This window comes from Scophthalmus maximus, chromosome 8 (genome assembly GCF_022379125.1).
Source record: "Scophthalmus maximus strain ysfricsl-2021 chromosome 8, ASM2237912v1, whole genome shotgun sequence".
Taxonomy (NCBI): Eukaryota; Metazoa; Chordata; class Actinopteri; order Pleuronectiformes; family Scophthalmidae; genus Scophthalmus; species Scophthalmus maximus.
Window position 1 is genome coordinate 12,096,827 of NC_061522.1, and position 265,674 is coordinate 12,362,500.

At 42.7% G+C, this 265,674-nt stretch overlaps 10 protein-coding genes across 28 annotated transcripts; 3 read left to right on the plus strand and 7 right to left on the minus strand.

Moving 5' to 3' along the window:
- Nucleotides 1-18,126: 18,126 nt before the first annotated feature.
- stim2a (tromal interaction molecule 2a) lies at nucleotides 18,127-31,961 on the minus strand. Its single transcript, XM_035636976.2, has 12 exons — nucleotides 31,107-31,961; nucleotides 28,334-28,464; nucleotides 27,133-27,244; nucleotides 26,867-26,978; nucleotides 26,267-26,382; nucleotides 25,745-25,919; nucleotides 25,485-25,662; nucleotides 25,173-25,334; nucleotides 24,900-25,000; nucleotides 24,562-24,815; nucleotides 23,126-23,318; nucleotides 18,127-23,014 (listed from the first exon to the last, which is right to left on the minus strand). The coding sequence occupies exons 1-12, from the start codon at nucleotides 31,228-31,230 to the stop codon at nucleotides 21,541-21,543; spliced, it is 3,132 nt and encodes a 1,043-aa protein (XP_035492869.2). The 5' UTR covers nucleotides 31,231-31,961; the 3' UTR covers nucleotides 18,127-21,540.
- A 1,623-nt stretch (nucleotides 31,962-33,584) lies between these two features.
- On the minus strand, nucleotides 33,585-39,993 carry rbpja (recombination signal binding protein for immunoglobulin kappa J region a). The gene is made up of 11 exons (XM_035636979.2): nucleotides 39,878-39,993; nucleotides 39,142-39,180; nucleotides 38,934-39,029; nucleotides 38,679-38,844; nucleotides 38,225-38,399; nucleotides 37,876-38,013; nucleotides 37,608-37,720; nucleotides 36,836-36,976; nucleotides 35,894-36,049; nucleotides 35,640-35,743; nucleotides 33,585-35,556 (listed from the first exon to the last, which is right to left on the minus strand). The coding sequence occupies exons 1-11, from the start codon at nucleotides 39,895-39,897 to the stop codon at nucleotides 35,214-35,216; spliced, it is 1,491 nt and encodes a 496-aa protein (XP_035492872.1). The 5' UTR covers nucleotides 39,898-39,993; the 3' UTR covers nucleotides 33,585-35,213.
- A 628-nt stretch (nucleotides 39,994-40,621) lies between these two features.
- On the minus strand, nucleotides 40,622-49,905 carry hgsnat (heparan-alpha-glucosaminide N-acetyltransferase). Of its 2 annotated transcripts, none has more exons than XM_035636862.2 (18): nucleotides 49,319-49,905; nucleotides 48,364-48,479; nucleotides 48,087-48,223; nucleotides 47,163-47,281; nucleotides 46,941-47,010; nucleotides 46,525-46,594; nucleotides 46,049-46,152; nucleotides 45,756-45,832; nucleotides 45,576-45,606; nucleotides 44,975-45,135; nucleotides 44,687-44,802; nucleotides 44,376-44,497; nucleotides 43,732-43,858; nucleotides 43,442-43,528; nucleotides 43,260-43,337; nucleotides 42,996-43,066; nucleotides 42,518-42,630; nucleotides 40,622-42,261 (listed from the first exon to the last, which is right to left on the minus strand). In XM_035636862.2, exons 1-18 carry the CDS (start codon nucleotides 49,524-49,526, stop codon nucleotides 42,080-42,082), a joined length of 1,989 nt encoding a protein of 662 aa, XP_035492755.2. In that variant the 5' UTR covers nucleotides 49,527-49,905; the 3' UTR covers nucleotides 40,622-42,079. The 2 variants fall into 2 exon arrangements, with proteins under 2 accessions (XP_035492755.2, XP_047189793.1); XM_047333837.1 differs by lacking the exon at nucleotides 49,319-49,905 and adding an exon at nucleotides 48,817-49,291.
- A 54-nt stretch (nucleotides 49,906-49,959) lies between these two features.
- Nucleotides 49,960-52,372, plus strand: LOC118312344 (dynactin subunit 6). Its single transcript, XM_035636865.2, has 7 exons — nucleotides 49,960-50,055; nucleotides 50,236-50,300; nucleotides 50,397-50,502; nucleotides 50,610-50,695; nucleotides 50,812-50,859; nucleotides 50,980-51,122; nucleotides 52,034-52,372. The coding sequence occupies exons 1-7, from the start codon at nucleotides 50,027-50,029 to the stop codon at nucleotides 52,124-52,126; spliced, it is 570 nt and encodes a 189-aa protein (XP_035492758.1). The 5' UTR covers nucleotides 49,960-50,026; the 3' UTR covers nucleotides 52,127-52,372.
- Nucleotides 52,373-52,543: 171 nt separating this feature from the next.
- gtf2e2 (general transcription factor IIE, polypeptide 2, beta) lies at nucleotides 52,544-63,159 on the minus strand. 2 transcript variants are annotated; one of them, XM_035636864.2, is made up of 8 exons: nucleotides 62,907-63,159; nucleotides 61,880-62,034; nucleotides 56,903-56,985; nucleotides 56,204-56,311; nucleotides 55,620-55,802; nucleotides 55,339-55,432; nucleotides 53,507-53,622; nucleotides 52,544-53,329 (listed from the first exon to the last, which is right to left on the minus strand). In XM_035636864.2, the coding sequence occupies exons 2-8, from the start codon at nucleotides 62,031-62,033 to the stop codon at nucleotides 53,213-53,215; spliced, it is 855 nt and encodes a 284-aa protein (XP_035492757.1). In that variant the 5' UTR covers nucleotide 62,034; nucleotides 62,907-63,159; the 3' UTR covers nucleotides 52,544-53,212. The 2 variants fall into 2 exon arrangements, with proteins under 2 accessions (XP_035492757.1, XP_035492756.1); XM_035636863.2 differs by having other exon boundaries at nucleotides 61,880-62,038; nucleotides 62,907-63,158.
- On the plus strand, nucleotides 57,835-61,232 carry smim18 (small integral membrane protein 18). The gene is made up of 2 exons (XM_035636867.2): nucleotides 57,835-58,112; nucleotides 60,027-61,232. Exon 2 carries the CDS (start codon nucleotides 60,035-60,037, stop codon nucleotides 60,356-60,358), a length of 324 nt encoding a protein of 107 aa, XP_035492760.1. The 5' UTR covers nucleotides 57,835-58,112; nucleotides 60,027-60,034; the 3' UTR covers nucleotides 60,359-61,232.
- Nucleotides 63,160-98,181: 35,022 nt separating the features above from the next.
- adgrl3.1 (adhesion G protein-coupled receptor L3.1) lies at nucleotides 98,182-212,633 on the minus strand. 14 transcript variants are annotated; one of them, XM_047333919.1, is made up of 26 exons: nucleotides 212,328-212,633; nucleotides 193,776-193,856; nucleotides 178,888-179,053; nucleotides 172,558-172,771; nucleotides 158,017-158,126; nucleotides 149,570-149,584; nucleotides 147,595-148,383; nucleotides 135,711-136,154; nucleotides 134,191-134,294; nucleotides 133,292-133,477; nucleotides 131,794-131,832; nucleotides 126,360-126,543; nucleotides 121,986-122,108; nucleotides 121,607-121,812; nucleotides 120,338-120,514; nucleotides 119,254-119,463; nucleotides 115,373-115,593; nucleotides 112,623-112,689; nucleotides 111,543-111,634; nucleotides 108,386-108,554; nucleotides 106,843-107,022; nucleotides 106,239-106,332; nucleotides 103,823-103,951; nucleotides 103,079-103,096; nucleotides 102,194-102,496; nucleotides 98,182-100,944 (listed from the first exon to the last, which is right to left on the minus strand). In XM_047333919.1, the coding sequence occupies exons 3-26, from the start codon at nucleotides 179,045-179,047 to the stop codon at nucleotides 100,301-100,303; spliced, it is 4,878 nt and encodes a 1,625-aa protein (XP_047189875.1). In that variant the 5' UTR covers nucleotides 179,048-179,053; nucleotides 193,776-193,856; nucleotides 212,328-212,633; the 3' UTR covers nucleotides 98,182-100,300. The 14 variants fall into 14 exon arrangements, with proteins under 14 accessions (XP_047189875.1, XP_047189876.1, XP_047189874.1 ...); XM_047333920.1 differs by lacking the exon at nucleotides 212,328-212,633 and adding an exon at nucleotides 204,799-204,851; XM_047333918.1 differs by lacking the exon at nucleotides 212,328-212,633 and adding an exon at nucleotides 204,156-204,773.
- On the plus strand, nucleotides 205,684-243,029 carry si:dkey-92j12.5 (multiple PDZ domain protein). Of its 3 annotated transcripts, XM_035637337.2 has the most exons (44): nucleotides 205,684-205,991; nucleotides 206,797-206,893; nucleotides 207,827-207,993; nucleotides 209,340-209,561; nucleotides 209,771-209,839; nucleotides 210,035-210,157; nucleotides 210,930-211,013; nucleotides 213,426-213,533; nucleotides 213,667-213,769; nucleotides 214,016-214,107; nucleotides 214,545-214,758; nucleotides 215,031-215,105; nucleotides 215,666-215,745; nucleotides 216,030-216,176; nucleotides 217,097-217,288; nucleotides 217,483-217,644; nucleotides 217,886-218,095; nucleotides 219,040-219,210; nucleotides 221,060-221,183; nucleotides 223,304-223,502; nucleotides 226,719-227,015; nucleotides 228,625-228,825; nucleotides 229,376-229,553; nucleotides 230,066-230,176; nucleotides 230,652-230,717; nucleotides 231,130-231,201; nucleotides 231,679-231,778; nucleotides 232,588-232,796; nucleotides 233,108-233,199; nucleotides 233,318-233,447; nucleotides 233,698-233,790; nucleotides 234,411-234,485; nucleotides 234,614-234,958; nucleotides 235,237-235,320; nucleotides 235,962-236,155; nucleotides 237,942-238,089; nucleotides 238,186-238,257; nucleotides 238,500-238,599; nucleotides 238,753-238,796; nucleotides 239,093-239,215; nucleotides 240,021-240,125; nucleotides 240,434-240,537; nucleotides 241,141-241,264; nucleotides 241,784-243,029. In XM_035637337.2, exons 2-44 carry the CDS (start codon nucleotides 206,881-206,883, stop codon nucleotides 241,928-241,930), a joined length of 5,769 nt encoding a protein of 1,922 aa, XP_035493230.2. In that variant the 5' UTR covers nucleotides 205,684-205,991; nucleotides 206,797-206,880; the 3' UTR covers nucleotides 241,931-243,029. The 3 variants fall into 3 exon arrangements, with proteins under 3 accessions (XP_035493230.2, XP_047189870.1, XP_047189869.1); XM_047333914.1 differs by lacking the exon at nucleotides 231,130-231,201; XM_047333913.1 differs by lacking the exon at nucleotides 209,771-209,839.
- Nucleotides 243,030-246,947: 3,918 nt separating this feature from the next.
- On the minus strand, nucleotides 246,948-252,533 carry tyrp1b (tyrosinase-related protein 1b). Its single transcript, XM_035638489.2, has 9 exons — nucleotides 252,394-252,533; nucleotides 251,324-251,682; nucleotides 250,965-251,073; nucleotides 250,035-250,248; nucleotides 249,479-249,683; nucleotides 248,030-248,197; nucleotides 247,577-247,756; nucleotides 247,346-247,492; nucleotides 246,948-247,269 (listed from the first exon to the last, which is right to left on the minus strand). The coding sequence occupies exons 1-9, from the start codon at nucleotides 252,405-252,407 to the stop codon at nucleotides 247,064-247,066; spliced, it is 1,602 nt and encodes a 533-aa protein (XP_035494382.1). The 5' UTR covers nucleotides 252,408-252,533; the 3' UTR covers nucleotides 246,948-247,063.
- Nucleotides 252,534-253,185: 652 nt separating this feature from the next.
- si:dkeyp-118a3.2 (A-kinase anchor protein 12) lies at nucleotides 253,186-260,540 on the minus strand. Of its 2 annotated transcripts, none has more exons than XM_035637343.2 (6): nucleotides 260,306-260,540; nucleotides 258,588-259,841; nucleotides 257,498-257,791; nucleotides 257,012-257,129; nucleotides 256,170-256,280; nucleotides 253,186-253,750 (listed from the first exon to the last, which is right to left on the minus strand). In XM_035637343.2, exons 1-6 carry the CDS (start codon nucleotides 260,367-260,369, stop codon nucleotides 253,576-253,578), a joined length of 2,016 nt encoding a protein of 671 aa, XP_035493236.2. In that variant the 5' UTR covers nucleotides 260,370-260,540; the 3' UTR covers nucleotides 253,186-253,575. The 2 variants fall into 2 exon arrangements, with proteins under 2 accessions (XP_035493236.2, XP_035493235.2); XM_035637342.2 differs by having other exon boundaries at nucleotides 257,498-257,815; nucleotides 260,306-260,539.
- Between the last annotated feature and the right edge of the window lie 5,134 nt (nucleotides 260,541-265,674).

Genomic DNA, 265,674 nt, shown 5'->3' on the forward strand with positions numbered 1-265,674 from the left:
ATTAAATTCAGAGCCAGGGCTAACACCCAGATTTATTAATTTTTTTGACAAGGCAACAAACATCTCTATGCTGATGATGCAGTTATTTGTTTTCGTGCAGATCCTCTGGGGAGAATAAAGAGAAAACTTTTTCTACAAGTTTTGTTTGTCTATGACTTCAGGACTTCCTTATATTCACCATGCAACTAATGTAATTTTAATCATTTTTGGAGACAGGCGTGATTGCTTTTCTTATTCTATTACTTTGCATCCACACCAAACTGGCTTTTCAAAAACATGTTATTGATTTGTTTTCATTTTGAATCGCAAGCTTAGCCCTACATATGACTTGCGTTGATTAAAAAAGTAAATTAGATGATAGTGGAAGATCGTTATTTAATTGGTAATTAAAAAGTAGAAGTAAAAAATGCCATATGGTTGATTCTGATTATCATCAAGTCTTACTGTAAAGTTGGGGCCAAAGGTTGAGTTTATTTCAAGGATCTGTATTTGTTGGAAGACGACCGGGCGCAGTGATTATACTGTTTGGTTCTTTTGGGTTTGCATATTTGTTCAGTGTCTCTGCATATTAGATACTATTTATCATAGTGCTCTGAGATTTGTTAGGAACTGCAAAAAAAAGGAAAAGTAACAAACCCCAAAACTGAACACTCATTTTTTTTTCTTCCTTTCACTGCAGTATCTTATATTTATTCATGAATCCATTCTTTCTGTACTCTCCTTATTTATGTATTTAAATTACAGAAAACTGTAGAAGCGGCTATGGCGCGAGTTCCCAGGGTTCCCTTCTGCTGACTGTCCCAAAAGCCTTGTCAACAAATATGGTCTAGAAATCCATCTCCATGCCTGCCTTCACTGTGAGGAACAGCCTGCAGGAAGATTTCAGATTTAAAGAACGAGCTCTTCTCGCGGTTCAAAGCAGTTGGTGCAACTATGAAAGATGATTCTGTTGGGAGATGTTAGGGCTTTGAATTAGTTTCTGTCTCTATGGCCTTTAGATTGTAGTTCCCCCCCCCGATCTCCCTCTTGCTGTCTCTCACGCTGTCTTTTCACACGCTTGCTCTTCCGCACTTTCATTTTTTCTGTTTTCTTTCCAGACGCATTGTTTGCCTTGACATGGTCTGTATGTGCCGCTCTGTTTTCAGCTTTGCTTTCGTCCTGTCTCAGTGGGAATACCCTGCTAACATAAAGGCTACAGGCTTATCTCTGTGCGTGCCTGACCTTGTAAAGAGCACCATATGTGATCAGTGCCCGTGTTAAAGGTTCCTGTTGAACTTGTGAACTGTGTGCGCACGTGTGCGTGTGCGTGTGTGTGTGCGCGTGTGTGTGTGTGTGTGTGTGCGCGTGTGTGCGTGTGTGTGTGTGTGCGCACGTGTGCATGTGTGTGTTTGTGTGCGTATGTGTGTGTTTGTGTGTGTGTGTGTGTGCGCACGTGTGCATGTGTGTGTTTGTGTGCGTGTGTGTGTTTGTGTGCGTGTGTGTGTGTGTGTGTGTGCGCCACGGCTTCAGTTATGCTCAAAGGCAAAGTGCCCTGTGGGGGGTCACAGTGAAACCACTCAGAGGAGGGATAAATAACCTCCATCTTCGGTCATTACCCCTTTGTTGTCTTCCTCAACCTCAATCTCTCTATGATTCCGGAAAGGAAGGCTTTCCATTCATCTATTTTTCATGTCTCTTGTGTAGTTTTCATCTGTAAAAAGGAGCCCAAGCTCTCCGCTTCCCCTGTCCCCCTAAAAATAAGGCACCCTTAATATCATCCACTACCTGCAACCTTCCATTAACTCATCTCCTCTCTCTCTCTCTGCCTCGGGAGGGTGTATGCAAGTGTGTAAGAGTGTGTGTGAGACCTGGTGGTCTATGCATCTTTGCGCGTGTGTGTCTATGTTGGAAAAAACAACTCATCTCCTTAGTCATCTCCTCCTGGAAACAAATGCTTCCTGAGTGAATTTTGCTTTCAGAGGCGCAATCTCCCCTCCAACAATAGTGCTCCCTTTTAAAAGTACCAAGAGCAACACACACACACACACACACACACACACGAAATCCTTAGTATGGACACATCCTCACAGGCCTTCTGCTTGCCCTAGTTCTAAGGACATGATGTTCACTGCTCCTCAACATATATGAAGAGGATAAAACATTGGTGTCATGTCAAGAATGACATTAGCAGAGCAGTGGAGTAGAAGGAGGGCAAGAAACGCCAGGGATCATGTGCGTGTGTGTGTGTGTGTGTGTGTGTGTGTGTGTGTGTGTGTGTGTGTGTGTGTGTGTGTGTGTGTGGTGGTAGTGGGGGGTTGTTATGGATTACAGGGTTCTCTGTGTTTCTTTCATTGAAGCTGACCACATGCGATCTGATTGTGTGAGTGCTTGAGTTTATTGTGTTTAAAATTGCTGACTTGGTTATTTGACTGTCTTAATATAACCAAGTGAAAATGATAAATTAAGTTTCCTCAGAATGAATATGTTAATGGTGTCATGGGCAACCTGTGGGCCTAGTGATTAAGATGCATACCACAGGATCACCTCCAGCTCAGGACCTTGGTTGCACATCGTCCCTGTTTCTCTCCCAGCATTTCTTTGTTTTCTTTTTTTCTCTTCTATCTGCACCAACCGAGGCAAAAAAGTGCCCAAGGAATCATCTTAAATGTATAATGCAGCAGGGACTCCATTTGAAATATGGAAAAATGGCTCTGCGCTATGTTTCTGTTTATGTTGTTTGGTCTGTCCTTTATCTCCGATGCATTTTTATGTCCACGCTGCATCACTTTGGCTTGTTGTTGGAGGGAGCTACAAATAAAAACTTGCTTTGCCTCATAAACACGGGTGTCAAATTAAGGTAAGACTCTTCAGGCAAAAACATTGTTTTTCGTGCACTGGTCATTTTGGGGGATTTGGGGCTATTTTGCTTCCATAACATTTCTTCCAGACTAGTGGAAAGAAAATGTCCAAAATACACATTTTGGGATTTAATTTATTACATCTGGCTTAGTGTCTGTGGATTCCAGCACAATGAACGTGTTTGATGGCCATTTTCTTAAAATGATTATCTTTTCTCTCATACACATATACTTACTTTTCTCTTACATACTTTGCAATGGCTGGTGACAGTATTTTCTGATTTACCGAGTGTTATAAAGAGATTTCGACTGCTACGTCTGTAAAACCTTCGGCTCTAATTTTTTTAACAAAACTGAACATATTGACCTTGACTTTATATTCAATGTTCTGATATTTTTTTTTTGCAGTTATGCTAATTTGTGCATATTCAATCATAAAAAAACACAGCCTTTGCATATTTTAAACAAAAAAAATTCAGAAAACTTGATAAACTGGGGAAGTTTCATGATGTTATCTACAAGTTTTTAATTTTTTTTCCATATTCACCTGTAGTGGCTTGCTTCAAATTAAAGGAAAATGAAATATGTTAAGATGTTTGGCCTCCAAAACAACTTCAGTTTTTGGTATAATCTGTGGAGCATTCTTCTTTTGCCATTTCAATTGTGCTGTCTTAACATGTTGGTCTGAAACCGTTGTGCCATGGATGGAAGCATCTCCATTTGTTTCTCCACTCATTTAATCCACGGTTCTCCTCCTTTGGGGCCTTTCAGTTTGTAGCTAGAGATACAGGCATTTGGATGCAATGTCCACTGTAAATGCTGCATGCATGCAAACTGCTTTCTTCTATCACACCCAGATATTTTCCACATATAATGTGCTCCATGTGTTTGAGCGCATGCATCCATGGTTAAGTAGATCTCCGTAGCCCTTCTGCTGACTCTGGTCTGGTCACATTGCCATTGAGTCGACTACGTCGCCCCACAGGTCGTGCCTTGTCTCTTCTCGTCAGCACACGCAGGTAACATGGTGTAATGTATCCTTCCTCTCACTATAACCCTGTGGCCTGGGGATTTGGCACAAGTTCTGACCGGCCTGTGCGGCAGTGCACCTCCCTCCTAATTGAATTATTGTAGTGAAAAAAACAGGCATCAGACGGGATTCATGTCAGACTTGCCCCTGAGCATCCAGCCAGTGAGGCAGGCATTCTCTGGTTATTCAGAGAAAGACAAGCGCAGTGTGTGGATGCATGTGAGTCCGTGTGCTCAATGTGTGTCTGCATGTGTGTGTGCCGTGGGGCTCCAATGAGAGCACTCTAATTTCCGTCTCAGAGGAAAGTCTGATTGAACACAAACCCTTTCGCCAGCGGGTTGAAAACAGTCACATGCTGCAACAACACAAGAGGAGTCTAAAAAAAAGGAGAAGTCTTATTTTGTCCTTTATTTTGCCTTTACTCTGTCTTTATACAGCCCTCGCTCTGTTTTTTCTTCTCTTTCATCTTCCATCTTCCCTCTCGTGATTGAACATCTTTAGCCTTTGCTAATATATTCTTTAATTTCTAATTCCACCAATTTACTGTTGATGCAAATGTAAAATTGCGCATTGATGGGTTTAGCAATTATATGGTATTTCAGATCGCTTTCCTGTCAGAATTTCAGCTTCTTGGCATGTTGTACGTATATGTGTGTGTGTGTGTGTGTGTGTGTCTGTGTGTGTGTGTGTGTGTGTGTGTGTGTTGTGGACCATCTGGCCATGGCCAGACCTGACTATGGATACAATCACAACAGATTAGAAGATGTGGAGGGGAAATTTTCTCTTCTCTCCTTCATTTAACTCGCCCCCCCTTGTCTCCATCGCTTCATTGAATCTGCTGCACTTTTGTGTGTGTGTGTGTGTGTGTGTGTGTGTGTGTGTGTGTGTGTGTGTGTGTTTGCGCATGCAAACATCCGATCCCCGGTGTGTGAGCTCCACGCAGAGCTACGTTCCTGAAGTGTCACCAAGTGTGATTATCTCGTATTGATCACTGAATGAGAGCGAGTCACCTGTTGGCTGCTAATGGGACGCGGTTGGCTTCTGAGACTGCGGTTAACATTGTGACTAACCTGCTGAATGTTAATCCCCATCGGGTCGGCATGCGGCTAACCCTGATGCTAACGAGTTTGAGCACTTGGCTGACTAAAACAGATTAATAAGGCTAATGAGTTGAAGACAGCGTCGGCTTAGGCTGAAGCACTGAGACAAACAGACACGAGGGGAATCGGGGGCACACACAAAGGGGAGCACTGATGGAGAGAGAGAGAGAAAGAGAGACAGAGCTCCCCTCATCTCTTCATCTGCTCAAGTCTGTTTGGCACTCATTCACCACAAGTGGCTGTGACCCCGGTTTTGGCACGCCGCAAGAGTAAACTGTATGAGTGAGTGTTTGTATGCATTTTTGCGTGTTTGTGTGGGTGGATGCCTGCGTGTATTATAATGAAATGAGTCTGTGACTCTTTGTGTGTGTGTGTGTGTGTTCAAAATTGGCTCTGTTCTGTGTGAAAGGAGTTAAGTGGGAGTCACCCAGAGAATGATTTTGGGCGATTTGTCTTGAGGCTCTGCAGCTCCACGGTGACGTAGCGGCTGCAGAGCGGGCGGGCCACGAGGACTGAATGTGTCTCGCTGATAGACCGATTCCCCCGTTGTTCAAATGTGTATTCGCGAGATGAGGCGTGCAGTACACTTGAGGCAAGAGAAGCGCCACAAATTGACCTTGATTGGATGTGTTGTTGGGGAGGAGCGGCTTTAAGCCATTTTCTTTATCTGTTCCTCTGGAGTAGTGCTTGGTGCCGCTATGAAACTTAATTCTTGAAGGTGTATTTATTTATGTCATGTATTTATTGTAATTATGTTTGTTTCACTGGGCAGTGCAGGTGAGCAGTGTAGTTGAGATGTCTATTGAGATTGCATGGATCGTCCAAGGACAAAGAATAATTCTCTGAAGCACAGATAGTCAGATTTTTGTGGTGTATTTAGAACTGGGTGACAAAAATGCAGTTGTAAAAGAAATAAAAGGAGCAGTTCAGGCAGAAAGACATCCTGAAGACAAACACAAAGAGAACAGTTTGTGACTGGTGTTGTCCAGTTGTCCCGTTTGTTTTATAAGAATATTCCAGTATGCAGTGGGAAAAATAGAATGGGTTTGCAGGTCACACTATCAGAAGAGTGTAACTGCACCACAAACCAGAGATGTTTCCATTCAAAACTATCAAAAAATTAAAAATGTGGAAAATGTGTTAAGCAAGTTATTCACGTGAGTAGATTACAGATGTGTGTGTGCGTGTATGTTCAGAAGATGTTTGTCGGAACATTCGCGGGTTGTGTTTATTCCTGCGCGGGACGTTCACGCTCGGTGTGAACACAGCATTACAATTATTGAAAATTTAACTTTTCCCTCATGAAGGTCACAGCAAAAATATTCTGGTGACGTCTATATGCCCTTGTGTCTGACAAACAGCTGTTATCAGTTGTGTTAGATTTCAGGGACTGACACAATAAGTGGATTCATCAAATCGTGACAGTTGTGTTTTATTGTTCCTCTCGTCACTTCATCATAGTTATAATGGATACGATGGTGGATAACATTTGACAGTTGTCTTTTCCCACAGTGCTGCTGAGTCACAGGCTCATAAAATATAGCTGTGAGCATTAAGATTAGATCTAAGCAGACGTTTACTGTAAAAGTAACTCAGAAGTCACTCATCACTTTTTTATTCAGTGATTTATCAACTAACTCATTTACTCTTGAAAGACTGTAATTCAATCCTGGTTTTCAGTAACTTGCCCAACATTGCTCCCAACATAACTATCACTACATGCAAGAAAACATCCATATACATCCATAACTGTCTGAATTGTATGCATAATGACACATTGGACAAGACAAAGGAAAGGTTGTGCCGACGCCCTTGGAGAGATCATTCGACACTCCTTTGCAGTTGTGCAGCCCAGTTGAAGTTTTCCTGTTGTACAAAACTAATTTTCACCACTAAAATAAAATGAATACACACCAATGATCTGCGGAGCTGCAAGTAACGCGGCGCTAAATGGAGATGAGTTCGGTGACTCAGTGTGATGGATGCACTAAACAGGCAGTGGGTCTCCAGCGGCCTCTATAAACAGCCACATCTCCATCTAGTGACACTGACGGGGACTACAGGCCTGAGCGCTGGCAGTTGGAGTTTCGTGAGCAGCTGCTTCAGTGCAGAACAGTGCTGACCTTGTGTCTGTCATCGGGGATATAAACATCCATTGAGGTATCCTACACACAGACAAGGTGTACGAGCAGACGCACACGTTCACAGATTCCTCGTGTCCACACAAAAGACAGGTCGGCGCACAAAGAGAGGGAACGCAAGCTCCTCTCTCTGAAATCAAGAAAGATTTCCAGAGAAAGACTCAGAAGGAATCTGCCGAGTCCTGCGGCCTGTTGACTAATGCTCTGCGAATAAAGACAGTTATATAAAAACGTACAGTTGAAGGCACAATGTGTTGGATTTAGTGGCATCTAGCAACCGAATACCATTCCCCTCACCCTCCCCTTCCAAGAGGAATCTACGGTGATCTTCGTAAAAAAAAAAGAAAAGAAAACACAAGAAGCTCCTCTCTGAAGCCCTTGTTTGACACAACAGGACCCACTTCAGCTGTTGGTATAAAGGTCTCGTTCTAAGGTGACAAATACACGACGATTCTTAGTTCCATACACAAATGAACACAGGACGTTAAAAGAAACTATTCTGTCTTAGAACAACAACTGCAACATCCTTCTGATGGCACACCACACGGACAGTAGTCTGCGAGAGACTGACAGGCAGCGACTTAAACTATCAGAATCAGGCTGAGCAAGTGCAAGAGTGACACCTCACTGCAGATCAGATGAAAAGACTTGATTCATTTCCAATATTCAGCAACAGAAACTTTGAAAATATCGAGTATTCTGAAATAAAGAGTTAGAGTGACAGCACTCGCGGTTCCGGAAGCCAGGGAACATGAGGAACAAACATTGTTAAGCCATGTCTCAGTTCAGTGAGTAGGAGTTTCCTGAAAAACAGCTTAGCCACTGGGTCTCAGAGCGCAGCAGAATTCCTTAGCGCTTGTGTCTGCAGAGGCCACTGTTGCTTAGCAAAAGATGAAAGTGTTGCTTTAAAAAAAAAGAAAGGATTTTTGTTTCACATATCTCTCCCAATCTAACGCCGCATGTGCTGGTAAACTTGAATGCTTTCAAATATAACCTCATGCACTTTTTCTAATGACTTTGATGATCAAATTTTTTGTTTTATCTGCAATATTTTAATAAATATTCTAATAAGGTCAGGGTGTGGTTCTAATGATTATTTTTTTACACCGTGTCTATTTGTATAATACAATGGTTCATAACAAAATTGCGCTGCCGTTTGGTCCAAGATTCTCTCCAAAAAAAAAGAAACTTTAGTCACGAGAGACCGACCTGGTTGAATAAGGTCAAATGGAATAAATGAATAAATAAATAAATGAAGTGCACAATAATAATGCCAGCGTCATTACACTGACAAGACAGTCATTCTGTCAGAAATGATTTGCGCGTCTAAATGTTCACACTGCCCTGGAGGCCTGGGTAACAAATGGAAGACACACACACGCACACGCACACACACACACACACACACACACACACACACACACACACACACAGAGTAGTATATGGACATACTAACACAGGGTTACAGTGGTTGACCAAGCAGTTGACGTTTGAAACAGATGTGGTTTCTGCAGGCACCGGCCCCTCCCTTGATGCTGCAGAGCGGCTCGAGCTCCGAATTACATCTGCACCGACACACACACACCGACACACTGACACACACACAGCAACAGTATTGAGAAAAGAAAACACACAAATATAAGCTGACTTGGATTCTAGTTAGTTAATTTTTATCAGCATCGTCTAATATGTCTCCAGGCGCCGCTCTGTAATAAACACTCTTTATGTTTGTGGATATATAGTCTGCATGATCTTGCTTTAAATCTTAATGTTAGCGAAGGAACACTGACAATTCCATCCATTGTTTATATTATTGTATCTTTAAGTAATGCTTAAGCATGATGCCAACAGTGTTTTCTCTTTGGGAATTTTTCCCCGTCTTAGATTGTAGCTTCTGGAACTGAACAGCTCCAGCTGCCTCGAGAATGTCCACTTCTATTTAAAGGATGCACAAAACAAGACGGAGAGTTTGCTTCCAGATTCCCTGTAGGCAGTGTGAGCAACTACGGTGAGGTGTGCTCTTTATTTCACCATCCTTTATTGCAGGCAGACCAGGTGTAAGCAAAAGTCAGCGGTCAGATCAATAAATAAGTCGCCATGGTCCAAAGCAGTTGACTTTGGTTTTCAGGTTCAAAAAACAATTTCTGAATCCTTTTGGTATGTTTTCATGTCTAAAAGAGACTTTTGTGAATTTTTAGTATTTGGGAATAGATGGCAAAGATGCGAAATATTTGCATATATATATTTGACTTGCAGGCAATCACAACATTGGACAACTGAACATGTCAAAGCTTCCCAGGTGTAATTATGACTTAGATATTGCGTGATCGCTATTTACAATTTAGAATCTGGTCATTATGGCAAATTCAAATATGGCCAAGACCATGATCTTTCCCTATCCCTTAATCAATGATTCCCTGTCCCTGACTCATTTGCTGAGACGTATCCATCAACACATTAACTATGTTTTTCCGTTGCAGTGAGTGAATATTGTATGGAAAACACGGTTTTGCAAATATATCCAGTATAAACTTCTGTGACTTGAAGATATGTTAACTAAAATGCATTCATTATGTTGATGGAAAACATATTCTGGGCAGCAAAACCCCTACATGAGTCGTCTGTGTGGTAAAAATCATAGTTGTTTTGTTTTTATTTGAAAACATTTTTTGCAGTATGACTGGTTGACATTTGAATGCATCTGTGCCGGTGACACACGCGGCTGGAGGCGTTATGTTTTCAGCTTGTTCGTCAGACACACCCACTCTCGTGAACACAATATCTCAGGAAACGCCATGAGAGAGTTTCTTCAAATTTTGGCACGCACGTTCACTTGCACTCAAGGATGAACCCATTTAATTTTGGTGGTCAAAGGTCAAAGGTGAAAGTCACTGTGACCTCACGTCCCATCTCATTGCGATATATCAGGAACGCCCTGCAGTGATTTTCATTACATCTGGCACAAGTAGTAGTGTGGACACAAGGATGGACTGATGAGATGTTCACGGTTACTGTAACCTCACAAAACACTTTTTTTTGCCTTCACTCAAGAATTAATTAGCTAATTATGACGAAATTTCATTGTGTGTCTAAAAGGATAGGATTATGAAGTCTTAACATTGTAAAGTATATCCAAATATAAAATATCAACTTCACTTTGACACCATAGTGTCCTGCAAAAAAACCATTTCTGGCCATTTTTCAACACTATAACAGAGTGTCTCCCCTTCAGAGTAACAGAAGGGGAGATGGATATTTGGGTAACATTTCACATTTGGTCAGATCCTCTGTGCTGCCGGGTTAAAGAGGAATGTGAAAAATAGTCTCGAGGTAAAGACGGCGTGTTTCATCTGGGAAATATTCTCTTGAATCATTAATGTCAATGCTTATCATATTTTGTTTTTGCAAAAAGGAAGTTATCACTATGATAACTTCCTTTTTGCAAAAACAAAATATGATAAGCAACATGGCTGCTTGGCTGAGGAATACCACATATACAGTAGTCCATACTACTTAAGTTTGTCTGGTCAAAAATGTTTTGCAACAATTAATTTCAGAAGTGGAGCTAAAGTCAATAATTAATTAGTTCAGATGAGTTTAATATACTTGCTTAGCTAAAAAAAAAAAAGAAAAGGGAAAAAACTATATTGGCCCATCTGGTTTCGCCCGTTCATCAAACTGTGGCAGCAGACTGGCGTGAAAAGGCAAAGAGTGTGTGTGTGTGTGTGTGTGTGTGTGTGTATATATATATATATATATATATATATATCACATCATATATATAAAGGACCTCATTTTGTCCTGTAGCTAGCGAAGATGAGCCTCCTGCTGCCGCTGCTCCTCTGGACAGCCAGGATGCTGCGCAGAGGGAGACTGACAATGTTCAGAAAGGCCTTGACCTCAGTCCGTGTGCACCCTCTCCACCCTCCCCCCCCCAGAGTGTCCAAACCATGATTACCCAGCATGGCCTGTCCAGCCACTTTGTGTCCTCGTCTCTCAAGCTGCCTGTTGCAGCATAAAAGAAGACACTCGCAACCACCCACTGAACGTGTGCCGCATTTCACGGCACGCACCTAAGGACCTGCGCCTGCGGAGGAGAAAAGAGCTGGTTCTGTTCCCCCACAGCGACAGTCAGCATCGCAGTCTGAGGACGAGTCCAGCTTGTTATCCGGGTGCGCACCTAAATATTTGTCGGTCTGCACCACTTCACCCTCCACCCGTTGGATGTTGACCGGCTGAAGGGCGTCTCTCTGGTCTTGGAGGTGTTCAGTAGGAGGCAGTTGGTATTGCTCCAGTCACTGAAGGCCGTCATTAGGTCCCTTTAGTCACCCTCGTGTCCAAACCCCCTGATACACGCCACGGTCGCTGTGTCGTCGGAACATTTCCGGATGGGGCGTGACTCAGAGCCGTGCGTTCAGTGCGGCGCATGCATCTCAACGAAGACTCTCATATATCACAGATTTATCCTCTTCCTGTTGTTGTATTGCTGTGAAATGTTTTTTTCCTTCTTCTGTCAAATGAAATCTCTCCTGATGGAAAACACCGCAGACGCATCTTCTGTCATCAAGGACAGCTTTTGTTCTCATTCAGTCACACCGAACAGCATATGTGTGTTGAGTGTTGCCCCTTTCAAAGATGAACATCAGTTGTATAGACAGTATCACACCACAAAACAAATTGCCATCCACTTGTATCCGTGCTGTTGTACTACTGTATTTCTCTGGCCCATTGAAAGGACAAGTTTGACTTTGACAGTACATGCGTTGTTTCTATCACCTCAGCTCACCAGGCAGATTCCTTTTTGGCTGATATGTTCGGTCAGAGACGGCAGACAAACACTTCATATTGTCGCGGTCGTACAGAACATTGAATATCCACACGACCAACATTTGTCAGAGTCTTTCGGAAAGTGGTTGGAGTTGAAGTTCTCTGTACTCGTCGCATATGTTCATCAGAATCTCCGTGTCTGGAATAAGATAAGGACAATATATATTGCTCCGTAACAATAGACAACAACCACAGAAGAGAATTGTCCACTTGACTGGCCAATCACATACTTCTGTCATCATCACACATGGACAGGCATGTTGCTAGCCATTCTCTTCCGTAATTATTTTGATAAGCAAGAGAAAGATATGGTTAAATTACTGTTGTTAGGTTCCATTTGAAGAGTTATTTATTCATTGCCATCGCTGTGTTTCTTTAATGAGAAATCCTGAAACACTGTGCTCATCACCCGTGTTTGTTTTTTCCAAATGCTTGTTGATCAGTCTGTACTGTGACTGCAGCTTATCACCTACAGCTTTCATATTTGTTCTTGAAACAACACCTAATTCACAGGAAATGTTTTTTCCGGATCCTATGACCTGCTGATCATGAACATCGCTGATTGTGATCAGGAACTCAACAGATGAAGGTGGAGGAGATCAATGAATCACAGTTATGGATCATACTGTGTGTGTTATTTGTGCTTTGTTCATGTTCCAGTGTGATAGTGGTTCCAATGCTGTATGGAGGTGAAGTAGTACATTGGTTTCCCTCTCAATTCACATCTCTTGGACCTGAAGTTTTATTAGTAATCTGTTTATGTGCACCCAATAGTTTGACATATTCTTCTGGGATGAATTTACATTTTAAAATCTGACATAAACAGGCCCCGAACAGGGCAAAAGAAATTTACCCATTTGCATGAATAAGCTGGAGAGTAAACAAGAATGACCTTAAACATTTCTTAAAAGGCCACCCTGAAATGGAGCCAAAGTTGAAATGGGTCTATCTACAAGCCTGAGTCAACAGAATATTAAGCATTGGGTCTTGGCAGAAAAAAATAACAATGCCAACGGCAGTTTTATTTTTTCTGCACAAAGAAAACTCATGAATTTAATTCAAATCCTGTTTATTTATTCTTAGAAATAGTGTCGCCTCCTGGTTCCCAAGGTCCTGGGACAACTACTACACTTTGTTAAAAAACAAAAGGAAAAACAAACTAACTCAAATTCTTGTTTCATTCTGAATCTCGTGAACCTTATCACCATGAGCCGCGGGAAGATTCGCTCTGTGTTCAGTTTTTTATTTATTTTTTATTCTCTTGTCTCTCCTGTTCTTTCTTGTGAAATATACGGTATATAATATATACCGTATATATCACTGTCTGAAATATCCTTAGCAAATTAATCTACGAAATGAATGAACAAAATTCATTTAACCCATTAAGAAAGGTAGATTGTGATCTTCATCCTCATCCATGACTGAAATACAGTTTTCTTTTAATGAAAAAAGGAATGATATTTTAAAAATGTTTAATACTAAAATAAAATCTGTTACAGTGAATCACTCTACTCGCAGTATTAGTGGCGTATAGTGTATATTTGTTCAGTTCAAAAAAAATATAGATGCATCTTGTGTATTTTATTTCTTCATACCACTTAGATAGCAGATAAGAAATTGATAGGGTGAAAAATAAATATGATAGAAAGCTTGTTTGTTGTTGCTGATAACAATTTGCCTCAGACTATCATTCTTTGACTGAAATCGATCTGTAGCATTTCATAATGGCGGCGACGGCTGTTTGTTTGTAAGAAGACACAAAGCTGTTTTCAAGCAATTTCCTGTTCTTATCTCTAGTTAGCCATCAGCCGTGACCTCTCGCCCGGAGACTTTGATTTCACTTCAAATATTCGCTAAATGTTGGAAGTGATTCTTCTACAGGGAACATTTATTCGTTCAAGAACGAGCCACAGTGGAACAACGGACCCTCATACGACTGCAAAGCTTTACATGAGCTGTTTGCTCACATGGCCTCAAGACGGAGCGATTCAGGTCCTGACATTGTCCCGAGTCGCCCTATCACTCGTGCAGTACAAAAGGGGAGATTGTCCTGTGATGTGTGACCTGCTGATTCTAAACATCTGACGGTCTCCACCACTGTGGATCTGAACAGACAGAAGGTGGAGGATAGGGAGTGCATCACTCCCAGATACATTTACAGTCGTGGCGTCATCACACCAACACACATCACATTCACCTCTAATCTGTGTGAATGTGATATGTGTGGTTACATCAAATGCCAGAATTTCCCTAAATGATTATCATGCAGTGGTAAAGTTGTTCGTGTGTGAAATATCATCAAGTCCGACGCACAACAACACACGTATGTGTGCATCAGCAACGGGATTAAAACCCTGTGTAATAGTTTTGACAAATTATTGTCAGGAGACTGATCAGACGTGAAGTGTTGTGACTCACCCATCCTTAAATTTAAATTTAAATTTTGTATGTATAATGAGTTCTGGGATAATTTAACATTTGACATTTGCGCAAAACAAGCTCAAACACGGGGGGAAATGGAACATTACGCTTATTGCAGGAAACAGCTGGAAACCTAATAAACCATATTTAGGGACATAATTCAAAAGAGATTATGGGTCTTTCTTGACAGGCAGTGCTGAAATGGGAACATTAACAGTCTAAAAACAAATGATGCAAGGTCAATATTGTGCGAAAGTCACGTAGCACTTCCCTTGGTGGCGCAGACTGAAGTGGAAAAAAAAAATTCAATTCCGCTGTAATTTATTTCAAATCCAATAGTATTAGTTGGAAAATATCTGTTTTCTTGGTTGTGCAGCAAAACACAAAACTGTGGTCAGATGTTTAATCACATGTTGTTAATAAAAAAGTATCTATATGTTTATTCAAACAACTTTGTGTCGATGGCTGGACAGTGGATTATTGTTGTTGCTGAATAAAATTTGTATTCATTCTTTGCCTTCAAGATTTTCTGGGAAAAGCAGAGAAAGGTGGAGAGACACAAACGTTACGAACTGGCGGAACTCTCCTGACCTCTAGTGGAGATGTGGAGTAATAGGCCGAATGAGAGTGTGACTCCCACGCTGTCCCCACCGGGCGAACTGCACAGCACAGGACCCAATGTGCTACAGCTGCTGGATTCTATCATTGATTTAAATTCCCCCTTTAGTACTCGTCCTGACCAGCCTGCCATGCAAGCTGGGGATTTGTGCCACAACAGAGGATAACATGTATAAGATATTTTATTATCAAGGTCCACAAAGACAAAAAAGTCAGAACACAAGGCAGTGAGAACACTAAAATAATGAATTCAATTAGATGAAGATATGCGTACAGCTTAGAGAAGGTGTGACAAAGTGTTCTGGAGTGCATTGGCAGCAGTTGGGGGTGGAGGTGCAAGGGTGTCTAGCATACACAATGCACAGATTTGGTCGCTCAATCCCCTTTAATCCACTGTCTGTCTGCACTGTCCGTCTGCACTGTCCGTCTGCACTGTCCGTCTGCACTGTCCGTCTGCACCTGTCCGTCTGCACTGTCCGTCTGCACTGTCCGTCTGCACCTGTCCGTCTGCACTGTCCGTCTGCACTGTCCGTCTGCACCTGTCTGTCTGCACTGTCCGTCTGTACTGTCCGTCTGCACCTGTCCGTCTGCACTGTCCGTCTGCACTGTCCGTCTGCACCTGTCTGTCTGCACTGTCCGTCTGCACTGTCTGTCTCACCTGTCCGTCTGCAGTGTCCGTCTGCAGTGCCGCTGGCGTCCCACACCGTGGCACAGTGGGAGAGGATGCTCTCTGGTGCCGTTGTAAAGTTACACCAGTGGCTGTGGGGGCACGTTGGCCCGTTTGAGTGCCCTCAAAAAAGGAGACCAGATTTCAGACATTAAGTTTCTATGTATAAAAGCACAAACAGGTGTTGCTTTACATAAGTTATGGTTCATCGCAATAGGCCATTTTTTCACCATTCTCTTTTTCACACTGCCAACTTTTTTGTCAAAATGTGTTTTAATTTGTCCTACTACCTGGTGCTCGACACGTGTGACACTCAAGCAGAATCTGGTGTTGCTATGACAACATTTGCTCCTTCATCATTTAATGAAAAACAAAAAACCTCCTAAAAAAAGAGAGACTGCGATACACTTTTCACAATAATCACAAATCAGCTTTATAATTATACAAAATATTCTTTGTTTACTGGAATTTACCCAATCTCTTTTTAAAAGAATTAGCTGGAGGAGCCTGCAACACATTCTCGGAGAGTGTGAAGAATTTTTTTTTCTCTTTTCAGAGAAACTACTCATCATTTTGTCATGATCCCATCATTTTGAGGGAGTTCCCTTGCTAAAGAGCGTTGCTTTATCGATCCTGCCCACTTCCCCTGCTACACAGATATCCTCTCACAGATCATTACTGGTTGTATTTACAACTGATTCCATTTTTCTTTTCCAATGTTAATGTTGAAAATGACATTTAAATGTCATTTGACCATGAGCTGCTCAGTCCAGTGACCTTGTTTTCAGAAATGGTCCGTCTTCATTAAGAAATGGTCTCAAACATCACTTGTGTTGATGCCAGATAAGCAACTAAAACTAGTATGGGATCCTCAAACAATATCACTGTCCGAAAGACATCAAAGATTCAATATTTAAAAGCAATCTTGTCACAAAGTTTGGCTCCCCCCTCCCTTTTTTTTCTTCTTGAGCTTCAAACCATATCTTCATTTGCAGATGGAACTGGCACCGTTGTCATCTTGTGACCTTGTATGAAGCCTGGGGAGTATTGGACGTCCGTATCTCCTGCCTCTGTTCAAAGAAGGCGTCTGATGTGTCTTTGATCAATCTTCAGCTGTCCAGTGAATCCTGGTCGGAGTCATTCCCAGTCGAGGCCGTAAAGACTTTTGATCCGCTCGTGATAATATCCGGTTCCTCGTGTCCATTCACTCTTGTCAGAAGGGCAGACATGATAGCTGCTTTTCGCCAATTTCCTGTTTCTCTATGTATTTCATTCACACCCTTCACCACTTGTGCTTTTTTTTTTTAATTCAAAGTATTTATGTTCCATAGAATCAGCCAAGAATGTCACTCTGACACAGTTTTAGGGAAGGTAGACGTGAATAGCAAGCTGATAGTAAAGCCAGCCTTAACCACATTGTGTAGACGATGCAGTGATCAGTAACACGAACAGGAAACCGGCATTGACAAACAGCCCCTCGTGCACTGTAGAGCTCAACACGCAGACAGACTGAAGCTAAAACAGACAAATAACCAAAACTATAGCCCATAGGTCATCTGTGCAAGCAGAGTGTTACAACCCATATTAAAGTTTCATTGCTAGGCAGACTGGAGCAAAGGAAAGGAGGTCAGGTGATGTATAGTATATACAGTATATCTGAAAATAACACCTTTCATCCTTGAATTTCATACTCCTATAGTAATTACAAGGAACTCCCGCAATATGAGATACCTCTAGGATCAAGTGCTACAACTCATCATAAATGTGCAACCAGTATTTACCTCATCTGCATGTCTATTTCAGGCATATTGAGGTATCATTGGCCTCATTATCAGCAGACTGATGCCTTCCTCAGAGTGCAGGCTCCGGATGTGCATGAATTAAAAACAGATAAATATGCTGGAAAATTAGAACTTCAAAAGACTACCTTCGTTTTTCTGCACCACAAACCGTGAACAGTGCTGTTGGCAGCTCAGATATTAATACTCAAGGAATAATAAGGAAACCCTCAGTTCCTCACAAAGTCCTCTACGGTCCCAATAGAATCCAGAAGTATTTACTATATACTAGTTATTTTGGTTTCGTATAGATTCTTCCAGAATCACTGAGGTCATATTTATCGTTCCTCTGAATCCTTGTATCTGAATTGCAAACGTGGAGATTTATCTTCTCGTATATTACCACGTGAAATTGGAAAAACTGGGGAATTGGGGAGAGGTTGTGATCTCTCAGCATCATTTGAGACACTTCTGACCTCTAGTGGAGAGGATAAGTATAAAACTAAAAGAAAAAGAACAAAACAACAACAGCGCCATCTGTAGGTCTTTGACTGTAATGAATGTGACCAGCATGTCCACAGTTTTTACAGTCATCTTCACCAATCAATGCATCATCAAACTGTTGTTTTTTTCCAACTTTCATGTGAAATTAAAGTGATGTTCTCAAACATGTATACAATTAAAGTGAATAACAACATACTCAGAAACCATTTTGAGGTGATTTATTGAAAGCAAAGTAATTGACTCCAAAGAATCTCACTGTCAAGCAAATTTGTCTGGGTCGACGATGACTATTCATATCACAGATGGTGTCCTCGTGGGGTTAAGAAAGAGTATGTGTCAATGTGGCAGCAGACCAACCTGAGAATGACACATTCTTTTTTTTACATTGTGCAATATTATGTTAATACAATACCTTGGCTGTCTTAATCAGATCAAAACAAGATCTATTTATTTTCAATTCTCACACTGAACAATGTATACTACAATGCAATACATCTGTGACTGTGTCATAACAATAAGAATATATGCTTCTATTATTATAATGAATACAAATCGCATCATACATTTGAAAAATAGTAGCAGTAGTATTACCTTCGAACATTAATAGTAAAATGACTGCATTTACGTAGCATTTATATATCACAGTTGTTAGAAGTAATTCCTCTCAATCAGAATTAAACAGACCAAGTTGCCGATCACGGATTTTGTTAACTATTTATGAGACCGTCTTTTCATTTTCATAGTTGTGTAAAACAGCACTTGTGCCACAGTCAAGTCTCTCAAAGTAGTGCAGTTGTTTGTCAGGACGAAGACGTTTGAATAACATGAGTTGTGTTACGGGCTCAGGATGGAGAAACACACCGGCAGCCTGACACTCGACAGGAAAAGTAATGTGACACCACACAACATGAAATAAGTTTAAAATGAAAAGCTTCCTATTCAGATCCAGAGTTCAACTTCGCATTTCTCCTTTTTTTCTGGTTAGAAATCGTGTCCTGTGGTTCGGGTCTTCTGCTAAACCGACTGAGTAATTTAACTTATGAGGCTGATAATCAGACTGAAAACAAAAAAAATACACATATGCATAAAAAGATTAGAATCAGTACAGTATCACTGTATTTTGTCAGTCATCCATGGCCTAGCATCAGAAAATTTTAGTGATACTGATAAACCTTAATAGCAATTAATACTACCGTTTTACACACAACATAACTACTATATCTATACTTGAATTGTATTATGAAGATCTCTAATTATGTTACTATTATGACGTTTTTATACATAAAAACTGTATCTTAATAAAAAAAAACTGTCCAAAGTAATAAAAGCCTTTCCTAATTAGTATACAGCGTAATTTCAGTTTATTTCAAAAGCATAACATTACGTGGGAAATTATGATTCAGATCATTAAATAATTATTATTTAATAATATTATTAAATATTTATTTTTTTTCTATGGAAAATGCAAGCACACTAACAAAACATTACCATAACCTGGGCCTCTGAAATGTCCTGGTGCTTATAAATCTACAATTATAAATGGAAGCTATTCTGATGCAAGCAAATGAACAGTCTCTGAACTGTAGGTGAGATATATTGTTGACATTTCCCTTACATGGGGTCATTCATAATATTTTACATGAATAAAACTGTTGCTGGCAAATCAGTGGAAAGAACGGAGGTGTCTGTTCTATTCAAGGAGTCTAATAAAATAGTAATTTCTACAGTTAAAAAACAAACAAAAACATTGCTCATCAAAGTTTCCTTGTGACTGAGCATGAAGGTTCTGTTTTTCAACTGATAATCTATCAGGAATATTGACAATCTCTAAACTGCAATACAACATTTCACATTTCTTTCACAAAGTATTTAAATAATTTAAAGACTGGCAATATTTAGGTTGTTTTTATCTTTACAAGAGTGCACAACATTACCTAATTTCACCTTGTTTATTTCCTCAATCATCAGTTGTTATTTGATCAGAAAATAACAGAACTATAAATCATATTTTTATACCAATATACAGCAGAATATAGCAGATATCCTCATCTAAGACAAGGGGAAACATTTGTATTCATATATTCCTGGTACTTGACACTATTAATGTAAGACAAAAAATCATATTCCAATACTCCATAAACATATTCCAATAACCAATTCTTAATCAATTAAAAGCTAAAAGAATTTATAATTAATTGTTTTTATTAAATAGTCATCATAGGCTGCTATGCCTGTAAACGGTAAAATAAACATGAATAAACATAAACAATTTTAGCATTCAAATATGCATTTAAATTCACTCATGAAAAAAGAAAACACCTTTAGTATTTTCACATTTAGTGAAAGTGTTGAGAATTTAGCATATCCAGGATGAACAATTTACAATGAAAACTGGGTGACACCTCAGATACACAGGATCAGGACTGATCATTTTTTTAAGGGTCAGTATTAGCTATGTTAAGCTAAAATTAAATTCACAAATATGTAGGCTGGTGTGTACACCAATTGTCAAAAATGTCCCACTGGAATTAATTAAAAAAAACACTCCCAGCATACTGGTACCAAGGTAGCAGCAAGTGAATTGTAGTACACACAAATAAAAAAAACAGCAACCAGCAGTTTCAGTTATGAGAGCATGTGATTCAGAGAACAATGTAATACAATTATTACTTTCTATTTCAGAGATTTGGCTCTTTGAAGGGAGCCAGATCTGATGGTTCTATTCCTCTCTTAGATCCAGCTCATCCTTCTTTTTTCTTTTGTATTTGGCTTGGGCACGACAACAGGGCCTGCCCCATAACCCTGAAAAGGAATGACTGTCTCTATGACTTAGTGACTTACTGGCTGGCTCGTTGACCAGTCACAAGCAGGTTCCGTTTTTGAAACTTGGTTTCAAATCCTATGAAGATCAAGCAACAATAAAATGAAGGACCAAAAAAAGCTTTTCTGGCCCTTCCACTTAATTCCCTTTTATTAATTTGATGTGTACAGTGAGCAGCTCAAATCAAGATCAAGGGGGAACACTGTTATCGAGACCTCCCTAATGTTAACCAAATTTCTCTCATACCAGAATGCTTTAATTCTAGTGCAGTAAACATCTTCATTGAAGGTTAAAACTGAAATCAAGCATTGCCTCTGTTATACAGAAGAGCAGCAGCTGTTTAAACATTGCTTAATCGTTGAGCCATTGGCAAAGCATGAACAAAAAAATCACACATCTACAATAATATATGGTGTCAACCATATATGTGTGTAAGACTTAATTAAAGTAATCATCTTCAAATACAAAGTTAGTTATGCAAAAACGTGTTGCTAAGTGTCTTATTGATCTCCTTATATGCAACTGATGTATGTGACGAAATGTTCCCTCATCTACACACAGGCAGCATTTGACATACTGTACGTGTACATGATTCTCTGTGTCACAAAATTCAGAGAATGGAAACCTCAATATTATTTGTTTCTCTAAATTCACATTGATAATCCAGACACCTCTGACTTTGTCCAGCTTTAAGTAAGATTGTGCTCTATTAAAGTGCTACCTGATATCTTCAAATGGTTTCTGAAACTCCATTTTCTGATTCAATAAAATAAAGAAAACGTTTTTCAACTGATTGTCAGAGTTTTTGAAGACCACTTGGAGGCTTCTCTGGAGTGGACTCATTTTTCTTTTTAAAAAGATTTTTAAGCTTCAGGGATTTCCTGCTCTTTTCTCTATCCTTGTTCTTCTGCTCTCTAGCCTCAGGAGGGGACGTGAGGGAGGGAATGGCAACCCTTGGTGGTGGCAGAGGGGGCTCCACCTCTGCTGGCGGCCTGCTCTGAGGTAGGTTAGGTGTTGAGGAGTTGCAGGCCTTCTCAAGGATTCCATCGTACACAAGCTGACTCAGTGGGCCAACGGGGAAAAGGTCGGATGATGTCCACGGCACCTGGGAGGTTACCATAAGGTCTGGCTGTCCAAATCGACCTGGGGATGAATTTGATTCCGAGGCTCCAAACTCCTCCTTCAGTGCTGCTTGTTTAGGCATTTCTGCTGGAACATCGACCGTATCCCAGATTTTTCCTGTGGGATTGTCCATGGAACTGTCATCTCTTGGCATTCTGGGTATTCTCCTCCTGAGCGAACCAGCGGATGACTCAAGTTCATCTCTCAGCATCCTCCTGTTTGCTGATGGCTCTAAACCAAATTCTTGCCTCTCTGTTGAAGGTGAGGTATCCATAAGTGCATCAAATGTATCTCTGGGTAGCATCTTTAAGGAAGCAGTATCTGTACTATGCTCCATCTCATCTCTAGAGATCCTTCGTGGTGCTCTAGTGGTCTCAACCATTTTGTCCATTGCTAGTGCCCTCACTGAGGAATCAAGCTGGCATTCTCCTTTATTCCGTGTTAGTTTTCTAGAACCTGTGTCTAGGGAAATACCCATGGAATCTCTTGTTATTCTTCTGGACACTGAGTCAGACCGATGCTCAGCATCGTCTCGTCCTATCTTCCTTGAGGTACTGTCAAATGAAGCTTCCATCATATCTCTAGATATCTTCCTTGGTGCCTGTTGATCTGTTGATACTTCTAATTCATGCCAAAGAATCTTCCTCACGTCCAGTGGTAAATCACTTACTTCTCTGTATATATTCCTTGAGGAGGTGTCCATCAAATCCCCCATCATATCTCTCTCTAATTTCCTGGATGGAAATTCTGCATCCAACTCACAAGAAAGCCCCTTTCTAACTGTGACATCCATGGGAACTTCCATCCAGTCCCCAGATATTTTCCTTGATGTAGGCTCTATAAAAGACTCGTCTTTAGACATCTTCAAATAATGGGTTTCCAAAGAGGTATCCAGCAATTTGTCTTTTGTCATCTTCCTGCAGGCAACATCTAAAGAAACATCAAGCTCTTCTGTGGACATTTTGTGAAGTGGAACAACAGCTTCTACTTCTTTACTCAAAGGATTTGCAATGGAGGGTTCCGGAGGTTGCTCAGTTTCATCATGATAGAGCTTTTGAGTGGAAGCATCAACAGTTGGACTATGGAACATTTTGCTGAGAGGAGGTGAAGTCATATACTCTGTGTCTGAGAAGAGCTCTTGGGAGTCTCTATTAGTGAGAGAAAAGAATGGGAGAATAAGGAGAGGACGAAACAGAACAGATTCATTTAAATCATTAAAAACAAAGTGGCCACTAAAGATTGTGGGTGAGGAGACTCACTGTTTCTTTAGAGTTTTCAGGAGAAAGTTTTCTTCCTCATCAAAGCAAGAGTAAGGGGCCCGGATGGGGATGAGAAGGTCAGGGTCAGAAGAGATCATGGCAGACGACGGCTGAGTAACGACACCAGAACGACGTGGCCGACATATGGTGGATCCCTGTGTTCGAGGAGAACGCTTCAGTGGTGGAACTGGAACTGGAGGACAGCCAAAAGTGTTATTACTCCAGTTTTCCATGGCTCAGATCATAGAAAACAACAAAATATGTTACCATAATTACACAGACGACACAGAAACTTATTTAACAATACCACCTGGGGACTACGGTCCAATACAAGCAGTAAGTCATATGCAGTGAGGAAATCAATGACTGGAAGCACCAACATTTTCTTCAAATAAAGAAAGAAAAAAACGAAATTGTTGTTGATGGAGCCAAGGAAGAACGTTTAAAGTTAGCACCCAGCTTCAGACAGTAATATAGCCCCATTAAAACAATTACGAAGTCAGCCTACTATGACCTAAAGAATATATCAAGGATTAAAGGACTTATGTCTCAGCCAGATTTTGAAAAACTTGTCCATGCATTCATCTTCAGCAGACTCGACTACTGCAACAGTGTCCTCACAGGTCCCTCTCAAAAGTCAATCAGACAGCTGCAGTAAATTCAGAATGCTGCTGCTCGAGTCCTCACTAAGACCAAAAGAGTAGGTCATATTACTCCAGTCCTCAGCTCTGTACACTGGCTTCCTGTTTGTCAAAGTCAGAACTAAACATGGAGGGGCAGCGTTCAGTTTCTATAGTCCACATATCTGGAACAAACTCCCACAAAACTGCAACTCTCAATTCATCTTAAACCAAGACTGAAGACTTCTGTTTTTCCACTGCCTTTCAGTAAATAAACTATTAATACATTTCTTGTACGGCACTGCAACTTTTATTCCCTGTCCTATTCTTCTTTAGCATGTTTTTATTTTCTCTTTTTATTGATTGTATTTTAATGTCATTTTATATGTTTTTCTTCCCGATGCGTTTCGGGTTTTATGTAAAGCACTTTGAATTGCCTTGTTGTAGAAATGTGCTATACAAATAACTTGCCTTGCCTTGCCTCCAGACAGACAGCGGTGTAATGAAATAATTACTTTATACACCTAGTTTTCAATTTTACAGTTCTGGTGACACAGCAAAATGAATCTGCATGACTTTTTTATATGTGTTTCTAAAAGCCTTGCTGGGCTGGTTGGTAGTTGGTGAGCAAACCACTAACATGCTAGTCAGTGGTAAATGTGCTCATGCTATTCAATCGCAATCAGTGAATGGTTTGATCAAAGTGGAAAAATTACTCATGTCGCCTTCCGTGGCTCTAACAGTCAGATGATTGAACACCTTGTGGACACTCATAGAGGTCCAAATAGACAAAACTTCATAAATCCTGTCACTCACCTGGCATCTGTGGTAAGATAGGAGGAGGGGATTCTTCTAACAGATCCTCTATGGATCCATGCACGGAGCTATGGCACGAACAAGATTGCTGGGGCACTCTGGGCAGCGCCAGGGCAATGGAGTCTGAGTAGAGCTTTGCAGTGAGGTTTGCGAGACCAGAGTTCCTGATCAGAGGGAAGCCGCAGAGGCGCTCAATCTGCTGCCAGCGATGGAGGCGCTCCCGCAGGCAGGCCGTTACTTCAGACAAGGCATTCCTTGAGGAGATACAAAGATGTTTTTTTCATAATACATATTTGCTGGAACAGGTGCACATCAGGACAGGTCATTGTGTGACTCACTTTGCTTGCAGGATCTTGTGGTCGACCTGGTCTAGAGAGGAGCTGTGGGCAACATGCAGAGTCCCCAGAACAGAACTCCTCTTCTTCTTAATCTTCTCTGCCTGCAATGAAGTATAGGCATGAGATGAATCATTCAGTACAGATGAGATCTGTATCCAGAGTAAATCACTCCAAATGTTTCTCCATTGTCACGAAAGATACCAAAACAATGGAGGGGTATAAGATGCTGCTCAGTATTTCCCATGTATTTAGAATATTTTTTTCATGCATTACCTCTTCCTTGGCCGTAGCTAGTTGTTGTACTGCACTCTGCTTCTTGACATTGTAGTACTGGACCTCCACCTCATGTGTCAGCTGGAGCCACTGCTGGAGAACCTCTGAGGAAGTCCAGCTTGCCTGCATGTCCTTCTCCACCTGCTTCAGTGCCCCACGGACCTGAAGGCCGTCAGTCAAATGTTAGACTTCAAAGATTGGTGAAAAGCCCTAACCCTTTTGTTCGCGTAGTAAAACTACAGCAAAGTTAAGCCACTTGGTGCCGCAAATGTGTTGTTTCCGCTGGGTGCATGAAGGGTGCGTGGTGCCCACCTGTACCAGCTCTTCCTCTGCATACCGCAGGCGGCTGAGTTCTGTGACTGCTCCCTGCCTCAGCTCATGCAAACGATGAGCCTCCCACTGAGCTCCCATGATCTCGTCCCTCATCTTCACCTCCAGGTTCTGCTTCTCCTCCGCAACGTTACGCTTCTCTTCCTGGGCTCGCATTAGCCTGAGAAAGTGAAAATGTTATACATGCAATTATTCAACAAGACAACGCCATTTAAATGATGCACACCTTCCTGAATACTCACTGTTCCTGTAGATCTATGAGGCTCTGTTCAGCTGTCTGAAGACTTTCCAAATCTTTCATCATCTTGGAGATGTGAACTTTACTGGCTTTGTTCTGGGCCGTGGCAAACCAGCAGCCTCCAACTCCCATCACCACTGACACAATTAGCAGCAGGTCCTTCATGTAATTATGAGGACCTGTGGTTTAGTGGGAACATGTTTGTTAATGCTGGTATGTATCACAAATGAATCATAAATGATGAGATAACTGGTTATATAGGGTGACACAAATGACACAAAGCAACATGCAGTAAGCCAAAAACACAGAATAATACCTTGCACATTTCCCCCTGACAAAAACGATTTAGCCCTTTAAATCCCCTGCACACCAACCGACACTTCACTTAGTATTCCAGGTGAGACTTTTCCTCCACATTGCATGTGTACAGTGGGAATATAATAATAATAACATTACCGTGACTCTGTTTGTAGAATAAAATAAAAGGAGAAATAAGAGTAAGGCGAGCGTTAGGTCTTGTTCTTACGTGTAGGCGACCCAAACAGCACCACGTCCAGAGCTTTGATGTTGAGCTTCTGTTTGTCCCTCTGGTCCTGGACCCTCAGCTGGACACTCAGGAAAGAGGGCTCATTAGCTGCAATCCTGTGCACAGATTGAGTTTAGATTAGATTAGATTCAACTCTATTGTCATTGCACAGAGTACAAGTACTGAGACAAGGAAATGCAGTTCGTATCTAACCAGGAGTGCAGAGTAACATGTATAGTAAAATAGAATATGAATAGGATATGTGCCGTATGAACATTGTTGACAGGTATTGGCAGTATGAATACACTAAGGGAGTTGAATAAAGAATGGTATAAAGAGTATAGTAAATACGCTATGGACAGATATGTACAATATAGACAGTGGTAATGATATGAATATATTATAGGTGAGGTATGTCCAGTAATATAAGTGAGTCCAGTAAGATGCAGTCACTGAGATAATGATGACGCGACACAGGGTACATATTGACTCTGTTGGTATGGCTCTCGACAACTGATTTGTTTTCACAGTGACTTAATTTGACAACAGCATAAGGAGAGTCGGTCTTCGGCTGACAATGTCCCCACTGGCTATTCTCACCTGGGGAGAGTGTTTCCGTTGACCTTAAAGTCTTTGAAGTTTCTCTCATACTGTGGCAACTCAACAAACTCCTTCAGCCAGCGAAGCACCTCATCTTGAGTCCAGTTATGGACTGAAAAATGAGACGAAGGAAAGAAGACAAAGACAAAAGTCAGACAAAGTAGGCACCTGCAGAGTCTCTCTGTCGCTCTGTCTCTCACACACACACACACACACACACACACACACACACACACACGCACACACACACACACACACGCACACACCTTCAGATGACTTCCAGCCCCTCCAGAGCTCCTCAATGGTGATGTGTTGATCTTCTCTGTGCAGGTTGCTGTGTTTGTTGGTCTGCTGCTGCTTCATGTCTTCAATGATGAACTGCAAACACAGAGGCACACAGGGGTTAAACACTTTTTTCCGATATAACTTTGAGGAGCAAGGTTGTGGGTTGACCAGCTCACCAAAAAAGTGTTTTATGTCCTTGGATTTCAGTCTATAGAAAAGGGTGTTTTGTGACTGGAAACTTTCGAGCGGACACAGAAGCATGAGTGTGTATCGCGGACTCCAGTGATTGCGTGTACGCGGTTGCGTGAGTTAGTGCTGTCTTGGAATGTGTCCTTGGCTGTAAACCGAGGCTTCATATGATGGCTACAGGAATCTTGGGGCTGTGTTCTGATGATCCCAGGCCCCTTCCCCTGATGTTTCTATGGCAACCGCAACCTGAGCCCCTGGATACTGTATCCGTGCACAGCGTTCTGGAAGGCAAATGCATTCTAGAATTCTGGGTTTACTACCAATACAAGTAGACTGTCTGAACAAAACACCTTTCTGCTATGAATATTATTTACTCAGAAATATTAAAGTAAACACCAAAAATACACAGATTACACAGATTGAAAACGTGCCTTTACACTCAGACAGAGGCACATGCAGTGTCTCTGTCATATATATATATATAAATATATATAAATATATATAAATATATATATATATATATATATATATATATATATATATATATATAGTTGTTGGGTTTTTTGGTTTGATTTTAAAATTTGACCCCAAAAAATCCCACAATTAACAAATTCAAATAAATGAAATCGAATAAATGTTTGTTTTTTTCTTCTGTGTTCAAGGATTTTTGTGACAAAGAATAGAAGGAGCTCAAGTCAGGAACATTAAGAGGGGTTATTTCCTATTAAGTTTGACTATGAAGGTCACTAGCGTTGCAGTATTCTCTTAGTCCAGACAAATTTTGTCACTGAGCCAAAAGCAAAAGTTATACTGTTGCTATCCTTGAAGCAGCCTCTGACTCTACCGCCCGCCAGGACACCTGTTGTGGCACTCTGCTTTACCCCGCCTGCCACTTGCATGCAAGAACATGCACGCATTGGAATTAAGAATAATCAAAGAAAAAAATTGCGTGAACATTAATGGGGTAAACATTTGATGAAGAGCGAGTTGTACCTCCACACTCTCCTCCACCTCAATTCCTCCGTCCTGGTCATCATCCATCACATGATGTATGCTCTGCAGGGCCTCCAGGCTGTAGCGATCTGCCTCGCTCATACACGGCGGAGACACCACCATGCAGGGGTCTACATGTGTGAGGGAGGCAGTTTTATGAACATTTTATAAATCATTATCTCACTCAACACATCCAAGGAGTACCGCGCATTTATTTATCCAAGGAGCTCAACTGCAGCTCAACTCAGTTACAGCACTGATCTGCAGATCACTGTCTTTTCTGCTGGCTCTTCTGTGAACCGAGCCTTTTAGAGCAGATTCGAGGAAAGATGTGCGAGTGTGATTCTTTTTGGCTCACACAGGGAATGCACAATGTATAATTTCAATTGTGTGGGAGCAACCCAGACTGCAAATTTGCTTTCTAATTGCACTGTACATTAGAAAATTCAAATTGTAACACTTAATTGAAAAATTGTTTAAAGTCAGTTGCCATGTTTTTTCTCCCAAAAAACAGGTCTGGCGAGCAATGATTTAATCTGTGTTTATCAAAAGGAAATTTACAGGGCTTTTACGTATGTCAATAAAGCTGTAAATGCAACCATTTCTTTTGACATAAGGAATATGCGCAATAAATCAACTGCATAATCAGTACAATCCATTGACTTTCAAAATCCCTTCATGAGCTACTAATTGGACTGTGAGGTGAAATTGTTCTGTCAACTGCTGTTTCCAAGGACAAGAACGATGCGACACATCGCACTGGGCCTGTGTGTTCATCAGTAAACCAACACATTTTTCCACCATTATCAAAAAGAGTTTAAACGCTCATGTGCTTCTCATAGCTAGTCTTATTCATTATAGTTATTTATGTATAGAATTTATAACAGGAGGTAAATACCAGGGACCCAATAGACTGAGAAGTTTTGTCAGTCAAATTACTATTTGTTCCAGTAACCATAATGTGCACTAAAGCAACTACTAAAGCAAACACACATCTAATGGCAAGCACAGTAGACTTATAGACAAACACTGTGTTAAAGCTGCATTTTTGTTGAAAAAAGAAAAAAAACTCCAGCACATTACAAGACATTGTGTGCTGAATGTAATCGGTCACATGGTGATGGGGATTATCTGGAACATCTAGAGATCATGGCCAAATCACAACTGTTGTAATTAGGCTTTACATTGTACACTGTGTTCCAGGATTAAGTATAATACAGGGACACTAATGTACGGGAAGATGACACACAGCATTCTGTCATTGGTCAGTCTTGTGAGTCAGAGCCCATTTTTGTCTCTGTGACTGAGCTGAAGGGACTGGGGGGGGTCAAAGGTCGGCCAGTTAAACCCACCATGATAGCCCACCCCAGTAACACTAGCTCCTCACCCACAACGTAAGGAAAAATTAATCTATGAATAAAAATGACTTGTGTAAACTGTTATTTCTCAAAGTTCTGTCGTTTATAGTTTGTTTTTCTCCTCCAATAATATTGGAAATAATCTCAGAAGCAGGAGGATGTTTACATGGAGAAAAACCTCTTGCAACTAGCCAATGTTCAATCAAACACAGCACCTGGCTGTAGGAGTATGCTGGTGAAAGATTATCCTGCAACAACTGATCACCATACTATGAACATCAGGCGTGCCTGAGAGGAGAGAACAACACAAACATTGACCTGTACAGTAGAAGTATCGTTTCTTTGTTTGTTGCATGCATTGGCTGCATTGACACACATGGAATGTTTTTTAACATGATCATGGCAGTAAATAGCTAAACTGTTAACGATCGGCTGTCTCACTCATACTTGTCGGTATCCTGGAAAAAAAGAACTCCCTTTGAGAGTAGATATCCATGTTCGTCTGCTCATCCCCACAACCAGGAGATGTGTAACACCAGTGTACAGAGCAGACAGGGATCCCCTGACTTTTGTTGATGATCCTTCTCTCAACAGTGAGGCCTCTTATCGAAAAATATCTGTGGTGTTTGCACAGGTCCTTTCGAACAGTTATGGGGGAGGGACCTCCTCATACTACCTGAGCTTAACCCTCTGTCCACAGGTGAGCTGAAGCTGCTGTGCTGCCTCCAAGAGTGTACACATGCCGTTGTGTCCTTGGGCGAGACACTTAACCCTAACTTGCCTCTGACGGCTCTTCCGACAGTGCATGGATGAGTATGAATGTGATAGAAAAATGCGTGGTAAACAGCAGCGCTGTATGAATGTGTGTGAATGGGTGAATGGGACTTTCCTGTAAAGCGCTTTGAGTGGTCTATATGACTAGAAAAGCGCTATATAAATACAGTCCATTTACCAAGAGTGGGATAACTAGATTCACGTCTTGGGGACAGACCTTTAGAAATCCCTTGACAAAGTCTCAGAAGATTTAGTAAACAAGAAAGGATTCATAGAATGACCAAAAACAAAAACAAAAAGTACTCAAACTGTTTTCTATGAGCTGCCCATGGAATAATAGAGCTTTAAAATGAGTCTTCCAGGATCATCGAAATGGACTGAACTGACTGAACAACACGTGTAGTCAAGGGAACGTTCAAAGGCCTGTCAAAGGTCGTGTATCCGCTAAAATAACACTTTTAAAAAAAGATATATTAGAATGCAAAACAGATTAAGTCAGAAGGCAAAACAGACACATGACATTCACTGTCCTTCTCAGGGGTGAGCTGTGCAGAACGATGCCGCCTGATGCCCTGCCTGCGACAATGGCAGGAGCATTAAGAGGAGTGTTGGTGCTCGGTGCAGCAGGCAGGGGGACTCACCCGAGGGGTCGAAGCCCGCGGCCCCGCTGTGGAGGCTGACGCCCTGGAGGTCCCCGGCGCCCTGCGCCGCCACGAAGATCGCCGCGGGCAACACGAGGAGCAGCAGAGGGGACAGGGGCAGCATTTCACACCGAGTCTCGGAATGGCTTTTCTTTCGTCCAGACTCGAGAAGCTCCCCGAAAGCTCCCCAAAAAAAGAGATGGAGAAAAAAACTCTACACGGCCCCCGTGACGCACGGGTGTCAGTCTGCGAGACGAGCCGAGCGATCTGTGTGGCTATTATGGGTGCTGCCAAGGAACGAGATGTGACACCGACGATTCGCTTGAGAAATAGACAAGTGTGCAGCCTGAAATGTACAAAGAGTTTCGAAATACTTTGTGATAGCGATGTGCCGAGTGATCCAAACACGCGAACGGCCGTGCGTAAAAGTTCTCCAAAAGTGGAGTAATCCGGAGAAAGGAGCAGAGCGCAAAAGACAGATTCTGCTGTGATCAATCAAAACTAGGGTCTATCAAAAAATAAATAAATAAATCAGAATAAATGACCCTGAGACTGGACCATCCTTAACAACACACACGGTGACAGCAGCAAGCGCAGCCAACTCCAGGACTGGTAAGGGAGCAGTCAACCCCCTCCACACCCTTCTTTTTTTTCTTTTTTTAGGTCAGCTGGTGTTTGAATTGTAAAGCAAAAACATAAGTTTATAATCCTTTTCAGGTCGAATACACCTTCTCTATTCCTCGAGTCCAGTTACGAGCCTGTTCTGTGTCGGCTCCTCACAAACCAGATAACCGTGTAGGCGTATAGTCCACTTCTCTGTTCTCTCTTCTGTCAGCCTGTTCCCCACAGAGACGTGAGGGACTCTCTCTCTCTCTCTCTGTGTGTGTGTGTGTGTGTGTGTGTGTGTGTGTGTGTGTGTGTGTGTGTGTGTGTGTGTGTGTGTGTGTGTGTGTGTGTGTGTGTGTCAACAGGGCAACAGGCCCCCCAACACTTTATTATGTTTCCAAAACCACTCTCCAACCCAAATACCTATATTAAGGTCAAACATTGACTAGAGTGACAGTCCATCGACCTCACTGTGCAGACCATTTGTTATAGAACTGAATAGCTGCTTATATGAATAGGACTGAGGGGTATAGAGGATCTATTAGACCCACTATGGGTGAAGTATTGCTTGAGATCAAGACCACCATACCAGGAATAGCATGTCATATGTCTTGACTCGGCTGTCTGGGTCTGACAGATGTATCCTTGTTCACAGATCCTCAGGTGATGTGGACGGACTCAGCAAATGCCAGTTTGGGTTTCTAATGATGTCTACGTCGGCTTGTGACGGCAATTTCTGTGACACACTTGTACAGATACAATTGAGACGCGCACAGTTGACCTCATTCAAGTAAACGCGTTGGTAGAAAACGACAAGAGTGTGAGGGACAAACAGCTAGACATACAAACAGACACACACACACACACACACACACAGACACATAAGAGTAACAAAGTGTCGAGTTACAGTCCACAAATACTGCTCCCTGTTTAAAAATAGTGAGGCAGATCTGACTCCCACCCTGTAGAGCATGTGCAAGTGGCAAGTGTCCATTAAGGCCTCAGCAGGACCTGTGAGTGTGCAGTATTTTGTGCGTTTGTTATCATTGTTCAGTTCTGGAGCTCCTGCTCTGCTCTGTGATGGGACAGAAAAAGAGGGATGGGAGTGACACAAGGGCATACAGCCCGCAAAAGAAGGTTTAAAAAAAGAAAAGCTGATCAAATGCTCTTAAAAGCCAAATTCAGTTCAACGAAAACACGAAAACACACACACACACACACACCAGACCTGAGCGATGGAGGGATGCTGGCAGGTAAAAGAGCACGGAGAAACAAAAAAGAAAGGGTATGAGAGCATAGACATTTACTTCCGGAACACGAGATCAATGTAAATGCTCATACAGCTTCCAGTCCAATGAGGTCGTTTTAGCATATTCACACCCGGCCTTTACTGAGTCTGATGGCAGATCACAGTCACAAAAACAAGATACTGTAGGTTGCGGATTCCACTAAGTGACCGAAAATTCCGTAAGTTGAAAAAAGCAAAGGCTTGATAATGTCTGCAAACGACAAAGTCATTCATCTCTGCAGAACCGGGCAGGTGATGTAATAGTGAAACGTGCACAAACCTGCTGTAACAGAATTTCCAAAAGATGATGTTGATCTCTCACCTGCAGTATGTTCACCCCGTCAACACATCTGGTACTGAGAGCACGGAAAGAACAGGAAGGAGAACGGACAAAAAGGCTTCTCAGACTGGGCTCGATGGCGCCACAGAGACGTGTCGCTAGATTGGTATGTCAATGCATATCTAAACAACAATAAATCTACTATTATTCACGCTGAAAGCACAGATGCATATGAAGAACTTCAGTGACTGACATGATTGTCATGAAAACTTCCAATTGGCAATAAGCTGGCCAAGCTACCACGTTTACTAACCACCTTACTTTTAATGTCAATCTTTACACCTGATATACAGTATGATACAAAAATTGTTAGAAATCAGGAGTCACATTTTTTTTTGCACAAGACAGGAACTGTAGTGGTTTTTAAGGCAAGATAAACTGTCATTCCCGACTAGCTTAGTAAATCAGTTCAGTGTTCAAGTTACTCAACAAGGTAGGTAGAGAATCCGAGCGTGTACAAACCATCTCCCGTCGCAAAAGACCCGAAGCACAAGCACAGCTGATTGTACGTAGTCGGATGTCATGTTTGAAAAAAACTTGATTAAATTTGGTTCAGTCCCAACGAGAACTGCAAGGGTTGGACCGCAAGTTCCTCGTCAGAGACGGTGTTAAAGCTCTTCTTTCGACACACAAGCACAACCTCAAAAGACCTCTCGAATTTAAGATAGAATCAAAAAGTCACATTAAATATTTGATCTTTACACAGTTTAACATCCTTTCTTTTTCCAATGATTTTTCCCCTCTGAAAATATGTCGATCAGACTACCAGATTCTTTCAAATGTAGAAAATTAGTTTAGATGCGACTTGAATCACACTAGTACAAAAACAGCTTGCTGATTGGAAAACGTAGACCTTGGTTTCAAGGAACACACTGATAGTGTAATATATTATCAAATGCATTCACGACACTCATCCAAATGGCCATCTTTGATATAAAGAGTTGCAAGAGACCGATCTGCGAGATCGAAGATCTTAAAGGCAGCTGAGACAATAACTGCGGCCAGATATTCATATGTCGTCATTCTCAAAAGTGCCTACTTCAAAACACAGTCTGATCCTTTGACTTTCATTTTCATACACCGACAATAATTACGTAAGTATACATTTGGGTATGTGGTTCCAAATGACACCAGTGGACATTAAAAAAAGAGGTGAGGTGAAAAGTATTAGCGACTCACTAAAAGCCATTTCCACCCTTACCACTCCGTTGAGGCAAAACTCAAACTGGAGCCGAAAACATATGTCAAACTCTATTTGGTAACAGACGTCGAATTACTATGCGATATCATACAAATGTCATGATGTACCTTAGCAAAAGCTTATAAAATATAATATGAATAAAATAATATAATAATATTTCTTGGTCCGTAAAAACTATGTTACAACAAAATGTGTCCCTTGCACGCAACAGAAAAATCACCAAGCTCTTCAGTAAAAAACAAAACAAAAACATCACCTGCGCTGTAAGAAAGCTCAGTGAGAAGAGCTCTCGAACCCACCGGCGTATGAAAGCAAAAACGGTTCTTTTTTAAAATCGGGTTGTTGTGAGAGTCACATGGCAGATTCATCTCTGTTCAGGGTGAAGATCTGGGATATTATCAGTTCGCCTCCAGTTGGGGCTCATGACATGTCCACAACAAGCCACCAGATGGAGCTAATGAGTCAGTGATCAGTCCCAGTCTGTGAACTTGTCTTCTTTTCCTCCCAACTCTCTCTCGCATTCCTCGTGATTCCTCAGTTGCTCTTTCGTGAAGATCCTCTAGGTTTCTTCTTCATTACATGTCCGTGAGCCTCTTTGGAAAAGTACACGCGCACATTTTTCTCTCTCATTCATCGCACACATGCAGAACAACACGAACATTTTCAGTATTACTATGACAGCAGCGACATGGTTGAAGCTCCTGAGGATATCCCTGAGTCACTGCTGTGGTAAGCCCCGTGGCCGTCCCCGAGCCCACCAAGTGAAGATGATGGTGAAGATGAGGAGGCCGGTGATGACGAAGACGTGCTATGTGAGCGGAGGATGGCCCCGGCGGCGCTGCAGTGCGGCCGTGGCCCCGGCTCAGGGGTGTAAGTGAAGGTGAGGGCAGTGGCGTAGATGATTCCATCGTTGCGAACCAGTGTGACGGGGACCTGCACCGGCTGTCTCACCCAGCGCCAGCCCTCCCTGAAGGCAGAAATGTCCGGCACCACACACAGAACGCTCTCTCCACATCTTGCGGGGCAGACAAACGAGACGCGGTTTGAGTATTTTGAACTATTACACACTCGTGTGCCCTCACAAATGTACACACTCACCTGTACATGGTGTCAGCCTCCACGTCTCCGAACCACACTCTGAGCTTAGGGGTGAAGTTCTGTCCTGTCAGCTCCAGCATCGCCACATCTCCCCCACCATTTAACTTTACAGAGTCAAAAAAAAAGAAGGTTTTATGCCTTACAAGCTGAGTAAACACTTAAAAAGGAAGTAGTTGGTGGACCTGAAAGGCGCTTGTGTATTCTGATAAAAAGCACGGCAAGCACATTTTCAACAGAAAAGGCCGTGCACGTACCTGCAGAGTTTCCACCACAGGAACAGGTGTGACCGGTGTGGGGACGGGACCCATGCCCTCATAAAAGGTGTACTCGGCCTTGTCAGTGCTAATAATAGTCCAGGAAGCCCCATCGTTGATAATATCTTTGTTTGTCTCTTTGGAGCATGCTGTGGCCTGGAAAAACAAAAACAAAACCCAAAAAACCCAAATAAATACATTTAAATTCCCACTTCACTTCTAATGAGGAAGAAAACCCCATTTGTGCAAACTACCCGAGAGATTCTCTTCTCTTGCCCTGCAGTTCTCAATAAAACAACACACATCTGCTGTGAGGAACGCTCTTGGTGGACATACTAACATTCTGTATGCTATAGGCAGAAATAGAAGCACAACTCCAGCCTTGATTACATTTTTTGGAAAAAGCCACTGACAGAAAACATCACGTTGTTAACGCACTACTAACTTATACATTTTGACTCACAAATAACAATATTAACACATTTTTAACAAAAACTTTTTTTCATTAAACAAAACAATCTAAAAATCCAGATCATAATCTTCCTGCCTTTGCATGTGTAAAATCACGCGTGTGGGCGTTTGTGTAGAATCTTTACAGGCACCGCTGGTTAGAGAAGTAAAAATAAAATCCCTTTCCTCAACAACATTGGACGACTCAAACTTGTGTCAGCGTGAAACACTTGAATTATCAGTCAAACAAAAAAATGAACAACTGCTGCAAAGTGTCAGGTTATTTGATTAAAAGGTGTTTGTTTGCATAAAATAATCTGTGATTACCATGGTGTATTTGGGCAAAATAAGAATGTGATTACACTTCTAACAGCAGGCAGAAGCATCTGCGTCATAAACCAATTGATATTTGAATTATGTGTAAATTTGGAATGACCTTTGGCAAACATGGTGCCAAACAGAATTGAAAATAAAATAACTATAAAGACACACCTGGAACTGGATGATCCTCTCCTGTGAGAGGCAGAGATACATCCTGTCTGTATCTTTCAGGTAGAAGGCACACTTGTGGAGCTGGGACACGGGGTCATCTGCATCCATTAAGGCCGTCTGCTTGTCTACTTTGCGAATGACCTGAGGCATCGAGGCACGCACGCGCGCACACACACACACGCACGCACACGCACACACACACGCACGCACACACACGCGCACACAAGCACGCACACACACACACACACACACACGCACGCACGCACACACACGCACGCACACACCATAGATGCACAAAAAAAACATTGTATACTCAATATGTGTGCAAAACATTTGGAAACATTGCAGTTTCACTACTAGTCAAGTTTTCAAACACATCCATTTTTTCTGAAATGTACAATGTTCCTGTCCAGTTTATCCATAAGCAGCCCCGTGGAGTTTAAGTCTGGAGACTGTGCTGCTCTACCTTCGTGTGAAGCCACTGTCGGATTCTTTTCTTCTGATGTTTTAGGGCATTATCTTACTGTAGGGTGAGGTTTTCATTTGTTACTTGACTTTTTATCACTTTTTTATTTATTTAATTTTACATTGGGCAGTTAACCATTTACCCATATATTTCTTGACTTGATCTGCTTCCATCGCAATAAAAAATGGAAAATGTGGGTGTTCTAAAACTCTTCACTAACAATACTGTATACATACATCCCTACATAAAGTATAAATTGAAAAAAACTACAACAACACAGGCTATTTGACATTAACACATGCATACCAGTCTGGGCAGGGCCATGCCAGAAACAGAACAGACCAACTTGACCGTCTGGCCATAATGGATGTAGCCATCTCTCACAGCAAACTCCTCCCCTTCAGACTCCTCATCGTCCACTTAACAGATGACAGAAGGACAATTAAGACTTAAATAAGTGCTCCTGGCGAGTGTGAATGATCATGCAGATCATAAGAGAAACCAGGGAAATGAGCACAAATAAAAATTATAGATATATATATAGAAATATATAGACAGACAAAGTGCGACTCACAGAGGTGGATGTAGAAGGCGCCCCACTGTTGGGAGCTGGCATAAAAGTTTCCGCCCTCCACATGAAGATACCTGGTGCTTACCGTCTGGGAACGGAGGCGGTTAAACAATGCCACCTTTGTCCCTGAAGCGATACACACTGGATGACAAAAAGAGAGGAAGAGTGAGTGACAGAGAAAAGAGATGAAAGATAATATAAATTTTCTTCGGGCTAATGGAAAATCCAAAATCTTTTTCACGTCAAAATTAAATGTCGTGTTTGTAGTGAAACCACGCAGTTTACGTGAGTTAAAGAAAGAAGGATGATAATATGTGTGTGTGTGTGTGCATTGACACGGCTTGCAACTCACAATCTGCATTTTTCAGGGACTGTTTCTTCTTGGAGGGCTTAGAGATGACCTTGATCCTCTTACTGAGGAAGACACCTATGTTGGCGCTGTTTCCATACAACATCTTCACAGACAGCATGAAGTGTTTCCTTTTGTCTGAGTCGCTGATGTACAGTGTCTTCGCTGTGCAGAAGTGCTAATGCAGGGGAAACATACAGGTTAGAGGGTTTTGTGTGAGCACTGTTTCCTCTGATTCTTAGCACAAATTCGTCAAAGGCATCGGTGCAATTAGGAAAAGAAATCGGCTGCAGTGTGAACATAGTACAGAGTGTTTTCGAGTGACAAACAAGTGGATACAAAGCCGCTGAGTGTTTCATGCTATGGTTACTTTGCTTTGTTTATCAGTAGTGTAGCGGATCATCCCAAGAAGGAGGCACAACGGACAGTCCTTCAGTCACCATACATGCCCACACACCTTCCCCTCCAGATTGAGCTGCTGCATCTCCTGCTCACTGTTGCCGATGCCGATGAACGCACACGGCTGGGCCTCCTGCTCCGTGCAGCCCTCCTTCTCCATGCTCTCCAGCTTCTTCTGCCAGCCGCTGCCCATCAGATACACACAGGGCGGAGGGCAGAAAAACCTAAAATCGACAAAGAGACAAGAAATGACCAGACGCATCCATTTTTGAACGGCGCTCCTCCATTACACCCCAGGCGGTCCCACACAAACCTTTTCTCATTGCCGTATGACTTCTGGGCCACCTTGGCGTGAAGTATGAGCACCGTCTGATCGTCTTTCTCCTTCAGGTAGGTCCTCATAGCCTCCCTGACAGAGGGGGGAGAACACACTTTTACCACAGCACAGTGTCGATTGTCCCAGCGCCTGCATCAACTTTCAAACTGTTTCCTTTGAGTTTCTCTGCACGGTCTCCCTCTACCTTGTCAAGCGCTGAGGCTGATGTCGCTCACCGAACTTCCTGCAAAACCAAACACACACACACACACACACACACACACACAGAGAAGGTGTTTACAGGTGAGAGGAGCACAGTGTCAATGACATGTGTACCTGCAGGTGTCATTGTGCTTTCACTGTGTAATGAGAACTCATGTGATCGACCTGAAGACCACGGACTAACATGTGGAAATGGATGATTGACAGTTGGAAACAAAGTGATTTGTTTGAGAGGGCCAAGGAGCGACGACACTGCCATCTGATCGCTGCGTCCCCGACTTGCTTCACTGTGATGAGGAGCGCTCATGTGAACTGCCACATTCGCGCTGATCCACAGTCTTTGAACGCAGCAGCGGCGAGTGTGTCTGCTCTCGACTTACTGAGTGAAGTTACTCGGCGGTCGAGACGAGATGCAGAAGCGTCGACTGTCCCCAAGAAAAGTTTCCGAACGAGTTTTGGGGGGGGGGGGGGGGGGGGGGGGGGGGTGATTTCAATATCGCGCGACAGCTCGAACACACGGCGGAGAAAAGCAGGCGACGCTGCGAAGAATAGTTCTTCTTTTTTTTTTTTTTTGCACGAGTGGCCCCACGTCGAGCTCCGAGCGGGGGCCGCCTCACCCGGGGCGCCGTCCCCCGGACACGATACACACCACGTGAAGAGATACTACTTTTTTTTTTTTTTTTGTCAAACAGCATTATGCCATGAATTCGACCACTTACCCCGTAACAACGGGCGCCATCTTCCGAATAACTCACCCCCCCTCCGCCAAAAAAAAAAAAAAGTCCAACAATCGCGAGATCCCTCCCACAGCCCCCCCTCTCTCCCCCCCTCTCTCTCTCTCTCCCCCCCTCTCTCCCACAGCCAACGGCACAACAGAACAGACTGGAAGGAAAAAGAGAGAGAGAGAGAGAGAGAGAGAGAGAGAGAGAGAGAGAGAGAGAGAGAGAGGTGTGACGGGGCAAAGGGGTGAGAAGAGGGGGAGGAGGGAGGGAGGGGGGGAGGACAGACGCCAAAACAACAGGCGTGGGAAAGTTACCAGGTCGCGCGAGAACGGAAAAACTCTCACAATTGACATGAATGAAGGCGGAGCTATAGTCTCGCGAGATTTGGAGGCGCCCTGACAAACTTGCCTCTTTTTTTCCCCTTTCTTTTTTTTTCTTCTTCTCACAAGGCAGCCTCACTGTAACTCGATTCCCACGCCTTATTGAGCAATAAAGCAAACTGCACCTCGCTACACTCTCCAGACAGCGCAGGTCGAAGGTAATTAAGTATCAACACGAACTGTACCACCGGGTTACATCGAGACATACACATATTCACGACCTTCACGAGACTAATGATTATTATACTTAGAGAAATTACAGTATGTTCCCCTTTTTTTTTACACAATAAGCTTGATCAGAAAGAAGTGAGCCCATTTAGAGAGCAGTTCAATGAAACACGGCAAATTAAAATGGCATCAGTCCTTTGGAATATTATTTATTATACCATCATAGTGTTTAAATTGAGAATTGATAAAAGAAATACATGTATAAAAGTATAACAAAATGAATGCCTTTAATTAAGGCAGAACTAGGTGGGCAATCATTCAAAAATCTCCCTCAGCAATTAGATAGTCGACATACTGATCATTTGGTTCTACAAAGTCAGGTCATAAAAGTAATACTTATAATAACAATCAAAGGATGGCGCACATTTACAGAGAATGATGTAAGTAAGGGAAACAGTTTTATGGTGAGGCATCATCAAGTACAGACTCCGTTGGCATTTTATACACCTAGTTAAAACTAACACTCCTGCAGCACATCTTAACTTCATGAAAGTTCTAATGGTCAGTCTGTTTTGAAACTGGTTTGGTTTTAGTTCAACTTTATGGTCATTTTGGAGGCTGGACAACACAGTGGAATTTCTTTCTGTAAATTCATGAATCATTTGACAAAATTAAAAAAAAATCTAGACTTCTGTCAAGAGAAAGACAAATCATTTCAGCCAATGCAAAAAAAAGAGGGCATGTGTAAGAAAACCAAAAGGTTTGTGATTTCTGTTTTTGCTAACTTAATTAACTAGACTATTACCATGCATTCAACCAAAATGCAAAACAAGTAACCTGCAGTGGGTTCTAATAGTCATCTGACATGCCCTCCATCACTTACCCTCAACACTCAGTAAAATGCACCATCATATATCGAACCACTGGACCCTTGTTGCTAAGCAAGGGGACGGTGGATTGAGATGGTCTGATGATTAAATCTGTGCAGACAACTGAAAAAGTAAATAATACTCTCTTATTTTAAATATCACTACCAACCACCATTGTGTATTGGAAAATAAAAGATCACAAGAGATTATTGGTAGCCTATTCATTTGAGGGCTCATCAATTACTGTCTCCTGCCCTTGAAGAGTCACTATCACAAAAAAAACAAAAAAACACTTAAGATTTCAGGGTAATGCTGCTGGATTTAAGATTCCAGCAAAGAATAGGGAAGTTAACAAGGGCTTGGTAATTCACTACTGAAACATCAATGCTGTATTGTGTGGCTCGGGACAACGAATGGAACCTGCATCTATAACACATAATCAAATAGAAGATTGACAACAATGTCAGTCTTCATAGTTCTCAAATTCTCCAACTATTCTTAGAAAAGTTCTTCCTGAGTTAGTGAAGATAAGTGGCAGGGATGATTCAAACTTTTAGATCTTTGGAAAAAAAGAGTCTTTGAACATTTATGGTCGTATAAAATAGTGACTAAACGGGGGGATGTGTTCAGAGACAGAGAACAATCCTAGTTTTGACAAAATATATCTCTGTCTCCTGTTTACTGATTCCCAAGTGTTCAGATCATAGTTCCAGCAATTCTGACTGTAAACAATGTCCTCTGCTACTATTGTCTGAAGGAGCCATCATTTAAGGGCCCCACTTCTAAATTTTCCAAAAAATCTTCTTTCTGTAGAGCACGTAAGAGATGAACACCCAACAGGAAGTAGCCACGAGGTTCTGGATGAGGTGCTCAGCGTGGGATTGGCTGTTTGCCATATGCCAGCGGAATGGGAAGTACTCCTCAAACACTTCATGGCCCACATACACAAGGATGGAGTTCATACCTGGAATCACACAGGACAGAAAAAAGTTCAGTCATATTGGTACTTCACCCTGATCTCTACATTTCATTTCATTATTCTTTATTTCAGACAAATTAAGATAATTTGGCGGTACGTTGATTATTTTTAGCTTTGTACATGATTTGTGCAGTCTTAACATCCATATCAGACACAACTGATACTGTGCTAATTTGGGAAGTATCAGCTTGCCTGGGTGATCTAACTTAGCCGGCACATTTTGTCTGATAATATTGCTTACCGGGGTAATAGAAAGGTGCTCCAGACCACCACCTCTTCACATCTACTGTGTAGTAGAGTAGCACCAGCAGCACAAAGGCAAAACAGGCTAGTGTTGTCACATAGGACAGGGACCTAAAAATCCAGTGGACAGAAACATATTTTACTGCAAATCTGTATTTCTCTGACACCCCTGTAGGTTTGGGGAGTTTCCATTATCTGAAGATTTGCCATACTTTCTCTCTGGTCCACAAAGCTGCTTTCATACAACACACAAAACAACTCCGTGCCTGTAGTTTAACCACATTAACACATTTAGTGGCTTCTGACTGTCCTTGCAATTTTTTTTACTCAGCAGCACTTTATTTTGTGATGAAACGTGTCAATGTGTTCAATAATTAGGGTGTATATCAAAGACATTTAGAACTTCCCCAAGCCCCAAGTCAAAAAATCCTCAGCAAACCGTGTTCCATTTGAAAGTTAATAAAAGCAAACTTTACCATAAGTTCTTGTTGACAGGAATGAAGCCCTGGTCAGTGGAACACTTGGTCAGAAGTGCTGATATAGCTCCCTGTGTGTCACAAGAGAATTTATAATTAAATCAAGAAGGGGAAATGGACCAAAAATAAATGTGTTTGGGAAAAGTCAAGAAACATTGTGACTGAGATACAACTTTGCAAAGCAATGAGTCATTTCCTTCACTCTGAAGAAACAACGAAAATATATACAGTACAAGATGTTATATACCAACTTATTGTGCTTACCAATAAGAGACCCCATATAAGAAACCTTGACATTATACTTGTGTGGAGATCTCTGTAGTGTAAGATTATTTTTCCTGCCTGAGGAAATTAAAGCACAACGATTAAACCAGAAAATTACCACCTAAGACAAATTGGGACATTTGAAATATGAATAGCAGCAAGCGACAATCAGACACATGAACCTGTAATCCAAGAAAAGCCATGAGGACAGAGTTGATGCTGCCAAGAACACCTTCTGGATCAAAAGGCACGTGCGATGCATAAATCACCTGAATTAAAATGGAAACAGAAGTGGATTTTGATCAATATGTATATAAATAGGCCTGGCACAGTTTATCCTTTGATCGCGATGCGTGTTAGCCTGTGAGAGAGAAACCTGATAAGTAAGCTTAAGCTTCAGGCCCCAAGTTATAAAAAGACTAAATGTGTGTGCTGTTGGTATGTTTATGTTTCTGTTTTGCTGGTCACTAACCCGTGACGAGGGCGTCTTGTAGATGTGGTTTTCTCCCAGCAGCCAACGGTCAATGAAACCAGCCGCTCCACCGGTGCAGTTAGGATACAGGCCCATGTCCCCAATTCCACCTGGGCCCAGATAGCCTCTGTTCAAAAGAGTGGAGTGAAGTCAGTATTGTAATCTATAATGTAGGATAACAGGTATCAAGAGCAAGGTTAAGATTTAAAAAAAAAAAAGAAAAAAAAAAAAAAAAAATACAAGCTGGAATAAGGATTTCATCTGATTTCAGTTTTGATTCTGCTCATTAATTCATTTGTTAATTATTTTATCAATTGGTTGGTGAAACATTGTCAAGGAAAGCAATATACAGGCTTTAATGTTGATTTTAAATTTAACCCTAACCCTTTCATTGTTGTTAAGAAAAAAGTAAAATGAAAGTGATTGCACAGAACAAAAAGTGAATATAAACATTTGTCGATTTTGAAAATCAGATTGATATGGACACTAGTGAAACTGATAGTTAGATTAAACTGCCATTACATTTCACTTCATTATAAAAGCACACCAACACAAACACAAGACCAAAGACAAAAATACTTCTTTCTTCCTTAGCATTTCTCTATGGTACAAAAAGACACAAAAACATGCCCTGTTTGACTTACGTTGGGCAATCGGGTACAGGGAGTTGGAAAGTGAGGAACAGCCAGAGGATTTCTAAAAGGAGCATGCACAGCCAAGCTGGCCAGTACAGCAAAATGTCAAGGAAAGGGGACCACCAAGCACCCTGGAAAACAATACGATCATCAATCAAACACTTTTGTTCTACTTCAAAATACATCTTTGATAAGTTAATTTATCATAGTAAGTAAGTAACAGACTACTGTCCACACACATGGATATTTTATTTTAGGGGACAGCAGAGCACTAAATCAAAAAATTAAAGACTGTGGGTAAAATGGAGCTGTTGGCTGACCGTCGTGAGGATGTCAAGGTGACCTTTTGCCACTAACAGATCCAGGCAGGCTACAACTAGGTACGACCAGGCCAGGCGCTGCAACACACCTGGGATCCGAAGGTTGTCCCAAGATACTGTGGGTGGATAAGGAAATAGAGAGAGCAAATAGGCAGTTAAGAAATCAACAACAAAACAAAACATAAGTTCACAGTTTGGAACACAGTTAAAGAATGATAGTTAAATAATCATTTAAATAAATGGTTTGGGATATTGTCATCAACATCAAATAATTGTGTTTATACTCACATGGTCCCTGGCAGTAGTTTGGGTTGATAATGAGGACACCGATAATGAAGAGCTGTAGGCTCCTTCCCACTACTTTCCTCAGCAGTGAGCAGCGGGTTGACCCTGCTAACAGCAGGAAGTTGGTTGACAGAGCAATAGATGTCCCCATTATAAACACAAACCTGGAGGAAAAGGGGAAAAACAAAGTGTGAGTAACCTAGTCAATTCGTTTTTAGCAGGTGTAGTTAGTCTGGAGGTGATTTTCAAATCCAGACAGCAGAAGAAAGTTCAATCTTTTATTGCATTCTAAGAACACTTTGGTTTGAAAGACAGATTAGATAATAATAATAATAAGTAATAAAAAAAACTCAGTTGGAACATAAACAACACACCAGCAGGCCAGAGCAAGAAAGGAGGTAATGGATTCAACCAATAAATGGAACCTCTATTGAAACTCATTTTTAACACCTTTCTCTTATGTGAAAATTCCTTTATGCAACTGGGATATGGTTCAAATAGTTTGTTGTTCTGGCACTATTTCACTACAAATTATATAAAATAATACTACAACTATGTATTTTGCATGTTTGAGTGGATAAGTATACATTTGAATTGAGCTTACCAAGGGAAGACTAAATCTGCAACAGTAAGACCTGTAGGGAGACAAATAACAAAACACCCACTTCAAATACAATACAAAAGGCTAACACCATGGCAAGTAACAGATCTGTGAGTAATGAGTGGCATAGTAAAAAACAATAACCAAAAAAACCCCAATAAAAGTAGAACCAGTTAGGCTGACCATTCCAGCTTTCGTGTCTGAAGAACCAGTATCGACCCCCTCCGTAGTTCACAAACACCATGATGACTAAAGAAATGCTGGTAGGAAACAGAGAAAATGTACAACATCAATGCACTAGGTCGATGTTAATATTATTAGTAAGGGCTCATTGATGAAGGAAAATTCTGGGGTCAGATGCTTTAATGTCACGCTGCAGTTAGAACCAATTAATACGGTATAATCAGAGATTAGAGAGGGGTAATTCAAATAAGATAGAGTATTTCTTTGCAGGGGTTAAAGGGGAGGTGGTTTACCCTCTGAATGTGTCCAGAGATCTCAGCCTCTTGCTGCGGTTGGGTAGAGGAGGGAGGATGTTGTCAGTAACTGGTGGCACTGTCCTGCCAGGTGAGCCCAGTTCCTGGATGGTGGAAGTAAAGTTAAATATTAACATTCCTGCACACAGAGAGCCCCATATACTGGTTAATACCATTCCTTTGAGGGGTTCGAAAATGACTGAAAATCATTTCTGGACACAAACAGCCTGTAAATGATTTGAGCTACTATTCTACATATTCGATATGGAGTATGTAATAGAACCTTTAATTGTTTTGTGTGAATAGTCCCAGAGAGCCCGAGTTTGCACTTTCCTAACAAATATATGTGTGTCTGGACTCACTTTGAGATAAACACCAACAAATCTGATAAATAAGCCAAAGCCTAAAAATGAAGTGAATTCATTTCTACTCATTTTGTGGAAATACAATTTCCCACACATAGTAGTAACACTCACAGAGTTGATGAGCCGCTCTGTCTCCATGGAGCCACCAATTCGGAAGAGGATACTCTTCACTACATCAAGCCTGGATAAGAAATAATACACCAGGTTAGGTGTATTTCTATAAAATGCACAAGCTCAGTGTGCAAGATACATTCACAAAAATACAGCAGGAGTGGGTCTCTTTGCTTAGCACTATTCTATGTTCACACAAGAGAAGGTAATTACACAGAACTGCAACCACAATGTCTCACTAAGTATTGAAATATAATGAAATCTTGCTGTCATTACTTAAAAAATATAATTAATAGAGTTGATTTTGTTTCTATATGCCCTGTGCAGATTTCTTTAATCGCTAAAAAACTTATCACCACTCTAACTGGGAATCTATGGCATAAAAAGAGAAGAATGAACTATTAAAATGAGATTACCCTAATATTGTTCTTCCAATGGCAGACACCAAGACCAGTCCAGCAAAGATGAGAAAAGCGACCAATATCGCTGTGAAGATTGGGACGACATGAAATAGATGTGGCTTGTGCCCGATACAGGGTTGAAGGAATGAATATAGTATCAAAACACTTAACTGACAAGACATACAGCATGTCCATGTCACACAAGCTAATGAAGATGTTTAAGTGTTCGAGACTCACGTATGAAGCTGTTGATGGGGTCTGCATCGGTCACTACAGAGCAATTGACCACAGAGGAGTTGTTCAGATTTTTCAACCACAAAGAGTAGTTTCCGTGCTCGCCAAAGTGAAATGGAACCCTGGAGATTAAAGATATAATACTCACCACATAGCAAACTACAGTATTCCATTCATGCACATAATCCTCCCATGGACCTTTAGTTTTATACTGCATATGAGAACTGTCATTCAACAATGCTTCTCTAACAAGATGGCTGGTTAACACACCACACTCACCTGGATAAAAAGTGCAAGACAAAATGTCTATTAACATGTTGAATTTAACAGTCTGCTAATTGTGAAAAAACTGTTTTCCTCATATGCTGGATGGTTATGCAGTAAGTATTCGTTTGAAAGACGGGCCACAGCATTTAACCTGTAAAGGATTTGTGAAGAGTATTGGCAGAACATATCTACCCATTCTACTAGATTGTCAATACTATTAAAAATCTGAGAGACGTCGAGATCGAAAGGTGGCAAAATGAGTATGCAAATATGATGCAAGTGGACTTGTTTTATGACCCCTACTGTCGTAAATTTACATTTTTATCTCTCTTTTTTTTGAAAGTGTTGGTACAGCATAGCTCCGTAAATAAAATAAAAATGATACATTTATGGCAGTAGCTGTCGTAAAACAAGTGGCATACCATTTACCACTTTTTAATCTCTGCTACTGAAAAATGTTTGTCCAGATGCACATAAAAATAAGAAATGTTAAATATATTTAGGGCCATTTGGTTAAGTTGTCAGGGACAGGTCCCAGTGTTTGGCAGATAAACTGTTCATAATATTTACACAGTGAATTGTGTTGTAACATTCCAAAACATCTGAACATAATATAAGCTTATTGCTGGTAAAATAACATGTTTGCATTACTAAACTTACATGCACAGGTCCAGGTTGACAGGAGTGCTGTTGAGCTGTAGTGTAATTTCATGCTGTGTGCTCACGACGAATTCAACTGAACTGAGCCGGGCGGGACTGGGTGCTGCTGGTACGACCCCTAGCTGCTGGTACAAACACTGATACACAGAGACACAAGGGTCCAGATCACCACCACCTCCACCATCCTCCTCCTCCTCTTCTTCTTCTTCTGAAATAAGTCATTCAGCCACAGAATCGACTAGAGAGGAGTAGATGTGGTTTGTGCAGGAGAGCCTACCTGGTGGCAGCGCTCTGATATCCAGGACACCACCACCCCCGTGTCCAGCTCGTTGTTGACTGTCAGAAGTGCCTCGTCCATCTTCAGGATGCTGTGTTTCCGATGACGAAAGGCAGCTGCACAAAAAGACAGAGGGAGAAAGAAACAACAGTGTACACACACAGCAGACGTCAGTCGAAAGACATTCAACTGGGAAGAGAGAGAGCACCTGCAGAATGTGCCACAGCTCACAGTGGGTCTGCAGCTGACCACACCCGTCTGCAAAGCCATGGCTGTTCATGAACAATCAAGTCACTCAAGTCACTCGTGACACTGGGTTTGCGTTTCAACCGGTTATAACATGAATCAAAGGCACATTCACAGTGCAACCCGAGTTCCATAACTCAGAGACACACACACATGATTGTGCAAGATGATCACACACTGTGAACTACTAGCGTGCACAGAACTCACCTCAGAGCAATGAGAAAGGGACTCCACCACCATGTGTGGTAGCTAAATGGCTAGCCGTGAACAAGCGGTCCGATCTAACTGCAGGCTACAGCTGCTGCTGCTGCTGCTGCTGCTGCCGCCTTGAAGAGGAACGGCATGTGAGAGCGTCGAAGTCATGGCCACAGAGCCCCACGGTCACATGCTGAATTAATCCGTACAAAATCCCCCCCCCCCCCCGCCCGGGGGGGAAATTCAAACGACGAGAGGTCAAGTCGAACTGATTTCTCCAGCTCGTGCTCTTCCGCAGTTAGCCCCGAGCTAACAGCTGTTGTGGCTTCATGGTCGAATACTTACACCGCACGTCAATTGACGTCAATCTGCATGACACGTGAACAACTCCAGGGGGTTAATGTGACGTATAAATCCCGGACGTTGGGAGTTGTTTAGCCTGGTTGCTAACCGCCTAGCACTGTCCTGCACTGTTGGGTTTTTTTCACTCGTCGACGGTGCAGTGGGTACTTACGTGTGGACATGTCAGCTGCCAGCGGTGCCACGCAAACGGCTGCAACCAGAGCAAGGGCAGCGAGGGGAAACGTACATTTCTCTGGCCGTGTCATTTCTCTCGGCCTTGCCCGCTTCAGCTCTTCGCACGAAGATGTGTATGTCTCATTTTCTCCAGTTTCCCCTTTGCCATGATTATTTCCACTTCCGACTGTTCCTTGTTTTGACATGGTAGTGGGGGCGAGAAGGGACAAAGTACATCATTGACGCTGGTACCTGGTCGAATTACCTGCTCCTGGTTCAGGAGCTCCGGGTGGTAGCACGACGCCACACTGAAGCCTGCGTGTTAAATAAAAGGCCGCTCTAGTGTGTGTAAGTGTGTGTTGAACGTTTACTCTGAGCATGTACATTTGGATCTGTTGCAAACTGGAGTTATAAGTCGGGGGCGCGCTGACTGTTGCCATGGCAACACTATTCCATTTCAATGAATCCATAGGCTGTAGATTTACTACCTCTTTGTTTAAAAGTGTTTCTTTTTCGTAATTTAAGTTATTTTTATCAAATGAACCGAAATGTCCTCAGTTACTACCCCTAACATAATCAGTTATAATCATCATGCTAGAATCAGCAATTATTTCTTCTTTTTTTTGCATGCGCATGCGCGGCAAGGACTCGAAATCAATGATCGAGTGAATCGTCCGGCGCCTCCCATCGGAGATAATTTACCACTATGGCAGATAAACCAAACGCCCAGAAAAGGTAAAACAAGTGTTAACATGTAAACTACGTCCGACCGCTCGCTCAAACGTTAATCGTGTCAAAATATGATTTCTAAGTAGCTGCCGGGAAGTGGCCGCGTGGCTAGTTAAGACGGCTTTTCCGAGTGGCTAGCTAGCAACGTTAGCTGACATGTCTTCGCCTCCTCTCTCCACTTCGCAGTGTCAAAATAGCCGCAGGAGCCGTCGTTTGTGTTGAAAGTGAAATCAGAGGAGACGTCACCATAGGTAAGATGTTGAACTTTTCGTCACTGGCTAACTGCACAACTACGCGATTCTAGACTTCAGTTTGAGCTCGCGACGCTGTCCTCTGTTCTTCCTCAGGCCCCAGGACAGTGGTCCATCCAAAAGCTCGTATTATCGCAGAGGCGGGGCCCATCGTGATCGGAGAAGGCAATTTGATCGAGGAGCAAGCGCTGATCATCAACAGGTCGGTTTCACTGCACCTCACCGTATAACGTGCAGTGTCTCCTCTTTCATGATCATCTTCTTCACCTGCATCACAATAACTATGAACCTGTCTGATCCACCCTGCAGTTACCCCGAAAACATCACACCAGACTCTGAGGTGGAACCAAAGACGATGACCATTGGCATCAACAATGTGTTCGAAGTTGGCTGTGGTATCCTTTGTTATTAGCCTGATCAGTGTCATTGTATAACTCGAGGGATTTCAGGTTCATCAGTCTGATGGCGCAGCTACCAAGACCACACATTTGCCTTAATGGACAACTTACAGTATCACAAGCCCTGAAAATCGGGGACAACAACGTGATAGAATCCAAAGGTGGGACGTCTGCGTTGTCGCTTGGCTTCCGGCGTGTGTTTGTGTAGCGAAGTGAAACCCGCATTTGCAGAGAACGCAAGTCACTAACTGTATGAAATGTCCTCCCGTGATGTCTTCCAGCTGACCTCGGCAGGAATGTGATCCTCACCAGTGGCTGTATCATCGGAGCCTTCTGTCAGGTCAACACGTGTGAGGTCATACCTGAGAACACAGTCATCTATGGCTCTGGGTGTATGAGACGGGTTCAGACGGAGAGACCACAGGTGCGGGGATACACACACATACATCAGGGTGACATTTTGGGGTGTAAATGGATACTCCAGGCTTGTGATTTGGTTTTAGTGCTAATGCACCCACCTCTGGCCATCTCCGATAAACGTAATACTGCGTGTACTTTATTCTGGCAGAACTCCATAGCAGACCTGTCCTCCTAAAACGCCACCTAGTAGTCAAATGTTTTGTTTTACAGGGTCATGAGTTGGATTTGCTTCTTTGTCAAACTTTATACTGTTTTAAGCTAATATGGTCTTAAAGCCTTAGCATTGAGCAGTACAGTGATATTACTACCAAAGAGACATAAAAGCAGAGGATCTAAACATGCTCACTTTGCACATGACAGTTGGCAAGTGCATACTTGTACATTATTATAAAACTCTGCTTTCTCTGAATGGTTGCGTTGTGGTCATGATAATGTAACTAAGATTCGCACCTTTCTTTCCTTTGACCTCAGCGATGTTTATGTCTGAAAGGTCCTACATATATTAATATTAAAATGAAACCATGCTGTTTACAAAAGAATACTGAGTGACCTACAGAAACTGAATTTCAAGCATTCCCGGCTTATCCTTTATTATGGGCCCCCACTCACTTAATAATAATAAACTCCATGAGCCATTAAGGAACAACATGCTCTGATTAACATAAGTTAAACATACTGTACCACCATTTGTAATACAGCATAGCGCCTTTGAACTTTTCACTGGCCCTTTTTTCTTCCATAGTCTACTCTACCGGTTCAGGTTGAAACTATAAATCTTGGTATTTTTATGTATTCAGTGGTTTGAGTTGGTGCAAGATTTTCCGTCGTGCCCAAATGACCAAATTTGTCTTAAGATGACACACACGTGTATTTTGAATTAACCTCAGTTAATAAACATTTGTGTTGCTTTCACAGCCCCAGACGCTTCAGCTCGACTTCCTGATGAAGATTTTGCCGAATTACCACCATTTAAAGAAAACTGTCAAAGCAGGCCACCCTACTAGCTAAAATTTAGCTTTATAGCTTTCAAGTTGAATGATAAATGGTTGGTATAACTATATTATAATTAGCGCTTGCTGGAAGCATGAATGTATATAATTATATATAATATGTACCTGGCTTCATCAGTAAGTTTTCTCACATTCTAATTAATATTTTCTATTCTAACCGCAACAGATAAAGCATTTAATCTTTACCTCTTTTTGCTGATTTGCTGTTTTCTATGATTAATTAAATAACCTTAAAAATTGAAAAGTGTACTTATTTGCAATCACAGTTGTATTTCATCACAAGGTTTCAAATATTACAGTAAGAAAACACATGGATTCATAAAATGTTTTCATTGTATAGTCACATTTTGAAAATGGCAGAAATACCAACATTAAATTATATATTTTTCAAAAAAGTTAAACCAATGAGTCAATATCCTGTAATGGTGTAATTTATTAAAACAAGTTCAAACAAATCTAGTATTTTCAACCACTATGCCATGGTGCTGCAAATTAAAAAGAATTTAAATATTTTTGCAATTTCACAGAAGGTAATGTCAAGGATGTTTTCTTGCTGGATAAGGGATCAGTATGATGCACTGCACAACACAACATCTGCAATTCCTAATAAATGGATGGAAAGTTGCCATCAGATGATGCCTGGTGCCATCTAAAATCAAACCTTCCACACATACACACACATCTTTACAAATGTGGAATAAAGAAAAAAAGTATTTACATACTTAAACTCATTTACATTTTAACCGTATGGTTGCAGTTCCCACCCCCCTTTAAGGATGTAGCATTCACTGTCCTTAATGGTCTCAATTCTCTTTTCCCCGAGTGTCCTCCAGTCGTCAGTCTGATCAATAATCAAACTGAAAGGATTCCACAACACAGGTGCTATTCACACCATGTAACACAAGACCACTGATCAATGGGAGGAGCACAAGGGGAAAAAAGGAAACTAGTTTGTTTGACATAACAGACGCCCATGAGAAGTCTTTGTGTTGTAGTTTGGCCAGAGTCTCTCATCTGCAGCCTTTTCTGATGAACAGATTCTATGTTGTGCCTCAGAGGACACATGGCAGAGAGGGAAGGGACTTCACTTCTTGACAGGAACACCATCTGAATAATCCTCCAGAACTCCGGCCAAATGGTTGTTGTGGGTCTTGAAGTGTCTCCTCTGCCCGCCTTGCTTCTTCCTCTTTTGAACTGGCAACTACAGAAGCAGAGACGCGCAATCAGGACTGATTATGACGCTTGATTAAATACAAATGTCAGTATTCAGAATGAAAATATCAAAGCCTTGATATGTAGTGACAAATCAGGCTGAGTTAATTTAAGTTTGCGATGTTGGAATAAACATCACACAGATCGAATAATAGAGGACACGTACCACTTTCTTTGGTCCCGTTTCTTGCATGGAGGAGATGCCTTGTCTTTTCAGGTACTCGTCAATCTTCTCCTCATCCATGGAATCGACTGGAACGCTCCTCCACAGTTTCTGAAATTCTGCATTTAATAGAGACAGAAATGCAACGAAGGGCTACCCATTAAATAATTTCATGATTTTAGCCAAATGCATGATTGCCTTTAACAAGTCAGAATCTCGCAGTTGAGGTGACACTTATGATATGAATGCAGCATGAGGGCTGAGTGGGCATGTGTAGACTGTTCTCAATGGAAATCAGTTTTTTTCATTAGTTTTGCTGCCACTGTTCAGATGCGAGAGGTTGCACCTTTATCATTTTAATTCGTTTGAGTAGTTTGGAAGTTCTGAGTTAAGCTTGTTTCAGTTATTTTGTCAGCTAGTCCCTGGTGAAAAAATAATATACTTTAGTGTATTTTAAATGTACTCACATTCAAGGCCACGACTCTTATGAAGACTCGGGTCTACCCTCAATCCAGAGAATGGCAAGTACATTTATAATTTAGCTTTCAATGATGCAGATAAAGTTATTATGTTATCTGACTTGATAAGTTACATGTGTCTCACACAGTCATGTAAATTATGATTTTCCCCCAAAGAGGGTGTGTGGATGTTCTCAAGAGGTGTGACCTATGCCTGCTGTCATAGATATATTAATTTATCTGCCTTTGTCTTATCTCTCTTCTGTTTCCAAGGGATACTGTATACAAAAGGATCCTTCCTTTCGTATACAGTATCCCTTGGCTGGCAGCAAAGGGACAGTTCTGAAGAGGGCGTTCCTGCGATTAAACCGATCTCGCATGGCAATTTTTGCCATGTGTTTGTGTGTGTATAGGATGGGGGATTTGTTATGTTTTCATATTTTAAAGGGATAGGTCAGTTTATTTTTTCAGTTACTGATTTCATTAATATTTTTTTTTCTCTTCAAGTGTGATGGTGTTTATGTAATTTTTAATAGCTTTGAAAACAATGCAGTCCACATTAGGAAATATTCCCATATGTAATTCAGCCTTTAGTACACTGGCAATATGTTTTTTGTGTGATGTACAAAGTAGTATAGCAAAATAATTTAAGTTTATTGATAAAAAAGGGTACTTTTTTATTAATTAGAATAAGCTAAAAATATAAGTGATGTATAATATTACTACAATAATAATATATTAATGGTGTATTGCTTTTACATTAATAAGATTCTCTCAACAAATTACTAATGTACTTATAACACGTATAAAGTACACTTTATTTCCACTATCCAAGCATGCATATTAATACATACACAGCTACGTACTTAATAGTACTAAATATACTTAAATTTTTCCACTTTATCACATAAAAGTACACTAAGTACACTTAAAATTGTGCTTTTCTGCAATTTAAATACAACTAATTACAAAATTAGTAGTTCCAAATTAGCAAACTTTAAGTTAAATAATCTTTAGCATACTTGAAGTATACTGAAGATTAGTCTGACTTAAAGTATACTCCAGTATGCTTAAATTTAATATATTGAGCATACAAATTTTTCACCAGGGGTTAAAACAGATATTTCATTGAAAACATGATATGAGACAGGGAAATCTCAAAACTTTGAACTTGAAGAGCCAGAGTTTGCCATTTTGCATTGTCATTTGATGACTTAAATCATTTCTTGATTATCAAAACATACAGCAACTAAAGCCTTTAAATACAGAGGTGCAGTAGCCGATGGAAAGACAGCCAAGGCATAGATCCACACACAGAGAGGAAGAGAGAGCCATATCACCACTGACAGACAAACAATTAATTAGACTAATTCTCACCTTCATCTACCACAAACTGGCAGTGTTTGTCATTGTAGAACAGGATCTTTTTCTTGTCTGGTCTCGCAACAAAGATGATCTGATCCCCCAAAGCCTGTGAACGAGCAGATGAGCGCTAATTTCTCTGATAATGGTTCCTTCATGTTTAGTTACCACAGTTTTCACACAACACACATTGGGTGTGAGATTTAAGTGCACACCCCTCCCATTACTCGGCACGATGAATAGTATGTAATATTGCATCTTTTGTGTAGACATACATGCGCATGAATTGTATTTACCTTAATGGCCTTCGCTGAATTGGGCAGCCCCTCTTCGACATCGTCCAGCAGCACTCCCCCCAGGCCCAGCTGGTCGTGTTTGTCCAGCAGCCTCAGTAATGCTTTCTTGTCCTTCAGGTTGTACTTGGGCTTAAAGCCATACGTGCTATCCCGCACATCAATTTTTGGATTGTTGACCAAGGCCTGGGAGATGTACAGCAATAAATTTCACATTTTTAAAGTCTCTAGTTAAATAGTAAACCAGCTAGGAGATGAACAAAAAACTATTCATTCATGCCCATTAAAAATAAACTAACTAGGTTGAAAACTATATTTACATTGAACATACCTTTTAAAAGATTTTGACAAATACTAATAACAGCGGAGTTTTGTCTTCAGATCATGTAGTTGCTATTAACATTAATATCTTCAACAAGATGTTGAATGTTGGGTGATGTGTGTTATCAGCACGATTTCTCTTTTGCTACTCTGTGGCTTCCGTCGTTTGTGATAGAACGCCAACACATGTTGGTGTCTGTGTAACAGTGTAGGAGAAGAGTACTCTTGATGATAAAAAAAAATGTACTCAAGACACACAAACGCACCTCAGTCATTAGCCACTGTTTCTGTTTCATGCTGATGTCGAGGAGCTTGGTCTCATCCAGAATCTCATCTAAGGTCAAGAAGTGCGTGTCACCATTCTGATGCCTCGTCTGAGGGTCAAGGACAGAGAAGCACATGGATTTACATGGAGAAAACACACATACATAGTTAACAATAGTACACCATCTTCATAAACACTTCAAATCCTACACCTCTGACAGTGGTTAGTTCAGTGCCTACAGTGATTTAATGCCTCTCATCCAATAGTCAGGGTTATTCAACTGTGTGTAAAAGTATTCCAACAGATGGCATAAAAAAGGCACATATTCAAAAGAAAGTCTGTCAAGTCGAGAGTGAGTTCTGCAGCGAGGGGTGAGTCAGAGAGCTAGTGTGACAGCGCCTGGCAGCTCCCTGCAGCGTGATGAACAAGCTGTTTACGTACCAAAAGAAAGACCGTGGACCGAATGTTACGTACCGGGGCACAACTGACTCACTCGGTTGACACAACAAGCTTTTAAAAGTGCTTGGTTGATGGAGATGACAAAAAAAATAATCAAGCAATTCATTTGTTAGAGTTTAAACCAGCTTGGAGGGGAACATCCACAAGGCCGAACTGTCTAGAACAGTGCTTGTTTGCAGAGGCGATGGTTAATACATTCAGCACTAAATTAGTAAAAGACAAATTGTCTACAGTAGCTTACCTTCATATAATTGACTATCTTGGCCAGGCAGCCAAATTTGTACCCGGAGCTCGCCTTGATGTTGACCTTTCCATTACTGGACTCTGCGGTGGGGGAAGAGAGAGAAAACAGTTATGGTATATTTCAAATTTAACAATGTTATCATTGCTAGTTGTTTTGTTTGTCGCTGTCACCAGGATTACTCAAAAATTAAAGAACAGATTTCCAGGAAATGTTCCGGAGTGGTGGGGCTTAACCCAAGAAAGAACCTATTACATTTTGGAGCAGATTTGGATCAACGGCCAGGTCCAGGAACGCCCCCCCCTCCCGACACTTTCTTAAACCTCTAGCCTTGGCGGAGGTATCCACTCTCTTGTTTTAGGAGCAAAAAATGATCAATGTAATATTCTACATTTTTCTTATTCAGCAAATTGTGAGAAAACCAGCAATGGCTCTTGCACCATTCCTAGTGAAGGTGTAGTTCTTAAAAACATAAAATAAGCTACAGGAGACTGTTACCAAGAGCAACAGTCTGGATAACTCATGTATTTCTAATAGTATCTGGACAACAATGGAGCTCAGCTGTACAGAGGAATATAGTTGGATCAATTTATTGTTCGGTTTTTGTCTTTTCAGGGAAATTTCTGTGACATATATCACCTGCCTTATCCTGTAATGTTAGCAGCATCATTCTAAAAATACTGCAGGGGCGGTATATGATCATAATTTGATTCGAAAGAATTAAAGGACAGCCAGCTGGTCCTATTCTCTGTTGGGAGTCCAATAATGCTGCTCCCCCTGAGGAGACTGTCTGAGGTCTGGAGTCAGCTCTCGCCAATCAAGGCTGGAAAAAAGAGACTCAATCATGAATGATTCATGGTGTAGGCGGGAGCTTCTGTTGCTGCGAGCTGCACCGTGGGCCGGGCGTCGGAATTGTGACAGGCTGCTTTAACAAACGGTGCAGAGGCAGGGCCAAAAGAAAAGAGCCAATGATGGGAGAGAGAAGCTTGTGCCGCTGAGCTGAGACGCCAAGAGCTGCAAGGAGTGGCGGAGGGAGCGGGGGAGTGCACGAGCAACGGCTGGAAGTGCATGAGAGCGCTTAGGAGGAAAACAGGTCGAGGAGTGAACGCGGGGGAGGGGGAGAGTGGAAGGCAGAGCGATAGGTGGAGCACCAGAAAGAGGAGAGTGCATCTGTTGACTAGCATCTTCTAAAGGACTGACCCAGACACAGGTGAGTCTGCATAATTTTCATAATAGCATCCTCAGAGTAATGTGTGTGTGTGTGTGTGTGTGTGTGTGTGTGTGTGTGTGTGTGTGTGCGTGTGTGCGTGTGTGTGTGCTTGACATCAAAAGATCATAACAATCCACAGATTGTTGAATTTAAGATGTGGTCTTTTCTGAGTCTCGATGTTCAGCTGAGACTATTAGGTTTTTTTGTGAATAATTTGGGTAAATCCTCTGTATATCTATAATGCAACAGCTCTACAGTATCTATAAAGCCAAATCCTTCTGCATTAGAATTATCTAAAACTGCAAATCACCGTATCTGGCAGCAATGTCAGAAAAATATAATCTTTCCAACTAATTTAAGAGCTTAACATGGAAATTTTAACATTCGGGCCAAGAACAAGCCAAAACGCAGTTGATTAAATAAACATGGATTCGTCTGTCTGCACTCGTGTCACTTGAATAGCAAGCGTTAGGAGCTCGTTTCCATGTCCGTGTGTGTACTCATGTGCATCCTGTCGGTCTGCGTTTCTGGAGATGTATGAGTCGATGCAAACTGCTGCTCTCAAGACAAATCACTGAGGTAGTGATACCCCTGAGGCGCTGACCAGGGGCTGGTGTGTGTGTTTGTGTGGTATTTGTGTGTTTAGTGAGCCGGTGTAGGACAGTATCTCATCCTACCACACTTTTAAAAGCTTGGGGCGGGGCTCATTTAGGGATCATATCAGTCAGAGTGTAAGGATTTTTTCAGTATACAGGAAAAGTGAAATATGCCAATTTCCAGCCAGAACAGCGGCTGAACAGACTTAACAAAACACATATGCATTATGTCATTTTGAGACACAAGCAAAATACACCCAAGCTTAAATTTTAGAAACATGGTTCCTCAAAAAGAATGCTTTGTTAGAGCTTTGTTATAATAACCCTAATGCGGAAATTCATTGATAGTGCAGGAATGGTCGGTGCAGGAAAATATTTGTTTGTAATGTTTTGAAAGGAAATGTAACCTTAACTCCAACTCAAACAGAACTTTTGTTCTTCGTCACTACGACAACAGGTTCATCACATTACATTTTCAGGTAACACAGAACACAAAATGACACGAGGAGCATTCACCTGCGGTGTCTCTCCAAGGGCCCTAAAATACACTCGTACACACGGGTCGATGCCACAAATCTATTCAAAATACACGTGTTTATACACACAGCAAGCTTTGTTAAAGAGGAGGAAGAAATACACGCAAAAAAAAAAGACCAGATTAGTCTGCTGTAAGAAGAAACATTTCTGACCCTCTTTCTCGGCCTCTTTCAGTGGTTGACTCAAGTAATCTGGGTCAGCTGCCTTGCTCTCAGTAGATAAATAATAGAAAATTTCTGTGTGTCTTAAAAATATGCATGTGCTCTTTGCTCTAACAACACACATAATTTAAGTAAAAATCCTTTCTGCCCTGACAGACGTAGGCTCAGGTTTATTTTGTGAACGGCACTGCAGTTTATCTCCTCTATGGGTGATACTGATGTGGCACAACCATAATCACATCCCAGCAAAGTACTGAACAGAAACACTGATGGTTTTAAGAGAAGAAATGGCTTTCCCACTCTGTCTGTGGTCTCTAGCGAGACTAAACTGTTCACACAGCGCATTAGCAGTGCATATGGTCTACATATATTGTTCTGTTTTTAATATTTATCATTTTTTGGGGTGGCAACTTTACAGCCCAGTCCATTAGGTTAAAAACCATATTCAGACAAATAACATTGCTCCTAAATATAATGGCCTAAAGAGGAGGAAATCATTAAACGTTCTCTCACATTCTAAAACAAGTATTTTACAACCTTCACTCTCTTGCAGTAAAACACAGGACCACGGAGATACACATTAATATTCTGTCTTTCTCCCTGTTGTTCTTGTTTCCAAGGGGAAATCATGGTCAACATCACTGCCACCGTACACCCAAGTAATCTCCCATGGCACCAAGAGGCAGCCTCTCTTTCTCACGTCTCCTTGCAGGTGCAGGAAGTCTACCCCTTCCACGACGGCTGGAATGTGGCGTGCTTCGTCATCCTGCTACTCTTCATCCTCACTGTCCTGTCTCTGGCTGCCTTGGCCGTGCTCTATGAGCTACTTGACTGTGGGTGCTGTGCCAAAGGGAAGACACATCACCAGCTCCAGGAAGAAGGGCCAGGGAGCTGCAGCAGGCTCATGACCAGCGTTTGCAAGGAGCGAGAATCGCAGACTGAGGTGGTATAGAGGTAGCGATGATGAAGGAAAGGAATAGTAGGAATTTGATTGTCATTGCTGAGCTGGGCAATACCACAACTCTGACTCTGATGCCCTGGAAATTAATTCCTTAGAGCTATGTAATAGTTAGGAGGGAACAGACAAGATAAGAGTAACAGAACACTGTAAAAAAAAAAAAGGGGGGCACTTTTTCACTTATTTGGAGCAAAACTAACTCGCTATTCATTTCAATTAAGAGGAAAAAGCTCACACATCTTCACTACCACTTAACACAGAGGGCAGACCCTGAAAGACAATGTTTATACCGGAGATAATCCGGAGATAGAGAGTTGATATAGTATAAAGTGTGAGAAAAAAAACAACTAACACAAATCTGCAGCACAATTTGTAGGCAGTAACAGAATGAGTATGAATGAGGTGGGACATTTTTTCTTTTCTTTTTTTGTGTGTGGAGTAAAAGCCAAAACATGTTGACTTAAATAAAAAAAAAAGACACTGATCACAACAAATATCGAGTTTTAGCAACTTCTGCCCTTTGAGTACTGCACATACTTATGACCTGATGGAGACAAATGAATTTCTATCAGAGATGGTAGAATGTTGTACACTGTCCAAATCTAAGAATTTGCCTGCTTGTTTCCCAAAAGGGCCTGACAAGCAACAAAGTTATAATTGGATATCATTGTTGCTTTGGATAAAAGCCTGTGTTTCTATGTTCTTCAGTAAATTGTGTGCAAGTGCCGTCAACATGTTAATCGTTGCAACATTATATGACACTTGGTTGCTGCACAGTGATGTAATTTATCGTGTCATGTTGAAGACAATGTAAAATTGCATATGCCTTACCACAAAATGCCTAATAAATTGTCACTTAATCATCTAACTACTGGGTTGTTTTTCTTCTAAAGGAAGCAGCTGACTCATGACAATCATACTGAGAGGTTATGAGGTTGCAAACTTACATGAAATGCCAAGTGACAAGAGGCCACTACTCAAAATACAATTCTGACATGCTGTATTACACCACTTACATACACAACTGGCAATAATAAGACAAACAACCATTATTGTTTGTCATGTAATTATTGTTTGTGGTATCAACCAAATGTTCGCTTTGTGTGAGCTGTTTTCTGTTCATTCAAATGTGTGTGCAGGGGAGGATGACGGTAACATGGTCTAGAAAAATGACTGCACCTGTACCCTGAATATGGAAGCAGCAAGTCTTATTAGTTTGAAAGAGCAACTGAGATTATGAAAATAGAACACAAGGCAAAATCTGTGGATTTTAAAAGGGGCTCACATGTTTTGTGCTTCCTAGAAATACCGGAACCAGTACTGAATGACATTCCCTCTGCCACTTCAGTGACATGATCAGGCCATTTGAAGTTGTACAGATGTGGACTGATGCATCCCTATTGATACAGTACAGTGGTGATGGGCACCAGAATGAATGTTACAAGGATACCTTATGTCATCAGTAACAGTGAAACACGTGTCAATCCATGTTTGAAACACGTCTGCTTCACTTACCCGCGCTGTGTTTGGACCCCGAGGAGCTCTCCTTGTCAACTCTGGCCTTCTTCTTCTTGTGTGAGTCGGAGGACGCCTGTCTCTTCTCTACAGCTGGAGTGGACAGAGCTCTTTTCTTGAACAGTTCCCTCTCCCTCAGTAGAGCTGGGTCCATCCTGGCTGGCGAGGCATAACATAAAAAAAAAATCAATAAGCAATAATTGGATTAATATTCCGACGGCAGACAATGCTTCTACTGGACCGAGACGCTTTGTGTAAATCGTTCACTTTTCATCCGATCTCTCACAGATGACTGTGTCTCATTCAAACACACGACAAGCTGTGAGGGCAGACACTTCACAGGTGTGTTTCATCATTCCACCGGTCCACAAGTAGGTACCCCACTGCAAACACCCTCCTGACACCCTGTGCATCTGAAGTTCCCTGTCACCTCCACGTGAGAGACGCCGAGATGGAACAAGTGGCCAATGTCTCTGCTGCTCCACGCTCCTGTGTCCGGCACGGCACGGCACGGCACGGCACATGGCAGCCCCGTTATGTCCACACAGACCCAGAGAACAAACCTGTACTTTCAAGATCACCCATTTGAATAATAACAGTGATGGTGGTGGTGGTGATGATGATGATGATGATGATGATGATGATGATGATGTTGACACAGGGCTCCCCCACAAGACAGGAGCCACCTTACCATCTATGAACCCAAGGCCTCTTGGGCCTTAGTGGCAACAGCAACATAGTGCCCCCCCCCCACAATGTAGCAGCTAGTTCGTTCACCTGTCGGAACACAAGTGCCCGGTTCGAAGTTAGCCTGGCGTTGGTGCTATTATCGTGACAATAGCAGACCCCCCCCCCCCCCCCCCCCCCCCCCCCCCCCATCCCAGCCACGGCTGACGTGTAGCCCACTTCACCAGCCGCTGCTTCACTCTGGGAACATCTGCATGTCAACACAGGCAGGCGACGACGCACCACCGTGCGACGCTCGTTAGTTCGTGTTAGCATTAGCTTTGCCTTTGTGCACCGTTACCTGCTGACACTTTGTTCCGGTTCCCGGAGAGAGTGACGGGGTCTTGTCCAGGAGGACTAGTCTAACTTCAGAGGTCGCGGACCAGAGGGAAGAGGAGGAGAGAAAAAAAACGCCCCTTCGACGAGTCGCTGCTTTATCTCACTTCCGAGATCGTGTAAGTTGACGCTTGCTCACTAACTTCGCACACAAAGCATCTCATTTTCGTCCTCGCGCTGCAACTTCCGCTTCTCGTTCGATTCGTCGGGTATCGACACATAATCCTTGGACAGCGTCACGGCGTCATGACGGCGCAAGAGAAAAATACATTCTCCGACGTGGGTCATGTTATATGAGTATTGTATGATAAAATAAAAGGAACCGTTGAAAGCTTATTTTTAAAACTAAGAAAGAGAATCGACATCCTTCGCATATAATGATAATTGTTAGAACCGGATGAAGAAACATCATTGCGGTTTCATTTAACCAGTTGTTTTCTGTCAGGTTTAAAACAATAGCCTTATTGAATAATATGTATTGAATAATATGTCTTGAATAGTGCAGATCAACCGGAATAAGAATTTAGGGGGAGAAAATCGATGGATGGATGGATGGGTTGATAGATATCTCATTCAGAATATGAAATGTTATTAGAGGAAATGTTCTATGTTATTCATTTATTTTTTTACACATTCTTGCACATTGTTGGATACACTCGTAATTGTTCAAAAGGTCAATTTAAATGGTATTTATTTCTAAATGCATTAACTTTATCTTTCCTCATTGTCTTAAACATGTTTCTCCCCTTGTACTCAAAATTATTCTCTAACCACCTCTGGGCATGTTTTTTCATGCTCCCCTATGTATGTCAGAAAATTGTTTAAAAAAAAGGCTTCAGGTTTCTTCGGATTGGATCAAATTACCTTTAGATATCCATTCTCGTTCATCATTTGCGCTTTGGGTACATGAAAAGCGCTTTATAAATCAAATATATTATTATTATTATTATTATTTGGTTTGTTCAAATATATTTTCTTATCTTAAAACAAACTGCCCATGTTTTCAGTAATGCTATCACTGTTCCCTTTCCCCCCGTTATTTATTCATAGATTGATCATCTTTCTTTTCTTCTGACCGTGTAAAGTCTAAGGTTGTTACTCTTTCTTTTAGTTTTTTTTCTGTTAGTTTTGTCAGTTTTCTGGTTGTTTGTTGTCTTGTTTTGTAACTGTAGTGTTCATTATTTTTGCCTCTTGTATTGCTCTGTTTCCCATTTGTAAGTGTTGTGAAAATTATGCATCTCATCTTTAACATATGTTAGTAACATGTCTGATGTAATGTAATTCTACTTGGGATACAGTGAAGGACCTAAGTGAATATCTTATCCTTTATATATTCTAATAATGATGAGAGTACTCATTCAATGCTTTATTCTTCTATGTTAGGTGGTTCTTTAATTACTTCACCTCTGATTATTACAATTCTTGTCCATGAATTTGAAAGTGCTATATCGAGGCAGTAAATGGCACAGTGGCACCACTTAGTGGTTCCTTTAAGGTACTGCTTAATACACAAATTTATTCTTCTCTAATTTGGTCATTATATATTCTGACCCTCAAGTTGGCAATAAAAAAAGCTATCTGTATATTTGATGTGAAAACTTTATCAGTGCAGGTATAACGTAAAAAAACAAATACAACAAAAATTGTTGTAATGTAACCATTCACAAACTGAAAAACATCTCTTACCAACTTAAAAAGATTACTTCAACACAAAAAGGAATTAATTTAGTTCAACTTTAAGTCACCAAGTTAAGACAATTGATAACTTTAAGTTTAGCTAACTTAATTCATTTGTGTGTTAACATATTTTTGAAGTTTTCTTTTTTCATGAACAAAACCATTGTACTGAACTGGTGGTTAATACCCACAGTGAAAGACAATGACCAAAATGTGAAACTTTAGTTAGTTTGATTTGCCCATTATTTAATTTTGCGTGTATGTGTTGTGTATTTTAAAGGCCTGCTAGATATATATATATATATATATTTTTTTTTTTATCACACAAAACACTGTAATATGTTCAGTGTGTTAATAACTATGCTCCACTGGGAAATAAAAAAATGAATAGGAGCTGATGTAGATTTTTGTTGTTAACTAATATTATCCCTTATCCTCCATCTGTTCCAGTGCCTGATCATAAATAACCAGAGATGTTGAGATTAAAAAAATGTTTGTGTGTGTGTGTGTGTGTTTTCTATGTGAAGAAACAGAACAGCACAGAACATAAACACAGGCATCAGCTCATCCAACTCTCAGATGTTCTTGGGGATCATAGAGCAAATTAGCATCTCCAAAACTCCTATTTAATGATTCAGCAGGCCAGTCAAAGAAGTGAGCCCACATGAATGATTCAATATGTGCTCACCTAATTTAGGGCATAATCCATTATGAATGAATTACACTGTTTAGTCATAGCAGAGAGGATAAGGAAAAGAGAGGGAGAAGATTTGGACATAGAAGTATTGTCAGATTTATGAAGTGACAAACTATAAAATTATTCTCCTTGGGCCTGGGCAAGTCAAGGTATACGTAACCACTGGACTGGAGGATTAGATTAGTTTTAAGACTCACCCTATTCTCTTCATTAAACAGTTTCGGGTTTTTTTGTTGGTTTTCACAGCTAAAACTGTGAGAGAAAGGTCATTGTGTTTTGTGCCAGCGAAACTGTTTGTGAAATAGAAAGAGAGAGTCAGCACCATAATCTACAGGTGAGGAGCAGAGAAGAGATGAGAGACGACCTGGGGCTGCAGACAACCAGTGCAAATCCCTGTTGAGGAGAAAATCTCAAAGTGACAGTTTTCAATTACAATAGCATGAGTGTGCAAGTGTGCATGTGTCAGCACCTGTCTACCCCCCCCCCCCCCCCCCCTCCCCCAGACAGACAGATTCATTCATTCATGGTTAGATGTTGATATATAAGTAATTTCAAAATGCATATCATTACATATCATTACAGTGGCATCTTGTTATAAAAAAAAACATTTTGCCATCTTACCTCGCATGAGCCAAATGCTGTTACTGGAATGAGTTGATTTTGTGAAAAGGAGCAATACTAGAATTGAACTTAATAGCAACCCTCACCACAGGGTGGCAGTAGAACAGCACTGTCTTCTGCTGCAGCCTGGTGAGTGACTCATCGAACCAGAGGAGCTGCAGCTTCCCAAAACTTAAGAGATAAAAACAGCCAAACCTGCCATATTGACCTCAGTCTCAGGGTTGCAGCTCATCTGCTAACCTCCCGAATGAAAAGCACACCCTGGCTGCAGAGGCATCCACATTTCCTTGTTAGAAATAAGAGGAGATCATGGGACAGAGCATCTCTAATAGACGAGATGAACAGGTCTGACATGCTCTCACGCTCTAAACCAGGCCAGCAGTCTGTGGCTTTGTGTAGACCCTTTCTTTTGACATGCCCTTTCTTCAAAGCTTGCATCAAATAAACCAATGTTCCCTTATCGACTCACTGGTGAGAAGTCAAGGCAGACAATCCTTTGCTAAATCAGAAAAATTTAAAAGAAAGAGGAGACGCCTCAGAAGGATTTTGAACGAGCTCACTTGCTGTGAGGTGGCTGGTGAGACATCGTTATGTAAGGCGGCGAAGATACTCAAGGATGAGGCAGAGTTTTGTTGCCGAGGCAGTTTTTAAACTATTCTGTACTTTGTAGAAGAAATATTGTCCCAGAATTGAGTCTTACTGGCTTGTGAATATGAGATGACGAACGGCAATTTATGTAACGGGAGAAAGGGGATTTTCATGGGTGTGCAGCAGAGGTGAAGGACTCTCCTCTTCTTTTCCACTGTTTTCCTCTGAAACACACACACACACACAATCATAATTGAAACTATACATTCGAGGTCCTATGTTAATAACCTAAGCTTCATTCTTTAATGTCAACCTTCATCACTAAATACCAAATCACTACTCTCCACATGTACATGCGTGTGTAGGCTACTGACGGATGCACGTACAGTGTGTGTGCTGTGTGGTTGTGTGGGGGCCACCTGAGCGCTACAGCACAGCCAGGTGAAGTGAGTGTGTGCTGTCCAAACCCTGCAGGGGCAAGATAATCCTGGTTCCTGATGCTAATCTGAGTATTGAGCTTCTGTGTGGGGGGGATGCTGACACCTGATGGTGTGGAGGTCAATGCTGTGGGTGTGTGTTTGTGTGTGAGTGTGTGTGTGTGTGTGTGTGTGTGTATGAATGATACTCCTCGTGCCCTTTGCAAATGTCACAGAGGGGCCAACTCCTGAGATGCAGGCCCATTGCACGAGCCTACACATTATGAGTGCGTGTGCGTGTGTTTGTGCGTGCATGTTCGTGTGCGTGTGTGTGTGTGTGTGTGTGTGTGTGTGTGGGGGGGGGGGGGGGGGGGGGGGTGATAATCTCAACCACTAAGCCCTTCAAAGTCTACCAGTGTTTGTGTGTCTGTGCAGACAAGAAAGCATGAGCAAATGTTTGTGTGTAGAGTCTGTTTGCGTGTTACTTTCTCCTCTGCATCCCATCCTCTATTCTCCTGTTGCATCGTTAATAACCGTTGTCCACACTGCAATGCAGTCCGCAAACAAAGGCTTCAAAACAACATCTGCTTACCACAAATTTTTCAAAATGGATTTTCATGTATTTTTCCCAAGCGGCCGATAGTTAAGTCTTGATTTATATTCATGAACAACTCTCTGAAAAGTTAGAAGTTAGAAAGTGTTGTTGTGTCAGGCTGTCAAGATTGACTTTTTTAAGCGTGTGGCGACCCACTTTATTTCTGCTACAGGTATGACACACTAACGTTATTTTTCAAAGATTTGTGTCAGCGGTTGCTCTGCGATACAATAATTAGTGCACACGTGTATGATAAAAAAATAACTTTCAAATCCAGCAATGGACAATCTACAAGCCGGGCTTAGCATTATGAATGCCCAGTTATGTTTTCACTCAAATTTATTCCTTACCCCTGTGACTCATGTGGGTGAAAACAAAAGTGAGTGCTCCGCGATGCAGGCATTGTCCGCCTACGGTCTGTCACCCGTCTCTCCTGTTCTATTCCTCTATGGCATGAAAAACAAACAAACAAACAAACAAAAACAAGTAGCTGAGCCGCATTTTTTTTGAGCATCATTGCCAAAATTAAATCCAAAACATATTTATATCTAGAATTCCTTTATGGTGATAATGATTGTTTGTCATGGGGACACTTTAGCGGCACATCTTTTTTGCCTGCTGGGAGTATCCAAAACATAAAACAATAAACAACTGCAAACAAGGAATGTTTGATGAATTCCTTCGCTGCTTCTTCAATGCTTGTGCCTCATTTTCTGTTTCCTCCCTTCCCTCTTTTTTTTTTCATCTTTTGTTGATGTCCACATTTGTGAGAGAGTTGTTTGTGTTACAAACACTGATGGTGGTGTCGAGAATTATAGGTATGATACAAGATAGATTTTTTTTCTCTCTTTAGCCATCCACTTTCTCCCAAAATTTTTGTCAGAATAATTGAATGGTTTAAATTGCACAGCCGAACAAACTACACATCCTGATACAAAGGTGCCCGTTTACATCTGGTAGAATAAAACGCTGTGGGGGACCGGGAGCGGTGGTGCTACTAATGGCAGGGCGTTACACATATAATAGCACATACAAAGTACAGTTCATGTATCAGTTTTCTATGCCCGTGACGGCTTTTCTATCTCATGGTCAGAACCCAAAATGACCACGTTTGAAATCTTACAAAACTGCTAAAAAAATATTGTCATTATTAGAGCAGACAAACTCCCACCACAGTGATGCCACATCACTGTTAGAGGCAACTTTTAGCTTTAAAAAGGGAAGAAAAAGGCCTTTACAGTTTTGTTTTTACACCATCCAACAGACACACGAGGCACTAATGGTTCATAAATATATGTTTATAACATGACAACTTGCAAAAACCCACGGCGCCCAGCTGATTTGCGACCACAAAGTTTTAAGTTTTAATGAAACTAAACTAATTTTGCATCATATGTATATCTTAAGTACAGGAATGAACTGGCTTGTGGTACACAGGGAGGAGATTCTATCCCCTACTTTAAATGACTCATGAGGATTAGGTATTCGATAAGGTAATTCAGACATACAGGGCATGTGCACCGCTTTATTCCCACAACATTAGGGGGACTGCTCTTCTAATCACTCGTTGATAACATGACTAAGAGCACAGTTTCACCAAAGCCACTCATATTCACTCATCTATTTCCGTTCTGGGCCAACCCACTGTCACGTTTATGTGAATTCCTCTTATGTTCTAGGGAGGAGCCTACTCCACCAACTAGACTCTGTGGTAACAGATGTCATGGGAACTTTAAGGGTCACTCAGTGTGTGTGTGTGTGTGTGTGTGTGTGTGTGTGAGTGTGTGTGTGTGTGTGTGTGTTTGTGTGCTTAATTTATTCCGGAATTCCCCTGATATCAGCTGGCACACATTACTTTCCCAGCCTCTCTCATAATCCTCTTCACTTTTCATAAGTATTTCCCATAGTATTTCCCAGACCAAAATGGAAAACCGACTGAATAATGAAGTACAATCTGATACAATACTTCACATGGTTTCCCTCCACTAACGAGGCACACAGCTTACTAGGCTGTTTGGGTTGAACATTATGGATAGTTTGAAGAACCATCCCTTTAGAAATCCGTAAAAGAGACATATTCATATTCTACCAAGTTGCTCTTTATTTGTTTAACTTATTGGGGGCTGGGTAATAAATTACTATGCACAGAATGTGTATAACATAAATCCACGAAATTCACATTGCCAGTCCCTTTACCAGCCCAAGAATACAAGACATTTGATTGCATTCTTTTGCTTGTGCATTTTGTCGTCATTTTTGCAAGTGATGTATACTATATATATGTTGTGTTTTCATTGCTGTCTCTCTGTCAACAGGATTACTACTAAAACTACTGAACCAATTTCCATGAAAGTTTGTGGAGGGGTGGGGCATGACCCAAGGAAAAAATGTAATTTTGAGGCAGATCCGGATAAACGTGTGGATCCAAGATTTTCTTTTACCACTTTAAAGTGTGATCTATATTATCATGCTTTTAAGCTGCTCTGATTGATTTTCCTTCTTTCTCCTGGCCAAACGGGGGCAGATGGACAAGCTGTAAACACACCATCTGACGTTATCACCTATAAAGCTCTAGCATTCATGTGGAGACTCGTTTCTGTCCACTTGATGAATTTTAGTCCAATATTCACTCTCTTTTAGTCGCTTCAACCCACAACTGTGAGAAATATCCGTGGCTTTCACTTGATGGATGTTCCAATATGTTCATCAACTAGTCAATAACTTGGTCTGTCTCTCATTTGGTGCTGGGCCTGTAGTGCACAGTTGTTTTATCAAAGATTTCTCTTTTGCTGAAGACAGGCGCCTGTTGCCAGAAATGAGCAGAGCAGAGTTTTACGCTTATGAGCTGGAAACCTTGACAAATAACTGAAGTCGGCTAAAAGGCTTCATGGATTGAAAGGTGAAATGCTGTGAGAGACAACGGCCATCGCTCTGTGAGGATTCACTTTGAGATAAATGTGATGTTTTCCTGCTAACGCGCTGATGGGTGGCGTCTACCGTTTTTATCATCTTTTGGCATGTTAGCATGACAACATTTCTAATCACATAGTCATTAGGGCTCGCTCCCATGAAGACCAATGTCTGTGTCAAATTTCATGACATCCATCAAGAAGTAGTTGATTTATTTCAGTCTGGACCCGTGGTGCGCCGGCTGCCGACCAGAACCATGCCACTGGCGTTACTAAAAAAAATGAACTGAGTGCAACTTTAATACATAATGTGCTCCAAAAGATATTAATGACGAGTGATGAAAAAAACCCAAAATATTTCAGTCACCGCGAGAATAGTAATTGGAATCTTGTGCATGCTGTCGCATAATGAACACAATCACCTAAAGTTTGTGTTCTGGCCCCGGAGACTGAATGTGGAGGATCAAGCTCTCTTCCATTTTGGGTGAGATTTAATAGTCACTATAAGGTGATTATTGCCTCCGTCCTGTGTTCCTCCCTCCTCCCACACTTCCCCTCATCCTTCTTGATTGAAGCTTTCACAGGACGTCAAGCACATGCAGCTGAAGGTCCTTCAGAAGACTGCATACTCATTCACTGCTGTTTGCATATGCTGGATATATATATCGTAACAGAATGTAGAAAATAAATGTGAAAGAAAGTGGTATGAACACACGTATTCCAACATTTCTGTTTCTTGTGTGTGTATGTGTATATTTTAACTTAATAATTAATAATTTACCATCATTAAATGGTAAAAATCTGTGTTTTTGTCTGGGTCATCATGCAGATTAATGTCACATGCTATTACAGCAAATGAGGGTACTAAAGTTTACCTCATGCTTTGTTTTCTCTCGCTTAAATCCTCCTCTCACTAGTTCCTACTTTTTCCTGTTGCAAAGTTGGCACCTCCAGTCCTGCCATTCTGTCTCCCCCTTCCTGCTTTCTCCATCTCACCCTCCATGGCTGAGTCTGAATGCGTGGTGTAGGCAGAAGTGATATCTCAGTTGTGGGTATTATTAGTCTCCTTGGAGAGCTCCACCTGTAAACAAGTCACGCCACTGTCAGAGAAGAAGGTGAAACCCACCGTGAGACATGGGCAGCGGGGGGATGCAGGAGGAGTAGCCAACTAATGAAAACTAACCATAGAGGAGACACTGAGATAAATACTAGGGGAGTACTTTCACTCCCCCATTTTAGTATTAATTACTCCTTCTATAATGAGACGCTTAATGAAAAAGTTTGCAACAACAGAATCTCCAAAGGTAGAAGCCAAACCTCTGGTCTTGCTGTATTAAAACTTATTGTGGGCGGCTGGTTCGATCCCTGGCTCCTCCAGTCAGTGTGCCGATGTGTCCTTAGGCAAGACACTTAACCCTACATTGCCCCCGATGGTTTTGCCGGCAGTGTATGAATGATGTGAGATAGAAAAAGCGCAGTACGAATGTGTGTGAATGGGTGAATGTGTATTGTGCTGTAAAGCATACAGGGGGCTCAATAAGTCTAGTTTACCCTTGAAACAGACAGTGACATAAGTGTAGTTTCAGATAGACTCATTCCAAACTGGCAAGACCTGAAATGTGTATATGGAAATGAGGTTTGGTTTTTTTTTATCATGAGTGATACATTAAATCGACCAAAGCAAACATTGGAAGTTGGGTGCAGATGTCGACCCCTTTTCTTAGCTCTCATCTTCCCCCTTCACTGTGTGGTATCCAAGGGTTTATGTGCGCACTGTAGCAAGGGCCAGTCTCGCACTGTCGTCACGATGTTGTGTTGCTGTTGTGCAGAATCACCAATCATCAATCATGATTCAAGCGTGCAGGAAGAGGCATGTGCAGCACAACCATTCTAAGGAAGTCGTTTTTTTTACCCTTTGTAATCTTGTCTCCTCTTTTTGTGAAGAAAGACAGCTCCCACTGTGACTGTGTTCAAAACAGATTTATGAATAGTCTGTGTTTGACATTTGACATTTTGACATTTTGTTTAGAGTTTCAGTTTGTAAATCAGTCACAATTCATAGAGGAGCAGCTGGATTTTCATAAATGTTAATGTTACAGATACATCCGCAGTCAGCGCACCAGTGCTCTTAGTAGGCAAACAGCATGACGATGTCAATTTTATTTTTTAAGGCTAATGTTATGTATTTAAGTTGAACCTGTGGTGTCAGTTGATATTCATAAATACACACAAGTTGCGTCCCTCTGCCTGTGCAAAGTGAATATCCTCGTGTAGCATTATCGCTGCTACCAGCTGCTGTTTCTCACTGGAATATGTGTCATGCTAGCTGCCACAGTTGAAAAAAAAGAAAAAAAAGGAATGCAATCCAAGGATGTGTAGCGCATACAGATTCACCTCCCAGCATTCCTAATAGTCAAGGAGAAAAGGGATGCTGACAAACATGTTTCATCATAGTTTTCCTAAAAGGAAATTGACACTACTGGTGAGTTCATGTTGTTTTAATGTTTCATTCTCTTTGAATTTCAACCTTTTCTTCAGGCATTCCACTTGAGTCATGAAATATCCAGCATCATTTGTGGGGTGCAGTAGTCCACTTCTTCCTATGACTGCAAACATGGATTTCATTAGGGAGCACTTTGCTTTACGTGCCCCTAATTACCATTTTATAGTTTTAATTAGCTTCCGTTCTTATTAATGTACAACAACTATAATTATCTTATGGAAACACATTTTCTATTATTAAAAATATGAGACAGTATATTATATATAAAATTTTAACAAAGATACTATCCTGTCATTCATTATCTATTTATACACCAGCCTCTGCCCACAGGCGAATTTATATTTGTTACACAAAAAACCCCCACTGTAACACTGTAGAACTACATTTCAGTGCATCATAAACCATTTATGAAATCTTTTTAGACAACCTGATGGCTGAATGGTGAGGCCGACAACCACATGGGCATACATGCCCTGAACAGCGGGTTCCCAGTTACATCCCCACCCAGCCTGACTGTTAACTGTCATTCCATCATCTCTATGGAATAAAGGCACACAAAATATATATTTTATAAATATATTCATGCGGCTTATACTTGCTAACATGGGGGACTTTGACAGATATTTTGCCATTTCAAAGTCGGTAACAGTGGTTAGATATTGTTGGTGTTACAGGCACAGAGGGTTCCCTTAGTTGTGGTAACTTTAAGGTGAGGATGCAATAGGAGCTTTAAAGCATGAGACAAATTAGCCATTAGGTGTTATGTAAATACGGTCATAAATGTAACTGGAAAATGTCATATTTTGTAAGAGCCTTTTTTAAGATTCTTCTAAACTCAATCAATTCATTTAAGATTCTAAGACAGAATAATAAGGAAGTGGAATTATTAATTGGTATAGGTAAAAGATAGTTTCAAACTGAACTGACTTGTAGTGATTGTCTTTTAATTGCACTATTTAAATGCAAATTGAATTAATCACTTAATAACTTGTTACAATGTATTAATGAATTAATCAATTACAAGTAAGCAACGACAAACTCTATAATTATTTCAGTGGCACACTTAAGCCTCAATACAAATTGCCCCCAAGGGACATAAAAGATATATTGAATTGTACTTAATGGAATCCACCGTGGCTATTTGGAGCAGTGTTGTCAGCACGGTCAGCTTTGACACACGACGCTACAGGTCTCTGAGTCACTGTCACAACATGTGGCTGCTGTTGTCACAGACAGAGGTGATGCTGAAAAGGAGTTGCCTTTCTTCTGTTCACTAGGAGGACAATAATGTGTGTGTGTGTGTGGGGGGGGGGGGGGACTGGGGGACACAGTTACCTTAGGTGACTTGTCAAGTCCTCATAATATAAATAGTATACGTTTAAGGTAAGAATACAGGTTGGGATAATGTAAGTGTGATTTAATTTGTGTGTGTGTGTGTGTGTGTGTGTGTGTGTGTGTGTGTGTGTGAGAGAGAGAGAGAGAGGAAGAGAGTATTTGTGTGGAGGCCTCATAGTTCATGTATTTACTGCAAATCTGTCTCAGCAGCTTGTTATTATGCTGTGTCCTTTGCAGCGGGACACAAATAGCACATTTTTAAAGGAGACATATTATGCTTCTTCAGTTTTTCACTTTCCTCTAGTGCGTTGTTCAGGTTTTTTGTGTATGTAAAAGGTCAAGTTAAGAAGCTGAATGTCCACAGTAAAGGGAGCTCCTCTCCCTGACAGAAAACCTGGCGCCTGGAGCTCCTGAAACGGCTCGTCAGTAGTCCGGACTATGCTTCTGTAAGACGGTGACCTCACCATATTACGGACATACATAAAACATGTCTAGCGGCTAGTCTGGCATGCCCCCAACAAAGCCTGGTAAAGGCGAGCGCTAGAGAACTTCCTACATGTGCAGAAAGGGGTTGACCAATCACAGAGTATATAGGGTATAGGCCAGCTGGTCAACCAGAGCAGACTGGGCTTCAGTGAGAGGGACGCCTTCAAGAGACAGGAGCGAAAACCAAGTGTACGAGGGAACTGATGTCTTAACTGAACATTAGAGCACGTAAACATTCTCAAATAATCGCCCAAATTAAACTATGAACCTGAATATGAGCATATTTCTCCTTTAAAATGTAGCTAAAGTAATGTATAATTAAAATCAACTGGATACATTTAACTGAACTTCATTTTATATCATATATTTTTTTGTATGTATTTTTTTCCAGCTTATATTCAAAGATCTTGCACAGGGCATGGCTTGCATTATGCTTTTTATGTGTTATATGTTATTATTGAAACGTCTCTTATACAAGTCAAGCGTTCCTCCGTGAGACTAGAATAAGAAAACTATGACTAATCGGAGCATCTTTGGTGTGTTAATGGTATTTAAATTGTATTCAATTTGTGAAGTCTGGCATACAGCACATATTAACCATGTGGGTGTACTAATATAGCTGTGGTTCTTATGTTTTCACACGCATAACACTTTTTCTTTTGACTGCATGCACTGCTAAAGCAATTTCTGGACCCAGCTGAGCTGAACACCGCCTCGGTGCTTCAGATATGTCACATTCACAACTTCTGCCACCCGAGCGCCACTCGCTCTCGTCTGTACACTCCTGCTTTTTAATCACTTTCACTTTTGGTATCTTCACGCATCTCTTAACGCCGCCATCTCTCTCACCCTCACGCGCACACACTCTCACTGTCTCATTTCCTCACACACCCGGCAATCTTTTCAAAATCACTTCCTTGATTCACATCTTTGCCCTCCCCGTTTATGAGCACTTTATTGAGAAGCAGAGAGGTGGCAGAAAAACAGACATAATTGCCTGGGGTGGTAAGTTATTGGAAAATGGATGAATTGCTTTCTTCAGGGAAGAGCTGTGAGAGTGTCAGGAATAAAGAAGCCTTCTTAATAACACTGAAGGTCAGGTGGAGATGTTGGGGAGTGATTTCTTTATGCCGCAGCAGCATGAGGGATAAATAAACACACATAGCGTTTTTCTCTCTCCCTTTCTGCATATGCAATTTATCAGTGTGTGTTTCTAAGGGCATGGTTCTTCATGTGTATGGGGCTCATGGGTGTGGGTGTGTGCTGCATGGGAAGGGCACTGGGACTGTTGATATTGTTATTCCTTGCCAGCCGGGCTTGGCTGGGTATAAGGTTAGGGCTCCTTTTGATAGGGTCATTCAAGTTCATCTCCATGGTTACAATCAGACACCCACGAGGTGGTTCAGTTGTGTTAAGTCAGGATAGATATAGAAGATGGAAGAATATTGCCGAGGCACATAGTCAGAGTCTGTAGAGTTTTTTTTCATTGCGTCTGTCTGGGTGTGTATGGTGTGTGTTTGTGTCGTTTTAGGATATTTTACATCGCAACATAGTTGTTCGATTTTGGTCACACACTGAAAACATGATGTAGCATCAGCCTGCAGCAGAGTTTGATCAAATTTTTCTAGATTTTGGGCGACATGCCAATGGCCTAATTTCCCTTGCATGGCTGTGTTTACCAAAGCAAAAGCTTTAACATTCAACAGTGACAATGTTTTTTATATTCTTATACTTTTCATTTGAAAAATAGATATGAATGACATCTTCAAACACCTGTCTCCTCAAACAGCTGGCAGAGGGACTACGCAGCTACTCTCTCGGACTCGACTCAGAGTTATTTCAGTGCAGAGTTTAAACATTCTGTCCGTGTTTGCACAGGTTTTCCTCCAGTCAACTCCTCCGACAGCCAATGTCCAACAGACGTGCAACAGACACCAGTCCTTCTGAGAATCATAAGTAGTAGCTGAAGAGGAGGACTGCAAAATCAAGACTGTTATCTCCTCTCTTTTTTTTAAAGAATGCCTGCCTGTCTTAAACTCAACAAAATGCAATATTTGGTAATATGATGCGCATAAGTAAAATAGATAATTAATTCTATACCATTTAATATCCTGTTTCTATTTCTCTCATCTCCTTCACGTCTCCTACACTCAAATTAGTCAATGCTGACAGATGGGCACTCGATCAAAATAGATATAGGAGACTGTCTGCACCCTCCAGTGTATCTAGAGAACACACAGTCGGTACATTGCTGCCATTCTGTGGGTGGACTCCTTGTGACCAATCAGTAAGAAAAAGCCAGGTGCTTTGGAGTCAGAGCCGCCGGGTGTTCCGGGACACTTAATATGTTCGTTGAAGCACTCTCAAAGTGTTTGAAGGCAAAATGATGGGATCTTGAAAAAGTAATCGTGAATAACTTACTGCTTTCCAAAAAAAATGTAATTAGATCATGGATTCTTTTAGTTGTTACTCATTGAGGAACCATAATAGCAAATAAAGAACTAACTTTTACATTACTTTTGGATTGCTCTCGTCCGTCTGCTTTCATACCTGTCATTTGTCTTTGGCACCACGTTCAGAAATTTGAGGGACAGTGTAGACGTGAGCAGCATTTCCTTCGTCACGTAATCTGACACGAGTCTGCTTTACCTGTCGAAAGTTGATCTCAGTCTGTTTGGCAGGGGCGGAGGAGCTCTCGCTGTGTCGCATCGTAGGACCACACTCTTTGCCTCCCATGTGTCGTGGATGTGCTTTCTGATGAGACGCTTTTAAACACTGCTTGTTGAGTTTGCTGTGGCGAATAGAGGAATCACAAATACCATAATACTGGGATTGTTGCAATTTTTTTTGCAGACAGTGACAGGAAGAGAGGTAACAGGAAGTGTGAGGGTTGGCAGGAGGAATTTGAACCACGGCTGTTGCATGATCAGCATCTCAAACCTCTGGGCCGCCAGGCCACCTGCTTTCAGCTCATGTGTCTGCACAAATTCAAATAATGACAATGCCTTCCACCTTTTTTTAACTGACAGTGGGGACACTGAGACAAGTTTAATACATCCTTACTGAGATACAGAAAGGATGGTACAGGTTTTAATTTAATGGAAAATAACTGGATTTTAAACAACAATTCCTGACACTACTTCGCCCACAACTGAGTCTGTTAGAAATGTATCACCGTTGTTTTTCTATTGTAAGGTCTCGACCTTACTATGTAAAGTGCCTTGAAATAATGTACGTTGGGATTTGGCGCTATGCAAATGAAATTCAATTGAATTTAACTAAGAAGAAAAAGTAATGCGATTATATCAATGTTGAACACTGGTTACATATCTGTTTAACTGATGTAACACAAAATCACACCAATAGTGACTTAGGCTTTGGGGGAGTTAGGATGGTAAGTATGGATTATTATGATAGTGCGAGGTGGAAAAGTGTGTGTGTGTACAAATGTCTGTGAAGATTTTAAGTCATCCAGGTTATGCTTATCCAAGAAGACTTGAATTGAGGACAGCTGTCAAGTCCAGTTATCCTCCTTTAAACTCTTCTTGGATGTCGGAGGATGGGATTTGGACTGAAGAAAATACAAGCAATTGCAGACAGCCCCCGAAACCACAAACCCAGAGCGGCTCTCATGTGGTTCTGATAGTTTTTATCTCCTATACTGTACAGGCAGGTGGTGCCTCGTGCCTTCTCTGGCTGATGCCCTGGGGACGCAAGACCTGACATCGTTCACACACACAGAGAAACACAGCGACACCTCAGTGCAAATCCATCTACACTAAAACATTCAAATGCCTTTACATGCCCACACACGCACACACACACACACACATACATGCACACACACACACACACACACACACACACACACACACACACACACACACACACACACACACACACACACACAGACGCATTTCCAAACAAACTCTATAAGAGTTTCTCTGTGGGAAACTGGGACAAACTGTTCTGGCGGGGGAAAACGTCTGTGCTCAGAGAGCAAATCTAACTGTTTGGCAGCCAACGAAGCAAACGGGCAGACTAGCATGTGCACTGGAGTGGCTACACACACACACACACACACACACACACACACACACACACACACACACACACACACACACGTACATTGTATAATGTAGCAGGCCACAGTGGCAGATGTAAAATTGATGACATCTGGCTGAAGCAAGGTTTTCTCTCTGTGTGCATGTGTGTCCTATTATTTTGAGAAATAAAGGGAGAAATGGCTAAATTTGGCATGTGTGTTCTCCAGATCCAGAGGTAGACAACATCTGTCAGGGAAGAATGTATTAATATCACCTGAGGACAAATAGTAAACGATATATGGAGGATGAGAAGGAAAAAGGTGCAGGTGAAAAGGCACTGAGCTGAAAATAGGATGTTGAAAAAAGAAATGGAGGTTGATGGGAATGTGAGGTGGGAAGGAGAGGAGGAGGAAACATATCAGAGGAGAGGGACTGGAAAAAGGAAGAAAAGAGAAAAAACAGCGGAGCAAAGAAGTTTTTTGTTTTTTGTTTTTTGCTGTCATTTTCTTTTCTTACTTTCATTCGGCCTATCTTTCTTTTTCTCTCCCCCACTGCCGTTCTCTTGGGAACTAAGTTGCTTGAGCTGTCTGGAGTGTTTACCAGTATTTGTGTACACGTGCGCATGTGTGTGTGTCGGTGCATGCATGTGTGTGTGTGTGTCATTGCGAGCATGCGTGTGTTGGTGCGTGCATGTGTGGGAGGTGGTAAATGGAGCAGGTGTATCAGGAACAAAGGAGCAGGGAAGATCAGTGAGCAACCACCGCCAACTGTGTGTGTTTGAGCGCATTACTGAGAGAGTGTGCACGTTTGTGTGTGTGTGTGTGTGTGTGTGTGTTTCCGTGTGAGTGAGACAGAGAAAGAGAGGGAGTGTAATAAAAGTGTTGACCTGGGGGATTTGTCAGGGGAAACAACACTCTGTGAATCCCACTCAATGTGCAAGTGAATACACACACTTATGCACATACTGTAGACACACACACACACACACACACACACACACACACACACACACACACACACACCCAACATGTTGATTTTTGTGATTTCCAGTCGGCACTCAGTGATGCAAATATGCTTCTGAGTGATCGGTTGTTGGTGTGAGGTGACAAAGTGGCTCTCGACAAACACAGGACCTGTTTGTTTTTTTCTGAAGACCAGTCTTCACAAACTGTCCCCGTTCTCAAACTGTCCAGGGGCCGACACATTATATAACATTACGACAGCTCTGGGTTTGTTTATTGTACGGGACACAATGTGTGTGTTACAATATGCAAATCCTCATTCAAATGCAAAAACCTGAACACCAGTGAGTCAACAACATTATTCAGAACCATTTTTATTAAAAGATTTGGGCTCCAGGTAATAGCAGTGAAGATTTCCTTTTACTGTACCTGGGGTGCAAAAAGGAAAAGAAAGGAGCCTTTTCACCTAAATGGCTCCTTTTGTCAAATATAAAAATAAATATTAAAGCAGATACACAACTTGATTTTGTTTTGTTTTCTTCTGATTCCATGGTCTCAGAACTTTAATGAGGTGCAGCGTGGGTGCTGCTTCTCTTTCTCTCTCCATCGTTTTTCCCTGCCTCCCTCTACACCGACTGTATGTGTCAAACACACCCCAGCCCAGTTAAACTGCCTCCACGGTCCACAGGGGGTATTTACAGAGGTATATCTCTGAAAGATGTAGTCACTTTCTTATAGTTGTGTAATGAACAGCCTGGAAAGAGTCCATTTCACGTTAAACTTGCTGTACATATTGGGGTATTTACATGGTTAGTCTATATCTGTTTGGTTTTAGGAATATTCAAGCTGTTCTGATGGTGTGTGGTGACCTTGGTTGTGACTGTTCAGGTTAGTCAGAAAAGGCAGCGGTGAGAAGAAGGACACACATCTTCACATTGAGACCGGTTAAACTCAGTTTTGGGGGTTTGGGGTTCAAGTCGATGTCTCCATAGCAATATAAGCTACTTGGTATAGAATGAATTATCTATTTTACTTACTTCTAATTCTGTAGATTCAAGCCAGGCCGGTTAATTTCATTGGTGTTTGTCAGTGCAGATACAATACAAGAATTGAAGTGCTTGATCTTAGCTTCAATGGTTTTTAATCAGTTCACATTTTGCCATGGAGTATACTGCACTGATAACAACAATGCCAGTGAAGGCATTACATTTATTATTCAACTAACTCGTTGTGTGTGGGTTACTATGTCTGCTTGTTTGCCTGTCTGTCTTAGTTGCACTGGTTAAACGCTAACGCACCTTTACTTGCAAAAGATTATTAAAAAAGTGTCACATCAAGAGAAAAATGTCATTATTGGTGTAAGGTTTTCATGTGACAGAAGGAATGTGGGTGTCAATATCTCAGCATGTGCTGGTGCCTTAATGTATGCAAGTACTGTGGGCGTTCAGTCCTTCTTACCTGCCCCCCCCCTCTCTATTTCTCTCTGTATGTTGTATTATCCCTCCTTTTCTTTTTAGCTATGCAGTAAATTTTTGTGGCGCAGTAAAGACAACGCAGGGTGGGAGGGAGAGTGTGGTACTAGGTGGGTGGTTAAGTGGCGTGGATAGAAAAGGGGAGGTAGATATAGAGACTGAGAAATGAAAGATATACAGGGTGAGAAGGAGAAAGAGAGAGAGTTTTGCATGTCCATCTGTGTGTGTCTGTGTGTGTGTGTGTGTGCGCGCGTGTGTGTACATTCTTCACAACACTACATTGTGTATGCTGAATTTTATCATTTAGATTTCACATATTGATGTTATTATTTGGGTCTTAAAGGGCCCATATTATGCCCCCTTTTACACAAGTTACATTGGTTTTCAGGTGTGTGAACTACATGTCTTTGCCAGTCCATGTCAAAACACCTCAAGGATCAAGCCACACAGCACCCTCCTCTTTCTGTATAAACAGCCCTGTGAGACTACGGTCGATTCCAGTACTTTCCTGCTCACTCCTCGCCCCCCTCCCTTCGTGTTCCGCAAAGCTCCTCCTCGCTCCTCCTCGCTCCGCCCTGGGTCTGCTGCCATGACAACAGTCGCACGTAACAAGGCACAAACACGACGTAGAGACCCGGGAGGCCCAGCGAACACGTTCTCGCCGGGAGCCACGACCGACCGCCGGCAGCCGCGGCCGACCGCCGGGAGCCGGGAGCCACGACCGACCGCGGGGGCCGCGACCTCCGCCGGCAGGCGCGACCTCCGCCGCAAGCCGGGAGCCGCGACCGACCACCGGCAGCCGCGACCTCCGCCGCAAGCCGCGACCGACCGCCGGGAGCCGCGACCGACCGCCGGGAGCCGCGACCGACCGCCGGGAGGCGCGACCGACCACCAGAGCCGGGAGCCGCGACCGCCGCCAGCCGCGACCGAATGCCGGCAGCCGCGACCGACCGCCGGGAGCCGCAAGCCGGGAGCCGCGATCTGTTTTTACGCACTTCAAGGGGGGAGGTGCTGCTCAGGTTGGGGGCGTGGTCGCCCCAGGAGCAGGAGTCAACTTACGTCACTTGACGCCCGGGCTGTGAATGGCTCGTTTACAGACCGTCTGCACGATCAACCCAAACCACGAATCAACGACTCATTGTTTTCTTTTCATTCTTCGTGGGCTGGCAGACAGCCCAGATAACCAAATATACGTGGAGGCAGGCTGAAAAGGTGCCTGGAGCATAATATGACCCCTTTAAAATCAACTGAGTATAATCAACATTAATTGTATCTCAATGCAACATTTCTCTATATTTCTCTATAACCCCAAATGTGGAGTTTTTACTTTTTCACAACTTAGATAGATAGATAGATAGATAGATAGATAGATAAATACTGTATTTTTATGAACTACATTATCATCTTCAACATAGCCAAGATGGTGACCATTGAGTTATTATTGTTACCATCACGATGAAGGCCCTAATCTAAAAAAAAATATACAAATTACAATTAAGATATTTTCCTAAACCCAGTCAAACGTCAACCATAACTAATTATTAGTCAGATCAGAAAATGCCTCTATATGTGTCATTCTTGGGGATATTTGCAATGTATTTTCCATTTTAATTGGAAGGATTCGGTTGCTATTCCTTGTTATGCCATGTTAATACAAAATGTAATCAATTTGTAAAAAATGTTTAATCAACTTATCTCTGGTATTCATGACAAGACCAGCAGGGCTTAGTTAGTTAGTCATGCGTAGTTTGCTCTTCTCTGTGTATAGAACTTAAATGTTAGTTTCTAAAAATGCACATTTGCCTTCTGGGATCCATGGTGTTTGTAGGCTTTACTCTTTGAGGCCTGAGGTGTTGTTTTGTGTGGTGAGCTCTCCAACTTAAAGTGAGACATAGAATGAATATGTGGGCAGGCAAAAGTGTCTTGTTTTGGCAAAAAGATGAATTCAAATGCCATCTGAAATGTGCTGACCACCTGGACAGTTAACTTGCCAATGCTTTATGTGGCAAAGACATTCACAGCTGCTTGGGTATTCTTTGCTATCTATATCTACAATAATAACAGTGTATGGTTTGTGTTAATTTCATTTAAGGGCCAGTTAAAATTGTTGACATTCATTTAAATAAATTGTTTTCAGTAAGATACATATTCACAATGTCCAAAATGTGTGTAAGTCTTACAATCCATGATGCATTATTTAAGTTACCAACAGCAATTTGCCCACCACAAGAGCAAAAGACTGATTAAGAGGTGACACCAGTCCAGTTCATTTAGAAAGAATTCACTTCAGGCATGTGGTCCAGTGACAAATCAAGCTTGCCAGTTTTATTTTGGCATGTCTTTGGTAGGAGGCGCTGCCATCCAAGGTCATATCATTTAAGAGGAAATAACAAAACATGGGCATTGCAATATGGTGGACTGAGGTCAGTGGAGGCAAGGTAAAATGAAACAATGAAAATCCAGGCTGAGCATGTCATTACGTTTCCAGAAAAAGAGATTCATTGACTTACATGTCCCAGGATTTATCCAGTTATTTTTCAAACAAGGAAAAACAGTGAGACTAAGCCAGTTGGTCAGTCGCCAGATGGACACTGGAGTATTTGGACTGACACTTGCTTTGGCTCCGCCAAACTCCTTGTGGTTTCCAAACGGGGAGACTGTATTTTCAATTGACTTTCCAAAGATAAATGATTTCAAGTTAATGCTAGGGAAGATTTTAGTGACAACAATCAGGCGATACATTATCTATCAGGATACAGTGGTTACAATTTGTCCCAGTTTCCTTTGGCAAATTTGACACTCACAATTTTGAAATCATTCCAAATGCCAGTTCTTTTTCGACATCTTGCTAGCGTTGTTGTAACCATGTAACCTGCCACATGTTCGTGTCACTGTTGGAAAGTCAGTGCTAGTCACATTAAATGGGAGCTGTGAAGCGCAAAACTATCGCTTAGATAGGAGGTAATGTTGATGCTTACGGAGCTGCATTAACATTTCTTAATTCATGGGATATTGGGATTTTTGTGGTAATTCATATATGATAGTAAAAAAATGCAGCATCCAAACACTCTTTTGAATGTTGATTACCACGGCAACGGTCAAATCTTTTAAGCGTTGATGCATCCAGCTTCAGTATGTTGGCACAATGGGATGTGCATAAAGCACAAACAACTTGTAATTGTCTTTTTCACCTGTCTGACAGTAAGTGCAAAGGTCGCCATTTGCATCCTTTCAAGGGTCACTTACAAGCTAAAGAGTTTCGTTATTCACATATTTTGTAGCTGTTGGCTTCCTTTAAGTTTTTAGAGATGTTTACCAGTATAATCAATGTTCTTTAACATCAGCTTCTTATACTCCATTTACAAAGAATTTTGCCGCAGTGATATTGGAGTAGATTTTATTGAAAATCCAGAAGACGTTGAGAACACCTTTGGCAGCCAGCATTAACAATGAAATAGCTCCTTAAATATGCACTCTAAGAAATCATATCCCTATATCCTTAGATAATTTGGAGGCATTCAAGCCAATCCATGGTCGCTTATTAGATCAAATTTTCAGGCCTCCTGCTCCCTGTAAATCCTTGAATTTTAATACCATGTGCCAATGTCTTTCTTCTCGTGACTTCATTTGAAAAATGTACGGTTTGGGAGCTCATGAGTGAAGAAGTTACAAAGAAGAGAGAACACGTGGGACAGTATTGGATAAAGCAAGGAAGAGGAGTCTGGGATTAAAGGAAAAAGAGGGATGAAAGATGGGGTAAAAAGATAGGAAGAGGCATCGTGGTGTGAGTGGATTGAAGATGAGAGAAGAGGGCTGGAGACCCAGGGTTTTCCCCCACGTCTCCCAGCGGTGGAGAGCAGATGTTGGACCCACAGGCCTCAACTAGCATGGAGCCACTAAAGCTGTCACAGTCGCAAACATGCTGGGACACACACAAATGCTGCATACCACATGCACATAGACATACATGTATATGCACTTATGTATGTGTGTACATGCTCGCACAAGCAAACCAAACCATTAGCATCCCATTGTATTGTATGACGAGGTCGTGGAGTGGAGTGAATGCACAGTGAAGTGATGAAAGCAGTGTCAAATACATTGAACTTTTTAATTCATATACAGTTGGTTATGTGTGTTCGGTGTTTGTATTTCATCCGCTGGCCTTGATAAGAGTGAATACGACTTTGGATTATGATGATAATACAGGGCTTCTGATTTTGCATTATTTATAAAGCAAAAAGAGCTGGAGTATTAATGGAATCCATGACATACTGTAAAACAATCTAGACAGTTGCCTATAAAATCTGATACTGTGGGAGACAATGACGTTCTCATCCCCCTTTTTTTGACGATCTAATTTATTTCGTTTTGGTCCCAGAATCAATCATTCATTGCTGCATGGAGCTTTGGAAAAGTTGTTTAACAGACAAAAGATTGCAGACAAAATTTCACATGTACAACAAAGCAGCAACCTCTACCTTGATATCAATAAGAACATGAGGACAAAAACTGACTACGCTCAAACACACACATACACACACACACACGTGCACACACACATCAATGAATGACAGCAGGGGCTCTGGGTCGATGAACATGTGGCAGTAGATGAGAGACCATAAGAGAGTATAATAAATATTTGAAGCTTAGCACAGCAGATCTGTAAGCCATCAATCAATCTGCAGATTCTATGGTGTGTGTGTGTGTTTTTTAGGTTGCTTATATGTGTGTTGATGTTGGGTGTTGGATATTTGTGTGTTAGAGACAGTTTACAGTGTAGCATGTGTTAGAGATGATAGTATGTCATTCACTGAAGGACAAAAGCCTGAATTTTAAGTAAATACATTTTTCTTTTACTCATTGTCTGAAGGCTTGAATGGAAACATATCCAAAAGGTTTGCGAGTTCTCACATTGGATGAATGATCCTTATGTGAAAAAAGCCACTTTGAGGAATTACAGATCCTCAGAGGAAGGTCAACAATGCCATTAGGTCAACAGGTCACGCAGCTCGTTCATTATAGTGCATCGGCCCTTTTTGTGAGCTGTTCCCTTCAGGCTATCGTCCACCTACACCAGTACATTACAGACACATGCAGAGTATCTGATTCACATTCACAGAAGGAACAATGGCCTCACTACAGTAGGTCCACTACTTCTCTGTGGTAGGTTTGTATTTAGTGTTGTTATCTATCACCGTCGGAAAGTCCAGTTGTATAAGCCCAGTAGCAAAACATCAAGAACAATACCTGAATGTTAACAAGGCTTCACACTCTGAGGAAGACCACAGAGGAAGAATATAAGGAAAACATAGTCAAAGAGAGATTCCCCTGTCCCCTGTACAATAAGCAATGCCCATGGCTGGAAGATGTGCTCCAAAGTTGAACAAAACTGCAAGCTGCAGAAAAAAAACATGTTTTTTTTTAAATTTTAGATACCAGTTTATTATTATTTTTTTTTACCTTCCCAAGATGTTCACCCATTTACAGCAAAGTTTCCTGTAAATTCTTTTAAACAATGGCATTCTCTTTTAGTGCTGTAATCCTGGCTTTTTTTGTCCCAGATTTTATTGCAGTTTCCAGCATGACACTGTATGACATTAATATTGCAGGACACTGTTCAGATTACACTGTAGATTTACTATGGAAGGATCAAAACACCAGTTTTCTTCTTGTTATTCTGCACGATGTTGTGACAGAGGGAAAGAAAAAAATCATCTGCATTCAAGGTTTCTGTGCTCAACCCCAAAAAGTCTGCCGCCACTGACCTGTGGAGCTGAGACAGCTGTCTGTCCAGATGAGAGCTGGGGTCCTTTGGGTTGGATTTGTCCTGATGATGGTGCAATCCCCAGAGTGTCATCCTATGCCAGGCCCAATGAATGGATCAGCAGGCATGAAGGACTGTGTGTGTGTGTGTGTGTGTGTGTGTGCGCGTGACCTTAAATAAAAACATTCATCCTCATATTTGACCTGCTGTTTCTTCGTACTTTCGCTATTGTATTTTTCCAGACATAGGTATGATTTGTGGACGCAGAATAGAATAGAATAGAGGACATTAAATTACAATTTGATACAAATGAATCACATTGAGAACAGATTGAGCTTTGCTACTAATTAAACATTTGATTTTAGTAGGGAAATTAGGCCTGTAGACGGTTTAAACCTATACATAAATAAACCACATGAACTGTTTATTTTAAAAACAAAGGACATTTTCTACAATATGGGACCTTTAAAAAATAAAATAAAAATTAAAGCTAATGTGGGAGCAATGAATAAATGCTAAAAAAAACAAAACAACGAACACCCATTTGTGCAAAATCGAAGACTAATATGATTCATTATCACAAATACAGATTAAGCAAATTCATTTTAAATTTGGATGAATGAATTCTTCATTCTTTTAGTGGCTTAGCTCCGACTAGAAACATTTTTGTATTTTCATGTTGACAACACACAATACAAATCCAGTTAATATGTTGTATCTATACAATTTGTTTTGTGTTCTCCTGAATGTAAGCCCCTGTAAACCTTAAATAACAAAGATAACATTTTGGGAACATAGGCACAGCACTAAGCTGATGGAGCAATCTGTATCCCTCGAAGCCTTTAGCCGGAAGCAATGTATTTCTGGTTTTTTTTTTCTTTATTCAAAACTTTCACCACAATATTTTCCTCTAAAACTTATTTCCCCTCTCTTTCAGATTTTTGTCCTTGTATACAGTAAAGCACTGTATTATCAACAATGAAGTACAGTAAATGTGTTTCAGAGTAGCACTGCTGTACTGCATTATGGGGGAAACTGGACTTATGGACTGGGACACATACTGTACTTTGGGTTGTCACTGTAAAGATATAGCACTAAACGCAGTAAGCCTACAGAAACAATGATTTGTGGAGTTTGAAGAACATCAGAAACATTATGCTGCCTTCTTTAAAAACGCAATGAGTGTTTACAGTACTGATTAAAATGCTGTAATAAATAAGGTAATAATTAAAAAAGTGGAATACACAAAAAACAGCAACTTTAGCATGCAACTGGCTGCCAGAATTTTCTTTTTTCGAAGGACTTTACTTTTCTTAAATGACGACTATATTTCACGGATATGGTTACACAACACTGATTTACTACTTATGATGCAGTGATATACTGCAATGGAAAAGCAGCAGGCAACCCCCTGCACAGTGCATTCTTACAGCTTTCTTTCATCTACTCCCCTGTACATCTGTTAGTTTCTCGTGACCGTACTTAACCAAAGCTGTAGTCCCCCTTGTTACGAGAATCTGGAGAAGAGTGAAATCTTTGTAAATGTGAAATGTGAAAGTTGACTCTTGTTTTCATACGTAGAGCCTTTGTCTTTTCCCGGGGGAAAAAACTTTTTTTCTTCTTCTGCTGGTGACATGGTGTTCCGATAAATCAGCCTTTGTCGTGTGTCCTTGACGGTCTCAACTCACTCAGCCAGCCAAGAGATCAACTCCCCTATACCGTCCCTCGACATGGAGCAGCGCCATTTGTAGAGAGCGATCCTCAATCAAAGGCTGAGATACCCTTGCAATTCTGAGGGTTAAGAGCGCGTGCGTGTGTGTGCGTGCATGAGAGTTAGGGGGTAATTGAGGCACTTCATCCGTGAGTTTTGATAAGGGGACTAATGGTGCATGTGGTTGCTGTGGAAACCTTTGTTTGAACATAACAGTACAAGGATCTCCATTCCTCCACACAACGCACACACACACACACACATACACACACATGCCCCCTTCCTCTATCTCTTGCTCCGTCTCTTTCACTGTCATATGAGAGTGTACTTCTCGCATCAGTGATTTGAAAAGAGGCAGCGGATACATAATGAAGAGTCCTTGGATGCCACAGCGAACCGCCGGCTTTTAAAAATCCTTTTCCTGCCTGTGAGGGTTGAATATCTACCAAATCACAGGAGTCTCAGGGTGTTTGAGTTTGGCCAGATCTCAGGAGGATGTTGAACATGTGCATATAAAAAGGGATGTACACGAAATGTAACGCACACCCGTCTTCCCAGGTGACCCGCTTTCGTTTTTAGAGCGTGTTGGTAAATTGTTAATATTGTGAGGTGTATTGCGGCGTATACATTTGAATGGGTTCTTAAATTACATTTTAAATTTAGATGAGCTGTTTCAGTCATCTGACAAATGCGTCGCCCCGGTCCCCGAGGGGGGGCTCAGAGCATTTGGTCCCATCAGAGGCAGTGCAGGAAAAGACCCAGCAGCCAATCAAAATGCACAAAACTTCCTTTTTTGTACGCCACACCCATGCCTGGGTTTGATATAGTCAGATACCCCTTTTGAGCACAAAGATTTTTGGTGAGTGGAAATTAATTTAACAGCCTTTCAGCCAGGCACATCCATTGGAGCAGGTAATCATGCTTGCAGAAATTTAATCAAATAGAATATTTGCTGACAATTCTGCAAATTTCTTCTGTAAACTCCAACATTGACTCAGCCCCTTCTCACACAAACTACCTATTGGTTATTGTCAATAGTCTACTGTACCAACCCAGCTCCCCCACCGACTCAAGTTTCTATGATCTATGCAAATAATGCAGATACATGCGGGATGGAGATGTGTGCCTCGAAATGTTTGCGCCCCGTATTCAACCCACATATTTTGTGTGCACAACACCCAAACTACTGAGTCAAACATCTTTGTTTTCATGCACTGATTCATATGAGCTAACTATAGCTCAGATACATTTACTGAAATTTGACTTGTGGAATGGATATTCAGATTCATGGTGCTGCATATAGGTATATTTATATGTGTGTGTGAAAATACATACCAGTATGCTCTCTCTTAACTCACCTTCACATCATTTTTAAAGATGTACTTAATGTAATGTTCTTTGCACTTGAACCATCAGACGTTACAACACATCCTTGAGTTCATACGAGGCTTATTCACAAAGTGCCAAAGACCTGAAGACTGGAAGAGGCTACGGGCCAACTAGCGCGGCGTCAGTGAAAGAGAGAAAGACGGACAAAAGAAATAAGTCTCACTCTCTGTATCGCGCAAGGTGTCAGCCACGATGCACTGTAACCATAGCAACTGGCATCCAGCATCTCCTGAAGGGAGCGAGAAGAGGATTCATGATTCATACCCAAACAACAACAGCCTGAGAATCCAAATATACTGAGGAAAAACTGCCACCCCCAGACAGTCAAGCTGACAGCTGTGAAGAGGAGGGGCCAAGCAGAAAACAAATAAACAAAAGCAATCACACTTTGCTTCATTCTAACCACTTGTGGTCATTTTGATTTGGGTTTTTTTTTCAGTTTGCCTCCTGTGATCTTAGCAATGTTGACGGGCACTGACCAAATGCATGACAGCAAGAAGGAATAACTTTGTCAGGCCAGCAGGACAGAATAAAGTGAGACTGGCAGCTTCGCTAGTGAGTCAGCTCCTGTGGTTACACACCAAGACTTTTCAAATTCACCAGCTGCGGGAAATGGATAGTATTAGGGGATATGACGGAGTTCTACATCAATCAGAAAATGAAATGCACACCATCCAGAACAGTCACTGTGTACAAAATTGTGACCCACTTCATTTTTTTCACGTTCTTGTTCAAAAACACACGGGCAACGAGCAACTGAAGCTGTTTCATTCCACTTTCGGTCTTGCAACTTTCTATATTTGTTCCAAAAAAAAAAAACATCGTCCAGAAACAACTGCCATGTTCACAGCCTCAAAAGAGAACAACACACCCACTGCCAATGAAAACACTATAAGCAGGCCAGAACTACATGTGAACCGCTTTTAGTCGAGCTGAGAATACCATTCTGAACCACGAGGGCCAAGACTGGAATCTCTTCTTTACCAAAAGTCCCCTCGGTTCTGTCACTCACATCGCAGTCCGGTTTTTCTTTGCCACATTTCGCCTGCTCAGGTAAGCGGTAGCAATCACGGCTCCGCCTGCTGGGCCCACTGCACGGCAGCCGGCCTCATTACCAATCAGGGGGAAGAAACAGGGGGACTGGACCTCTGGGAGACTCCAGTTTGGACTTCCCATCCTGTGGGTCTTGTGTTTTCTCTGTCTGCTCATCATTCACACCTTACATTTATGCTTCTCTGTTGCTGGGTATACCTTAGATTCTTCTTAGTCTTTGCCTTCCTTGTTTTTGCCTTTCTTCACATTACTTTCTTCCTCACATGATTGTCTACAGTTTGTTGCCCAATGAAAACCATTCTACTACCATCAGAAGCTACTTTAATATGCAATGCATTGTGGTGAACAAGATGGGAACAGAGACCGCACACACAGGCTCTGGTATGGTTATTCTAAAAACATAGCAGATTAAAAAATCATGGGCAGGAAATTTGCCATCACATTTTAAAACACTTTTGCATTATTAACGCTTAATAACGTTTTTAGTCAAATTTCTGTGACATGCCTTTCATGGTTTATCTTTAAGTCTCTCCTTGCCTATTAACGCATCCTCATTTGGCAGACTCTTTTATCCAAAGCAAGTTACAACTGAGGGACAACACCAAGGCTTCAGTAGGAGACCTTGAAGAAAGCAATAAGTGCTAAATCTGTTCAATAACTCAAAGTGCAGGAGATGGGAGAAAGAAGTGCACTGGAAGCGCTAGTTACGCGCGTTAGGGTGTTAGGAGAGGTGGCGCTCTCGGAAAATAAGAGTCTTCTAAAGGTTCTTGAAGATTGCCCCTGCTCTAATGGCATTTGGTAGCTTGTTCCACCGTCACGGTACCACAAACAGGAAGAGTCTGAAGTTCTGAACTGTGACTGCCTTGTGGCATTAGTGACTTGAATTTGATTCAGGCCACCAAGGGTAGGCTGTGGCGGTCAGTGAGCGGCGGACTGACTAGATGTGCCACTGCATTCTGGGCCATCTGTTAAGGTTTCAATGTGCCTGACAGAAGGGCAGGACATAACCATGGTCTGTAACAAGAGTTGGGTGGCACACTGAGCTGGGGGTTGCTTGTGCTATTTAGAGCAAAGCCGCACAACTGGGAGACGGAAGCTTACAAGAACGCTTTGCACAGAGTTTATCTTCTACGTCCACCTTTCAGTCAGGCGCAATGAACCCGACAAATTGGGAGCTTATTTGACAATGCTTTTGCGTTGATACTGATGATTGGGGTCAGAAATTAGTGTGCATGACCTGCACGAGCAACAACAGCAACAAACAAGCCAAACACAAGTTAATTGAAAGGGAAGTTGGCGTTCCGCACAGAGGTGCTCCGACTAACTCCGAGGACCGAGCACATTAAGTTTCAAAGATTCTCAAATTGTGGCAAAAAAAAGATCAGGTATAGTGAGGTTAGAAAAGGAACAGAAAAGTAGAGGATATCTTGGTTTTCTTTGCTCTACAGTAGAGAATAAGTGGATGGAAGCATATTTCCTTTAATTTGCGAGACAAATAGCCTTTCATATTATTATTGTTCGTTGGGGCCCATTCGGCTCCTTTATGGGTTCATGATAAAACCAAGGCTACTTTTCTGTCCACTGGGAAATGTCATTACCTGATTCAATGAATGAACTCTAGTCCAGACCAAACACTTATTTCCTGAGTTTTCCCTATCATTATATGACTTAGCTAATGGCTAAACTGAATGAATGAAGGGGGAAAAAAGCGCTCCACTGCTTCAGAGAGTTGGCCCTAATGAAAGACATTGGGCCTCATGCAAGAAACCGTTCGTACAAACAGACTTGTTCTTGGGGAGAACTTCCCGCATTCACCAAATTTTCTTGTTTTCTTTCGAAGTACGAACAAAACTCGCTTATGGATCGTGTTTTCCATCACTTTGAAGAAATTATACATCTATAAATTAAATTGAATGTTTGAAAATTATCTAAAAATATATGAATTTCACCTCGTTATTTTGACATTATTCAGTTTAACTCTGCAAGGTGGCATTCATCACGTCTACGCACGTGACTGACACACTTTTCTAAAGATAGAAGCGTTTAATGAATCCGACGCGGCCTGTTCGTACGAACTCACGGTATTAAACACATGAGAGAGAAATTTAGGATAAGAACATGAAAATGTTCTTGCATGAGGCCCAATGTGTTTTCAACTAAGGTTAAAGGAGGAATACACAATCACATTTTAATTAATTACACGGATATTCTTTAGTATAAGTGCGCTGGTTTGAGATTAACCTGCAGGAGCTTCTGTAGGATGGTGTAACGTGTTCTGCCGCCACATAAGGACATAAATTCATGACGAGTGAAAACACGTTCTCAGCTTCTCCCGACTTCTTTACTGCAGAAATGAACCGGCGAGAAAATCTGTCAAACAGCCAAGAATTGTGTCTGTCACAGACGATGAGCTCAAACAGAAAAAAAGAGTTAAATGTCAGAGAAAATAATGATGTGGTAGGAATATGATGGTGAGAGTTACCGTAACTGAGTTAGCTGGAGGCCACAGTGAGCTGGCTGCAGACGTCCGACCGTACAAAATCTTTGGCAAGCAGCGAGATGCAGTTGCGACGTCTGAAGGCTATGGGAGGATGATAAAATGCATATTTTCACAATGCATATTCCCCCAAGCCAACACGGCCCCTGAGCCCTCAAGAAACCCAGGGAGAACCCTGCCATGGTACTTATTACCCCATACAAACATGTGCAATGACCTGGTACAGGGGTTTAAAAGGAACCATTTTATTTGTCATTTCATTGACTGGTGTTACTGGAGATCAAGACCAAGGTGGACTAAGAATCAAGACTAACTAACAAAGGACAATGCTTTTGTTTTTCACTTATCGTGAGGCAAGTTTAACTTTAGCCTCTAGTTTGAGCCTGTTATTTCAGTGCGTCTGACCAATAAGTATTCAAACTACCTTTGAAAATACGCTGCAGTCACAAAGTCACAATTTGAATACATTGTTAAGTTACTCTATATGCGCATAAAGGGTTTTGAATGTTAAACCACACAAAAAATGTTTTAATGTTTAGTATATAAAGTACTAAAACACAATAAATAATATACTGAATACTAAAAAGAGTAGCATTTGTCGTCAATTACGTTTGAATACATATAGTACAGTAGCTTTGCGCCAGGCGACGCATGCTTTCCATGTAGTCCTGTGTAAATGACCTGGCAGCAAGCGGCAGCATTATCGATGCACTTTTCCTTCAACAAGAACAACATGTAGGCCAATAGTTGATTCAAGTTTATGGACCTTGTGGTTCCACCTTCACGCAGAATATGATAGAGGTCAGGTATCGGGTATCAAAATATGTCGATGCCTCACTGAAAGGAAAGTGTTTGAGTGTCTCGAGCATTTGCAGTAAATCTTTTCATTTGCACTGGCTTTCCTCAACCTTGGCGTTATATTGTGTGCTACCAACTGAGTGTGTTGTGCATACTTGCGACAAACTAATCAGTTCTTCAATTTGAAAGAGATGCGTTCATGCGTTTCAGAAAGAAATGAGACCTGGACCTGGCTCTACTGTGCCGGCTCCCCTCAGAGCACGCAGGCGGTAACCCCGAGTGTCTGTGATACACACTAATGACCGGCCCTCCGCCTCTCCCAGCCAGACCCCGCGATAATCTAAATGTCAGTGTTTTCTGGGCTCCTGACATGTTCCCAAAATAGTATCTCCATCGCTGAGCCTCCACGCTCTGAAAAGGCACAGTGAGCGTGACTCACAGCAGAGGCAGCAGAAACACCATGCCACCCCAAACCAAAGAGAACAGGCACGGGGGTCTATGAGACCTCAGAAAAGGCCAGTGGATGGACGGACAGATGGCCGGTCTCTCTGTCGTCTTTCCCGCTCCGGGGATCAGCCTCTGTCACTCTTTTGCCAGAGCCTGTCTTTTTCCCTCTTTTCAACAACTGGGGTGAATTATTCGGGGGTGGCCTGTGTGCACCTGTTGAGTGTTTTTCTTCCAACAAGTGCCCCTCACAGAAAATTGAGGTGAGGGGACAATGAGCAAGAGTGCATATGCTGCAGCAGACAGGGCCGGCCAGAGCAAGCAGATGAGCTGGCGCAGACACACACACACGCTTGCATACACACACACACACACACACACACACACACACACACACACACACGCTTGCTTACACACATAGGTCAGCGGAGGAACTGCTGTGCATTTTGATGTGTTTCCAGAGGTCAGGGCAAGGCTAGCCATTCGGCTAATAAGATGTGGCTTATAGAAAGACTAATTAGCTCTCTCTCTCACAGCGAGCTTCTAATCAACTAAGGAATGGCCACATTATGATGGATGGAATTCCCGGACAATACAATTAAAAATTGGGTAATTTAATACAATAAATCCGATAAATATAGGCCGGGAATCCCAGGATGTGAGGTCCTGTGTTCCATCCCGTTAGTTTCCATCAGAGCCCACGTGTGCCTCCTGTGCTGTACGGTGCTCAACCGTGCGGAAGAAAGAAATGGGATGGAAATCTTGAAATGTCATACTGTGTATGGATGGGCTGATTTTTCACATTCAATCAAATTCAAACCCCGCTTTAAATGCCATAGTTTGCCTTAATTAACAGAGACCACAATGCAATATCAGCTTTCGTGCTGGCGGCTGCTTGTTGCCGTGCCATTCATTCACATCACCGCTAACGCCGGATTCCGCTGGCCTACCAGGTCACATCCATCACAGAGTGTTGAGAGACTCACTGGCAGAAAAAAAGACCCCATTGATCAGCTCCAGAACAGAGCAAATCAATCAACGTTTGCTTCTAGATGAACCGAATCTAAAAAAAATCTGGGCAAACGTCATCCACAGAGGAGAACGGCGAGAGGAATAAAGCCGTGAGACAGGACATTGACTGGAACTGTCAATACCATCTGTCTCAGTATTCAGTTATCTCTCAGTAACCGACTGAGTCTGTCATTCGGCCTTCTGATTATGTTCTTTGAAAGTCTGCATTTCTTGATTTGAATTTTTGACACTGATGCTTCTCTCCATATTCCCTCGAATTGCGGGAATATTTCTGAACATGTACCTCCTCAACAACTCTGAGGTATTTTAAGCCACGAGCCGCTCTCCAGGAAGGATCTGCTACCTTACGCCTCTTGCCTTTTTGTAGTCCTCGTATTGTCGTTTCCACATTTAGATTCCCTCAGCCTGCCACGGTCATTAATTAATCATGTACAATAAATAGACGTATTCCCTTTAATTTACACTTCTGCCGATCCTTGCGGTCTCCTGCCTTTGGTCTGTGAGACGTGTCACCTTGTAAGACACAGCCTCCTGAACGCCTTCCCTTGAAAGGGGGAAACAGAGCGGGGGGAGATAACACAGCCAGGCAGCACTAACCGATCAGAGCTCTCCTGCAGAGATATGACCCACATAGACCAGCGCTCGTTCAATCAGCCTGCTGCTGGCAGTGGTGGGGAGAGGAGGGGAAGGAGGGACGGGCAGCACGGGAGCATTGGGTGGCTCTATTTAGTTTTCAGGGAGGCTAAAATACATTTATTTTAGCTTTCTTTTAACCAATTGGTTTTACGTTTGCTTTTTACACGTTGCTTTTCGCCATCATTCCTTTTCGCCATCATTCCTTTTAACACCCTTTGCACCCCCCCCCCCCGCTTTTTATAATAGTCTCCCTGCCTTTTCTCATTATATTCTAACTCCCCCTACTCTGTTATTTTCTTGCCTTTCCTTTCCATAAACCAAATCTACCATCAAAGCGGTTAAAAAAAATTGTGAAAGTCTTCAATATTACACAGATACTGTGCAGAGATTATGCCCAACTGAGTCAAAAGAAAGCGTTTGTGGGGCCACTGCTACAAATAAAAGGGCATAACGCGATTTCATGAAGAGGCTGATAAAATCGAACCTTGACCGAATACATTTTATTATTCATTTTTTGCTTTTCACACATGTAATTGAAAATCCATTGTGGGTCGACCACTGATATTAAATGTCGAGGATGTGTTGTGACCAAACATTATGACAAAAGATTGCCCCTTTTTCATATCAGCAGTCAGTTTTACATCGAGTCTGAAAGTCTACTGCACCGCTAGAATAAATGCATACATGGGACAGACATCTTTGTCATGTGTCAGCCTGGTCAGTCTCACAGAAAGGACAGAAAGAACATTTGCGTCCTGAGCTTGAACTTTGCAGTGTGGACACAAACATCTCTATGTAAGTAGTTCATACAATTTTAGATAGTTAAATGGCATAATAAATACTAATGAGTGGAAAGAATTATGAACGTCCTGCATGCAACCACATGTTTTTCTGAGTGAAAACTGTTTCTCCGTAAAGTCAGACTGTTTGCTTGAGAGAGTGACTTACTCGGATAAACGTGTGATGTCAGAGCACCTGTGAAACTCTTCCAAAATAAATGACTTGATATCCACCAATCCATTATCTATACCGCTTATCCTTTGAGGGTACTGTTGGCACTGGCGCCAACCCCAGCAGACACTGAGAAAGCCACGAGAGGACCCAATTAAATCGCAGGGCTGAATAGAGATATTTTCAGACATGAACTCCGGAAAATGTCCAGAAAATTGGGGCTGGATATTTTCCGGAGTTTGCCTTTCAAACATGACGAGCGCAGCAAAGGGATTGTCTGAGTCCGACGCGTTCACACCAACAGGAAGATTTCCAGGACATTCTGTGGCATCTCGGCAGAGCATACAGGAGCAACATCTGCGGACATTTGCCCTAAATTGCTTAGTATCGTGATGTGAATGTTTGCTTTAGCCTTTACAGGTATGATCTTTTTTAACAGATTTTCAGAGATAGGCATATTTTTTTTGAGAATGAAACCGAAATACAGAAATGCATGTAGCTAAATGTCCGTTGCTATATGCACAGTACGTAATCTCCCTAATTAGCCAGAAATGTGTATTTGAAGTGAAAAAGGCTGCCGCTGTTTAAACCTTTCTGTTCGCATTTCATTTCGATGCAATAACTGATAACACCCAAGAGGCGGAGAACCACGAAGCTATGTCAGTAATTTATTTGTTGGCAAACAACTTTCACTGTTACAACAAATATTAGTTATGAGATCATTCAACTTGGAACCCATACAAAAAGAATAAATAATTAGCAATAATATTGTGATAATAATAATGATCATAATAATTTAAAAAAGAAACAAAACAAAATGATACAAACCCAGTGCCACTTTATTCACTCCTGTCCAAAGCCAGCTTCCTTCCTCCAAGCTTGTTTTGCTAACTTTAAACCAATAAACAGATAAATAAATAATTTCTCTCTTGGGGACATGGAGGGGGCTTGTGGGATACATGTGCAAGCTAAACTTCATACACTTATTAAAATTTTGACTCCTATATAAGTAAACATTGGCTTTCCACAAGGGACAGTGCTGCTGTGTGCAGTTTTTTTTCTCACATCTTCAGTACACATATGTGGTGTAGTCATGGCATTTCACAGGTGACACCCGCCCTTGATCAAATCATGGAAATAGTGGAAACTCTCTCTCTATCTTTTTTTTAGTTTAGAGCATGACGTTTTGTTATTCTCCGCAATCTTTTTTCTGTACAGAAAGATCTCACCCAGCGCAGCAAGGTCATGTCAATTGGTAGATTATTTGGCAATAGAGAGGATATGCTTCATTAACCGTCGTGCTGCTCCAGATATCTGGTGTCTCTGTTTTTTCTTTCAGCCCAGGCTCCTCCTTGCGCCTACGAGAAGAAAAGAAATGCTTCATTCAAGAACAAATGAGAAGAGACCCACTTCCAGCAATTACTAAAACGCAGCATTTCCAAAGTAACTGTCTCTGTCAGGAGTTCGCCCCGTCGTTTTCCCTTTCACATTGAAAACTGCCCAGTGGTAAAGTATATACTAATAATTGATTTCGCAAAAAGGTGAGTGACGGTGTCGCTATAAAAGGACCAGAATGAGGTGTGCGTAGGTAATATGAGTATTAATGAATGAGTGCTTAACTGTCTCTGTATTTATGGAACAGTGACATGAAAGATAGTTCCTTATTCTTTCTGTAGTCTAGAAGACAAGAGTAGAACAGATCAGGACTTTTCAGAACAGATCCACGGACAAAAGGTTTGCAACGTAAAAATTTAAAAATAAAAGACTTGGTCATATGCAACATTTGTATCTGTATCTGTATTCTGTACAATACATAGAAACAGTTTGTGACGTCTCCATAATCCATTGATAACTGAAAACTTTTACAGAAGAAAGGAGACGAAACGGAACCCATTTCCTTTTTTTTTCTTTTTTCTTTTTAAATTCAGTCTGTTGTAATATGATCTCCCCTTCATTTTAAGCGGGAAAACACGGTAGCCGCAGTCACTACACCTTGCAGGAATGTTACACCAGCCCAGACACAACTCCAGTTTTAGCAGATACGAAGAAAGAGAATTCAGAATATCGGTGTGATATGGTTACAGTTCAATTGTCCAGTAAAATAGTTTTCGGGATGATCACTAGTGAGAGCGTATATCATACATCCTCCACTTGATTGGCAAGGAGTGGGGCAGGGCCTCTCTGGGGCCAGTTTATGTAGTGAACACCAGAGTTGAATATCCTGCTCCACCCTTTGAAGAGGCGGAAACATCATCCCAGGACGTGTCTTTAAAAGTGAGACAGAGAGAGAGACAGACAAACAGACGAGCAGCTCCTTTAACCAGGGCTGGGGGGCCATGCCCCTGTAGAGGTGGTAGTGGAGACTATACGCTATGATCTGCTGGAGGTCCATTTTGGGGAACTTGTCGGACTACGGTCAACCCAAGATTCCAAATTAAAGTCACGGGTAAAATTACAGAATCCCTTCTCCCCTTCCTCTCCTTTCCAGGTGAAAAGTTCAAATGTCTCTTTGATGTTCACCGAGTCTCTCGGGACCGCCCCCTCTCGGTGCGCACCGTTTATGACAATACATTCAGTCCCTGCTTTGATATGACCAGCGATATCTCAACCACCTTGTCATGGAATATTGTTAACGTCACTCAAAGCACGTCTATCCAGGGGCGGGCCGGTTCGGTCTGTCAGTCAACAACACAGAATGGTTTTCATTGGAAGGTTGGAAATATGAGTGGGCTGGGGAGGGGGGGGGGGGGGGGATATAAGTCTCTTGATCGGCTCTATAGACTGGTGACCAGGTGGGAAGGGTCCACAGGCGGCTCCTCGGGTGATGAATCGGACTCCTCTTTGCTTCCGGACACCATGTATCCATCGCTGCCACCTCGGCCCATGTGGTAGTAGCTCTGTAGCTCGTGCAGGTGATTCCTGGAGCCCAGGTTTGGCATGCTCTTATAATAGACGTCATCCAGCTCCGGGGCAGTGGCACTCTTGCAGGGCTGCAGCTCCCCTGAGCTGTCTTCCTCTCCGTCCGTTAAACCGTTCATCTGCCCGTCCGGGAGGTCCGTCAGCACCGGCATGCTGGTGTAGAGCGAGTCTCTGTGGTTGGGTGAATGCGTGTGCTCGTCGGTGTGTTCGTTGGTCAGCAGGGGGAAGAAGCTCTCGCTGGTCTCCTGGGGAATGCGCCGGGGCCGGGCGAAGCTGTGGGGAGGAGGCGGCGGTGGCGGGTGGCTGTCTGGCGGAGGGGGTCGCGGCGGCAGGAGCGGCGCGTTGGACTCCTCTCTGATTATCTCCAAACCCAGGTTCTCCTCATGGGGGAAGGCTGCGGGGTTGTCCAGCACCATGGGACCATTGTCCTCTTTACCGCTGCCCACACACCCGCCGACTCCGCTGCTGCTGCTGCTGCTGCTGCCTCCCGCCAGGCTCCCTGAGAGAAACAAGCAGGTGTAATGGTTGAAGCGTATCGCTGACAGTTAATTATTTTTGAACACGCCGCAGCGCTGCTGATCATTTCAGTGCTCCACAGTGGTGATTTCAATGTTAACTCACACGAAAAAAAAAATTCTAAATACACCGACAAAAGTATGTAGGCCTAATTTAAATGTGTTTATTTTAATTGTTTATATAATGTCCATCCATTTGGAATTACTATAAACTGATACGTTTAATGTGATTCCACACAAATAGCCTTTGTAATATTGAAAACAACAACCAACAAATTTGAATTGATGATTATTGAGTATTTAAAACACATTTCAGTTTTACTAGTTTCATTTCGTCTGACTGACAAATATGCATCACTTTAAATGTGCTAGTTTGTAAAATCTGGAAAATCCAAATGGGTGGACATTTTTTATATTAAGGGGTCATATTACAATGTGTAATCTTAAAGGGGTTGCTCATATTATAATCTGACTGATTTAGCAGCATTTTCCCCCTCACCTTTACAAGGGGTTCAAGCCTCTATGGTCACACGCTTTCAATTTTTCCAGTGCACAGCTTTACAGTTTTCTGATCAGCTCAGCTCTCTCATCGGTGCCGTATTCTGTCACAAAGGGCGGCTCAGTGAAAAAGCTCTAAAACTCCACTGTACACTACCTGCCCGGCACAAAATGGCATTGAGGATTTAGGAGCTTAATAGCAAGGATCTGCTGGAGATGAAAAAAGGAGAAGCTAAAAGCAGACTGTTTGACTTACGTTCATCAGGTGGTGCTGATGTTGCTCGGAATCTGCTGGACGTGTAATCGAGAGTATGCTAACATGTTCACAATATCAACTTAAAAGGCAATAATATGTCAGTGTTGCTTCAACAACCTGTTTCAGCTGCCACCAAATGGCCCAAACAACAACAAAAAAAATCAGTTCATGCAGGTTTAACATGTTAATTTGCTCCACACACATAGTTCTACCAATAGTATAACAGTTATGGGCAAATTACAAAAACCCTAACTCTAAATGCCGATTTTGGAATTAGCCTCCCCCTTGTGATTTAGAAAATTGAACGCTGCAACAAACAATCCTCCACCTCAAAAAAAGGGTTTAAGAACGCAGCCTGTGGTGGGGAGTGTTTAATGACTCTTTGAAGAAAACCGTGCCCGAGAACTGATATGTGTGCATGTCTAGATACTAAACCACAAGTCTGAAAAACCTGACATGATCTGGATGGAACCAGTCACCTCCATTGGCCATGCTGCTGTTGACCAGCTTGTTCATCAGGTTGTGATTGCGTTCGGTCGTGGCCCGCTCGTGGTTGTTGAGGTAGGACGGGATGTAATTGGAGGTCAGCTCCTTGAGGATCTTCTTCTCCAGGGTCGTCTCCTTGTGGTTGCCGTGGGTGCCGTAGCCACCGGTACGGTCTAGGATCTGGACGCAGTCGCTCAAGTACTCGCTGCTGGCCATGCTGTAGTTGTTGCCGTGGTTACCATTGAGAGGGAGTGTATCCATAACACTGGAGTCTCTGGCGTTGTTCAGGATGCCCTCTGAGGAGCAAATCATTCAAAAACGGAAAAATTATTAGCATCCTTAAATAAACTAAGTGGATTTCTCAGAAGAAAGATTTTAATTATTAGTGTGTGCTGTGCATAGAGGATTAAAAAGTAGCAATGATCATTTTCTTGGAAGGAAAAATGCTTCAAGCGTCCATGATTCATTTTAGAGAAACCTCAGATGTACTTTTCTTTTCTTAATTAATACCAGCACTACAGCAATTCACAAAGACCAGTAACAGTTTCAGTGCAAAATAAATGGTTTGAAGTGACACTTTAAGTAGTTACATTGCAAGCAATTTTAAGAGCAAATATAAGTCAAAATTGCTCTCAATATTTCAATTCAATGAGATTCAGTGCTAATTAGTTTTATTATTACTATAGATGTGTTGCTCGAGAAAGAGAATCTTAAACAGTGTGACAAAAAAAAGACTGTGGACTGACTTGAGATGTGTTTGTGTGTGTGTGTGTGTGTGTGTGTGTGTGTGTAGAAATGTTATGCACAGTGCTTTGGAAGCAGGAAAAAGAGAGAAGTAATTGTTATTTCAAGTAGTTGAGTATTAATTTGGTCCATACTTGTGTCTCGGTAAGGTGCTAATGGGCAGCATGAGGGAGAAAAGAGAAAAGAGACACAGACGTGAGTTCTTTCATTGAGAAAACCAAATTTCTGCAGCTACAAAATCAACAGTTGCACAGTTATTGGAGGCCAGATGAAAACACGGAAACGTTGGTTTCTTAAAATCTATTTTTCAGGGCCTCATTGTTAACGGGTTGCTGTTAAGTGGTATACTATTTTTTCAATCACAATTTACACATCATATATAAATAAATATTATATATATATACACACATACATACATACAGAAAGGACATGCAGTAGAAAGCATTACACAAATCCAAACAAACTGGCATTCAAACAGAAGCACTGTACACAAAACAACATTCACACAAAACAGTATTTCATGCCTCCCAAGAAGCGTATAAAAAGATACGGTGAGTCTGCACCTATATCATGAAATGAATAAGAATGTGAATTTTTTATACTGTTTTGATAAATCATCACCAGAGTTTCAACTCCACATTGATGTGCTGTAAGAACTGCCCAGTGGGTGTCCTTTGTGTGAATGATTATTGCGGTGTGATTGATTGCCTTACTTGGGAGCCATAATACGGCTGGATCAGATACGCAGCCAAAGGACTATCACAGTGGCAAACCATTTAAAATGACATAACCATGCAAAATAAATTAAACCCGGCGAAAGACAACTCAAAGCCAACTTTCCAAACGATGTATGTTTGTAATAGGAACATCAGGCACACCTTGGGTGTTGTACATGCCCACGGCTGGGTTATTATAGACTGCCGAGTCCCCCAGGAGAGTGTTATAAGGATTGTTAGTACCATGGGGACGAAGGAGAGCATTAGTTATAAGATGATTAGCCATGGCTCCTGGTACAGGCAGATAGAGAAAGAGAGAAGAAGAGCGACAGCCAAGTCGAGAGAGGAAGAGAGAGGAGCAGCGACAGCCAAAGTCAAGAGAGAGAGAGAGAGAGAGAGAGAGAGAGAGAGAGAGAGAGAGATAGAGAGAGGCACTCGAGAGAAAAAAAAAAGGCAGAGCAGAGATAGAGGTTAAAAGTGAAGGCATGTAGACGTTGGAGAGTGGAAGTAAGCAAGAAGGGGGGAAAAAGGAAGGGAGAGTGAGATGGAAAGTGAGTGTGTGGAAGAGAGAGGGAGAGAAGAGGACAAGTAAATCAAACAAGCAAACATAGTTTGAGGTGAAAGCCAAGAAAAAGCTTGACAAGTCATTCTTGCAGCCACTGCATACAGGCTGAGGGAGGGGATGAGAGAGAGAGGGAGGGAGAGAGGGAGAGAGAGAGAGAGAGAGAGAGAGAGAGAGAGAGAGAGAGAAAGAGAGAGAGAGAGAGAGAGAGAGACAAGGAGAAGGTAGCAATGCTTGGAGAAGATTGTGCTGCAGTTCAATACGCTTGAGCAGAGAAGCATGACAACAGGATAGTTAATGGACATAGGGATAACAAAAAAGTGTTCTCAGAGCGTTTTCCTTCCCCAGGTGGAAGACAGATCATGTACACATTAAGACACTGCGGAAAAACAGAAGACCAACGACCGTGACAGCTCCTGCACACTCGTCTTCCCCCCTCCTCCCATCCTCACGCTATCTCTACCGCTACTCCTAAGTGTGGATGTATGTATGCTTCAGAGCATCTCTGCGAAGGATGCTTTCTTCTCCAGCTAAAAGAAGAAAATAGCACAACATTTGATCAATGTCTGTGTTTTCAGTTGAAGCAGCCTGGACTTGGCAAAAAAAGAAAAAAGTAGAGCTACAGGTAGAATAAATAAGAAAGAATTGAGTAAGTGGGATGATGTGTGGGCATCAGCATTGACTCAGCATTGACCCCCCCAATCTAAACTCTAATTAAACTTTACATGCACTTTTATAACGAAGAATAATACATATATTATAAAAACATCGAGGTAAAGGTGACCCAAATGGGTCATTTGCACCCTTAGTTCCAACACAGCTAAAAACAGACAAATGGCATAGTAATGTTTTTAGGTGAACACATCCCTTGTCCTTGTTTTGCGCTCTCTAAATTGCAACAAGTCAGAGTATCCAGTTTATTCCACTCCATCCTTTCGCTAAGCCACAGTATGCAGCCATTTGAAATCTACTGGCTAAGCAGCTCTTGGCACCGTACTTTAAAGTGTGAGGGGAGGAGGAGGAGGAGGAGGAGGAGGAGGAGGAAGGGGTTTCTTTAGCCCTGCCTCACTAAGTGTGTGATAATTCAGTCGCTGACACACACCGTGTCTGCTTTAGCATCAATCTGTCATGCTAACAGCTTATTAGTGGCCTGAAGGAAGCGAGGGGCCACACCTCAACTTAGACACTAACAAATGGTACTGTATGTGTGTGCGTTCCAGTTTGTGTGTGTGTGTGTGTGTGTTTGTCTCTGTGTGTGTGTGTCAGAATGTCTAGCCATTTGGGTCTCTGTGTCCTCATTACCCCGGCCCTCAGACAGCCATACTCATGGATTCCTTTTTTACAGACCATTACTGTGGCTTACTCTGGGGGGACAGGGACGGACGGTTACGGATACAGTGAGCTCAGCATCACACTCATTTAAAATCTTGGTAATTAGAGTAGCCTTCACTTAATGAGATAAGCCCGGCCGAACACACAGGTTCTTCAGTGAAAAACATAACCAAACTTGTACTTTGCAGAATACGGACACACAGTACGCTGTAACGTTAGTAATTTCATGACTGAAGTGACATACTACTACACTTTGCTCAGGCCTAAATTAATTCTGCATAATTTACAGTATAATCATAAAGGTTCCAGTGGTGTTTAGCCAAGAGATTTCTCACCCACTATGCTTCAAATGAGGACTGTCTGTGGAAAAGGAAGTATAGGAGCTGCAGTGTGGCACATTCAACTCTACACTGTGTAGATTTATAATGGAAACAAGTACTTGTCCATGTTTCAGTTTTGACACCAGTCAGCTACAAACGTGTTTCCCTTTGATATAGCAAAAGAAAGTAGTGATATGTACGTCCTGCTAATCTAACTCTCTGCAAGAACAAAGTGCCATTATCAGAAGTTTGGACTCCTACCACTTTACTAAATGACAGCATATGCCGTCTGAACCTCCCACTATTAATAAAGCAGATATGGTGACAGTGATGAGGATGCAAATGGTAGGTATCCCGTGGTTACCTCTGTTGAGCGTGGCGGAGCTGTTGATGTCGCCAGTGATGAAGGAGGACTCCTGTTTCCTCACAGTGTCGTTCCACATCCGCCTGATACGACTCTGTACCCAGAGAATAAAAAAGAAGGAAGCGAGGGAAATGGGAAGAGAGGGAGAAAGAGGTAGAGGAGGTATGGAGGAAGAGAAGCAGCAAGGATAAAGGGATGAAGGAAGGGACAGGGATAAGTCAAGGGAGGAGAGACATGGTGACAAAAGAGGGGGGAAAAACAAACGTAATATAAGAGGGTATGGTGTGTAAACAAAGGGCAAATTAGTAGAGGAGAGGTAGTAAAGGAAAAAGGTAAAGAAACGAGCAGCAAGAGAGAAAGGTGGGAAAAAAAGAATCACCCATCAATGCCATTTGGGCTTCATCTGCCTGTGTGTCAGCATCAAGATGTAAGTCAGGGTTTGGGCTATCTCACTTTCAACACAGAATCCACATTTTAAGTCTGCAAACGCAATGTCCTCGCTATTCTTCACGTTTCGAATCTGGCTAAGACAAAGTTGACTTCATTCACCAGTTGAAAGTGAACAGTGATAACCCAAATCCCTCATGGCGTGCTCCGGCCTCACCTGAGAGTCTGCTGTGCTGTAGCGTCCGGGTGTGCAGGCAGGTAAGCTCACCTGTGAGCCTGTGGAGTAGCGGCCTGGAGTCCGGGAGGTGGTGGTCTTACTGGAGGAGGAGATGGAGGTCTCCACGCTCTTGCCGCTGCAGCAGTGAGTGCGCAGACATTTGCCGTACTCTTTACGCACCTGGGTCGGGGAGGGGAAAAGCACACATGAAGGAGGAGGCGTTGACTGATGGTCCACTTAAAACTTGCACATGTCGAAGCATATTTTGCATAAGTTGACATACCACGGAAAAAAAAACGGACCGCAAGGGCTTAACTTGATAAAGTGTCCCTGTTAATATATTTTCTTACTCAAATTCTCTGCGCAGACACACACACAAAACTGTAGACATTAAAGGATTGACTTCCTATACGTCAACGTCGACATATATGGCTGAAATGCACATGTTCCTTGGGGAGAAATACGACGCACTCGTACACACAAAACATCTGCACGTAGATCGCAATCAAGTTCCAACAAATAGGACTGTTATTGCTTTTTAACAAGCTTGTTGGACTGGCAGACGTGCAATACCGCATGCTCTGTTTGAACAGCTGTGTGGTGGGTTGCTCCATGCATCTTGGGAGAGACCGTGTTGGGCCAGGGCCAAAGACAACCTCAGCACTGCTCTGAGGACATCTCTCAGGATACCTGATCCCGTGGCCCAACACATACCCTAAGTACAGTGCATGCTGACATCTGCCACACACACACACACACACATAGCACTTGTTTACTGGTTGAACACTTAAAACTAAAAAAATTCTGTGGGACGGCAGCCAGACAAGAGTATTAAGCATTTGATGAATTCTCTTTCCGTATCCCACTCCTCTTCTGTACTCCCAGGCACTGACAGTGTGTGGGAGACTGTGTAAAAATATCGTCGAATGTGTAGGCTATCCCTGGAAGCCTCGTATTATTCAAATTTAGAAAGTGACACATATGTACTCACAAGTGCCCCTAATCCTTTGGGCTGAACAAACCCAAAGTACATGGAAATATATAATGTTGTCTTTTCAAAATGCAAGGGGGGGTGAAGGGGTGTGAGGGAGGTCAATGTGTTGAATCACTGAATTTACAGCCACTTAAGACAACAAAATACACATACACTACATTTCCTCTGCATGTGTCCAAGCTTTAAAACAACTGGAGCTAAATGTTATCAAAGATTTGAAAAATAATGCTATTTCGGGCTTGGTGACCCTGCCTGATGGTGCTGAAAAACTGTCTTCTCTGTTGGCGGATGACAGACACGCCGGAATACCGACGGCTAAGTCTGTTACCTGCTGTCAGACAGTGAAAAGTGAGAGAGAGAGAGAGAGTTGAAACGTGAGAACTGAGCAGGTGGCAGGGTTACCCAATGACCAATCAAACCTGTGACAGCTCTGCAGATATTTTTGGTGTCCCCTGCTGATCAATTCTAGCATGTTCGTCTCTCTGTGTTTTTATATGTCTACCTGACACACTTGTCTATTTCTGTCAGCTGTGTCTTTGCCTGCCTCACCTTCTTCTGCAGTATGCAGTGGAAGATGAAGATAAACATGCCCTGCAGCGAGTTGAAGATGGTGAAGAGGTAGGCCATGATCACGGTGCTCTCGTTGATGTACATGAGGCCGAAAGCCCAGGTCAGGCCCAGCAGGCACAGCAGAGCGATGGCCCCAATCACCCAAGACCTACAAAAGAAGGGCAGGAGAAATCATCAAGAACAATATTCATATATGTCCTCAAGTCTTAAAAATATCTGCCAAGTAATATAATATATAAAGGCTATTTTGCAGGCGGAATTGTAAGTAGGATCATATGAGAGGGTTGTCTCTTTTCCCTGAAATAAGAAAAGCTATTCATCCACATCTAATGTATGTGGGACTATGAGGCAGGGGAAAAAGGGTTAAGGAGGGTTCACTCAGTTTCTGGGATGAGGGAAACAGTGGGAGGTGTGTTGCCTAAAAGTATTATATACTCTTACGAAAATACTGAGAGAAAAGAGAGACAGGGGATTCGCTGATTTAGATATTATCTCGAGAGGGAGAGAGAGAGAGAGAGAGAGAGTGAGAGGCAGGGGAGGTTCAGAAGCAGGCTGACGTCAGCCACTCTCGACAAAGCACATTCCGGGGCAGAGCCACACTCTGTCATTCAAAGTACACGGCAAAGGGCAAAAAAAGTTTTCGCAGGCAGAAGTGGGGTCCTGAATTCTGTTGGAGCAAATGTGACGATAACAGTTTAATGGAATCGAATTTCATGAAAAGTTTTTTAAGGCTATGGAGCCCCATTTCAAATAAATGTAGAAATGACTCATAAAGGCCAAATGTCAGAGAAAGGTGGTCACGGCGAGGCACGCGTACGCATTGTAAGTCCTCGCCTGAGCTCGTGCACGTGAGCATGTGTGTGTGTGGCTATGTGAGCGGCTCCACTGGGCAGTAAGTAGACGGACATTACGCCCATTATAAATAACTTTTCCCAGTAAAGGTCGTGGTGTCGGGTCCGCCACAGCCGCGATGATGGCTGTTAATTTGATTGGCTGACTGGGCAGCGATCAACTCTCATGTGAGGCATGGAGACAAAGGAAAGGGGTAAAGAAAGAAACGGGGGCGGCCCAAGAGAGAAAGGGAGAGAGGGAGAGATATCAGAAGAGTCAGGCGGAAGGAAGAGAGGAAGAAGAGAGTAAGTGAGTGAGACTGAGGTGATTGATTCGATGTTGCCCTCTGTGGCACCGTTCAGGCGAGACAGGACCTCCAATAAAGCTCGTCTGACGACCCTCTTCAATAAAGGGTACACTCATCCCTCTCTTTTCCATCCCTCCATTCCAGCTCTCCTTCCAGTGCTCCCTTGAGTCATGGTTTCTCTCTCAGCTCTGTGTCCCCTCATTCACATCGCACCATTATAATATTTCAATAGCACATTAGGTCTATAGGTCATAGGAGCTCACAAATCACACACGAGCAAGTGATCCGTTTTACAAGGCAGGTTAATGGTTAATTACGGGATGTGCACAGACTCTAAGGAGGTTCCACAGACAAACAAGATGATGAATACACCAATCAAAAAGTGTCCAGGAGGACGACAGGCATCGGATTGGAGAGTGGCCTTACCGGAGCCAATCCACAACAAAGACAACACATGATGGCTTGGTGTTAAAGAGACAAAAGAAAAACAAAAGGAAGAGAAAAATAATAAGACAAAAAAGGCATGATGATGATTAACAAGTAAATGATACAATAATGAAGTGAAATACATCAAAATCTATTCAGCCTTCAGTATGCTCAGGAAGAATAATGGACGTGTGTCAAAAAGAAAAAGAAAAAAGGGTTGTGTTCTAAATAATTCTTTAATTTTATCTTTCATCCGGCTTTTTGATCTCATTCCTCTGAACTGCAGCGGAGCAAAGATGGGCTGGTTTCGTCTTTATGTCGGAAAACGCTTCCCGCTTGCAATCCTGCTTAAAACTGCTGTCATGAAAGATAAATTGGCAGTGATATTTAAATGATGTATCAAATGAGTGAGCCATTTTGTAATTTTCATTATAAAGTCTGAGCTGCGCCTCAGTAAGGGGTGAGCTCTGCACCATGGCATATTGTTTGAATTAGACTGAGCCTTTTGTCTCGGGCTGCACTGGAAGAAGGAATAACACAATCCTGATTAGTTAGCTTAGTCGCCAGAGCTTCAGTGTTCTGCGGGAATGAAGTCATATTTCAGTGATATTCTCTAAGGGTGACTTGAGGATGAATTCAGTGGGTGGTGTCTTGGAATAATGTCGGACATTTGCTTTGTGCGAAAACAGGCTGATGGTTATTAAATTTAAAATGGAGAGTTTGACATTTTGGTAAATGCGCTTTTTCTTTTTGTGTGTGTGCATTTTGTCAGGAGTTGGGTGAGAAGATCGATACCACTCGGCTGCAGCCAGCAGACTATGAGCTTAGCTTAGCATTGCAACTGGAAAGAGCAAGACTGGCTTACAAGGTAACAAAATCTAGAGTTCACTATTACAACGTCATGCCTCCACACAAAGGCACAACTTGTCATTTTTACATTTCATTTTTTTTTGTGTGGATCAAACAAACAAGATAATGTGTATGATTGTGAGCGTTAAGTAATAGACCAACTATTACATTTGGACAGGGCCAGGATAGATTTCACTCCTGCTTTACTTACAGAAAATACTACAATCAAGAACATCAATGGTGACAAGAAAGAATAGGGATTTCTTCTCTTGGACCGATGACGAGGTGGAACTAAGTGTTCACAATGTTTTGCATGCTGGTGACTATGTCATCGTTTCCAAATCAATACTACAACGCAACCCCGGAGTTTTCAATCTAAAACGGGACAAGCGGCATTTCCAAACTTTTCTGTTTAGGGGGCTCGGAAACTTCAGAGTTGTGTGGACCGCAGGCGTGAACTATGCTTTTTAAAAGAAACGATGTGCAAGTAGCCTCAATCTTTACGCTAAACCCAAAGACTGTGTCCAGTGCATGCTGTATTCGCCTTGCAGACTCGAGATTGGTATTATCTTGACAAACAAAAAGGGAATACGTGTATTTTCCAAAAATGTCAAACTATTCCTTGAACTTGACCTTCCCAGTCCTGCATAATCGCTCCCACTCTCAGAACCAAGAGCAGTGCTGCGGCGGCAGAGCGGTACACACACACACACATCCACTTACTTGATGTTGTCCAGACATCCAGAGTCTGGTTTGAGAATGGCCGTGTGATGGAACATCTTGTAAAGAGCGATACCGAGGAAGATTACGTTCAGCTGAAACACACGCACATACACACGCAAGTTACTAGTCTGCAGCGATGAGCCTAATTAAAGACACATTGTCACCACCACAGTTCACTCACACACAGTGCATAGCATTTCATTTTCCCTTCCCGCAGTAATTGGCTTGGGGACAGTATCGGCCGACAATCGACAACCCTTTATGTGCTCAAAATACAGCAGCTTGAGCATCAGGGAAAATACAGCAGTCGTTGCAACCGTCGAGGATCATTGCTGTAATAAAAATCCAATTCGCACAGTTGCCGTCTTTTCTGCTGGCCTACCTATTGCTAAGATTGGGTGGTTTAATAATAACTCGTCTGGGCTGTTGTGTACGGTCTCCAAGGCTGTATATGTTACCGATGGGTGTGGAGTCATAACAGAGCAGTCCCACCTGCACTGCTCCCACTTACAGCCCCAGTTAGATCAGTGATGGCCCGGCTGACATTTCTAAAATGAGTACAGAGCATCAGTGTACATGCTGACATTCACCTAATTGGGAACATGTCCCATTGCTTTCATTCTACCTTTCTCTTCTAATATATACACAGTATATATATATATATATATATATATATAGACACACACACACTCTCTATTTCTGTCTCTATTTACTTTTTCAACGTAGGAAGGGTGCCACTTCCTGCTTCTCAAAAGAGTTTGTTAACTGATGAATCATCATTCATTGTCACTGTGATACTGTCCTGTTCCTTCAAGCAATGTAATATAATCTGAGAAAATGTTCTTCATCTCCCTGGGGTAACACGGCCCTCGACCAACTTACGTTTGGGCTGAGCCCTGAATGTGCACAAAATTCCATCTGCTTCCATTTACACTACGAAGAGGTCAGGTAAACATTGTTGGAGATTATCAAACACCTTTATGAAGCAACGTCATTTTTGCACGAACATGCATGACCCGGTCTACTCTGTACATGTCGCTGAGCGTGTGAGAGCATGCATGTACACTAAGTGTATCTCACCATGATGATGAGGGTAGCGGGGCCTATGAAACTCCAGATAAAGTATGTGTCCAATCGCAGCCAGCACCTAGAGAGACAGAGAGAAGATAAGATAAGGAGTGAGTAAGAGGCAGAGACAGGGGGGAGAGAGGGCGAGAGAAAGAGAGACATCATGCATGAGAAACAGAGGGAAGAAGAACAGGAGAGAGGAAAGACGCACAGGGACTAAAAACATGCTCCAGTCTCAGATGGATGTAGGGTAGCAAGGATTTACCATCAGAGGACAGGACATGCATCACAGTTACCACACACACACACACACACACACACACACACACACACACACACGCACCCACGCTCGCAAAAAAAAAGCCATACAGTACATGCCACATAGTTTATCATATGCATCAGGTTAGAGGGAGGACAAAAAGAATTGGTGTGGATGAAAAAGTGAAAGAGATGGAGAACAGTGAGAAAAGTGTTGCAGGATGGAGAAAAAATACACATCCAGTATATATGCACACACACCTGAAATATACATCACACACAGAGGGGGAGACGGCAAGGGATGAGCACCTGTGATAAATAAACCCTTACTTCCCCCTTAGGGCACTGATATATGACACAGCCACATCCTGCAGTCGCAAAAATATGACATGACTGTGTTCATTTTAATACTGAGTTATGGATGCAGCCCTCACACCCAGCTATTTATGGAGTCTGGGAGTGGCGGTGGTGAGGTTAAAGGAGAGGGGACACACACATGCACGCACACAAACACACACATTCACACACACACACACACACACACACACACAGGCAAATATTTCTGACCACAAGGTTAGAGTTGGTAGTAAAAGATATACCGCTGTATGCTAAATTACATTACCCCAAACATCTTCACTCATCAATTGCAGTAAGCAGGAGAGGGGGATAAAAGTCCCTGACTGCCCTCCACTGAGGTCAGACCCAAAGGGTTGCACAAAAAAAAAGGAACAGAGAAAAAACTGCCAGAGCAAAATGGCCGACTGATTCATGACCAGCTGCTTCTGAATTATTAATCTTTCAATTTCCACCACATTAGAGAGCCCTCCATTATGGGTCCCTGACTGTGTCACTGTATCCTCCATTAGGGTTCCTTTGCTAAGTCAGAGCCACCTTCATTGCTGGCTGTGAAAGAGACTCAGTGCCACTGGCTAATGTGGGGGGGGGGGGGGGGGGGGGGTTGCGCGTTTTGTGTCAAGGTGACACAGCAGGGATGGCAGATGATATTTGCAGGGGTTTTGTTTCAATGTGTTATGTCAAACGTGACAAGCGGTGCCATTTTCAAGACTGGACTGATAAATGAGTCGCATAACTAAGTTTCTGCTTTTGATGAAAGGTACTTTGAAAGTAGTTATCCGTTTCTTTTTTCAATCCATGAGGCACAGGGTCATTCAAAGTAGAACGAGAAAAAAAAACTGTTGTTTGGGTGAACTAGCAGAATATATTTTTTTGTTGAAATTAGTCTTTTACACCCCCACTGATTACAGTGCGGTTTGGGTGATTGGCTCGACCATTATTCATCCACAACATGCCACTTAATTTTGCATTTTTACTATTAAACCACAGCTATTGTCAAGGCAAGTCTCCTCGTCTGGTGGCTAATGGAATGCAGTCTGATTATTCACCCTGAGCTTGGCATTCAGACACTCATGTTTTAATGATCATCCCACAATGAAATATTGATCTAAGTGGCATACGGACCGGTGTGGACCTGACGCTTAAACGCTGCTAAATTCAATCCTTTTCCTCGTCTCCCAACCAAAAGGCCCCGCGAGCGGCGGAAAACGTGAGCATTTGAGCATGTGAATCATTTAACAGTCCTATAGTGACCTGTCATATTTCACTTTCTATATGGGGCCGCTCATTAATTAGCAATTGAGGATGGAGATTTTTTCCCCAATAAAAGTTCTTCAATGCAATGTACACATTGATAATGTCCTTACTTACAGCCACAAAAGTGGAAGGACAGGTCAAGGACATGCATAGTGCACCATATACATTTATGCCCATTATGCATATCGTATGCATATCGCGGTATGAATAAAAATGTGGCCTCTTTTCAGAGTCACAGCACGAACGGAGTGGACAGGTCACGCATGTGAAACTGTTATTATGTTCACTCGAGTGTATTTGTAGGTGGCCTGTTATGCATATACTTCATATGAATGAGATGCCGGCTGCCTTTTCACTCTGTGTCTCCAGTTGGACAAGTCGAGCATGCATGAATAAGTTACCATGTGGCACCTAATGTATGTCCTCATCCCTCTCTCTACTCTGCACTTCCTCGGGGGAGCCAGCATTTTTTTCCCTTTTCTTTTCAACACACACAAGTTAAGACCAATATGGATGTGTGCACACTCTGACAGACGAGCCCGCCGCCCCTGTTTCCATCCCTCCATTCTCACACTCACACATTTAAATCACTCATTTTCTTCCTCAGTCTGCTCCACCGTGCTGCCCCCCTCCTCCTATTCCGACAGTTAAATCCTGCCATATTCACACATTGATGCTGCTGTGGTCATGCAGCCACTCTCTACCCGCTTCTTCCATCCTCGTCTGCCTCACTCAGCCTCTCTGAATTGACTCTTCAGAGGTGCCACAGCTTGTGGAGTCCACTGTGGCAGACACAGCCAAAATGACAGCAGGCCCCCCCCGCCCCCGCCCCCCCCCCACGTCATCCATTCTTCCTTCATGCTACGCTCTCTTCGTCTCCGCTCTATCCTTACACTCGGTCGGTGCCGTAACTCCTGTAGTCCACTGCAGCAGAGACGGCCACTATGACAGCAGGCACTCCGTATCCTGCCAGGTAGAAGTACTTAGTCCTGGAGTGTTCACTCTCAAACACCTCCACCAACATGATGTAGAGCTGCACCCCTTCCAGGAACATCCAAGTGAAGGCTGCCAAGAAGAAGAAATGGAGCAAGGCTGCGAAGACTGCACAGGCAATCTGGTGAGGGAGAGAAAAGATGGAGAGGATTTAGGAATACAGTTACATTGCATACAATGATGCTCAGGAAATATTTAATCCGGTGGAAAACCTGCACTTATGAGCCAGTAGGAAAAAAGACACAAAAGCACTGCAGGCGATAAAAGCATGTCAGATGAAAGAGTCAGACTTTATCATATTCACATAGGTCTACCGATTCTCGGATAGACACGGGGAGGGAGAATATGGGGCAAAAAGCTGTCGAGGGAACTCACAATCATAGTATACTATAACAGCCATTACAGGAGACAGAATGACTCTAAATCACTTCTAGATAGCAATAATGGTTGAGCCTCCTTCACACTTTACCCCGCTGCTGCATCTACAAGTTATTTAAGAAGATAGATGGGAAAATACAAGTGACAAGTTGGTGCTGCAGCCTGCGCTGATTGACCGCATTTCAAACAGAATCAAAGGAGGCCGAGAGAAAGGAGGGGGGAACTGGGTTATTGAGGAGGGCGAATTACTTGCTAGCACTGTTGAATATACAATACGATTTTTTGTCAGAGCCGAGGATGAACGAAATAAGTGAAACTGCCTCAAAATGACTCAGCAACTTGGTATGAAAGGTACAAAGTTGAAATGACACGCACCGACAAGCTGGCAGTAACATCAGTTAAGAAACTGAATATCTCTTGAGGGGGAACCGTTTTTATTCTTTTAATACTGTGGATATTGATCATTTAGTTTGTCATATGTTAATGGTAACGGGAATTCTAACTACTTGTACTAACCAGTGGTAAGTGAGTAATTACCATTGCAAGTAGCTGGTAAGTAGAGTTAGAGAGGCAGATGATATAACACTTAAAAAAAAAACCTGCACAGACTGATCTGGATGTGAAAACTGAGCAGCACAGGATGAGCTGTAGGAAAATGAAAGAGGGGTATCAAACCTAAAACTACATTAACAATTTCAAGAGTAGGGTGGAAAGAAAAGAGGGCTACGAAAGAAAAGAGGGAAGAATGAGCGGTGAGATTTGGCCCGTCACGTTCAACGGCAATGTTCTAATCTAAAGAGTCTCTCCTAAATCACTGAATGGGAGAGCAAACAGACAGACTTTTATCACGGAGGGGTTTTCGGCGAGAGACAATTACCTAATGTCTGAGAGACAATGAGTTTAGGGGGCGAGGGAGTCACTCATTTCCATTCCTAATGATCACACAGTGTAGCTTACACACACACAGGCAAACACACACGCACGCACACACGCACGCACGCACGCACAGGTAAAAAAGTGGCTGATTATGCAAAGTCATTTACTTTTCCTGCTGGAATTACTGGCTTAACCGTCTGTGAGCTGAGTGACGCTGAAGATGTTAATGGAGGTCACAAATAGTCACCAGTAATTAACGGCAGAACGCCACACGCCGATACAGGAGCACACACACAAAGACACATGATCCCCCCCAACACAAACACACACGGAGACAAAGACAAATACACAAACCTCAATGTCAAAACACATCATATCACATTTGTTCAGAGTTGTTTCCTCATTGAGCTCGCTGCAGGATGCAAACGCATCTGGCGTTTTCTAACACTTTACCATGGGGGAGGTAAAGGCTATACCCCAGAGTACTTCCTCCCCCACAGGCATTTACTTCATAATGATTAAATTATGATTGAACCAGTTAACAAAAAACAAAACAAAAATAACGGGTTACCTGCACTGATACTGTTTGTCTGCAAAGTGAGAAACAACATTGTGTAGGCTACATATGCCGTAGTTCAAACTCATTAACGCATTATATTTACGTGACCTTGCCCAGAGAAATTAAATATCTCATCTCGGGATCATTCGATTTTTCTTTTTTTGTAAATGCTGACAGTCAAATGAGGTTTACGGTCCTAATCAGTGATTGGCATATTGAAGGCAGACCATAAGGATTATATACACCATGAGCTGGGTTCCCTTGAGCCAGTCAACCTGATACGGGTCCGTGAGAGGTTGGGCTTTGACTAATAACCGCGATGACCATATGTAATGTAGAATGTACTGCACTGTATTTGTGAACAGCTTTTACTAGAACGTACAGGAATCATTGAATGCTACTTGACATTTTGATGCACACAATGACTTATATCCAATACAAAAAAACAAAGTGACAAAGAATAAAACCCAAGGTCGAATCTGAATGCCACATGCATTATTTGATCTGGCATGAACCCTGCTCGTGAGCAATGTAACATTTCTATAAAATAATCTTCTATACCTACTATTAATACGATACCTATTGCAATTCAGTTGTACTATGTACCATGACAATAAAGGGATTGTGATATTTTATTCTTCTCTTTTCAATCTCAGGAATCCTGGAAAAACGAATTAATGCATTAGATCTACATTTTTGTAAGGAGACAAAATTAAGTTAGTATTTCAAAATCCCTGTGCATTAAAAAATCAATACCACAATTCTGTTTAGTACACGGGGCTTCATTTAAAACAAGGTAATTCTACAATTTCGCAGTGAGGTGTGGGCAGCATACAGTCAAATACAGGTTGAACTCATATGGCTTTGTTTGTGATTCTTTTTTTTTTATTAGCTTACACACATCTCATCTCCTTACAACCAGCAGGATCCCCTGCTACTGTTGCCTGAGGGGGGAAATGACTAACAATTGCAAGTGTGGACTGCAGCAGAGCATGAAGTCGGCTGAAATAAGACAAAGCTTTAACAGATTATCTCGTATATGTGCAAATTTTTTTTGAATCATTTATACAACTGGTACTGGACCAAAGGAGAGCCAAATTAGTTTTTGTAGTCTACATATTTATTTAATTTGGGTTACTTTTCATGAAGTATGATATTGTATAAAGCATAATAATAGTAACCTAAATATAATAAATATATACAAAAAACTAATTTGGCTCCGTTACATTTGATATAGATGTTGATTGGCAATGCATTCTGAATTAGCCACAAACTGCAAAATGATTAATCTGAGATATGTTTTCGTGCACCTCTTCCACTCAAGCATGTGCAGTTTCAACAAATCCAGTAATCAGTGCAGGTCACTGCTGTTTTTTCTTCTTTTGCATAACTATGGCTATTTGAATACAGAGACATTGTTTGTTTAATAGCCACCCGCAGAGATGTCAGTTTTGATTCATTCTGGTAACACTAATAATTCTGGTCTTTCTTATTCACGTTGCGGTAATGTGGTCAACCACTGACATCAAGTTAGTAAACACTTCACAATTTACTCTGGCAACATCGCAGTATAATCAGTGCCATCGGTCAGTGGACAATTATGCCAAGCCTGTGCCAGCACTGCATGAATAAAAATGGTTTCAATTGTTCCCTGTGAGTAAAAGAGTTGTTTTTATTTATCTGTTTATCTTTTTCATCTTTTAAATATTGATCTGCTTGTCATAGCTTGTGGGTAAGCAGAATCTGCATATTGCACATAGATACACATGCAAACAGGAGCACTCCGAGAGTGCAGACCGCCGCTAAAGCTGAGCTTTCACCTTCAAAAAATGTCTTAATCCAGATCCGGATCTGGATCCCTCCCAAGATTGAATCTCCTGTAACCGTGCCTGGGGCCAAACCAGTGCACCTTTTGAGCTACCCTGCTCACAAACAGACAAGCTGGAAGAAAACCCCCCCTCTTCTCACCGGCTGATCGGCCCTGTTGATCCCGACCAGGAACAGTGACTCGGCGATGAAGAGGCTGATGCAGAGGTTCTTGTGGATGGTGTTGCGGTCACTCTGCAGCCCGCGGAAGAAGCAAAAGGTGAAGATGCAGATAAGCAAGCAAACCAGCGACAACAGGATCCCCACCCACGTGATCACGTCCAGGAGCAGGTCATGCATACTGTCTGCTTTCTGTGAGACATGCAAGAAAAGAGAGAGACATTCTTGAGTGGATTATCAAACGGCCACACACTGTACAAGCTTAGCTTCAGTCTCGCAAGCCATATTGTTGTAACATACAGTGAAAGCAGACACAGACAGACGCCTCCTCTCCCCTGACTGATGTGAGTCTGCCTGTGTGTCGCTGAGCGTTCAGGGCCACAGCGTTACGCTGCGTTGCACAGGTGTACTGGTTCTATCCATCAGTGTCCTGCAACCTGGCAGCCAGAGCAATGTTCAACATTGCACTGCTGTGATGGATCTACTGCTCAAACCCTCTCACCGTGTTCACACGGGGCTGCCAAGCTAGCTCTGACCATGACCCCTTCAGAAGTAACACACATCCCCTGGCCCAGAGGGAGAGATGGGGTGTCACACATTATACAGAGCTACAAGGGCCCATTTGTGAAAAGGGAACTTAAGCCTTAACGTTAACAAAAGATGGAGACGACACGTACTTATCCCACACACAGCGGGACAAAAAGGTTTTTATCCCCTGCCCACTCTGACTCATGGGTATCAAAATAAATAGTTTCCCTTTCTGGTCAGATAATTATACTATTTGCAATAAAATCAGACCAGCAGCTCACTGGTCTCTGATTAAGTTTTTTAAATGTATTGGTTGAAGTGCAGATTTTTTTTCCCCATGTTAAATACGATTACTCAGAATTCCCAAAACTCTGGAGAGTTATAATCTATTTTCTGTTCTCTTCCTTCCTTCCCCCTGTTTTTTTGCCAATATCTGTTGACCAGCCTTGCCAGCCACTGCTAATCAAATGATGAACAACTGACCCTTTGATATTGCCCCTCCCCCCCCCTGGCAGCGCACGGCAGAATAAATGCCTACCTTGACCTCCACGTGGGCCATAAGCACTGCGAAGCTGGTGAGGTGTGTGCAGGAGCAGCTGGTGTGTGTGCGATTGGTGGCCAGCAGACGACAGCCCTGTGTAGACCAGGATCCCATCATGGTGCGTTTGGAGTAGCTCCAGAAGGAACAGTTGGGATTGAAGTTTTCCTCCGAATGCTAGGACGAGGAGAGAGAGAGAGAGTTAGAATGAGAGAGAGAGAGAGGAAGAGGGAAATGAGGAGGGGTGGGAGATCAAGGAGACAGAGAACAGATACTTAGTCATTGGGAGGTGGGAGGAAGAAGCATGAAAATGGTGGGGGAGCCAACAAAAAAGCGAGAAAAATGGTGGGAGGAATTGGTGGAGAGGAAGAAACACAGAAAAGGAGTCAAACACACACCGACAACAAAACAACAAACAGAAGGGACAGAATGAGAGAACGCAGCAACAAATAAACATGGAGCCATGGCAGGAGGTGACGGTGCTGTGTCCCTGCTCGTTGTGTGAGAGTGTGAGTGTAGGAGCCGCTCGTGTCGTGTAAACTGATGAAGCAGTGTGTGTGTGTGTGTGTGTGTGTGTGTGTGTGTTGGAACAGTGAAGTTATCTCGAAATGAGCAAGTGGAACTGTGGAGATTTTTTTTTCATCTCTTGCTGCCAATAAGTTAGATCATCCAGTGGATAAGCCTTTGCTTGGTGGATATGAAATTCAATATAGAAATATACATTTTGAAATATACATTTGAAGCTTTATTCAGTGTGTGATTATTGCTGGTTCCAGAGCTTTTTCCATGTCATCTGGGAAGAGTCAAAGCAAGTCACAGATCATGATAAGAAGATTTGCAAGTGAACTGTCAGACCTTTCGGATCTTTTTCTAAGCTGTGCTAATTATGTTTTTATGTTTCTTTCTTCTTCTCTTCTGGGATTTTCTGACTTCCCTACTCCGCCTGTGGCCGTCAGTCACAAACCCATTCCTCATTCTTTTAAAGGAGACAAATTGTGCTTTATCAGTTTCCTCCAGTGTGTTATATAATTTTTTTTGTGTATGTAAAATGTCGGCAAGTCAAAAAGCCCAAAGTCTGCAGTAAACGGCCCCAAGCTATGGTGACGCAAAAATACTAGTTGGTAGGAAAAAATGAATTAATTGTTTTAATGAATTAAGAATATCCGCAGCCTTTTCCTTTAACATTTATTTGTTCTTCTTCCATTAAGCAGCAAGTGATTTATTTTTAATGTTTACAAAAAGAGGTAGCGACCTTGGCAGCTTACTTACCTGCAGGTGTTTGACGGTGAAGACCACGGGCTCAGACAGGTAGACCTTGTTGCTCTCCTTGTTAATGGATGCTGTGATGACTGGAGAGTTGACGATGACGGAGTAATTAGGGTAGACCGCCTCGCTGCTCAGTCGAACGCTGGCGTTCTCCGTCGACAGGTAGGCACCCAAGTTCCTGTACAGGACAAAGGCCATCCTGATTTCACCTGTAAGAAGACACACACACAGGAACGTATAAGAGGAGCGCTGGATTATTGCTGGTTTACACCGTCACGACAGAAATAGATTGCAAGTGGCATTGTCACTAGCGAAGGAGAGAGACAGCAGTCATAGATTTCATTGTGAGAGTAGGAGCGAGAGAGATAGATTTCTCCTCTACCGTTTCTGCCGTGCTGTTTGAGAGTGCTGGCTGACAGCTGGATGGAGTTTCCATGTAGCTCTGACTGAGGGAATGTCAGGTCGGCAAGGTTCCCATCCGTGCTCAGCCGGGCCACTTCCAACTCTGTATAACACGCACGCACGCACGCACGCACGCACGCACGCACGCACGCACGCACGCACGCACGCACGCACGCACGCACGCACGCACGCACGCACGCACGCACGCACGCACGCACGCACGCACGCACGCACGCACGCACGCACGCACGCACACACACACACACACACACACACACACACACACACACACACACACACACACACACACACACACACACACACACACACACGCACACGCACACGCACACACACGCACACGCACAGTAATGTCAAATCATAGCATAGCATGTGATTTGCAGCCCCTTGTAATAGCCATGTTTTCTCACTAAGTGCTTAACAGCAGAGCCCAGGCCAGAATCCTGCGGCGGTTTCTAGCTTTCCCTAAACAAAGAAAACGAAAGAGCTCACATCAGAGTGAAATGACTTGGATTTTCATGCTAAAAAGGCAACAACGTCTTCAGGCAACTGGTCCAAGACAGGAAGGGGGAGAATCCAGCCTGTCTCTTGCATTGTGGGAATCTAATTTCACCATCCAGGTTCGTTAGCACGTTCCTGATTACGGCCGTGTAATGTATTAGATAAAGTTTCTAATTAAGGACTAATTATACCTTTGGTGTATTGCTATCTTGTGCTTCAGAGTGATTTGGTGATTTAGACAATGCTTTTGCAGTGAAAACAGCTCCCTGATCAAATAAACAACACAAGGACATGTTCAAATGGAAATGAGAGTGGAAGAGGAGGTGGAGTGGCAGAGGGGGGGTTGAAAGGGAGTTGAAGAGGTCAGGGAGAAGTGCTGGGAAGAGGTAAAAAAGAAAGCGGGCGAGTCAGAGGGGGCCGAATGGATGGGAGGGGGAGCAAGGAGAGGACTAGAGCGGAGAAGACTATGTTTTCTCATGGAGTAAAAAAAGATGGGGCCCAAAGGCGAGAGATACAAAGGTATGGGAGAGAGGAGATTTATGCACCAGACGTAAACAGAGATACTGATATGCAAATACTGGCAGAAAGAAAGAGAAACACTGGTTAAGTGTCCCTCAGTTGCACATGAGCCAAACTACACATTCAAGCTATGCACAGGCGGACACACACACACTCACACACACACACACACTCACACACACACACACACACACACACACACACACACACACTCACACACACACACACACACACACACAGACAGCGGCGGGGTATCAAAACACACTGAGTCTAATCTAATTAAAGGATCCTTGTCATGACAATCCTGCTCCTAAAAAACACCCTTGTTCATTATCGTTATCACACACTCACGCTGTTACCGCTGTTACCTTCAAATCACTGATTTGGTTCTAATAATAACACTATTTATTCGTCTCGATATTACTGCAGCGCATAGTCACACACACAATCCAACACAATAGTCACCTACAGTGGCTGCCGTCGCTTCTTTTAATTGCATCATTCAAATACGCTGTCCGTGTCACTCACTCTCATCCGATGGCCATAAAAAAGGGGGGAGACGGCTTAAGATGTTCAAGGAGACGGGAGAAGAGTAGAAAGGGAAGGAATGGAGAGAGAGAGAGAAAGAGATGAGAGGCGGTATCGGGCCAGTTATGAATAAAGGGGGGAGATAATCACAGTGGATCTGCCCACTGGATTAGCTGGAAGGGAAGATTAACGGCACAAAAAAAGGAGACGAAAGCGGAGACAATATTTTCCACTAAAAGATAATTTCCTGTTTTAAGTCCTTCAGAGATGTGTTAGCCTACATCTCGGAGACTGTTTATGTAACCATGCTTTGTTTAGGAGGCACAATTTGGATGAGATACAAGTCGACAAATTATGTTAGGTAAAAATGGGGTAGGAGGGCAGTTGCTGGGAATGGACTGTTTTACTCAAACTTAAGCAAGAACAAGACAAAGTCATGTTGGAAGCACTGACTTCTTACACTCTGTGTGAATGATCGGGAAAAAAACGGTACCATTTCCACCGCGTTCTCTGACTTAAATAGCTGTGATTTCATTGCTCACTGATGTGAAAGTGAGCGAAAAAAAACCCCTCAGAGCATCATTTGACATTCCACAACCACCATCACTCACAAGCATGCACCCATCCAGCCTCGTCCTCGATTCAGCATCTTCAGTTCTCTCTCCCCCACTGCTCCCCCTCTACGACTTTTCATGAGTGACAGAAGTCCGCCGAATTCGAGTAATGAGCGAATGTTGTGTGGGAAATTTTGAAATATTAAATCAAAAGGGGAGTAAACAGCGGGCTAATCAAGGGAAACAGATGCAAGCAAGGCGCTGGTCTGGGCGCAGATGAAACGATGGCTCCCATATATGTCATCATCTAGAGGCATAAAAAGCAGAGAGGCTTTTCGCTCTCCAGTTTTTCTGCCTTACTCCATCGCCCAGTGATGAGAAGATCAGTGAGGGAAGATGAGAAAGGATGATGGAAGGAGGCGAAATAGAGAGGAGAGGGAAGGGGGTGTGCACAGGGCCCTAATAACTAACTTTGTTCCTGTTTTGTCAATTCCTCCTACAAGTGGAAGGAAGAACAAAAAAACTGAAAAATAAATAAATACAAATTATTTCCTCTGGCAAACAATTCACGCCTGCATTAGAAGCCTCAGGGCCGTTACTTTCCCTGTTTTTTGTTAGATTAAGTTGGGTCTCTGTGGAGTTTATCCTTCAAAGCCTCTCACACAACAACCTGTACCTCTTCATCATGACCCCTCTTTGACAGATTCATGTGCCTGCTCCACATAATAGAACCGACATGCAAAGCTGAAAACACACATAGTCTGTTATGTACACGGTGATGGGTGAATTCTACCAAAAGACCTTTTTTTTATTGCACGAACAACAATTTATAATGAGATAAAATATATATAATTTTTTTTTATTCTTTGCTTTTATACTCTAAGAGCACAGATTTGTAATTGGATACTAAAACAGGCAAACAGTTTACTAAATATAATCATTCATGATTGTCAGGCCAGGCTCAGGAGATTATGGAGCCACTCAACACTCACTCTTATACAGAGATGATACAATACTAGATATTGATTAAGCCACATTATATTACTATATACCGCAGCACGAGATACACGGTAAAAGATGTCACAGAGTAGAAATGAATCAAATTTTGTTTTTCAGTTTGATTTTGGACTGAGAAACGTGAAAACGGTTCAGATTTTGACTGTATAATACACGGTTACTCTTGTCATCCCTTTAACGTCTCGTCACATTACAGATTTGTGTTTTGTTCATTCATGCACACAAATAATGAATTTGACAAAATGAATCACAAAGTACTTTACTTTAAACATTTACACCTAAAACATCTTGTCCTCGTAAAAGGTTCTTTAAAAGTCATAAAGTACTATGGAGAAAACACACAATGATACTGAAGATGTTTATCCACTATGTAAAGTTTATGTCATGGTATGTCAACAACTTAACAGATTTTTAATGTTTGACTTTCCACAAATGAAAGATTCCCATATTCTTCACTCTCCGCCTATAATACCAACCATAACTTATCATGCTATTAAGGCAGTTTTCTTTGTTCACCTTGCAGCTCTCCTGCATGTGCATATGTTTCGCTCCGCCCTCTAAGCGATGTAACAACAGCATTATTCTGCCCCATTTCCATTCATGTCCACTCATGTCTGATCACATCTACAATACATGTGTGTGTGTGTGTGTGTGTGTGTGTTTGTGTGTGTGCTTGCACACATGAAGGATGCTGTGATGTTTGAGGCACTGTGAAGTTAGATAGTGTACTTTACTTCTTGTTTGTACCATAAAAAATAGATCTGAGGTTGCCGGATCCTGCCGTCAACGTTGCCTCTTACTACGATATTACATCATGTTCTGAGATCTTTAGCAGCCTGAGCTGGTTTATGTTGTTATAAGATTTGTAATAGAAAACAAAGAAATTAACGCAAACTCTGAAATGTAAGAAAATGAGGCCACGTTCTAGAAATTCTTCCATCTATGTCATTATATTCAGGTAAAGTCAACCAACTGTGCCAATGCTGTTGTTCAAGCTCAGCCACACTTCGCACTCCAAAGAGTTAAGACGTGCCTTGTGCAGCCGCAACCCTCGACACTTGGGCACTGTTCTGATCCACTGCGGCAAGCACAGGCTAAGTGCCTTGCTTGAGGGCATGTCGACAGGATCCTTGACACTTACAGGGCAAAACTGAGTTCACACAACTGGAGAGCCCCCCCCCCCCCAAAAAAATAAAACAAAAACAAACTGTACTCACGTATGTTGTCGGTGGTCTCTTGCACGGTGTCAGTCTTGAGGAGGTTGTCCGCTAACATGAAAGCCCCGGTCTCCACAGTGTCCAGGAGCAGAGTGGCCGAGTGCAGCTGCTCGCTCGTGGGCAGCTCTCTCCACGCTGAGTGGGCCCGTGGCTGCAGCAAATTATTCACCGTCTCCACCATGGCCTGGGGCGGCAGTAGAAACACATGAGGTCACACGGAAGAAGAAGCTAACACTTAAAGTTTCAGTCAATGATGCCGATGCGAGAAATTGATGCAGATAGCGGTACAAATATCATTAGAACACCATAGCTACTGAGGACAGCAGTCTATGGGATGCAACAGTGAGAATGCAATGGCTTTTTTTTTTGTCATGGCAACAAACAAATGCAATGCAAATGTGGCATTCCCATGCAGGCAAGGTTAAGAATTTATTAAACAAAAAGTATGTTTCCAAAGTTTTCCTCCATGTAAAGTTCATTACCACCATTACCACTCTTTATAAAAGGATGTTGTGATAGAGAATCCATCACAGATGTTCCAAACATCAAGCTGAGCTAATTAAAGCAGATTACAATATCTATGTGTCTACATCCCCAAACCTGGTAAAGTTATTATTATTTTTTCCTTTTTTTTTCTTCTTCTTTTAAAGCAACAGTCTTATCTTTGAGTTAGAAAAACTTGTGCTTGAGGGTGTGGGAAGAAATGAGAGTTTTATCAGATAATGTCAGCTGGGTCATATCCAGCCGCGCAGAATCCAAAAATATTGCCAAACTAAACAGAGAAGAGCTGGCTTGCATGGACAAAATGCTCTTTGTGAGACAATACTTATTTTGTCTCCAGCTCACATTCCTTTATGCTCCTAAGAATTCACCTCCTCATTTTCACACATGAGCACCACACACACACACACACACGCAGATATACACACATCCTTAGAGACCCTGGGAGAGATACAGAAACAGAGAGAAAACACGAGCGCTGGAGAGGGGGAGAACAAGTGGAGAGCGATAAAACTGTCCAGAGTGTCCATGGTGACAGGCGTCCACTGGGAACAAGAGAGGTGAAAAAGCGAATACAGGTGCTATCAAACACACACATCTCACACTCCCCGACTGTCTCTTTATTTCCTCTTTCTTTTGCTCCGACTGTAAACCACCCTTTCCGCAAAACACGCTCTTATCCCTCACATATGTTTCGCCCATTCAACGCTCATCTCTCCCGAGGAGGGCGCAGGGGAAAGCGGGAAAGGGAACGCAGGTGCCATGAGAGAAGGGGTTCTCCAGTCGGCATAACTGCAAAAGGGCAGAGAGGAAGAGTGCGCATCCGCACGTCAACCATTTGACCCTCTCACCCTGGGTCGGGGGAGAAGTGGAAAGACAGCAAGAGCAATTGACAAGCCGTAAGGAGTATGAGTATGTGTGTGTACTCTGGGTAGGGAAGGGATCTTATAGAGAAACGCTGATCACACAGATCAGTGATGATGGCAAGTGCCACAAAATCCTACCTGTTTACTTTGGGGCCGTTGTATCCAAATGTAGATACAGTATATCACACACATGAAATGCGTGTTAAGTCAACAAGCTAATATGATAATATGATGTCCTCCTTCAGCCCAGGCAGTTAATTAGCTGGAATGCATATCGGATGAGGCTGGGAGGGCTACATGTAAACAAAAACTAATTAATCCACCGCTTCGGCAAACAACCAAAATAAGCCGGAGTGAATATGAACTACACACACACACACACACACGTTATCACATACACCCGCAAATACTTCTCCATCTCCATCGTTTCATTGGCCGACGGAAATTCAGCATTATCCCAGGTTGGAGTGTGGTTTTATTTTCTTAGTTTCCCCCCATTATTAACTGCTGAAGTCAGACATCAAGGGGAAAAATGCCGGTTCCAGCTTCTCAAAAGTGAGGATTTGTGAGGACTTTTTCCATAATAACTGAAATAAAAAATAATAAAATATTTTCCAACGGACAGCTGGTGTCTCCCAAAAAAAGTCAGGAGTTTGTCCATATTATCCAAGTCACCTAATTTGGAGTGAACAGGATATGAGCACACCTCATATCACCGGTGACAGCCCCTCATTGAACACAGCGAGCTACGTAGAGCAAGTGTGGGAGGTCAAAGGTGAACCCTCCCATGCTACTTTGGTTTGGAACCGGTGTTGCTTGTCTTAGATCTCACATTTCTTGACCCATTAGACTTTCTTTTAGTAAAGTCACCATTTTGATGATAACTACCAAAAGTCAGGTCTTAATGTATTGAATGCGTGAATGAGTGCCTCCACATGCACTGACACAAATGCCAGAGAGCGGACACATTTGTTTAATGTGAAAGTATGTGTGCTGCAGGAGGCGTGTGTGCTCCTACGTCATATGTATGTCTGTGTGTGTGTGTGTGTAGTTCAGGGTGTGCACAAAGGGCTGGGGGAAGCATTGCAGTGCATCATTCTGCTCCACTTGCTGTACAGTAACAGTCCAGGCAACAGAGAAAGAGGAGAGGACGCTGTGCGTTCCATTCGCTCGCGCTGCTCGTGCTGCTCCAGAGCTCTCACTTTGACGTGTTTCAGATAACCCCCCCTTTCAACTCTCATTAAACTTTTCATTGCTTTTTATCGAACTTTTGATTATCTCGCATTTTCAATTTCGTATGATTTTTTTCCCTTTCATTGAAATTTAATTCACTGGCGCAGAGATTGCATCTGTAGAAAGGAGAGATACGTAAGGAGAAGAAGAGGTGTGATTTCCTTAAGGTCCAGACATCTCCACATCAGAAAAGTCAGAGATGGAATATACATGACTGTGTGTGTGTGTGTGTGTGTGTGTGTGTGTGGGGGTAAGCACTGGTGCAGTTGGTGACATTTCCATCCGCACAAGTATGAGGATTTGAGGGCTAAAATGGAGACAGGTTTTTCTTTAGGGGTCTTCAAAGAGGGGAGAGACTCTGGAAAGACAGATAAGAGTTTCGTTTGTGTGTGTTTGTGTGTGTGTGTGTGTGTGTGTGTGTGTGTGTGTGTGTGTGTCTCTGGTGTGACTATTTTTTACAGAGTAGGCATGCGCATGCAGGCGGGCGCACACACACACACACACACACACACACACACACACACACACACACACACACACACACACACACACACACACACACACACACACACACACACACACACACACACACACACACACACACACACACACACACACACACACACACACACACACACCAGTAAATGGGGCAGAAGTGAAATGCTTTGAAGCGTCGGAGTGATCCAGCGTAAACAGCAGCAGCAAGACAGACTAGAGCTGGGCTGCTCTACTACTCCCAGCTACACAGGGTAACACGGGCACACGCACACGTGCATGGATGTACAGTGTGTGTACACTCACACACAGGAGGACACACTTTGTAAAATGACAGAGTTGCGATGTCAGAAGCATGGAAGGGGGCGAGGGTAGAGGAAAGAATGGAATCCTTTTCCTTTTTTTTTCTTATACACGCTTGACTGAGCTCTGAGAAAGAGCGTGTTTTGAAAATGTTTTCATCAGAGAAGCAGGCTTATCTGTCAGTGGTTGTTGGAGTTTGTCTTCCCTGACAGGATGAGTTCGCAGCTAAATCAGGCTTTAAATTCACAGCATGCCATGCTCTGACCCGCCATCCATAAATAGAGGGCAAATTAGACATTGTCATTGAGCATCACTGTCTCCTCACTGCCCTCTTTATTGTTGTTCTCTTTCTCTCACATTCCATCTCTCTGACTCTTCTCTTCCTCTGTTTAATTTTCTGCCCACCCCCCACCTCTCGCGCGGTCTACCGTGCAGAATCTACCTCTCTCCATCAATCCACCCTAAAGCATCAAAGCCTCTCCACACCACCAACTTCATCATGAATAAATTGCCAATTTAGTATACATGAAACGAGTCCCCAGTTCCCCAAACGAAGTGAGAGAGGAGGCGAGATGAACCGAGAGGGAGAGAGAAACAGAGAGAGAGAGAGAGAGAGAGAATTCAATTATTTTTGTCTCTATTAAGAACCCAAACCTCCTGCCCACTCTCCTCGCTTGGCAATTAGTGCTGTAGATAATTAACGAGGAGAGGGCAGCACCACACCACATCCCTAATCACGCACATTTCTATCTGGCAAGTAAGGGACTGTTGGTATAATTTTGTTTCACATTACAAATGCTAATTATTTAATCGATCACTCCCAGCCCCCTGCAGTAACCAAGGTGTGTGGTGAACATTTTTTGATTCTGACCGTTAACTAGCGTTCGGACAAAAAAACAGCCGCTCCCCCAAACGCCGCATTTTACTGGACTGCCGAGACACATCAACCTACCCGACTGTTCCCGATGTGACGGCATAAGATCATTGTTGAAAATATATTTATATACATGTCCGCGTGTGCATGTGTGTGTCGGCCTGCGTGCACTCCTAAGCCATGTTCTATGATGTGACATTGCTGACTGTTGCTGACGTTAAGACTTTTCAGGGGAGAGGGGGGGGAAAAGCCTGCATCAGGAGAAAAATAGCTAGCCCATCAAGGGTGTGCGTGATGCGTGGGTGTGTGTGTGTGTGTGTGTGTGTGTGTGTGTGTTTCGAAAAAGAAAAAGAGAGACTCTGCAGTCTACGTACAGCACATGGATGAGTAAGGTGGGGGGTCCTTTGATGTTCTGAATAATGATTTTAGCTGACCAGAGACATGCCTAAATGATGCTAAGATTTACTGTTCACGATGAGAGCCCACGGTGTCAGCATGAACAAACGTCAACACAAGCAGAACCAACAAGGACGAAAAAAAATGAGCCACAAACACAAGCTGGTATTACTTTTAAGGCACCGGGGCCGTGATCAACAAATATGCAACAGGACATCCATCACACTCAGCTCTCTCTCTCTCTCTGACAGCGGCAGAGAGGACATTTCATTGAATAGAGATGGATAGCGAGTCATTTTGGTTCCAGGTAGGACTTATTACAATTCTGCAGACAGAACTGCAAAATAGATGAGCTGTTATTGATATTGATCATGGCCTCTAATCGGTAACATTGATTCTGAATGCAAAAAAAGTAAATTGAAAAGAGAAGAATGTCAGCAAACCCTTTAAGGAGACTCAAACTTTGTGAGCAGACATCAGTGGCTGGTTACCAGTGACTCTGATGCACACAGTACTTCGGGACCAGACTAGACCTTTTAGATGACCGACTCCTCAAAGGGTTGGGAAGCAAATCATAAAACAACCGCTGCAGCGTAGAATTATAATTCTACGTAGAGCGTTGTAATGTGTGAGCACATACACACACACACACACGCAAGCTTGCTTTGCAAATTACATGCTGAGCGTGAAAAACCAAAAGAAAGAAGAAAACACGTCAGACTATGGTGTGGCAAAGTAATCAACAATACCAGAAAGTAGAAAATACCTGTGTGAAAAACCTGCAGGACCTTTCTCTCTTCTGAAGCTGCAAATTCAAACAATTCAGCAGTTAGCGATATAACCCCTCTCAATCACACACACACACACACACACACACACACACACACACACACACACACACATACACACACACACTGGGGAGCACAAAAGCAGTCGCACCCACTTCATTAACATTGCACAAAAAGACTTTTGGTTGCTGAAACATTTTGTTATTTTTTCATACTCTCCTCTGCTCCAACTCGCCCTACTTTCTACTCATTTTCAGTCTCCACTGACAAGTGAATTGGTGGAATTAATTACTATGTAACTCTAGTTGATTGGTCATATTCGATTTCCTAATGAAAATTATCATAATAAGCATTTATATTATCATATTATAATCAATTAGGTAGATGTAATTGGGCCATTATTGAAATCAAGAGGAAAGCTTTCCCTCTTCTGCGGAGGACTACTCTTTAATTTTTTTTTACTAATTCAACCTTTAAGGCCATTTGGTTAACAGCCAAACACAAATTAATTGATTCCACTTACACGTGCTCCAGTATGTATTCAACTCACACATGTTACTGAATTACTTCGATGTGGCAGGGGAGATGTAGAGAGCGTGATAGTGAGACAATATTAAGGGCAGAGGCTAAAGCCAAAAGAACCGAGACAGTGACGGTATAAGAGGTGGCAGAAGCTGTCAATCGGGCTGCTAAACCCCGCCCATCCCTGTTGACCTCTGCAGAGATGATCAGGAAACAGTCCGTCATCTAGTCAGTCAGTCAATGAGCCAGCCAAGCCGGCCTTTCCCCGATTTAACTCACTCTAATTGAATGCCTACATGAGCAAAGCATAGAGCTAAATTCTGTCCTCGTCTACCACTGTAGTAAAACACATCCTCTGCATACTCAGGATCCAGTTTCCATTAATGTAATCCTGAAGTGAGCACTCTAGCCTGCTTGTCGACAGCATCTCCGCCGCTGTTACTCAAACACTGAAGTTCATTAAACAATGAGCTATGACGCAAAATGTGTCCCAAGCCTGTTTTCATCTCGAGCGCTGTATTTCTTTAATGAGGAAAACTCCCTGGCGAGACAGAGTTTTATTAAATTTCAGTCCTGATCTGAAAACAGTTGAGGAACCCTGCCAAAGGCTAAAAGCAGTTATCTATCAGCCATGATGTGGAGCAAAACTCGTTACAAAGACTCACACACAGAAGAGGATACAATTTGCTTTCTAAAAGCAGCTGTTTATCATCTGGAAATCGACGTTGCTATGTACGGTTCTTTATCAAACTCTGCACACAATGCACAGAATGAGTGTAAGACAAAAACGCTAACTATTGATGCTACTCATCATACTATTAACCTCAAAATCATCCCTCTATTTGGTCCCTTTCTCTCTCGCTCATCCTTTTTTTAGTTCCCCGTACCAGTGCCTGCAAGAACTCTCACGTACATTCATTAACATCCCAACACAAGTGTTTCTGGAGGCAGTACCTTGGTGAGGCTGCGGGCAGCGCTGTCCTTGCCCCCGGGAGTGAGGTTCCTGAGCTGGACGTCCAGCAGTTCCACCAGCTGGGCCATGGCCCGAACTGTAGATGGCACATCGCCAGGGCGCAGGACCCCTTTGGTCTGCTCCGCCAGCTCCCTGGCTACGATTGCTGCCGTCTCACCCGAGCGAAGCTGGGAGCCAGACAAGGTGACAGGAGCGGAGGGAGGGAGGGATAAAGTAAAGAGAGAGATTGATGGAAGCAAAGGAGTCAGATGATGTGAGCGGGGAGGTAAGATTTGGGGAGAGGAGAGAAAGTTAGCGAGGGTACGGAGAGGAGGACAGCGGGAGGGGGGATTTGAGAGGAGTACAGTGAGATGGAAATATTAAAGGACAGGAGAGGAAGGACGGAGAGGTAAAGAACAGATTGAGTAAGAGAGGAAGAGGACAGATGGGTAATGAGATGGACGAGGAAGGTAAGTGTAGAGGAATGGAGGCGAGGAAGTCAAGAATAAGGAAGGGAAAACGGAGCAATGAGAGGACAACAAAATATTAAACAGGTTTGGTCTGCTCCAATGCCGGGTATCATTTTCCATGTTTGGTCTTTCAAAGAAAACCTCTAAAGGCTTTTGACTCATGTGAAGAAAAGACTCAAAAGAGCCATAAATTGAATTCGTAGGAAGTTAATGGGCTATAACCCTTTCCCCCCTACAGCTAAATAAAACCTCTCCGATCTCAGACATGAGTTAGGGTTAACAAATGAAGATGGATACGTGGCCTAAATCTTTCCCTGTGGTCAGTGCATCTTCACGCGTGAGAAATTGCTCCAGGACTATATCCATAATATATATCCTTAAACTAGGGCTCGGCAGCAGCCGCCGGGGCCACCAGCAGCTTTCAGACTTACTTTCTGCATGATGTGGTTGACCCAGGGTGACGTGCAGTTGCTGAGGTCAGGGCCTTGGGGATCCCAGTAGCCCAAGTGGGCCATGCACACGTATGTGGCCACACCTGCAGAACAAGCAAAACAAAAGGGGTGAGACAGCACTGACATTCACCAGGAGACATGAAGACCCTCGAGGTGACTGGGGTTCACTAAGCAGATTGTATGCGTAATGTCTGTGAGTATGTGTGTGTGTGTGTGTGTGTGTGTGTGTGTGTGTGTGTGTGGAGGGTAGCTGGAGGATTGAGGAATCATCATTGTCATGAGAGATAATGGATTCAACAAGAGAATTTTTCCAGAGGAAGAGTGCGAGATTTTACGCTGCTACTTTAAGCTCGGGAATGTATGTTTTATTTTGTAACAGCCCCTTAAGATCCGTCTCCTCTCCATCCAACTCAGAATCAAAATCAAAGAATGCTCGAGCACGCTGTGCAGCGTATCCCTCACTGTCAGGTCTTCCCTACTCACCTCCGGCTTTTTTTTAAAAATCTCGTCTTCCAAGCATCAACTTTTTCACATCGCATGCATCTATCTGTTCTCAATTTAATTATCCGGCTGACAGGTAAAATCAAAACAATGTTTTTAAGGAACACCTTGAAAAACAAGAAAATGTTTAACTTATGGTCAACGGTCTTCAAAATATATTCAAATTGAATTGTGCTCTGTGAATACATTCATTTGACTTAAGGTTTCTATTAAAGATAGATTCGTTACCTTACAGGGTTTCACATGCCAACAGCATGTGTGTATAACCTAACTACAATATAAATGTACTTACAGGTTCATGGTGTGGGTCACAGGGGGGTGGGTTTTTCTTCGCTCATTTCTTTGTGTTGTATTTACTTTTCTGTGGCATTGATTATTTTTAACTTATGTAAATGATGCAAAGGAGCCTGTGATACTAGACAACGCTACGACATACATTCCGTCATCAAGCCTGGGGTAGCCAGACTAACACTGAAATGCGTATTAGTCAGGGACCTCTCAGTTCATTTTAGATTTCCAAGAGGCTTTACCTCCGGACGCAATTGGCTAGACCTACAACCAGTGAGAGCAACAAATCATGTGACGTCTGTTGAGCGACGTGAAACTGTCAACAGACTAGATCAGAGATGAGATGCCTGCGATGATGATTCCACAATGTCCGTGAACGAGTGTTGCCGTTTTTGCGGGAGAAATTTGAAAATATCGGGTACTTTTAGTCAAGTGCTCGTTCATCAGTGGCAGGTTGCTTACAAAAGTCGCTTCCCTCCGCGTCACGGTATAAACCCCGCCCATCACATAATCGGTTGTGATTGGACTGCAAGTTTTCTGCCGGAGGGAAACCACTTTCAAACGGAGGGGATCCAGACCGAGTCTGGCAGAGCAAATGAAATGAGCTCCCAGTATTCGTCTGGGCCCCAGGCTATCATTCATCTGTCTAATCTCACCAATTCTTCTATACTTTCTGCTACCAGCCAACACCCACCCATGCATCTCCTTACCCAGTGTCCCTACAGGGCATGGCTGTTTGGCCGTCTGGCCTTGCTGTGTCCGTGGCCAAGATATGTCGGCCGTCAACCTTGGACTGCAGAAGTCTTGAGGAGGCAGGGCAGGAGGCTGCGGGGCTGCGGGAGGGACCTGCACTGATGGAGTGCGTCCTCCAGCTTTCTGGTTGGTGTCAGGAATCTGATTGGTGTCAGACGACGAGCCACCGACGGGAACCAGGATGGGCTGGCGAACCGTGGTCGTGGTACGGTACCGCTGGCCAGGGGAGGTGGTGAGGAGAGGCCTTGGGGTGGTGTAGTAGGGAGGAGAACGCGTGGTGGTCGTGCGGCTGGTAGATGAAGAGGAGGAACCACCCCCACCATCGATCGGACCTCCTCCTCCTCCTCCTCCTCCTCCTCCTCCTCCTCGGTTAGGGGGGATCATGGGAGGTGGGCGGTAGTCTAAAGAGAAAAGAGAAAGAACAGGGTTTGAAATCACACAGCCACACCACCTGGGCTCTTAAACTGAGACCCCGAATGTGTTATGTAGCTTAGTGGGTCCCGACATGGCTGGGGCATGATTTTTTATGTGCTCCGGAATGCTGGGGCAAGAGTTCAAAATTTATTTCCACGAATGAAAATGTAAGAGCAGTGTGATCTGTCAAACCCTCTGCATCAGCACCACGTGATGTGAGCAATGGGCCGCAAGCGTAAAGAATATTATAGTGACAGTCACAAACACATTTGCAGGCATTAATTTACAGTACATAGCATTAAATAGATTTGACAGCGAGTAGCTTATGTTTCTGATGACTTAGTGTTTCATCCCGTCAGCGTAGTCATAAGCCAGATCTTTTGCGCGTGTGTGTGTGTGTGTTATTTAACAGCTACTCCCAAATTAAGAATATGCTTCCGAACATAGAGGTTGTGCTACAGTTGTACAATAATGTGAAAATTCCAAAAAGCACGACCAACAATTGAGTTTTGCTGCAAGCGAGCACAAGGTCACCAGTCTATCCTACGGGACTGGTACACAGCAGTGGTTCTTGCTGCCTAACCTGGCAGAAAAAAAACATTCTTTCAGTGTCATGCATGATTCATAAAACAGTGACACCGAAAGATTCAGAAAGGCCGCTAAGATGCATAAGGCAGACGTTTTTACTGTCAATATTTCATTGTAAAAAAAAAAGAAAAAGAAAAAAGGTTTAATTATTCACATTGACCCAGGACAGAAATAAAGGCAGAATGGATGAGATGATGGAAAGAGCATGTGTTAGTGACCTGTCAGCGTCCTCTTGTGAACATACTGAACCAATCTTTCCCTCTCTATCTGCTAACCTCTCGTTGCTTTCAGCCGCACACGGTACAAATCAATACTGCAGGATTGCAAGTTGAGTAGACGGAAATAATCATTTAGACTCTTCCCTGTGAATTATTCTATTAGACTCAAATCATTTACAAGTCATTATGTGAACTACTGCTTACAGGTGGAGCCCATATTCAGAATCCACGTCTTCACTTGGAAACAAAGCAAGGAATAGCTCTAACTGTCACCGCAAACACTTTAACACTTACAGCTACGTGAATAAATATGTAAATTACACTCAAGAGCACTTTCAGAAATTTGTAATTACAGAAAACAAACAAACCCAAATCCTTTGTGTTAAACCCAAACCTGCAGTGGTTTAATATTATGCAAATTGGTAATAGTTATTTTTTAAAAACAACAAAAAAATGTTTTAAACTTTATTCTCTTTACATCTGGTTCTTTTAGATAAAACTACAGAATGGACCTTTGTTTGCAGGCCTAATGCAGCTACAGTAACCACAGTGTTACCACTTAATCTTCCTATTTAAAAACCAAGCACGCAAACAGAGAGGCAAAGAGACTATTTCCTGAATGGCCACTTTTACCTGTTGTATTTTCATAATTATTTCATATCTTCAAACCACAAAAAATTGAAATATAGGAGCAAAAACTGAACTCGGCCAAAACTATTTTCCTTAACCTCTCCATGTCGACCAGCTACTTTGAATTAGATTTCTTTCCTTCTGAGGGGTGTTCAATATGTGTTTTGTTACATGATCTCTGGATAATGAGGTCCTATAAAAATCGGCGCTACCACTGACTGCTTGGGGTGAAGTGTGAAGTTGCCTTGTGAAGCTTTAACTCTGCCTTGTTGTCGTTAAAGTCTCTATTAATTCCGGTGCCTTTCAAAAGGAAAGTACAGGCACTTGTGTTTCTCCATCTGAGGACTGCGCCCTGAGCCATAATGTGCAACTATATGCCGGTCATTGACACTTATGGGTCACAGAGTCGTTTCTCAAGCTAAATGTTTCGGGGAAGGGATTTGATTGTAGGAGTATAATCAGCACAATATAATCAGACTGGTATAACCCTCATCTGTGTGTAATTGCATTGGGTTTAATTTTATTTTTTTCGGGACTGAAGGGAAAGTGCGAGTGACGCACAATGAAGTGTGTGTGGTAAGAAAAGAGTGGGTGTTTATGTTATTTACTGTGAACTGAAGTTGTCCCTTCCTGTGAATTGTAAGTAATTAAAGACACTGTACTTCTCTCAGTCAATCTCTGTCCCTCTGTCTGTCTCCCTTCCTCTGTCTGTCCATCTGGTTGACTGACAGCCGTGTAAAATCCCGCTCCTCCTGTACGTTCTGTTCTCTCCCTCCACAAAGCAGTGGAGTGTTTCCATACCTAAACTGCGCTGCTCGCCGTTCCTGAATCACTGCCGCCCTGCCTCATGCATTCTCCACGGAACGTTGCCATCAATCATGCGTGGCAGCGGTGGCCTAGGGACTAGCTGTCAATCTGTGTGTGTGTGTGTGTGTGTGTGTGTGTGTGTGTGTGTGTGTGTGTGTGTGTGTGTTTGTGTGTGTGTGTGTGTGTATGTATGAAACAGTGAGTGAGTGTGTGTGCCATATCTGCACTCGAACGGGAAGCTCCATTAGGGGCTCTGCCACAACAATATAAGAGTAATGGTGTGTGCGTGTGTGTGTGTGTGTGTGTGTGTGTGTGTGTGTGTGTGTGTGTGTGTGTGTGTGTGTGTGTGCGTGTGCGTGTGAGGTTGATGTCTGCTGTCATTTGAGTACAGGGATGAAAACACAGGCACTGGCAGCTTGGGGTGAGGTAACACAAAAGCCTGGAAGCATCACAGCTAAGGGGCCACAGCACTTCACTACCCATGCATCTCTCTTCCTTCCTCGGCTGTTCTCTTGACATTTCCCACCTGATTTGATCGCTCACTCCTGATATTCTTTCCCCCCCACTTTCTTACTATACCTTTTTCAACTTCCATATCTTATCTCTCTCTCTCTCTCTCTCTCTCTCTCTCGTGGACTTGCCTTTCTTCCTCCTGTGCTTTATCTTTTGCAACATTTAGATGAAAAAGAGGTCCTGTAATGTGATGAATTTATCACAGGCATCACCACGGATGCCGTGGTAGATGCTGTAGGGAAGTACAGGAACATGACATAACAGCTTCATGAAACATTTATAAAGAAAAAAAGGCTAGAGTTTGTACTCATGGGGGCTGACATATCTCCCCGCATTTAAGCTACGGAAGCTGCGAGCGAATGCGTCGCGACAACTCCATGATGTCAGCTAACCTACACGTTGTACTCTTTGGAGGGAAGCAACGCCACGAGAGCAGCTGTGTGACAAAAAGCAAAAACCCAATCGCAAAATGTTCATTTGACACTATGCTCTGAGGATGCCCTGCACATGTTTGAAGGCGATATATTTTGAGAGAAGAGAGAAGGAAGGAACATCAGTTTCGTGTCACATACATACACACAATACTTCATGTGCCAGTGGGTGTATGAAAAAATATAATAATAATAATATTAATAATAATAAAGTTCATTTATAGAGCACTTTTCATTGCTAATAGCAATCTCAAAATAACGATCCAGCCGCACATTTAATCACATTTAAACATTTTGAAATGGCAAAAATCCAACTGGGAACGAAACTGTGGATGTTTTTGCACAGTAATTGCTTGGATTTAAGGAGCTCTGCTTCAGGGTCGCAATAGAAAAATACTCAAATGTAACTTTTTTCAGCTTTTAAGTACAATTTGCTTGGAATAATCTTTGTTCATAAATCAATACAATATGACCATGTCAAAATGATACAATACCACAAATCTGTCTGGTAATTACCAATTCGGTTCTATTCTGCTGCTCAAACTCTGTCCGACTGTGTGATACAATTAAAAGTTCCAAAGACAGCAGCCGCTGGACCCTGTGGTGAGATAGTTTTGTCTTCTGAGGAAGTCAAGGAGGAACTTTCCACCTCAACATTTTAGCTTAGACGGATGACAAATCCTCTAAGTGGTCATAAAAAAAATTGAATTTTGGCCATCTATATTCCCATAACATCTGGCAAACATCTGCTGAGAAAGACCAAAAGAATTAAGAGAATAATGGGTGTGCATTGTTTGACTGTTCTATTCTGTTGTTTTTTTGTGTTGTTTTCTTTCCTGACCTGTAACAAGCTTCGTGGAAAGTCAACCAATGGCAGGCTGGCAGTAAACTTGTTCCTGTCACCACACTGGTGGGGCCACAGAGATACTGTCAGTCAGCACATGATCATCTGACATACAGACAGATATTCTGTGTGTGTGCGCGCGCGAGCTCTGCAATGTTTTCCTGTGTGGCTAAGACTGCCTGTCTCTATTTTGCCCGCCCGAGAATGCTCTTGTTGACTTCTCATTCGGTAAACAGAGGGATCGTAAATCCACAGCACAAGAGGTAGGCAGGGAGGAGAGAGACGAGGGAGAACGAACTTCCCCTGGCAAGTTTCCCACATTGTCAGAAAACGCAGCAGACAAACAGACTGCAACAGAGAGAGGAAGGAAGGGTGAAACAGAAGCGAAGAAAAAGGGGGATTTGAATTAAGACAGAGGTTTTTTTGCGAAGCCGAGACGAATTGTTCACACCCTTATATTCAAGAGGGTGTTTTCTGGGCTTTTTTTTTTGCATTGGACAGCTTATAGTGAAAAGGCAGAAAGGAAACATGGGGGGGAGCAAGAGAGAGAGACGGGTAACACCCATGCAACAAAGGCCCCCGACCAGAATTGACCCATCGACATTGCTACGTGACCATGAAAGGGCACCAGAGCGCTCCAGATGATTACTTTCTAACAGTTTGCTCAAAAGTTACTGCCATCTTGTCGCACGCACGCGCACGCACGCGCACACACACACACACACACACACACACACACACACACACACACACACACACACACACACACACACACACACACACACACACACACACACACACACACACACACACACACACACACACACACACACACACACACACACACCGTCCTGAACAGTTGGGAGGAATAGATCCAGAGGGGTAACAGCAAAAAATGATAATCTGACTGGAGGGCACAAAGCTTTCGAGGCTGGATAGGAGGGCCGACAGTGAATAGGACTGCATACTGCGATAACACACCGCCCCTATGGCTGGAGAGCAGGCACAAAAACACACTCACAGATACTTACTCTTCACTCAGTTGTGCACCGGGCAACACGCACACAGCCGAACACTAGTGGTGTGCACACACACGCACACGCCCCGCCTGAACATAAATTTACTTTTCATCCACTTATGTGCAATGCAATACACACACGTCATACGCACTCAGAGCTCTTGGCGAGCGGCTCGCGCCTGCTGATAAGACAGAACGAAGCACTTCAAAGCGGTGATACTTGGAGATAGAAAACAACCTCAACTAATAGAGCCTCCCTCAAAATGGCTGCCAGGCACCGCCGCGTTCGCAGCTAATGCTTCACATTCAGACACATCACCGCTCAGCACCCGCTGGCTCACCGGTTGCATAGTCATGTCGTCCTCCTGCAGGGGCTGGAGACACCTGCAGCAAGTTTGCCAATTACATGCTCCGTCCTTAATCAGGGGGAAGTTCCCTTGTTCAAAGCAAAAGCTGATGCGGGAGACCAATTTTATTCTCTTTAATAATGGAAGGAATCATCAGCGTATTCCTTTAAAGTACAGTTGGTGGTGTCAATTCTGTGAGGACAACATGTATGAATATATAGTAGGCATCCAGCAAAATCCCATTACAGTGTTCGAATGAAAGCCTCTAGCAAGTGACCCTGACGCTATTCAATATTTTGTTCCCCATAATTTATCATAATGGCCCATCATTTAGAGATTAAGATTGTATCCACTCTGTTTCCCTCCTGCGATTTTCTTGTTTTATAGCTCAAAAATGGAATCTGAATAGGGCACAGCTACGGCGGCGCTCTCAGCTCGCCACTCTCTTCTGTGTTTACTTCCTTCGAGGCTGCGGGTTTCCCCCTCCACCCTGCTCTCCTGGCTGGGCCAGCTTAATTTGGCATCTGCTGTTTGGCAGAGGAGAAACGGCGCCGAGGCCAAATGCAAGCAGAGGGACCGGCTGGGGCAATCCAATCGATAAGGACACGCCGCGGGTACGGCACAGGTGCGCCGGACTGTGTGAAGCAGAGTTCAGTCTCTGCGGAGACGGCTGTGTCGTAATCTATTTGGGAAGGGGCAGGTAGTAAGTGGACGAACAGGGATGGATGTGGGTGGAAAGGGGGCGAGAGGAGAGAGGGCGGGGAGTGTAGACTAAGGTGGGCTTGTTTAGAACTGCTTAGAGGCAGATCTGACTCAAAGATCACTAGTTGCTCTTTTGTTATTTTTCCGACAAAATTGGGATTTTCAAAAGGTTTCCACTTTGCAAACAATCATTAAAGCAAACAAAGTCAACCCGCAATCATTTCGCCAGAGCTAAACCACCTCAAGTGGTGTGAACCTATGAAGGATTTCACACACAGACACAAGGCACCCAACAAACACGACCACACGCACAACAGCTCCGTGTGCCACACACCAGAAATGTGCTGAGGGTGAGTCTAATCAGTGACCTGGTGAAAGAGGGTCTCCACTTTAACCATTAACTCTTGTTATTCCATCCAATTTGGGGAATGTTGTTTCCAACGTTTCCTGCACTTGTTAGCCCTGCCGCTTGATTGCAATCTGCTGCCAAAGCGGGGAGGAGAGGAGAAGAGGGGGAGGATGGAGTCAAGACGTGGAGAGGAGTTAAAGACAATAGAGGCTCCATGCTTGACTTCCCGAGGAAATGGAACTCTGTGATTCCAGCCATTAAGAGTTCAAAGGTGAACCTTTAAATTTCCGTAAACTGACAGAGTGGGCAAGAGTGACAAGTAGAGGTCACGCCTTGGTGTGACTGCGTATTTACTAGATTAGAATAGAATGCCAGCATCTGATTCCTCTCTAATTAAGATTTAAACACGTTAAATATTTGATTGTTGTAAGCATTGTGTTAATGCAGTATCTATTGTTTTGTTTTTATTTGTGGTACATGGGTTACTTTCTCAAAACTACCAATACTAACGGAAAGGATTCAAACAGTCATCATAGGTGTAATTGGTACACTTCTCCTTGTTCAAGGTTTTGTTTGGAGGCAAACTGTTGTTGCACTGTAGGTGTGCAATGGTTAAGTGGTTCATTTTAAGCTACAGAATAATTTAAAAAGAATCATTCATATTCATGAATATATTAGAATCAATTGTAAAAAAAGAAAAGAAAAAGGGTATGAGTGTTTTCTTTCTGATTTAACATCTATACGACGAACCTCCAGGGTTTCCTTATTCTGTACAGTAAGGTACTAATAAGACCTTGAACATGTGACAATTTGCACCAAAGGGGGAAAAACAATTACAAGGACGTGAGATAGCAAGGGAAAGTGAGAAAAGAGAGAAAACCCGAGTGAAACACCGACAGGGAAGCCAGTGTGTACGAGATGTGATCCACGCAGTGTTACCAGTTGGCCCCTCCCTTCCCAAAGATGCAGATAACATGAATAATTTTGCGACTTTGTTGGAAAAACTTTTTAAAGTGTGGCAAGGCAGACTGGAGGTGATAAATTATTCAAATGTTTCATCGGAGCCATGCCGCTTGCGTAGGGCAAGCATCTATAATATGCATGTAAGAAGACGTGATGAAACAACTTCATAAACAGTAGAGAGTGAGTGAGTGTTTGGGGAGTGTGGAGTAGGAGGAGAGGGTGATGCAGAGACAAGTGACTTTGACTATAGGCACGCGCTTCATGCACCAGGCCTCCATAATATATACATCTAAGGACACTCGATTAAATAGCCTCGTGTGATTTGGGAAAGTGGTTGGGAGCAGAAAAGGAGGACAGATTAAGCAGGAGATAAGGACGACACAGAGCAAACCAGTGAGAAACACGGAGCAAAAGAGAAAGATATATGAGAAAAGGAAATATTGAGATTCCTGCCATTGTGCGTGTGAGAGAGGGAGAGGAAGAGGAGGATTAGGGATTTAACAAACAATGAAGAAACACAAGCAGACATGATGGGAAACAATAAATGCAAACAGCCAGTGCACCACCAAGGGAAGAAAAATATGCATTTCAAAAAGATGATTTTCTGCGGCATGCTGCATCAACAATGTGATTGAATACATGGGAGTACATTTTTATATCATCTGTTGGCCTGAGGTGAACTAAACCTTGCTTAAGTTGTTTTTCTTCCCCACCATGCTTGAATTCCTATATGCTCAAAGGAAACCTCATGTGATACATAGGGCTATGCCAGACATTTACACTTCTTTCAATCCTGGGGTCAATAATATCTTAACCCTTTCAACGCCTTGAGGTATATGTACCATTACACTTTTTATTAAGCAATCAATTAAAAATAGTGCAAACTTCTCAAGCTTCGCCAATGGTTTTCGCTCGTAATAAGCAGCAATACTAAACCTTGCTGACTTGTAGGAGTAATAACTGGCATAGTTATGACTTTGAAACAACTGATCAAAATATAAACTATTCACTATTCAACAGGATTGTGGTTTGAAACTGACCCCTAGATCATATCAGCAAAAAAAGAGAAAAATCTGTAACAGTATTCATGCACATCTCTGCAAACGTGACAGACGCAGACGCGTGTCTTAAAAGATAAACTGCCTCTTCCGAAGACTGCGAGTGACCCACAGTGAACTCCTCTAAATTGTCCAATGAGCTGCCTGCGTTACTAAGCTGGACAGATGCAACGCAGTAATTGGAGCTCTCTCCGCTGTACTCCAATTATACACGGTCCTCGGTGGCCTACCTCGGCCTTCTCCTACTCCATGGCCCATTTCCTGTCTCATTTTTATGTCTTTAAGAAGTCCACACGAGCTGAAACAAAAGCAGGGCGAGCATCAAGCTACATCAGTAATGAGTGGAAACCCTCAGAAATGGCCCCTTTCCTTGGCCTGTTTCCTGAACTGGCTGAAGACAAGAAGTGGATCTACACGGAAACACACATTTCTTAAGTTTGTAAGGAATGAAGGGCAAAAAAATCAGGGTCCGGCTTCAACGACAAAAGAGAAACTTCAATGAATCGACTTGTCACCCCATTTTCCGAAGAATGAGAAAATCATGCAGTTAGGGTAGTTAATTTATTCCTCGTCTCCATTGAGTGAAGGAGTAAGGAGCAGAGCAGCATTGATTGTACGTATTTATCTCCGACTGGTCCGCAGTCTGGCTTGTTGCTGTGCACTGGAGGTCATTCTCCACATCGAATCCCAATTGATCTCATCTTTAGAGCCTCCGGAGACACCCAGAGCTCCATTATGAGAGCGATCACACTCTCAAGTGTGCACCGATAAACCCGTGTGCACACTCATGAATCGAGGAACACAAACTCACTAACTTGCACTATAAATACAAAAGCACGTTAGCTTATAGGAGTGCGCGTCATTATGCATGCATAAACACACAGGAAAGAACATATTTTACAGCACAGCCTCCCTTCGCACTAGCGCGCGCACGCACGCACGCACGCACGCAAACACACACACACACACACACACACACACACACACACACACACACACACACACACACACACACACACACACACACACACACACACACACACACACACACACACACACACACACTGATCGGTAGAAACCAAGTTTAATGCAGCCTCTCTATAATTCCTTGTACTGCGTCTCCTAACTGCGTGTAAGAGCATGCGTTAATTCAGACATCATTTAATAAGACACGCAGCCAGACTGCCTTGACCACTCCATGGAAAGGTGCTGAAAGGCAATTATGCTGGGCAAATAGCTCTTCAGGCTCCAGGGGCCTAAGCCCTTTCATCCAGAGGAAGGATTGACGGGAGGGCGGCGTTCATCCCAGATTGAAGGAGTCATTCTGGGTCAGACAGTATTCCTCGCCCCAATGCTGGTTTGGGTTTTGTGGGTTGGTATGAACGAGTGACATTGCGACCGGGACTGATGACGCTCCTGACCTGGGTTGTCGTCTTGTACAGCTTAGATAAGGCATAACTTGACGAGTTTTACACGTTTTTTTTTTCATTCTTATATTATTTTTATTCTTATATCACTGTCCACGTGAAAAGGGTCGGTTCATCCTGTTGTCTAATCTTTTCATTTCTGTTTTCTGTTTGATTTCTGCCACTAACCAAATATACAGATGATCTGAATCTGCAATGTGCTGCTCAAATGATTTCAAAGCTGAAAAACTGAGAAACAATAACTCTATCATTTTTAACATGTTATCACTTTTATGAGCATACAGTCAGTCCAATATTCACTCTCCTTTTAGCCTTGTTTGGATCTCCACCACCTGCTTAGGGAAATATTCAGTTTAAGACTGCTGGTTGCTTCCTTCATCTGTCTGCTCATTGGTGCTGAGCAGGAGGCAAACGGTGGCTCAGAATAAACTGTTTTGAGAGAGTGAAGCGAATCAGTAGAGGTTCAGGGCAGAGTTGAGAGATAAATATATGTCTGTTTATCGCCACAAGCAGCTCCTTTCACAGTAAATGTAAATCTGAAAATGTTGATCAGCGCAGATTTAAAAAGTGCCTTTCTGGGGTCAGTATCCTGGTAAAATCCAGTTACCTTGTTGATGACTGTTTGCATTGAAACTACATAATATGCATTGGACTATATTTGGTGATTTCAGTCACTGTGAATGTGGACAACCTTTGAAATTATAAAAAAGAAAAGAAAAGTGTCAAACAAAGGTGCCTTCAGATTGTTATCATATTTAGATCTCCCGTATGGAAGTGCTATCAGTTCTTCTTCCTCCCCATATACTTTTGGCTCCACTCAAGAGAAATGCATTATCGTCTTTTATGCAGCTGGAGAACCTAAAGAGGTGGTACAATAAGAGGCAAGAGGCATTTACAGTATATAAGACTCAGCATAACATCAGATATATGTAGAGATCAACGTAGTCTTCATGATGTCTTTGTGAATAACCCTTTGCTTGACTAAAAAGAAGGAAACGACTTCCACAAATAGCAACTCTGCTGACATCTGTAATTTCACTGACAAGGCTATATCCAGGACCAGCTCTTAAAGTATTACGACGATTCGTTATTTTGATGTCTGAAAACATACCAGAAACCATGGTTGGAGTGGTGCGGGGAACAGTCACATTTGTGAACGGTGACAGCACAGATGGTGCTTTTCCTTTTGTTCCTTTTCAAGAAATATTGCAGAAATAATTATTGGAGTACGATTAGTGGCTGTGAGCGGCCCTTATGTCACAACAAAAAAGCGTTTATCATTAGAATTAATATTAAAAGCATCACAAATATGCCACGGTATTTCATGTGAGAATTTCTAAAAAAGAAATCACATCACACCCTGTTCATTAAATCTAGTGGGTGGAATGTACTCAACCCAGCATCATATCCTTGGTATTACGCAGGGCACTAAGTCAAAAATCATGTGGAAAATGACATTAAGACTGGCAGGAGGAGGAGGAGGAGGAGGAGGAGGAGGAGGAGGAGGAGGAGGATGAAGAGGTGGCACGTACCATTGTTGCCAAAATCCAGCGAGTACTTGACCACATGGTAGTTATTCCACACGTACAGCAGGTTGTCTCTCGGGTTGTAATCCACTGCTGCAATGTACTGGTAGGAATTGGGGAACGGTATGTTCACGGTCATCTCCTTGCTCTTATCGGTGTTGTACATGTAGTCAATTTTGTTCCCCGTCCCCTCATTGTCGTCGTCTTCGTAGACGGTCTTGACGACGTACAGGACTCCGCAGATCATGAAGGCGTTGGAGGCCGAGCGCTTGTCGTAGCTGGTGTCCCAGGAGCCTTCGACGCGCAGGGTGTAGGGGTTGAGCTGGCTCACCACGATGCGCCCGTTGTTCTGCTCTGTTGCATAGATCACCCACAGTCCATTCTCGTCCACCGCGAGGTCGATGTCCGACTTGCCCCCCCAGCGGTACGGTGAGGTGTCGTGGTAGTTGGCGTTGGCAATGATAGCCTCGCCGCTCTTGATGCGCGTGCGCAAGTCAAACTTCACAATGTTGCGCGTGCGCTCCTTGTTGAAGAAGAGCGCGCCATCGTACACCACGAAGCCAGTCCCGTCCACACGATGCGGGAGTTTGTAGGTGGTGGTGGGACGGCCTGCGATGAAGTCCTCCTTTGACGAGTACTCTGTCAGTGTGTCTGTGCGGTATGGCGTCCAGGGCATGTAGTAGATCTTGTCTGAGGCCTGCAACGGGTCTTTGCACCACGCACCAGACTGGTGGTCTGACTCAAAGAGATGTTCACTTTGGTACACTCCTCGCAGAATGCCTGGGCACAGAAATACTGAGGAACAAATAACAACATGTGTTAATTAGATTAGAAGTTTTTATGCCGCATGCTGTGACATGTCAACAATTTCCTCAAGATTTTCTGACATTGGATGTGAAATGTTTGCCTCTTTTCATCAACGTTGCATTGTGTTTTAACGTAACCTTAGCCACCAGTGATGATAGGCTTACTGTGCGGTAATTTGGAAGTTGTATAGTCACTGTCATTCTTAAGCACAACAACAGCACACCTCCTATCCAACAGATAATACCCTGCTCTCACAGCAGAAGACAAAAAGAGAAGAAGGCACATTTTGTTCTACTTCCCCCCTTTCCTCAATTCCCATTTCTCCCTCCCTTTCCGGCTCCTCATTAGTCTCATAGCTCTCTCCTCCTTTCTCTCCTTTCTATTTCTGTCAGGAACGACCAACTGTAGAACCAAACATGTCTTTTATAGCATTCTGTTTCTGCAATTGTTACAGTAATTCATTTCCCACTCTGTGCTTGGTATTCCCATCCTGGAATACTGGGGTTATGTTTTATGACTGATGTGGGAGACGTAGTAAATTCTGGGAAGCCAGCGCAACCAGAGTCATAGGGACCTTTGTAATTTAACTGGAATGTAGTCGCGCACACACACACACACACACACACACACACACACACACACACACACACACACACACACACACACACACACACAGACAGGCCAGATGTGCATTGTGGTTTTCCCATTCTTCTCAGTAATACAATTCCCGATCCCACGCTGAGGCCTGGCAATATTGATTGAATTTTCATTGGCTATTCAAAGTGCTGGCATAATTTTCGTATCATGGGGAAGCATTTGAAATATTAAATGTCAATGTAATTCTCTGTTCATTGGCTCATCATAAAAATGTGCTCCACCCGTGCAGGGTTTGTTAAGTGACATTCTACACGATACCATGGAATAATATGGGCCTAGAGTGTGTCTAATGTGAACCAGTGTTTCTAAATTGCCTCTATATGCTGAGATCAAGCTCTCTCAATATAGCTGCAGTGACTTTGAAAGAGATGTCATTCTGCCATGAGGTACAAAACGCTTTAGGCACTGGCATCAAAAAGTGACATCAAGCCCTGGATTTTGAGCATGTGTACATGTGTGTGTGTGTGTGTGTGTGTGTGTGTGTGTGTGAAAGTGGGCCCGCTGATTTCAGACTTACCCTTTTGTTCCACTTCTGCGTGAGCCATAGTTAAAATATTTGAAGACGAAAAGGGAGAAAGAAAGAAAGAAAGAAATGGAGACAAGAGACAAAAATAGATTAATGATGCAATAATAGGGAAATCGTGATAATACAATCTCAGATCTCCATAATCGTTCTCATATTTCATCCTAACCTTGTGAGAGTGCCAGGATGCTCTCCATGTGTGATTGGTAATAACATTACGTAAGCGTCTGAGGAGACTACACTGCAGTGGGGAAGCTATCTGACAGTAATGCCCCTCACGCATGTCACACATGGAGACACATGGGGGAACAGACACCAGCGTGCCATGCAGACACCGACAGAGGTAGAAGGATACTGACAGCGAATGCGCAAGACCACATGAAACAACAAACACATATCTTTGTAGTGTCCATAGTGGTCCTATCCCTGCTGTAGGACAAAACACAGCAATAGAAAATGGCTAAATAAAATGAGTTCTTAAATGTATGCGAAAAGCAACAGAGTAATGAAAACCAGAAAATTGATTTGATTACTGGGACTGCATTTCAGTGGACCAGCCAAAAACTGCCACATTAAAATGCTTTCTGATGCACAGTGGGTGAGCTAATGCTTTGGTATGTCACCCAAAGCATCTGTCTGTGTGTGGAAGTGGAAGAAAACGGAATGCACTAGTTTGTTGCTTCAACCACAACAGTGCATTCCCTGGTCTATTATATTCAAAGAGTTGTCCTTAGAGCTTCGCAGAGGAGGGTTACACATGACGCCTCGCAATGAAACGTGCACACTTGCTCAGAGCATCTTAAACGTATGAATTCCATTCCACCTCGCTCCCTGGGGGACTAGGTGGAATGTGAACATGGCAGAAACTTAATCCTGCAGGCACACAGGCGGCCTCAAGTGTCTGGGGGCCCGTTTCAGGAGCTAATGTGGGGCCCTACCCCCCATTAAATAAAATTAAATGAATTTTTATAAAAATAAAAATGCAAGGATTCAAGTTAGTTTGCATCAATAATCGTATATTAACGGACTTCATCTTAAATGCATTATGTGAATTTTCAGCATCAAAGACAACTCAAACAATTCCCTAGTATAAAAACTGAAACAAGGCCCTTTTTTCTTTTGGATGAATGACAAAATGTCATCTTTCTCCAGAACAACTATTCTCTGTGTGCAGGCTTTAACAATTACCTCGAATCAAATTGACAACAAAAGCAATGCTGGGCTGTAAATCTTATCCTTCTGCCACCATATCTACAGTATCCTGAAGGTATACAGTAAATCCTATCAGGTGTGAAGGAGGCAGTCAGTCAGCATCAACAGCGAGGCTTGATGCCTGGTTCCGATGGCTACTGACAGTGAATCATATGAAGTTAGTTGGCTTGTATCTGGTGAGGTTTTCTTTCTTCAGGATCAGACTAGCAAACTCGTCCTTTTACTTCATTAGGTTTTCCAAACCGTACAAAAATAGACCAGTTAAAATATAGCCACACAGGGAGAAAAAATTGTCAATCACAAAAGAGTCATAAACGCAGAGTAGCCTCTTTTGTAAATAAAAGTGCAGACAACAATGGGAAAAACAAACAAACATGTAAATTGGAATTTTGACATAACTTTGTCGGGCCACAGAGCCCCACAGAGTCGGTCAGGAGATTTACAGTAGGAGCCAACAGCAAGGTTGACGAGGATAAATCAGGCCTGGTCTGATTGTGAAGACAGTGATCGACAGGCAGAATACATGACAGATGAGGGGGAACACCCCGGCAGCGTTAGATGACAGAGAGATCACTGTGCGCCTCACAGCTCCGCCGCCAGGCGAGGTAGAGCAGAGCCTCGTGTGGCCCGAGCGGCTCCAACAGTTCAAAATGTTCTCCGTACAATCAACTCCATAACAAGGAACCAGCAGTTTGAAGTGCTCTGCTGCATTTCATCGAGCGTTTGAAATGATATTTCCTCATTATGAATAAAAGAAAAATACCACTCTCACTGCTGGGCTTTTCTTTGTATATATATATGCAATATATATATATATATACGTTAAAAAAAGGGCAGTGAGTTATTCAATTCTTGCACGTCAGTCAAAGGGCCTTTGGAGGCCTGCTTCCATAAAGAGGGGTGAAAAATAGCTAAGGCCGCCCATGTTAAGACCGTGGCCTTGGGTCTGTTAGAGAGCTGCTGAATGGAGCTGGTTCACCGAGAGAAGAAACAAGGGAAGGAGAGGAGAGGAGAGAAGAGGAGAGGAGAGGAAGGGAGACAAGCAGAGTCCTCAAAGGAAAAGCATTTTCTTAAAGACTTCCAAATGGCACAGTTTATATATAGCACAAATGCACTACATATTGCACGGTACATGCATAAATTCTTTAACACATTAAAGCCAAAACTCATCACCAACCACGAGACGTACACAAACACGTGTGACGCACAGAGAAACACACACACACACACACACACACACACACACACACACACACACACACACACACACACACACACACACACACACACACACACACACACACACACACACACACACACACACACACACACACACACACACACACACACACACACACACACACACGTCGCCATTAAATCCTGGGCTCATGAAAAATGCATGGTAACTGGTGCGGCTTAGAACAACTCCCGATAAATAAGCAATCTGTGGAAGGAGATCGTGTTAAACCTAAAACAAGTGTGTGTGTGTGTGTGTGTGTGTGTGTGTGTGTGTGTGTGTGTGTGTGTCAGTGTGCTGATGTTAGTTAAGATATAAAATGCTTCACCACAAGGAAGCGTGTCCCTTGTGAGAAAATCTGTCGGGGACAAAAAGCAGATAGTATGACTAAACAGAGGTGTTTGTGCGACGGAACGACAGACGCACGCACGCACACATATAAACAACACAATGACACGTTGTGGCTGAGAAGACAGGGATTAATGGCACCGCACAACACAAGGACTGCACATCACCTGAGGCTCTCATACAACCTCCCAGACACAAAGGAAAAACATGCAGAGTTCAAGGTTGCCGGCAACTAATAGATTTCAGATGAAAAAGTGTGGCGGCAACAAGTATACCAAATGGCACAGAAAATGTCAAACAAATGTCATTCAATTTGTATTGCTGCTCATCGTTCCACTAGAGGCCTTTTGCTGGTGAGCTCATTGCAGGATTTCAAAAAAAATAAAAAATTGTTGAGGTATCTGTTTTTAATCTCCTTGACAAGGGTAAGGAATGAAAGTTTTTCCACAAATCACAGTCATTCATCTCTCGGTGCACAGCAGGATTTGACAGAGTGAGTGTAGGTTGGCGAGGCATTTGTTGAAACCTCAAGGTCTTGTCAAGGTTAACTTGAGCACGCACAGCGGCGCAGATGAGACGCCTTTTGTACTAATTCAGACACTGTGAGTTGCTATAAGAAGAAAAGCAATAAAAGATATGGACTCTGACAATTTGCCCCCCCCCCCAACCAAAACAAAATACAACATGTCCTTGTTTCCATGAAAACGTCAACAAGGAGGCATCTTCTCTCCATCTTTTTCTCCCATAATTGAATTCTGCAGAGGTGCGGCACGTTTTTATCCGTGCAGTATCTTTGACTGATCATTTGCAAAACCACTTAGACTTCAGTATTGAATAGTTAGTTCTGCAAGCTAGAGAGGAAAAAGTGATTTTGCCCTATTATACCTAGTGAGGCTTTGAATGAATTTCAGAAAAACAATAGCAGAACAATAACAATAACAGCAATGCTCTGCTGCCTGTTTAGTTTCACATTCATTAAAAAACATCTAAATATTCATTAATATCTGTGAAAGTATCCTCGGGATTTTTCAAAATGTCAGTAATCACATCAACGGCTCTGACTGCACCCCGGATGCCTTCTCTGTCTTTTTCCTTCTTTTCCCTTTCCAGTCCTATTTCTCGTACACGTGGTCCACGCGCACACACACACACACACACATAGAAGCAATGTTAATCTGACTGTGCTGCGGTGTAAAGATAATTAGCATTTTTATTGAAAACGTATGGTTTATTACGGATGTATTCGTCGAGGGGGAAAGGCAGTGTGTGTGTGCTCATGAGGGTGTGTAACGTGTGTGTGTGTGTGTGTGTGTGTGTGTGTGTGTGTGTGTGTGTGTGTGTATGGGTGGGGCACGGACACAGTAGCGTGCGTGTGTCTGCAGACAGCGAGTGGCGACAGCAGCCTGACCACTATTATCCCTGATCTCCAATCAGCTCTGCCGGCTGAAGCCCAAGGTCATTTATGGACACAGACATTTTCATCTTTCTCTGTCCATTATTCTCTTCCTTCTTTCCGTCCCCTCATCCTCACCTGCCGCTCTCTCCCCATCATTTCCTACTGCGCCTTTCTCCCCGCTCCTTCCCTCTGCTACACCCCCTGTATTTCTCCCACTTCACCCGACACAAACCCTGTCCACCTCTCACACTGTCTTTTTATCAGTTAAATCATTCTCTCTGTTCCTCGTCTGCTGGCCTCGTCTAACCTATTTCTCTCTATCTCTGTTTCAGCCGTGGCTCTCGCTCCCTCGCTCCGTCTCGCTCCTTCTGTCTTTTTGGGTCCCTTCCATCTTCTCCTGCCCTCTCTGGGAAACGCAAAAAAAAAAACGCCTGCATATGTGCGCGCGCACACGCACACGCACACACACACACACACACAAACACATGCATTTACTGTCCATGCGCACAGAAGCATACACAGACAGAAGCCGAGCTGTGAACAGTTGTTTCCACGACAACACACACACACACGAGCGTACACACGCAGATCTTCTCGTGTCATCATGATGAAGTTATTCCAAGGGTCCAATCGGACAGAAGTCTTTAATTGGAAAGACGAGAAGGTGATTTTATCTTTTAATTAGCTTTCCTGTGGTGCCAAGTTCTATTGTCCAAAATAGACTGCGTGGGTATTGCATAACATATCACTGTTTTTTTTTTCTTCTGTTTAATACACTAAATGTGGTAGTAGGCTAATTGCTTCACAGCGGCAGTTGAGAGCCAGGGTCCACCGTATGAAGATTAGAGAATGGACGGACATAATCCGGAGTGTTCCTGTCTTCTTTTTTCCCCCTTTTTTTTTCAATGGAGGAACATTAATGAAACAATGCGTGTTGTCACATTTCTTTCTTCTGTGGCACATGTAAAGATTAAACCCGTCCGTGTACAAGAGCGGTGATGAGCTAATGTATGGATATTTATCGTCTGCCTGCAGTGCTGCGAGGAAGTATACACAGGTGGCTTATTACTGCCAGAGCTAGCCGGCCAGTTTGGCACACGACTGCCACACACTCGTACCGCAGAGAGCCGGGGAGAGAACGTGAGAGAGCACTTGAATTTTAGCGCTGGAAAACAGCCAAAAACCTGCAGTGCAGGGAGGAGAGAGGAAGAGTTGTGAAGGCGGTGCGAGCCAAAAAAATCTTCCAGAAAAAAAAGAAGGAAAGAAAGGGAGGGGAGGTGGAGGGACAAATTATCCGTGCAAGTTGAACCGTATATAATTTAATTACCTGTTCGACAACCCACTTTGAGATTTGTTTACAATATCCATGTAGTGGGAAACACACCAGCTCAGCCTGAACATCAGTCTTCAGGAAAAGCACAATCTACAGTTTGAAGTGTGTGAAGTGTGTCTCTCTCTCTCTCTCTCTCTCTCTCTCTCTCTCTGGAGCTCGGCTCAGTTTTTCTTTCCGCACAATGAGTTTGTGATTAGCAACACGGGGCCTGGGAGGGGATCACTGGGGGTCAGGCGCTTACGCTCGGCAACCGGCACCACCACTGTGCTTCACGTCGGGGGAGAGCCACTTGAGTTATGGACGTCCCTTGATGTTACAGTCATTTGAGCGCACTATAAGCCGACCCAGCCTCCGCATGTAAATGTGATGATTTGTCAGTCGCTGCAGCTCTGCGAGTGTTTTAGGAACGCGACAGTTTGAGTACGCCGTCGTATATTTCAGAAAACAAGCCTCTTTTATTGATCCGCCCTTGATTTACAGCAACATTATGGAGATATTTCACCGCTTAATGTCCCGCAAAATGTATCTTTCACAACAATGCAGCTGACAGCATTGATTTGCTATGTCGAGCACGTCGGCTTGATTGTGGATGACTGGGTCTCCGGCCTGAATGTCGGCGTGCAGGAGTGTCCGTAGTTGGAATGTTGGGACATTATCGCGCCTTTTAAAGACTAATTGATTTCATAAACATTTGAAAGACGGGATTTGGGAGTTTATGGAAGGTCGAGCTTCATGTATGTAAACGGTGTAAAGCGGAAAGTCATGGTATCCAAGGCCTTGTTTCACCTCTACACAACATATTTCTGGGCAACATTTCTCAAGGCTAAACGCACCCACAGGAGCCAGGTAGTGTATCACCGCGCCACCTGATCCACCCTGAACACTTAGTCAGTACACAGAAACTGCTAATGTACTGCCAAGGCTCTCTCTCTCTCTCTCTCTCTCTCTCTCTCTTACTCTCGTTTTTCTCCAGTGCTTTATCTCTCTGCCTTTCTACGTCCCTCTCTCCGTCAGCCGAGCTCTCCAATGACTCCGGTTTGGGATGCTGTCTATTTTTATGGGTCGAAACGCTACCCTGACATACCCCGTAGTTTATCAGATCACCCTGCAACTCATCTCCCTGGTCCCGCCCAGTTTTATCAAAGCTGCTCTTTATGATGATGAATCTATGATATACGTCTTGCTCTATTTTCACAGTCACGCATTTTTAAATCGACGATAAAAACACAACGCGCCGACAAGGTTCAAATGAATGGAGGAGACGAGAGAAAACACACAACTGACAAACACTCTGCTTTGACGCTTTCACGTGCGTGCGTGTGTGTGTGTGTGTGCGCGTGTGTGTGTGTGAGTGTGTGTGTGTGGTGTGTGTGCACAAGCTTGGTGGGGCATTAAGCAGGTATCAGGTTGTGTTTCCATCTGCTCCAGAGAGGGCTCTGATAGTCCTATTATTTAATCTGCTGGTCATTCTAGACGCCAGGCAAGAGCCGTTTAGCCAGACATAATTGAATGCTTCAGTGTGGGAGATCACCTTGGCCGTCTGCATGGACCATGGTGCCAAGACTGTACGCTCAGACTGCATTAGACAAAAGAATCTAAATACATTCAAGTGATTTATGCAGAACTTTTGAGGGAAAAACATGTATTAAAAAAATCAAGTTCAAAAACATTTATTCCAATCACTCAACTTTGTAACAGAGCTCCTATCTGACTTTTTGCCACTTTATTACTTTATGGCAAAAAGTAAGAATCACAGACAAGATTAATGGACTTTTTTGCTACAAATAAATCACATCTATACCTCAACTCCAACTGTGAATGTCCTCCTTTCTTTCATGACTTATAACTGTTCCACTGCAGAGTCTTTTATATCGAACAAAATACGTCAAAAGTAAAATACAGCGCACTGAATGTGTCCAAAATGAACATGCTTTTATTTCTCAACAAACACATCTTGAATCTACATTCATGTGAGCTCTGTATAGGAGACCATGTATCAAGGTCATGTAATATGGAAAAGTATGCATTGTTCAGTTGTAGTTTATATTCATTAAAAAAACTGATATTCATTATATTTGATCTCTTTAGACACATGGTCTCCTTTTGGAAAGTTATCTCTTAATTTTGTATTTTTAAGGAATACAGTGCTTTCTCCTTTTTCATTGCATATTTAATGTAACATATTTTAAACTTAAATTAAACTTAACTCAATAGTTTTCAATGCCTCCTTTGATTGAAAAAAAAACTAGTGAGCGGAAACACGAGGGACATCGCTCGAGGTTTAGCTTTATCATGAACACTTTATCAGACACTGCGGCGGCATTTTAGTTTTTGCCTTTGGACAAAGCCTCTGGGCAAGAGTGTAGTGTGAAATAAACATCAATGACAAATAGATGTCTTTAATCCACGGCTCCAACCTGAACCCTTATGTATTTATTATGCAGTGAGCTATAAGCTAGATTTTGGGGAAAACTATACTAGTCAAGGAAAAAAAAGTTTCACAGTTTTGAGGACATTTTACATCCAAGTCCCATGTCACTTCGGTGAAGACAGCCTCCCCGTCAGTTATCACACGGTCAAAGGTCAAATCAGCATCATTTGAGCCCATCCTGCTTCTTATCTGTCCTTCCGCAGACTTTCTGAGAGGGCTGCATCCTCATAGCTTCCCATATGAACTTCATCTGGCACTCAAATTATTGTTCATGTTCATTTCAAATTTTGATTTTCTAAACTTGTGAAGAAAACAAATATGTATCAAGGTCTTAAAATCATAGTGTGTTAAAGAAACAGTTAAGTGATAATAATGTGTGGATAATGCGATCAAAGAGGATATAACTATATCAGCAATTCGATTATGGAGAAAAGAGATTAAAAAAAAATGTTGAAATAATATGTTTTTTAAAAAGAGCACTTACTGTAAGGGACACACTCATACTGGACTTCCAGGTATTTGTATGTGCCAGGGCAGGGGTCAGGGAAGACATCAGGCCCAGCCACCACTGCACACTGGGTACGGTTGTTGCATCTGAATGGGAGAGATGAGTAAAGAGGCAGATATGTTAGCTGAACGTGGAGGCGAAAAAAAATATATCCTCACAAACACCCATTGGAAAGACACATGCTTCCCCCCCTTTCTTTATTAAGGCGTAAGCACTCTACAGTACAGACCCTGACACATACTGTATGTAATGTACAGTGAGAGGAATTGCATCCTCTCACGTAATGCACTTCACCCCAACATTCGAGGGGCCTCTCTGTTTAAGGACACGTTAGACTGACGAGAGACCAGACAATACGTCCTCACTGGTGCCGCTGGAGTCAACATTACACTAATAGAATCACTGTGTGCGGCTGTACACAAAGTGAACCATAGTGCGCTGTTGTGCAAGGACACTTGTCTCCATCCTTATCCTGTCACGTACCTTGTGTGTGTGTGTGTGTGTGTGTGTGTGTGTGTGTGTGCGTGCACGCGCATGCAGTGAGAACAACAACAACCTATGCTTTAAAGAGGATTCTGCCCCAGAATCGAGATAATTAATTCTAATTATCAGAGGGGCTCTCTCATCTGACACACAAAAAGTAAGTATTCCTCACTCTTATTAACACAGGTTATGTAAGGCCCCACACTCTGTGTCTGTACAACGGGCCTCTGAGGGTTCGTGTTCGCACACGGCCGCGTGCATGTGTGCACTCATGAGGGCATAAAAATGCACACATGACATTTATGCGTGTTTGTAATTAAACGATCGCCCCTCACAACAACAGATGATTTGTTGGGGGACAGTTGGAGCCCATGTATTACCATGATAGATACATGTAATAGCATACAATTTTATCCCACCCTCAACCACTTTATCTCACTCCCGCTTTAGATAAATTACTGACATAATGTGAATGATGAATATATCATGTCTTAAGAATAGGGACGAGGGGATGCATGATGAGAACAGACCTACCAGCTTATCCAAGTTGTATTACAGTTGTTACAACGACCTGCTGTCCAAAGCAAAGGCGACACAGTGCAGCATTCTACGTCGAGTGAATGTCCATCTTATTTTCAGACTTTTTTTCTGTTGCCAGGTATACTTTCCACAGTTACTCAGGTATTTTTACCATCTGCCATTTCCCCTAACAATGGAAAGCTATTGGGAGCTACAGGGGAACAAAACAACACATCTCTTCTTGCACAGTGGCAGACGCATTTGCTTTGTTCCCTAAATCAAGCCTTCAATTTTCCGAGAAATGTTGTACCCAGACAAAATTGCGTAATGATATTGAAGCTTACAGGGAACCAATCAGAACGCTATTGGTTTCATTATTTGTTAGCCATTTCATTGGACGATAAGCCTTTACTTAATTATCATAGGTCAAAGTTAAAATAATGTCTATTGCAACTTTACGAGGGCTGATGAGCTCTTCCCTCTCTCATCTGAATATCTCCTTTCAATTAGGACCACTGTTCTTTCTCCCTCTCTGCGCACCTGTCAAACAGGCGACATTTATATTAAAAACACTCCGATTCTTCCATTGAGATATTTTTTAATGAGCGTGCCAAACCCCTCAAGTCTCCCTTCTTTCAGTATCACATGCAACACTTTGCATAATGAAATATGCATGAGAGCTAATCTAATTTTTATTCAATATCCAGATATAACACGTAGAAAGTGCGTGGGCGAAAGAGATGCAACTACTGTCACACACCGTGTATCCCGAATCTATTGTTGACCAGTGTGTCTGTGGTCAAGTGACGGGTGACCGGAGTTGAAAAGGTTTAGAACTCTACGTGTTGCGATGTCTGTCGTATTCTAATAACAAAACCAGCCAGACTTCTCTCCCCTCTCCCTCCCCTCATTTTTCTCGCCTCTGTGCTTTTTAATTTCTTGCCCCGGTGCCTTCATCATCGGTCACCTGTCATCAGTGCAAGTTGTGGACGGGCGGGGGGCGGGGGGGGGGGGGGGGGGCACAAAACTGACAACTTTGCTCACAACACCCACCAATGGACACGACTGGCTTGCCCACATTGGCGGATCAGACCGAAAAACCCAATTTAATGACCTCCTGTATTTGCTATCGCAAAACCCCCCCAAAAACACTTGTTATGATGTCATCACACTGAGAAATGAGGTTTGGGTTCAAACATATACCTCCACAGGTGCAAGTGTAGTATTAATCATTTCCACGCACAAACTTTGAGGAGAAGAAACTCTGGTAACAACAAGAAACCCAAGGTGCTTTCAAAGAAAAAGACAAAAAAAATAGAACAAAGGGGGAAAATTACAACTGATACCAAAGGCTGCGAATAATTTAGTCAGTGAAAACAGATGACATCAACAATTCACTGTATAAAGTCAACAAAATGCATTAATACCTGGAACACTATACTGTACATTAAAAAAAGACCCAAATGCAGGGAACAGGCAGTGTAGAGGAAATAAAAGATACAAATGTGAGCAAAAGGGTACGTGTGTGTGTGTGTGTGTGTGTGTGTGTGTGTTTATTTCTGCTTTATGATACTGCAAAAGACACAACTCTGTTCTCGGGACTTTCACGGCTGAGTCATAAAACACTGAAGGTTATTGACTGGTATTTTAAATAGAGGGTAGAGAGCAAAGATTTGACATAATCCCTTACACCCCCTATCTCTCTGCTATCACTTCTTTGTCTATTTTTGTCTGCACTACCTTTCTTTTTCCCTTAAGTCAAGATAATAAACCAATTTCTCTCTCAGCTTTTGTCTTCATCCCTCCAACCAAGGAATTATTCCTCTCTGTGCCTCTGTCTTTGTCTCTCATTTCCACGGTCTGTTTTTTCTTCTTTTCAGTCTGTTTATCTATCTTAAACCCACTTAGCTGCAGTTTCTGAAGTCACACCCAGATATATGTGGTAGGCCTCTTATTGCTGGCTTCTTTCTCCCTCTGTCTTCTCCCCCTCCTTAATATCTTTCTCATCCCTGCCTCCCTCAGGGCGCCATCTCCTGCCTCCCTCTGTTTCTCCCTCAATCCCTCCATCCTTACTAAAGCCTGCTGACGTCACCATTCTGTCTGAGCCAGTAGCCTGAGTCAGATCCAAAAAAGACTCCCTTATGTCCCCAGTACCTCAGGCTCCTTCCCGTTTTCTCTCTCTCTCTCTCTCTGCTACCCTCGTTCCTTCTATGCCAATGTGTTTATCCAGCAGTCGGACAAAACATAAAAACATCAGCAAAAATTTCCCAATTTACGTCCTGAGGCCCCGTACGGAATGTGGATGTAGAACGTGCACTCTGGTCCCCCTCCCTCCCCCGTCCACACCTTTGCAACCTTTTGCATATACCAAAATGGCTCTATAGTCTTCATATGTGTTTTTCTCAGTGTTGGCAGAAAAGCTCCTTTTTAATTAGCATGGCCACATCAAAACAAGGCAGTGGCCTGGATACCGCCTTGCTTACTGGCTTTCTTCCCTGCAAATGTGCAACACACACACACACACACACACAGACAGACACACAGACACACACAAACACAGACACACACACACACACACACAAACTATTCGCTAACAAAGCCGAGCTGTGGCAGGCAGGGAAAGAGAACGCTGCGATGCTGCAGTGGGTGCTGCTGCTGTTGTTATTCTCTGATGTTCCTCACTTTGTTTGGCAGACCCCCCCTTCACTCTGTCTCTCTGTCTCCATCCCTCACATAAACATAACTGACTGGCTGATGATTTGATGAGGCTGACGCTGGCTGACGGAGTGTGCGAGTGCGAGTGTGCATGTGTGCGAGCGAAACGCATGTGTCTGTGAGCAGATGTGAAATGGAATAAATGTTTTGTGCGAGCGTGCGCGCATTTGCCTGCGTGTGTGAATGTGCTCGAGTGCAGATATGTAGAAAGGAATATATAATTACAGAGCAAGTGAGAGCCGGGAACTAATCCTCATGAGTCGACAGAGGTGTCTGAGAGTGAGTGACACACAAAGCCCTGGCATAGGCTTCTGAAATCCCCATTCGAATATACTGCGTCAGCGGGCATCATCTACAACACTGCATGGACATGCTTAACACACAACTTCCGGCAACCACGCCTGAATCCTGTCGACACACATACAAACACGTACATTCACAGTAGACTGTGAAAAGACAGTGTCAGGAATTGAACCACTAACAAACTTGCCCATAACATCCGAACTACAACCAATATAATGTTTATTATTGAGCTGCACGAAAATAACAAAGCGTTTGATAAAACCGCAAATGACATTTCCTCGTGTGAACCAGCTCAAACCGCCCAGTGAAACGGGAGGAAATTCCATTCGTTGATGAAGACTGTGCGATGTGGTTGAACGCTCCAGGAGAAGCTGGTATGAAGTATGAAGTCAACATTACTAACTGGGACTAACAGAGATCTTAATTTTCCCAAGGCCTTTTTTTTTTTGAGAGATTTTAGCATTTATCTTCATGAGGTAATTCAGTAAATAGAATTGTTTCTAGACATGATGTTAACTCAATGTGCGATGATTTTCTTAAACTTGTCTTATCTGCAGCTTATTCCCGAGCTTCACTTTTCATATTCGGAGACCAATCTGTATCCAATAAAGAACTTGCCATACATAAAACTCACCAAAGCTCTTGTCTTTAGTCATTTTTTCCAATACGTCCTGCCAAGGTCTAGAGATTACGTAAAATTGTGTTAATTAAAGGCAGCTTAGAAACACTAATGCTAAATAACCAACAGTACAAGATGTGTGGAATATGGAAACTTAGTTTGTTCTGCTGTTGGTACTGTTACTTCCTGGTTTTTAGGCTTTTGGGTGCTTTGTCACTTCTTGGTTCCTGTACCTTTTTTTTGCTTGTGCTGCTGGCTGGGTGTGGTTGTCTGTGAACTGAAACCCACCAGAACCAGAGACTCTCACAACAATCCCAGTGATTCATTCATTCATTCTGTTTCTCCGATCTCCTCTCATGTGTTATACACTGCAGTATAAATCCAACCATTACCTCAAATCCTACCATCAATGTTTTTTTCTTTCTCCTGACCTATCTGTCCTTCTCCTGTCACATGAAGCAAGCCACAGGATATGTTAAGAGAAGACGTGGTTAGGGGCGGATTTTTAGTTATTCGAGCTGTTATGAATTTCAGGGGGGATTTTGAATGAACCCGGAGATTGTCGTTTCTCTTTGGCTGTCGACATTCTACTGAAAGACGATTAGTGAAAACAACAATCTGAGCATTCAAAACCTCGTCAAACATTATCATTGATATAACACAACACTGTAAAGGCACACATAACATTATGCTGTAGAACAACAGAGTGTTGTCGGAAAATTCCCGACGCATTTTTCAAAAGAGCAAGCAAGCTGCGTCTGAAATCTCTCTATTTACCAAACAGCGCACTATATTTGGCTAATTAACTAATTTGCAACAACAAATATATTTTGGAGGAAACATAATGAAAGCATAAGCAAAATGTTCACAAAGTATTTGATTATATCCAAACGTGCAGTGACGACAGCATTACTAATCATTTTTTATGATTCTTTTTTGGGAGTCACTGCAGTTGGTTAAAGCGAGGAAAAGATCCTTGTCTCCTTTATTTACAAAAAAGTCCATGGTGACTTCAAACGCAACATGTTTATTCACATTTAACCAAAACCAAAATATTTCCAACGTCCTGTGGATGTGAAGCAATTCATTAAAAACATTGTTGTCCTTAAACATAATCCAGCCAACGGTTACACTGCCACCACAGAGTTTAATTGGGAAAACAGTTGAGCTGCCTCTGACTGTAATTTCTGGGAAATGTATGCACCATAAAGTGCCTCAGAAATTTCCACTTTAAAAAAGATGCAAAAAGTGAACAACATATAACAACAATTATGGTCTAGGGGGTTGTGAATGAGTGAATTTTCTTTACAATTTCACTTTAACATGTTGAAAAGTGGAAAAACAAGACATTCAAGCACAGAGATCACAATCCCAGCACTACTTTGCAACATCTTTGATAACTGCTATACTGAGCATATTTTGGTGTCTATTTTTTTACACCAGCAGAACCTGCCGCAAACAGACAGGGAGAACAGTTTCTGCTTTTGACAGTTGGACTACATCCATAAGCACAGAATGATGTTGATTATGTAGGTTATCGTGGGGAAGGATGACAGAACTCGGCACATAGGCTTTTGAAAATATCTGTTAAAAAAAGTTTTTGTTAAACTGCAATGTGATGTTCAGTTACATAAATGTGTTTGCCTTTTCTTTAATCAAGATTATACAGTATTTTGTCCAATCTCTGTGGTGTCTAAACTGTAGCAAACTTTTATTTCTTTGTAAATCACATGTTCCCATCACTGCTGATGGTCAGCCTGACTGTGACAGGCGGTCAATGTTTTTGTGAGAGGGAGAGAGCGAGAGAGAGAGAACAGCAGGGCAAAGAGTGCTGCACACAGCTCTGCAATTTGGCAGCGGTTGAAAACACAAAGTTAAAGACCTTTAATGACAAAAAATATTTTTTGCATCATTTTGAAAATGTGGTGGTGCAAATATTGCACATTTAGTGTATCCTATATACAGTTGGAAAAAACATAAAATAACAAAAGGAAGAGAGAGAAATGAATTTCAACAGGGCTCTTTGTCTCCTGCGGGAGTTCAGGAAACCCATTTGACAGCAGACAGAGCATAGTTACTGTATCTCGCTACAGGATAAAAAGCTGTTAGGCTGGCCTTACACCCTCTCCCTCTCCCTCTCTCACACACACACAAACACACACGCACGCACACACACACACACACACATGTATGAGATTCTCCTGCTACTGGCCTTATTTCAGCTTTATGTCATAATACACACATATACAGTATAGTAGGTTGTTTGGAAATGGACAAATGGAGTGATGGGAATAGATGTTGAATTGGAGGAATAAAACGTGTGTGTTGGGGGTTGGAGTGTGGGGGGGGTGCAGAGGTACCTGGATGTAGTTAGTAAATGAAGAGTGATGCCGGGATAACGATTGACAGAGGTAAGGGAAGCAGAGCAAGACACACCGATGTCTGTGCGTGTTTGCGTGAGTAATCTGTGTGTATGTCTACCATGGGGTATAGTGAAGCAGACACATCACATCCTGTGCCAGCACCACCATACCACACATGAAATAAAAAAAATGACAGATCTGTCTCTCTCTCTTTCTCCCACACACAGACACATATACACACCAACGCGAATGCACTTCTCGGCGGTCCCTGCATGTCTGTCAGCTCTCGAGCAGCCTGTCAGACAAGCCACAGGTAAAATAATGTTGTTTTTCCAACTGGGAAAAAGCTTTGAAATGTGTTGCATTATTAATATTTGGCTAGAGGATGTCACTCTCACCCATTCTTCTCATATTTTTTTTTCTTCCTCAGCATGTCTTGTATAGGCTGTGTGTCCAATATGTAGCTTCTGTCTGACTACATATTGAACTGTATACCTGCATGATGGGAATATGAATTGTAACCTGGGTGATGTCAATGATAGAAAATGACAGATGACTGACAAATTAAAGTTAGGTCAATAAAATCACCGACTTGCACTGACACATTTCGCCGAAGTGACAAAATATATGTTAAAAATCAGGTAATTGCAAACTCCCCCTCTGCATACAGAGAACCATCTGTATGCGAAAACAACGGAGACGTTTCTGCACTGACATTGTTAACACAAACACTTCATGCCCTCTATACTGCAGGCAGGCTGACAGCCAAGAAGCTACAGTTTTTAAACTCCGCCATCTCTCCTCTCCTCTTGCAATGGTAACCATGGCAACTTCCACGTCGTCCGATTCCAGGACACACTCGGGGAGTCTTCCTCCTGATTCCACCTAGCAACATTCCTCCACTGGTTTCCCCGTGTTTCGGTCTGCCTTACATCTGTGTGTACGTGTGTGCTCTTCTCTGTGTGACACCTCATTCTCCACAATTTAATCCAAGACCACCTGCTTGCACAAACTCCAAATCCTCCTCAAGGCTCAAAGACGAGAAGCATTAAAGGCAGCTGGGCTGTCTCTTTTGGTTGGTGAAAAGCAGAGGAGCGTGCTAGACGCCATTGCCGTCAAGACGATGGAGCCACGCCAAACCGAGGCGCTGTCGCGTAGGATTTAGTCAGCCTCACATCATATTGCACAAAAAAAAAAAAGATGCTGTCGTGTGTTTGCATGTACTGTATGTGCATGTGCAATACGAAGAGGGATGCTTCTTGTGTCCTGGTCTGATTTTTGTACCTCAATGTCAATGTCAAAGTATCCAGTCGGTCACTGCATGCGAGCACGTCTCAGGCACTGACTCACATGTTAGTCTCTGCATGTGTCAGACTTTGTGTGTGTGTTTGTGGGAGAGGGAGGATGAAATAAAGGGGTTGTGTGGTGTGTCTAGACCATTCTCCAACCATTCTCAGGCAGCCATATAGCTTAGGTGCTCAGTGAAGCATAATAACTAAGGTTAGCAGAGCTGTCGGGACAGAAGAAAAGGGTCAGACAGCGGAGTCTTTGACATGTGGAAATACAGAGGTTTTGGAGGAACAACAGTTGTCAGTCAGGGTGAAAGTGTCTTGGTGTGTGAGTGGGTAGATAGATGGAAGATAATGAGGCTATGTATAAAGGGCAGAAATATAATGTGGTGAACCTTGGTGCCCATTGCCATCACAGATCTGACGGGAAATTTCTATATATTGCATGAGCTTCAGGAACCACTATATGCCAGAATCTGCCTATATTTAAGTGTTAAAATAAAATACCTTCAAAGATGCATCTATCTGCATCTTTCTCTGCGTGTGTGTGTGTGTGTGTGTGTGTGTGTGTGTGTGGCCGTGTGTGTACATATGCATGCACGGCATGTATGTGTGTAGGCCCTAATTACCGCATTGAGCAAGGGTGACAGTTGGGCCCCTAGGGTGCCGCAGGGCATCTCCTGTAACCATGGTGACTGCAAGGGTAGCAGCACACACACACACACGCACACGCATACACCAACACCCAAACACATGCACACACACACACACACACACACACACACACACACACATTAAGTAGGACATTTCCAGATATGACCTCATTCAATGGGAAGCAGGGGCGTTAATGGAGGTAAAAGACAATTGAATAGATACAAACAGAAAAAGTCTACTATACATATATTACAAGATATAATTGTTGACATCCTGGTGAGTCCACCTCTACAAGACCCCACACAAAACACCCAGAAGACACAGCCTTAGTTGCCTCAGTACAAAATGTCAACTTAGCAGGTAATATTGTTTTTGCAGCATCACTGGGCTGGAGTAATGATTTTTTGTTTAAAACTCTGATTTATGTAAGGCGAGAGCAATTATTTACACATCTCTGTCATTATGTGTTCTGCCTCTTTTTTCATCTCCTTCTCTATTTACAGAGATGGATTAGACTCGAATGGAGAAGACAGGTGAAGTGCAGGTGTACCTGGGGGGGGAATAAGTGTCTGTAGAACTTCATCGCTTACACATTCCTGGACTGTAGGACGTGATGAGCACTAGATTGTAGTCTATGAATCAAGTGTTTTTCTATAATTCAGAGTCAAAGGAAAAGAACTTCAGAGGATTCTTCCCAGTCTTCTGTGTGAGTGGTTCAAACATGCGGGTGCACACATACACACATACAAGCGGAGATGTGCGCATTTTCACACGTGTGCACCAAGGCGCATATACACACTAGCGCACTAGCCTGGTGCTTTGAAGGCTGAGGCTCAGCTCTAAAGAGACAGGCTGCCAGAAGAAGTTGACCAATCTTGGAAACTGATGAGCAACTCTCTCAATTTCTTTCTCCGAGTGGGTCTTTCTGTGTATGGCAAGAGAGTGTGTGAGCATGCATGCATGTGTAATTGTTGGTGTGTGTGTGTTAGTGTGTGTGTGTGTGTGTGTGGGGGGGGGGGGGCATTGAAAGCTGGGTTTTATTCTACGGATGACTATAGGCTGCAGGCGTGGAGAATTTGTTCAAGAGGGGTTTAGACTATAGAATACATATGGTAAAATACAGGCAACATGCTGCATCACATAAGCTCTTGCCTTTAAGTCTCAACCCCACCTTTCCCCTGAGCTCTGGAAAGAAAGAAAAAAATGAACAGCAAAAACAGGAAAGGGCGATGAAAACTAAAACAGATGGCGAGGCAGAAAGGAAAAGTGACAGTGAGGTTGAGAAGTAGGGAGTGAGAGGACGAAAGAAAAACGGGAAATGGAACGACGAAAATTGAGATATCAAGAGAGAGAGACAGATGGGATAATAATAAATAAAGCATGTTGTTATTCAACACTTCCAAAAGCAAGGGGAGAAGAGGGGGGCGGAGGAAAAGGGGGAGCAACTCCTTACCCTTGTCTTACTCGTCAAAGTGATTTCCCTTTGTGTTGAGGGACTTCTTCGAGAGGAATGTGAAGGAGGAGAAAAAAGGGAGAGCAACAGAGAGAGCAGAGGGAGAGAAAGGTGGAAGGGCAATCAAGGTGACAAGGTGGGAGAGGCTGCACAGAGGTGTCAGGGGAAAGTCTGTTTGAAGTCCCGAAGTAATTTTCTAACAGCTACCGTGTGTACTTGTGTGCACTGCATGCACATTCTACAGTGTCCACACTTAAAGCCTCCAGTGCCCGAATACCTGTGTGTGTGTGTGTGTGTGTGTGTGTGTGTGTGTATGTGTGTCTGTGTGTGTGTGTGTGTCTGTGTGTGTGTGAATAAGAGAGAAAATCAGTGCTGGAAGAGAGTGCGCTGAAAGGCACTCGGTCCATGAAGCACTCAAGTATCAGTGAGGGACAAGGAGTGCATTGAGAAGCGTCTCCGTAGAAGCCATCAAGTCACTTTTATGTCACTAGATCGCTGTGACTTGCAGGCATTCCACCATTTTGGCTTGCAACGTTCTCCCCCTGTGCAGAATTGAACAGCCCGGATTTTCAAATGCTCCTGTTGTCCCAATAAAACTCTCCCCAGTAACATTTGAATGTACACTCAACCCCACCACACCCTAGCTGTGGTCAACATGGCTGTTTAACAAAAAAAAATAAAAAATACACTGAAAGTAATGCTGACTTTTAGGAAAACACATGAAGAAAGTAGAGTAGGAGCCTTGGGCCAGTAGAGGAAACCTAGTAAAGTGATAATAATATGTACAATTTGTTAATTGAATAATAAGAGTAAAAGCAGACTAAGATGGAAGATGAAATAAAGAATGGTCAGTAGCCATTTTGAAATAAGTACTTCAGTTCAAAAACCTGATAAAGGCGAGTGAGTCATTGAACTGAGGCCAGTATATCGCTAAAACAGATTAAGCGTAACTTTCATGGCCACAGCTTCGTTTCCCCTTCAACCCAGTGTATCCCAATGGGGAGATAATCTGGGAAATGCAGCGATATCAGGTCCTCTCTGGGTTGCCTGAGAAGCCTTGTGAGACCCTCTGGAGATATGAGGCTTTGATATCAAGACCAATTATGTGGTATGGGCGCACACACACACACACACACACACACACACGCACAAACATGCGCACAAACATGCACAAACACGCACACACGTGCACACACACTCCTTGGCCTTGGAGAGAGGTAGAGAGGAAAACAAAAAGAGAATGTGATACTGAGGAAACGCAGGCGGAACATGCTCTGATTTTATCAGCCAGTTGAGCCGGACTTGAAAGCCAGAGACGATACAGACATAGAGGGAATGAGAGAGTGGAAACCAGACAGGCTGAAACAGACTGAAGAAGAGGGATGGGTGAGAATATGGGAAAAATTCACACACATGCACACACAACCCTACTGTGCAAAAGCCCCAAATAAAGCTTCCAATACACATTAACAAGTGCTTTTAAAACACCCTTACTGTGCAAATGAGCATGTCTGACCCGGGTTTCCGTTCAGGTCGTCGACAGCCTTTTGCAACAAACACACACACACACAAACACACACATTCTTAAAATATACTGTATGTGATAAACAGTTGTTTCCAGTCTGAGTCACCTCCGCAGAGGATCCCTCAAGATTAAGTTTGGCCTCTGGCTCTGCTAATTGGAGCTTAAAGTCTGGTGTAGCCCCTGGGCAGCCTATGCGGTGTGTGGCACATGCTGTGTGTATCTGTGTGTGTGTGTGTGTGTGTGTGTGTGTGTGTGTGTGTGTGTGTGTGTGTGTGTGTGTGTGTGTGTGTGTGTGCATGCGCATGTGTATAAATTATGGATGGCAAGGCCTGTAGGAGAGTGGCCACACAAGCTGCAGCTGCTCGAGAGAGTGGAGAGACTGAGCCAAGCCAAAGCAATCGCAATCAGAGCACCAGCACATGACGGAGGCAGGTGGTATGATTTATATTATATATATATATAGCAGACATTTTGACATGTCACAGTAGCCAGGCACAGGTTTAAATAATAAAATGAAATAAGTGGTGGCAGAATTCAATAAGGTGTTACTCTGATAATGTACTTTTTTCCTACTATGACATGTGAAAACGCTGCTGTGAAACATCCTGTGATGTAAAATAATAGAATTATGATTCAGTCGATGAAGTCTATTAAGTCTCCTGTTTAATTAGCGAAATCCATGACGTAATGGTCTAACTGGCACCAGTGAACATTTTAAGTATTGTTGTACACATCTGCATAGTGTAAAAACATTTTTATGGATGAACTGCTAATATTTTGGAGCATTCTTACAGGCGTTTGTATTTAGAGTCACCGGCCTGGAGTAATGGTAAAAAAAGAGTATGATTTATGTATGTAAGGTGAGGGCATTTATTTATGACTCTTTCATTATGTGTTCTGCCTCTCCTTTCTTCTCCGTCTCTGTTTTCCAGAGATGGATTAGACTCAAATGGAGAAGACAGATGAAGTGCAGGTGTACCTGGAAAAAAAAGGGGCCTGTTGACTGTATCGCATACCTCACTGCTTACACATTACTGGACTGTAGGGCACGGTGAGCACAAGATTGTAGTCTATGAATCGAGTGTTTTTTTCTGTAATTCAGAGTCAGAGGGAAAGAACTTCATGGTCTCCCGTGTGAATGGTTCAAACATGCTGTTTGTTTAGGGTGCAAGCATGAGCTTCAGTTACTGTACCGCTATCAGGAGAGAAGGCGTTCACACATGGCCAGCTGTAGAGGAAGTGTTACCCGAGTAATTTCCATTGTCCGATAAGGTTCTGCGATTGTATGGCATTTCACAGCATATACAGGAACTGCGAAGCGGGGGCAGCAGAAACGCACGGGGTTGGGGTCACGGGTTACAGCGGTTTCCATAGATTTCCCATCACCGTTCTCCTTTTTCTCCATTACACACAACTCTGACAGGTCCGCAGACACTGATGTGTCATTTTATGTTGCTTGTTGTTTGCTGTCAACATTGGGACAGTGTGTTAACGTGAGCAACGCTGAACTTGAACACCGATGCTTCACCAGGATGAATACTAAATGAACAGTTGATCCAGGGTGTCTGGGACTGAGATATTTCTGTCTCCTCTTCTGTACACAATTCCAGGTGTTCCTGGTTTGGCTAAAGCTCTCTGTGTCACGAGTAAGGTTGTGCAGATACACAAATATCGATACTTCCGATGCCAAACATGTCTGTCATAGGTGTGGTTCTCATATCAAAACAGCTACTATACTATGAACATGATCTATTACCTGTCAGTTGGTAGAAACTACTTCTACTCCTGCCTGTAATAGTAATGAGTACTACGGCTCTAGAAATGCACCAAACGTACTTGCACTGACTGGCACACTGACGATGGCTGAGCACGAACACAGTCATGTGTGGAGCTTTTTCAGTTTTGAAAACTCAAAGTGACTGAAGACTTGAGACAAATATTTTCAAGTGAGCCTGATAATCATATTTTCCCAATGAAAAATGTGACTGTTGAATGTTTTGTTGAAAAGTTGAACAAAGGAGCCTGATTCAGATGCTGAAGTGTCATTTAGCGTGTAACTCGGCCTGGAGGACCTCTTCTTTATATCTTTTCGTAGAGAATCGCACCTATTCTGATGTTTATTTGTATAGTTTGACTATCTGTTTTTGTCGCCTCTGAGAATTATTTCGAATTAAAAGGTAAAAAGAGTAGTCTATGTCTTAGTGTCATTACATAGCTATGATTTGAAAAGCCCCCTCCTTTTTATTGAATACATTAAGCTCTTGTACAAAGCATCGGTATCGTATTGTTATCAGCAATACCACCCTTGGTTTTACTTGGCATTAGACTGGAGATAGTATCGCACATCACTAGCCACGAGTCTAGCTTTCACACTTTGCAGCAAAGCCTTCCATGGGACAAATTTAATTACCAAAGCAACACACACACACTGAATAATTTTGACTGTGGTTGTCCAATTCAGTTCAACAGTCATCTCAAAATGTAAGACTTGAGACTAACTTTCTGCACTACAGCTCTATTGACGCATTAGACGCATGGGTTTCACACGCTCACACACATCTGTACACAGTAAAACCATATGTATGCACACTGACCTGAGTGACATGATCTTGTACGCATCAGGCAGGTAGCATCGTGTGTTCTCCATTTGCGCAGGGTCAGAGTCGCAGATCTTGTCATCGGTGCGGCCGTAGTTGGCGCTCTCGATCATGATGACATCAGTGCCCGGGCAGCGCAGCTCGATGGGGTAGGACTCACACGACAGCTCCCTGCGCACCACTGCCATTGGGATAGGGGCACGGCCATTGGCTGGACACACAGGCACACAAACACATACATTGGTACAGAGATATTGCTTGTAGAAATACTTAAATACCTATTTGTAAGGATGTTTCTAAAATATGGAGGTCTGAATTGTGCAAGCATACCCTGTGTTCAACTAAAACTGTATGTGCACCCATGTCATAGACTGATTATCCACACTAAAGAAAAACAATAGCCTCACAAGATCTTTCATAAGTTCATGTCCACTGTTGCAAGTAAGCTGACTTGGTAATTACTGTTTTGCAGTTAGCCGTTTTAGACATCATTCTGGGTAGAGAGTAATTGCCCGGCAATTTCAACAGGCATTTAGAGCTGCAGAAATTATTCAAAGATGGCAATGCCTAATTATTCTCAGAAGCTGCAAATGCAATGCATACATTCACCCTTACTGAACTGAAATAGAAAACATGTCGTTAAACCCAATGAGATTGAAGCCAATGATGTATCCCAGATCTTTTTAGTGCTGTTGTGTTGCTTCCTGGCTGCTTTAATGAGTAAAACTGCATGAAGCCTTCTTGGATGATGAAACATCTCCAAGACCAAACAGCAATCAAGTTGCCATTGAGTTGCTAAGTCTAGACATCCTCAATAATGGGAAACCTGACATTCTTTGCAATAGGAAACAGCCAAAGCTTTTGCAGCACAATTCTCATCTGTGGTGCAGCGAAGCGTGGGACTTGATGGGGCAGTTACACAACACAGTCCCCGTCGAATTCCCAAAACAAAAGTTGCAATCCGCACACAACCAAGTATTTTTGATACCTAACCTGAGTAGGAATAAATAATAAATTCAAAAAATTGCAGAAACTATTCTAATTCAACATGATGAAATCGCATTTTTAGTAACGGTATACTATGAATAGGTTATCCAATTCAATCTGCCAATAAAATAATACTATTTCAGATGTTTTTTATGACCTTTTGTTTCTTAAACAGACTATGTTAAGAGATAATTCTGAAGTTAAATAAAATCCTTCAAATCTACCTAAATCAACATTAAGATATTGCATCTTCTCCTACTAACACGTATTGTCTGAGTAATCACAGCCTGTGTGATACCTGTGTGCCATCAAACTACATTGTCATCCCAAAAACAAAAAAAACAATGTGTGAATATGTTCAGCAAAAGTAAAAAACGAAATGTCACAAAAATGCTGCTCTTTCATTGCTCTTATTTTTAAACCATGTGTTTACTACCAGATACATGTTGTCTTGTGATAAGAGTTTGGTGCTGTGATATCAGTGGTTTGGGGGCTGGACGTTTCCAGGGACTTTGGTTGTTGTGGTGCAGAATGGATGTTGTTATTCTCTTTTCTTAAGAGCAGCAATCCCTGGGAGCATCGGCCATCATCCCTTGATACTGTAGATAGGTTATCATATGAGGTAGTCACACGTGTTGTTCAGTTCTGCCGATATCTCCTGGCTCTACTCTCACAGTAATATAGAATTTATATTACTTGATTTTACATAGCTTCATCTTATGTGTCACCAGCTGCCCAAGGACCAGATCTGAGTATTTTATCTATTTCTGGTGGAATATACATAATATGCATCGTCCCCACTGAATGATGAAAGATAACAAAGTATATTAAATCTGAGCGGAGTCCAGTTCAGTAAATGTGACTGCTTGTTGTTCCATGACACTTGCAGAATCCTGTCAAGTTCTTCTAATCAATTTCTGAAAGCTCCTGCAAACACACACACACACGAGCATGTATGCACACAACCAGGGAGCAAGACATCCACGCGTACTTCAGTCCTGAAAGGCGAGGTAAAGCACCACCTTCCTTGCTCTCCTTGTCACGACGGTGACCATAGCAACCCTGTCCTCCCGCCCTTGGCTCCCTCATTGGCTGGGGGAGCGTCATGGTTACACAAGTGCCGCAAAGAATCTGAATGAGCTCAATGACACTCTGCCCGGGCTCAACTTAATACTGCCCTTCACCACGTCACACACACACACACACACACACGCACAAACCCACACAAACATGCTCGGAGTGATGGAATGTGGCGGAAGAAATTCAGAGCCGGTGCAGTCAATGTCTGCGTGGTGCTGGTACTTGAGGGCAAGATATTGATAATGGCAGGGGCTAGCTTAGAGATAAGACTGATATATAAGTGACATTTACTGGAAATGTCCTCCCTAATGAATGAACACACACACACACACACACACACACACACACACACAAAAATAACACCTCAGGCTGTAATTAGACTTTAAGCACATATTCAGATAGAAACGAGTCTCAGTAGTGGCTGAGGATTTAAAGGACCTCATGCATTTGTGTGTGTGTTTGTGTTTGTGTTTGTGTGTGTGTGTGTGTGTGTGTGTGTGTGTCTGTGGAGTGCTCAGGGCAGTGGGTCATTGCTATGTTAATATGAGTGTAAGTTTATTAGTTTTTCAATGGCTGCATCACATCTGCCTTTGTGAGCATGAATGTAAATTTTGAAGAGATGGTTAATTGAAGCATACCGGGATCAATACACAGTATTGTACAGCAGCTGTCTAGACTGGCTTTAGATCAGATGTCTCAGAGTGTTGCCTTACAGGGTCCCTGCTGGGCATACAGAGAACATTATGACACAAACACACAACGGCACGCACGCACGCACGCACGCACGCACGCACGCACGCACGCACGCACGCACGCACGCACGCACGCACGCACGCACGCACGCACGCACGCACGCACGCACGCACGCACGCACGCACGCACGCACGCACGCACGCACGCACGCACGCACGCACGCACGCACGCACGCACGCACGCACGCACGCACGCACGCACGCACGCACGCACGCACGCACGCACGCACACACACACACACACACACACACACACACACACACACACACACACACACACACACACACACACACACACACAATTTAAATGAGCGGCCTATCTGTATTCCAATTAAAAGCCACTCTGCCTTCATAAGGGGCAGTAAACGCTCTGACTCTCACACACCGTCCCGTCTTGTTTGTCACCGATTAATTTATCTGTTTACATCAGCAACCTCCCCTATAAAACTGCACTCTGGTTAATCTGCCCGCAAAGGACTTACTCCGCACATATTTGTGCCATGTTGTTTACCAAACAAGCATGTACACTCATACAGACACATGATGCACACACATAATACTGTACATGCCAATATTTATCTCCCTGTCGTTGCACACATGCAATAAAGTGTGAGCTAGCCAGTGCATGTTAATGTGTCTGTCATTAGTTGTGTAAGTGGTGACAGAAACTTGGCAGCCATGGACAGTACAGACGGTCTAATTCAGACTCTCTCATTGCCTCGGGGGGCTGAAACAAAAGGATATCGATTTTTACATTTGGGCCAAGAACAAGAGAGTGGCGAAAGAGGTGGATAGATGGAAAGAAGGAGAAGGAGAGGGTGAGAGGGAAGAGGACAGAGATTTAAAAGGTGATCTCTCACTTGAGAGCCAAAGTGTTTGGCCAGTGCTGGTGTCTGATATGTGGGTCTTCTGAGAGCAAAAACAACACAATTTTAAAGTGCAAAAAGAGAATAAAGCTGGTATTATTCTATGTTTTTCCTTGTTGTCAGTAAATCTCATGAAAAGATCAAATATAACAATGAAGTGAGTCCACGAACGAGTACAGCCCAAACCTGATATACTGCAGCCTTTTACCTTCATTGTTATAACAACAGAATACGTCAAATATAAATCACTTCTCACAAAAATAGAGGCTTGTGGAGGTGTGGGAGCTGTGATTCAGTGTATGATAGAAAAACCATCTGCACAACCCAGCCTTTTTTTTTTTTATTGGTTTGGGAACCTCGTCCCTCGGGATGCTTAAAAAAGGGCACCGACCGAGAAGTCGCCTCAATAAATGAATCTCACTCAGATCGAAGTGTGCAGATGTTTTTTTTCATATTATTGTCCAATGAAGTATTACAATGGGCATTGTACTATATTTTCAAATGTATTATTCCATTCACGGCTGAAAATAGTCTCTTCTCTCCAGTTCGAGTAAAAATTGCAATGCCCAGCAATTTATAAGAAATTGCCTATTCAAATGAAATCATATATTTCTGATCTGTTCTTCTGGATTCATGCAGGAACAAATAGCATTGGAGATTTGTGCCACAGCCAGAGTCGGGAAGACAGAAGGTTTCCACAGGTAGACTTAAGATATTGTTGGCTCTTGTCTTTTCATGGTATTTGCTGACAAGGAAAATAAAGAACAACACAGCCTTATCCTTTAACAAGGCCAAACGTCGGCGTATTTGCCACACTTTTTTCCCCCTCTACAGTGACGTTCATGATACGACTGTGTATTGTGTTCACCAGCTCCAGCTTCAATCAACAAGTCCACTATGTCAGGTTAAACAGCAGTCATGCCAGAAATACACACTAAACCCTGGGGAGGAAAAAAAGAAAAGAAACGCATTCTTGTGGTTTTTGTTCAAAGATTCATGCTTCCTCTACTCTCCTTTATATGTATTCACGTAACCCTGAAATAATGACAAGACACGGCTTGGTGGAGGAGATCGAGTGCTTGCTGCTGTGTGTCCTCAAGCTAAACTGTCTTTGTTTCAACTAATCCTTGCTAAGTATAAACAGCATGATTTGCATACGTCGACTTATTCTTTAGACATTGATGCAAATACCTTTGACTGAAACTCATCTCTTGGTGCTGAAGCAAAGCCCCTTGGTGTCTGTGTGTCTGAGTGGCTGCCTCTGACTCCCTGTGTTTGCTGGTGTGTGTTTCTTAAGGAGGATCTCTAGTCCATGTGGGTGTACACTATTTCAGTACATCATCATACCTGTGTGCATGCATGGCAGCAGTCGAGTGAACAAGTACATGCATGTGTGCATGTGTGTAGTATGTGTCTGCACGTTTCTCCTCCCAACAGTGTGATTGACAGCAGCCATTAATAGGATTAAGTCCAAGTGGCTCCGAGCTCCCTCTTGGAGTCTTCAAAGCCCACCATCACAGGGGAGGGGAGGACGCATACAGAAAACATATGGGGCTGCTGTGTTTGTGTGTGTATGTGTGAGCAAGAGAGAGAGAGAGAGAGTAGGAGAGTGAGAGAAAGATATAAATGTGAGGACAAACACAGAGGATACACGAAAATGAACAAGAGTGAGTGAGTGTTTGCTTGGCTTTGAGTCTGTAATAGTTCTAGCAAATACTTGGTGTGTGTGTGTGTGTGGGTGGCTATGTTTATATAGTTACTATACTTCACTGAGTAGTTGAGGGAATATAAGGTAAATCTGAACACGAGGATCTACATGTATGTAGGTTAATAGTGTATTTGTAAGTGGACACATGCATGCAAGTGTGTGCAGATGTATCCAGAGACCAGGAAAACCGAGATACCTCTAGTTTTATGCAAACTACAGTATTTTCAGTAGTACTGCAACAAATATTCTTATTAGCAAAAACTACTACAATAAAACCTTTCATCTTAACATGCATTTTTTTTTACTTTCAATAACCCAGGAAAAATCCTGGGTTATTTTAATAACACATAACAGGAAACGGGTGATGTGGTCGTTTTTTTACCACATACCAAAATAGGTAAGCCAGTCATGTCATTGCTCCTACAGTTAGCAAACGAGTGATATTGTGACAACATTATTTTATCCTTTGTGGAAATCATTTCTTTTAAAGCAAATGTGGGTCATTTTTAACCCGACAGTTTTAAGAGTGTAACATAAGAAGCCCAGGAGTGACTAACATTCTGTTCTTTTTGAATGTCCCAGTAAGCGAAAGCAGTGACAGTGAGTGAGCATCCTCCATACCTTGACCATGAAGCAGCCAAATGGAATTCAGCCGTCATTCGTTTTATCATTCCCACCTGTGCTTTTCTTTTACAGTGACATTTTATTTTTTAAATCTGTGAAAAATAAGGGGACCTCTGTGCAGCTTCAATGTGAGGACAGGAGGGCTCGGGGGCTGGACACTCTTGACCAAACCTTAGGCTGGCTGCATTTCAAACCACAATGTGTTGAATTCAGCCTCACAAAAGGAAACCTCTGTGACACAGTCACAAAAAAAAAAAATTAAAAATCACCCAGTTGTATCTCTGTAACGTGAGTGATCCTCGTATCTTACCAATGGCAAGTGGAGCAAACAAAGTCGCGACGAAGAGCAGGCATCTGATCCACATGACGTCTGAGGTTGACCTGGAAGAAGATACGGAGGTACTTCCTGTTGAGCCCAGACGGTCTTGTGGTGAGCTGTTTCTCTCACAGCTCAGTGTTTCTGCCACCATACAGGCCTGCAAAGTGACACAGACAGGATTTGCTCACTTGGGTGACATATCAATACAAGTTAAAATGCATATCTCTTGGTACTGGACATACAGCATCTGTATAAGGTACAGTATGTCCTTACTCTCTCACAAGCTGCACCTCCCAAAATTATTCAGTCTTTGATACAAGTATCATCAGCAAGCATTAGACCTTGAACCATTCTACTATCATACCGCTATCGTACCGCTATCATACCAAGTGCTTACACAAGAGAACCAACAACATTCCCCAAAATCTGCACCTGTATTACTTATTTGATAAATATTTTTTCTCGCCAACCACCTTCAGATCCTGAGTGATAAACCGCTTTCAACAACATGGCGCTCTTCCTCCTGCTAAGTTTATGCAGCAAGGGAAAAGTTTTCCCTGGCTGTCAAGTTTGCTTATGGCACATTGTTGTTTTAACAAACGGCACTTTACTAAGGTCAATGCAGCTTCCTGTAGACATATGTCACAGAGGACCAGGCAGTAAGCAATAATCATCTTAAACGATACTGAGAGAAATTCAGAGAGCATAGCATGATTAAGAGGCATAAAGGAGCTTGTGGTTGTTATCAAGCCCCTATATTAACTCCAGCAAAACACAATATAAACCAACTTTCTAGAATATGAAGAATATGCAGAGGTAATCGTTTTGTGGATTTGGGGTGGTGGCGGTGATGAATAGGCCCCCTGAAAGAAAAGTACAGTGAGATAAAGCTGAAAGTCATTAAATTGATCCCTGGTAATTCCTTTGTACGCACTGCTACATGGTAATTTTACAATAGTTGAAGAACTACTTTCTAATTCCACATGTTTTCTTGACACAATGAAATTATCATTTATTAAAAAGTTTACCTCAAATAATCTTTTCATTGTGTGCAGAGCTCAAATGAGCTTGGATTTTGCCGTGACTGTTTCCAAGGGAAAGCCAAAGAGTGGCTGTGATTTTTGTAGCATTTATGGTTCCAATGCAATCGGAATAGAAGAGGAGGTGATATATGCAACTTTGTAACCCCTAACCCTAACCCTAAAGTCAACAGACCGTATGCCAAATAATCCATGAACAAAAAATGCAAGACTAAAAGCTAAACGTTGACGTTGAAGAAGAAAAAAAAAGGAGAAACAAAACATTACGGTGCTTAATGTTTGCATAATGATGTGGCTGTCTGTAACGGGATTCACTTCACTTGGTATTCCACATCAGCGTCAAAGTGTGAAATGTATTGATGCTCTAATCTAATTGTTCATTTCATGGTCTATCAGCGATAAACAATTAATAATCTGAGATTAGTTACAGTAATGAAAGTCTGGTAAGCAGCAATTCCTCCTTCACTTTTTTCTAAACTGATTAGGCTGACCAGTATTGTTCGCTCGCTCACTCCCTCGCACGCTTGCTCATCCAACAACTAATTCAATCACTTTCTTCCCACATTCGCTTCTTTAATTATGACAAACTAGAATGTTTACAAGTTTCCTGTGTGTGATTGCATATGTTTTTGTTTTTTTTAAGTCCGCAGGGGTGGGTCATTGCACCTCTCAGTTATTATGCAATCGCCCAAGTTCATGTCAAATAAACAGGATTTTTTTTTCCACAGGAGTAGCTCGGAGGTAACAGCAGCCTTATGTTGGGCCTAAATGTTCACTGTGCAAATAAACAGGCATGTAGAGTTCGTTGTGTGTGTCTGACGGAGAGAGACATGGGCTGCAGAAATGTGCGACAGCAGATGGAGTGAAGCAGACAGCCAGAGCCATGGGAAATATATCATGTGTAACAGAGACTATTGATCAGTGTGACCATACCATTTTGGCCCAGCAGAGACTAAGACAATAGCCAGCGAGCTCCGTCCTGTCCTGCTGCGAGGGCAAATAGCTGTTTTGGCAGAGTCTCTCCCTTAGATATTAACAATACTACCGTCATTTTTCTTGTCGGCTACAAAAACTGTCAGATTGACACAAACCACCAGAGACATACTACGTATGCATAATGCATCTTCTGAACAGAAAGGCCTCATGCCGCAGACAGGACCGATATTACCCAGAGGCACATACCAGACATAACAGACCCACACCAGAAACAAACAGCAGGATGATTAATTTGGGATGTCGAAATAAATCAATGAAATTGAGAAATTACTTTGAAATTACTATGATGAAAACACAGGTATAGATTGATATTACCTACCTCTGATTGTGGAGGAAATTCTTTTTTGCATTCCAGCATTAAATGGTCAACATTGTATCCAGTCAATTAACTTTCTCCTGACTTTAATCTTTCTTTTCTGAATATTGGGAAAGACTTTTGTGGAAGTAACACATTATTTAACTGCTATTTCTTGTCCATTCATCCATTTTCTATACCGCTTATCCTCTGAGGGTCGGGGAGGGGTCTGGAGCTATTCCCACATCCCACATCTTTTCATGAGTTTCAAATAGAAATATTCTTAGTATTATTATACATATTTTGGAGGTGCTGTAAAGTTTTTCGAATCATCCATTTTCATGAAACCTGTATTTAATCAGGCTCGTCTCTTGATTCCAACTTGTATCATTCCATCGAATGCTGCGGCAAATGGTGGCAACATTTTGAATCGACGGAATAGGATTGTCAAGTTGCTAAAATATCAGGTGGTGCGACTGATTCCACCGGAGAGTGATTTCCAATCCGCTAACAATCCCTGACAAATCCCTAATAGCACCAAAGTGATAGAATCACAATGGACTCCCATGCTTTATTCTTGCCCCTGCTTAAACAACTCAACAAGCGGCCCCGTTTTGATTGATTGGTCCCTAACTCGGTTGAGCATGAGCAATCTGACCAGCTGTCCTCAGCGAGACACAGGAGGCATACACTGACATATGGCCGGACGCCACCAGCCACAGCATTCCACTGTTCCATAATTCAAAAGCTATTCCACCACACCGTATGCTCCACCCCCACCTCATCCATCAGTTAATTAACCCTCTCATTTCCACTACGCTCACGGTGCCTTCACAGACACCAGTTGTGTGCCAGCCTTGAGCAGTCCAGGATGAATCCGAACTCCAATCACTCAGATTGCGTTCATAATTCAGCAGGGCTGCATTCTCCCATATGTTCCGCCGACACGAGTCCACTGCGCTCAGACAATGATCGCCCAGAGCCTTTCCATGTTTCTATAAAATGTTTAGTCTCATTATCTTAATGTGTTGATTGGTTAATATATTATAAATAAACAGGCAGTGATGGTGCTAATTATCAGAACATATGTGATGTGTTTACACCCCATATTCATCAGTTGATCGCACACATAAGGTTTGGCAAACATCATATGCCCCATCTGAATCCACTCAATGTTAAAATGATGAACTAATCAAGTCATATATTTTAAATGAACTCAGTATTTCCTACCCTGAGATAGTTATCTCTCAGCAGAGATCCTGCCACACAGATGAGCAGCATCTGCATAAAACGGAGCAAAACATCAACTAATAAGCAGGATCAGACCAAAACAAATAGCCGTCCCTGGATCCAAGTCTTTTGATTTACCTGCTGTTTCTCTCCATCTCTGCCCCAGTTATATCTGCTCATGAGACGTCCAGTAATTATTCCAGAATGTTTTTTGGTTTTTTCAGGCTATTCTGACACCAAAGTTTACAGTGAAAATGTGCCGAAAGGAGTTACAATTTAAATTAGATTAGAGTGATCTCAACAGAGTAAACTGCTTCTCAACAGGAACTATTTACTCTAGCACTAAGACAATCTGCCCCTCGATACTGCTGCGTGCATAAGTGACTTGGTTTCAGTGTCCTTTATTTCCTACAGGGTCCGATTTAACAGAGATGTTACCGGGGCCACTACGCTCACACACTATACTGCAAGCAACCACGAACTAATTGATGTTGGGCTGATTCTGTGCACTGAGGCAGTCTGACCCTATGACTGAGTGTGTGTGTGTGTGTGTGTGTGTGTGTGTGTGTTTACAGTCCCTTAACGAGAGTCCTGTCTGTCACAGCAGTCCTCATTCGGGGATTCTGTCTTTCACTAATGAGTGCTGACCGGACTGGGCTACCTTTTCAGCGTATGGCACGCACGCACGCACGCACACTCACATGCTCACATACTCACTAGGAGACCAGATGCCCTATTCTCTCAGCCTACAGGCAGCGAGTCTCAAATGCATCCATGCTGGGCGCGTGTGTGTGTGTGTGTGTGTGTGTGTGTGTGTGTGTGTGTGTGTGTGTGTGTGTTACCCGCATTAGTCAAAGCTGTCATCATATTAGATTGCAGTGTAGCTAAAGGAATAAAAAAAAAAACAGAAAAAGAACATTTTAGTATTTTGTGGTCCATATACATGTTCTCCCTCATTAAAGTGGATGTAAACCAAGTGTGATAGTGCAGCTTTGACATTTTGAAAGGAGAAATAATCATCATTTACAAAACCTCTCAAATTAAAGAAATTATTTGTTAAAATACTTGTTAAAAGAGTATATTCAGAAGAGGGACTTGACGTTTCAGTCCAAAAAATTATAATACGCTGATGCATATACTGCACATTGAACAAATGATCTACTGTAAGCTGCACATATACTGTGCTTTTACCAATTTGTTGTGCAGAAGAAGGTTTGGCGGCTTAAGCATTCTTTTTTTCCCCCCTAGAAATTTTTCTTCATTTAGTTTTTCTTCACCTTTTCTTTCCTTCCTTCTCTTTAGTCTCTTCAGTTGTTCATTCTTTGCTCTGCTGGAGAGAAGTCTGAGCGGAAAAAAGCTCAGGGGGCCATGCACCATGTTCAGTAAAATGGCATGTGTCTGCCAAGCTACGGTAAATTACCTCCAGTTGGCTTGCTAGGGTAGGTTTAACCACCATGGACCATTTGTGTGTGTGTGTGTGTGTGTGTGTGTGTGTGTGTGTGCGTGTGTGTGTGCGTGCGTGCGTGCGTGCGTGCGTGCGTGCGTGCGTGCGTGCGTGCGTGCGTGCGTGCGTGCGTGCGTGATAGCAGAGTTTGCAATGCGGTTGTGTGGGTGACAGAATGAGTGGGTATGGGAAGTGTGGCAAATTATCATCAACACAGGTAGATAGGCTAGGAGAATTTTGATTAGAGTGACCACACACACACACACACACAAAGCTAATTTGGCAGTGTGGAGCTGCAGAGCGATGACTAATCAGGATAGGACCTTGTGGGAGTCTGGCCTGTGGCCTGTAATGAGAGACATGGAGACATAAGACACAAGCACATACATGCACATGCAAACAAGCACTACATCAATTCACAACAGGTATGCACAGTACAAACAAAGACACGCGCATGCAAACCACCGTTGCTGAGTAGAAAGCCCACCATCCTAATTTCCCCGTGCTGATGAAGCCTACGACGCTGATAGGCAGTGAGCTGATAGGCAGTGAGTGGGCCCATGGTGTGACCAGAGGCTCAGGGAAAAACATACTGTCAGCTCACAGCTCACTGTGGATGTCTTGACATGTCAGCTACAACATGTAACTGTACTGTTGCATGCGCAGGGTGTTTTGGGGTGGGTTTACATACAAGCCCGCTCAGACCACATTAAAATCACAATTAATAATGAGTCAATGTCACATGTTTATCCCGGCCAAACCTTAACGCAACAAGACAAACAGTCACGTCAGCTTGTGTCTCTCGTTTTGAATCTATACATTTGGCTGGTGTAGCCAGATGTGGTAGTGCTGCTCCCACCGGCTGTTTTCCAACATGTACAGTAGGCGAGTGCACACACACAAACGTGTGTGTGGGAATAGGTGGGTGAGGGGCTGCTCCACCGCTGGAATGTGCGCAATTGTCATTATGCCCCGAAGACCAGTGGCCTGGCAGGCAATTTATTTCATACAGGGCTGGTTGTAAATCCTTTGTGTGGCTTCACAGCAAATAACTGCAGAGTGCTAGAGTGTAGCCTTAAAGGTATAGGTCACCCCCACATGTGACATGTGTTGGTCATTGGGGTTTCAATTTGAAGTCAACTGAAAAAATAAATGGCATCAGTTCAGCACTGTGTCCTCATACTGTATGAACTATAAAGGTGCTTTTTTTTTGTAATCACAGCAATTATTATTCACATATGCTGAACATATGATTTACTTTAAAACGTCTTTATTCGGTTTTAAACATGTTTTTTGGACATGACTGCATTCCCTCTCCTTTTGCATTGAGCATGTGAAAAACCCATTTTCTCACTCAAATTAGTTCAAAGCTCTGGGCTCAGAACCTCATCCTCTTCCTGCATGTTAGACATTCTATGCCCGTAAGAAAATCATGTCTGGGGAGGCACCGGCTTTGACCGAACCACTGCAGTTTCCGCATGGCTGCCTCTGGCTGCTCTGAGGACGCTCCCAGAAATCCAATGCACCGAAACCACCCTGAAAAATCCACTGACGATGACCTCGTCTGTAAGGCACTGCTGTTGTGATTCCTCTTTGCCCGAACTAGACACCGGGCTCAGTTCTGCTCTGAACTTTCTAATGCTCCAGTCTAATCAACCCTATGCGCCCTCCCTCCCTCACGAGACCAGGCGGGCTGAGGCGGAGATGTGCGAGAAAGAATGCCGCAAGAAGGAGAAGTAAGAAGTAGAGTAGAGGGGAGGAAGGAGATAAGGGGAGAGATACATGGATGAGGTCAGGAAGGGAATGGGGCTGAGGAAGATAGAGATGGAAAGATGGGATAAAGGAGGAGTGACAGAGGGATGAGGGCACAGAGGATGGCGGGAGGCGGCGAGAGAGAGGGAGTGCCAAAAGCAATCAGGGTGAGTTGAGGAGAATCTTAAAGCAAGTTAATAACCTTAAGGCATTTATCTCTTTCATCCCCGTCCATCTGTACCACATAATATTTAGACAAAGATTCATAAAACAAAATGTACAGACCCATAAAACAGGGATAAAAAAAAAAAAAAAATCAACTGTTGCATGTGATGGGACAAATATGTATGAAATGAAAATGGCACAAATTTAATACACATTGCCCTACAAAGCCTAAACAACTTGCTACCATATAAAAATTATAGCCTGGTGTATATTTTTTTAAAACACAACGTGCAGGATGACAGGAAAAACACACACTTCATTGAAGTCACAGCTAACCTTAACTAAAGATGATTGAAAATACTTTTACTGACCTATGTGATTCCTGTGATAGAAAAAAAATATTGAAGGTTCAACATTTTGGTAACTGGGTTAATTATAAAGAATAAATATTGTAGATATTGCAGTAGCTAAACAGTATCTAGCCTAATTTGATCTGACATCTATATTAACCTAAAGCTAATTTACAGACTTTTCTGTTTCGGTCGCTAAAAATCAAGTTGCACGCTCCAACTTGGGTTTATTGTACCAGAGCCATTATGCAGTAAACTCCCATCATAATGGTAAAATAACTTTTTAAGATAGCTAAGATATTCTTTTGATTGTCCAATCATTAAGAAGAGTTTGTAACATTATAATTATCGTTAGCATTAACCTGATACTTTGCAGACTGTGGCTTGACCTGACCGGTTTCCTGTTTTAACCTTTTAGTTACTGGGCAAGTTATACCGCATACATATGGCAGATATAGCAATAGATAACCATAATTAAAAAAAAAGAAAAATCCCTTTTTTTCTTAATGATTTTATTTATTTTTCAGTTGTTGTAGATCTTGAACTTTAAACCCCTTCATTTCACTGTTCTTGTAGTTACTGTTGTCGAACTTTGTAAAGCGGTGTAGCGTACAGGAAATATTCCTTGTATCTAATTTCTCACCACTCTTCATGCCTGGCCTATATGCGTATTCTAAGACTATGTTGATTCAGGCAGCTATTGGCTAGAAACAAAGCAAACAACAGTGGCATGTGCAAACACACAAACAATTTGTTTGTTACACGCATGTGTTGTCTTTTAATAGCCACTGCATGTCAGTGCAGCCAGGAAGCCCATAAGGGGAAGTTAACGGTTTACAAAACTGCCTCTGATATAATCAATTATGTCAACGAGGGATGCAGTGATGATGATTCCACTGCCACTGCTGTGGTTTTACCCCCTTTGATTCGTCTGCCTTCTCCTTCAGACCACCCTTTTCTGTCCCCCATCGCCAGCTCCCTCTCTTCCTCTCTGTCGCCGCGCTCTAAACCCAGTACTGTCACAATGGATCCGTCAAAGCCATTGCCTCAAAGCAAGAGGCGGAGAGAGGCTGATTTTGCGTGTGCGTGTGATTGTGTTTGTGAGAGAAGAGGACAGGGAGGAGAGGAGGGAGTTGTGCCGTACAGTACAGAGAACGGCCACCTCAGCAGTGAGTGATGCTGCATTAAAGAGGAGGCAGACAAACGGGCGGGATGTGGCGCTCGTGGCGCAGATTTAAAACACTCATGAAAGGGCCGGGCTCAGTGAGCACTTAAAAATATACAACTGTCCTCGTTTTTGAACTTTTCCATGCATTTATCAATTATTTTTTTCCAGTTCTGTTCACATCCTCTAATTATTGTTTCATCCTCTTTTGTTATCCAACCTCCTCTTGTTTACTCCTCTGCTTTTAACTGCTCTTTCCTCTTGCTGCCTTTTTCTTTGTCTCTGCTTTTCTTTTACGGTGCTTCCTCTGGACCCTCTATCGTGCACCCTGTCAATCCACCTCCTTCTGCAAAGAAGATTCAAAATGTTTGTCATAAGGTCCTCTGAACCCATTGTTCTCCATTTCAAAATAATCTCACATAAAAGACTTCTGGCGGTTCTCAGGACCTGGATAATGAGATTCCCACTCTAAGGCAGTATGTTTTTGTTTTCCTGTCTGAATGCTAGATAGCTCCCAGGACAGTGCAAGAAATACACACACATGCAAAGCAAAAAAGGATTTGCTCAAGAACAGAAAATTAAAGTTCAATAACTCTGGAAGAATGTAGATTCACTGATTCAGTAAAGGTGATTTCTGCATATGATTTTCTGCTTTTTTTATAGAGCAGATATGAACTGGATATATCAGAGTCTTGAAACATTTATTCAAAAAGGCCTTTCTGGGGCGCTTACTGGGCCCTGTTCACAATTTAATAATGCATAAGTACCAACACTGGTATATAAATATAAAAGGAGGCACTTAACACGGGATTGGACTGCTGAGAAAATGGCATTGGAAATACAGAGAGATCTAACTGAGAGGAGAGTACATTCATTTGCAGACTGTCACCTTGGCTCCTGCAAAAGGAAATGTGCTTGTGGACACAAAAGAAATATTTCCTTTGCTGATATAGTAGAATAACATTCAAAAAAACTACAGTCTTTTTGAGTCACTTTGACGGCTGTGCTGCTCAGAGCAACGGTGCGTGTAAAATGTCTCATGACAGATGTCCAGAGTGATATGGGAGTATTTGTCAGCAAACACTTTCATTGGATGTTATATTTTCACTCCTTTCCAGAAACAAAATCGAAAATCTAAGCTGAAGAAGAGATCTTCTTCAAAGTTCACTGGGATTGAAGAGGCACAGCGGTGGTTACTCAGTACAAGAAATGTACCTGAAACGATACCACAAAAAAAAAACCAAGACTTATTACTGTTCCCTGCTGTGGCTTTGCTTTGGTTCGCCGGGTAAAATGGTTTTGCATCTCATTGGATTTAAGTTCAAACCCTCATCGGTCTCTTGGAGAAAGCAATAAATATCATTCCTTTTTCTTTCTTTTTTTAAATAAAACATATGTCAAAGACCTACTTTATTGTAATTCAACCCTTATATGCATTGCATCCGATATCTTTGTAATCATATGCAATGGTGTTTGAAATGCAAGCCTGTAAGGACCGCTGTTATGTGATTGCAAGGCATTGCGGTGGTTATCTGCACCAGCACAAGGCCACAACTGTTGCATTTTTGATAAGCTGTATCCATCACTTTTCTGAAATAGCATAAAATTGATGACAATGAGCTCCAGCTGGATGTATGGGTTGGGATTCTGAGGCAATCAATGGAGACAGCAAAGGTAAACACAGTGCTAAATGTCAGCTAGTGATTGCGCCGCCACAATATCACCTCGGGGCGGGAGACCCAAATAACCAAAATCAATAATCTAATCATTTCATATTCAAATCATGCCGGATAGAGGTCCGGATCTTATTGCAGTTTCATATCCCTGGTGTGCTGATGTATTCCAATCAACAAACCAGTGCCGCAAGATGCATTGAAAATACAGTAATTCAAAGGAGCAGTGGGTGGACCGCAACCATTACAGTGCAGCCATCTCTGTAATAGATTTCTGAATGTTTATCGTTTTCTGCATGTGATGTTGAGATATGAGATGTATCAGCCCATGTCATATATATACACATGTATGTCCTGTATATGTATGTGTTATTGCTGCTTTGTGTATTGCCATTGTAAAAATATCTCTTGTTGCACACATATATTTATTTTACATTACTTTGGCATATTGCTTCAAATAAGCTTTTAAAATAAAATTATTATGTTTCACATTAATAGTACAGATATGGTGAGAAGATAGTTTTTGATGAAGTTGCGAATTCCAAATAAAAGAAAACTAGGCCGTGAAAAGGAGTTACAGCTCGTTTCATCAATGCTTAATTGTGCCAGTGAGAAATATTTCATCAAAAACGTGTCTCATCCTGCTCAGATCTCATATTCCTGTTGTAGCTAGAGGTCTTGAACAGTGATTCCCTTTCAAAATTGTAGTAGATCTGGATAGATTCAAGATCTGAAAACACCAGTTGAACTTGAGGGTTACACATGGATGCCTGTGAGGTCTACATCTTTCCTTATAACATCTGAAAATACATACTGACAGCAAACTCTGTGAATAGAAAAGAAGAAACACATTTATTTGTCAGTTTCTTCACAAAAAAAGTGAAAACAAAACCTTCCAAAAAGTTGGCACAGCAACACACATGCTTTCACAATATAGTATTTACTTTCACAATTAGATTTTTTATATTTTTTCCTAAACTACAAATAAATTGAATGTAAGTTTTGCGATTTGTACTGATTTGAACCTTTTCATTCTCCTGAATGCATCGTACAAACTGACTTTAAAAAGCCAGTAAGAAAGGAGTTAGCACAAGCCTGTAGTACTTCACTAACTAGTGTTTTTGTTGGAATCTGTGTTCAAGCACCCAAATAGAACAACAAATCTCTACAGTATGCGACAGGGACAACTGAACTGGTAAACAGACACATGGAGGGAAAACATCTGTTGGTGCATCTGCTAATCATCACACCGAGCCCATTGGAAATCTACACTCACAATACAGTCAGCTGTACACAATTAGCACCGGCTCATAAGCAGAACACCACAAACAGGAGAAGACACAGTAGGGAGGATGGTAGCTGCCATGACTTGTTTTGTTTCATACAGCCTTCACACAAATAAGAGAACGTATCCTTCGAGGAATACAGTGGCCCTAAATAGCTGCTTTCCTCCGAGTTGTTGACAAGGAGCATCTCTATGGGCTATTCCCTGTTGTACAGTGTGTGAAATATATGTGTGTGTGTGTGTGTGTGTGTGTGTGTGTAAGAATATTTGTGTTAATAGGAGGTGTATGTGTGAGTCTATACTCATGCATGTGAGTGCAGGTGTGGTAATGCGTGTGCGTGTGTGTGTGTGTGTGTGTGTGTGTGTGTTTGTTAGCTCCCCTGGTGCACTGTCTTGATCTTAGGAGGAAAAAAACAACCCATTAGGGACAGATAGGTATATTGAATGTAGTCAACAGGGTGCGGACATGGTCAAATATCATACATCAACAATCTACAGCAAAAGCTACTGTAAGAGCAACAGAATTCACCCCGACTGTCGCTGATGCGGTAAACCAAATTTGCAAGGAAAAAATTAGCAACTCAAAGCTGGAGTGATGCCACGCATTCGCAAAAACTATCAAGTTATACGCCTTATCTCGCGGTGGTTCATTGACTAAGAAAGAACACATTCATGTTTGCGTGAATGGCTGGGGGGGGGGGGGGGGGGGGGGGGGGTAGCTGAGGGGAAGGGGAGCAGGACCGCATTCCCATACTAACACAGTCACACCTGGGAGCTGCAGAGGCTCAGCCCCACAGTCTCGCACTATTGGGCACCGAGCTGCTACACTGGAACATTTAAAGGTCAAGTGCCCAGAGGTCACAGCCCTTATGGCAGTTGTTGAGGGATTTAAACTGCCAGGATTCTCACAGCCACTGTACTACTCAGATTTAAAACCGTGACCTTTCAGTCACAAGCTCATTTCCTCCGAGCCTATCTGTTACTACAGGTCAATACATGAGTGGTGAGGCTGAATGTGAAGATGGTGTACAGGGAAAGTTGTGGTCTTCCACCTCTGTTTATGAGTGGTGAACTAGTTTTTTGTGGATAGACAGTTTTTTTAAGTATCACAATCGTGATTTTGTTCAAAGCCTGACAATTATATCATTGATTTATCACCCAGTTTTAATAGACAGATAGATGGCCAAACTTTTTGAGTGATGTTTAGTGGTTGCCCTGGCAACTGTATTCTCCTCCCTCAGTTTCCGCCTCCATTACAGTATCTGTCAGGTCTAGTGTTTCAGAGGCATCTGCTTCATGCCCAGCCCTGTGTGTGTGTGTGTGTGTGTGTGTGTGTGTGTGTGTGTGTGTGTGTGTGTGTGTGTGTGTGTGTGTGTGTGTGTGTGTGTGTGTGTTAGTGCATGTGCCCATAAAGGGAAGAAGGCTGAGTCTAATTGCACATGCCCATCTGCTGATTCCGGGAAACAGACTTGCAGACACAAACATCAGAGGCAAAAATACACGCACACAAACATACACACACACACACACACACACACGCCACAAGTGCCTGCCTCAAAGCCTTCATGTTGGAACCTGGACAATCTGCACCCGTGCTCTGGCAGCTGTGTGGACGACATTGACTGGCATGGTTTACAATATGGACTCTATTGTCTTAGGACAAAGGCCTCTCCACTCAAGGCAAAGGTCACATTATCAGACAATAAGCTTTTATTCATTGGGGGTGGTGACAGGGAACCAAAGGAGGGTTTGTTTGTGTACGTGTATGTGTGTGTGTGCATGCATGAGTGTGTGCGTGACTTTAAGTGTAATTTCTGCAAGGGCTGCCACAGATGGACTATTCAGTATTTATTATTCTATGTTTGAAAAGTGTCTTTAAAAACCATGTGCCCAGAATTATATCCCAGGACTTTTCTGAAAGGGAAAGGAAATGTAACATTTCTTAACCACTTTGGTAAAACAATGTTTCACAAGAAGATGACCTTCTAAATTAGGTCCCTTTCCTCAATTCATTTTCACATCTAGTTTTCAGTTATTGCTCTAATGAATGCACTGTGTCCAAATTTGTGTTTATCTGATTAGCTCTCCATGCATATGCATGTGTACTGTACTGCCATGTGACTAACTTCACATGAAATTGTTGTTTAATGTTGATTAGTATAAATATAACTATTTATTGTAATTACTGTATTTCTGCATCCTCATTAGTTGGGGGTGGTAAATGAAGATTGTGTGTTTGTGCATGTGGAGCAGGAAACACCTGTTTCAGTAGAAGAAAAAAAGCACATCCCCCATATGAAGAAGGATATGTCCCCTTTTCCTGTTGTTCTTTTTATCCCGTCATTGTTTCAGAGAAATGAAGACAAAAATGCAGTCTTGATCCCACAGAATCCGATTTCAAAACAAGTTTCCCGAGTCATATGAGAACGGAGGAAGGAAAGCATGCAGGGTGACACACACTGGACAGGAAGTGCAATAAAATGGCCATGGCCACACACACACACACACACACACACACACATACACACTAGTTGATATTTTCACACAGATGACTTTTTTTTTATTATTCAAGTCATGGAACACTTGGGTAAAAATGACCTTGGGGCCTAATAAAATAGATAAATGAACTAACTACATAGCGAACAGCCAAACCACACATGAAAAGAGAAAGAGAGAGCGACCTCATCCCCATTAATCCCCACCAATTATTGGGGTTTCATACAGCAAAGATGCAACACGTTTCTCCTCTTGGTGGAAACACTGATGTCTGCTTGAATACCTTGACTAGCTGTCAATACCAAAGAACTGCACCCTCTTCTATCGTCAATAAACTGAACGTGCGATTCATCAGCCCGACTCTAGGAGCCAGTATTTCTAATTAAAAAGAAGCTCGTAAATCCGACATTTTACAGGCCCGGCTCAGCTTGTAAATGCACTGTAAATAAGTTGCAGTGAGTGGCTTCATGGGAAGATGAAGGTTCTGGAGTTTGTGGTTAAACGCCTGTTGATGCCTTCAAGGAACAGCAAGCGCATTGCAATTAATTGAATCGTTTTTTCACACACTACATATTCTTGTTCTATTCTATTCTATTCTATGCCATGTCTTGTTGTGTTCACTGCATATTGCATGCTGCTTTTTTTTAAGCTTGATGCGTCATATCTGATTGGATTAACAGTTTGAGAGGACACATTTGTTGGGCCAATTAGAGCACTTCCTGGCACAGATGGAACCCTGGGATCTCCAGGGAGAAGGCTGGGTCTTATTTGGGTTCTAAAAAAGCGTAATGCATACTGTGGAGTAGGCAAAAACAACACACCAGGTGTGTGTAGGAATTTGCGAGACTATCCCCCAGGCCTAAATAAGTGAACTATAAATAAAAGTGCATTCTGAGTCAACATCTCTGGTTAAATGTGTCTAGAATTATGGGGCAGGACAGGGTCGATTTGAGTCTGCACGCATTCACATAGGCACACACATTCTTACCTGTTATAATGTACTTTGCTCTTTCAAAGCAAAATGAAACCCCAGAGAATCACATCTCAATGGCAGCTGGACGTCCTAGTCCTGCAGAGACAGACAGAGAGAATGGAGAAAGAGCAAAATGGAGAGAGAGGCAACGAGAGAGAGAGAGCGAGAGCGAGAGAGAGAGAGAGAGAAACAGAAGGGGAGAAGGGTGGGGGTTATTTGAGCTATGTGAACTGAAATCCTCGTAATTTTTTTTCACAATAGAGACAGATAGCCATAATATGCGGTGAATGTGGGGTGCAATGTGAATAATGGCCCCCTCCAGATTGTGTGAATTGCCATAACCCACTCAAACACATGAACCAGACAGTTCACAAGCCATTTTGGCTCACGATTGCTTGTTTAGTGTTTGTGTGTCTTTGTATGTGCATACACATGCACATGCGTGTGTGTGTGTGTGTGTGTGTGTGTGTGTGTGTGTGTGTGCTCTGCCTCATAATGACCCCTAAAGATAAGTGTCAGGGCATCAAAGTCTACAATAGTCTATCTCTGTGCTTGCTGACAGTTTACAACTAAAAAGCTCTTTCAAGCCATGATAACTGGTTTATATGGGTGGCATTTCACTGCCAAATGCCAGAGACATTTTTCAAAAAGGAAAATTGTTTAGCCTGCTACCAGAATGCAGAGTGGCAGACATTCACAGTTAAAATGTGTCTCATACCTTTTTTCTATCTGTGCCTTCTTTACCTTTCTCCCTCTGCATGTCCCCCTGTTTTACACTATGTACAATTTTTCAGAGTATAGCTGCCTCTTTCCCCCCCTGCTCGCTTTGCTTTTTTCATGTTTTGAAAAAAGACTCTGTCTCTCTCTGTGTCTCTCTCTCTCTCTCCCACTCCCCATCCTCTTACCCAGCCTACATCTCTTGAGGGTAAACTTTGCAGCCTCCTCTAACCAGGGTCAATCTCAATGTGAGTGTCTGTATTGTGACTGACACTGCACGTGGGTTTGTGTGTGTGTGTGTGTGTGTGTGTGTGTGTGTGTGTCTTGCTGTTTACTGGGAGGACTTATGGTGTCAAGGAAAATGGAATGTATCTGTTCGGCCTTGAATTTTCTTTTCCAGCATCTTTCTGTGCCGTGCAAGACTTTCACAGACCCACAACAAGGAGTGCATTAACATACTGTAATGTGCGCGTATTACACACAGCCACACACGGCCACACGGCCACACACACACACACACACACACACACACACACTACAGAGTGTCAGAGCCTGGACCTCTGTGAAGCTCAGTGCTGGCCAGTAATTGGGTCTATTAGCCATTACAGGACACTGTGAGCAATATCTCTAAGGTTGGGTTGGTAGAGTCTGCAACAAAAGATGGATTCACTGTAATGTGTTTTTGCACATACATGTGTTCCCATGTATTCGTGTTTATGCAGGTGAATTGGTAAATGTGTGTCTTCATGCACTACAATACAGGAGAATTGCCATGGCAGCTAAGCACGTTGGCCACTAGGCTCCCCCCACACATACAGCACCTTCATTCAAGTCTCGCTTGTCTCAGGACACGGTATACATTATTCACACGGGGCTGGTCAACAATGAAGGGATCAATGAATGACAAATGGAGGAAGAGAGGTGGAAAAGGAGCGAGTTTGGATGCAGGTGGTGAAGGAACAAGTTTGTATAAGGGACGGGACTATGGGTGGAATGAAATTTTCATTTGGACTCTTTTAGGTGAACAAGTGGAAAAAGGGGGAAAGATAAGATTAAAGATGTGGCCACTGCAGAAGTTCATGCATACATCAGTGGTGCACCTTGGCTTTGTTCTACTCTGAGGACAAATTAAATGCTAATTCTTTTTTCTCTCTCTTCAGGGGTCAGAAGCAACAGATCACCAGCTTTCCATTCTGGGAAACTGCAACTGGGTGTAGCCGCATCTGACCTGCAGCCCTACAAATTGCATTCATGTTTGACAATTCAATATTTCACGAACTAAAATATTTTGTGTAGTGCTAATATTCAGTGTCATTGCAGCAAGCAGTCTGCCCAGTATTGGCAATGGAAAGACGTGGCAGTTGGAGTTTTTTTTGCCAAACAAAAGATCCTTTTCTGTACACTTAATCAGTAGGTGCCATAAATATATTGCAGAAAGATTTCATTTTTAAATATTTTCACTAAATATTACAGACATGTTATCTCTGAATGTAATCTGGGCTTTTGCAGAATCATCCATATTCTTGCTTGGCGATAGGATTGAGAGGGGAATTGTTTTGTTTTTTTGGGACTCTTGTGTCTGCTGCTGTTGCCATTAACCATTTGAAGATTCAAGTTATAATTTGCTGCATGTCTTTATTGATAACAAACGATATCTTCATTTCCTGTGAATCAGGTGCATCTTCGGACCAGCAGTATAATTCCGGGTCCTCCCTAGTGTAATACATGATTCATCAACCGGGTAACCAGACTACCATTTTAAGAGCAGTTTAAGATTTAGACACATAAGCGGAGATAGACACAAGATTTTTGTTCAAATGAAGGAGATCGGACCCCTCGGAGAGCAACCAGCCAGCACAGGAGCAGAGAAGGAGACAACAGACAGCCAGGGAGATTTAGAAGGGAAAATGGTGAACGCTTACAGTTTTCACAAAGAGCTAAGGAGGACCTTTGGTCGGGTTTTCACAGAGCGAGTGTCTTAGCCCGACTGAACAATGGTTGGACGTGATGAGGAGAAGGAAGATTCTTTTATAAGTCTCTGGGCTCAGTGTCTTCCTGAAGAAAAAAATGGAGTGGATTTCATGTGATAGATGCTGACCATTTTCTCACAGTAAAACAATGGTGTTTTCTATTATGAGAGGCAGTGGTTGTATTGATGTTCTGTCACCCCCATTACTCATGAGCCCGCTGTATGTAATTAGGATGACTCTCCAGTATGCTTTCACGATGGCTTTTCATGTATTACCCTTTCTAATTATGCTTTAGACAGCAGATTGCGCCATAAGACACCAGAAATTGTGTTGATGCCTGCTGGTGGAGATTTATGGCGCTTCAAAATGACGCAATGTGAGGGTGCGGTCCTCCTATATATTCATGTTAAAACCACAATTCTCCCCCTGGACTTCAACAGATTAGATAGAAGCATAAAGAATATGGAGCAGTAGTGTGTATGGTCTATATAGGCGTAAGAATTAAAGACTCTTGTCTAGGTGACCCACATAAATCTTTGGAAAAGAAAGAGTGGGAATGAGGAAAGGAGGTGTACATAATGAAACAAAAAAACTGGTTGATATGTCCAGTTATTGTGACCCATTGAACTGTAATAAACTGCACTCAACCTTGGACAATGAGATGTCTCAATACATGGGTGCACATATTCACCCAGACACACAAAGAAAAAGTCAAACACCAACATATATAATTCTAACAATAAAAAGAGCTTACAGTAATTGCCTGACATTGGTATTACACAAAGATTGGTTTTGAAATACCAGATATGATTCATCAGAGGCCTGCCTCAGCCCACCTTTACCCCACAACAAAGGCCCTGGACCAACACCTTCTCGTTCTCATCTCGATACATGTTAAGGATGCCATCTCATCTATTGTACATATACCTCCTGAGCAAGAGCCAGTCCGAGGGTTCAACATGCACGTGAGCACACTGCAGGAGAGCGAGCATACAATTTCTCACATGGTTAGAAATCAGACACGTGGTCCGTGTAAGTTATTGCTGCAGGCCCAGAGGCCAGTCTGGTACTCATCTGTCTTGGTGTGACACTATCAGGCTCTCTTGCAAAACACAGAGGTGGTAAAATGGCTTTATTGCAAAATGTGAAAGATATGTCAGGAACAAATTGACGGGTGCTGTTTCGCGCCAAAGGGGGCATGGTGCTTTTATCTCAAATGAGTTGTTTTGTCCCCTGCACAACGTGCAGCTTGTTTTAGTTTCACACGTAGTGAATAGGCTTAAAGTAACCTTCTCACACAGAATTATTCACCAGCCAGTCAAAGGGGATTTGACCTGAGGCAGCATGAGATGCTATATTTACACTTGAGACAAGGCTAGTCAGCTTGATAACATGAGGGAAAAACACACAACGGCGCAAATGATGTAAACATACATTATCAAGCCGTTGATCACTACTATATCTGGTTATATCTTTGTTCCGTCAAGCATGACCATGTAGTCAGCCTTGCCCTCCTCCAGCCTATCATACTGCACCATCAACAAAGCTCCAGATCAATACTCGCTGGCACATATTCTCACTCTCAAAGACTTGGAATGAAAATGCCATTCAAAATCAATCAAGAACAAAGTTGTCCCACTGAACAGGCACAATAAATGACAATATTATTATTTTTAATTTACCATCAAATGACCAGTCGCATCAGAGCGCTTGGAGTCCAATCTTTCACCCTAGTTTATGCTGAAAGGAACCAGATGAACAGGGAGTGGAAGATGTATGTAATGTAGTTAAAGTAAAAGCCCAGTAAGCAGGAAATTTAAGAGGGGCCTGGGGATGATGGTATTACAGCAGACGCTGATTGTGGACAATCTGCTGCAGAAGAAAAAGATATGGAAAATATCACTGGATGCAGTATGGTGGACATAAAAGACTTGCAAAACACAAGGGTATTGAAGAAATCTCAACAATTTAACAATCCACAAACAATCTGGATGAAGCAGTACTAAAAAAATCAATGTTATTGCAATGAAGCCAGAATTCCCTTTGCATTGTCTCAGCCGGTGACGTCAACCGACACACTCCTTTATTTGCAACACTGACTAAGTCTCTGAGACAATACTGTATTTTTCAAATCCTGCTGTAGTTTCCTCCATTGATAAGAAACGTGGTGTTATGCCAGGGCACTGAGAGATTTGTGCCCCCAGCCCCGTGATGACCTCATTGTTCATTGCCCCCATAATTCAAATCTGCTCCGCTGTGTTGCATCACATTGTGTATGACTCACTTCCAAGGACCCCATTCTCTAAACAACCATGGTCTCCTCAGCACGCTACAGTCAGCCGCACAAACAACACAGCGGAGAATTTCCCCCATCAATACTGTGGTGTCAGACTTAAGACTTGCATATGCGCAGCACACGCACGGCCACACACACACACACACACACACACACACACACACACACACACACACACACACACACACACACACACACACACACACACACACACACACACACACACACACACACACACACACACACACACACACACACACACGGCCACACACACACACACACACACACACACACACACACACACACACACACACACACACACACACACACACACAACTGAACTGAACTGAACTGCAGAGAGGGGAGGAGGGGGTGAGTGCTATTGTAAATGATTTCCTGCGGAGACCAAAATAATCGGCAGACCTTTGAGTGAGCTTCTTACAATCACTCTGGCCTTGTACACTGATTCTCCATTCAGCTCCCTAATGGCACTGTGTGTGTGACTAAATATACAGCTGCGGGTCATGTCTGTGTGGCTCTCCGTGGTTGTGTTGCCTTTGACGTGTGTGCTATAGCACAAGAAGTGCGAACGTGTTTGTGCGAGAGTGGCGGTAATTGACGTGTACCACATTGATGTGTGTTTGGGGTGTCGTGGGGGGAGAAATGCATGCATGCATGTGTGTGCGTGCGCATGTGTGTGTGCGCATGTGTGTTCCTATTGAGTGGTGACAAGTTTGAGTGGGGGGCATGGAGGTGAAGGGCACAGAGAAGAGGTGTGGGCAGGGGATGTGTTGACTGGAAGGACAAGTGCCTTTTTTTCTTCCTTTGTGAAAGAGACAACAAGCACTGAGTGAGTGAGAGGTTTTATAAGAATGGACTGTGGGTAAAGAAGCTAATATAGAAAGCAGCTGCTTAAACGTAAACAGTTCAGAGACAAATCGGGTGCTGATAGTAAAGTGGATGAAAAAGAATAAGCTGTTGACATAAACACATGTAACAGCTCAATAGTATTTCACAGCTCAGACTTTGAGTTGCAACATTGACAGGTTATTGTAAAGCATACACAGCATGGTTTGAGTCAGGTTCAGATAAGCAATATAAAAATGACACTTTGTTATGCAAAGCCATCTTCCTCGGATTATTACCTGGAGTAATTGTATAAAAATGACAGAAAAGTTCCTTTTCACAACCTCTCCACTCAACTTCAGAACTGCATGATGATAACCATCATCTTTCCCTGAAACAGCCCTGCTCAAAATAGTACAAGGTGTTTTGCAACCCATAAAAAAAGCAAAAATAATAAAAGTCAATGAGAGCAAACATAAAAGAAGCTGGACATTCAGATTCAGCGCTGCGGTCTGCTGCTGCCTAAAAAAATTAAGTGGAAAACTGGTCGACAGAAAACAAACAAATGCCTGTGTTAAAAAATAAAAATAAAAATTTGCGAGGTGTGACTTTGATTTTACCACCCCTCATAATGATCATTTCAGAGGAAAGGCAATAAGATGGTGAACTTTAAGCCATCAGCTAAGGACAAAAGCCAGTTTATACTATTTAATGTTTGTACTTATCATAGAAAACTTAAAAAATACATTGTAAGGTTGAGAGAGAAGACATCATCCCATCGCTTTGATTCTAATATCCAAATAAATGGCAGTGGGTAAATTTCACAATTGATTTTCACTGATCGATTATCCGATCATTGTCATCCCATGTGAGAGAGATAACAGCCTAAGGTTCGTTGGGCTTCTTTAATTTGACTAACAAAACTTTGAATAAAACAAGATGCAACCTTTGAGGAGATTTCACTTCATTCGAGAGCTTTGCTTTTGTTAGTCTGCTAATAGCTGTGTTTTCAGAAGTGTCTCATGTAAATCTATTGCATTTGTTATTATTATTATCTTAATTATAGTATTATTATCATTATAATAACTATTATTATAAAAAGTAGTAGCGGCAGGAGAAAAGGAAGTAATTATTGTGTTTCAACAGCCAAAGTTGATGTTTTCCAGGGCTTGTTTAGTCCAATCAAACCACCAAACAAAAGGTTTTGAATTAAAAAACGTGTTAAAGACAAATGCCACGCCACTGGGTTAGCTGCATCATCTCTGTGATTTGAACATACACTTCAGAACCACCGGCTCGTACAACATCACAATACGATTACAATATACTGCTATACCATTGAATAACGTGTGAGCAGGATTACAGGATGTACCACTTGCAGCGCCGCTACACACAAACAGCCCAGTTAATAAGCAGTAGGGCCAGAAGTGTACATTTCCTCCAATCGGCCCCAAAGTACAGACAGATAATAGGCGGTGGTGGATTGAGCAGAGAGCCCTCCAACAGTTCCATATTTAGGTAGAGTAAGACATCTTTCTCTGGAGGGCTATTCTAGTCGAGGCCATAGGAGCAATGAGTCAGTGAATACCCCGCGACACGACAGCCAGTCGTCTACTGCTGGTTTTCCCCTTCCCCAAGCATGTATCTAATCAGGTAGCAAAGTAACTGCGTAGTCCTCTCGCTTGGACTGAACCTCTAATAGGGTTGAATGATATGGGAGGCGAGTTTCACACATTAAGCGAGGTGAACTGAGCTGATAGCTGCAGTCGGTGGCGGAAAATGCACGGAGCCGGGGTTATTCTTTGAGGGAAGGGAAGGGAAGGGTAGGAGGAAGGATGTGTTAACACATGACCGAGTGCTTTAGGTGGATGAGGAAGACGGGCAAGGATCTGGCCTCATTATTTCAATACGGGAGAGAGATGTCTAGGGCAGGAAAAAGGCTTTTGAATTAGGTTAAACTCAGCACACAAAGTGGGGTTGAGACTAGGAACGTGAATCATCCCCCCATTAAGGAAATAGGGCAGTGGACTTCGACAGCTTCCTCTCAATAAAACGTAATATTATTACTGGAGCTTTGAGATTTTGAGATTCGCTGTTTGTTTTTTTCACAGCTTAAGCTACATGGGTGACAATTTATTTATGCAGGACGGTTGATTGTCACTGTGAGCAGAATAAATACCACCTCCTGTTTATCGACATGGCTTTCTGACACAAACCTTTACCTTGACAGGCATAAATTAACTGAAAAGGAAACGAGTCCAGATGTGCAAATTCTTCAAAAGGTTCTATGTGCCCAATAAACAGACTTAATAGCACAAGTGAATTTAGACTCTCTAATAGCCATTGACAAGGGAAATAGAAACTTCAACGTGCATAGTTGCACTTGTTACACATCCGATTTTATGCTTGCTTGTCTTAATATTTAAGTCTGTGCACATGTCTGGTACTGTCTGCCTGAAACGGATCGAGTTGTCTGCCGAGGTTTATTTTCTTTCTCCTGAGGTGTTAATGTTAGACTATTTTCTTACCGGAGCCTTCCGAATCTAAATCAAATATTGTGTTGCATTAACAGCTCCAAACAAAGAAAAACAGGCCCCAGTTAATCAAGCAGAACAATCCGAATTAGAGCAACAATCCTAATTTGCACCCTGTTTCCCCCCGACGCGGAGCATTGTCTTTCCTTTTGCATCACAACAATTGAAATGAATCGGTGACCCAATTAAAGGAAGACAGATAGACCTACAGTCAGCAGATTGCTTGATTGCTGCTGTTGCACATGATGCAGCTTGAGGTGCTTCGATGACATCAGTGCTGTTGGGTGTCATTACTGAGCGTGACACACTGACGGACACAACATGCTCTTTGGAAGCACCTTGCAGTCATGGTGTCATGTCGGAGAAACGTCCTATTATTCAGAAATGTTTAAGTCAGAAAACTTCAACAGGACTATTAGTAGGAAGACAAATATTAGTGAGGCTACATACTTTAACACAGATAATCCACACGTGTAAACATACAAGACAACCCCCGTGGGGAATTTTTGGGTCTACATCTTTCTCAAACATTTTGGACAAATAATTGTCTGAGTACAAATTGCAACCACGGGACTGTGTGGGATCACTTCGACATAAACACATGCACTGATGACAGACGATTTAGTGGTATTCATGTCATCCACAAATATAATAATCTCCTTGGAGACAGGCCTGTGCTTTTAGCAGATGCTACCAAAATGGCAGCCAAGCAAATCTATGCAAAAAAAAAAAAACACAGACATACAGAGAACTGCCTACACTCCCCATTCTCCAACCTGCTGGGTGGATTCCTCTGTGACACTTTTCTGCGCTGCAGCACTGACACATGAGTCAACACTGTGTCAACCACTCCCCACAACGTAGCCTATATTCACCCCCTTTATGTCATAGCCGACTGAAATCTACACCGAGAGTTTGTCCTCAATATCTTTGCTGAGAGTCATTTGGATGTTGAGTGTAGTGACTTCAAAAGGCCACACCGGAGCCACCCAAGCAGGCACACAGCAAATGATCCCTGACGACTGCTTGGTTTTTTTTTTGTCAGACACATTTTGCAATTATCCATAGGCTGTGTGACTTATGATTAATCGTACGGTCTGTCGTTCTCCATCCCTGTGCACTCACAGAACTATCAGGCTTTGTGATTTTCAGCATTTGTCGAAGGAAAGCGTGCCGATTACAAGGAGTACAAGTGAATATGTGGCCGTGGAACACAGAAGCGGGCTGCTCTTCTCAGTTAAGGTCGAGATCGAAGAATCGTGCAACCTTCAGTAGTTTCCAGTTGCACATCAAGGTCAACTGCAGCCGCCTCTTCTGTAAATAAGAGCCACAGCTTTCACTCATGCATCCCGCCTGACTGAGTGTCCTGGGGAGCACTGGCCCTGCTGGATGCTCCTTTCTCTTACAGTGGCTGGATTCACTCGGGATTCTCAGACTGCGGCTGACAAACCATGCAGCACAGCCCCAGGAAACAGTCATACGCCTGCACCCCCACGCACTCGAATGACAGCCACGTAAAAATACGGAGGGAAAACCTGAGGAGGTGAACACTCGGGGTCCATCTGTCATCCATCACGCCAAAGCATGGGATGTGACACTGCGCGCTGCAATGAGGCAGATACGCATGCGGCTCCAGAATAAGAATCAGGCGCGATCCCTGGACGAGGAGCCTTCACGGGACATGATGTCGATTGCATTGATTATTTGCCAGAGAGGTAACGGGTATCATTGCTCATCACTTCGCCTCATAGCGACGTCTCGCAGCCGAGCGACGCCCATCCAGGCGGCGAGCCGCCGGACCGTCATCCGCGCGAATGCGTAAACCACGTTTACATTTCGCCCTCTCGTCCGCCGGCGACCGTTTTCGTGCCCCTCGAGTGCAACGATCGGCAGGGGCCACATTCCCATGGGCATGCGTGAGAAGCAGAGACGTGCAGCGGTCAGGGCTGCGGGTCAGCCACGGACACGGGTTGACATGTCGTCAAGGAGGCAGAGATCATTAGTGAGGGGAATAAAGAGCGTGCGTCCTTACCGTATCATCGACGGCAGCGATGCAAGCGCATATGTGCGCGCACACACGCACACACATCCAGCGCAGTCAGGAGTAACCTTTCATGTGCTGGTTCGTACAGTCTCCTGGACGCAGACGTTGGGGTAGAAATATATCTCCAGTCGACGATCGTTCACTGATTGGCGCCTTTCGACTCCGGCTCCGTGGCTAATTGATTCTTGCTGCCGCAAAAAAAAACCCCAAAAAACACCACCAACACGACACGCTCTCCCCAAAAGACGGGAAGGGAATGGAGCGTAAAGGTTTGATAAACCGAAGGCTGTGTGCTTGGTTTCCCGATCGGCGCTCGCACACACACACACACAGACGCGCACACACACACACACACACAGGCAGGAGGTATCGCGTCCGTCCAAATGCAACTGGGACCAGTGGAGCGCTGGAGGAGGACAGAGGAGTATCTCTCTACCCGTCTGTCTGTATCCCTCCCTCCCTCCTTCCTTCCTTCCTTCTCTCTCTCTCCCTCTCGCCCCCTCTTTATCTTTCCTGAGTTCTCTTTATGTTCGTACTGACTTCGGCTGGAGTCCACGGGCGCAGAGCGCAGCGGAGCAGGGGACCGTGGTCAACACAGAGAGAGAGAGAGAGAGGGTCAGAGATGACAAACCAATTTGGATGCTCGGCGGATCAGAGCGCAGCCCGGCGCGAGGAGCGTTGCGTTGCACCCAGGCGGGGAGCCGAGGGTGGGTGGGGGTGGGAGGGGGAGGGAGGGATGATTCCTGCCTGGGGGATGCAGAGGGAGAGATGGAGTGGGGGGGTCTGGTGGAAAACGCGGCACCGGATTTGACTCCCAAATCTCTGGACCGAGGGCTCCACCTGCCGTGTGAACACACACACAGGGGCTCCTGGACTTTGCACGGCAACATTAACCTCCCCGGTGGTGGGTGGGACGCAAAGGCTGAACCGACTTGTGTTTTTTGTTGTTGTTTGACATGACTTGATTTTTGGGTAATAACTGCAACATTGGTATAGGCCCACGGCTTCATTCAGTGGCCCAGTCGCAGCTAAATAAAGAGCAGGTGAATGATCTCACACAGTCTCCGTTGCTCGCGACCTCCCGGAATCCATCAGAGTGTTGTCATGGTCCCCGGACCCAAATTTTTTATTTATGAGGCCATAAATTGAACGTATGGGCCCCTCAGCCTCTAGAGAGCTGTTTGCCCGGTAAGTTACTGGGCAGACCTTAACATCATGAAGATGACAAATCCCTACAGCAACAATGAGCTTATTATTAGAAGACAAATTAAAAATTTGATTTATAAAACTTGATCATTAGCCTCTTAATTTGAAAAAGAAAAATATATTTCAACAGATCAATTATAAATATAGAAAGTACCATCCACCCAGGGCAAAATGTCACCTGTGGTACAGGCCTTACGAAGATCTTCAGTTTTGGAATGGTAACTTTATATTGTAATATCTTAATAACTTGTTATTGTGGCGGGGGGGGGTCAATGATTGTACAATTCTTTTGCGTCATGGTGGGCTATTGGGGAGAGGTCTTGCAGGCTATATTGAGAAGAGTGCTCCACTGAGCCACGACAGGATTACTGCAGGCTGGACGAGCCCCTCGCCGTGGCTCCAGATCACCGGGTGGTGACATGCGCACTGGCCGGAGCGCGCGCAAGCCGCGGACACAACGCCGGGGAAAATAACGCGCTCGGCTCTCTTCCCCGCGTCGCGGCGTCCGCCTCAAACGAGCTGCGATGACCCGTGGCGTCGGGAGAGGAGCGTCACTGTCGGTGTTCGGTGCGGCACTCAGCGGGGACCTGTTGACAGCCCACCGGCGATGCGATGGAGGTGAGAAGAGGCTCCCCGCAGCAGAAAGGCTTGTGCGATGTGTCCACGACGCCCGTGTGTTCTTCACAGCCACAGGATCTAATGTGGCCGGGTCATTTCTTAAAGGGCAGATTAACAGATTGTTTTACAGATAACATATCGAATTAGAAGCTAATGAACCAGTGTAATTACTCCGAATCAGTCGTCTGTATTTGTGTTGGGTTTTTTTTTCTTAATGCCGAGGCGGTCAGCAAGGCTTCATCAACAGGTCGCCTATATGATATAGATTTCATTAGGGCCGCCGTGAAGGGCACATAGAAGTACTGCGATACACCTCGTGCCTATCAATGGCCCCCTAATTAGATTTCAAGATGAGGTTGTCATTTCCAGCCCGTCCTCTTGCAAATCAAATCATATCATTGGGATCATTTATTTTGAAGGAACGCAGGCTCTCCCCTTCCAGTCGGGATGGTCCGGAGGCCATGTGTCGCACTTAATTACAATCACGGGCTGATAAAGCCTGTTGGAGGAGGTTTAAATCCCGCTAAAGAGCATTAGTTGACAAGGACGGCGCTTGCAAACAAGCGCACAGGCCCCAAAGGTGAAGATGATACGTGCTGCTGAACTGAGGTAAAATAACTATTTGTTTACACCTGAGGAGAAATGTTACAGGAATGAAATGTTTCAACAATGGAGAGGTCAAGGTTTGCCTCACCTCGATGCACGTATACTCGATGCACCTATACATATCGTGAAAATGTAAACAGACAAGACCGTACAAGGTCCCGCCGAAGCAAAAGCTTTTCGTTGTTATTCACGTCTGCAGGTGCCGGACGAGGAAGAGTGACAGCTAACTAAGGCCAAAAGTCGACTCAGCGACAGCTCGATCCCAACAATCCGTCAGGCCACGATGGAAGTCATCGGTAAGTGCATTCAGCGCCTTGCAGATGTAAGGGCGCTGTTCTAAGCCAGCCATGTTCCAGTAACCTCAGTAAGACTCCCCGAGCACAGCCATCATCAGAGGCTTACAATTAAGGTGTCAGCCGCGGCCGCAGCAGCCAGACGGGAAGGAATACTTACATGTGCATGTGGCACAGGACTGGCAGTCTGGTCGGTAGTCAAAACTTTGTGGTGAAGACTTTACCGGGTCTTAACCTTCTGCCACATACAATTACTGCAGTTGTGGCTTGTGCTCATTAGCTGCTACTCCACCAAATAAACAAGGGCAATATGACCTGACACGACACTTCATTAGTTATTTTTTTTCCTTTCCTCTTCCTTTTCTAGTGTTTTTTCTTCTACGAGTGTGTTGAGTGTAGCACGCCCTTCTTTAGTACCTTATATTAATGTTTCTTGATTCGATTTTCTAAACCCTTCTTGCTACAAGGAATCTTTTGCTCAGGATTTGGCCACACGTGACCAAAATGGATGTGTTTAAACCCAATGACATTCCCAGCAATTGAGAGGAGAAGAGGAATGACAGTATTTAAGAAACTTTTAAATGGAATGACCTCACACTCTAGCAGGGATCTTTGTTCACATAAGTACAGCTCCTGTCCACTGAAAACCCTGCTTTGATAGTTACCACATTGTAGACCAGTGCTGAGGGACGTAATATGGGATTCTGAGCACAGATGGTGTATTTTTAACAAAGACGTTTTTTGCAAGTCTTGAGAAAACGTGGTTATATTCCCCACAGCATCTATTAAGTGTTGACATTTCACAACTTCTGCAGAAAGGTCTGGGTTTGTGTCAGGGTCACCCGGGAGCTGCTGCAATATGTGGAAGCAGACATAAGGCCAAACGGCAGAAATCCTGTTACCGTGTGGCACAGACGATATACAATTTCTCCGCAGATACGCAGCATGCCTTGGAGGCTGTGGAGAGACTACAAGCTAAACTGAAGGAGAGAGGGGAGGCCCCCACACAGGAGAAACTCTCCCTGCTCAAGACTGTCCTGCGCAGCCCCCTGTTCCATCATATACTCAGCTTACAGCAAGCTCAGCGGAAGCCCCCGGCGAAGGTACAGCGTGAGCGCGTAGGTGTGTGGTGTATAATGAATGGTGGGGAAGGAGTTCGGAATCATTCCCAAAATACTGAATGCAGGAGCCAAACTGGATGAGTAATCAGCTTACCTAAGCTTACCACTAAAGCCCTGAGAAAGAGAGAGGGAGAGAGAGAGAGAGAGAGAGAGAGAGAGAGAGAGAGAGAGGGGAAGGAAGAAGAGGCAATATATCATGTTGAGGAGTTTGCAGAAGTCATCTGTACAATTGTGATTAGCCTTAAGTTGAAGTGTGTGTGTGTGTGGGGGGGGGGGGGGGGGTTCTGTTGGTAGCTGATGCATGTCTTATGGCTCCAAAATTATTTATTCACGTACATCTGCTGAGCCATAGCCAACATGAACTGTAAGGGCATGCACAACATTATCAAGGTATTTGTCGGTGGTAAGCATTGTGGGCTGGGTAATAGGCTGTTGTGGTTTTGCCGTAATGAGCTAAACCCATAAAGTCCCAAAGTCTACACACACACAAGCATCACTACATTATCTGAGTGCGCCGAAGCCATTTATCATCTCCACGTTCCAGGAAAACGTGGCCCTGGAATATGTCTACGGTTTCTGTGTTTCTATCAGGGCAGACACTGAGACTGTTTTTATTAGTTCCAAGTTCTTGTTATTATAAGAAGATTATACTGGTTTCATGTACAGTATCAGTAATACAAGTGCACATAAATTTGGTGTGAAGTTGCCTTTTCGTATTTTTTTATAGCGTCTTATCTTTGGTTCCACCGCTGCTATTTCAACAGATGTTATAGTAGTTGGAGCGGAATAGCACACAAATAAAAAAAGCATCCACTGAAAGTTGTTTTTAAACTTTGAAAACAGAAAATCTGAAAGACAAAAGGGATCTGTTTTGTCTCTGTGTGGTATTGGACAGGGGCCTTTATCTGAGATCCTTGTGTCTGTGCTCTCCTATCTTTTCCCTCCACTCCATTTTAAACCTTTCTAAATTGTTTTCCGTCCTCCCTCCTTGCTCTCTCTCTCCTACATCTTCCTTCATTGTGTCACACTTCTGTCCTCTGACTTCTTTATCCTCAACATTTCCCCCATCACTCTCTCACCGTCATCCTATTTCTCTCTGTCTCCATATCGCCTCTCTTCAATTCATGTCTCCACCTTTCTACCAACCCCCTTTGCCATTTCTTTATCTACCTCATCCATTTCCCTTTCCTTGCATCCTTCAATCCTTCTCCAATTCATCCATTTGCTCTGATTCCCAATACATCTCTCCAATCTCTTTCCCCCCCAATTTTTATGCCCTTCTTCCCATCTCTCCATGTGCCCTATCTGTTCCTCCCTTACCCTAACAGGGGAAGAGCATTTCCAAATCGGTGTCCATGAACTGTGGACCATGCAAGGGTGTATCAGCGGGGTTGAAGGCGCTGAGCCACAGCGATTCTTACACATGGGCCATGGAGAACCGAAGCCCTTCCAGATCCTTCCACAGGGAGGGCAGTCTGTCCTCTCTGGGCTCGCCAGATCTGTCTTTCTCAGACATTTATCTGAACAACTGCAGTCCCACCGAATCACAGGTACGTAAAATATCTATCATAAATGAAAAATCATTTAGGAGGAGATTAGGAATGGGGATAAATTTATGTTTAAAGCACTCACCATCCCCCCCAAAAATAATATATATATATTTCAAAATGCCGCTTGTCACATTTGAGACTATTGCCCAGCTAACCCCGTGTCATTTATGGTTTTCTTTTATTTCACACATTGCATTCATGTTTTTTAGTACTGCACTCCCCCTCGAATCTCCCGCACCATGTCGATGGGGAGAAACCTGTCCGCCATTGCTCATGAGGTAGTTATCGTGCAAGTGAGGTGTCATTGTCAAGCTGGTCTGTGGATGTAGACAAACAAGGCTATCAAGCCCATTAAGCACTAACCTGTTATTGCTGTTTGACTTTTTTTTTAATGAATTAATTAGAATAGATTTTTCTTGCCCCTTCGCCCTTTTTTCTCTCTCATCTTTTTCTTCTAACCTCTGTCACGTTAGAGGCGTCACGTGGAGATGATTGAGCTGACCAACGATGGGAAGGGACTTGGCTTTGGCATCATAGGAGGGCGGAGCACAGGAGTCATGGTCAAGACCATCCTTCCTGGAGGAGCTGCCGGCCGGGTAAATCCACCTGCTAAACACATTATATGCCAATCACACAGACAAAGCTTGGATAAGGGAATCGTTTTTAATAGCTTTAGGGCCCAGTATAAGTGTTTTATGATATAAGTGAAGTTTTTCTATCGTCAGTACACTGCAATCAGTTTTAACATCATAACGACAGGCCTAAGTTGTTTAATTTCTGCTTTGATGAATGAAATCTTAGAACATATACAAAATTCGGAAGTATTTCATCGCCAGACTAATACACAAATACATATTAGTCTGGCTCCTCTCGGTTCATTTTCGATTTCCAAGAGGCGTTAACAACGGACGCAGATGAATCATGTGACGTCTGTTTAGCAACGCGTAAATGTCAACAGACTAGATCATGCAGAGAGGAGATGCCTGTGATGAAGATTCCACAATATCTGTGAATGAGTGTTGCAGTTTTTGTGGGAGAAATTTTTAAATATCGGGCACTTTTAGTCGAATGCTCGTTCGCTAGCAGCAGCCTTGTTTGTTTACAAAAGTCACTTCCGTCCACGTCGTGGTATAAACCCCAACCATTATCAGATAATCGTTAATCATTTCCCAATGGAGGGAATCCAGACCGAATTCTGGCAGAGCAAATTTAAATGAGCTCCCAGAATGTGTCTGGGTCCCAGGCTAATTCTTAAGTACTTGGTGTATTTGTAGTGAAATGTGAATGTGAGTAGAATCTGCAGAATGTATTCAAATATCATAAGAAAAAGGCCAGTTTCCAAATTTTTTCTTCTTTTTTTCCCACCAGGATAAACGCCTGCGCAGTGGAGATCAGATCCTGCGCATTGGCGATACAGATCTGGCGGGCATGAACAGTGAGCAGGTGGCACAGGTGAGGCATTGTTTGTAAAAAAACTTACAAAAGTTTACAAAGAGTTGAAGGGCTTTTTTCCCACTGCAAGACTTATTCTGTAATTATAATGCCTGATTTAGAAGGTATTTTGATCTGAATATAAATCTGATTTAGCGGTCACTTGCCCAGTTTGCCTAATGGTTGCCCAGTTCAGCATTTCTTTCTCATTCTCTCACTTGTGGGACATTCCCAGAGGGTTCCATAGCTCAGGGAAGTGTGCCGTTTAACAGACGAAGAAATTCCCACAATACCCAGTCTGGCTGCATCTTCAAAAGTCTTTTCTTTTGTAAAACTGAAAAATACAGTTTGAAAGACAAAAATCACTTTAACTGCACTTCTTCACCATTTCAATCATGTACGATGCAGCGGATGTTTTCTTTTCCTATGTCTGCTTAATTACTCCACTTTCGTGGTCATTTGTAATGTCTGATTTTGCGTCAGCTTTAAGGTGTTTTCTTAACTATGAAATTGCAGGATTAGGCAAAATAGTTTTTGTATAATTCATTAAAGATTGAAGTCAAGTTATTCCAGTGAGAATAAAACCACACTGTTCTGAGTTTAATCAAACCAGGTTAGTAAATTCTTTCAACCAAAAAAAGGCACAGGATTACAGAATTTCAGCTTTAAATATGCTTTATTTGTCAATACAGAAGTGCAGCTGGGAGTTTTCCTCCAAACCTTAAAACTGTTTTGGAGCTCAATAATAATTACAACATCAAGCACAAAAAATGTCACTGTCCACAAAACATTGATGGACGTCAATTGGCAATGTCAAATTGTGTTCTCGTCAGCTACCGTGACAAAATAATAATTAAAAAAAAATCAAAAATAAAACATTGTGTATAAAAAAAACTAAGGTGGATATAATAACAAAGAAAATAAAGCATAGAAAAACTGAGAGAATAATTCTGATCCAAACCCTCCGTTGACAACCTCCCTCACAGAACCTTCCCGTTGCAGTGACCCTGACAACACAGTAGCCCTGTAACCTTGCACAAGATATCGTTTGAGCTACGTCTCATTTGACGATTCTCTCCCTCGCTCCTCTGCCTCACTCAGACGTCACACACGCTCCCCAAGTCGGATTGAATCACACATCCAACGTCACACTTTGAATTCACGTCGTGTGTAAGCTTTTTTAATTGAGACATTTTATTCCTAAATTAGTCACTTTATCTCTCTCACACGCACGCGCGCGCGCACAGACACACACACACACACACAGTAACACGTCTGTAGAACTTTGTGACAGACACTAACATGAGACTTACCTAGCGTTGTAATCCGACTCACCTCGATTCCTTCACCACTTCCAACCGGTCGGGATGCGACAGCCTCGGTCACGGTGGCGGGTCGTGTCCGTTGTCCCCGCGTCTCAGCCATTCTCCGGCGGTGTTTTGTCGTAGAAAGTGATGTTTGTCAATGGATTACTTTCGTTTGAGTTACACCACCACGTCGCACGCGGTGCAAAACAGTCGCCCCCGCTTTCGCATAGAACACCGGGGAATTGCTTCACGCCGTCTGTAGCGGTAGTTCCCGTTGGTAAGTCGCGAGACGCGACTGCGACGCACATGTCCGTATCTTCAAAAACGGAAACAAGGAAGTGAGCGCGGTGACGTTGCAGCGCGGGAGAATGCGCCGATTGGTCAAATTTGCGGAAGCGTTGCGGAGATTGGATACGATTGCAAGGTCGGCCCGGGATACGCGGGGATTGGTTGAATTTGCGTTACTTTTCGCGGTTCCCGGAGGGGAGAGTCGCGACAACGGAAGTCCAAAACGCAGACTTCAGATAGTTCCCGGAAGTTCTTGGCGCGCAATTCGAATCCATTATACAGAGCGACACAGAACTGCGATTTTTGGTAATTAGTAGTCAATAAATGTTTCCATTTACAATATAGCAGACCGACATGCCTATGCAGTTACTCTATGTAGTAAATCAATACGTTTTTTTAAATAATCCATAATCCACTAAAATGCTTTAATGCGCATGTTGATTTGATTCTGATGTGTCGATAATTTGCAATCTGATTATTTAAACATTTTACCATTCATAAGTGCAACACAGACGGTCCATTGATCCGTTCTGCTGCTACTCTAATGTGCTGCCCACTTCCGGGAACTATTGAGAGGCTCAATGATCCGCCATTGATGGGGGGGGAAAGGTCCACTGGAGTGAACGGAGTTGTCGCGACTCTCATTAGACGTCACTGGGACTGGTTAACGATTCCCTGGGCTATGCGACAACCCAAGGTAGTTCAGAACAGGTATAATCTTCTGCGTGCCGTACAGTGTTTCCTGGGCCCAATTGTCGCTTCACGGATTTGTACATTTCATGTTATTTCTTTATTTCTTCTCACACCCTTACTTTTCATGATTCACCACCTGGCACAGGTGCTGCGAAATGCTGGTAGCAGGGTGAAGCTGCTCATTGCCAGGGATGTTACCAAGGGCAACCACCTTTCCTCTCCTGTCCTCAGCCAGGACGGCTCGGATGGCAAGGTGTGTGTGTGCGTGTGTTATAAACAAATAAAGTAGTGAAATAATTTTCATTATATATGTATATGTTTGTTTAATACAGTATTCTTTAAACCCCCCAAAAAACATACAATTGTATCTCTGTGTTCCTTTCCAGCTTAATGACTTGAATGATGAGTATGAGTTCAGTGTGCAGTTCACTAAAAACAGCCGAGGCCTGGGGTTCACCATCTCTAGCTACATAGGTGACCTAAACTCAGGTAATGATACTTCACTTGATGTCTTGGTTTATCATTTATTCATTGTAAACATTTATCAATTGTACACTAATTGTATACAATTAAATATATACAATTATCATTATTCCGATGTAAGTTGATGGAAACAAACAGGTAAAACTGTCAAATATGCCTCCTTAATGTGAAACATTATTGATGATGTGTGAGTTTCGTGCTAAATTACACAGTCAATACTAAGTTTCCTTGAATTCATCTTGTCCTCTTCAGTCTACAGCGCTGGTGTGATAGTGAAAAGCATAGTAAAAGGCAGCACCGTTGATCAAGATGGACGTATCCACATTGGAGACATTATACTTTCTGTGAGTTCCACTAAAATCCTAACATATACCTTTTTTTGCCCTCTGGAGACAAATACCTTGTCCCAAATCCATTCTCTACTGAATCTTAACAATTTCAGCATCACAAAAAATCTGCACAGTTTGCAACTTTTAGCAGTTCAACGCAATTGATGTCTGTTTTAGCTGATTAAAGGGAATTCTTCTTGGGTTTTTTTTTTTTACTTTTACTCCCATCCATCTCTTCATCAGCTCTTGTTTTTTTACATTTTCGTGCCATCTTGCTCTCTTCTTATTTTTGATTACTATTGATTTCTTTTCAAGTTCCTATTTCATTTACCTTCACTTGTCATACCTCCAAACCATCCACTCCATCCACAATCACTTTACTTATGGCTGCATCATACCTTCACCCTTTTTTTCATACTCCCCACTTGAACAACTCTTTTCCCTTCCCACAGGTGGATGGGGTGAGCCTGCATGGCTGCAGTGAGCAGCGGGCAATGGAGGTGCTGAGGAGGACAGGTCCCCTGGTCAGACTGAGGTTGCTGAGGAGGGCTCTGCGTCTGAGTCATAACCTGCCCCCGGTTCCTCCCCTGCAGCCCCTCCGACACTCCCATAGCTTCCACGAGGGAAATCTCTACAGAGAGGGCCTCAACAAGATTCAAGAGACAGGTGCTTTTTATTGAGAGAGAGAGAGAAAGAGAGAGAAAATATTGGCTCAGTTATATCATGAGGGGATTTTGAAGTACCTGAACGAATGTAGATTTGACAGTCTGCGGTAATACAAACTTGTGTAAATATTATGGCAAGTTATCTAGTTAAATAATGAAAAAGAAACATCAATATCTGCTCAAACAATGAGCTGGGCTGATGATTGTCTTTGCTCCCTCGTATATGTTGCTTGGAAACTGTATCCATATCCATAACGTTTCCCCGTCTCTTAGGCATCTGCTCTCTGCGCGAGATCTCCCGGCAAGCAGTATACGCCAGCAGACGACCTCGACATGATTTCAAAAACGGTAGGTTCCCCCCTTCCCCTGCTGCACTGCAGTCTGAAACAGGATCACGGGTCATAGTCAGATATGCTAATTGGGCTCAGGGAGCAGCAATGTGGCAGAGAGGCATGCTCGCTGATGGGAGTCTATTTATAGTGTTGTGCAGTCATGTGTTTACGCAACTCATTCAACTCATTCCAGATGATTTGTCTACCCCCCCGCCTGCATATATATGCCTTTATTTAGACAAGGATTTGGGGGTTTGATTAGAGAGCACAGCCAAATAAGCCCTGATTGCTGTGAGGCTTTAATAGATGAACAAGAAAGCATTAGTCTGCCAAGAAAAATAAAACAAAATTCAAGATGGTGCGTGTGAATGTGCGTGTGGTTGTGTCTTGACATCTTGAGTTGCAAGGAAAATACTATCAGCTACTCTCTACAAAACAGTTAAATGGTGCTTTCAAATAGGCTCCTGTTCTTGATTGACTGGTCTAGGAACATTGTGATTGGGAATGTATTTGTCACCTTTCTTCTGTGTTTATGTGTGTGATATGCGGGTTATTGTCTTTGTGCACATTGTACAGGTGCGAAACTGACGCAAGCGGAAGAGGAGGACCTGAGGATGAGGTGGCAGCATGCGATTGGACCCCGATACAAAGTTATTGTATGTCCCAACAGAAATAGATATAATAGGGAAATTCAATCTGAAAAATGGTATTAGTATTAGTATTTTAAATGCCTTATCATTTTATTGGACAGCATTAGATGTACAGTACCAGTCAAAAGTTTGGAAACGCTTTCTTATTCACTTGAATGGGAAAGTGTGTCCAAACCTTTGACTGGTACTGTAATCACCCATCTAAAAAAGAAATGCCACTTATTTACACAGTCTATGTCTGCTTTCCTTCATCCGTTTCCCACCACTCAACTTTCCTGCTGCTCTTTTAGGTGTGTCAGCTGGAGCGTTTCAGTGAGACGAGTGGTCTGGGCATCAGTCTGGAGGCTCGGGCAGGACACCATTACCTGTGCTCCGTCTTACCCGAGGGGCCCATCGGCCAAAGTGATAAGATCTTAACTGGAGACCAGATATTGGAGGTAACCAACTGAAGCTAATCCTTTCAGCCGGCTGCTCTGCTACTTATCCTTTAGTTGCTTGATAAAGATATGATCTGTGATGGATTGATTATTTTGGCACGTCTGTGGGATCTAAGTGGATGACTAATAAAATGATCTCTAGTTCACAGTACCACAGTTTCTCTCGTGTTTACAGCTTTCATTCAAGCAGTTAGCAATAGAAACCTTTTCTTTAGGGCACTCTCAAAACAGGTATTTGGAGGGGGCAGCATGTTGCATTTTGAATACCTATACTGTATGCTTTACAGAGCAACAAGATATAAATCATAAAGGCTACAGATTCACATTAAAGAGTGAAGAGAAAGATATAATTATTAAATGATTCACCATTAAAAACAGCAAAAGTGGAAACAAGAGGTGCAAAGATAAAGAAAGAAAGTATTTAGAATGATTTCAAGTCAAGTTTATAAATAAGTTAGGTAGTGTTAAATTCATACAGTATAGTTAAGTGCTCTTTTCAACACATAACGCCAAGTACAGTGTGAAACTTTTCTCGAGGCTGCAGTCATAAGACAGGGGGTGTGTGTGTGTGTGGGTGTGGGTGTGTGTGTGCGTGTGTGTGTGTGGGTGTGTGTCTGCATCTGTGCCTCTACTGTAGGGGCAGAGCTTTGCCCTCCTTCCGTTCCACTGGGCAAGTTCACACACCCACGCGTATAACTCATCATGATGAGCAGTCTGATGAAGCCTTGGACGATGTACCGTAGCTTAGCTTGCCTTACAGACATTATGGCATTTTACTGTGCAAACTGGCTCCATTTAAATCACGCCAAATCAAATACATCTGTGCATTACAGAGCAAGATAGAGACTTTTCCAATATAATAGAGAATATATATATATGTATGTATACTCATATATGTGTGCAATCTATCTTCCTGGCAGGTGAATGGGATCCCTCTCATAGGAGAGACACATAAGGAGGTGGTCAATATTCTGAAGGAGCTGCCAGTCCATGTGTGCCTGGTGTGCTCTCGGATTTTACCCCCTTCAATTCCCGACAGTGATGAGGAAGATGATGTTGACGATGAGGTCCATCTCACCCTGAAAGAGCTGCTGGCCGAGTTCAATGACAAGGTACGAAGGGACGCACAGAAGAAATGATGAACGAGGGGATTGAGCATTTGTGTTTACTTCCCTTTTGTTAAATCAATAAGTGTTTATATATTTATTTTTTACACATCCTCTGCATTTAAAAGGAGAATTTACGATGCAGCTGATCTGCTACTCTTATCTGATCAATCTACTTGTCCCCCTCCCTCCCGTCCCAGTTGGACCAGGGCTGTGTCATTCCCTGTCCTACGGCTGAGGACATCACGAAGCGTGGCGTGCCGCCCATGTCACCTCCTCTGGCCATGTGGGAGAGAGAAGCTCAAGTGGTCGAGCTGGAGAAAGGCGAGTCGGGACTGGGCTTCAGTATCCTGGACTACCAGGTCAGAGACATGCCCCTGAGCCTCTCTACAAATAGAACAGACTGGAATAGGCTGTAGTCTAAGAATATTGGTTTCGGGTTGGATAGGGTGAACAGTATGAAAATTGAGAAGCACAGAGGTGGACTTTCTACAGGGAGAATTGTTCTATTATATATAAGTATTAGCTAGGGCTTTTCGGCTTTTTTTTCTTCCAAATATATGTTCTGTAACCCTCCTCCCCCATTCTAATGTTTAACTCTAGGATCCAGAAGATGCCACTAAAACAGTGCTGGTAGTCCGTTCCTTGGTGCCTGGAGGTGTAGCAGATCAAGATGGTCGCCTGCTACCCGGTGACCGACTCATGTCCGTTAATGAAAACGACCTGGAGGGCTCCAGCCTGGATTACGCCGTACATGTTCTAAAGTCCACCGGCTATGGCCCTGTCCGCATCGGTGTCGCCAAACCCCTGCCAGTATGTGAAGTTAATTAAATTCAAGTATGAGTGATTTGATATCTGTCAGCAGAGGGTAATGATCGAAGACACGGGGAATTACATGCAATAAAGCTCATAGTCTCGGCTCATAGTCAGCACCTTAACTGCGAGACTTCTTGGACAACCCATTAATACATTTTTTAAGAAGTATATTTCAATATTTGTGTGAGATACGTGAATTCATTTTAGTTTAATATTTGAGACATGAAACATTTAACTAAATGAAAAAAAAATACTGCATACTTCCATTATTGTGTGTGCGTCCATGCGTATATATATATATATATATATATACATTTTGTCTACTTTTGGCTAATCAAGCAGCTGAAATGCCTGAAAAACCATAGTGCTTTATCACAATGGTGATGATTTGCAGATGTCAAATACATAATGTGAATTAGTGTGAATCTATGACCACAAAGAGATAACACTGTATACAGGTACAGTATGTCATCTTGTGCACCACTGTGAAAAGTGTTCTAAAAACCTATCCATTATTATAGTACATGTTTGCAACCCATGTGTTCAGTGAAGTGGGTTTTTAAAATTTTTGACAATCCTCTCATACTTAAAAACACAACGAATACCTCCACAGTTGTACAATATAATAATATAATTTTCTTTAGAGTACTGTATTCCTTCTCCATTTTGTTTTGAACTGTGGCTTAGTAACAAGGAACAGAGAATCCGGTTACAGGCCGACTGAATTTTTAATGAGGCTGAGAGATGAACACAATGCTCAACAACACTACAGATGGAGAGAGAAGGGGAGAGGAGTAGTGTCTAATTTACAGTCACCTTCTGTACTCTGTTTGCCTCCATGTGAATCTGCTTGCTTTCGAAGCAAACAGCCGGTTTTGTTTAATTTTTTTGGTTTGTTAGTTTTTTCGAACTCTGCAACTTCCAACTTTGTATTTTTTCAGCTGGAACTGTGTGGCGGCTTAACGCCCATCTCAGAGAGGAGCGCGCGAGCTTCCTGCGATGACACTGACAGCCACAGTCAGGTCAGCCTGCTAGCTGAGGCAACCGAGGCTATTGGCAACACTTTCAATTCTGAGGACAACAGCATCATCCAGCCGTGTTACACTAAAACGGTACGTCAGCCCCCCCCCCCCCAAAAAAAACAAAATGATATTGCTGGAGAGTTATTTCTACATGCATTCTGCTCAAATTTGAGGTTTGTGGATGGAGAGAAAATGCAGGGTGCACAGGAGAGCAAAGGGCCTGGCAAGCACATCAACATGAGAATTTGAGGCTGTGTGCGATATTCTGCAGCATTATATAAAACTGTGCATGAATCTTGAAATCCAGAAACAGCCTTCTACATTTACTGTGTGTAGATTATAGATATAGTCACATAATTGCTTAAATTAGTTTAAAATTTTGTAATTTAGTCCTTAAACTTAAAAGTAAGAGAATTACAGTATGTATTATAACCATGCATCATCGAACAGGATTCTTGCTGATGCGCATTTGCTCGATGCCTTAGGCCTAGCAGGAAATATCTCGGCAGTGACAGTTACAGTAACACTGCAACAGTCTGAATCGCACTGTCCATCACACAGGAAGCGTTGAGCATTGCCATGCAGACCTGAGATTCTGTGGGCAGACATTTTAGCTGCCCTACAGGAGATTACCACGACAGTATTTGTTCTCTCTGTTCACATCCTATAATGGGCAGCTTAGAGGCGGCTGTATCAATATCACTGGGTCAGGTATAGAGAAAGTGTTCAGTGTCAAAGACCTGTTCCTCCATTGTGGGCTCGGCTCGGTCCCATTGAGGGAGCCTTTTGTACTTGCTTTTGCTTAATTACCAACAATTGCTTCTGAATGGAAAGTGCTTCCCGTGTGTACGATATTGGCACCTGGTCTTGCACAAGGACATACATTTCCCTCTGTCTCCCACACACACACAAAGAGACAAAGAGACTCAGCAAGTGTCAGTGTTCACATCAAAGACAGGCTTGTTGCAAAGGTAGTTTCAGAATTTCAGTGGTGCTTGTACTTTCTGTGATGGTTCAAAGAAGATCCCCTCATTGCCCTTCTTCTCTGTTTAGTTCCCGGGGGAACGAAAGAAGTCTGAACTTTCCGCATGTGTTACATCTCTGAATTATTCCAAAGGCCTTCATCCCAGGAGTTAATGGTCATTTGATTTTCTCTATTGTCAACAGAATTTCATAATGATGATAGTTGTTTAAGGCTTTAGCACTCTGTGTGCCATGTGCACCAATGGCCATATTGTGGCAAATCTGCAATTGTCCACCTTTACTGCTGCTGATATTCAGCCCTATGTATTTGTTTATCTGGCACCTCTCTTGACTATTTAAGTCATGGCTAAAAGCAATGGTTGGTCCACCACTTTGGTCCAGACTGAGTAATATCCCAACAAATACTGCAATAATTGACATTAAATCGTGTACAATATGTGTGTTCATCAGAGGATGAATCCTATTGATTTCCACTAGTGCCACCATGAGATTAACATTTGTGGTTATCTTGACAACTACTGGATGGATTGTCATGAAATTCTGAAGGCTTTTCCTGTTGCACCACAAGTCCACAAAAGGTTAATTTGTTCAGTCAAATATCAACATGTACTTGACAGATTGGCACTTAAGTGGGTACACATTCGTTTTCTCCAGAGGATAAACTCCAATATGCAATCCTGATCCTCGGGTCCTGCTAAAAGTGCCATTTTAATGTCAAAATTTTATTTTGAATTATTTCGAGTGACGTTTAAAATAAGTGAGTAAGTAATTTGTCAAGTACTTTGATTTCTGACCTGATGACCTGTTAGCACACTAAACCAAGATGGTGAACACGTACATTTTTTAATCTCATGTTGCATGTAGCATGGCTGGTAACCTTCACTCTTGTTTGATGTGTTTGTTACCCCACCTTCCTGCTCTCATTCACTCACGCCCTCTGTTGTCCCCGTCGTAGGAAAACCAGCCGCGCAATCGCTTCGGCATCATGGACGGCAAAGATTGGCAGCAAGCCCCACCTCCGCCTCGTCGCACCAGCTTTGAGAGGTCAATCACTGTTGTCCGGGGCAACCGTAGCCTTGGTATGTTCTCCGTCTTTCTCGTGGTGATGATGTCTTGGTGTGTGTACGTCGCCGGCACAGCGATAGCGACACTAATAGGCGGTGGTGATGACGACTGCCCTGAAGACGAGTGGTGAACGGGTGTGCTCCTAGTACTTCAGAGGGGATATGAATACTGTGTGTGCGCTATATGTGTATGCGTGTGTGATGTGTTTGTGTTGCGAGATGAGTAAGGGGGTGCGAGAATGTTCAAAGTAATGTGAAATTATATAAGAAAGTTATATCAAAACAAATAAGTATTATTACGTTGAATGTTGATCTAGATATTGTTGTTTTTTATACTCCAGTGTCGAGAGTACATTGTCTTAACTGCTCCAAGACCAAGTCCATTGTTTGACTTTTCAAACATGACAGGGAGCAAACAACAGGGTGTAAGGCGCTCCTGCACTTTCATCTAAGGGCACTATGCAAAACATAAGGAAACAAGCTCATTGATATTCTGGAAATGTGCTCTAATAAGGCACCACACAGCTTGTGTGTGTGTGTGTGCGCGTGTGTGTGTGTGAGACAGAGAAAGTTTGAAATTATGTTAATCTTTATAGGTAGATGAAATCAAGGTCATAACCAACCCTATCTGTGTCACTGCATTCTTTGCTTTTCATGTTTAAGATATCGTAGGTTTTATTGGTGGGATATTTTTGCAGAATAGTTTTCTGGAAATCTTATTGTGGGGGTTTACAGATTTTGTGAGATTTGGGTTTCGTGAATTCAAACACATTTGCAGCAAAAGCTTCAACATGGGCCAAGTTACCGTCGGTACGTATCCGTAAGGCTTGAATATGGGTTTATTTTTTATGAGCTATAGTATTGTAGTACATTATTTATTTGTACTACTTTACTTCCTTCCAAATATTAGGTGCCATGTAAAATTCTACCTATTACCTAACTATGTCTTTATGCCCAATGTTGGAGATGAGACATGTATGTACAGTGAATAGTTGGTTTGTGCTACAACGACTGTCCAGCTTCTAGAGCAGGTTGTCAAAAGAAAAGGTTAGATTGATTAAAATGAGGTCTTTTTTTTCTTGCCTTGCTAATCTAAAAACATGAATATAAGCAGCCTATGTAGAAGTATTTGCTCTGTTCTCGAATAGAGTGAACTTGTATTGCATTTAATGCAAAGTTACTGTACCAATATATAATATAATTATAGAACCAATAGATTCCTCTTTAAAAATTTCATGTGGGAATTTATCATGAATTCTTAATAAACATTTAAACATATTTGTTTTAGAATAATTAATTTAATGCTGTGTTAGAGAATTCCATCACGTTTTTTGAGATTTTGAGACGTTGATTTCTTCGAACTTCTTTCAAATGTGTGTCTTCTGCTTGTCCTGTCCAGCGTCAGTAGCTGTGTCTCCAGTTGATTGTATTCCAGGCACTATGATTGTATTGTAATTTGAATGTAATTCTAAGAACAATAAACTATTTATTTGATTCAAAAAAAATAAGCACAAAGTCATTTCTTTGACCAACTTCAAATTATGTACGACCATAGTGTTGTGGATGTGCCTAGTTTTCAGATTGCAATGTAGTCTACAGGCGTCATAGACCAGACTGCCTAATTTGTCGTAGCCTTCCTTCTCTGCGGTGTGTGTGTGTGTGTGTGTGTGTGTGTGTGTGTGTGTGTGTGTTTGTATTTGTGTGCATGAGGTGTGCGCGTATGTGTCTGTGACGCCTGATTTACCTGCTTCTGCCTGTTTGCATTAATGAAGTGTTTGTGTAATCCGCCCAGCATCCGATTTGAAATTGCCAAAGTTAGGTGTTCGTACGACTGGCATGTGTTACCCCTCTAGTCACCTGTGCTCTGCACCCTCCGTTGGTGTGAGTGTGATTGTGACTGTGACTGATGATGCTGTGTAAATGTCCAGCCTGTGTAGCCGTGTTTGTGTGCTAATCTGCCTAGTGTCTGTCTTGATTATGCTGATTATGCCACTGTCAGGTGTTTGTTTCGGCAACTGTCTGTCTGTCTGGCATGCATTCAAAGCAGAATTAGCCAACCCTCCACTCACCTGTGCTCGCGTGTGTGTTTGTATGTGTGTGTGTGTGTGTGTGTGTACATGTGTGCATGTTGGCAGGGATGTCGGTGAGTGCTATCAAGGACGGCTCAGGCATGCTGGTGCGCAGTGTGGTCCAGGGTGGCTCTGTTAGCCAGGATGGCAGGCTGGGGGTTGGGGACGCCATCTTGGCCATCAACAGAGAACCTACCTCCAACCTGACCAACGCCAAGGCCAGGGCCATGCTCCGCAGACACTCTGTCATAGGGCCAGAAATGAGGTGAGGGGCCGGTCACTGTCCAACTGCATTATAAAAAGGACGTGGTGCTTAGGGTTACGCAATGATGCCGGTCACACAAAACTATGACGACTCTTAAGGGCTTTGTAACGTTTTCTCACTCTGCATCACTGAACTCTCTCTGAATCCCTCCCTTATTAATCTTCAATTGAAATTCCAAAGCACTGGGTGGCTGGATGTGCAACAGGTTGTGCGTCATCCTCTTTACAATGACTCAAGTGCTGAGTGAACCTTCACATTTTTTTCATTGTTGTAGAGAGACACCAATGATTTAGACGCACAACAAGACATCATCAAGTACAATTAAAGGGCCTACACTCTTTTACTTACTTTATTGCTGCAAGTTGGACGTCTGCACAGGTCAAAGTAGGAATGTTGGGTTTATATGAGGTCTACAAACGACAATTACAGAGAAGAAGGATACAGGTGTAATTGGGTGCATTGAGGATTAGTGAAAATTCCATCAAACACACTACGTTTACATCCACAGCAAGTCCTCAGCAAAAGTGTTATCAAGCAAGATAAGTGGCAACTCTACATGTCCACAATATTGGCAGTAGTGGTATTATTGTGTTTAGGTAAAGGTTACTGTACTTGTAGCCATATTTGCTTAATTGAATGCCTCCTTAGCTGCAAAAAAACATTTTCTAATATAAAACTTGATATCATTGAACACAAAAAAAATTGCGGTGTCAAGAACCTAAATGCAAAAGGGCTCATAATCTGTTCCATTTGATATATACCCCTATGTTCCATATTTGTGCCTTTTAAAGTATCCTCTTTGGAGAGGCAAGTTCTAATGCAACCTGAGAAAACTCATCAATTAGCCATCACAAGATGTCAACTGCTTACAAAAGCAATTAGAAGAACAGCTTGGCCACAATGCTTCCTATGCCCAAACTATGACACACCCTCTAAAAACACTAACAGGGTTCCCTAATCTTCCAACTTTCCAGCTGTGCCACAAGTGCGCTGCACCACTAGAGGTAGATATCTTGAAATTTAAGAAATAAGAGTGGCAAATGGCATGTGCTTAAAATATCAATTTCTGTATGTAAAAGTGTACACAGCTACATGACACGTCACTGCTGTCACTGCGTCACAAACATGAATTGTGTAAATCATAATGACATTTTGAAAGTGTGTTGCTAAAATGGTTGTATAAAATGTGCTTTAAAGTGTGAGGTAGAGAGAGATTCCAGTCAGATATTTGTCACATCATGGTTCAAACACATCTTTGCTTGAACAAAAAAAAAACGCCAGGGTAAGTGTTTGAGAGGGAATGAAGAAAGGTGCTTAGGGAATGATGAGAACAATCAACAACTGAAAGAAGAAAAAAAAGTAATTTAATACCACTCACGTTTTCTAGATCTATCCATGCAGATCTTGACAGTTGTTGTGACTCAAATGAGTGAGTATATTATACATCATAGATAAACGTCTGTGATCTTGACAGTCTGTGTGACTGTATGTGTGTGCGTACAGTCTGTGCCGTCCGCAGTCATGAACACGACTTTCACCACGCCGTCACCCATAAAGGATCTTGTCTCGGCGTGGATCTCCATCACCACCTTGTTTTCGACGCAGCAGTCATAGTTGACTGAGGAGCCGCAGTCATGTTAAATTAGATTAGATGATGAAATTTTAAAGATAGCCCGAGGGGAAATTGGGTAAATTATTACTTGTTCTAACATCAGCAGTTATGGTTCCACATAGACAACACAGCTGACTGGAGCTGTGCCCCACCTCCACCACCCTGCTGCCTCGCAAAACACCCACTCACTCTCTTTCAGCCTCTCTCTCTCTTTCTCTCCCTACATCTCTCTCTCTCTTGCTTTTACAGGCACACACACACATGCACACACCAACTCACACACACACACACACATGCACACACACATACCCAGTCTTTCAGTGGTCTAACCTCCAAAAACACCTTTTTCCTGCGATGGGAAATATCTCTGAATAATTCATCACTCATCTCACCTTGAACAGTGCGCTTCTGAATAAAAGCGTGTTTTAAAGAGCCTCTCATAGATGCACACAATACACACACACACACACACACACAAGATGAACACACGTTTTCTATCACATGGACACACACACACACACACACCCACTCACGCACCAACAAGTGCTCACCCGCTCACACTGCGTCGTCCTGACAGCACTGCAGACAAACTAACAGCGAGTGGAGGCAGATGAGTTGCTTTGGCAGCCTCGGAATAAGACAGACATAGAAGGGTGAGGGCTTGTCACTATCAAACTGCCTCTGTTGAGACAAGACGGGCCGTCCACATGGCTCAGTCTAAACAGCTTAGCATAGACGATCTCCATATTCCATCTGCCACCATGAGCAGAAGAGAGAAATTGGCTCTTTTGGCGGATTCAAACTGTCTACGAGTACCGTCACACAAGAATAGAAGTGTGTGGGTGGGGGGGGGGACACGTAGGTTAACTGACATCTTCTATTTAACATCATTACATAGACATGTATATAAGGGTTTGTGCCAAAATACTTTTTTATCTTAAATGTGTTTGTTTTTTTTTCCTCTTGTATCAATGGCAGTAAAAGCAATGCCAACGGATGGGGCACATCAATAGTTTTAAAGCAACTGAAAGTTTGTATGGCGTGTAAGAATAAAACGTTGGAATAAACAACTTAATAGTTAGTTGTTTAACGCTTATGCTAATGTTTAATCTTGCTTGTCTTTAAAATCAAATGGCCTGAAGACTAAACATAACAAACAAACAGACTGAGCTTCAGTCAGTTCAACATCTGCTTATCTGCTTTCTTACCAAGAGTCACTGTAGATGAGAGGATTGAAACCACTCTCACTCAGTCTCATGGTGACAGTGGTCACTGAACTCTTTCTTTATGGATGTTTGTTTTTCTTTTCTTTTTTAACCTAACTCTTGATAAGAAGGTGAATAAAGACAATTTCCCACAGATCAAACTATTCCTTTAAACCATAGCATTTCATTATTCTTCATCTATCAATCCATTTATCATATGCAGTACAGACTCCACTCATTTAGTGCCATGTCATTTTTCTCGTCCTTGTCGTCCTATTTGTCATTGTTTAGTTCTGAGAGTGAAAATATTGCAATGAGAAAAAACTTTTGTCATATTAATATTCAAAATGCTTTCACCCCACCCTCCACATTTCTTTTCCCGCATCCCCCTTCCCTCAGTATAACCTATGTCGCAGCCCATCAGATGGATGAACACCGCATTCGCCTGTGTTTGCCCCCTCTGGCATCCATCGCAGCGGACAGCGCCTCTTCGGAACCTGCAGCCAGACCCCCCAGTCCAGGCAAAGCTCCAGCTCCAACTCCAACTCCAGCCTCATTCACCCTTACACCCTCTGCCTCAGTCAAATTTAAAAACGCAGCTCCAGAGCCAGCAGCGGCCAGAGCCTCCGCCTCGTTCAGAACTCCAGCCACGGGCCCCGCCATAGTCCCCACCGTCACCCCGGCCCCAGACGCAAGGTAATGTAAGATCCAGAGGTTTCAGCCCATTATTTATGGTCACCTAATCCCTACTCAGGCCCCGGAGTGCAAGATAAACCTGTCTTAGGGTTTATTGGACAAGGCTCCAGCTTTATCACATGTTGATATGTTTTCTGCAGAGAATTCACACCATGAAACAGCTTTTCATTCTGAGTTCTTTAATGTGTTAACCTTGGCCTTAAGATTTTTATTGCAGCCAGGATATTATTAGTGTAACGCAATACACATTTCAGCAGCTATAGTCTTACTAATGATCCATGTTATTATCTGACACTTTAATTAACCGTAAACAGCGTGTTTCAGTGTTAGTTTCTTCCAGTCCGTATTTCCTCCTCTCCATTCTTCTCTGTGGTAAAGGCAAAAAAAGCTTTCCTGAATGTTGAATCTTTGAGTTATATTTAGCTGTTCTCTTATGGATCTCAGTGCTGACTGTCAGCGAAAATGAATTGTTTCGCTTCTGTCTATCCCTGCTTTTGCTCCATCTTCGTGTCCCTGCCTCTCTCTCCCTCCAATTTCTCTCCGCAGCCCTTTTCTTCACCCTTATCTTTCAATGCATTGCCTTTGTCTCTTTTTTCCTGCTAGACTCCTCACTTGACTCTCTGTGTCTACGTCCGTCTCTCTCATCTCTGCCTCCCTCAGTCATCTTGCTCTGGTCATTTTCTCTTTACCTCATTTTCCCTCTCCTCCATGCCTGGGCCCCATCCTTTTCTCCTGGCTGCTCCTTTTTCAGCACTGGTGGAACCATTTGTTCTGCCCTCTTCTGTGACTTAACTGGCTATAGGCTCCTGTTACGCAGATAGCACCACTATCACTCACCTCCATGGGCTTATTACAGCCCTCTAACGTTAAACATATTCATGAAAAATTCTCATGTTCCCTACCTCTTTCTTCAACACCTACACACCCATACAGCAAATATACACACACACAGATACTCTATGTGTGTGTGTGTGCGCGTGTGTGTTAACACAGAGACACTACCTTACAGCGACCTCCTTGGCAGAAAATGTGTATTTTCAGGGCTGTTTGCACCTCAAGCGGTGTATCTTTTCAAGGCCCACCAATGTAACTCAATATTGGCAAATGTGTCACAGTGTCACAGTGTGTCAGGCCTTGAAAAAAGAACAAAGTACGCCAAGATCCCTTGTTATCTACAGAAGATCTGCCAGCGTAGTCGAACGCTGCTTGACTCTCAGATTGAATGCTGCAATGACTAACGATTATTTTCATATCATTAGTCGACAAAATGTCAGGAAATTGTGAAAAGAGCATTATTTCATTATTATCCAGAGATGAAGCCTCAGATTTTTTGTTTTTGACAAACCGACAGTCAAAAACACTAAAAGAAAAGCAGCAATATATATGGTATATACAGCATGAGTGATAATTAACTTCAACAGTACAAAATTGTTGTCAATAAACGTTCCATCTGTTTATTAACTGACTGTATCAGCTGTTCTCAGAATATAATTTGAGTAGTTAATATTCAAAATATAATTTAGAGCATAGACAGTGGTATATCAAGTTTCCATTCAACATCACACATTCATTCTATATTATTTCTGCTTGAATGTTTATTCACTATCAGTTGGCAGATTCCAACCTCTGTACCTCACACGATAAAAGGAGAAGGCAAAGAAGGTGGCGACACTCTGGAAGAGGAAAAAGACGAGATTAGTGCAGACGGGAAGGCACCAAAGCTGGAGCTGGAGATAAAGGTGGATGGTAAAGAGGAGGGCGATGGCGAGGTCCATCCGTGTACCACCCTGTCTTGGGATCAACCTCGAAGGTTAGTGAATCAGTGATGTCAGTAAGTCTTCCCATGATGTCCTTTATCCTCGGTGCCAGAGGAGGCTTAGTAAAATCCAAGTGTGTTTAGGTTATGTTCACAGCAGGGGCAGAACAGCCGAGCACACACGCAACTTTTTTTTCTATTACTTAGTTCCCAGAGAAAGTGACTACTTTCTCAAGCTGTGTTCATTGCATTTACGACTGTATCCTGCTTGGATAGATCACATAAGCTGCACTGAATGCAAGGCCAGCTTCTGTGTGTCTCTCTCTTTGGAAGGTATATTATTCTATTGTTTTGACTTAATCTCTGAAACTCTACGCAGTCCTGAGCATTAGATAGAGGAAGACTGAGGGGGGGGGGGGGGAAGGCGAAACTTACAGGATTAATTCTCCCTCTTGTACATTTTTGCAGTAGTTCAAACCAAGTAGGTCCTAATCATTCATACAGAAGACTTGAATTCATCATCACTGCAGCCGAGCCGTGATAAGAGGGATTTTCAGCTCTGTAATATGTGCTGATGCTCCATATAGCCCGCGTTGTGTTTCAGTGTATGGCTGACTCGAGCGCCAGGCCAATCCCTGGGTATCAGCATAATGGGAGGCAGAGGCATGGGCCGCAGACTGAGCAGTGGAGAGATGATGAGAGGAGTCTTCATCAAGCACATCAGCCCCGACAGCCCGGCAGCACATAATGGCACCCTCCGGACGGGAGACAGGATACTAGAGGTTGTGTGTGTGTGTGTGTGTGTGTGTGTGTGTGTGTGTGTGTGTGTGTGTGTGTGTGTGTGTGTGTGTGTGTGTGTGTGTGTGTGTGTGTGTGTGTGTGTGTTTGTGTGTGTGTGTGTGCGCGTGTGTGCGTGTGTGTAAGCGCGAGTGCGTGCGTGTTGCAGAGAAAGAGACACACTTATTAGAAATTACAGGAAGCAAGTATGCGTGTGTGTGTGTGTGTGTGTGTGTGTGTGTGTGTGTGTGTGTGTGTGTGTCTTGAGGGCGAAAAGAGATTGTGTGTTTGTTGCATGAGCATGTGTGCACACACTGCATGCTGCATGAATATGTTTTGATGATGATTTGAATATAACATGATAATAATTAACAATTAATACCAATATAGTTATTTGCAACAGTTTATAAATTAAACTCCCAAAAAATGTAGAAGACTTTATCCATACTGCCACAACCCCCACTAGCCATTTCATGACACATATCCAACATCTGCTGTGTGTGTTGACTTTGCCAAGGTGTGTGGTGAGGACTTAAGAGATGCCAGCCATGAGCAGGCAGTGGAGGCCATTCGCAGCGCTAGAGACACCGTGGTCTTCCTGGTCCAATCCGGACAACACAGATCTCAGGTACTTCATCTTAGAAAACAGTAACCCCCCCCCCCCAACAAAAAGTGGAGGCCATTCGCAGCGCTAGAGACACCGTGGTCTTCCTGGTCCAATCCGGACAACACAGATCTCAGGTACTTCATCTTAGAAAACAGTAACCCCCCCCCCCCCCCCAACAAAAAAGAAAGAAAAAAAATATTTCCTCTGGCTTACGATTCATTGTAAGGCGGGCATTTTACTTTCATTGTGTAGAATTTGATTCTCTTGAAGCCACAGTTTTTTTTCCCACACTAAATGTCAATACTCAGCATATTGTCAAAGAGGGTGCAGTTTATATTCTATTGGATGAGAAGTTTGTAGCATTAAATGATGGCGATATCCCCTGAACACTGGTATCACATAGCTTATCATATTGGACGCAGAATTTGAAGTGTCTATGTTTCACAGTCATATAGATATTAATCTGCTTACGCTGCATTTTACATTTCGCCCTCAGTCTCCGGTGCTCGCCAACCATGAAAGACTAACTCCAACTCCACAGCGCAACTCGCACACCAGCAAGGTAACCCTCCTCTACGACAAGCTTAATCCAGCCTTGAGGTAGTTTTCTAGTATAGAAAATAATACGCACTGAAATATAAACTGTATATGGCCATACAGAATCAAAGAACTGCTTTTTTGTGTTTAAAAGGTTGTGACCCCTCCTGCAGATTTCATTAGCTTCAGATGAAATGCTGTGAAGTGATTTTTCTGTTTCTGTTCCCACACAGTTACTGATGTTTGACTGTGTATGGCCGTAGTGTATGGAGAATGTTATGTATACACTATATTACATATTTAGAGCGATGAGTCATTAACACCCACATGGTATTCCAAGAAGAAAGAAGGAGCTTTGAAGGGTTTTTTGAGAGGTGGATTTCTGTTTTGGTGCTGATGTATATAGAACTGTATCTCCTGTACCCTCCTGATTTTAGGAAGCAGAGCCTTTCAGTGGCATGTTCCTTAGTCTCTCCCCTACAAACCCCTTCACCCCCACCCCCTTTAAGGTTAGTATATTGTTGTTTGTGTATATGTGTTGTCTTATCACGGGGTATACGGGATCTCAAAAGAAGCCTTGGATTAGCATTTGCACTTAGCCAACTTCCAAAAACTTAATTAACGTGCATATCTGTACATAGAACCGTTGAAGTTCAAAGTCCCTTGCAGCTACCTTGTTTGTTAAAGCCCTTTGTTTCATTCTTTGATGGAGATGCATAACTCTCTAAATAGACAGTACATTCTTTTGAAGTTATTTTCCCATGCACTTCGAAGTTGGTTGCAAAATAATGCATGATTCTGGTCATCTTTCATGTTATTTTTAGCTGACATTAAAACTGTGTTCATTAATTCATTCTGTTCGTCAGTTTTTCTCACTGCTACATCAAGCACACTGAACAAGCCTCAGGGGTAGTCCAACTCATGCCCGAAGGACCCCTGAGGCATCTCCAACCCTGCCTTTTCAATAATGCAAAACCTCTCCCAAGGTACCTTCGCCGGCATCCGAGAGAAAGGATCGGCGGAGCCCCCTAACTGTCGCAACACCAATCCGCGCAGCAGCTGAGGATGAGCAGGACACGGGCAGGAGTGAGTCTGCATCATAGAGCAGCAAAACAAACACATGCTGGGATCCTCCAAAGCCCACAGGACATGTGTGGCGATTTCAATATAGTGGCCACAGTCACACAGTGCAGGCCATGTGATGCCCTCTGGTCCACAGATACCATTATCTGAAAGTCACCAAGAGCCATATGAGCAAATTATTTCCATGCTTTTCACATGTGAAGCCAGTTGGCTCGGGCTCCTCTCGGCTTTAATGTGCATGCATTATTGGCCGAGAACACAAACGCCTAAATAGCAGCAGCAGTTTTAGTTTGCAGATGAGAACTGAGACTGCCGGCTCTGTTTATTTGATTCTCTCACTGCAGCACTGAACTTTTGTGGAGTTTTCTTTGCATTCAGTTTAACTCTTCAAAATGCATTTTGTGTATCACTGAGGTCTAACGATGCATTTTCTTCCTCAGAAAATATTCGCAAAACCAGTTTCTCTAAAAAGTGGAATATTACCTAGTTTACATTCATGTCTTATTCTTCACTGTCTTTGTTTGACGTAGCCGCCTCCTGTGTGGCAGTGGAATAGTGTCACTCCATTGGCATGAGAGCAAACAAACTAGGGACCAGTCATAAAAAGACAATGATACATAGCTCTACCAGTGGCCAAAAACTCCAGAAGCTACCATTAAGGAAGTCTATGTGGCTCTGCTCTCGTGAATTTGAGTCCTTCAAATATTTGTGCACAGTGTCAGTCATTACGTGTAGCATGCCTCACTTTTTTTGACTAAATTATCATGTCTTCTTCCTAACCGCCTCTTGTTTGTTAACTTTGACTCTCTCAGAAAAGATGCTTCAGCGCTATGGCAGCCTGTCTGGGAAGCTCCAAATGATTGAGCTGGAGAAGGACCCTGCGGCTCACGGCCTTGGAATCAGTCTCTCCGGGAACAAGGACGGCTCCAGGGCCCGCATGAGTGTCTTCGTGGCAGATGTAGACCCTCAAGGTCCTGCCGGTTTAGATGGGAGGATACGGGTTGGAGACGAGCTACTGGAGGTAAAGAGGAGAATGAATGGGAACAGTGAGAGCAGGGCCAGGGAAGGTTGGAGTCCTAGAGAGAGACAAAGTACCAGAGTCAAAAATTTGAGAGCAGCAAAAGGGAGAGCAGTGGTTTGTGGGTAGGAGGCATGGATTAGTACAGAGCGTTGCACAGAAGATTTATCAGACAAATTACCATTTGAAGGATGGTTGGTGCTATGTTGGATTAGAGATGAGGAGGAAAATCGTGGGGAGACGGAGATGGCAGAAAGACAGATTAATGTGGAGATTTATGAGATAAGGAAAAAAAAAAGTTATTTTTCTTCTAGATCAATGGTCAAATCTTGTACGGTCGCAGTCACCAAAATGCCACCACCATCATTAATAGTGCTCCATCTAAAGTCAAGATCATCCTCATCAGGTAAGGCTCAGTGTGGATTTTCTTGTGACTTTTCCCCCCCCAAAAAAACTTTTACTAAACCGGATGTAGGTTTGGACCAGCTCAGTGATGATAATAGTTTATCGTGTTGTTTTACAAGGAACAAGGCAGCTCAGAGTCCAAAGGCCCAGGGATCCAGGACAGAGTGTAGGGACACAGTCCACTCCCAGATAGATTCCGTACAGCGCGGGGGATCATCCAGAGACATCCACCATATCATCCTACCTCAGGTACAGTAACGTCAGTTCCTCTTGGCATAACCTGCACAGCTCAAGCAACCGGTTGAGTCGTAACAAAATCTCATTGTAGTGGAAAAACAGCGTTAATACAAAAAGGAAATATAAAGACCTTTCCACCCCACTGCGAACATGATAGCAAACAAATATCTTTCATACAGATCTCCTGTGAGCTTCACAATTTCTTGGCGAGACTTCAAAGTTAGAGTTTATCATCTGCTTCCTTTGTCTCGCCTCCCTCCAGGATCATGTCGGCCTTGGCCTCTGCCTGGTAGAAGACGAGTCTGAGGGCGGAGTGGTGGTCGGGTCCCTGACGCAGCACGGCACTGCTAGTAAGGTGTGGAATCATCAAATAGCATTATTGCAATTTTCCACATATAGTTTCTTTTTCTATCCTGCAAACAATATCTCAACCATTTCACTATCAATTGTTCCTCTCTTGTTTAAATATGCGTGTAAATATTATAATACCATGTGTGTTATCAGTGGTGGTAGAAGTTAGCGATACCTCACTATAAAAAATGTTTTATAGACAGAATGTTCTTCAAGTATCAAAACTCAAAGGAGTATTCAATTATATTATTGACGTATTGTTACTGACGTGTTACAATGTAAGCAGCTTTAATGATCTTAATGTGAAAGAGGTGAAGAGGAAGCTATTTTATGTAGAGTTTGTTACAATACACGAGCCGGTGATATGTTTTATATGAAAAACATGGGTCTTTTTAGTAATATCTGTAAATAAAGCTAGTGGAGTAAAAAGTTCAATAGTTGCCTCTGAAGTATAAAGTGGCCTAAAATGAACATCCTCAAAGTAAAGTACAAGTACATAAAGTGTATTGATGTACGGGGGTTGAGCAAATGTACCTAGTGTGCATTTGATTTTGAAACTCACCTCCTCATTAGTTTTGCCTAACTTCCATTTTTTTTTTTATCCATGTTTCTGTCTGTATGCAGGATGGCAGAATAAAGACTGGGGACAGAATCATAGCAGTGGGCGATGAACATGTGGCTGGACTGTCGGTGGAAAAGGTTAAAACACACACAAACACACACACACACACACACACACACACACACACACACACACACACACAATATGCACTTCAAGGTCATCCTGATTTAATGATTTATGACTTGCCTGTCATCTCTGTATCCAGGTGTCCAGTTTGATTCTCAAACATCAGGTCACTGTCAAGCTCTCCATCAGCCGTTCCAAGAGCCCCTCCTCCTCTTCCACTCTGCCGCTCCCTGCATGTCTTTCCAATCCCTGCTCTGTCTCTCCTGTACCCTCTCTAACCCTCCCTGCGTCCTCCGCCTCCACTTCATCCCCCAACACCGTGCAGACGTCTTCCACGGGACACGCTGATTGGCCGGGATCCGCGCCCACAACTTCTGACCCCCTGGGCTTACCAGTTGTAGCTGGCAGGGACACCACGATAGAGATCAGTAAAGGAAATGTAGGCCTGGGCCTCAGCATTATTGGAGGGTGTGACACTCTGCTGGTACGATCCAAACCTCTCCGGCAATTGTATCAATCAATTTAATTTTGGTAGTGGAGTAAGCAGCCTTGTATGCATTGAAAGGACCTTTAGCCAAGCTATCATTGTTATTATTAATATATATATAGTTATCTTATTTAATTTTCCTTATTGGTGTAACCAATTATCTTTTAGTACAAAGTGCATGGTGTTCTGAAATATTAAGTATAGGAAGGCTAACTCTAACCTTAAGAGTAGTGAAGGTCCCTCTAACAATTAGTGTTTTCTGATTTTCCCACCAGGGGGCAGTAGTAATCCACGAAGTAAACGATGGCGGAGCAGCACAGAGAGATGGAAGGCTGCATGCTGGAGACCAGATATTAGAGGTACTGTGGGTGCACACGCAAACATAACTTTATCTATCTATGCATTTATGTTTTTAAACCCGGCAACAGATCGTGGAGACATGACTACAGTAAAACTTTTTGTTTTCATGTATGGTTTTACACCATTAGTGTTTTCATTTAATTTTGATTTATCAAAAATCGAAACCAAGTCTTTACTGAATGTATGCCCTTTTTTCTCTAATTTGTGATACTCCTATTAAACCCTGTAAATGTAATTTCCACTCTTATTTCTTTATTTATGTGTACAGCACACACTAATCAACATTTCTTTAATAGTCTCAGTCATTCAACTCATTTTAAATTAGCAAGATGTTCTAGTACCAAGGAAGAGGCAGGTTAGGAAATACAAAATTAAAGTGATTCAGCTGCTGGAATGACGCCAAAAGCGACAAAATTTGCATTCACAAAACAAATCATGCAAATCACCAGGAAGCAGTAAAATTATGAATTGCAATAACATGCAGGTTGATGCTATGGCCACTCAATGTAGCCATTATAGTCATGATAAAAAACTCCTTGTCATTAGCTGAGTTAAAAGCCGTCTGCTGTTTGTGATTTCCAACAAAGTTACTCTACATCTCTGTTGACCTCCTGTGCCCGCCTCGCTCTCCTCCTCCCAGGTTAATGGTATAGACCTGCGGCAGGCGACTCACGACGAAGCTATTGGCGTGCTGCGTCTCACCACCCAGCATGTCCGCCTGCGTGTCTTCAGGCACCAGGAGGCCTACAAGGAGGAAGACCTGTGGGACGTCTTCAGCGTGGAGCTCCGACCTCGTCCCGGAGAGGGGCTGGGGCTCAGCACCGTGGGAAAGAGGTACAGTCATGACGCTCTTGACATGACAAATGAGAGACCTCAAACGTGCTGTATTCACAGCTGAAAATTCATGCTTGGCTAATTTAACTAAAAGGTTAGATGGCATGGGACGTTGTAGTTCAAATCCTAGGAGTAGCGAAGCCAAATTATAATTTCACACACCTGCGAATGTATAATTAATTTCACTTTCAGAGCCCTGATTAAAACAGGATCTGGGTCGGCTTTAGGAGCTTTGGCTCACCGAGAATGTTCCCGGCAACTCTGAGTCAAACCAGTGGTGGAGTTTGATGGTCACATCAACAAGTTTCATTGTATTTTTAATTAGTCAAGTGAAAGCCCACCACCTGCCAGCTCTTGCACCATGTGAAGATGACACATGGATGAGAAATAGAATTGGCCATGCTGAATCATGCCACCGTCTAAGCAGAAAACTATTCAGCAAAAGTGTGGCTTATTTCTGACATCAGATTTCATCAGAATCCATTTTCATTGTCGTGGCTGAAGTAAGTTGGTTAATTAGCTAAACGCTGCAGTTTGCAAAATGATGATGTTGCCAGAATGAGGTAATATTGTTATGGTTTGAACATTTTCAGCAAACCCAAGAACAAGTGAACTGAAACAGGAATGGTTCATGTTAATGCTTGAGTGGGAAAAAAAACAAAACACTTGCCAATCTTCTGTCAGTTGGTTAATTAAAAAAGACTAATCAAGTGCTCCACAATGGAATATTGAATTTATGATGCCTCTGAACCAAATAAAGCTCAGCAGTCAGTTTCACTGTGGTCTTTACAGACCTAACCCACATTTGTAGGTGTGTATCTATCCATATTCTGAAGACAAAATGTGTGTGCGTGTGGCTTCACGTGGTATTATTCACGGCAGAGTATTATGGCCCTTTTAAGGAAAAAAAGCTTAGAAGGGAATAAAGTCATAATATGTCGAGACAAAGGTCATATTTTTTAGGGGGAAGAGTTGTAAATTCAGAAGAAAAAAAACCAAAACATTACAAGAGCAAAGCCGTAATTTTTGCGTGAATAAAGTTGTAATTTTTATGCTCCGTGTCATGAAAAGATGAGTAAGAAATTATTATAGTCTGTTCCGAAGAAAGAACCACACCGACTCGGAGGAAATGGTTGGCATTTTTTTTTCATTTTCTTAAAATAATATGACTTATCATTAAATTATGACTTTGTTCTCGTAATATTACGACATCACTCTCATGATCTCTGATTTTTCTTTTCTTCAGTATGGCCATAATATTCAGTCTTAATTATTCACTTTGATTTACTTTTTTTCATGGAAGTTTTGGGGAAGTCATTTGGTTGTTTTCGCTCTTTCATTTATTCGCCTTTTAAGTGAGAAAAACTATCTTTAAAGTTTTTTGTTGCACATGTATATTAACGAAAAGAATCCTTGGTAATGACAAAATGGTTAAGTTAAACTTCCTTTATCAGGAGAGTCTGTTCTTGAGCTATGAGACATTTGCTTAGTTAAAGGTCAGGGAATTAGTAGAAACATGAATCATTGACAATGATTCTATTTTAAAAAGGGTTGATAGACACCTAATGAAATCACACACCCTTACAGCATCCAATAATCACCATAAAGGTTATAGAGCTGGGCCCCTACAGCGAGGACACATTATTTCCAAAGAGTTTAGGTGCAGCTTCATGTATTTGCACAAACAAGTGTGACATTATGCTAAGCAGCAGGCTCACCGCTCGCGTAATTTGCTTTATAAGCATGGCACAGACACAGTTTGTTGACCTCTGTTTTCTTCCAACAGTAATGACACGGGCATCTTTGTATCAGATATCATCAGAGGAGGCGTTGCAGATTCGGATGGCAGGTTGTTGCTAGGTGACCAGATTCTGTCAATCAACGAAGAGGATGTCCGCGCGGCGTCACAGGAACACGCGCAGACGCTTCTACAGGTCCGACTTAAGACTTATATGTCTATAAAGGAATTAGTGGTCAGTAGAAGTCTGCAGTTTCATGGATTCATCGTCGAGTGTCCCTTTTGCTCTCAGAGTTACTGTGGAGTGGTTCACCTGGAGGTGGCTCGTTTTAAAGCCGGGGTGCAGCACTCAAAGCGGAGCCAGGTAAACTGCTTCTCTCTGCGTTTTTTGCCTAACGAGTGACAGGAAAGAAAATATAAAATGTGTAATGCTTTCAGATGTTAGATTACCCTACACTGACTTTTATGTGATTTGTATTGTCCTGACCTGGCCCAGACTTTCTTAACTTAGCCCACTCATTTCTTTAGTTCAACTGTTTGTTCTATAAGCTATTTTAACAGTAGTGTTTGTGAACCTAGGAGTACTTTAAGTTTTGTTTTATCCAGAGCGAAGACTCCTCTGACTGTTCCACCCTGACCCCCTCAAGTGGATGTGACGCTTACATCGGCCACCAGAGGGAAACAGACAACAACGCAAGGAGCTTTAGTGAGTGGAAGTTATGAAGAGCATTTGTTTCAGTATAAGATAAAAATTGAGTCCCTGTTTTTAAATGATCAACAATTTACTTTTTGTGGAAAATATGCTGTTGAAATCTCCAAGCTGATTATGCAAACATTATATGTCTTACTCCCCCCACAGCATTTCAAGACTTCACTGACGTGAGAAAAGTAATAATAGAAAAGGTAGAGAATGAGATCATGAAATCATAATCTACAATTGTGTTTGATCCCCATGCTGTCTTTCAATGTTTTTGATGTATATTTTTAGAAAGGTATGATATGGTTATTACCTCTTCAAGCTTTTGTTCTTTCACTTTCACACGCGTGCGTGAGTGTGTGTGTGCGTGTGTGTGTGTGCGTGTGTGTGTGCGCGTGTGTGTGCGTGCGTGCGTGCGTGTGTGTGTGTGTGTGTACGTGTGTGCGTGTGTGTGTGTGTGTGTGTGTGTGTGCGTGTTTGCGTGTGTGTGATGTCACCACAGGGTCCATATGGCTCCCTGGGCATCAGTGTAGCAGGAGGAGTGGGCAGTCCCCATGGCAACGTACCTCTTTTTATAGCTACCATAGATACCAATGGACTGGCAGCCAAAACACAACAATTACAGGTGAAGAGTGCCCGTCTGTGTGTGTGTGTGTGTGTGTGTGTGTGTGTGTGTGTGTGTGTGTGAATCATGTAGTCATAACCTTGTCTTTGGGGACAAATATTTGTAGCAGTGAAAAAGTATTCAGATCCTTTACTCGCGTGAAAGCACCAATACACCAAATGACAAATATAATACTACAAGTCCTGCATGAAAAAGTCTACTGGTTTGCTCCCTCGGACTAATATATTATTATGTATGACATCATTAGATGATAAATACTGGAGCATCAGTGTTTAAGCAGCATGTTACTTGCAGCTGCTTGTGATGAGGCTAGTTATTTTTAACAACCTTATACTTTTATATACAGAGACACCAGATCTGAGGCGTGTGAGAAGATTAAAGAGAGGAGACCCTCGTAGCTCGGATGTATATTTATTGGAATAAAGACAAAAAATATATTTAGTTAGTTCAGGATAGAATAAACTTCTCAACACATACTGGCCAATATACATATATTTTTTTCAGAAACGGCAAAGAAATGTTGTGGAGGCTTGATATTTCACAGTTTACCCATAAACTTCGTTAAAAATAACCATAGCTAAAAGAAAACATGAATACAACCAAATTATTAGAACTTGAATAAAAAAGAACAAGAGCATTGTTTATTCTGTCAAGGAAACGTTTTCATATCGTTGCATCATAAACGCTGATACCAATGTGTCTGTGAAAAGTACATATCGGGCAATATCACAGGCCAAGTGATATATCGGTCGGACTCTTCTCTTAGATATGGAAGTACAGGTTTGTGTTCTTGTGTGTCCATCAGACAGGAGACAAGCTGCTCAGTATCAATGACGTGTCCACGGAGGGAATGACTCATCTCCATGCCGGGGCCTTGCTGAAGGACGCCACCGGAACCATCAGTCTGCAGGTAAGCCCACACTGAGAAGTGCACCAAGTTGCACTGTGATAACATCATTCGGGTTTTTTCTTCAGTGTTTTCACGCACCAGAGCCTGCGGTTCAGACCTCAAGTCTTTAACAAGGAAGTGAAATCAGATAACTTATAGTTTCTGAACACTTCATTATCAGTATTCGGTTCGCGAACACTACACTGTGATTTCAAGACAAAAGTGTGGCTGACACATTTTCTCATTGCTCCCAACATGAACATGGGCATGGCAATATAAATGATGCGATGAGAAATCAGTTCAATAACAGTCTGTCTGTGTGTATCTAGGTGGCAGCAGGTTCAGGCGGGTGCAGCACACAGGACAACAGCGATGTCTGTGCGCAGTCGCCAGGCCAACCCAGCAGCCTGCACTGCTTCCACAGCAACCTCTGGTAAGAATCAGCCTGCTGGCAGTCTCCTGCTGTTGTGCGTTATGATCTGACTTTGGCCTCCTCCCGGTTTATTCACTGAATAAGGACACAGGCAGGCAAACCTCCGTTCCCTTGACAGTGGTGAGAAAGTGCAGCCACTGTGTGAGAAGCATTTGGACGAGAATGAGCTGAAGTGTTTTTGTACTTTGAGTTCGAATGGTTGTAATTTTGTGAGGTTATTCCCAAACAAAAAAATATACTAAAGATACATTTCCGTTTTATTCCATAAAAATAAGGGTTATTGACGGCTTGACAATTAAATAATACATTTGAAAATACTGTAAAAGATTCAAATCTGATCTGGGGGTATCTGTTCATCAGTCTTAAGGCAAATGTTGGGAAGGTTGAAAAACCTTGTCTCTTGAATATTGCAGTTTTCAGAAGGTGTCAAAAAATAATTCTGCACATTAGAACCTGTCTTTGCTCACATATTGTCTGTTCTAGTGAGATGACATTCTCTCTCACACACACACACACACACGCACACACACGTTCACACAAACACACAGCAAATTCGCAGTGCGGAGCAACACTCTTTACATCGCCTCACTTCTATTCCCACAGTGCTCGCATGTATAAGACCGTCACTCTGGAGAGAGGCTCCTCAGGCCTCGGCTTCAGCATCGTGGGAGGGTTCGGCAGCCCTCACGGAGACCTGCCGATCTACATCAAAACCGTCTTCGACAAGGTGAGAGAGCGTCCTCCATGGAGAACACGGGGGTCCTGGCTCACAAATCGGGATCGCAACACAGCTCGGTGTGCAATTATACTGGAAAAGTGTCCGCGTTCCTGTGAGAAACGAGAACACCAACAGTTGTGAAGCCACAGTTATAAACAAAAGGCCTAAGAATTGACGCAGCTATTGAACTTTTAATATTATACTCATGCCAAAATGACTGTTGTGGCTACTACAACTAATAATGATAATAAAATGGATTATTTTAACTTGTTCCATGATGATATACAAAATGTGCTAAATGTGTTCAACCTTTTATTTGTACTGCAGTTATACTATATTGTTACATTATCAAGCTACAGAATTAATCATCTGAATTTCACACTCAACCTAGAAATTTGGAAGGTATTACAGCATTATTTTTGTTTGCCGTGTAGCCGCAATTTCTCATCTCGCATGCGTTGCCATATTACAAACAGCTTGTGATCTCTGATCCGCACGTGCTGATGGACTCGTCTTTGTACTCCCCAGGGGGCGGCCGTGGCAGACGGCAGACTGAAGCGCGGGGATCAGATCATTGCCGTAAACGGACACTGCCTGGAAGGTGTGACTCACGCTGAAGCCGTGGACATCCTCAAGAAGACCAAGGGAAGCGTGGTCCTCACTGTCCTCTCCTGAGATTTGGCCCATTCTGTCCCATTTTGATTGATGTCGTAGCACCACAGTGATGTAGTTTGTATAGTTGTGTTTCAAGTCATAGGCAGAGAAGACGCTGTGAGTGTAAATTCATCTCCATTTGGTTTGGGGAAGCAACCTCTATCTGCAAACATAGCCCAGTTCTCTTAATATGCACACTGTAATGCTAATTACAGGTGTCAGTTGAACTATTGTGTTTACTCTATGAATCTTTATACAGCAGTCATGGTCCTCATAAAAACATGATCTTTAATATGAAATCAACATGGAAATGATACTCCACCGTACCATACCATGGTGTCCCAATGAATAACGACACACTGTTTCTTTAGTCAGTTCTCTTCAAGGCTTTTGTAATACAGATATGGATTGATTTGCATAATTTCCCATGTAAACACACATGAATAAATCACCGTCCACAAGTATTTTTTAATCTGCCGACCGTAAGAATGAATGCGACGGAAACATGTGACGTGATTCACTGCTGTCTCGTGGCTTCCGTTTAACTACTGTGATAAACTCCCACCCGACCCAAACCATGCCAAGTGCTTCTGCCAATCTTTTGTATGGCAATATGGTGTTAGGACATTTGCTTTGTGAGACTCTTTCACTTTTATGTACTCATCCTCACATTCTAATAATTCAAAATGTGTTACGACTCCTTGACTATCAGTGTATTACATGACATGTTTACAATTCGCAGTGGTAACCACCTTAGGCAGAACAGGAAACGCTCATTTGGTCACATCTGTTAAAAGCAGCTGCTGAGTCAACTTACTTTAAATATCAGCCGTCAGAATAACTGATTTATTTACCATTATATTATTTATTGCTGTTTGCATCTTTGTAATTTTTGTTACTAGGGAAAATTGTCATAGCTTTATGTGCAATCTTTGTCTAGGAATCTTGTCATACGTGTTTTATATGATTTTATATATACTATGATTTAATTTATGTTTTCTTAACTGTTATTTATTGTATTTCATTTACGTGAGTAGTTGTCAGAGCCATAACGCAAACAGCTGTGTTCAGCAATGTGTAAGATTGTGTAAGTGATCTTATTAAATGTTCCTTTGTTGGGGTTCTTTGTATCCAAACCTTTTTATATTTCATAGTTCTTATAGCTCTTTAATTGTTCTGTTTACTTACTTCTTGATGAGCCTCTGTGTAAAATATCATAGTGAGACAAGCAGACTCCTTAAATGTGATTATATTTTAATGATGATTGACGACAACCTATGAATTGCCGTGACTATTGGATGCTCTCTGAGGCCTGTGGATATCAAATTGTTTTACTTTCAAAGCCCACAGATGCAGACGGGAGAGAAGAATTTGAAGAAAGTAAAAAAAAAATTAGGATAGGTTCAAGATTTTTCTTTTCTTTTCCCAGAACCCTTGGAAATATGTTATTGTTGTCGTTTTTGGTTTTTGTCTTCTGCTCTCCCTCTGTCTATCTGACTTTGTCAAACAGGATTACATATTCAGGATCACTCAGGTTTAGTCACGGTGCCAGGAATAAGTGTGTGCAATACAGTTTATCATGCAAGACAGGGCAGCACTAAATCACAGAGCAGGGATTAGAGAGACGAGGGGAGGGGAGAGGAGACAACATCATGAAGGAGGCTGAAGAAAATAATCAGGACAGAGACGTTTTCAACCTGAGTCAGAAAAAAACCCCAAGGGAGACGAAACCTGTGCCTTTTTTTTATTTCTACATGTAAAACTTTCTTTTTAATTACTGGACTGACTGGTGACAACTTGACAAACAATACATTTGCACACAAATGTCTCACTTAGGAAATAGGAAGCATCGAGGGAGATCCCGTCTGGAGCCTACGCATTAATCGAGGCCCATCTGTTCACATTGGAAGCTTTGTTGAAACCCAGCCATCGCATTCTGGTTTATCCTTCTCCAGATGAACAATTGCCTGCCTAAAGGCTAGTGTGCAGAGGGTTTAGAGATGGATAAATTGCACAATGCTTCTTTTGTGCTTTTAACCCAGACGTTTCTGACAATATAATGGCTCTCTCCTCTCGCTGAAAAATAAAACTCGTATCTTCTTCTTGTTCTGCATCTAAAAGCAAATATTCACATACTAAAGCAGTATTTTTTTTTTTATCATGTATGCTTCAACCGATTTCCTTACAGCTCTTGTGGGAGTTGCAGGGGGCACACGCGTTGACATTTCCTTTCCATTGAGCAAGGGAACGGAGCCGCTGGGTTTTTGGAATAATGTGCCAGCAGACCACAAGCAGTGGCACCTTTCCCACCCCATGGCCCTCCTTGCACTCTTTTCCACCTATATTAAACAGTGAGGGGCCTAGATACTGTGGCGGAAAAACTGCCATGCATTTTGAAGCAGAAAGTACGAGGACTATCGTGAGAGCACACTTGACATGAAAGGCACTAATGATCCACTCTCCCGGGTGAGTAGCAGTGGCCAAATGATTGTTCTATGTGTGACTGTCATATATATCTGCACTAATAAATCGACAGGAATGTCTTTTGCTTTCAGTATAACCTGCCAGTACAGAGAAATCAGCCAACTGATGATGGGTCCAAAAATCTCTTCTTCTCACTCCATCCCCATGAGATTTTTTTTTTTTTTACATACCAGCCAGCACTGCATAAATGCCAATCCTAAGCAATTCAATCAAGTGCTGAGTCTTACAATTTTGTGCTTTCCTTACAGCGGGATAAAAATATCCCAGCTAGGAGGATTCACTGTAACTACTGTATTTTTCTGCGGGTCTACAGTAGATTTAAGGAACCACAGCTATCAGCTTAGCAGTCAACATTTCCATGACCCCAAACGGAGTCTAGGTTGTCACAAGCAAATGAGCTGAACTGATGATAAAACAGATAAATGGGAGGCATGTCCTGCTGTTTTGTTCAGTGGCAGAGCCCGGAGCAGGAAATAATTATACACAGTCATGCAGTTAGCAGAGGAGCGCCGCATGACACGCCGCATCATCTGGTTAGGATTCTTCAAATCACTTCTTATTAAAACAAGAATAACACTCTGACCTAATGTGACTCTCTTTAATTCAGAAAATAAGCTTTCAATTCAAATTCAATTCAGGATTTTTTTTCTCTCCTTTATCCATTCCTTCATCAAACTATGCTGATTTGTTTAATTTCCTACCCCATATTAAAAAAACTCTTTTTAAAATGAATTTGGATATTTCCCTCTGTTTTATTTTCATTCACTTCTTAATGAATACCTATGTAGAAAAAACAGTTTCATAATTCCTCTACATATTGGTCTAAAAGCCAGTTCCTCTGATTTTTCTATAGCCTATAGACTAATTGTCAAATTTAGCAGTCAAAAAATGTTGAATGATGCTACATGCAACTGTGTGCTCCTATCCTTGTTGCTGTTGTGTCATTGCAATTTAAATTATAAAGCAGCGTTTCCTGATCTTTCCCTCTTCTCTCTCACTCTGTCCCCACTGTTTCATCATTCTTCTCCACTGTCCCATGTGGGAACTGTTGGGTTTCTCTCTACAAGAGAAATGTTAGGCGTCACGTGGGCCATGGGGCAATGCACTGTGTTGTGATCATAAACTATATTGAAATTGATTGAATTGAAGTCAAACTGGCACTAGAAGCCAGGTAATGCAGCACCTGGCACCACGCGTTCCCGGCGCGCGCTCAGTGCGTCATTACGCAGAGGGAACAGGTGGTGGTCGCAATTTATGACGCGTCCTGTCTGAGCTCAGCGCGTGATTCCAAATGTTTGCCGCGTGTTTATCCTTCGCTGCAGGCAAACAATGAATAATGAATGAAAAAGAATTGAGGAAACTGGCGAATTGAGCCACAGTCCTGTGCGGGACAAAGTGTCACTGACCCTGGAGCTGCGAGTCGTCACTGACAGGTGAGTGCAAGCGGCCCCTCCCGACCCTGCTCCTCTTCTAAAGCCCCCGTGACAAGTGTGGACGGTGCGTCCGAGGAATGTTGCGGCTTCGTGGCGACTCTGTCCAAGTCGATGCTTTGTGTTTTTTGCTGGGCTTGCTGTTTCATGGACAGTTGGTGATGTGTGATGCATCATGTGCAGCAGCAGCACGTTGGTCGTGCTTCAAGTTTTGCACTGGGTCCGCGATTTTTGGAGTACGACCAAAGTAGAAAAATGACTGAAGTAATAGAAAATAGCTTGTGTAAAATTGAACCCTGTCGCAGTAACGCGTCACGAACACACGGGGGCGGTGCGTGTGCTGTTAAGAGCACATGGAAATGCGCTCGATCTGATTCATGTGGTTTGGAGCAACATTAAGTGGTGTGACGTGCTTTTTTAGCCTCAGGCTTCAGACAAGCAAATTTGCGCCTGCAGCAAAAGGCCTCTAGTATGAAGACCCTCTGTTACAGCACAATATTCACTCACGTCTGCAATGCATGTGGTAGCATCACGTAGCCGGGAGCTGGAGGAACGAACGATGAAGGGAAGAAAATAATCTTTTAGACTTATCGAATGACGTCATGAGTTTGAATGTCCAGTGACTACAGAATAAAAGGGACAGTATACACTTAAAAACTACAGTGTGTGATATTTAGGAGAACTTATTCACGGAAATTGAATATATTGTCCATAACTATGTGTTCATTCGTGTATAATCACCTGCAACAAAGAACCGACGTTCTATCGTCAACTTTGAATGAGTTAAATATAGTCACATTGGGTGGAACCGACCTCCGTGTAAGTCACTGTGTTTGCTACGTCGTGTTGAATACCGTCGGTTGCACAAAACGGTCCAGAATACAATTTTCCAGAAACCGGAAATGTAATTAGCCGTGCGTCACCATAAAGTGTCCCTGTCGGCTGCTCAGTTGGTTTCGGTTTGCAACTTTACCACCAGATGCCCTCTAGAAAAGTACAAAAATGACACGCTGGGGCTTTAAACCTAAGCTGAGCTGTTCGGGGCCACATGACCTTTTGCTGTAAATGTTAAAGAAAAGCCTGCCCCACAATTCATAGCAAATACAACGACACAGACACACAGATTCTGGGTATGACACCAGTTCACCTTTATTAGAAGTATGGGTATTGAAAAAAAAGAAAAGAAGATGGCACAAAACAAACAAATGAACATTTAAGGCCTCTCTGGAAAGGCATGGATTTAGACAACAGACTGTGATTTGTCCAATCTCCGTTCGTCCTCTGAGTAGCGTCGGTACGTCTCCCCCAGCAGTGGCTCCAGAGCCTCGACTGAACGGAAGGAACGGGCTCGCACAGCACAGGCGATAACGCCGCCCACCACGGCCACCACTAGCACTGCCGCAACAACAGCTATGGTGATGATCTCAGACAGGGTGTAAGCAGGAACTGTTGGGAAAAGAAAGAAGGTCATTTGAGGTTTTTGTGCGTGCGTGCGTGTGTGTGCACGTGAGCTGCAACTCACCTGGCCACTGGACCTCATAGGAGTATCCCAGGTTTTCTGGGGCAGAAACAAACATCTCCGCATTGGTGACGGGGGGCCAAAAAGGAACCATGTTGAACATGCGGTTGTGCCCAATTGGAGCGTTCTCCTCAGGGTACACTATTTCACCTGCAGGACGAGGAGAAATAGGTTTACTCATCCTTCACAATGACTTGTGTTTCTGTGTCGGCATCCAGTTCAGCGTGTGTCTACCCGGTTGGTGCCTGCGGAGCCACTCGTCAAAGACGGCATCGGTGAAGGTGTGCAGCAGGACAAAAATGGGATCGTTGGGCGAGAGGTGAGTCTGTCCGCCGGTCCCGTTGAGGAAGAGGTGGGCCAGGTTGTGGAGGCTGCGGATCACGGGGTCGTAAGCCCCCTGAGGGGCGCTGTAGCCTGGAATACACAAAACATCAGAGCTGTTAAATGAAAACACTCATTTTCCAAAATTAGGAGCAACAAATGCTGTGTTGGAGCTGACCATATGTGCACGTGGGTGGAGGACCTAGTTTGTGTGTGTTTCTGGCTTGGAGTGCGTATTGGTGCTGTCAGACAGTGCTTCACAGCTCTGTAGTGAGCTGAGACCTGAACAGCCCTCCTTTGGTTGATGGGAGGTTGTTAAATCTGAAGCGCTGCTCTCATTCTGACCCTTGAAGCACAACTACGCACCTTCAATGGTGTTCCTGAAGCTCTCAGAGGAGGTGGAGTAGTAAGGTGGCGTGTCGAAGGTGTTGAGCTCCAGACAGTCCAACACATCCTGGGGCTCCGGCAGCCTCTGCACCATGGGCCGCGCCACGTTGCCTGCCGGGTTCCTCCTGATGGGACTGGTTTCTGTGTCTGGGTGATTAGGACAGAACCCGATCTGGTATTATCCAACTGAAGAGACGTATAATTACATCTATACTCAGACAAAAGATAACTTGAAAGAATTCCTTTTTCTTTTGGTTAGTAGGGCGCTCAAGATTGTGTGTCAGATTCATGCCAGGGGTCCCCACAGAAATGGAAAGATAGATTAGAAATGTTGTTTTATTAACCACTTTCTAATTCCGTGTGGGAGACTAGACTAGTTTGATCAGTCTTAAACATGACAGGATGGCAGTTTTCTTTTTTTAATTATTCACTTAAAGTCAACATTAGTGAGTGGGAGCTCTGTGAGCTTCTTTTTTTTTTTTAAATTTCCTTCTCATGCATGCATGATCTTTCTTTCATTTTTCGTGCTTCCTCTCCTACATACACGAGCGCATAAATAGAAGGCTACATAACTGAGTTGTCTGTCTGTTTGAAGACTATTCCCTCAGATCAAAGGCACCATCGACTGCTAGATTCCTCTCTTCAACAAGCACTTGCACAAATGAGGTATCCCCTCCTCCATCCCCCCAACCCATTTTAGGAGATGTTGCTTGTTGACGCAGGAAATACCAGGGCTGTCATGACTCTCTTAGGGGATTAATGAGACAGATCACTCGCACAGTGGCCACTCACATGTTCTACTGATTCACTGAATTGCCTCATTTTTTTTCCTTATACGTGTGCAGTTGTTAAAAAAAACAAAAAAGTGTTCAGAGCACTGCAGCGAAAGCAGATTGACATTCCTCATAAGTCCACATGAATGTGGCGTGTTTGAGAACTGAAGGAAAAAGATAGATAGATATTTAGGCTTTTTAATCTGGTGCCAGTGTGGAATAAGATCCGATCCCTGCAAATCTGATCACCTAGAGTCTGGCTTATTACAGTGTTACACAGAGGTCTCTTATTCAAGTCTCAAACCACTTGGTCTGTTGGGAATTAACACTTGCAATACTACTCTATGTTCTGATCGCTGCTGCAGAGAAATCGGGGTCGCTGAATCGAAAGTGCTTAAAAAATCCTGTGTTTTAAGACACACAGAGCAACTACCCAGAAGGCAATGTTTAAAAAGTAGAGTACTTTCAAACACACCGTAGTAATGGCGAGCTGTAATGCAGCGCAACAGCTGGCAGTATTATTTATAGCAGCTTATGCTCGACATGTGTTCTTTATGAGCTCTTTGCCCTCTTTTCTGATGCAGCTGAGACTGCGCCGCGCCGCTCTCTTGCAGAGTGAGATATATGGGTGTGTTTTCCTGTGATTGTCCCTCACTGTTGCACACGGTGCCCAAAGAGTCGTAGTCGTCCACACTCTCGCAGATGACCCTCCACTGGGAGAACACAGAGTTGGTGCTGATGGAGTTCATGTCAAACGTGCTCCTGGCTCCCAACAGGTCGTCTGTGCAGATGTCGCAGTCACTGCCTCCGATGGCAAAGTTCCAGTAGGGCAGGGCAAAGGCGGGGTCGCCCAGCATGTCCTGTTGTAGTTGTAATAAAGGAAGAAGGCAGGTGTTGTGAAAAGACATTTCACGTTCCTTTTCGCCTTCTCTGTACTTAAATCCCACATTTTTAAATTACTTTTCACATTTTCATACTTTTCTCCCACTTTCCACCACAGTGTGGAAAGTGGGAGATATGTATGAAATCGGTCACCTCTGTCTGTTCTCCTCCCTCCCTGTTACCCCTTCTCCTCTAGGATGGCTTTTGGCCCTGTCTCGTCAAATCCCAAAACTCTTTTCTTTCCTCCTCATTTCCTTCATCAGCCCCGAAGCCTCCTCTCCTTCCTCCCCCCCTTCTTCGTCCTCCTCCCTCCTCTGCGCGGTACTCGCCTGCATGTCTCTCTCCAGTTGCAACAGATGAAAACGGTGCCAGGTGACAAAACCCGGGCCCTCGTGGGAGAAGTCCACACCTCCGAAGCTGGTCTGGCCTGGCCCCAGGTAGGTTTTACTGACGGAGTAGTAGTGGCTCCACACAAAGTAGTTATAAATGGTGATGTTCTCAAACTGTGGGGTGATGCCATCGGGCCCAAACACGTCCTGGTATCTAAATAGGGAAAGAACATGTCACCTTGTTTATTAATCAAGATAGCCTGTTTATTCTCTCAATACAGAATCATTTTCTAGAAGTCATTCTGATTGATTTTTAGAGGGGGGGTTTATGATTTTAGGTGAACTACAAACTGGTAGACACGTGTACATTTCATTTCAGCTGCCTTGGGGATGTAGCTAAGAACCTGGTTGTGGCCATTAATGCAGGAGAAATTAATTATATTTTTTTTATTAGGAGGTTAAAAGGGTTCTTCTACCTGCAGCTAAGAATTACTTACTTATTAAAAAGTTAATCTACTACAATTCTCAGTCGATAGGATGGAGGGTGTTTATGTACCGGCACTTAGAAGACAATAAATCCCTTCACCCCTGCCTAAACTGATCATTTTTCTTCTTGCACTTGCAGCTTAAAAAGAAAGCTGCCATGAGTAATTTTTATGGTTTCACTGATAATTTTCAAAACACAGCGTGGGTTCACCCCATAGCTACATTACTAAGCTTTCAACTGCCAGTCTCCGCTTAACTGAGCCTGCAGGTCCTCGGGCAAAACTGGGCTCTTTGTTGCTCAGTCATACCATAAGAGCAAAGACTGGCTGAGATCAATTTCTCTGTGAAATTAGGTAATTCATTTATTTTTTTATATTCATAGCATTATTCATTATTATCATAAAGCCTATACAGAATATGCAACCCCTATGAATGATTATGTACCTTCTTGTACAGATGACCAGGTCAGGGTGGACGGTCCTCTTAGCTTGGTCCAGAGCATTCACAAATGCTTGCTTCTCAGATGTGCTCATCTGCATGATATTCCTCCTCACTGGCGTTGGGTTAATGGGGCAGAGGAAGACAGCGGGCCAGGAATGGGGAGTTGTTGAGGTGTGGGAGGAATGTAGGAAGAGGGGCGAAAAGGAAAATGTTATTAAAAATTAACATAGACATTTCCCTTCCCTCACAATAAAAGTGGCTTTTTATTCCCTCGGCTGAATTCTTAAGAAGGTAGCGTAGGAGATGGACGCTGAATTTTTAAGGTGGCCAATGCTGAATTTAGACAGCGCTCATTCTCTTACCCACAGAGATCCTCTGATCACAGTTTGGTCCAGTGAACCCGTGTCGGCATTGCCCACAGTTGTAGCCACTGAAGTTCCCATTACACTGGCAAGTGCGGTTGAAAAATGTCAGCGGCCACCTCTCCCTGTCATCTCGTCCAGCGTAGGGGTACTGGGGTCCGTGGCGGCGGTTGTCTGCCGCAATGGCAACACACTGCCCCCGTCCTGTGCCCGCGCCACACTCGTCCCCTGCCACCCCTGTAGGGGACGGGCAGCACTGGCCACTGCGCAGCCCCTCGGGGGTAACGCACTCCCGGGGGAACTGGGCCAGCGTTACAGTGGCACACAGGGTGACCACCACGAGACCTGCTCTCCACATGCTGCCCAGGTTCAGAGAGGAGACAGAAGGAGAAAGAAGAATGAAATAAGGTTAAAGTGGGTTTAGGTTGGTGATTTTAGAAACACATTTGACATGTTTTACAACCACCCCCCTTTGTTCAGGTTACACATTTGATAAGATGAAGACAAAAAAAGTAGTTCAATACGCTGCAGACGCACATGTACGCTTCAATTAAGCCCAAGAACAACACGCTTGGTTTGTGTTCTCTTGTTAAAACAATTCAATTTTACACTATTCTGAAACTTCACTTCTTCCCCTGCAAGCACTTCTACTCATGATTCATAATTCACAAAGCCATTATCTTTCTCTTTTTTCAGAGAAGAAGATTTTGACGACGGATGATTTGCTTCAAGCTGTTTTGCAGTAGGGTTTGCTTGTCGTTTTGAAGCTTGTTGATCAGTGGAGACTCGTCATTTTGCAGGAGCAATTATTTTACAACAACCACACAAGTAGCGTTACCAATTAAAATAAAACATGGGGATAAAATGTTACACTGTGTTGCGCCTTTGCAGAGATGCAGTATTTTTTTAAAAGTTTTTTGTTAAAGTTTTTTATGTTTTTTAAAATTATTATCTAAAAGATCTCTTGTTTGCCAATTGCTGAACTGTACAATTGCCTCCTGTTCAGCTGTAAGACTTATTGAATACTGAGGTACATAATGGGAAAAAACTGTGTCATGTGTTGCCCCTACCTCTGACTGTGCATGCTGCTCCTCTCGGTCTGCAGAACTGTATCCCACCAAGAGTCGGCCCGATCCCCTCTCCTGGCTTAAATAGCTACCGAGCGCATGATCCGACTTTTTGGAGCTTGAGTAATCACCTACACCCACACAAACACACTACACACACACAGCACACATGGATACCCTTGAGGGTTCAAGTGCTTTCTCTTAACATTCATTCACATGCCTTGTGATCATTACCAATACGACGCCAGTCTGTTTGGTCACTCGCAATAAAGGGCTCGACTGTAAGAGAGCATCCATGCTCAAGTCATACTTGGAGTGAATTTATGTGTTTACTATGAAGGAAAACAGGTGTTTGGGGGGGAAATTCTTGATCATTTGCGCATACAAATGACTGATAACCTAATATGTGTGCTCAAATTATCAACCCTACCCTAAGAACAGCTACAGAAAAGTTCATACTGTGAGGCAAGAAGGAAATCACACATTCGTCATTATAATTTTAATTTGGTGCTCAAATTACAAATGACAATTCAATGGTCAGGAGTTAAATAAAATAAGAAAATCAAATCGATTGTTTTAAACTTCAAAAAATATTTTAGGCTAGTGTTTTACATTTTAATTAGTCTGTGCAGATATGGCACATTGGTTCTGCCAAAGCTCTGTGAGTAAATTGCATGGAACTGCTGATAAAAGGGTTCAATTGCTCATACATGCTGCCCCTTTTACAGGTTTTAACAGCTCGACAACATTTCTTAACAAACTCAGTTTAGCCTAAAGAGCATACAGACATCAAACTAGATTCAGAATGGTTTTTTTTTTATTACATTTACACTCACATACATGCAGAGTATTTTAAAAAATGCTCCTTCATTTCACTCATTCACACGACTGATCTCACCTGTTAATGCACTTGTTCCATCTATACATTCACACATGCCGAATGTGTTAAAATATACATATTTTTTCCAATTTACACATGCACTCAAACAGACATACAGCCATCCACACGAAATTACAAATGTGTTACATATACAGTAGTTATCACGGTTGGAATCCAAGGCAGTCTGTGTTGGTATAGGGACATTCGCTGGGTGTCTGGGTAAAGTGGGATTGGCTACAGGGGTAGAAAGTGGCTTTTGGGGGAATTTATTCAGACACAGCAGGAACAGACAAACGGTTAGACCCCTAGAGAATGGAAGTCCTGAGGTCTTGTGAGGAGTCTGGTCCGGGTCCAGTGTTGGCCGACTCCTCTCTGGAGCCGGACGGGAGGTCTGACAGGGCTGTCCCAAGCTTCTCTTCGTGTTGCTCGTGGTTTGGGGCCAGGGTTGAAGCCACATCAGATGGGTCAAGTGCTGCTATCCTGTTGGAGAGGACAGTGTGTGGAGGGCACATGATATATTCTTAAAAAGGGAGAAGACAGTGCTATTTGACTGCAATAATTATCAATGGCATTCGTGAAAACAAACAAAGACCCGCTCGTTCTGTTGAGACACTTAATGTACTAGTAAAATTTAAGCACAACTTAATTTGGTGTGTTCACAATGGCTGAAGAATTGCTGTATAATATGCTGCCTGTGAGCAAATGCTAATATTGTCACTGCAAGGTCTTTATTTAATGACCACCACACCAGATGGAGAAGCTTATGAGCTCCGGTGGAAGGAGATACACTGGGAGGGAATGAAAAATACAGATATAAATAGAGAACTTGACATTAATGACTTATTGCAGGTGACAATGTCCTGGGTGGAAAAAGCTAATCTAAAAGTGCTGAATACATATTCACATGCCCTTGCTGATTTCCCCGGAAGGGTATACAAAGTGCCATATATGTGCCATTTGATAGTACCATTCAGTTTTAGGCAGGTCAGTAAATACAGTCAAATTCTGTGTAATTTTAGTAGACCTTTTACTAAATGAACTCATAGATTTCACTTTTCCTTACTTTCAATTACTAGCCCTGCTTCAGGGTCAGAGCTTTTCATTAACAACCCCCCCCCCCCCCCCCAATGCTGAGAATGTGTGATTTATTGTGCAACGCATTACCAGCTTCCAAGGAGAAATGAAGGGAGGCATGTTAAAGAGCCAGTGGAAGTTCTGAGGCCCTGCAGCGGTCAAAGTCCGATTCAGGTCTTCCTTTTTGATTCCAAACACTCTGTTAATCATTTGTTAGTTTTCTATACCAAGTTTAATATAATTCTGAGTGTCCTACATTAAAATTTTAACCCTGTGTGAATGCTGGTATCGTCGTTTTCATCACAATCTACCGTTTAATCACAGTCACCTTGATTTTTAAAATCGTATTGTATCAAAAAAGGCTACAGGAACATTTTAGGTTTGAAAATGTACATGATTTCTGTATGGCAATTCTCTTGGCTTCCACAGTTCATGTTCACATTGTATTTGTTTGTCTTCCGTCGTTGGCTTCTGGCATCCTTTTTATGTACAGGGAGCAGCCCCTAGTGTCTTTATTGTTCAGATGACACTGCTGCGAAAGATGTCTAAAAGTGATATTTTGTTGTTTGTTGGCAGCGATTTTAGTGATTCAATCCTCAAATAACAACTGGATTGTCACCGCTGTTACAAAGTCTCTTAAAAAGGACACATTTCGCGATGACTGTTGAATAATTCAGTGTGGCTGTGTTATAGTTTGTGCGAGGCACGCGTCAGATTTCTCTTCGTGCCCTGCGTACATCTCCCTTTCACACAAGCAACAGACATGCACTCATAGAATTACATACATGCATCTTTGTGTGCCATTTGTTTTCCTTTCATCCTTCTTGACGTCTATCATTTTTTTTTCTTTATCTTTGCACAGACTCGCACTTGGTTTATTATTGATGCAAGCCTGTTAGTCTGATTAGGAAAAATAGTGGAATTACCCATTAATGCTCTGGGTTCACGGGACTCAGATGCTCATGTGACGCAGTGTGCAGCCTCCAGGCACATAACTAACGAAAATAGCGGGAATCAGCTGAGAATCACATAAACTGGTGGCTCCTATGAACCACAAGTTTCCAGGTCAGTTCACCACATCTAGTCATCTAACACTGGGCAAGTCTGACATCTGGCTGGTGTTGATGACAAGAAGACTGAGGGTGTAGAGGTCGGTGGTAGCAGAAAATCAGACTATAGGAGGAAATCTAGACGAGGAAAAAAAAAATAGCCAAGCAGAGAGATACTCTGAGCTCAGTGAGATCATGTAAATATTGAACTAAAACCTTGGAAAAAGTTTAAATCGGACACAAGACTCTGTATCTGTAGCTCTTAATCTAACAGCAATATTCAGAGACCTTTGTCCTTATCATGTCCGATCTGTCTGGTAAAGGTTGATCTGCTTTTTTTCATTCATCAGATGAGATCAGTTCATTATCCGGATGTTTTGTTTGATTTCTAACTTTAGTTTAAATTTTTCTTTTTCACCACTAGTTAAAAAAAAAGTTTAGTTATTTTCCTCCACTGAGCTTGTCTGCTTTGAAATGGCTTAAGAACTATTATTTTATAAATGCATCTTGTCAAATGTTATTGTTTGAATTGACTGTATGCAGAGATGGTAATAAAAAAAAGTAGAGCATAATGAATGCAGGTGCTTCCATACATGGCACGAGGGGGTCATATGACTCAGTGATGTAAGTCATATGACCTTTGTGGTCTTACCAACTGATCGGATAAACACCTCCGGAAGATGTTTGACAGCGTTGTACGTCAGCGTCTTTAAAACACAATTGAAGAAATATCTTTTGAAACAACTCAACTTTATGTTGTGTGAATGTGAACATACTGTTGAGTGTCTCCGTTGCCTGCAGGCAGCGTGTCGTCATTGCAGTCGCCTCCTGTGGCGGCCTCTGGTTCAACACACCCTTCCTCACATGACCGCTGAGTAGCTGCGGTACTGCGTACACACACACACACACACACATGAACAAACAGAACGCACTGAATCTCAGATATTGCTGTTGTTGCTTACCACTGCCCTTCTACAAATTAACTGCTTGTTGCACTGGGCCATGTGAAATAATAATAAAAAAAACCTATTACAGCATATATCTGATGAAAGACCATTATTTATAATGGAGAGAGAGAAATGCTGTACCACCACTGAGCATGGTCTCCTCATTCCATCATCTGTCAGTGCAGAAGTGTGAGCTGCAGCTTGGGCAACATCAGAAGCAATCATGTACCAGCACTGCCGTAAGTCCCATCTGTGATTGTGGCTCTGTTGGTACTACAGCTAGCAATCAGATGGCTCATAGCAGCCATTAGAGAAAAAGCATTGGGATGTGGTTGGTACTAGTGTGAATGCAGACTAAGTATTATTTTGATTTCTATTCAAAAAAAAAAAAGAGAGGAAAAGGGTGCTTTACAAAGATGGCGCCAGAACACAAATTCATGCTACAGAGCAGTAAGATTAGTTTTAATGGATGATCTATATTTTAATGAGGCTATTTGGTGTGCAATGCAGCTCAGGCTTCCTGAATGATGACAATGGGTGGCAGGGTACAGGAAATGATATTGGCTTGGAAGCTGAGCAGTGTCAAGTAAATTGGACGGTACTTTTGGTTGACCCGAATGCTTTTCAATGTGTTCTAAGGGATCAAGTGCACACAAAGCCATTTTACCTACTTTTTTTTGTTGCGACATTTGAGGATATAGATAATGATGAAGGTAGTCTCCAGAACCAGGAAGACTGCAGCAGAAATGGCCCCGATCTTCCATGCCTCTAGGCCCAGCTCGCTCGTCTCTAAACAGATGCAGACAAATGGAGAGAGGCATTGGATTTAGAGCTGAATATACAGTCATTTATCCATCAAAAACATGGAATCTTTGCTAAATCTAAATCAACTGTTCCTCATCGGCACACAAGGGAGCTGTACTCCCAACATCCCTTCTACTTTCACAATCTATTTTTCAGAAAAGAAATGGTATGTCATATTACATGTCAACTCGGCCATCTGCATATTTTGTTGTCAGAATCATAATTTCTTCTTAACTCTCAAAGTCTGTTATATAGCCAAAGGCATTCAGATCTGAAGATGCACTTGAGAAAACCGTGAATTTTAACATTCCCTACACATGTTCCAACTGTAATATATTGATATGTTTTCGTACCTGTGGTTCCAGTTGAATCTTCCACCAGCTCATTGACCTCCCCTGGTTCCTCTCCTTCCGCCTGAGGGGGTTCAGGTAGAACATCCTTCACAGAATTATCCAGTGTAGGTTGGGCCACATCCGGGTTGTGTGGCAAAAGGTCATCAGTAGGGGTGATGATCTCGTTGCCATGGTTTGATTTCTCATCACCAAGGCTATTCTCTCCCTTCTCTACCCCACCTAGGGATGGGCTCGGGGTGGGAGCCTGGTTCTCGGTGTTCTGCTCTATTGAGGCTTCAGCACCATCTCCAGGCTCTGGGGCAGAGATCACCAGCATTTCTAGATGTGGTATGTGACACACGCATGAAAATTAAGCCAAGAGGCCAAGGTTTAAGGGTTTGTGGAATGGACCTATGGAATGTAGAATAATGCACAGATGTGCTGTAGCTGAAAATAGTTGGTGGGTAAGGTTTTGAATGCATTTGTAAGTGAACTCGTGACATAATTAGCAATGCGCAATGTGCGATATTAATCTTTGCACGTGTCAAAATACACATCAGGCTTTTATAGAATTCAATGAGTTCTGACACCATCAAAACCATTCTCATTGTCCAAGTGCTTACTGTAGCTAGAAAACCACAACAGCTAATGTTGAAAATCCTTTGTTTTTCAGGACACAAGCTGGCAACCAATACTTTTGTAAAATGTATTAAAGGAGCTTATAATCTGAATGTATTGTAAGATACGAACAATGCAAGCTTAACCAAAGTCACTGAGTCTCATGCAAAAATGCAAAATATTTAAAGACAAATACCATTGTAGTTTTTGTTTTTTGACACCCAGATTATGAACATGATTTGCATACTCAACATTACCAAGTTGAGGATTTCCTGAAAGTAAAGTTGACGCTCATTAACGAAATGCTGTACAATTTCAGTAGAAAATTTGAGGAAGTTCCGAGGTTTCAGATATTGTAAACCTAGAAGCGGGCATGGTGCCAGTCTCAGTCCACTGCACTAATGCCTTATTTCTTTGTGCCGGGATTTCAGTCCAATACATCATATTTACTACACTTTTGCAATGCTACATATTGCAATTAAACACATCTCACCTTGATTCCCCTTTTCACTGCCATGTGACGTCATCAATGTGACCTCTTCTCCTGCTTGTTGGTCACCCCCCTCATTCACCAGTGCCACAGATTCTTCCTTTATTTCACTCTCTCCATCTCTTTCACCTCCTGCTGCCTCCCCCACATCTGTACCTTCTGTTTCTACCTCTTCAGCAGCTCCTCCCTCCACCACTAAATGGTCCTGTTTGTCCTCTACTTCTGGTCCTTCTGTGTCCATCACTACCTCTTTCTCCTCCGCTACCAGCTCTCCTGCTGCAGTTTGTCTGGTCTCTGGCTCATAATTATCAGATGGCAGTACTGTCTCATCTTTTTCTAATTCATCTTCCGCGGTTTCTTCCTTCTGTGCTTCTTCCTCTGGCAGTACATCTGCTAACTGCTCCACATCAGCCACAGACAGGTTAAGGTTAGACAGGTTAGACTCTTCCACAGTCTCCTTCTCTGTCTCTTCATCCACTGCCACCTCCACAGTAGCTTGAGTTTCCTCTGCTTCCTGTATGTCAGTTTCTGCTGCTCCCTTTTCCTCTGTCGACTCAACCTGCTTGTTGTTGCCTTCCACCCCTGCCTCCTCTACTGCTGAATCGCCTCCTGTTTCTTCTAAGACAGGTAATGTTGCCTCTGCAACCCCCTGACCGACTCCAGTGTCTAGAGACTCATTGGTAACCTCCACACCATCTGCTTTGCTGCCTCCAGTTTCTAAACGTGCTGTGGTCTCCTCCACAGATCCAGCAGCAGTTTCACTCTCACCCTCAGTAATTCCTTTCTCTTTTTCAGCTACATCTTCCAATTCATCCACCTCTGCTACCTCCTGCTTCTCCCCAACACCAGCATACCCTTCCTTGGTGACAATATCTTCACCTTCCAGCTCCTTTTCCACTGCCTGTTCCAACACCTTGGCCTCTAAGATGGCTTCAGCTCCTTTTTCAACGTACAGTGCATCCTCTTCAACCACTTCCTGCAACTTTCCTGCTCCCTCATCTGCTTTCACTTCACTCCCTCCGTCCACCTGCCCCAGAGCTGCCCCTACCACCCTCTCCAGTAGCTCCTTCAGCACTTCCTCTGCCCCACGACCTTCCACCTGCTCCGAGGCTTCCTGTACAGCTTGATGCACCTCCTTCAGGCTCGGAGGGGCCAATACTGGCACTACCTCTGCAGGTGGCAGCTCTGATTCTATGGATAAGGTCCGGCCACCTTGGAGGGTGACCTTGGAGGAGGATTGAACAGGTGTTGACAGACCTAGGAAGGAAGCATTTCTGGTCGGTTGTAGCATTGTAAACACCAGACAAACCTGAAATTAGTTCTGTTGATACTGACGATATAGCAATTTTGACCATGCAAGGAGTATGTTCATGTCAAGGCATTTTTGGTTATAGAGCTATACAGTATATGAAGCCATAATCACCAAGTCCCTGCTTGAGAAATCTATTGACTCCCGTGTCCTTAACAATGATTAAATGATCATGTCATTAATGCGTAAATTCATTCCCATTTTTTCTTTGCTTCATCAGTCATTTATTCACTGATTCAAAATACAAAAAAAGATATGCACCTATTTTTGTATGTACATATTACTATGCTCCATGGAGCATAGTTTTAAGCACATCAATTGTAGAGCCAAATAAAATCAAATTTGTGATTTGGCATCATACAAAAATATCATCACACAGATAATCAAAACTGTTTGCATATTTCCCCCCTACCTTCAGATGTGCGGTGACGTGTTAACAAAACCAACAGAAATCCTTTCAAAAAGAAGTACTCCATGTTGTCAGAGAAACCATAGAAAAATATACTCCAAATCAAATAGACCTTCTTCCAGGAAAACTCTCTTTGCTTCCTTTTCTGCCTTCAATCTGTCAAGTGTGTGTGCGTGTGTACAACACCACAAGACATTCACTGAATGTGTAGTCTCTGGTTGTTGGACAGTAAATTGGGCCTGGCCAGGGAGGATGATGTTAGCAGGTGACGCTGATGTGAGAGAGGGTGAAAAAAGGAACATCGCCATGCTAAGTATTACCACCCCGAGGTGCCTTCATACCACCAGGTGTCTCTGGGAGTTGGGGGGTAAAGTAGCACTTCTATGTTAAATGCTTTGGAGAGACTTACAAGAGCTGTGGTAAAGCTTGGGCGGCATGTCACACACACTGAACTGTGGAGGAGCAATTATAGGTGGGCTGTGAGTTTGGGGTGTGCCTGATACTACCATTAGGACCTAACATAGAGCTAGAGAAGGTCGATCGGAGCGCAAAAGTTAATAAAATTACAATGCAATCAACGTTCTTACGTTGACGTTAGCACGCCAACCCATTAAACTAAGATGATAAGTGGGGTATCTTTATAGGCCTACCTGCCAAACATCTGTATCTACTTGTCATTGAAGACATCAATTCTGCCTAGACTGATATCTGTCTGCCCATCACTGTCCCCCTCCCCTCTGGGAAAAATGATCCGTCTTTGATAGATGTATACATACGTACATGCATTGTTGCCCTGGGATCTGTCGAATAATAGTAGCCCTTCTGGGAAGCTAAACTGTATATGGTCTTACAGTGAAATCAGCTGATCCTTAAAGGCTCAATTGATTCTCTGGCCAAAAGACCAGCATGATGGAACTCTAAAGCGGTGTCATGGAACCAATGAGACTTGACCCACCAGCATTTTATCATGCCTGCTGCTCAGCAGGAACACTGACAGTCTGCTCCAAGCTATGAAAATAACTGCGGAAATAGAGTCAGTGTTGGTATAGAACATGTCAGTGTTATTCTCTGCAGTCTTTGTGTTGCTTTTGAAGACACGGGGGGTGCCGCACGAGTGATCTCGACTTTACTTGACAATTCGGTGCCAAATCTGCACTTCTGCATATCGAGAGTCTCCGCTCTCCGTCTCAAAACAAACCGTAGATAGAAACTGACTTGAGGGTTTCAGAGCGACAAAACATAAAACTCTCTGCCTACTTTGTTTCACTCTTTTGAAGTCTCTCTAACTTTCAATTTGCCGATCTCTCTCCTTCTCTTATTCGTGACTGCAGCAGATTAGGTCTGAAAGGTTAATACGGTCACATGAGCTTCACATTGTGCTTTGTGCTACCAGGCAGTAGCACTTCATATTTGGCTTGTGACTGGGCTGGGGAGGGGGATTATTACAAAGAAACATACTGTAGTGTTTCCACATACACACAGCCACTTCACCCTCTTTACCTCCATATCGCAACACACACACACATGCATCACACACAGACATTGGACCACTTGATGATATTGGAAAACTGAATTAGAGTGGAGTTTCAAACACAACTCGTTCAGAGGCCTGGTTTCACGTCAGCTTACCCCTTCTTTCGTGTTGTTCAACAAACCAAAAGGATCCTTGTGAAAGTGAAACTGGTGCAGGCTCTGTGTTTAGGACTGGGAGGAGCAGAACTCTTTGCAGTGCCATGAGGCCATAGGAGTTGCTGTCTGTATTTGGCAGGTCAGTGTTGGAATTTCAGATGTGCTCTCCATGAAAAGAGGGTGTTGGAGGTGAGTAATCCACATTAACTTCTACCCTGGCCTGGAGACTCTATACTCACCAACACTAGCCACTCATCAGCACAAGAAATACTGTACGTGACGCATGTAGTTGCTTTTGACACTTGTATTAACATGCAAAACACAGTTTTAAAGTATAATTCACTGTTGGTTTGGAGAAAATGAATTCTTTCATCCTTTAACCCTTACAATTTCATGCGAAAAATAGGCCAAGATATAGCCTTGAAATTTTCCAAAGTATACCGTATGTTTTATCAAATTGCAATCTGATGCATGACCAAGGAGTTGGTAATTTACAGAGGTATTTATAATTTTGAAAAGGTCTAAGAGAGGCTATACTGTATATGTTAAAAAAAATGTCTGTTTTTATGTTGGTGTCAAGGTTTCTGATGCAGCCCTCGGACCAGGCCCGGCTGGTACCCTCAAGTTGCAGGTTCCACATTTTCAAGCTTCCAGTTCTGGATTTCCAGTTCCAGTCGTACTCATACCACTTTTAGGCCCAAAAGAGAGAGAGAGAGAGAAAAAAGGCACCAATGTGGTGCAGATGTAGACATGCCACTGTGCGCCATCTACAGACAATTTCTAACATTACCTGCAGGTGGTGATGTGCGTCCTTTGTCCTGGGGGTGGACGGAGGGGTTGCCAAAAAAGATACTGTCCAAAGATAAAGAGGCTGTCGGGCATGGGCAAAAGAAAAAAAAAATTGAAAAGATATTTGCCTTGCCAGATGGTGAAGAAAAATGTATTCCATTGTGAAGGTTCACAGTGGATTCTGGATCAAATTCCCTTGTGAGTATTAGACAATCAATGGTAAATGGCCACGTTTGTAGAGTAATGCCATGATATTTAAGATGGCAGCGGGGATTCCCCCTAATAATGAGTGCCACTGGTGACAGGCAAGGGCTTGTTCAACCACTACTGTAGTGGAACGTGGTCGAGGGTGAGAGGTATTCGCTTCAAATGTGCATTAGTAATGTTGGCATGACCACAATGCTCCGTGTGATTCAGCACTCACTCACACTCAGCAGTGTTTGCGTCGGGGTTTGAGGGCGTCAGTGCTGATAATTGTGCTTCACAAAACAAAGCTGTGTCTCCAGATTGTAGTTAACATATTGTACATTTGAAAACCTCAACAAAAAAAAGGTTTTGTAGTTAGAGGAGAAATGTTTGAAATTATAAGTCATTCACAATATAAGTTCAATTTCATTACATCGCTTTCTGTCCTCTTCATCTTTTCTCTCTTCTGTCTGCTCTCTCTCTCTCTTCACCCTCCCTTTCAGGAATCTTTCAAAAGGATGTTCCCCAAATATCTAGGACATCTTTTTTGGGTCACCATTAAAATGATCCTCCAAACTTATAAAACATGCAGTAAAGTTACCTTTTTTTTCTTTCTTTTTTTTGCATATATGGAGATCAGAGCCTTCCTGCTGACACAAACAACAACAACATCAACCAGTAGCAACAACAGAAATAATGTATTCGCTCATTATTATTCCTATTTAAAGTTCTAATTTATTCGGCCTTAGTGGGGAACAGCAGTTTCAAAGGAAAAACCATGAAGTGGCTTGTTGGTAACGCGCGGAATTTAAGTCAAATTATTCAGTCTTCCCCTCTGTTTTTCCCTCTCATTTCCTCACACATGAAAACACAAACACGTACTCTACATACACATATCACTCAGAATCCCCTCTTCAAGCGGCGACAATTTACAATTAATTAGAGGGAGTCCATATTTCCCGGGTGTTTATAGCTTCGCAAAGGCGCTGTGATGTGCAGCTCAAAGCCGCGCAGCGAAGACAGACGCCCGAAACCTCCCCCGTCCGCTCCATATGCTTGGAATAGCCTTTATCGCTGAGCGGTTGACAGTTGCATATTAACTGCCAGATCAGGCATCCCAGTCACTGTTCCTAATGGTACAGCCAACACTGGAACAGCACCACCTGATCCGTCCCTCACCTGGCTTTCGTTGTCAGTCGTTGCGTTGTGCTGTTGTATTCGATAGGGTGATAATGGTAATGTGCATTTTTTTCAAAAATGCATCCCCCCCTTTTTTTTTTCATGCGAGCGCTTATGGTGAATGAGAGAAACTGCCAGAGAGAGGGAGCGTGTTCGTCCGACTGCCTTCATCCATTACTTTCATATGTTCATACTACTGTCTGCCAATTTACAACAGTGTCTTTCTTTTTCCATTGATGTCGAAAAAAGAAAACAATACCTCCCTTCACATTTCTGCTTCCCCTTGTAAATGAAACACTTACATAAGGCACCATTGTGGATTACATAAATGTCTCAAAGTTATCAATATTTCATCCTTTTGGTGTTTGAGGTGTTTAGTAATTGGATATTTATGGTGTGGGCTTCCTCTCTCAAAACCCCCATTGCACTTTGGTGTTTGTGTGTATGTATAGTATACATATAGTCGCACTGTGTATGCATGCATTCATCCATACCGTATGTGTGTGTGTGTGTGTGTGTGTGTGCAAGCATGTGTATGAGCACCTGCATGTGAATTGGCTTGTGTACGCGCGCGTGTTCCCATCTTCTCTTTTGCTTTTCCAGTCTTCTTGGAAAGAAAATAACAACCCTCATCTTAATGGTGGGTTCTTTCAAAAAGAGAAATACAAAGTCTGGACATGGAAAGTCAAGGTGGGCTCCGGCACAGGCGAAAGTCAACACAGCTAGAGAGAGAGTGTGCGTGCGTGCGTGCGTGCGTGCGTGCGTGCGTGCGTGCGTGCGTGCGTGCGTGCGTGCGTGCGTGCGTGCCCCGATGGAACAGTGCTTATAACATTTGGTTTCTCCCTTTCCTCTCACTGGGGTGGTCAGGAGAAGAGAGCTGGGAGGTTTGTCTGCCTCGTCGTGGAGTCTCCCAGGACCAGGCAGAGCTAGTGGTTCTTAGAAGAAGACAGTCGACTAGGAACGAGGGGGAGGAGCACTTGTATGGGACTCCTTCATGGGCGCTTGAGTCTAATACACGTTTCACATTTCTGACAGTTAAGGTGACAAAAGAACCGTCTGTGTCTAGAAAGTACCTGACGAACCGTTGAAGGACCGACTCGGGTATCGTAGTGTGGCGACTGCAAATGGAGAAGGAACAACATACTTATTGATAGAATGGACCATATTATGCGCATATGTATGTTTGTATATGTTCCACCTATCCACACATGGAGGGTAAACAAGTGGCAGCTGATGCCATCTCTGAATATACTGTAGTTCTCCTTTGTGACCAAGCGAGGGAGCTGTTGGGTTTTAATTCAGTGATCCCAAAGGAGTAGAAGGACTAGCCTGCAAAGACAAAAAAAAATAGCATAGAGATGGGAACAGAGCGAGAGGGAGAAAGGAGGGAGGGTGAAGCAGTGAGACAGAGAGGAGGAGGGTGCGAAAAAAAAGGCAGCCTGACTAGAACCTTCACAGACCATTACATCACTGTTCTCTATGAGAATACTCCTCTTGCGCTTACGTCAGTGGGAAAGTCTCCAATCACACTGTTGCTACAGGAGCAACACCTCCATCATGCTATAACACAACAACAGACACGGTCCCGA

Coding starts and splice junctions, on each gene's coding strand:
- stim2a (XM_035636976.2), bottom strand. CDS start 31,230: ATGCTGCCCCTGTCCCCTCTGCTGCTCCTCGTGTTGCCCGCGGCGATC. Junction 27,245..28,333: donor AGGTGGAGGAGAGTGTGGAG/GTACAACTCGCT, acceptor CTGTGTTTGCAG/TTCATCATTGAAGACATGAA. Junction 26,383..26,866: donor AACGGAAACACTCTCCCCAG/GTGAGAATAGCC, acceptor ATCTGTGCACAG/GATTGCAGCTAATGAGCCCT.
- rbpja (XM_035636979.2), bottom strand. CDS start 39,897: ATGGCGCCCGTTGTTACGGG. Junction 37,721..37,875: donor CGCCTTCTACATCCACCTCT/GTGAGTCGCACT, acceptor TCATCTGTTAAG/TGGACGATGAGGAGTCTGAA. Junction 36,977..37,607: donor GCATGGCCCTGCCCAGACTG/GTATGCATGTGT, acceptor TCGATGCCTCAG/GTCATTCGCAAAGTAGACAA.
- hgsnat (XM_035636862.2), bottom strand. CDS start 49,526: ATGTCAAAACAAGGAACAGTCGGAAGTGGAAATAATCATGGCAAAGGG. Junction 46,153..46,524: donor CAGAGCGGCTCATCAACTCT/GTGAGTGTTACT, acceptor TCCACCATCCAG/GAACTGGGCTCACCTGGCAG. Junction 43,529..43,731: donor ACAAGACGCCCTCGTCACGG/GTTAGTGACCAG, acceptor ATTTTAATTCAG/GTGATTTATGCATCGCACGT.
- LOC118312344 (XM_035636865.2), top strand. CDS start 50,027: ATGGCAGATAAACCAAACGCCCAGAAAAG. Junction 50,056..50,235: donor AAACCAAACGCCCAGAAAAG/GTAAAACAAGTG, acceptor TCCACTTCGCAG/TGTCAAAATAGCCGCAGGAG. Junction 50,696..50,811: donor TGTGTTCGAAGTTGGCTGTG/GTATCCTTTGTT, acceptor GACAACTTACAG/TATCACAAGCCCTGAAAATC.
- smim18 (XM_035636867.2), top strand. CDS start 60,035: ATGGTCAACATCACTGCCACCGTACACCCAAGTAATCTCCCATGGCAC.
- gtf2e2 (XM_035636864.2), bottom strand. CDS start 62,033: ATGGACCCAGCTCTACTGAGGGAGAGGGAACTGTTCAAGAAAAGAGCT. Junction 56,312..56,902: donor AGATAGTCAATTATATGAAG/GTAAGCTACTGT, acceptor CTTGACCCTCAG/ACGAGGCATCAGAATGGTGA. Junction 55,803..56,203: donor AACAGTGGCTAATGACTGAG/GTGCGTTTGTGT, acceptor TACATCTCCCAG/GCCTTGGTCAACAATCCAAA.
- adgrl3.1 (XM_047333915.1), bottom strand. CDS start 204,212: ATGTGTGTGCGTGTGTGCGCGCACATATGCGCTTGCATCGCTGCCGTC. Junction 120,515..121,606: donor TCACCGTCAAACACCTGCAG/GTAAGTAAGCTG, acceptor TCCTCGTCCTAG/CATTCGGAGGAAAACTTCAA. Junction 115,594..119,253: donor TCAACAGGGCCGATCAGCCG/GTGAGAAGAGGG, acceptor CTCCCTCACCAG/ATTGCCTGTGCAGTCTTCGC.
- si:dkey-92j12.5 (XM_035637337.2), top strand. Junction 210,158..210,929: donor CTGGAGGAGCTGCCGGCCGG/GTAAATCCACCT, acceptor TTTTCCCACCAG/GATAAACGCCTGCGCAGTGG. Junction 216,177..217,096: donor CTGGAGACCAGATATTGGAG/GTAACCAACTGA, acceptor TCTTCCTGGCAG/GTGAATGGGATCCCTCTCAT.
- tyrp1b (XM_035638489.2), bottom strand. Junction 251,074..251,323: donor TGATCAGAGGATCTCTGTGG/GTAAGAGAATGA, acceptor ACCCAACGCCAG/TGAGGAGGAATATCATGCAG. Junction 250,249..250,964: donor CTGGTCATCTGTACAAGAAG/GTACATAATCAT, acceptor TTCCCTATTTAG/ATACCAGGACGTGTTTGGGC.
- si:dkeyp-118a3.2 (XM_035637342.2), bottom strand. CDS start 260,369: ATGGAGTACTTCTTTTTGAAAGGATTTCTGTTGGTTTTGTTAACACGT. Junction 259,842..260,305: donor ACGTCACCGCACATCTGAAG/GTAGGGGGGAAA, acceptor CTTCCTTCCTAG/GTCTGTCAACACCTGTTCAA. Junction 253,751..256,169: donor GGCAACGGAGACACTCAACA/GTATGTTCACAT, acceptor CCTCTCCAACAG/GATAGCAGCACTTGACCCAT.